A 288,358-nucleotide genomic window follows, 5' to 3' on the forward strand; every position below is an offset into this window, starting at 1 on the left:
TAGCAGTAGGAATGTGGAGGAAGAGAGGTATTTACGATAGTTGCAGGTTTGAACTGACAGGAGCTGGTGAGCCATTTTAGGTGAAAGATAAATAGAATGAAATCTGGGATAACTTCCAGTTTGCTACTTTAGATGACTGGGCAAATGATGGTACCATCAATCAGTTTCAAGAACAGAGTAGTGTCCAGGAAGTGGTTAGGGGTAGTGATAAACAATGAGTTAACTTTTGGCCAGGTTGAATTTGAAGAATTTTGTGGGATTATCAAGTGAAACCCAATAAACCATTGAAAATAAGCATCTACTGTTCAAGAGAGCTTATAAGGTTGGATACACTGGCTTAGGATTTAGCCGAGTATACATTTTTAACAATACTTAGAGGTAAAATTGCCTGGTAATAAGTGAAAGCCATGGGGCGTTTGGGAAACAGCTTTGAGGACATTCTGGTCCACACACTAGCCCTGTCCCTGGCACAGAAGAGATTCTCAACCATTTCTTTCATAACTTACCAGATGAATGAGTGAATGACTAAAAAGAAGAAAGCCTCATAGGTGACCGAGAAGGAGCAATAAGAAAGATAACCATGGACTAGAAGAGAGTGATTTCTTAGAAGATGAGGGACCAGAGTTTTAAAACTGAAGATACAGTCAACATTTGGGGGTCTTGGATGACAAAACTGAGACCAGGAGTTAGTGTGCTGTATGACGGAACCAGGACTTAAAAAAATCTAAAGTATGCAAATCAGAGTTAAATTTCATGGTTACTTACTAGGAATAAATGTAAAATCCTAACCTAGGTTTAGATGCATAAGTACCGGAAGAATATGACCTGGTTTAATCACATTCCTGGGGTTTAACAGTAGGCTGAAAGGTCAATATAAATGAATTCTAGAGTCTGGTTGCCAAGACATCTAACTGGGCAATGCTAATAAAAATGTCCAGTATAAGAATATTGAATATCCTGGTATATGTCACAGATACAGTTTGGGACAATGCATTTCAAGAGGAAAAGTTATAAAACTATTGGATATGCAGAGAACAACGAGCAGAATGAGCAAGCATCTGGAAGTCATGCCATTCACGAGGAAGGACACAGTATGTCCCAGCTTCATGCTGCAGAGACAGTAATCTTACTCTTGGTAGTTAGGCTTCGATCAGAAGGTGGAACAATAGAAGTGGTAAACTGAGAGAATCCAACTCAGTTTGAGGAATTTTCTCTAATTAAGCCACTCTCAATGGAATTAGCTCATAGTGGGAAAAAAACAGTGAGCCCTCTCCTTTATTTATTGAACTAATAATTTGGGGACATCTACCAATATTGCTAAAATAGAGATCCGTAGGTAGGAGGGAGATAACAGGAAACCATTTGATTCCCGCACTACTGGGTCTTACATTTAGATTCATTTATTTATCAAGTGTTTAATGAGGCTTGTGCTGGGTATCAGACTAGTCCTGTCCCTCAGGGATATGGTAAGAAATGTTTCTGTTCTCATGGTCTTTACAGTCTGGCAGAGAAGAAGATATTAAGCAAATAAATATACAAATCTTCATAAAGTTGCAGACCAGATGATCATTTGTACTATGCAGAAGGATGAATTCTAAAAGGGAGAAATTAATCAGGAGAACTAATGTGGTTTGGTGAGTTGTGGAATAGTGTCTGTAAGATGGGTGAATTGCAGGTAAATATGGAGAGAACAGTACATGAAGGGTATGTTTACGGAATGGACAGAAGGCCGGAGTCACTGGTGCAAGGTGAGTTTGGTGAGGGCAATGTCTTGTAGGTCTTTGTAAGAGTTGGCTTTATTCTAAGTCCAACGGGAAACCACTGAACAGTTTTAGTGAGGAAGATGATAAAATAAAATAAAATATCTTAAAAAAAGAAAGGAGTCCTCTGGATTCTGCAGGAATGCATCACAGAAGGGAAAATTGGATATGGAGAAAATAAAGATTCTATTGCTTCAGACTGACAAGAAGTACTGGTGCTTACTGGAGGTAATGGAGGTGGTAGATGGAGTCAAAACATATTCTAGTATTAGTAGGCTCAATAGTAATTGGGGACCTGATTTGAATTATACTGATTTGACATGGGGAGTTAGGATGAGGAGGATTTGGAGAATAACCCTTAAGAATCTAGCTGCTGTGACAGGCATCTTTGGGGGAGCTCCACGTTTGGGGTGATGGGGAGATTGACTATGAATATGAGTTCCTTTTGGACAGACGAGGTTTGTTGGGATGACGGTAGACATGCAAGTGATATCAGTTACAATCAAATAAAGGCCTGAGAGTCCATGATGTGTCCTCTAGGGACAGGTTGATGATACTCCTTGGTGTTCAGGTGTGCCTTTGATCTGTCTCCTTTCCACTTCCCTCTTTATCTCAGAGATGGAGAATTAGAAGCTCAAATATTTTGCACTCATTTTGTTAGCAGAAAACTGTAGGATAGTGACTCTTCAGGACTTTTTTTTCTTAAAGAAGGAATTCAAACAGAAGCCTTGTTACCTGTATTGATTCAAATCAGAGCTATAAAAATGTTTTTCAGATTATCTGTGGTCTTTTACTTGTGGTATTTATATTCCTCATTCCTAGTTAGTGCTAAGGATGACCTTAGAGGTCTCTTTTTATAATGAAGATGTTCTCTAGAGGTTTGTTTGCTAGCAATCTCAGAGAATTCGGTGTAATATATGTTGCACATATTTCTTTCATTGAAGTACATCATAGAAGAATCTTACGTGAGAAAATGAGAAATTGCCCAGAAATTGTTAAACATCAGTGTTTTCTGATAAGATGGGTGGTGGGTATGAGAGATATGATCATTAAGCCAGGGAAGATAAGCATCCCTATGAATTAAAGTATTGCTCAACAACTATGATTAAGTGCCAAAAGGTCTTTCAAATAAACACTTAAATATTAATGAGTTTATTATTATTATAAACTCTTCCAGCCATCAAGTAGGATGATTATTCTCCTCCCACTCCCAAAACAAGTCATTTTTCTTTATACAGTCTCTTGATCCACTGCTTCTACACTTAATGCAACAATTGAGACAACCGCCTTATTTCAATCCATCATCCGATATGTGGGCTCTTGAAATAGGGTCGGACCTGCTTTCTGGTTCTTCCTCTACCCTCCTACACACTGCCATCAAAGCAAATTTTCTAAAATGCTTCTTGCATCATGCTTCTCCTGCATTCAAAATCCTCCAGTAGGTTCACATGTTAGGAGAGTAAAAAGTCCCAGCTCCTGTGTTGGGTAGAACCTTGGTAGGATCTGGCTAATCTTACTGAGTGTATTTTCTCCGTTCATTGTCCTGTAAACACACTGGAGTGTTTCCACCTCTGTGTTTGTTTATGTTGTTTCTTCGTCCTGGAGTACTTAACTCCCCCTGGACCTGCCCCCTTCTCTCAAGGCCAAGACTGAGCTCTACTTTTGGGAAAGCTCTCATGGCACTGGATCCTTACAGATTTTGCATTGCTTGTCACTTGCTTCCTTATATCATGACATATTTTGTCCATTTACATGTCCCGCATTTCACATCTGTGTTATTTGCCTCTACTGGGAGGGACCCCTCCTTCAGAGGCTTCCCTGCCCTGTTTCTCAGCAACCCTCTCCACAGTGCCTGGATGCCTGGCCTGAGGTCAGTGGGATCCTTGAGATCATCTGTATCTAGATTCAAAGCATTTTCCACTGAGGAAAGAACACAGGCTAATTGGAAAGCCTAGTTTTGGAAGTAAGAATGAAGAAAGATAATTTTTGCCAAAGGCTCCAGAAAGTGTATTGTGCAATAAAATGTGTGGCGTGTTTCTCTTTCTCTGTCTTTTGTCTCTGGCTCAATGTTAAAGCTTATTTCCCCCTTTCTTGTACTGAATCATATTTTTCTATTTCCTTCCAGAATCTGTTTTTTTCCTTTAGTCTTTCATCACCCCTAAGCATATGTCCCTACTCATTTAAGATTCTTGTTCTCTCCCAAGACATCTGAATGAAATTGTTAATTTCATTGTCTAATATTTTCTCTCCTTTCAATTATAACAATTTCCTTTTTAGTTATTTATTCCTTAAACTTCATTTTTATTCATTCATATTTTCTTACTGGGTCAAGATAGACTTTGTCTCCTTCTCTCTCTCTCTCCCCCACCCTGCCCACCTTCCCCCATCCAGCCCTAAATTTTTCCCTGCTAAAGGAATGGGCATTTCTATATAAAACACAGTGTACATTCAGGTTCAATGGAGAGATAGTTTCTTCTTCTCCTTCTTGTTCTTGGCCAGTCAGTTATAATTTTGTGTTCCTTTTTAATATTGTCTGAAGCTTTATCCAAAATTCAAGATAAGGTTTTATAATAAATTAGAGTACTCAGGTCTGCTGATACTCAGTTTTCTCACTACATTACCTGTTATTTACATATTAGCTTGATTTCTGTTATTAATGACTTGGAGCTATCTGATAATCAATGACTGTTTCATTTGTTTTTGCCTGTACAATCCTGCCATTTAAATCTCTTACATCCGGAGGAAAACGTTGGAGTAGTTTCTTCACACGATATGCAGTAAACCGTACTGTCAGATACATACAGAAGATGAGGGCTGTTGTCATTTCTAAAATAAATGAATGCCTTTCTTAGCCATGTAATTACATCAACCCTCTTAGATGAAGTGATTTCCTTCCTTCTGATTAAAACGAGTTGTGCTTGTCCTAACAGTGCTAATCTCATGGACTCTATTACTCAGCATTATAATAGGGAGGGATAAGCTCAGAATACTTGCTCAACTGTGAGCTCTATTTGATCTGAGACAGTAAGTTAGAAATGAAATGCATAATATTTAGGTGCATATTTCTCATGTCAGGACTTAGTGGGTTCTTCTCCATGCCTGACTGAGAGCAGAAATTCAAACCCCTTCTACCCTGAAAGATTCCCAGACTACAAATAAAAAAAATTCACCAAGGTGAAAATGCTACCTTTGCTCTTTAAGGCATGGTTTGAAACTATGCTTCTATTTCAATTAATTTATTTTTTGCCTTTCCTGCCCTGGATTCACTGCACTGAGACTTTGAATGTATATGGTTGCCCCTTGCAGGGACCTTGGCTTTCTTTAGCTGAGTGGCCCGGGCTGTTACTTGAAACATGAGAAGTTTCCATACATTTTGACGTTCCATAGTATACATTGTCTTAGCTTGCTGTCTCTTCAGGAACTGAGCAAGATGAAAATAATATCAATGCTAAATATTGTTTATATTTATTAAGCACTTAATGTGTGCAAGGTCCAGTTCCACCCATTTTATATAAACTGCCTTGATTCATGCTCACAATAATCCTATGATTGTTATAATACCTGTTTTCAGATGAGGAAGCTGAGACACAGAACTAATAAGCAGTTGGCTCCAAGTAGCGCAGAGCCACCCCCACCCCCACCCCCGGGGTAGCTGGGGAAAAACCAACAACAACAACGACAACAACTGGACTCCATTTCCCACTATTTTAGCCACTACTTCATAATAAAACTATAGTGATAAAAAAGATAAGAATACTTCTATTTGGTGACAAGGATTGCAGGCTAGGTAGAGGAGAGGATTGATCTTCCAAAGTTAGTAAATAAGATTTCCGGAGTCCCCAAAATGCTTAGTGAGGTCAGGGAAAAGGATATTTATTTGATGCTAAAATTCCATGCCCCAACTTTATCCAAGAACATCAGGGCTTAATGTCGATAGCAGGCAGGTACTATAGAGAAGCATAAATTTTTGCTTCAGTGAATATGCAGTACCCACCAGGGAACCTAGTAGTGAGATATTCTGGGAGTCAGGAGGAGGGTGTGTTGTGAGAAGGGAAGCTTAGGAGAGGGAACAATGAAGGGCTTTATATTAAGCCCATGGTTAAAGGAGCACACTGATGCCAGTGTAGTTGGTTGTCATTATCCAGTTGAAATCATTCTTGAAACACACAAGTCATCTTACTACTTGCTTGTGATATGTGCCATAATTTCATATGTCTGAAAACGTAAATCCTAGATGAGTTCCATACTTCTTTTTAGGGTCCTATGCATTTTAATGACAGCTGCATGAAGTCGGTAATGACATCTGTTAATGGAAGCCTAAGTCCAAGGACAAAGTCATCCCTGTGTGTGAATAATGAGGAGAAACAGGAATATATAATAAGAATAGCACTTGGGTTTTTAACAAAATAGACTTCCTCTAAAAAAACAACAAAAAAATAAACAAAACAAAACAACCCCCTCCCCCGGCACTAAATGCTCTAAATTATGCAAGAAACATGATTTTACTCTGAACCAATAGAACGAGGTATATAGAACAATATATGATGTCTTTCAATTCTTATAATTCCTGCTTCATATAATTCTGATATTTTCCTTCAACTGGGTCATCCTACTCTCTTCTTATGAATAGAAACTTCCAGATGATGCTCATTCCCAGAGAAAATTTGTTCAATAGCTTTTCGGTGATGTGCTCAGTAGACGCTTTTTATGTCCTTTACATTTATTATATTATTCAATCCACACAGCAACCCTACATTATCACTGAAGTGTGGAGAAATTAAGTAGTTGATTCTGGGCCACATAGCTAGTGAAGGGATTTGGAGTCTGGCAGTTACACTAAGGAACACAGGTGTGACTTGCTGTCACTCTGCAACTTTAATTCTATTAACTAGTTCTGGAGCAGAGTTCCAATGAGCTGAGTGTGGGAGCATCAGGGACAAATTCCCATTACTCCACAGAACAAGACAAAGATAATGTACTATCTTGTAATAAGATTGCACTAAGAATATCACTTGTACATTCCAGATGATAAGTCAGGCGGCTTGTAAGTCGAGTTACACCCTCTAGCTATGTCCTTTGGTTTTATCAATATTAAATCACACAGATGGATGACTTTTACAACCTGTTCTTAAGGGGAGGGGATACATTTCAAACATACTTGAGCAGAGGAATTTTCAGGCAAGTATGATTGCCTTATGTGATAGGAAAGAATGAGGGAAATTAAATGTTTTGAGTGTCTCCTGAAAGTACAAGTATGTCACTAGGAACTAGAATATAATTTCATTCAGTTCATCAGTCCAAAGAAAGTACGAGAAAACTGAGATTCAGGAAGGCTTACTGACTTTCTTAAGAATGCAAAAGGCAAAGTCAGAATATAAACCCAGGTGTTTTGATATTCAGAATCCACACGTATCATCTTGGGGTGCCCAAAGATTGCTCTGTTGGATGCAGGATACGGTTTCCAGTTTCAAGGATATATTTGCATTAAGCCATGCAAATTCCTGTATTCAAAGATGCAGACTGTGGTCTGGGGGAAAGATACCTTCTCCTAAAGATCCCTGCAAGGAAATTAATGCCTCCATGGATGGTAGTGCATTCATAGGACGATATGATTTGCTTAAAAAACTGACTGCAAATGAATTTAATGATTCCAGTTTGGGGCATGTTAAGTTTGAAATGACAGTGCAACCTATCAACACAGCTGATTAGTAGGCAATTGAGAACAGAGCTCAAGAGTGAAGCCTGGGCTAAATTACTCAGTGTATACACGGAGATTTGAATCAGGGAGTGGAGGAGATTTCCTGGGTTGAATACGGAGAAAGAGCCAGGGGCTAAAGAGAGTTCTGCAACTCACCTAAGGGCTAGGAGCTCAGGAAGGAGAGCCTGAGAGGAGCCTGGGGAGCACTGGTGGAGGTGTCCGACCTGCAGAACCCCCAATGTCTCTGAAGACAAAGCAGAGAGACTTTCAAGTAGAAGGAACTGTCCATCCCATGGAGTCATAAAGAGAATTTAAGGGGATGAAAGCGGAAAAGGAGTCACGTGACAAAAACATATAGTAAATCGCTGGGGATACGTTAAAAAGAAAAATAAATCCATGTGTTTTATTAATGGAGTTTCTAGACAATGTTCTCAAATCTCAGGCAAAACAAAATTTTCACCATAGACTCACCTATTACAAGCAATGGAAATCTTACTGAAGAGAGAAAACTTGCTCATGGCAAATTAGGCGTAGGTCACATAATCACCGGAGATGAGCCACATCTCCCGGTAAGCTTGAGCAATGACCAGGAAGCAGCATGGCTGGGGATGCGGTTGGGGAGGGAACTCTGAAGGGAAGCGCATGCGTCCTGGGAGAGTATTGTATGGACCCGGATCCCATTCCGAATTAGTTGGGAAAACGTTGCGGGGGGATGCGGGGGTTGAACAGCGGAATGATATGATCCAACACGTGTTTCCACAGGATACATGCAGAGGCTATGTTAGGAATAAAGTGTGTGGACGGACAGACAAAGCAACAAGAAAAGTTCAGAGGCTCCTGGGATCCAGGAGAGGAGACAGATAGATAGTAGTGGCTTGGGCCCGGGTGGTAGAGGTACAAGTCAGAGAGCAGATGCATTTTGAAGGTGAAGCCCACAGAGAAAAATACAGGAATAGGAACCGGAAACTACATACGCGAAAACTTTTTTTCCTCATATTTTTATTTTTATTTTTTTTTCCTGTAAAAGAAGATGGTTGGAATTAGAAGCAGTGTTAAGATGAATCGTTTTCCAGACTGGGGGAAATCACAGCATATTTGGACAACAGCGAGAGCTGTCGTGGTAAGGAAAAAGTTAAAACAGAGGTGAGTGGCCCGAGTGAGATGTCCTTGAATTGGCCAGAGGGGAAGGGAGCTCTGCCAAGTGGAAAGAATGGCCTGTTTCTACTCATTAGTCTCTACCCTGGCCTGGTAGTTCCCAGACTTTTCAGGTATGGCTGTCTTTTTAATATTAGCAACTTCCACCGGCTCTCTATGTTAGCAGTTGTACTCTGAGTACTCACAGATGAGGAAAACAGAATTATAACCGTATTATTAATTATAGTAGCAGCAAAGTTATATTTCAGGAACAGCACAGTTATGTGAGAGACATTTGTTGTTTGTTGCTCTGCGTGGTGCATATTTAGACTGATGTCTCCTTTCAAACCCCAAAGATTTCATGCCTATAGCACACAGTTCAGAAAACCTGCTTTAGCAAAACTGCACAACCAACCCCTTGCTTTCTGAATATGCCCCTGGGGTTGCTATTTCATCCGAGATCCTGTCTTCCACATCCCTTCGGGCACGGTGTGACCCCTCCACACATTCTTTCCAATCATACACTTCACTTCTTTGTGTTCCAATAATTGCTTGTTCTTGTCCTTTAAACTGCTCACATCATGTGTGCGGTAACCGAATGCACAGTGTATACCTCCGGATACCTGAACCCTGCAAATATGGGACACAGGCGGGTGTAGAGCTGTAGCATAGCTTCTCTCCTCTATGACCTGAAATTATGTCTTGTTCATCTTTGTTTCTCAGCAGTGGACATTTCACTATTGAGTGGAACAGAAATACCTGAAAAACTGGATTCACTTTGTGGTTTTCCGGAGGACAGAATAATTATTAGTGGACAAAATGAGGAATAAGATAGATTTTTGGCTTATGAAAGGAAAGACTGTATGAACTTTTGAGACCTTAAAAATTGGAAAGACTATTATTTAAAACAATGAGTTCCAGGTGAGCGAAAACATCCGTCATTTTTTTCTCCCAATGGCCATTTAAGCTCTGTGCACTATAAGTGTAACAGATAGCATCACATTTAGTCTTTATAATAAGCCCACAAAGAAGGCATTTTAATCTTCTTCATTTTACTGAAAGTGGTCAAGGAGCTTGCCTCAGTGTACAGCTTGTAAGTGGCAGTATTGAAACTCGAGTCTGTATGATCAAGTCGAGATATTTGACTTGGATGCCTTACTGTGCAGGAGGGATGTAGGAGTAGATAAATCTCCAAGGTTATAAAGGAAGATACAACTCTAGGAAAATACAAGTTATCTAGGTAGCACCCTATGCTTTTATGATAGTTTAGTAGGCTAGCTTTCCAGAAGAGAGCCATGAAATGAAACACTGAAAAAGAACCGCCCCACAGTGGGGTGTCTGAGATCATCCTTTTTTGTTTGTTTGTTTGTTTCATCCCCATTTTTGTTCATCCTCATTTTTCTTAGACCCAAATTACCCTTGATCCAGAATGAGAACAAGTCCAAGTTTACTGACAACCATATTATGATGAGATAAGAATCAAGTGGGCCTGGGAGCCTGGGAGACCTCTCCAAATATTGAGGACAACTCACACCTCACGTTTGAGCACAGGACACAACTCTCAGACTATGTATTGTTAATGTTACCATAGTTCTCAATATGCACCTGAGGTATCTAGGTCCTTCATTAATTTTATCTCCCTTCTCCTTCATTCTCTTTGAGTCCACATATATTCTGAGACTCTTTTAAATTCTGCTATTTCTGAGTTCTGTTATTTCTTGAGTATAAATAACAAATAAAAGAATCAATCTTATCTGATAATGTGTCATTTATGAATATAAGAAAAAACTTTGCATATTTATATAGTAAACCATGGGACAATTCTTCATCAAAAGAGAATACCATACTTTTGAAAGCCTTTTATTCTTGATGCTTTGTTCAAGAAAATATGTATTTATATGCTTAGATGGGGTAAGGATATTGAATAGGGAAATATCTTATATGCACTCTCTTATCACATTTCACTATGTTTCCTCTTTTCAGCAAATAATCAAATTTGACATTTAGAAGTTTGGAGCATAGAGGGAGACATTACCACTCTATCCTTCTGTGTTTCTGCTGGTCATTTTGACAGTCCACTCCAGTGTAACTGAAAAAAGCTTTATTTGAGTGAACATCAACTTCACTTTCCATAGAACTATGACCTTAAAACCCAATCTTTTAACTTCCTTTGGGGAGCCATGTGACTGACTGCCTTGTCAGCAAGCTACTTTTCCTGAATCTAAGTTATTTCCTTTCCTACAGAGAAAAATTGCTGTTATCACTTCCAGCCCTTTAGAAATAGCCTTTTTCATGTATAGTATATGCTTTAAAAAAAAAGGATGAATGTCTTTTTGTCTCTTCCTTTTTGCTTATTTGCTCAAAAATTGTTTATCCTAAAGAAAAATGTAAGGATATAAGCACATTTCATGTGCTGTGAAAAAAAAATTAGCAACAGCAGAGATTTCTGATCCAATAGACAGCTAAAATTCTCTAAAACAGCTATTTTAAGACATTCATTTCAAAATACCTAAAACCCAAGAAAAACATGGTCTGGTTAAAGCCAGCATCACCCTAGTACTTCCTGATTTCTTTATAACCTTTTCTTCAGTTTTTATCCCACAGAACTTTTCTTTAACATTTAACACTGGAAATACTGTCTGGTGTAACATTCCTCTTGCCCTACTTTGGAGTCACTGGTCCCATCTCAATTTCTTCTCTTAACGACTTGTTTTTCACCCTTGTTCACTAGCCCCTCTCCTACCTGGCTCAGTCCTTTATATGCCCTAGCCTTAGCATCCTGCTTTCTTTCTACATATCCTAACTGGAGATTCTCATAACCACTTGCCCAGCTTCAAGACTCATTTATTCACTGATTTTTCCCACATTCAGCCTAGACGTCTTTCCTGAACTCCCATCATACTGCCCCCTGGGCAGCTCTTCTTAGATGTCCCACAGTCACCTCAATCCTAGCATGTCCCAAACTGCACCCAGTATCTTAACACCCAGCTCTTCCTGTGTTCCTGTCTCAATGAGAATGTTTTTATATGCCTAGCACTAAGCTTAAAATCACTGACTCATCCTCAATTTAATTCTACTATTAAAGATTCTTCCTATCTCCTTCTCTTCCTTCCTCATTGTCACGTACTGAGTTCATGCACTCACAGCTCTCCTCCAGATGATCACAGCTGTGATCTCCTAAAAATGCCCTAGTTTCCTATCTCTCCTACCCGAAGTCAGACATTTTGTGTATCATCCTCTTTCTTTAAGACCTCTCATAATTCCCCATTTCATATTCAGAAAAATCCCAAGCTCCTTAACAGATATGACAAAGCCATTTACAATTTAGCTTCAATGGCTCTGCCGGCCATCTTTCCCCACACTCTCCCCACTCACCCAAAGGCATATGCACTAGTCACCACCATCTTTATATCCTTTGTCTTTGCACATGCCATTTTTATCTTTTCTTAAAATGCATTCCACCCCCTCCGTTTTTTGCCTGCCTGATTGTGCCATTCGTTTTTCAACAGCCGACTCAAATACCATCTCTTCTTTGAAGTCTGCCTGACTTCTCCAGGTGCACATTCTCTCTCTACTTTTACTGCCCTTAGAGAGAGGTTATGGCAGGGATTGTTAGCACGACCCTCTTCCCTTTCCCGGCCCTACCTCTCAGCTCAAAACCCTGGATTTAATCCTAGAATGGGAACATGAGGTGGTGGTGTCCTTGGGATAGACCTCCAAGCAGGTAGGGTGCCAGTTTATGCTTGTCCTGGGTCAAGTGGAGGAGGGCAGAAGGTGAAGATAAACTCATGCCTAATGACTGACTAGACCAAGGCTTCATGTCTGAAAGCAACTGGAAAATGATGGGGCTGCCTCAGATGTCCTGAAGAGAATTAATTCTCAGTATAGTACAATCAGGAAGAATGATGTAGGAACATAAAAACTTCATAGTTCTTATTGAGTTAACACTGCTTAGTAAATTAGGTACTTATTTAAACTCATTTAAATTTGCAGAAACTCAGCAAGGAAAGAACAAATTTTAATCCCAAACCACTATCAAAGCAAATTTTCCATTACTGATTTATCCTTTGTTGCAAAGAGTGACACCTTCACTGTATCTCTAGTGAACCCTCTAGATCAAATCATGGTCAGAGGTCCCCATGAAAGATACATAGGAATGCACAATCTTGTTCTGATCCAAAGTATGAGTCTTATTCATAGTATAAGGATAAAGTAAAGATAGATGGCAGCTCCTACTCAGATCAAAGTTTAGAATGAGTACCTAACCAGTTGCAGAATAATTGGGAACTTGCTGGAATCACTGAGGACCCTGCTGATTAGGAGGTATATTATTGTAAACCAGCCATGTTTGGAAGAAGAGGATATATTTGTTCATCTTCTCTCAAGGGCAGAAATGTAAGATATTTTATTATGTTATAGGATATTAGCAGTAATTTCTCCCAAAATTATTCTGAGGGAAGGCTAGGCCATTCTTGAACACATGTCTGATTCTTTCTCTGTACTCTCCATTCTTCTGCTTCTACTGCCTACCTATATATTCCATTCTATATCAATTGTTTGTCAATTTTTTTCCTACTAGGCTTGTATTAATTTCATGAAAGTCTATTTTCTGAATGATATCTTGCTCCCTCAGACCATTTCCCCATAATCTGTCTAAAAACCTGAAGCTTTCCACTATAATGGAATTCCTTGGATGGTATAATATCAGCCTATAAGGTGATTGTATTGCCTATACACTTGGTCAGAGAGACCTTTGATTTTCAACTTCCTCCTGGAAAGATGCCTCTTCTTTGGAATTTCCTATGCTCCAACCAACTCCCCATTACCTCCCTCTTCTCCTGGACTCTGGTTTTCTAACCCTTCCTGGAAGCCAACACTTACTACTCTTGGGGGACATCTTTGACAATGGTGTAGAAACAATAGTCACAGAAATGTATACGAGATACACCAATAACATCAAATGTAACTCCACCAGGTTCTGAACGTAAGGGTTCTGCCAACACTAGAAGGAACCAAGTAATCAGAGGTAGGTGAACATAAAGATTGTCTAAAATACCAGTAGTCGTTTAATTCTTAACATCGTGTGATTTCACGTAGGACTTCAAACGACCCAACATGAAGGAGAACAGAGACTATTTCTAATAATAAGCAGTTAAGTTGGCTTCCTTACCTTCCTCCCCCTCCATTTATAAATGGGCTCAAGTAATTTGAAAACCGGAATTACCAAACAAACAAGTACTCAGGGTGCATGGAAATACCTTTTATGGTAAGAGTGATAAATTTTGCTGAGATTGTTATAATGGCTCTTTTTTTATACCCGGAAGTTCTAGTTTAAACATCTTACTTCCACCGGAGATCTGGGGTTGCAATATACGTCTGAGATATGCTTCATTACTTGATGATGAAAGTAATTGTGGAATGCTGTTATGCTTTGCAGGCTGCCGGCAACTTGTACAAATATCTAAGACTCCTTTTTTTTCACCTTTTGATTTAAAATATCACATATAAGGCTTTGTATTAAAAATCAGAGGTATAGAAGCTGCTGGTGTCTGTAAATATTTCGTATTTACAGGTACTCCCTGGTTTGCAAAGCGCCCTGTAGGGAATGTTGACTGGATATCAGACATGGCCTCGGGAGAGGAGGAGCCACCCATTTCTTTATCATAACAGCTCCCCCTGCTGCTTCCAAGAGAAGTCTTCGTGATTGTTTGCCATTTTCCTTTCAACTTTTGAGGGACTCTGGAAACATGGCTGGAAAACATTATCCTCAACTGAACCGTGGCCAGGAAAGTCTCAGGAGGGAATTCTTTCCTGACATAAAATTAAACCTGGCTTCAGCATATCTTAGGGGGAAAAAGGAGGAAAACTTACTGTTGATGTTTCTTGGCTTGGTTTTCTCTCTGTTCTTAAAGCAACATTATTTTAAAAATCTGTAACAAAATCTGTCATCTGCCAAGTCAGTCCAAGCATCCCAGCGGCTCACAGCTCAGGTTTCTCTGTCTTGCCCTGTTCTATTGCCTTACTCCACACACACTTTGAAAATTTATTCACACACAGATGCTTTTTCACTTACCTGCGGTAGGAGTGTTGGCTCAATCTCTCTCTCTCTGTCTGTCTCTCTGTTGTAGAAGGGATCCTGGTGCCCAAAGTCTCACAGAATCCCAGGGACTGTGGCACCAGTGGGGTGGTGGGGCTTCCAAGTCACGGTAACCAGGCCTCCCGGTGACTTCTCCTCCAGCCTCAAACTTCAGAAGTGGCTCTGGAGCAGTTGACCCCAGGCAATGTATTTTCAGGTCTAACGAGATGCACTGCTTACTTGGAAAAGAAAATCTGGAAGCTGTGGTTGGCGGCCTTTGCCTCTCTGTGCCTGAGGTAGATAGTTACTATGTGACCTGATGTCCCTGGTAAGAAGATGGGAGGTTATTTATTCACCCAACGGTCAGAAGGAAATTAAAAAGAAAGAAAGAAAAGAAAGAATTGTCTCCACCAGAGCACTGATGATTCTGCTGGTGAAAGATGTCTTGTGTCTCAAGAAGAGGCCAGACACACTTGCCAAATCAGTGCTGGTTTGGGGTCACCCCCCTTTCTCTGACATGACCTTCTTTTTTGATCCCCATGAAACACAGTAACTTAGAAACAGTTTGTCCATGGGTGTGGAGGAAGTAGAGCAAGTGAATTGACACTGCTGAGAAATTTCTCTAGAAATTTCTAGACAATCTAGAAATTTCTAGAATTTCGCTCTCTTGGATATTCAGACATTGGTCTCCAGCTCTGAATCCACTACTCACATTAACATGCACTTACAGCATTCAAGAATGCTGTGTGGGTCTATCTCATCAATCTACACCCTGTGCAGACCAGGACACAATGTGGGACACACTCCTCAGGCCCTGGTGGGGAGTGGCTGAGCTGGGCCACAAACACACCTAGCACTTGCCTATTGATCTGGTTGAAGATCTGCTCCTAAATGGCCCTTGTTTAAGATTATCTCTTATCACTGGCTGATAGGATAGACTGCTTTTCTGGAGGTTAAGGTATTCTCTGTCTAAGGCATATATTTACAATCAAAGTATTTCACGACAGGAGAGTAAAGTAACATTTTACAGTGGGTACATTTTTAAAGGGAACAGCTAGCCAGTTATATCGCAGGTTGTAAGGATGGGGGTCACAGTCGTGATGGCAAAGCTGATCCTTTGAGGTAGGTGGGTTGAAGCAGAAGAGTCAGGCCGGAGGCAGCAGGTGTTGCCTGGGAGAGCCTGGGAGGGTCCAGTCAGAGTCAGGGGTGGGGAGACCTGGCCACCTCGGGGGACAAAATGAGAGCACTGTGGGCTAGGGCCTGGTTGATGGGGATGGAAACTGTAGAATCCTAGAAGCACAGAGGTAGAGGGAGGAGAGTGGGCTCTGAAGTGAAATTTAACTTCTCTCTCCTAGTTTTCTGAGGCTTAATCTGAGAATTGGTCCCGCCTTCTCTTGTTCCTCCTCCTGACAAGTGATTTTCTTCTTCATCTGCTTGTGGAGGTCTCAGAATAAACTAGGGAGCTGGGTCCTGGAGCAGAGGGCCACATCGATTCTAGCCACCATCACTGGATCCTGCCTGGCATCTTCTCCCGCCTGCCCCAGTGCTATACTCTTCTCTGCACACTCCCATTCTACTTGTGCTTCTGCACACGAAGACGACCCTGATGATACCACTGGCCAGCTAAAAAAAATAAATAAATAAATAAATAAATAAATTAGGTGTTTAAATTTGGTCAGCTGAATAATTTCTTTCCTGCAATAGATTGATTTCTTGGTACCAACTCTTCAGCCCCCTTTGCTGTGAAAGGATCACACATTCACATCCAAAGCAATATGATATTCCATGCTTCCTGTGCTGGAGGGGTATTTTTTGCCCTATTGATACCGGGTTTGGCCGTATGACTTGTTTTGACCACCGGATATGAGCAAGCATGACATATATCTTGCCTCTGGCAGAAGCCTCAAAAGCCATTGTACATTTCTGTTAGTTTTTTTCCTTGAGAAACCATGTTTCCCCAGTTGGGTCTTCTCCTTCAGCCAGGGACTCAAAATAAGATCAGAAGATGCAAGAAATAAAGCCATAGCAGTTGGTCCCAACCACCAACATGTGACACAAATGAGAAACCAATGTCTGTTGTAAGCCACTGAAATTGGGGTTCGCTTGTTCTAACAGGCAAAATCGACTAATAGAAATCCCTCCTACAGTTTAGTTCCAACCTGCTTGTCAGGACTCATGGCACCACAACTGCACATGTGCCCTACCTTCTAGCCAATCTAAAAGCATCTCCACTTCTCCGTCTCTGTGTTTCAGCTTTTACTATTCTCCTAGCGCAAACTGTCTTTCCCCAGTCTTAGCAAACCTTACGTTAAAGATTCTTCCAGCTAGCTCAAAATCTTTCTCCTATATAAATTTTTTTCCGAATGTCTCAGTGTGAAGTGATTTTTCCTTCCTCTGAATTGTAACAAGCATTCCATGCTTACACTATCCATAATTCCCTTTAATAATAAGAAATGATGCTTTCTAAACACATACTATATACTAGATGCTGGTCTTTAATCAACTGTGTTAGTTTGATATATTAAGATGAGATGAGAGGAGAGAAGATCATAAGATGAGATGAAATGAAAGGTTAATTGTGAGTAAAAAACCTGTGAAGGATAAAAGAGGAAGGAGTAGCAGAAAGTGGCAGGAGCCTTCGTAACACAATGATTGTCTGACACTACGGAAGGAGAAGATGGAGAAGGAAGATTGGTCTCAGGCTACAGTTTAATTCCAAGAAATGTTCTGCCAACCCAATGAGAATCTTTAAGCCAAAGCCATTTTTTGAGAGTCCCGCATCTCATAAAACTGATCTGCCATTGGTACTCTCACTATGGTTGGTCATTGGCCGGGAGCAGCCCTTTGGGAATATGGCAATAGATCTAAAAGGATAGAAGCTGGGCTTGTTCATCAGTTACACTCCAGCAGCATGAAATCTGGGCAATTCTTTCTCACGGTCATGATGTCAATCTACATTAGTTCATCGAATCTTCATGAAAATCCAATGAGTTCAAGACTGCTATCGTTCCTGTTTGAAAGTAGTAAAACTGAGGCCCTGGGAGATAAGTGACTTTGTTACCATCACTCAGCTAGCAATGGGATGGAGCCTGACTGGTCCTCTAAACTATCATGTGACTTTAACTCCAGGCATTTATTATGTGAATGAGTAAATGCACCTTGATGTCACCTGTGAAAAAGTGAAAATCGGAGATGGTAGTCGTCAATCCCACTCTGTTTTTATTGGACCCAGAAGTGCACAGTCCTTCCTCCAGCTATCATAACACACAAGTTTGTCCTTCATCTGTGGGTCAAGGAACAAACTGGATGTGTTTTCAGAAGAGTTCTATTTGCTTTTCTGATAGGATATTCAGAAATATTTTATGAATAAAACAGCTCATTAGAAATGTTTCCTAAAACCCCAAGGAAACAAGGCTCTTTTTCCTGTCATTCTTGAGCCATCAATTCCAGTCCATTTCCTGCTGAGTCTAATAGACAATGTGTTGTTAATCTTGCAGTCCATTACTTCATGCCTGGTTTTTTGGTCTTATGAATGCACACTTCATTTTCTCCTAAGAAATCATTTTCTTTCTTGTTCTGTGACTATGTTCTCCTCTTGTGAGAAGTTGTGAATGATCTTGCTGAGAGAAGCAAACAAAGACAGATTCAGGTAGATAGTTTATATTTTCATAGGAGACCTAAACTACTTCCCCCATCTCAAAACAACAACAACAACAACAATGAGAAGAAAACAAAAGAACTTTTAGGATTAGGGTAAGTAAACCATGTGTCCTGTCTCCCTGTAGATCAAGCGTTTTCCCTTTACCTTTCTCCTGAGTCCATTTTAAGAAAACAAAAATAAAAAAACCCAAACATATATAAAAAGACGCATAAGAGATATATAGATAGATATGAATGTATCTCTATATGACATGATTTATATGCACATATATGTCATATAATATGTATATGAGACAGTCTTCTTTCTATTGCAGTATGGGGTCATAGAGAATGCTGGCATGTAGCAGAAAGTAGCTGCAAGAATCTTTTTCAAGGAAAAACTAGAAGACACCAAATAAGCAACCAGACAGACAATCAACCACCCAAATCCTCCAAGGATTTTTCCACTATTACTTTTCCCTTGACCACAGTGTATGGGGATTTTACTTTCAAGCTCAGGGTCAAGCCCTGCCCTGGACCACACAGTGGCCATGGTGTCAGCCCTCTCACAAGCACCTTGAACTGGTGCAATAAACAAGCCTACTTATCGGACCTGTAATTAAAAGGCATTTTACCCCACTGCCACTTTAAGATTAACTTGTTGGGAAATGTTTTTGGTTGCCTTTTTTTTTTTTTTTTTCCTTCTGCCTTTGGAAGAAAACTACCAGGCACCATGACATTTCTGGTCATCCTTATTAAATCCCAAATTGCTTAAGTTACAAAACACGGTCTTATTTCAGAAAGTAGGATCTTCGGTCATACTATATTAATTAGCACTGCAATTTGCATTCAAAAATACGACTTGTCATCCGCTTGCCGGAGCCAGCACCAGACAAGTCTGTCTGGTGAAGGGGTGTCATGGGCTCCTAGCTGCCCTGCCAAACTTTCCTGCCACACGATAGCTGTTCTTTTTGACACTGGGACTGAAGAAGGGGGAGGACAGATAAAGGGGATAGGAAAAACTTAATTGTCATGCCTGTCCATGGCTTCTTGCTCTCAGAGCCTCACAAGTAGTCTGCCAGGACTCTCAATCTGCTTAGCCCCTCAGAGGGTATCAGACACCAACCCTCTTCACCTTTGGTCTATTGTTCACTTATCCCACCCCCCACCCCTCACCCCCCACCCCCTCCCACCCCCAGCCTTCAAAATTCTGGTGCTTTATTTTATACATATCCTGTCAGGAAAGATCCCTTGTCCTCAGGCAGAAATTCTTTTAGGCCTTTTATTAGGATCCCATATAAAAAGGCCCCAGGCTGGCATTCCTCCATGTGGCGGTAGGCATTGTATATCTTGGCTTGCAGTTGGAGGAAATAAAGTTATATTCTTGCTGCAGCTCCCTTTGCTCCCATGGAACACCAGAGGGTCTCTTGCTCTGACCCATGTAGGAGAAATTTCCCAAACTCAGGCAACAAAGGCAGATTTTCAATGTCATCTCCTCTGAAACCCCTCTAGCTAGTGAGGAGCCTGGTTTCATCCCTGCCTCCCCTGGGATGGAGGCTGGAGCTCACAGTACAACTCTCTCTATCTCAAACTATTCTCCTCCATCTTCTTCTTAATTTCCCATCTGGGGACCCTCTATACCCTTGAAGTGGGTGACAGGCCCAAAATCATATAATTGGTCCCTAGGAATTTCCTTGGAAAGTTGCATCTTGACTGAAGATCTCTCCACTCAATATGTGGCGTTGCTCATGTGGCATTTTGGTTGAATCTTCCATCACTATTATGTATCGACTCCTTTCGATGTTCTTTGCCTCTTTTAGTATCTTCCGTGGAAATTTCCATGTTCTTCTACTGCACACTCTACCAAGTACCTAAAACATGTCACCTTCCTGGGGCTTAGCTTTCCTCCGTCCTCCCCATCGCCTCTCCTCATCGCATTTGAGCTTTGCCGCTTCCATCCTTAGAGCCTGGGTCTTTCCCAAGCAAGTCCCATGGGGGCTGCGCTTGTCCTCTTGCCCCCACTGCACGGGGATATGTCAATACACTATCGGCTAAAAGTGACACCTGGACTCAATTTTTTAAATTTGTGGATGATTTGTTATTCTTGTTGTTCTTACTTTTCAGCAAAACCTCTTTAACAAAACGAAATACTTCAGCCCTTTTTTTGGTAAATGGCTCAAACAAATTCAAAATGAGCAAATGGGGATAAAGTTAGACTGGGGTTCCTGAGACTGAGCACCTGGCTTCCTCCACAGCCCCAAATGCCTTAAGAAACACACTTGGAAAAAAATCCCTACCTTTTTTTTTTTTTTTAGATTTTATTTATTTATTTATTTGACAGAGATCACAAGTAGGCAGAGAGGCAGAGAGAGAGAGAGGAGGAAACAGGCTCCCGGCTGAGCAGAAAGCCCAATGCAGGGCTTGATATGGGGCTCGATGTGGGGCTTGATGTGGGGCTTGATGTGGGGCTTGATGTGGGGCTTGATCCCAGGACCCTGAGATCATGACCTGAGCCGAAGGCAGAAGCTTTAACCCACTGAGCCACCCAGGTGCCCCAAAAATCACTACTTTAAAACATGAAGTGATTTTTGAAATGGGAGCCAAGCGTGGAGGGTTGTTTTGAAAAAGGGTTGTGTCCCCCAAAGCTGTTCGGAAACCACTTCTATATGCAAACCAGTGACTAATGGCCCCAGCCCCAGGTTCCTGCTTACTTCCGGTATGATCAACTTCTAAATGCCACCTCTTGGTAAGACCTCAATGCGCCTTGGAATTTGGTTTATTTATTTCTCTAAAACCCGAGCTTCTGAAATGAAATCCCCATGAAGGAACCCATAAAGGCAAAAGGCCTCTTGTCTTTAAAAGAACAGAAAACAAAAACAAAAACCAAGAGCTCTAAAAACTTGATTCTGTGGATTATGAAGTTTATGGCATTTTAATGCCACTCCTTAAATCCCTAAACCATATGAACCATGGAGATTTTAATAGACTACTAAGACTTTGGGCCTTTTGAAGTTTGATTGCCAGCCAGTTATTGCTTTGAGTTTTCCCAAGGAGAGCCCAAATTTCCCTTTACCCCTCCCGCGTTGGTTTCTTCCTGTAAATGTATTGACCCTGTGCTATTGACATCATCTGACCAATACAGAGGCATGGCCCCTACTCTTTCACTGCCCCGCTCCCCGGCCTAGAGGCTGTTTCAAGATTGTCATACGTATTTAGATCTTCTGGTCAGGCATGTGGGGAGAGTCAAGGGGCAGCTACTTGGGGAATAATGCGCAGGATGACTCTACTTCTTTTTGGGTGAGCAGAAGCGTTTATCAAGAGGAGAGGGGAAAAGATTCAGAAACAAGGCTAGAACATAATCTTTTCTCCCCCACAATATTTCCTCATTGGTGACCCTGTAAGAGCTTGTGTTTGCAATACAGGACTCCAAGGACCCCGCTGTAGTGAATAAAACATGCGAGTGTGATCCTGACAGGCCACACCTAGGCATGATTAGAGGCTGAAAGTCATGGACCCACAAAAATTTTGGACCGGTTATTTTACATTGCCTGCACTTTAACCCCAGCAGGGACTATAGCCAGAGCTGAGGGAGGGGCCAAGGAGGCGGCCTGTGGAGCATCTGGTGTGCTTTCCTTGCAGCCTGGCGCCCTCGATTATTGAGTCTAAAGAGAGCTGAGGTTCTGGGAGCTTGACTGCAGGAACCACACACTCTCCACACCAGCTGTGGAAGACACTTTCAGGCCCTACTCCTATCAACCTCGTCTGGACTTCAAAAGTGGCAAGAACCTTCTGTACCAACTAAAATACTGAAAACAGTGACTACCTTTAGTAGTAATTGTTGCCATTTTTGCATGAAATTTATTTCAAAAGAATGTTGAACTAAAGGATAGATATCTAGTGATTATCATCTACTATTATTAGTATCCTGAAGCCGGAAAGAGAGTCATCAAAACTCTAACTACATGGGTATCAGCTTACCTCATCCATGAACACCTCTGGACCACTCTGACCCTTTTTTTTCCCCGACATCTGTAGTTCACACATGCAATTGGACACAGAAGTATGTATTACCTTATGTAGCAAATGACTGTTTTATACCTCTGCTTCAATTGAACGAAAACGTGTTTTCACTACTGGGTATTCACCCTAAAGGTACAAACCTAGTGATCTGAAGGGGCACATGCACCCGAGTGTTTATAGCAGCAATGTCCACAATAGCCAAACTATGGAAAGAACATAGATGTCCATCAACAGATGAATGGATAAAGAAGATGTGGTATATATATACAATGGAATACTATGGAGCCATCAAAAGAAATGAAATCTTGCCATTTGCAACGACATGGATGGAACTAGAGGGTATTATGCTTAGCGAAATAAGTCAATCAGAGAAAGATAATTATCATATGATCTCCCTGATATGAGGAAGTGGAGATGCAACATGGGAGGGCTTGGGGGGTGGGAAGATAATAAATGAAACAAGATGGGATCAGGAGGGAGACAAACCATAAGAGACTCTTAATCTCACAAAACAAACTGAGGGTTGCCAGGGGGAAGGGGGTTGGGAGAAGGTGGTGGGGTTATGGACATTGGGGATGGTATGTGCTATGGTGAGTGCTGTGAAGTGTGTAAACCTGGCGATTCACAGACCTGTACCCCTGGGGCTAATAATACATTATATGCTTATAAGAAAATAAAAAAAAAATTAAAAAAAGATTAAAAAAAAATTAAAGCCCCATGCAAAGTTTTCTGGCTCAGCCATGGGCACAGGACAGGTTCTCAGAAAATCCTGGTATGTTGATTCATGGTTAACAAATCACAGTGACTGTCAAATGCATTTAAGAACCTGATGGTTAAAACTTGGTCTGCTTCTACTTACTGGTGACACTGATCACAGAAGCCGACCAGAGTGCATTGTATGTGGACATTTGAGAAGTTGTCAGTTTCATGGCATTCCTGGCAACGAAGTATAATCTGCTGATAATGCTTAAACCTAACTTATATATTAAATATGACTAATTTTTCCTTCCTTGTCAATGAGGAAAAAATCCCAAACATTTGTGTACCTACAGCATTCTCACTGCAATATAACATAAAAACACACATTCTGGAGCATCTACATCCCAGCTCTGCCATTGATTGGTTATGACATTGAAGAATTATTTAAATTCTGATGTTCTCTTTCTTAGTTCTTTCCACCTGTCCTCTGACTGCAACCATAAAATTACTGTAGGATGACTAGGTAGTTGGAGGTTATATCTCACATTCTGTACTCTTCTAGAGACTAACCACTGATGTAATGCAAAACACATCCGTAGTCATACACACATGCATATCCAGATAGAGAATGACAGGTGATAGATAGATAGATAGATAGATAGATAGATGGTTTGAACTACTCTCTTAAGAAGTTTGATTATGCCAAAGGTAAGACTCGCCCACAATCCAAATCCGGATGGGCTTAGGCATACAGTTTGGGGGATATACTTGGGATAGAACACTGATATTTGTAAAAATGGCAAGAGCATAGAAATGTTGGGGCAGGAAGGAGACTGGGAGAGAGGAGAACCAGATGATCAGAGTGGAGCATAGCATAGGGAGGAGAAGAGCTGAGCCCTCACAGGTAGAATGAACCAGAAGGAACTTGGAAGACTTACTAGGAAATGGTGAACATGTTTGCCATCTGTCTTCCTGTGTGTCACTTTTGTATCTTTTATAAAAGCCAAATTGCTCCCTGAGGCTTTCCTATAGAAGATTTTTGGGGAATGGCCCCTGGTGGGGTGGGGTGGGTATAGTTATCAGAGGATAAGCCTCAGTTTAAAAAATCTCTAAAATGGTAATAATAACGGGCTTAGAGTAAGCCTCAAATGAGCTAATGTTTATGAAATGCTGTCCTATAATATGCAATTATTTTAAATACATTGTGAATTCATTTCTTTACAACTTCGCAACTGCTTGAGATTTTGTAGTTACTATTGGTTAGAATTGATTCTGTGTGGCAATATAGTAAAATGGTTGAAAGTACAGGCTTTGGGGTAGACAAACCTGGGTTTAAATCCTCCCTGCCCCTTTTTGGTGTGCATTCAGGCAAACAGCCTCCCCTTTTTATTCATAAAACGGGGATTATAACTACATCATACTGACATGGTATAGGGAGGAGCTACTAAGACAACATTCTAACACTTTTATTACTCAGGATTCTAAAAGGAAAGAGATGATGTAATCAAATGGGGGTAATTTGAAGAGAGTTTAAGAACGGGACAATTTATGAAGTTGTGGGTAGGCTGTAAGGAAAGTGGCATAATGGTTAGTTCTATATCCTTAGGCTACCCCTAGAGGACCACACCCCTCACCCAACCCACCCATCTAAGACCAGAAGGTCTGGGTAAGGACTGGAATCCAGGACAGTTGTATGGAACAGAGGATAAGGGAGACACCTGATAGGACCCATAATGATCAGTATCTCTGAGCCACCATGGAGGTGGGGGGCAGGATGGAGAGTGGACTTGGAGAGACATAGAAATGATTAATTAGCAAAGTGCCTGATAGGATAACACTCAGTAAATGTATATATTAGACAGAATGGGATACAAAGTGCTTATGATCTCAAAACTACAGCTTTTTTTCTGTACCCCAAGAAATCAAGAGTCTTTGGTTTTATATGCCTACTAGAATCAGTGTGATTAAAATACTGGTTCTTGGCAATTCACTGGGTTCATTAGTCCTCTCATAGAGTCCCCACCCTCAGGAGGCACCAGCAGTGTTTGCAGACCTCTGCTGAAATGCCTCTCCCATGATAGGTGGATGCTGCTACGTAATGAGCAACTGCGCGGGCTCACTATTTGTTCCCGATTTGTTCACTATACCACTCTGGACCTCATGTATAAAAATGGTCTTTTAAACATTGGTAAACCCCAAGGCTCAGTCTCCTGTCCTTTATTTTCACAGCATTCACACCTCTCCCCATCCCTACAGCTGTAGCCCAGTCCGAGCCACTGTCATCTCTCAGAGTAATTTGGATCCACAGCCTCTGACTGGTCTTCCTACTTCCACAGCTTCCTCCTTCCCCGCACCAGAGTCATACCCTCCACATACACAACATTTGTAAACAGAAGTCACATCATATCACTCCTCTGCTTAAAACCTTAAATAATTTCTCAACTCACTCCATGGAAAGGTCAAAGTCTTACCATGTCCTGTGAATCCCTCCCTGACCCATGTTCTCACTCCCACTCTCCCCGCTCTGACCTCATCTCATTTCTCTACCCTTTAATCACTGTGCTCCAGCCACCCTGGGATTTCCTTGCTGGTCCTTGCTGGAACATCGCAGACAGGCTGTTTGCATTTGCGGCTAATCCACCAGCTCTCTCTTCTCCCTCCTCAGTGTCCTGACTAGTCTTGCATTTCCATCAGGTTTTGCTCAAAGCCCCTTGCCCAGCCAGGCCCTCCTTGTCCAAGCATATGAAACTAGAGTCTCTTATCTCGCAATCCCACCTCTCGGCTTAATTTTTCCCCGTGCTGTTGTCATCACCTTACTTCTATTTATACTCATTTCTTTCCCATGCTTCCCCTCTTTCCTCTAAATACAAGCTCCAGGAGGCGAGTGTCACACGCAGTGCTATATTCTCACAGCCAAGACATAAGAACGAATTCGTCTATAGCTATGAGTTGTTAGGACAGTTAACAGTTGATGGTCTCATGAGATGAAATTCCTGATGGGTTCTTTCTTTCTTTCTTTCTTTCTTTTTTTTTTTTTTAAGATTTTATTTATTTATTTGACAGACAGAGATCACAAGTTGGCAGAGAAGCAGGCAGAGAGAGAGGAGGACGCAGGCTCCCTGCTGAGCAGAGAGCCCGATGCGGTGCTCGATCCCAGGACGCTGAGATCATGACCTGAGCCCAAGGCACTGGCTTAACCCACTGAGCCACTCAGGAGCCCCTGATGGGTTCTTTCTAATGTAAAAATAGGTGTGCAATTCTGGACTAGACTGTTAAGTATTTCCTATTTTAAGTTAAGTATTTCCTATTGCCATTAAAAGTGCTAATGAATAATGTGATTTTGAGTCTTTTTTTAAATTAAAGGAAATATATGTTCATATATGTAGGTTTTAGGAGACAAACATTAAGACTACAAAGATCCCGTGAAATGAATCTGCCTGTCATGGGGCCCAGAATGTGGAAGAGTCTTAGCAAATGTTGGTTTCCTTCCTGCCATCTTTCTGGAAGCAGATGTGCTTCTGTTGTTTCTGAACTGGGGGTAGGGGGTGGGGTATGCCTTTGATAAAGCCCGTCACTCAGGTTATACAATACTTCCAACTCCAGTCAAAGCAGCCACGTGGACAACAAGCAAAAGCAGCAACCCCACCACCAGATGATTTCTGCCGAGTTCCCAAGAGTTCTCCATTTCATCCCACATCAACAATTCCAAAGTGCACACCCCCCAAAGATGGAGTGCTGGCCTAGTGCAGTGTTTCCCAAACTTGCTCCCAAGGAAGACAAGCATTGACAAGATATTAATTGGAGTTCGTCAAAGGCAATATTTCATGGTCAAGTAAATTTGGGGAAGACAGTTAAATCAGACTAAACAGATTCCAAGTTATAAGTCTTCCTTTTGCCTTTTATATAATAGCCTGTGGTGTGAGTCATTTGGAGAGAAGTCATAAATGTAGGGTTTTCCCAATTTGCTTCGCCATAGAACCCATCTTTATAGACCCTCAAGTTCAACTGAACACATTTGTAAAAAGTATAGTTTCAAAAAATTTGATTCAATTTTCATATAATCCTCTAAGTTGAAAGGAAAAATATTATTTTTCATCTTCCAGTTTTCCATTTTACAGGTAAGACAAATAAAACTCTGAGCATGATAAACCGACCTTTGGCGTGGGTTGTAAAAGGCTAGATTGAACGAAAGTCTTTCACTTAGAATTTCAATTTTCATTCCATTGCACCATGTTGCCATCTCTATTAGTCTTTGAGGACTGTTGTGACACATTATGACAAACTGGACTGCTTCAGTAGAATTGTTTTCCTCTCACACCTCTAGAAGCTTGGAGGGACATCAGCCCCATGCATCTCTCTTACCTGCTGCTGGTTGCCAGCCATTCCTGAACTTACTTGGCTTGTAACCATGTCCCTCCAATCTCTGCCTTTGTCTTCACAGGAACTTCTTCTCTGTGTGTGTGTCTCTCACACCACAGGGCACTAGTCATTGGTCTTTCTACCTTAGTGTCTTAATATATTTGAATTTAATATGTGCTAGCTTAAAGCCGTCATTTTCCTAGTCTACAACCTAATCTTTGTTTTATGACCCAATATGGACTCCTCTTTACACCTTTGGTCAAAGTAGTTGCCTTTGTTTGAACATTTCCCAGCTTACTTCTTTTCCCTCATTTCAGTTTGCCTGAGTTCCATACACTATTCTAGGCATGATGTGCCAATTGGACACAAAGAGGTTGTGATAATAATTCTCTAATGATTCTCAGAACTGACATGTCTTTTAGGTCATGCTAACCTTTTGGGACATTGTTGAAGGTTTGGAAAGAAGTGTTCTTCTTTTTTTGAGATTGCTCAGCTGGCAAAGCTGAAGTCTAGTGCTGGCAACGGCTCTTGTCACTTCTGAGAAAAAAACCTCCTGAGAATTTAGTTAACATCAAGCAAGGAAGAGGAGGGAAGAAGAAAGGAAAGAGGAGGAGGGGTGGGGGAAGGAGAAGGGGAAGGGAGCTCCAACAGACCTGATCCAGCTGAGGCTCTGGATTCACTCATTTCTGAAATTCCTCATTCTAAAAGCCAAAAGGAAAAAAAAATTCTGTCTCATTTAATATAGTTTGAGGTAGATTTCCATCCTTCGTCTGACAATATCCAGAAAATTACAGTTCCTTATGCCCATTTCTAATCTGCTAGAGGTGAAAATGGTTGAACTAGGAGCAAGTTTCTCCTTTTGGGTCAGGCTGCCTTAGGCATATCCTATGTCATATCATTTAAGATGTGGGACAACTCTGTCAGGTCTTCATCCTGTGAATGCACAATTCGTAATAATTGAAGATGTTTTCCTTTAACTTTTAAGAATAAAGTTTAAAAATGAAATGAATGTATATGTGCTTATGTCTGTGTATGTATTTATGTATATATAGATACATATAGATCTCTCGAGGTATAAATAGATGTACCTATGTACATCTATATTTGTCGGTAGGAAGCAAACGAGACTGACCTGTTAATGGTAGACACTTCAGGTCCCTATTTAGAATCAGTGCAAGGAGTTTCCAAGGTTGTCAACTCAATTGCATCAGGAAAGTCATCTCTCAAGTGAAACCTTGAATTGCCTATATAAATACTGAGAAATACAGTTTCATTGCACCACGGAGAAGCAGTCTGAATCAAAGAGACAATTGAGATACTCTAAATTACTGGAAATCCAATGGAGGAAGTCATGTAGCAACCAGAGAATAGGAACAAAGCATCCAGCTCTGTGTTCAGTACCGTGGTGGGGAACTTGTGAGGTTTTTAACCAGAAGTTCTTCATCCCTTTTAATTTCCTCCTGGCTGCGTGGATGCCTCTGAGATGGCCATAATTAGGTGGAGAGAACTTACTGTGGAAAATACGACAGTAGAAACTATTTTCAGTGTCTTAAGCCTTGTTATGACAACCTAATCATGTCACCGCCCTCCTCACGCACACATTGAATGACTAGAATCTTTGAGTGACTCAACATCTTCCATGGGATAAAACATCTAAACCTCCAAATCTTGGGGAAATATAGTCTACCAAAGCCTCTCCCACCCCCCGATCAGAGCTGATTTTTGTCTTCCTGGCCAGCTTCATTTCATCACCTGTACCTTACACTTCAGCTAAACCTGTCTACTTCCAGTTACACAAACATGCCATGCTCTTCTACCTGCACTCCCATTTCCAATCCTATTTGCCTGAAAAATGTCTAATTCATTTTCTTGCAGATATCATCTTTATATAGTGCCCAAGCCAAGAATTAATCATCTTGTCCCTGTGTTACTTACGCCTTTATTTCAGTAAAATGTAATTTTTTTTTTTCTGTCTGAGACAGTAACAGATTTCCTTCAGGTATCTATTGATGTGAATGGGAAATTTTGCTTTGGGAAATAGTTGATCATACTGGATAGAGCCAGAGCCGTTGGGTCAAACTACTTGAGTTAAAATCCTTATTCCACTGCTTAGTACCTGTGAAAGTTTGGAAATTTCTCTTCCCTGGGATCAATTCTCTCATCTGTAAAATGGAGGTAGTTAATATTAACACTCCATAGGATAACTGTGAAGACTGAGATAATCTGTGTCAAGGGACTGTTCCCGGTATTTCTCAACACATAGTATATTATTTCGTCTATTGGCTTAAGGAAGAAGAGTGTTCATCATCAGGAATTGGTCAAAGTTATGCCCAAAGCATAATCAGGCCATTGTCAGGACATTGCTTGGCATCTGCTGTTTTCCATTCTTGCTCACACGTCAGCTGGCCACAAAGCTGACTGGAGGAAAGAATACCATCCTTGCCGGTCATCCAAGAAGACGTCTTTGTCTTGCTGTTCCCCAACTCCCCCAAAAGGTTCCAATCAAGTTGTCAGTGTATGGTATGGCTGATTTTGGGGCATAGACAACCACCAATTCAAACTTCTCCCAAATTCCATGCCTTTTTTTGTTGGTGGAGCCTTCAAAGTTTTACCTTTAAAATTTTTTTTTTTTTTTTTTTTTTTACTTTTTAACAACAGTTAAAAAACAATTAACAAAGTAGCTCCTTCTGACATTTGAAGTATCTTCTTTGGGAAGAATGAGTGAACATAGTTCTGACAGGTGTTAGCACCCCTCCTGTGATGGAAAGACCTCAGATATAACTACCCAGTCCATTCCCTGCTTCCCAAGAAGAGGCACATCGATGGAAAACCACAGTGGAAGTTCTGGGAACGGCACCTCCTAGCCTTGTCAGACAAAAATGCCCATTTAAACCAGCCATATTATGGTGGCTTCTTAACTAGTGTTGTTACAAGGGAATGTGATTCCATGTGTTGGGGAAGTCCAGGACGCCAACCCAGGGGAAGGTCTATGGCCAACCTTTGTGCTGTACACCAGATGGACCCCAGGAGCGAATCATTCCTGTCCATAAGTCAGTGTGCATCTCATAAGTTGCTTCTTTTACAAAACCAAATGTTATTTATTTGGTTAGATAACCCAAAGCAAACTTCCGTTGACCTGAGTCATTATAGCTCTTCCTCCAAAATGAAAGATGTGTTTAAGTTCTCCAGGTTTCTCTTTAGTGTTGAAGGCATTTTTTTTCCCTCTTTTTTACTATTTTAGAAGAATTCCCCTTGGATTTTTTTTTTCTACCTTCCTTACAGGGCAGTATGAAAGGTAAACCAACATCATGCTGAACTGAGCAAGGCACCAGATTATACTTTAATAAAGTGAATGTGGCCTCTGACCTTTAGCCCTTGAATAGTGGTCACACTGAGCTGTTTCATCTTATCTATTAGCATTTATAATACAGTTTCAGGCATTTACTTTTAGAAAAAATAACCCGCTCATTTCAGTGGAAAGAAATGGACAGCCAAGCATCACAAGTAAGTTTTTCAGCCCATCCTGGAGGTGGAATTGGAGGTGAACTTTTTAAAAAATGGCATGGAACAAATAGCATCTGAGTAGAATTTTTAATCAAAAGCCCAGAAGATAACTCTTGGCAGAAGAACTCTGTTTTTTTTTTTTTTTTAAGCACATATTACCCCCTGACATCTGTTCTTTTCACTTTCTGAAATGAACACTTTGCTTTGCTAATGCTGTGAGGTGTAGGGCTGGGAAGTTACTCATTCTTTCCCTCACACATAGAAATAATTTCTGAAGGTGTAAGTGAGATTTTTTTTTTGCCCACCTCTTTCAAACGAGGTAGATTCTTCCCAAACTTGAAAAGCAATTAAATTCAGATAGAAAAGCCTCAGAGTCACCTGATGATGGAATCCTAACTTGCTTTTCTCTGGCAGAAGAAATATGTCACGTTCCCCATCTAGTGGTAAGACTTGGAATCGTCCAAAAGGTGGTCTAAGGTGAATTCTGGGAGCAGAAGATATTTACCAAATTTCAAATTCCCACTGATCACCACGATAAAGAGAATGCAGATAAGAGAGAATTAAAAGATGAAGTTTCTATTCTCAAAGAACTTGTAATGTATGGGAAGGAAGGAAAACTAGTTAACAATCATAGTCTAATAAAGCTAGGAATATATTCCAAAACCCCAGCAGATGCCTGAAACAGCAAAGAGTACCAAACCCTATACATTCTGTATTTTTTCCTACACATGCACACTCATGATAAAATTTGATTTTTAATTAGGCACAGTAAAAATTGACAACAATAACTAATAATAAAATAGAACAATTACAACAATATACTGTAAAAATAAAAAAACCCTGGTGAATGTGGTCTCTCTCATATTTTATTGTTCCGTACTTACCCTTCTTGTGATGCTGTGAGATGATGACATGCCTGTGTGAGGAGGTGCACTGAGGGGAGTGACATAGGTATCCTGACACAGAGTTAGGCTACTCATTACCTTCTGACAATATGTCAAAGAAAGAATCATGTTTCCAGATCGCAGATGACTACAGGTAAATGAAACAGGCAAGTGAAGCCCCGGATAAGGGGGAGAGGGGGTGGGGGGGTAGGAATTCTATAAACAGTTTTCCATATATTCTGAGACATGTAGGCTCAGTACAAGTGCTTGACCCCCTTCTCCTCTCAAGGTCCTCACTGGGCCCCTGAGGAGTTGGTTTGTATAAGTTTGGGGCAGGGGGAGGGAGGAGCCAGCTGTAGTCAGGGAGGAGAAGCCAAGTGAAGATTGAGTGTTCCTGGAGACAGCATGGGGACAACCAGGTGACTTTCCTTGTAAGGCTCCAGGACAGAAGACCTGAGAAACCCTAGACCTGAGAAGAGACTAACTGCTCTGGTGGAGCCTGACGCAAAACCCAGTGACACTCCAGATGTTGGAGAAGCTCAGCCAGCTCCTGGGCCTGTCACTTCAGTGACTCTGTAAAAGGCTGCCACCAACCAAATGTGTCCAGAAAAGGCCTGATCTGCCGAGCCAGAGGATTCCTCTCAGGTGCTGTCTTTGCCTTGAGATCTGGGAAAAGCCCAGGAATCTGGTGGCTTCTCTCTCCATGCATTCATTCCAGAATCACAGCTGGCTGGCCTGTTGACACTAGCCTCCTAGTGTAGTAAAGCATATTTCTTTCTCTGTCTGCTAAGCAGGATATTGGCAGGTTCTAAAGAATCTTCTTCCTAATAACATGCTGGCTGTGGGTCTGCAAGGGTGGTCATAAACTTGAAGAGGCTCTTGGAATGCTGTACTTTGTTTCTTTTCTAAAGGAACATAGAAGCATACTGTAGTAAAGATTATTTAGAGACTGAACAAATATATTGATGTTTAGGGAACTATGTTGGAAAGTTATTAGGGCATACTCTTCACATGGGATGCACGTTTCCAGACAACACTTGATGGGTGGTCTAGATCTGTATCTTCTCCTGGCAAATCTTCCTTGCTACCTCTACTTCAAACTCTTGGCATTCTCTTTCCTTCTCTGCTTCCTGGGCCAGCTGCTGGCAAGATGTGTGCATCTGCTGTACTCCTGGGAAAAACCTCAGCCTCTTGCAAAATTCTCGCTCTTTGTTAAGTTCTGTAAGACCTTCGTTGATATGATCCTACTCCCTGGCACAGACTTCCTGCTCTTTTGCTTTTCCTTGCAACCTTTTTTGAACTTGAACTTTACTTATACACATGATCTTACTTATAAGTTGTCTCTTTGTTTTCTTTTCAGGTCTCAGCTCCCTGTTCTTCCCAGCCAATTTCTTTCCTTCTCTTCCTCTATTATTTTGTCCAACTTTTTCTCCTGGGTTTTCTCCTCGTCATGTTGCTGTGCCATTATTCATGAGATATCTTCTGGTTTCTTCTCATATCTTCTCTTTTGTGCTTCTTTTTTTTAACCACCTTCTTCCTCTAAGCTTTGAAGGGCTCTTTGCGCAAGCTTCATGTTCAAGTCCTGCTCTGTTCTACATTCCTGCTGAATATGTTCAACCTTCTCTTGGACTTTTTTGACAAAGCATCCTAATTTCCTGCTTTACCTCCAGTTTCTTTAGCTTATTCTGTTTATTCTCAAGTTTAACCTTGTACTGTCCTTTGCCACAAGGTGAACCTCCTCTTCCCTCAGCTACCATCCACCTGCTTTTGTACCTTGATGTTGGTGACCTGGTCTTCCGGCCCTGGGTGTGTTCTCCAGCAATTTCTGTCTCTTTGCTTCTCATTTCTCCTTGGCTTCTCATTTCTTCTTGGCCCATCAATCTTCCTCCCAGAGTTCTAACAGCATCTTTCTCCATAATCTCTGCGTCTTAACCTCCTCATGAAACTGGCCTGCACTTTCTGCCCCTTACCCCTGGCAAGGGACACTGAGCACTCTGAGTAGAGCTCTTCCCCGTGCTCCGAGTAGATGTCCTGCTTTTCAGCCACAAAATTCTATCTTTTTTTTCTTCCTTCTCCTTCAGTAATCTGGTGACCCTCTCATTCTATTTTTTTCTTTCTCCTCATCAATTATTTCTTCCTTTGACTATATTTCAGTAAAATACTCATTTTCTTCTGATTCTAATAAGATCACATAGCTTATTTCATCTTTCATCAGTGTTAATGGAATACTGTACTTTGAATAAGTGTTGATAGATAGCCATTCCTCTGAAAAATTAGGATAGGTGAACTTCACCAAGTTGGATTCTGGACTCAGTGGTATAAATAGGGATAATTTTAAAAATAAAAATAATAAAATAGATGTGAAGCAAAAATTGTGTATATAACTAAAAAAAAAAAGGGGGGGGGGACTGTGAACACCAGCATAAACACTGCTGATCATCGAGTTGGCTATGACCCAAATGCTGGCTTAAAGAAGTGTATCGGGATACAGAAAAAGAAAAGAAAAGAAAAGAAATGGAAATTGGGAACAAAAAGAGACCTGTAGGATAAACCAATGAAATAAATTATTCCAAATAATAAGGCTTTCAGAAGGAGAGAAAGGAAAAGAGGAGTAATAGAAATGAAAGAATTAATGGAAGAAAAATCCATGAGCTGGAAGAAGACTTCAGTTTTTAGATAATAAAGACTGTCCGAGTGCTGGAAGATTTTAATGAAAAAACAAAACAAAACAAAACAAAACAAAAAAAACCACTCCTGGCCACATCCTACAGCAATTGATAAACTTGTGGGATTAGGAGCACTCCTTATTAAGCTTTCAGACAGACAAACAGGGTTACGAAGAGATTGATAACACTATTGGTCTTTTTTGCAACACCAAAAGATAGAAGACAGTGAAGCAGCGCTATGTACTTTGGAGTGAGAAGTGCTGTGATCATAAAATCTTGTTCTCAAGATCCTGTTTATGACTTCAGGTGGGGAGGGGTGTGGCATTTTTAGATTTTTAGACATATAAGAGCTTAACAGGTAAACTGTCCCTGTATCATCTCTGGAAGTGTTACTGTAAAAATTTCAACAAAAATTGGATCGGAGTGTTGATTTTAAGTTGAGGAAGGATAAAATACACCACGTATAGAGATAAATAATGAATCCTGTATAGTTAATTGATATGTAAAGTTATCAGAAATTTTGTAGATAGAGATCTTATAGAATTCTGATAATTCATAAGGAAATACTCCTACCTCTAAATAAAATCTAGGACAGGCTTCATAATAATATGACTTCATACTGGTCATTCTCAGATAATAATATTCTCTAGTCACTTTTTTTTGTTTAACCAGAATAGTTTCATTCAATAATTAAAATATCAATTCCATAGAAGAGTCAAACTTCTGAAATCCATTCTAAATTAAAGCTTCTTTCCTTCCCCTGCTTGAAATGATCTGCCAAAGACTTTAAAGTACTAGAAAATGTTGAAATGAACAATTGTGAAGATTCTTGAAACAAATAGTAAAATTGAAAGTGTCAAGAAAGAAATAGAAAACGTAAAGAATTATCATATGGTTTCACTTGTTTGTGGAGCATAACAAATAACACAGAGGACATAGGGAGATGGAGAGGAGAAGGGAGTTGAGGGAAATTGGAAGGGGAGGTGAACCATGAGAGACTATGGACTCTGAAAAACAATCTGAGGGTATTGAAGGGGCGGGGGGTGGGAGATTGGGAGAGCCAGGTGGTGGGTATGATGGAGGGCATGTATTGCATGGAGCCCTGGGTGTGGTGCATAAACAATGAATTCTGTTACACTGAAAAGAAATTAAATTAAAAAAAAGAGAAAGCATAAAGAAGAACCAAATGGAAATTTTAGATGTAGGTTACAGTATCTAAAATTAAAAAGGAAAAATAACTGAGTAAATCAACAGTAGAAAAGAGATGATAGAAGAGCCATAAACTTGAATATAGAGAAATATAGAGGAATTATTCAACCTCAATAACAGAAAGAAAAAAAAATTAAAAAAAAGAAAAGAGGGCCTCAGGGAATAACCACACTGCATGAAGGTCTAATGTTCATGTAACTGGAGTCACAGAAGGGAAGGAAAAAGAGTATGATTCTGGAAAAAAACTTGAAAAATAATGACTGAAAACTTCCTCAGTATAATAAAAATATAAACCTACAGATTTAAGCAGTTGAGTGAACTCCAAACAGTTGTCAAAACTCATCAAATTGTCCTGTCAGAATTGATGAATTCTTTTTTTTTTTTTAAAGATTTTATTTATTTATTTGACAGAGAGAGATCACAAGTAGGCAGAGAGGCAGGCAGAGAGAGAGGAAGGGAAGCAGGCTCCCTGCTGAGCAGAGAGCCCGATGCGGGGCTCGATCCCAGGACCCTGAGACCATGACCTGAGCTGAAGGCAGAGGCTTAACCCACTGAGCCACCCAGGCGCCCCCAGAATTGATGAATTCTACTGTATTTAAACTATACTTCAAAAAATCAAAATCATTTTTAAATAGCTAATAAAAATCTGTCATGTAATAATATTCATTGTAAACCTGCTACAGGTGGGACTCACTGCTACTTGTTGGGGTTATTAAGTGACAATAATCCACAGCTGTAACAATCAGCTTGCTACTAACTAGTAATTATTAGGTGCTTACTACATGGCAGGCTCTGCTTTGCGTGATTTTAGAGTTTTTGCTAATTCAATCTTCCAGACAACCCTGTGAAGGAAATGTTGTCGTCTCTACTTGACAGAGGAGGAAGCTAATTATGAAAATATTAATTAGTAGCTAGTAAGTGGCAAATTCACATTTTGAAACATGCAGTTTGGCTTTAGAGAACAGATTCTTAATCACTGCTGAGTAGGGAGAGACAAACCCAGGCAATGTTTCATGCCAATACAATGTTTAATTTCCCCAAAAATGGGATTATGTTTGTATTATATGCCAATAATAAGATGCCAGTAATAAGATACATCAAATCAAGCACAGTAAGAGTAGGCTTGGGAAGTCTTCCCTGGAAAGGTAATTCTAGTTCTGAGTCTCAACGATTGCAATAAATGTGAATTCTTGGGTAGCATCAGAAAATATGATTTTCTGGAAGTCACCTGATATTAGACAAGATACTTTATTTCTCCGTGAAGATAATCAACTTCATTCTTGGGCTCACTAGGATACTCTCAGTAAAAAAGTGTGAATGCTCATAGTCTGATATACGCAAAGGTCATGCAATTTGTCAACTGTAATTTTGTGTGCTTTAAATCGAAGCTAATTCTTGGGATGCCTGGGTGGTTCAGTTGGTTAAGTGTCATACTGTCGATTTTGGCTCAGGTCATGATCTCAGGGTTGTGAGACTGAGGCCTACATCTGACTCTGCACTGGGCGTGAAGCCTGCTTATGATTCGCTCTCTCCCTCGCTCTCTGCCCCTCCAGCCCCCAACTTAAAAAAAAAAAAAGAGCTAATTTTTATATGAAACTCAAACATCTGTTGTTAAATTTGTTAAATTGGACATTAAAAGCTGTATTTAGAGGTAATGTTTGAAAACTGAAGTCAAGGCTTTCACACTGGAAAAAAAATTGCATTAAGTATGCTCTAATAATTCCAGCAGATGGCAATACAATCCTTGTTAAAAATTTGTTTCACAATCCAGCTGGAAAAAAAAAAAAGGACAAATAAAAACAATATCCTTCCTGTTTTATTTCTATTTTATGTTGTTTTTGCCTTTATTTCCTTTTCTGTGTTCAGTCCCTTAGGTTCTAAAACAGTACATTCTACACAAGAATTTGTAAGGTCAAAAGCCTGTTATCATCATAACTATGAAGGACTGCAAATATTAAACTAGACATTGATCTTTATTGTATAGAAAACACAGTAAGTGTAGATGGCTTTTTAGTCAGGAGTGACATGGTTAGAATTGTGCATTGAGAAAATAACTGACAGGGAAATGATGGGTACAAGGATGTGGAAAGCAGAGTGAATGCCTATTCGAGTGGTCTAGTACAGAGGTAATGGAACGTTGGCCTTGAGTGTGGTAGTGAAAACCAAGTTTAGATGTGGTATCACTGCAGACAAAGAGATGAGAGAACGAGTGAATGATTGGATGTTAGAAATTCAAGGGGCGCCTGGGTGGCTCAGTGGGTTAAGACTCTGCCATTGGCTCGGGTCATGACCTCAGGGTCCTGCGATCAAGCCCCACATCAGGCTCTCTGCTCAGTGGGAAGTCTGCTTCCCCCTCTCTCTCTCTTCCTGCCTCTCTGCCTGCTTGTGATCTCTGTCAAATAAAAAAATAATGATAAAAGAAATTCAAAAGAAGGGCCAAAGATAACTCTTGTGTTTTAACTCTGGTTGGGGAGAGGCTGACTAGGAGGAGAAGGGACAGGTTTGGACAAAAGGGAAGTTCCGTTGTTGAAGTTCATGATGCTGATTGAATTTGGCAGTTGACAAGTGCGTCTGCTGCTTGGATGAGAAGTAAAATTTAAGAGATAGATACAGAAGTGGTGGGTATTCAGATACTGAAGTGTGGCCACAGGCGTGGATGAGACATCTGAGAGAAAATAAGGCTGAGGTCCTAGGAGTCTTCAAGAGAATGCTTGCATTTGGGAAAAGAAACGATGATATGATTAAATTTAGCAGTATTTTCAGATGAATGTGATGTCTTCTGAGACTATCAACAAGGATGAATGGAACAAGTAAAACATATCTCAAAAAGCTTGAGGAGATTGAAAAGAGGCCAATGGACTTTGAGAAACAGTTAAAACAAACTGATAGGGGCAGAAAGATCATTATGAGAAAGGAGTGGACATAATATAGAAAAGTGTACAGTATCTTTTGAGGAATTTGACCACAAAGGAAAGGAAAGGAATGGTTCATAGGTTGACTGGACATTGGGAACAAGTGGAAATTTTTATATAAGAAATACTTCAGCGTGGTTGTGTCTGACGTGAAGGAGACATTTGAAATTATACTAAAGTTGTTTTCCTTTTTTTTTCCTTAAATGACATCTAGATAATTTAATGAAATAGCATAACTTCATTTTACTAGAAATTTGTGGCTGTAATAAAAAATTGAAAATACAATTTGAAAGTGAATGTTGCAACATGTTTCTCATTATTTATTATTTATCCAGTGTCTGCTTGGCTCCTCTCTCTTGCTGATGTCTGAAGCTTTGAGACTATGAAAGTTAGTCATGCTAATCAAGTCTGTTCCCCGTGCCCAGAGATCTGACACTGTAGCAAGTGAGCTCTCTGTAGGTTCTGCTATAGCATCAACCAAGCACTTGGAGTCGTAGAAAACTCTAAAGCCCATCTCTCTGTTATAGTATGTGAGCATGTTTCCTTGTCCTCCTTGTCTGTGTTTTTTATTCCATCCTTTCTGGGTTTTTTTGTTTTGTTTTTGTTTTTGTTTTTGTTTTTTTCCCTAAGGAAAAGAAAAGATCAGTTGGTAATGCTCGATCTTGCTTTCAGATTGCTGAGTTTGCTTCTTGCCTCTAGAGCTTTGGTGTCACTGTTTGTGCAAAGGAATCTACAGAAGCTGCCAGTTGAATTTGCCTGAGGGAAAAAATAATATGACTTTGAATTGCAAATGACCGAATCTGCCATTGAATGTGATAAACATATTGGTTTCATTAAAAACTCACAGCAAGATAGAATTTTCAAACACAGAGGCAATGGAAAGTGGGATAAAGACAGAAGGAAGATGGGGGGAAATTGTCCAGGAAAGTTATCTGTTCTTTGCAGCACAGTTAAACACTTTGCTTATCAATTCCTAAACCCCTCTCTCTGCTCTTAATTCTCTGAAACCTTGTACCGTATCTGTTAACAGTCTCATCAAGTGAAAGACGAAAACTCTTCCCTACTGCTAGGTATCCCATCTCCCATGCAGACATGTTTGGAGGGCTGGCAGATGATGGGGGTCCCACGGGAGCTGTACAACACAGACTTCCATGCACATCAGAACCCAACCACAGAGAAAGTGAAGAAATGGCCTTTATTTTTTAGATCTGTAACAATCAGGGGTGGTATTTTAATTCTGATTTTTACAATCCAGAATTTATTTATATGGGGAGGACTTCTATTTGGCTTATTTGCTCCTGTTTATATTTTTGCAGAAGCAATTGATTAAGTAAATATTTTATACATCTGTTGTCCTGATCATTGCTTTGAAAATAGTGGGAATCCAAATTCACATGGAAAATGGATTTTCAGAATAAATCCTCCTTTCAATAAAGCTTGTTTTTTTTTTTTTAAGTTGGATTTTAAGATCCTTAAGGACAGAAGCTTGGTTTTTGTTTTCGTGTTTTTTTTTTTTTTTTGGTCATACTTTTCATTCATTCGTTCATTCATTCATTCATTTAAATTCCAGTGTAGTTAACATACAGTTTTATATTAGTTTCAGGTATACAAAATGGTGATTCAATAATTCCATCTATTACCCAGGGCTCCTCAAGATAGGTGTGCTCTTTGCCATAAAGTGTATTTTTAAAGTACTCTCTGTTTAATACTTTTAAATTCTGGCAGTCACTTTTGGTTTCCCAGTCAATAGATATTCCCCACTTTCGTGCCAACAAAACCCCAGTTCTGTTTGCCTATCGGGTAGCAAGAACTCTAGGAAGAGAGGAGGAGGTGTTACCCCACCCCAAGGGATGAATAGTGATTGGTTTAAACCAGTTTGGGCACTTCTATCTCCTCACTTACGACTGGCTTAAAGTGGGGTGTGTGAGCCACTTCTGATCAATGAGATATGAAGGGAAGTCTGTTGGGACTTTTAGAGGGATTTTTCTTCCTAGTTTGAAGAGGGAAACAAGAGAAGAGACCCTACCCCTCTCCTACTTTTTAATACAGTTGTGTGAGGACACAATGTTTGTAACTGTCCCAACCCGGTAGAAAATTCAAGGGAACTAGAGAAAGCTGAAGCAGAACAATAATATTGTTTAATTCTGAACCCACCAACGCTGGAAATTGCTCCTGGGCCTCTGGTCATGAGAGGTAATTAATGCCTTCATAATTTTAGCCACATTTAGTTGGCTATTTTTACCTTGTCAAAAACATTTGAACTGAGGCGGCAATTAAAAAAGATCCCTCGCATTATCTCATTGACTCTGCCAACGGTCTTGTGAGGCGGGCGTTATCTGGAGTCCACAGAAGACACCGAGCTTAGAATGTTGCAGGAAAGTGATGAACATCAAAGAACTAGTAGGCAGCTGACCGAACACTGAAATTATAACTCTGGATGGCCACACCCATACTCTTTGCGATGCGCTTTGTTGTTGAACTTGGGCCAAATAAGGTTTGGTAAAGGTTTACTGTAGTGAGTGAGGCTGAAATCTTGGGGACATTTCCTTATTCCCAAGTAGGTGCTCCTAAACTTTCAGGTCTGCTGAAGCCTGGACTCTTCCTGAAACCTTGCAGGAGCAGGGCTTGGGGGGGCCATTGTCAGTGTGTCCAGACACTAAGATTTGGAAAGAGATTCTTTTTCACATTTCTTCTGTCGTCCTCTTCCCTTCTACTGATTTATACTGAAAACCCACCCTGTTCTTACTTCAAATGAAATGCCCCTGTTCAGAGAACCTCAGAGTGACTTGAGAAGTTAGGTGGAGTACAACCTCACAGAACCTTGCCCTTTCTCTCTCTGATCTCCCCTCTTAGTTGGGCACAGAAACATATGATTGCCAGTTCCACTTACATTTCCATAGGAGGGACTGGTTTCTCTGCTTCATCCTGGCTATAACTTAGACCCGTGACCATCCTGGATCCTACCACACCCATTTCTGCACATTTTAAACTACAAATGCCTAGCACTAAAGCCCTATCACCCTTGCCTAATAAACTGCTTCTGAGAGTAGATCTGACTATTATCACTCTCCCTTAACATGGACTCCTCAGGAAATGATGCCAGAGACAAAAACTTACAAACTAATGCTTTCTTGGGGGGTTCAGTCCTAGGAAAACTAGAGTGAAGGACAGTGGGGTGCATTACTGATTAGGCTATAGCTTTGTAAAAACAACAACAACGATGACAACAAACACAACAGAGGATAACTAGGTGGCTCAGTGGTTAAGCATCTGCCTTCAGCTCAGGTCATGATCCTGGGGTCCCGGAATCTAGTCTTGCATTCTGCTCCCTGCTCTGTGGGGAGTCTGCTTCTTTCCTCTCCCTCTTCCTGCTTTCTCTCTGTCAAACAAATAGAGAAAATCTTAAACACACACACACCCACACCCCCCCCCCACACACACAATGGGGTGTTCATCTTGCAGAACATCTTTATAAAAGTTGTACAAACTTACTGTGTATCAGAACTGCCCATAGAGGAAGGAGGATGAGGAATGTATCCATTGGCTTTTCTTCATCTTCTGTTGTACATTGGTCTGAGTTCATCCCTCATGGGAATAACTCCCTTTTGCTTCCAGACTGTGTTATCAGGCCTATTTAGGCAGCCTTGGAGGGGGTAGGGGACCAGAGCCTCTACACATCCAATAAGGCTGGTTTAGGTTAATGTCCTACATGGGGTCTGTGCTAGCAATTCCGCTGGCATTTGGCAGTGTGTGGGGCCACCCTTGCTAGCCAGGAATCCATGCAAGTGTCAAGTGTGGGCATGGGAGTCTGGTGAGTGAGGCTCACTGGGTAATACAGACAGAAACATGGTTCAAATACAATCTGTGTTCCCAACAAACTGAAAAGAAGTCTTTCTTTTTTCTTCAGATTTCCTCACTTCGAAGGGGTCGGATCTCTCCCAGGGATTTGTATTCCCACTCTTGTTTCATCATGTTTACCTGTTCACCCAGAGCCATAGTAGATGGACCAGTTCTTATTTTCATGGATGAATAAAGCCAGCAATCCCCCCCGCCCCAAGAATATGCAAATTAAGACATCCTATTTTGTGTCTTCACTGTTTTGAACATTCTTTAGCTGTAAGGGAATGAATTCATATTTACAATCTGAGATCCTCTTGATTTCAGCTAATTTGTGTTACTACAATCATTAACACTTTGTCAGAACAAAACATAAATTTAAACATGTTTTGGCTTGTACGGTGTTCTGTTGGACGGGTTGAAATTCTTATTTTCTTTAATTTTCTTTTTTAAAATTTTATTTTTTATTAGCATATAATGTATTATTTGTTTCAGGGGTACAGGTCTGTCATTTCAGTCTTACACAATTCACAAGCACTCACCATAGCACCTACTCTCCCCAGTGTCCATCAGCAGCCACCCCATCCCTCCCACCCTCGTCCACTCTAGCAACCTCAGTTTGTTTCCTGAAATTAAGAGTCTCTTTTGGTTTGCCTTCTTCCCTGGTTTCATCTTGTTTCATTTTTTCTTCTCTTCCCCTATGATTCTCTGTCTTGTTTCTCAAATTCCATGTATCAGTGAGATCATATGACAATTGTCTTTCTCTGACTGACTACTTTTGCTAAGCGTAATACCCTCTAGTTCCATTCATGCTGTTGCAAATGGCAACATTTCATTTTTGGATGGTTGCATAATATTCATATATATATATATATATATTATATACACACACACACACACGCACATCTTTATACATTCATCTGTCAATGAACACCTAGGCCCTTTCCATAGTTTGGCTATTGTGGACATTGCTGCTATAAACATTTGGGTGCACATGCCCCTTAGGATCACTACATTTGCATCTTTAGGGTAAATACTCAGTAGTGTGATTGCTGGGTCATAGGGTAGCTCTATTTTCAACTTTTTGAGGAACCTCCATGCTGTTTTCCAGAGTGGCTGTACCAGCTTGCATTCCTACCAACAGTGCCGGAGGGTTCCCCTTTCTCCGCATCCTCGCCAACATCTGTTGTTTTCTGACTTGTTAATTTTAGCCATTCTGACTGGGGTGAGGTGGTATCTCATTGTGGTTTTGATTTGTGTTTCCCAGATGCCGAGTGATGTGGAACACTTTTTCATGTGTCTGTTGGCTATTTGGATGTCTTTATTTACTTTATTGCTTTCATAAAACATGCATAAACTGATGAGTTTGAATGATACACTTCCAACAAGGATAGAAGGCACTAGATTAGTTCAAGAGGAAGGAGATAAGGTGGGGGAAGATGCGATTCAGATCATCAAAAATGGTTGTTTTAGTTCTGGGGCAGATTTTTGAGCTACATATTTTCTTCTTGACTAAATTTTCCTATGTTTGTTGACACTTCTAACAAAAGATTTGTCTTATTTCAAGAATAAGCCAATGCCTTCACCAATGGAATTTCTTCTGTGTAAAAATCTCTTAGCAATATATTTGGAAACTTGTGTGTTTAAGGGCAGATTTGAAGACACAAGGCTGACCTCACTCTAAATGTCAGCAGCAATACTCAAGCTGAATTCCTGCTGGTGCTTGTCACCAACAAATGCCACTTAACCAACGCTTCTTGGTGAAAAGTATCACATGTACCGCAGGAAGCCTGGGAAGCCCACTCTCTGTGGTGAGGACAAGGTCTCAGGCTCATTGGGCCATATTTGCCTTTCAGTTGCAGACTGCAATGTGTCCTGTGTTGGCCAGGCCCTGCCTCTTGTGGCATGTTTGTGAGAGAACTGGAGGATTTCAGCCACCCCCATAACCACAGCCCTGGAGTGATTTATGATTCTGGTGAAGCGCTCTGAGTTTTGGTCAACACTATTAAGATAAAACATTATTTGAAGAAGAGTGGCTGCTAGGGGGAAAAGTCACCTACAGATGATCTAATGGGTCTGATAATTTATTGAAAAATACTAGAAAGAGCACAGTGTCTGGATTTAGACACAATTAAGTTTCATTTCTGTCCTCCCCACTTATTAACTATGTACTAGAGTGTGTTTTTAATTTTTTCTGAGCTTCAGTCTTCTTCTCTGCAAAATGGGAATACTAAGACTTGCTTCAGAGAACTACTGCAAAGATGAAATGAGAAAGTGTGAGGAACTCTCGGGCTCACTGCCTGACTCCTGGCAGGCACTCACTAAGTGTCCCATGTCTCTGTTTCTCTTTCCTCCTCTGCCCAGTACACACTCCCTCCAACATTTCTACAGACCAGGTGTCTTGTAAACCCTGTTGGCTGGTTTATACAACAGTCATCTCTGATCTCTTACCACAACACCTTCTACTATCTACTCTAGCAAAGCAGTAGTTTTCTTTTCGAAGCCTCCCCTGTATCTCATGATGCAGGATATACTTCTAGCCAATAGAATGTAAGGGGAATTCTCCTGAGAATTTCTGGTTTACTGACAGACAGAAGCTGTTGGAAACATTCTCTCTTCTTCCTACCTTGAATGCCTGTGTCTGGGTCAGTGATTTTGTGACCACGAGGACTAGTCATGCTAGAAAATTCAAAAGAAACAAAGGACTTCTCAAAGATGCAGATCCTGACCTGAGGGAGCCCCTCAACAAGAACTGGCAGGTGCCTACACCAGTCTTCCAAGAAGGTAAGAAAAAAAAAATTGGTCAAGCCACTTGACTTATATGTAGTTAAGTTTTGGAGGAAAGGGAGAAAGGAAGGGAGGGATATAATGAGGGAGAGAAGGAAAGAGGGAGAGGAGAGAGAGAAAGAAAGAGAGAGGGAGAACTACTTCCATAGTATGCAGCTCAGGAAGCAAATCAAATAATTTTTGAGGTTATTAAATGTTATTTGGTAGGCTATGTTTCACAAAAGATACCCAAGTCTTAATCTCTAGAACCTGTGAAGATTTCCTTGCAAGCCAAAAAAGGAAGGCAGATACGATTATGTTTAAAAATCTTAAAAATGAAGAGATTATCAGAGTGGGCCCTCAATCCAACTGTGCACATCCTTCCAAGAGGGTGACAGAGAGAGATTCACAGAAACACACCAAAAAGCAGGAGACAAGAGAACAGAGGCAAGACATGGGACCCACACATCATAGCCAAGGAACACCAGCAGCCTCCAGAAACTGGAAAAGGCAAGGAACAGATGGGATTCTCTACCAGAGCCTCTGAGGGACTGTGGCCTTGCCAACAGTGATTCTGGTGTTGACCAGTGCTACTGATTTTGGACTTCTGGCCTCCAGAACTGTGACAGAATGAAGTTCTTTCGTTTTTGGCCATTAAATTTGTAATACTTTGTTATAGCAGCCACAGGACGTTAATACCTTTAGCTATCAAAAGACTTTCTGATTTCATTTTGGGGTATGAGTAATAGTGATAACTGGTATTTATTGAATGCTCTTTGTGGAAGAGGCAACCACACTCACCACTCGGCATGGATTAGTTCTCACCCCAACAATCCTCTGAGACAGCTACTCCTCCTCTCTCCATCTCCAAGCAAGGACAATTACTCCAAGGAAAGTACAGAACTTACCAGGAGTCACACAGTGAGGGAATATTCAAGATGGAATTTGAATGAAGGCCACCATTCTACTCTGCTGCTGAAGAAATGATGGCACACTTGCTGTGGTTATTTCCGGTCACATTCCTAAGATAACTTACTAAGTAAAACAGTTGCATAGAATTGACATCCACAATTGGAGATACTCAGGTGCTTTAACTCAGGTCCTCAAGAATATCCCTTCACTAGTAAGGCACACAGCCTGCTTCCAGAGGCTTCCATGCTTCCTAGTCTCCCATCCCTTATGATTGCTTTATGACCACATGGCAATAGTAGCCTTCACAGCAAAAATTATATATCAAAATATAACTTCTAAAGGCTTTCCCTAAACCAAATATAAATTAACATAAATTAATTATAACTTTGAATGATCTACATTGCTATTCTTTCCCATATGTCTAAACAATGAAAAATGAATAGAAATATTGAAATCACTATTTCTAGTAACCTCCACAGCATGGTTATGAATGACTTCATATCTCTGCTGAAAATATACTTAGTTATTCTTTCTAATTGGCATATCAATATTCTTCATTTGATAGTCTCATAGCTCGATGCTAAAGCAAGTGGCTGGCACAAAATCATTTATTTTAAGGCTAAAATTTCCTTGCATATATTAAGCTTTTAATTTTTAATTAGCTTTTGTTTTTTTCCTCTCCTGTCCAAAAAGTGAATAGGTGAAGAGCAGCTCTCTTGTTACCTTCCAGTGTTTCACAGGGTGGCTCTAGTACAGTCTAAGTCATTGAGACCTTGATTTGTGCATTTTGTTTTTCCTTAGTTATTTGCCCCACTTCCCATCATGTCTAATGAGGTAGGCTTTGCAGTGTTTTATTTTGGGAATTTTGGCAAGAAAAGTAGAACTGTCTTCATGTCTTCATAGTCTTTCCTCCTTTTGTAAAAGGCTAAATTATGTGTCCATGAACCCAACTTAGATCCCCTGCATTAACACTTTCTACTAAGAGTGAAAAAGGGGCCAATATTGAAAGGTGTTTAATCAACTAATATGTCCGTACAGCTTCAGTTCACATAGATGATATGTATAGTTATCATAGATATTAATGCATTTTCAGTGAAAGGGTATTTATACCATGTAATCAGACAGACAATTATTAATGCGACTGTTACATTTTACAGCTGGCTCAAAGATTTCTTCATAAATAACACAGTTGACAATACTTTATGAAAATAAAGATTATTGAAACTGAGGCTTTTAATAAATGTTTATTTAGAGTCTTAGAGCTTAATTCTCTTAGGCTTTTTTATTTTTATGAATTAAAGTCAATTGTTTTGCCTTTTTTAAGTTTTGTAGTTGATTTTTAAAATAACAAGATGAAAGGAATTACCTTCTCTAAACTACTTATTTGCTTAAGTGGGCAAATAATTAGTCATTGGTCTATTTAAAAAACATCTTCCAAATGTTGCTCTAGGAAACAAAGCCTGGATTTAATTTGTGAGAAGTACACACACAAATTTTTTTTAAAAAAGCAATGAAATTCTGTCTTCTGCACTCTTTTTGCACTTAAAAAAAAACGCTGACACTTTGAAACTCACCACTAAAAAGTGTTTTTGATCTACACTCACAATCTATGAGACTATGTTAAACAATCTTGATATTATCTCCATGAAATTTTCATAGTCTCTGGTTGTGATGGACCATCTTTTTCTGTTCCCTGAAGTCTTAAATAACAAAGATGCTTGTAAAATGGATTAAACTAAAAACAAGTTTTCTTGATGATTAGACTTGGAAGATTTCAGATCTCTGTACCATATTGACATTCTTTTATTGAATTCTCTAAAATATTACAAAATAACCATTTAATAAAGTAAAACCAAATAAATTAGAAGTCACTGCAGTGAGTTAGAATACCACCTTGACAGATCTCAACAACATGTCATAAGAGGAAAGTCTGAATATATGGTTGTAGGGTGTTGGGGTCTGGGCAAGTGTTTCAAGGTGAATAGATGATAGAAATTGGGCAATGTTTGTGACAGTATAAAATGTATTAAGATTTCTGGACAGAGTAAGGTGAGGGTCCTAAGGGAAGATTTGATGGATAAACTATTATTTGATAAGACATCTCTTTGCTCAAGTAACCAAACTATTGTCTTAGATAAATTAATTTACATGAATGTCTTAAAAAATAATATTTATTGGTGTATCATCTTATCTTTCCTGGGTCAAGTTTTATTGAACAACTAAGTCATGTTGCTACAGGTAGTCTCAGTTCTCACTTTTCATTTTGATATATATTTCTAGTTTATTCTTTTCACAAAGACTCAGAGTTGTGGATGTGGGTGATGCCTTTTAGAGGTAAGCCCATGAGCTTTGGAGAAATTAACATGCTGCTATTTTTACCACATCACTAAAAAGTGTTGTGGAAGGGTTGTAGTTTTTGGAAAATCAGAATGAGGGGAAGAAAGAAGCATACTGGTAAATTGCTGGCAATGAATAATCTTGCCTATATTTGAGGAGTAACAGTTTTTTCTGCTGAGAATTATTTTCAGGGTATGACACACAAAAACCATTGACTTTGGCTACTTTTTACAAGATTCTGTGCTGAAGTGAGGCCAGGGAACTTGCTCAGAAAAGGAGACAACATTTCCCAGCAACACTTTTAATGCTCTTAGAAGAGGTGTTGATCACAAAGTCTTAATATAAGGAAGGGACAAGGTAGTTGTTGATAATATATCTGGTTGGCAAAGATGATGCTCTCAGTTAATGAATCCTTTTGGCTGTTCAACAATAATGCATAGTAGTTAGTTTTTATTTTTTAATAGCTGGACACTTTGCTTCTGATCTTTTAAGTTAGCTAATGATTCTAATAATAGATTTGGTATATTTCGGATAGTAACACTGATTCTGTTTGAATTATAAAAGGTAAGTCCTTGTCCAAATTCATAATTATACTTTTAATCACCTTAGTACAATTTCTGTTTGTAATTGGTCTGTGACTCTGGTGGTTTGACTACTTCTGCTCATCATTTGGTTTTTCTTCCAGGGAACAGGTGGCTGCAAGTGTGGCCATTCTTCGATATCCAGTAATAAGGCTGAAAGAAAGTCATCTTTATTCTTCCTGCTAAGGTGAGAGATGTGACTGCCCAGGGGTATTGAATTAGAAGTAATAGCATGAATTACACAAGATAATCAAAAGATGCTTATTGGTAATACGAATTTAGGCAAGTCACATAAGCTCACTTAACCTTAAATTCTTCATCTGTCAATGGAGATAAACACAATGCTTATTTCTTAAGGTTGTTACGAGGATTAAATGGAAAAATATGCACATAAAGCATTGAGCTGAGTACTTGGAAGAGTTGACAATGAATGATTGCTGTTATGGCATTTATTAAAGATCTATTAAAATATGTCATGTATTTATGATTATATAATAATATGTAAGATGGAATAAAATAATTGGTATTTTATCTCTGATTAGGTGGATCGATAGCCTCTTCATTGAAAAATCATGGGGAAAATGTGCCAATAAAGGGAAATGATTGGGATGTGGTGTTTGTTTATAGTTACTTGCAGTCGAATACCTACAATATATGCATTAGTATTTTTATTTTATACCTTTAATCTTTTCATTGAGTACTAAAGGCATTCTAAGTATATTGGCAAATATATTTTCCTTAGTGAAGTGTTAGTTTTCAACCAGAATCTGAATAAAATCTGAATAAAAAGAATATTCAATAAATACATCAGGGTTTCTTTGAAGAATATTTGATCATAGTGATAATGCTTGAGTATTATTTGATCAAATCTTACCCAACAATTCTATTCCAATACCTTCCAGATCCAAATGATAGGATGTGGAAAATCAAGGAGAATAGACCTCCGTGGCTTCAGCATTAGCAAAATAGGTGGGAAGCCCATGAATCTATGTCTTCTTTTATTAAGATTTATCCCATAGAAAATTATTTTCTTCTCATGAAACATGGTGTGCAGTCTTATACTTATGAACAGAGGCCCATTTGCTGACCCTGGTATGCATGATGGTGTTGTACAGCAGCTTTCTGCCAGAGCATCATAGGCAATTGGCAAGGTAGCTCTGGAAATTGATGGAGAAAAAGTCTTCTGTTAATGACAAGTAAACCTCGGGTAAAATGGCAATCCCCGTGCCACAGGCTGCCTGTGTTCTCTGGGAGAAATACATAAATACATAGAACTATTGCATTTAGGATTTAGCTTAATACTCTGTACCTGTGGTTAAACTTTACAATCAACTCTTCTTGCGCCTTTGTTAAACCTTCTTTAAATAGAACTGAAAACTAGACTGAAATTGGAGTTCTCTTATAATGAAAACACTACAAAAGTCAAAATCAAAAATATCTTTATAGTAATCAAACTGTAAAGATAGAGAAATGTTATTTTTAAATGCTGCAACTCAGAGCTTGTTTCGATCATATTAGATTTCTTTAAAAAACATGCAAAGTTAATTTATTGTCAAAATCTTTGGTGCCACTCCATTTTCATTGTCTTCTCACCAGATTCAGTGAAGTGATCTACTTTAGTGTTTTGGGTCAGGTTTTTATTATTTGGTGGAAGACTATCAAAGTAAGGAGAAAGTTGTTTTTCCTTCCTTGTTAAGTATACAGCCAGAAAGAACAACAATATTTTCAAGCTAAAAAGTCATTGCAACCTAATTGAAAACTTCAGGCCAAATGCTGGGAATGCTATGGTTGACCATTCTAAAACAAAAATTGAAAACAGATTCTAGTTGGCTCTAAAAAGTAATCTGGCTAATAATCAAGATAGATAATGAACAAACACATAAAGTATAATTAAAGAAGAAAATATTTGAAAAGGAACAGAAAGAAGAAACAGATTAAATAAATAAGGTCTAACAAATCCATTCACTTGGCTAAAGCATTAAGATTTTCATTTGTGTGGTTAATATAGAGCAACTTGATTTTCCAAAGATAACACTGAAGGAATGTCTGGAGAGAACTCTGATGCATCTGGATTTTGCCCAGTTCTAAACAGGGATTAACACCAACCACGCATATATTTGCTATGAACCCAAACTATCTCTTAAAGCTGTTGCATCTTTCTTCCTGTTCTCTGAGGACCAAAAAAACAAATAAAAAATGTGTGTCTTGCAACCAAGAGATTGCGTACAACTCATGAGTTGGCATCTTCTGTAAAATTTAAGCTACTGATCAACCATTAGTAGAACACATGTTTTGAATTATTTTCCTAGTTTGCAAATGAATTTAGGTCATGCCTATATTGTTCACTGAAGATGAGCATTGAGTTGATATATATGTATAAGCATATACATTTTATATATATATGAGCATCTATAAAACACATATGTATGGTTTGTAGTAGACCACACATATATGTATATAGAACACATGTAACACACACACATATATTGATTGAATATTGAACATATATTGTTATTATATATATATATATATATATATATATATATATAAATGAACCAAAAAAGAACCCAGTAGAGGTTTGACCTAAATTAATTCACAAACTGGGAAAATAACTCAAAATGTATGTTCTACTAATGGTGACTTACATTTTATGTATATATGGTAGCTTATATATATAGGACAGATATACATTTGAGATATATATATATATGTCCATTGAAAAACTACATACATAAACATAGTTATGTTTACATAGTTACATATACATATACATGTTATATGTAATATATATAACTTCTAAACATATATATGTATCTACATATATATATACACACACACATATATATATATATACACACATTTGTATACATATACTTACACATATGCATATATATTTAGATATATAGAGAACTTAGAAATCCTGAGACTGATATTGAATTCTGGTTTTATCTTTTCCTAGCTGTATACCCTTGGGTAAATTACTTAACTTCTCTTATCCTGTAGCGATATTTGTAAAATGAGGATAATAATGTTGTGCTAGTTTCCTAAGAAACAACTTTATGCCTTGGAAGAGAGAACAAGGAGAGACAGTGGCTATGTCATTTTAAATACATCTCTACCTCTGAGTTAACATCGAGTGTGCATGTTCTGCCGGCGGTAGGTCCAGAATATCATCTGTATTACTGACAAGCATCATCTTACAGATTAGGAATGCCATTCTCATCACTTCTAATTGAGTTTCTTCTTCCTACACTTTGTATACAACTGTCTCTAAATAATAACAAAATAATAACAAATAACAAAAAAACCCCAAAATAATGATATAAGTTGAGAAAGGAAAATAATTGACTACCAAGTTGAACTACAGCTATAGAATATTAACCTAAATCCTAAATGCAATAGTTTCATGTATTCAAGCATTATTAGGAAACCATTAAACACCTCTGGTGACAATATTCTACTTTCATGTTATGGATACATACATTGTGACACACATGTTGCAAATATCTCCCAGTTCATTATTTTTCTTTTAACTTAGTTTATGTTTAAAAATGTTCTACCTTGGGGCGCCTGGGTGGCTCAGTGGGTTAAGCCGCTGCCTTTGGCTCGGGTCATGATCTCAGGGTCCTGGGATCGAGTCCCGCATTGGGCTCTCTGCTAAGCGGGGAGCCTGCTTCCCTCTCTCTCTCTGCCTGCCTCTCTGTCTACTTGTGATCTCTCTGTCAAATCAATAAATAAAATCTTAAAAAAAAATGTTCTACCTCAAAGCTTTTCATTTTGACTCATGCAAATCCAATGCATTTTTCATTTCCAGCTTTTTCCTTTAGTGTCATAGTTAATTCCCAGGTCATCATAAACTATTTTTTCATCTCTGATTCTCCTCCAATATTTTCTTATGAAATATTTTAAACCTAGAAAACCTTAAAAGAATTTTACAGTAAAAACCTATATTCTCATCATCTAGAGTCTACCATTAACGTTGTACTCAACTTAATTTTTAAATATATCTCTCCATCTTTCCATCACTTTATCCATCATATCAATCTACTTTTATTCATTTCAAAGTAATCCTCAGACAGATGACTTGTCCCAAATACTTCAGTGTGCACACCATATGTATTTGATATATATTTTGTCTTTTAACTTTTACATATGGTTTTTGTTTCTTTATGGCTGCTGAAACAAATTGCCACAAACTGGGTGGCTTAAAACAACACATTTATTCTCTTCCAGTTCTGGAGGCCAAAAGTGAGAAATCAGTTTCATTGGGTTCAAAGTGGTGGTGGGGCTGCTTCCTTCTGGAGGCTCTGGGGAGAATCCGCTTCCATAATTTTCTAGCTTCTGGACTGTGTTCTTGGCTTGTGGTCCCTTTCTCACATCACTCCAACTTCTTTCTTCCATTGTCACTTCTCTTCTATAGTCAGATTTCCCTCTGCCTTCCCCTTTCTTATAAGCACAAGGGTGATTACAGAGAGTAGTCTAGATACTCCAGGATAATCTTTCTATTTCAAGATCATTAACTTAATCACACCTGCAAGTTCTCTTTTGCCATATAAGGTAACATTCACAGGGTCTAAAGATTAGGAGCTGGGTATCTTTGGGGCTGTTTTTCAGCCTACTGTGATTGGAAACATTTATTTCATCTTCTTTTTTAACAGCATCTAGTAAGATTCTGATTGAATTTTTCCAAATAATTGCCCAAATTATTGAAAAATACAAATATAAATGATATTAAAATTAAGAATTCTCAAATCTAATTAAGATGGTACTTTTATCATATAAGATGTTCCCCATATTTTCTCCATAAATTTTAACTATAGGTGTTTTTAAAATTTCTTTATAGTTGGGGAAAAAAAGTGAAAAACTGAAGAATATAACTTAGGTGCTGCAGGAAAATGGCCACCAAATTTCCATACACTAATTTATTCTCTGGAGTGTTTAGTCAATAATTATCATATATGAGAGCAGGCTACTTGAATTCATATGTGGAATATAAGAAAGAAAACAAAATAACACCCACTCAACTCTGTCAGATATTAAATGATGAGGAGCTATGACAAATAGCACAACCAGACAACAAGCCAGAAGGTCTAAAAGATATTTACATCAGAATTTTCATGTTAATTCTAAAATATTGAGTGCATTAAAATTTGAGTTATCTATCATCCTTCCAGTAAAGGCAACACCTGTTCTCAATAAACATAATTTTCCCCTATTGTCTGTTTTCTGAATGAGTTATGGAATCACTAACATTAAAACATTTTAATTGAAACAAAACCTTTGGCATTGTATATAGTCTTTAATCTTTGGTAAACATATGACTGTAAGGGAACACATTACTGGATAAATATTCCGTGTTGAACTGATCAGGCCCATTTCTAGAGAGTGTGTTGTAAGAAGCATGCTTTTTACAAAACAATGGGCAATGCTTCTATTCCCATGACCTCACTCTAAATAAGTACAATGCCATTTTAGAGTTTATTTGTAATTATTATTCGAAACTATGAAATTATTTATTGGTGTGCTTATTTACCATCCGTATATCTTCTATTTTTTAAAAATTTTATTTATTTATTTGACAGAGAGAGAGATCACAAGTAGGCAGAGAGGCAGGCAGAGAGAGGGAAACAGGCTCCCTGCTGAGCAGAGAGCCTGATGAGGGACTCGCTCCCAGGACCCTGAGATCATGACCTGAGCCGAAGGCAGCGGCTTAACCCACTGAGCCACCCAGGCACCCCATATATCTTCTTTGCTGAGGTGTCTATTCAGGTCTTGGCTCTTTTTTAAATCAAGTTGTTCATTTTTTATTGTTGAGCAGCTGTAAGAGTTATTTGTATATTTTTAATAACAATCTTCTATCAAATATGTTTTTGCAAATATTTTCTTCTAGTTTGTGTCTTATCCTCTCATTCTCTTGATTGTTCATCATATATATATTTTGTTTTTCTTGTTACATGTTTGACATTATTTGGATGTCTTTCTCTTTCAATTATAATGTTTGCTTGTTCAATATGACCAGAATGATTGTTTAATTAATGCTGACTTTTAGAAGAATTTGAAAGAACTTAGTGAGGAATTCTGATATTCCTTAATACAGTGGCAATATAAAGTCTTTCGTATAAATTGTGTAGGTGACAAAGGATCCAATGGAACAGAATCACACTGTGACAGATGTTGGGTCAGATAAGATTTACTTATTAGCCAGTGACTCACTTGGGTATACCAGCCTCAAAGCAAAATTCAAACAGTTGCCTCTGCAAAATGACAAAGTACAAACTGGATGCCAAGAAATTTCTGTGTTGCTTATACGTAACTAAAATATGGAATGTTAAATACACAAATGGTGAAAGACCTCCACATTTCACATAAAGAAATATACACCTATTTAAATCACATTTGTTAGTGTTTGATTTTCTTCCCTAAGTTCTATAACTTGGATTTCATGGACTCTTAGAAGATACATAGATGCGTTAGTAGTATTTCTCAAACCATCTATTGTGGAGAAGTATTTTATTTTCCAATTTATTGTAGATTGACCCATTTGCCCCATATATACCTCTCCTTTATTTACATGGTTATGTGTGTGTGTGTGTGTGTGTGTGTGATATAAATCAGTGGAATGTTTGCAGCATCAAAAAGCATTTTATTGGCAATTTTCTGTTGTTTATAAGCACTGGTAGAGACAAGGCTATTGAAATCAGTCCCCGCATTTCAGTAGAAATGAGAGAATCTAGGGCAAAGACCAATGGCAGTTCTCAACTCCAGAACTTCTAGACAACAGATGGGCTATGTTTATCAAGGCAGACAGAGTGTGTGATAGTAATCAGAAGGATCTGAACACAGCAATAATATATGTGTGATCCACTAGTGTTACACTTCATTTGTGTAAGTGGAAGAACTCTAGTTCTGGCCACAAGAAGCCACTATGATATAAAATCAACACCTCTCACCCAAGATTCAGATCTAGCATCCCTTGAATTAAAAGGAAGTTGGGTAACTTTGAGGCAGGATAAATCAATCACTTCACAGGTACTTTCTGTGAATTTTCTTTGTACTCTCCTCTAATATACCTACAGAGTAAATGTGCCCTGGGCAAAAGAAAATAAGCAGAACTTTCATGATTCGTTGAGCCCAGACTGTGAATCAGATCTGGTTCCTGAGATCTCAAGCACCACAGCCAATCAGGACGAGAGGAACCTTGCATAATGAGCCAACAAATGTCGTTTTAATCTGATTCCATCTCATAAGAAGCACTGTAGTATCATTAATACATCTTCCTTTCCATGTATACCTGAAATATATATTCTCAGCAACTAGATGTATCCCAGCTTAACTTTCCGTCACTTTGGAGTGCCATACCAAACTTGACAAGATATCTCCAAACCCTTGAATATGAGTTGCTAACTTGCTTAAGTCACTGTTATTTTGCTATTTTTTTCTCTTATACTCAAAACTAATATTAGCATACACTACTTAATATCCTTTCAATTCTTTTTCTAAGTTAAAATATTTTTACAATCAAGAAACAGAAATGAGGATATCTGCATGATCTCAATCCTCAAAAGTGTCAAGAATTTGGCATTAATATTTTCATTTCATTTTTGTGTGTTAAGAATTTGGGGCTCAAAAGATTAAAAATAATAAAAAAATAACAGGCAAGGAAGTATAACTAGAGTTGGAAGCCTTAGCTTTTTAATGCTGAAGGTCCTTCTTTTTTTTTTTTTTTTAAGATTTTATTTATTTACTTTAGAGAGACAGAGAGAAAGTGAGCAAGTTGGGGGAGGGACAGAGGCAGGGAATCCTGAAGCAGATTCCCTACTGATCAGGAAGCCCAATATGGGGCTAGATCCCAGGATCCTGAGATCATGACCTGAGCCAAAATCAAGAGTTATCCACTAAACTGACTGAACCACCCAGGTGCCCTTAAAGGCCATTCTTTCGATGTTCATACAATATTACCTCTTAAGTTAAGGTTTCGTTACCATATGATGTCCATTTTCTCTGTAAAATAAAGAATGAGGTGATTTCCTGTGAGTGATAGGGATGGGGCTAAGCTAGTGGAGAGTGATGACGAATATTTGAAAGGGAGAATGAAACAGAGTCTTGTAACTCTAAGTGTAGCAACCAGTCAGGTAGCTTTGGGCATCACCTGGGAGCCTGATAGAGATGCAGGTTTCAGGACACTACCTATTGAATCAAACTACATTTCTAAACATCCCCAGGTAATTTGTGCGGACATTAAAGTTTGAGAAGTGCTAGAACAAGGAGGCATATTATCAAACAATACTGAAGGGACAGCTGAAATGGAAACTATGCATTTATAAGCAACAATATTAATGTCTAGAAAACCCTGATTTTTGCCTATCCAGAAACCACTGAATGCTTGGTAACAAATCCAAACTCCTACTAAAATACCAGATCCTCATTTTGTCTTTTGCACTTACATCAATGACTCATGGCCCAAATCTGACCAATAAAGCTTAAGGGAAACACAGAGAGGATTTTTCAGAGAGGCTTTCATATTATTCAAATAAATGAATATGAATAAACTCCTGTCTTCTTGTTCTGAATATTGTTATATGTGTAATGCATGGAACTGTAGCAGTCATTTTGCGACCTTGGAGGCATAAACCCAAAGACTAAGCCAAGATAACAATCTGATGAATCTTTAGAAGCACAATTCCTTTGGATTTCTTGTACACGAGACAATAAAAACCCTTATTGTTTAAAGGATTTTCATTTAATTTTTCCACTACTGGCAGCTTAAGAGTTTCCTAACTCTTAAGAAAGAAAGTCAGTTTGTGGTAAAAATCTCAGAGCATTAGGTTAATATAAAGTGAGGCAAATTACAGAATTAATAGTTGAAGTTCTATAGGGTAAGTGTGTCTGAGTGAAAGCAGTTAAGGGTTTAATCAAGTATTTCCCTACTGAGCTGCACCTTGAGGCTGAAGCTGGGTAGGGGTATGACAAAAACCGGGACACTGTTGACGGAATGACCAAAAACAGAAGAACAAAAAATTGCCTCATTGGGAGAAAGCATTAGAGGAGGAAGTTGTAATCAGAAAAAGGATATTAGAACTTAAGATTTCAGAGGCGAAATAATTTCTGTCGATGCCTTTGATGTGGATGGGTGAAGTAGAATAGGTGTGAAGACCCTTGACATTCAGGAAGTCAAAGAAGTATAAAACTAGGCTATTGGATGAGTGTTTCCTTCACTAGGAAACTCGAACAAACAAATGGCCATTGGATACATTTGAAATTATACTAGATCTTGTGGTTGAGGTAAAATTCGATGAATATGAGGGACTGAATGGGACATTAGGGAACAACTACATTGAGAAAATTTTCATAAAGGAGTTTATCTTTGACCTGGAACTCATAGAGAAATGGGAATTCTCTGCATAAAGCAATATAATAGTAGATATGCTTGGCAGAGCAAATGGTATGTGCAAAGTTCATAGAAAGGAAAAAACCTCCAGGGAAAGATGGGTTGTCCTGTGCTGCTAGAGCAGAAATGAATGTAAATTGGAGCCAGCTTATGAAGAGTCTTAGAAGTTACAATATTTTTATGTATGTATGTATATAAAAATATATATGTATATATTCTGGTTAAAAACTGTTGCTAACGATAGTTTTCTAAGCTTCAGGAATCAAAACCTTTATTTTTGTAAAAGGGAATATTCTCCATACTACAGATAATACAGATACTACATCCCCTTTCTTTTTGTACTTTATGCATTACCTGGGGCAGTTAGAAAACAAGTAGGCCTGACCTAATTATAGTTCTATCTTCTTTGTTTTATGAACCATTCATTTGGTAATGAATAGATGTAGTTTACCTCCTGTGGTTGAGTGAAGAGAAGGAAGGATGAGATGAAGAAGCATCTTCCTAGACAACTATTCCATGGTCTGTCAGTCAGCTTTGCGCCAGCAGTAAAGAACTTCAATGTTGGTGGCTTTTGGGAAACAGCATTATTTCTTGCTTTGATTATCTGCCACTCTTTTGGTCTTCACTGGGCTCTGCTGGGCTTCTTTATGACTTTTAGAACACTGCTGGATGCTGTTTAGATCTATTAGCAGGCTTTTCTGAGCTCTGTTGGATTCTGCTGGGCTTAATTTAGTTTCATGTGTCTTTTGGTAGCTACTTTTGGGGATATACCATTATCATGGTGGAAGACCAAAACAAGAAGGCAGCATACAAATCATTCTGTGGTATTTAAAGGCTTTTCTGGTCAGTGTGGTGACAAAAACTCTCTCCTTGGTCAAACTGTAGTCAGAATTCCCTTAGCCTTTTCATAACTAGGTCTCAATCTTATTCTATGAAAACATCAGCTTCTCAGCACAAATGATTTTGCGCTTCCCACCCCCTCCCGACCTAGGAAGCTTGAACAAACACAAGCATAGTTTCTAATAGCTCAAGTTCCCACCCTAGGATGAACCCAGCTCCTCCTAAAATGCTTCCCTGAGAAAACTCAGTCTTGCCAGGAAAATTTTTAGTTTGTTCCAGCCCAAACCCGGTGATAAGCGGGCTCCTGAGCCCCCTCTTAGAGTGGTTTCTCGAGAAAGCTTGTAATTATACATCCTTCCTCTGCCTCTTTGAGTAGCTCTTCCACCAACCAGAACCATCTCCTCAGGGACCTGAGGGTTGTCTCTTCATAATGTAAACATTTAGGGAGATAACTCCAGCTCCCAGTCCCTGTGGGAAGGTAAGGGCCTAACTTCTTACACTGTTGCCTCCTGTCATAAAGATAGAGAAATTTGTTTCTCCTCCAGTTAAGCACCAATGAACAAACCCAGAGGCGTGGTCATGTTAACCAACTCCCTTCCCACATTTTATAAGTTTCCACTCTGCCATCCTCCCTTGTTGCTCCCACATTCTCCCTTTAAAAAGTGCAGTCACCTTTGCACAAAGTAGAGTTCAGTTCACATTAGACCCTTTTCCTGATTGCAAGGGTTCAGTACTGAATAAAATCTATCTTTGCCACTTTAGTGTCTGGCTTTGTTTATCTTTGACAGTGGCAAATGTCACATCAGCTCATATGCCAAAGCACATCACACAAGCCCAAAGTCAGTGAAGGTCAGGAAGCATGACAAGGGCAGAGAACAAGCAAACAAATAAATAAATGATAACACATATAGTTTTTTTAAATAAAAATGTGAACTATAGATCCTAAAAAGTGATTTTCCTATCAGATTTTCATAAGATAAATGCTAAAAACAGTATTTTTGTATATTTTTGACAAAGTATTTTTGTCAAAGTATATTTTCGACTAAGCAAATATAAATAGGAAAAGTTACAGCAATGTTGCTCTCTGAATTGGCAAATGCAAAATTTCCTCAAGGGAACTAAAGCCATAAATTTAAAAACTGTATAACCTTTAATATCAGGAATATGTTATTCATTTTTATTCTTAACTGATGAGTAATGTTCCAATGTTCTTGAAATGGAAGTCAATTAGTTGTACTGCCTTGTTATTATTAAAAATGTGTATTTGATAGTGAAAAATAGGAGAAGTCATAAAAATTACAGACAAATCAGAAATCTGGAAAGCATCTAAGATCCCTGCTTCCTGTAAATCTTGTTAAAATCTTTCCACCAGACTTTATTTCCAGTTAACTTAAGAAAATCAAGAAACACTGTGTGATTGCCACTTGATGTGTCTTGTCATATCTTTTACAATCATTGCAGGGGGACAGGGAGGCATGCTAGGAAAGATAACACCAATTATTTAAGACAGTAGCATATTGAGTGAGATTATTCAACATTTTAAATTTCAGTTTCACCATGTTCCAATGGACAGGACAAAATGTTCTAGCTGGATGACATTCACAACCCAGTGTCGACAAATAGTCTCAGAAAATTAAATTCCAGGCTAGTGTTTGCATCCTTACGTTCTGTGATATTTGACTTGAAGAGAAAATAACTTTGCAATGTAGTGACAAATCTGAAGTGACAGAGGTAACATATCTTTTCTTTTTTTAAGATTTATTTATTTATTTGAGAGAGAGAGAGTGTGTGTGTGTGCATGTGAGAGGGGTAGGGGACAGAGGGAGAAGGAGAGAGAGAGCCTCAAGCAGGCTCTATACCCAGCATGGAGCCCAACATAGGGCTTGATCCCTTTACCGGAAGTAATTTATCTTAACTTCAAAACAATATCCTTAACATCTTCGTCAATTAGTGGGAGGAGTAGTAAATGGACAATTATACTGATGATGGGTAATTAATGGTGAAACATTTTTTTTTTTTTAGATTTTATTTTTTTGACAGACAGAGATCACAAGTAGGCAGAGTGGCAGGCAGAGAGAGAGGAGGAAGCAGGCCCCCCGCTGAGCAGAGAGCCCGATATGGGGCTCGATCCCAGGACCCTGGGACCATGACCTGAGCAGAAGGCAGAGGCTTTAACCCACTAAGCCACCCAGGCACCCCATGGTGAAACATTCTAAATTACTTTGTTCAGTGCATTAAGTAATCATCTATTAGGTGGAAAGTTTACTTGCATTTCGTGGATGGGGGAATGGAAAGGAAAAGAAAAAAATTAATAAAGTATAGTCCTTGCCCTTCATGAATTTGTTGGATAGTGAACAGTTCCAAGAATGGATATTAAACATTTATGTGATATAGACTGTGATAACAATTATTGCACTGAGTAGAAAATAGCAAAAGAAAGAAGAGGGTGCCTATCTTCAGAATTATGAAAACAAATTAGAGATACGAGTAATCCTGTCAAAACAACATTTAAAGGAAAGCAAATTTATTTAAAAATAAAATGGTACTTATAGAAAATTAGGAAAGGTTGTTTTATGTAAATATGATAACAGAGTTACACAAATTGTATAGAAGCCAAATAATCTAAAAAATTAAGTTAGATTTAAAATAAAACTAATGACAGAAATAACAATATTAACAACTGTAAAAACTCACATTCCCTCAGTATTTGCTCTGTTGCCAGTTATAATGCTAGGCCATTTATATTTATTTTGCCTGGCATTACTCTTTTGATCCATCTATGTTGTTGCAAATGGCAAGATTTCTTAGGTTTTTATACAAATACCACATCTTCTTTATCCATTCATCTATCAATGAACCCTGGCTCTTGTAAATAATTCTGCAGTAAACATAGGAATGCACATATCTTTTCAAATTAGTGTTTTTGTACTTTTTGGCTAAGGACCCAATAGTGGAATTACTGGATCAGATGGTATTTCTAATTTTAATATTTTGGGGACGCTCCATACTGTTTTTCATAGTAGCTGCACTAGTTTGCATTTCCACCAACAGTGCATGAATGTTCTTTTTTCTCCTCATCCTCACCAACACTTGTTTCTTGTGCTTTTGATTTTAGGCATGCTGACAGTTGTGAGATGATATCTCCTTGTGATTTTGATTTGCATTTCCCTGATGATGAGTAATGGTGAGTATCTTTTCATGTGTCAGTTGGCCATCAATATGTCTTCTTTGGAGAAATGTCTGTTCATGTCTTCTGCTGATTTTTTAATTGAATTACTTGGTTTTTGGTGTTGAGTTGTGTAAGTTCTTTGTATATTTCAGACATTTATCCTTTATCAAATATATCATTTGCAAATCTCTTCTCCCATTCAATCCAATAGGTTGTCTTTTAGTTTTTTTGATTGTCTTTACTGTGCAAAATCTTTTCATTTCGATATAATCCCAAAAGTTTATTCATGCTTGTGTTTCCTTTGCCTCCATAGATAGATCTAGCAAATGTTGCTATGGCTGATGTCAGAGAAATCACTGACTGTGTTCTCTTTTGGATTTTTATGGTTTCAGATCAGATCTAGATTTTAACCCATTTTGAGTTTATTTATGTGTATGGTGTAAGATAGTCGTCCAGTTTTATTCTTTTGAATGTAGCTGTCCAATTTTCCCAACACCATTTGCTGAAGATACTATGTTTCTCCATTGCATATTCTTGCCTTTTGGTTGAAGATTAATTGACCTTATAATTGTGGATTTATTTCAAAGCTCTCTGTTTTGTTCCACTGATCTCTGTGTATGTTTTTGTGCCAGTACCACATTGCTTTGATTGATACAGCTTTGTAGTATCTCTTGATATCCACGATTGTGATATCTCCAGTTTTATTTTTTTAAGATTGCTTTGGCTGTTCGGAGTTTTTGTGGTTCCATATAAATTTTAGGATGAGTCATTCTAGTTCTATAAATATTTTGATAGGGATTGTATTAAATCTGTAGATTGTTTTGAGTAATAAGGCCATTTTAATAATATTTGTTCTTTCAATCCATGAACATGGAATATCTTTCCCTTTGTGTTGTTTTCAATTTCTCTCATCAATTTTTATCATTTCAGAGTATAGGCCTTTCACCACCTTGTTTAATTTTATTCCTAAGTATTTTATTATTTTTGGTGAAATTGTAAATGGGTTTGGTTTTTTAGTTTCTCTTTCTGCTACTTCATTACTACTGTATAGAAATTCAATGGATTTTTCTGTCCTGATTTTGTATCTTGTGACCTTATTGAATTCATTTATCAATTTTAGTAGTATTTTGGTGGAATCCTTAGGGTTTTCTATATATAGTGTCATGTCATCTGCAAATAGTGAAAGTTTTACTTCTTCCCTACTGATTTGGATTTCTTTTTTTTAATTATTATTGTTGTTGTTGCCTGATTGCTATGGTTAGGACTTCTGGTACTATATTGAATAAAAGGGGTGAGAGTGGACATCCTTGTCTTGTTCCTGATCTTAGGAGAAAAGCTTCCAGTATTTCACCATTGAGAATATTGTTAGCTGTGTGTTTTTCAAATATAGCCTTTATTATGTTGAGGTATGTTCCTTCTAAGCCGATTTTCTTAAGATTTTTTATCATGAATTGATGTTGTACTTGTCAAATGTTGGGTTTGTTTGGTTTTTTTGCATCTATTGAGATGATTGTATAGTTTTTATCTTTTCTCTTATTGATGTGATGTATCACAGTGATTGATTTATGAATATTGAACCACACTTGTTTCTCAAAAATAAGTCCCACTTGATTGTGGCAAATGATTTTTTAAAAAGATTTTATTTATTTATTTGACAGAGAGAGAGATCACAAGTAGGCAGAGAGGCAGGCAGAGAGAGAGGGGGAAGCATGTTCCCTGCTAATCAGAGAGCCCGATGAGGGGCTCGATCCCAGGACCCTGAGATCATGACCTGAGCCGAAGGCAGAGGCTTAACACACTGAGCCACCCAGGCACCCCATGGTAAATGATTTTTTAAATACATTCAGTTTGCTAATAATTTTGGGGAGATTTTTGGAGCTCTGTTCATTAGAAATATTGGCCTATAGTTATCTTTCTCTTTCTCTCTCTCTCTCTCTTTTATAATTGTCTTTACCTGATTTTGGTTTCTGGACTAATACAATAAGTTTGGAAGCTTTTTTTTTTCTCTTCCATTTTTTGAAGTAGTTTGAGAGGAATAGGTATTAACTCTTCTTTGATTGTTTGGTATAATTCACTTTTGAAGTTATCTTCTTGGGACTTCTCTTTGTTAGGAGTTTTTTGATTACGGATTCAATTTCATAATGCTAATTGGTCTGTCCAACTTTTTATTTCTTTTTGGTTCAGTTTTAGAAGGTTATATGTTTCTAGGAATTTATTCATTTCCTCTAGGTTATCCAATTTGTTAGCTTATAATTTTTTTTAATATCCATGTTGGTTGCTATTTCTCTTCTTTTATTTCTGATTTTGTTTGAGTTCTCTCTCTCTCTCTCTCTCTTTGTTGAATCTAGCTCAAGTTTTATCAATCCTTGAGATCTTTTCAAAGTTCCAGCTCCTGGTTTCATTGATTTGTGCTATTGTTTTTTAATTTCAATGTCATTTATTTCTGGTCTAATCTTAATTATTTCTTTCTTTCTACTGGTTTGGATTTTCTTTTTCTTGGTCCTTTAGGTGAAAGTTTAGGTAGTTTATTTCAAATTTTTCTTTCTTCTTGAGGTAGGCCTGTCTTGCTATACACTTTCCTTTTAGAACAGCTTTTGCTGCTGCATCCTGAATATTGTGAACAACTCTGTGTGTGTGTGTGTGTGTGTGTTTTTAAAGAATTTATTTATTTGTCAGAGAAAGAGAGAGAGCATAAGCAGAAAGAGCAGCAGGCAGAGGTAGGCCTGTCTTGCTATACACTTCCTTTTTAAAACAGCTTTTAAATATATGCTGCGTCCCAAAGATTTTGAACAATTGCACTTTTTTTTTTAAAGAATGTATTTATTTGTCAGAGAAAGAGAGAGAGCATAAGCAGAGAGAGGCAGACAGAGGGAGAATCAGGCTCTCCACTGACCAAGGAGACAGATGCAGGACTTGATCCCAGAACCCTGGCAGATGCTTAACAGACTGAGATACCCAGGCATCTCTGAACCACTGTATTTTCATTTTCATTTGTTTCCATGTATTTTTTAAATTCTTCTTTGATTTCTTGTTTGACTCTTTCTTTGTTTAGTAGCATGTTATTTACCTTCCATGTATTTGTGTTCCTTCCAGATTTTTTCTTGTGGTTGATTTGAAGTTTCATAGCATTGTGGTCAGAAAAGATGCATGGTGTGACTTCAGTCTTTTTTAATTTTGTAAGACTTGTTCTGTGGCCCAATATGTGATCTTTTCTGGAGAATGTTCCATATGCACTTGAAAAGAATGTGTATTCTGCTGTTTCAGGATGGAATGTTCTGAATATATCTATTAGAGCCATCTGGTCCAAAGTGTCAGGCAAAACCACTGTTTCTTTGCTGATTTTCTGTCTGGATGATCTTTCCATTGATTTAAGTGGGGGTGTTAAAGTTCCCTACTATTATTGTATTACTATCAATTACTTCCTTTATGTTTATTATTAGCTCCCTATGTATTTGGGTACTCCCATGTTGGGTGCATAAATATTTATAATTGTTATATCGTCTTGTTGGGTTCTTCCCTTTATGATTATAGAATTTCCTTCTTTGTCTTTTGTTAGAGCTTTTATTTTGTCCAATGGTGGTATTGCTACTTTGGCTTTCTTTTCACTTCCATTTGCATGATAAATGCTTTTCCATCCCTTTATTTTCAACTTGCATGTGTCCTTAGGTCTGAAGTGAGTCTCTTGTAGGCAGCATCCAGGTGGGTCTTTTTTATTACTCATTCCATCACCCTATATCTTTTGATTGGAGCATTTAGTCCATTTCTGTTTGAAGTAACTACTGATAGATATGTACTTATTGCCATTTTGTTACTTGTTTTATGGTTGGTTTTATAGTTCTTCTCTGTTCCTTTCTTCTCTTGTTCTATTCTTTCATGGTTTGCTAGATTTCTTTAGTGATATACTTGGATTCCTTTCTCTCTCTCTTTTTTTTTTTTTTTGGCTTATCTATTAATGGTTTTTGATTTATGGTTACCATTCAGTTTATATATAACATCATATGTATATAGCAGTCTATATTAAGTTGATGGCCATTTAAATTTGAACTCATTCTTTATTCCTCCTTCCCTCACCCACATTTCAGATATATGATGTATATATATACATATATTTTATTTTGTGAATTCTTTGACTGGTTTTTATAGATTCACTTAATTTTACTGTTTTTATGCTTCCTACTTTTCTCACTTCTGCATATGGTCTTTCCTTCCCACTCAAAGAGCCCCTTTTAATATTTCTTGCAAGGCTGGTTTAGTGGTGATGAATTCCTTTAACTTTTGCTTGTCTGAGAAACTTTATCTCTCCTTCTGTTCTGAATAACAGCCTCGCTGGATAGAATATTGTTGGTTGCAAGTTTTTTTTTTCCTTTCAGCACTTTGAATATATCATGCCACTCTCTTCTGGCCTGCCAAGTTACTGCTGAAAAATCAGCTGATAGCCTTATGAGGTTTCCCTTGTATATAACTGTTTTCTTTTCTCTTGCTGCCTTTAAAATTATGTTTATAACTACTTTTGCCATTTTAATTACTATATGTCCTGGTGTGGACCTCACTGAGTTGATTTTTTGGCTTGATTTCTGTGCCTCCTGGATCTAGATTTCTGTTTCCTTTCTCAGACTTGGAAAGTTTCAGTAATTATTTCTTCAAATACATTTTCTGCCCCCCTTTTTTATCCCCTCTCCTTCTGGGATCCCTATGATACAAGTGTTATTACTCTTGGTGTTACTGAGTTCTCTGCATCTATTTTTATTTCTAATCATCATTTTTTCTTTCTCCTGTTCAGCTTGATTGCTTTCCATGGCTCTATCTTCCATTTCTGATCCTTTGTCCTGCTTCCTCTACTCTACTATTTGTTCTGTTTAGTGTATTTTTAATTACAGTTATTGAGTTCTTCTCTGATTGGTTCTTTTTTATGTATTCTATCTCATTGTTTGGGATGTCACTAACATCATCTACTCTTTTCTCAAGTCCAGTGAGTATCTTTATGACCATTACTTTAAATTCTTTATCAGGCATATTACTTATCACCATTTAATTTAGTTTGCTTGCTGTGATTTTGGCCTGTTCTTTCATTTGGGATATATTCCTCTGTCTTCTCATTTTGTCTAACTCTTTGTGTCTGTTTCTATGTGTTAGGAAAGACAGCTACACCTCCTGCTCTTGAAAGTAGTGGCCTCATGAAGAAGATGACCTGTAGTGCCCTGCAGTGCAATGTCCCCTGTTCATCAGAATCTGGCACTTCTAAGGTGTCTCCTATGTGTGCTGTGTGCACCCTACTGTTGTGGCTGAGCTGTGTTTGCTTTCAGTCCAGTAATCTTCAATAGCTCTCTTTGCCTGTTGTGGGATGAGTTTGATCTCTGTGTTGATAGTGGGCCAGACTTAGGGCTGCCTTGGGCTTGAGTTGAGTAGGACTAGGTGTTTGCCAGAGATGCAGTAGCATGGAAATGCAGGTCACTTCCCCTGTGTTGTCTCCTGAGAAGTTTTGTTGGTGTGTGGGGCCTGCAGTCTAACCAGATGTTTGCTCCTAGTCCACTGCTGGGGCTGCAGTGGAACTGGTGTATGTGGTTATCTTCCTTTCTCCCTGGGGTGAAAGTCACTTTGGAGTGGTGCTGACTCTTGTCTGACTGCTTGCACATGCCAGGCTTGTGGCACAGTTTTGGATAGGCTCTAGCCAATGGCTCGATGGGGATGGGGCAGATGTGCAGGAGAACATGGGAACAGGATGCATGGTGCCAGCAAGGTCCATGCTGGTCTGCTGCAGGATACCTGCAGCTACCTGGGAAAATTTCTTCCAAGGCCGCCCAGTTTGGAGGGCGTAGGGCCACAGGAAACTTGGGAGGTCAGTTGCATGGTGCCTTCAAAGTCTATGCTGGTCCACTCCAGGAGGGTACCTTCATGTGCCTGGGAAAATTCCATTCAAGGCTAGCCAGGTTGTTGGAGATGGATCTGCTGAAGTGTGCAGGGGTAGGGCTGGAGAGTATTGGCACTGAGCTGATTCCCACAGATGTTCAAATATCTAGGCTTGGTGGGGGGGAAGTAGAGGAAGGAATGGCACCTTTCAGCTCTTTTGTTCTTGGAGAAGTCTCCAAAGATCCCTGTCTATCTAATACATGCTCTGAGATTACTAAATTAATCTCCTTCCCATATGCCCTAGGTGTTTTTCAGACTGCTGCTTCTGTGCTGTATCTCAGCATGGCTGTTTTGTTATGCTGTTTCTTTCAAGGTGGGAATTCAGTTTCCTATGGCCCTTCAGCTTTCACAGAAATTAACCCACTGATTTTTAAAGTTCCAATTGCTAAGCACTTCTGATAGTAAGAACTCATAAAACCAAGCCAAATGTTATGGGGATTTGTCTTCCCTGTGTGGGTCCCTCATGCCTGGGGTGACTGACATGGGGGGTCTACTCCTCCTTCTCTTCACATTTGTGTTTCTCTCTCACCTGTGGACAGTCCAGTGGGTCCATTTAGCTTCAGACTGTGTCTCTACCCTTCTTACCCTCTTTGATGTTGCCTCTTTCTCTACATTTAGCTTTGGAGAGTCTGTTCTGCCAGTCTTCAGGTTCACTTCCTTGTTTATTTACACTGATGTGTGTGGTAACTAGTTGTATCTGTGGGACAAAGTGAACTTAGGTTCCTCTTATTCTGCCATCTTCCCTGAGCTTTCCTACTCTTTTAATGCTTAAAACTGCCCTATGGATTTAGTGCTATTATTATTACCATTTCACTGGTGGTAAAAACTAAGGCTTGGCATGATCCGGTAACTTCCCCAAGTTTCTAAGTATTAAGTTAGTGGGACAAAATTTTGAGTCTGATTCCAGAGTTTGTGTTAAATACCTGAGGAATTAGCTGGGACGCTTTTCACTAGTAAGAAGTAAAAGGTCTCCATTTGCGTGATCATAATATTATAATACTTCACAAACAACCAAATAGAATACTATAGGTTCTTGTTTTCTCTATGCAAACAAAACAAAACACAAGAATAAACCAAAAAATAAAAAAAAATTAAAAATTTGATTGGTCCCAAGACAATAATTCTGTGTGATGGTCCATGTCATCTTAGGGAAAATTAAATGAAGGAGATGAGATTTTCTTTAGACTACTAATGGGAGTGAATAAGATGAGATTCTCTTTAGATAATTAAGTAAAAGGGACATGGCTTTTTTAAAAAAGGTGAAACAAGCTTGTTCTGTGATCTTTCTTGCTATGAAGAGGTTGTTTACGAGTGTCACTTTGCTCCATTGGGATTCTGCCATCTAAGGGTTAAGTTTGATTTCTCCCTGATATTGTATGGAGTTTATAGGGGGTAAATAATCCTGAACCAAGGCATTTGGAAAATAAATGTGAGATTGCACAAGCTGTATGCTATGATATTACTGCCACTCCAAATTCCCTGAGTGGGTATAATGTCTTGGTGAACTTTCCCGTTATTGTCTGCTCAGAACTACCATGTGAAGTTAATTCAGTCAAGGAAAAGCATTGATAAAATAGATAAAGTCTGGTTTGTGTAGAGAAATTCTAGACAGAGAGCTCCTATTTTCTAGTGAGACCCTTCTACCCAGAGATTTCACTGTACTTTGCTACTAGTGCCCCTTCCCTGATGGATCTATCGCCAAACCTGAAGAATGTTCTAGCTTTCACAGAGATTTTCCCAGGATAAGCCCAGTTCTTGGTACAGCTTCCTGGATGTCGTCTTCTATAACTGTAAATAAATTGGCCCTGTCAGGACACAGAGGAGCCTCAACGAACTCAAGAAGGTCTCCGGAGGCTCTCTGGGGGCAACTATTATTGTAATTTCGGTAACATTATGGTTTTAAAATGGTTAGATTAAATGATTTTTTTAAGTCTCACTAGCTCTAACATTCTATGAATAAATAGAGTTTGTGGGCAGGCCTGGAAACATGCTTGTCACATTTCTCTGGGAAAATGCATTACAAATCCAAATAGACTCAAATAATGGACCTCTGGAACACGGTTCATTAAAGTTGGGAACAGACTATGTGGGAAAGAAACATATAGGCTTTGGAGGAGAATATATTGTGTCCATGTTTGGCAGAGCCCAGAGGCACTTTGTTACTTCAAATGCTGAAATAAGCATGGGTCCCATTTGTTGGGGCTGAGAGAGCTCCTGAATGCTTTGACCAACTTAGGTGATGGCTTATTTTTTTCTCTAACTTGAACCTTCTAGATGGCTGTCTTATTGCAATGACTGTATTCACTCACAAGGAGAGTTATAAAAAAACTGGCTTCATGAGAAAGGACTTAAATAATTTTTCTTATTAAGTATATGATGCTATGAAGGAACTTCAAACATTCTTATTGAACTTGAAAGGATATTGTATAGGTAGATAGATAAAGCAAATTTTGTACAAAAAGTGAGGACACACATTCAGCTAAACATGAATATTCTCAAAGGAAAACTAGGAGATAATTTTTATTATCCTTTAAAGTCTGAGAACCATATGAGTGTGGAATTTATGATCTACCTTTGTATTTATTTCCTAAATTTGGGAAATAAGAGTGTGAAATCAGTGGTCTAAAAACTAAGAATGATACCAAATCTGGTTATGAAAAACAAGAGCTTTAAATGATGAAGAACTGCAGATTCTCCTTTTAAACTTTTTGGGAATAAATCCCACTCCCCTCTTCCTCTTCTTCCTTCTCAAATATTATAAGTTGCTAATAAGTGAGGAGAGTCAGATCCCAAAAGTGAAGACAAGACAGTATGTGTTATGAGACAGTGATGTCCTAGAACCTAAGAATCTTTAATACTGTTAATAAAATTTTTGAAATTGAGATGGGGAAAGCACTCAGCATGGCCACAAGATTAACCAACCTCAGAGATAGACTTTGATACCAGTAATGTGATGAGCTAATGGTAAGAATGCAGTTGAAAAACCCAGCCATCATACAATGTATGGTCAATATCCATTAAATGTCCAACAAGTGAAAGATTCTTTACAACAGGGATTCTTAATTGAGATTGCAAGTAGATGTGGTCATACACACTGGGGAATAGATTATTCAGAATCATGAATCATTTGGAGGATCATTTTAACACCATGTACTGAACTTCAGAAATCCCAATATATAACTAGGGCTGTGTTTTGATTTTTCTGTCCTCCCTCTCCCCTGTCTCCACATTAAAACAGTAATAATCCTGCGTGTTAGGATGGGAAAAAGAAATCCTGACAACTAGTGACTAATATGGAGAAAGAATGTATTTGAGAAGAATAGTTACTGAAAACAAACTGGTTGGAAAGATTTCCTTTTCTAGATATAAAACTTTGGTCACTCTGGTATCTCTAAAACCTAGTTTCTATACGCATACCCTCATCCTAATTTCTTTGTGTTTGTTTGTTTCTTGTTTTGTTTTGTTTGTTGTTGTTGCTTTGAGTATGTAACTAAGGTAACAGTTGAATTTTCCTAGTCCTGGGATCATAATATGACCCCTGATGAAATTTTTACTAATTATCAGAATTTATTCTATCTTGAGGTTCTTTAGATCTGTCCACTGGCAATTTGGAGTAGATAATTTTTTTTAGTAAATCTCTCCTCTATACTAGAGGCCAGAAAAGATAATGGGAATTCTTGGTTATTGTACTTCATATATATATTAAGTATATTTAATATGCCAGCAAAAAATAATACAGAAAGGGAAAATAATGGGCTAATAATTTTTTAATTATATCGGTGCTCTTTTTGGAATAAGAAATAAACACTTTAAACCACATTTTGGCCTGTCACAATAATGAATAATAGCATTACAATATCTGTTTCACTTCTGAAAAATTGAAATGACTTTGTAGACATTATTTTTCTTTGCACATTTATGTTCAATAGACAGCATAGTCAAATTTTTCATTGATATTCGTTCATAACTCATCAAAAGCAATTTTTTATGAATTTTAATTTAAAATATTTCTTTTACATGCAGCAAGTCATACAAATTGTCAGAAAATTAAGAGTTTTTAAAACTTTATTTTTTAGAACAATTTTAGATTTATAGGAAAATATGAATATGGCACAAAGAGTTCCCTTGTACCCACACCCGATTTCCCCTATTAAAATCACACATTAGAATGGTATATTTATTACAGCTAATGAACTGATATATGTATTATTATTAACTAAACCCTATACTTTATTCAAATTTCGTTAGCTTCTTTTTTGTTTTGTTTTTTGTTTTTTGTTTTTTTTTTATTTTTACCTAATGTCCTTTTTCTGCTAGGAAAAAACTATAAACATAAGAATGTTAGGAAGAGATCCAAAAAAAATTCCATTTCATAATAAATTCAGGAAATTGCAAAACTATCATATCTGTTTGGGCCAATTCTAAAAACTTTCCAATGATATATTCACTAAAAAATTATAATTTCTATGTATTGAATGGGAAAGCTTGAGATCACTTCTGATATAATGTATTTGTACTTTTGAACAGTTAATTTGAAATAAATAATGATACTCCTCCAGTGATTATCAAATTAAAGAAATAGAAATTGAGTTCTTAGTCTTGAGATGACCACATGACCCCAAGTCTGTGTGTGTTGAGACCTGTTGGTTTAACTAGGATTTCTCCAAATTAACTCCCATGTAGAACAATGCTTGTTCAAAGATAAGTATTAGACATGTGCCAATTTGTAGCTTATTTATATATTATTAAATTTCAACAGTCTTTTGTTGTTTAGATTTAGCACTTAGACCAACAACAAAAAGTTTTTTATTTCAAGGTTGAGTATTGTGTCTTTTATGTTGTTTAAAAGCAGACATTCAGTTTATTTATTAATGTTTTTAAATCTTCTGCTGAAAATCCCTGGCCCCCTTACTGACTCCACCCACCACTCTGTACTTAGCAACTCACTGGGTACATCAGTTCCCACAGCACAGAGATGCAAATCTCCGCTTCCTTCAACAGTTTTCATAAGAAATCTGTTTACTCTAATCTAAGCAAGCATTTCACAAGCTTTTTCCCCAGATTTATTGGAGTATAATTGACAAATAACATTGTAAGATATTTAAAGTGTATAATGTAATGGTCTGATATAGGTAAACAATGTGAAAGAGTCCCCCCATTAAGTTTAATAACATCCCCCCATCTCACATATTTACCTTTTTTTTGAAAACATTTAAGTTCTATTCCATTAACAGATTTCAGTTATAAGATAACGGTGTCAACTATAGTCACCATGTTTTACATGAGACCTCAGACCTTACTCATCTTACAGCTGTCAGTTTGTAGCCTTTTACAAACTTCTTATGTATCAACGTCCAGTCCCTGGCAAATGCTTGTCTCTTCTGTTTCTCTGACTTGCCTTCCCCACTGCCACCCCCGATCCCACATGAAAGTGATACCAGGTAGTTCTGTCTTGGCTTATTTCACTTAGCATAATGCCTTTCAGTTTGATCTGTGTTGTTGCAAATAACAGGATTTCCTTCGTTTTCAAGGTGTTGATATTCTACTGTCAAGTTTTTAAAAATGTGCTGATGATGTGGTGTGTTAAGGTCAGGCTCACACGGTTTAGTCTTCTGTTGTCCTGGCTGACACCCATCTTTCTCCTTCCCCTCAGAAGGAACACATAAACTGCTCCAGCTTTTGTCACTGCATGCTCTCCTAGGTGTCTTACCACTTGCTTTTCTCCAACATGGCCAAGATGATCAATGACTTTTTAAATATCAATTCTCCCATCAAAGAAATTCCCATACGGACTGGCAACAGAATGGCACATATCTGTTTCTTTGCATAAATGATCAGGCCATATATAATTTTTTTTCAAAGAGTAATTAATTTTTTCCCCATAGAAGTCTAGTTTCTAGAATGTTATATATCAGTAGTTGTTGTCAGTCAAGTTTGTGATTTTTACATAGAAAAATGTCAATATTAAGAAGTGAAATGGTTTCTCCCTCCTTTCGAGACTGATTGTAAAACCTAATTCTACAGCTTGTCTCACGTGCTTAAAAATCATCTTACTTAAAGCACTGTCATGGGTTTAACCCCTTTATTCACATTTTAGGAAAAGCAAAGGAAAAGCAGACATTCTTTTAGAAAGTATTTACATATTTATAAGCAATTATTAATAAATGCTTGGCTGTTTTCTCCTTTTGACTGAATTACATAACTTTCATGTGTCAAACTTGCCCTCCTGCTTATCATTTTCCAAAACTTTTATCATTCCTCTTCCTCTTTTCTTAGCCTTCCTGTGTTTACCTTTATTTGTATTTATTTAATAACTGCAATTAAATAGTAATGATATGCACAAATGTTTTAATATTTTGGCTGCTTATAATGTTCTATAAATGCATCTAATCCTGATCACATTGAATTAGTGGGTTCTAATTCAATATAAGTCCTTTAAGTGCCTTCCATGCTCCCATTTTGGTTATTTCCCTTATTTCCCAACCTATTTCCTGTTTTTGCTGGATACAGAGCAGGGTGTTTTCTATTTTTGTTTTTAATTTTATTGTTCCCCAAGGCTTCCTTAACTGTGTTTTCCTTGGGTAGGCAACATCTTGCCTGTAAATATTTAAGGCATGACTAAAGTATACCCACATGGCACTTGACTTATTAAATGAGTTTTTTTTTTAATGAAATATTTGGTTAATAGGTAACAAAGGTAGTTTATAATAAATCAATCCATAGCCTGCTATCTAGAGTTTTCTCAATGGAATTTAATTCCAGAAATAATCTCTTTTCATATTTGTTATTTAATTTATCATATTGTGGATCTCAAAGGTTGTTGATGTTAGCGAGTGAAATGCAATACTCAAGGAAGGAGGTAAATAATGTTATCTGAATGCATTTGATAGCTTTCTACTTTACACAAAACACTTTAATATATCCTCCCAACTGTCATAATATAATAATTCCAATTTAGAGATGAGCAAATTAGGATTTATCGATGATCAAAAGCTTGGCCACGGTGGAATGAATAAGTGGTAGCGTTCTTTTCACCTTCTGTTCAAGTTAATTTTTTCCTGATTTTTGCAAAGCCCATAAATTCCAAGACTTTAATTTTTTAATATATTTGGCCCCCAGTTTTTAAGAGAATAATGTGTCAAAAATTGTTGTCAAAAAGCTTTTCATATGAAACCAGCTCTATGGAAAGTTTTTTTCTCCTTTCCTTTATTCACTCTTGTGATAGGGATGACTACAACAACATGTTCTTTCTACATGGTCTTCTTACAACTTCACTTTGACACTGCCTCCATCAAGGAGCGGGGTCTATATTCTCTGCACTGGAATCTGGTTGTCAGTGATAATAACACTTCTTGATTTTTCTGTGTCAAATCATAAAAGGTGATTTTTCTGCCTCATTCTTTTGGGACATTTGCTCAATTCAGTCACCATTCTGTTAGGAAACTCAAGCAGCTTGCAGAGAGGTCCATATCAAGAGACTCCAAAGGTCAAGTCATAACTACACATGACTAAACTCCCAGCCAATAGCCACCCCTAACTTGCCAGCCATGAAAGGGAGCCACCTTGGAAGTGACGCTGTAGTCCCTAGTTGAGCTGATGCCCCATGAGCAGAAGACAGTCTTCCACACCGACCCCTGGTGGAATTGGAGATATGAAAGCTAAATACTGCTGTATTTCTAAGCCACTAAGTTGCCTGGTGATTTGTTGTTCAGCAGTAAATAAATAGAACAAGTGTCAGTTATTCTTTTTGATTCATGGAAAACTTCTAAAAATCATTTTCATTGCACTGTAGTTCTGAAAGTTTCCTTCCATTAAATGAACTTAGACCTAATATGATGGGAAAAAAAAAAAACTCCAAAAGTTTCTCAACTCCAGGCTTGCATAAATCCAAAATCATTTTTGTTTTGTAGTTTTGTACTTACCCTGCTCTATTAAACAAACTTGATTGTCTGTTTAGAAAAGAAACATTCAGCAAAAAAGAAATTAATTTTTTTCCTCTGGACTTACTGCAATAGTATGAATAGGGAAAGTAAGCTTTGCACTAGTTCACATTTTAATAAAAGTCTATTTGAACCTCAGACTATTCCATCAGTACACATTATCTAAACTTCTATTAATTCTATAATTGAATAGGTAGATGATTAACTTGTGGTTTCTTCCTTCTACCAAACCTACTTTCTTTAACTCAGAGTGTATCTCCTTTCAGTCCATTTTTTTGTATCATATTCACAAATTTCTTAAAATTTGATTTTTAAATTTTTTTCTCTCCTTTTTTTTTTAGTCTTCCCATGATAATTGTTCACAGTCATGGTTATTCAGGCAAAGACATCCATTTGACAAGCTTGTAAAATCCTCAGTTATATTGTTCATCTGCATATTTTAGCATAGCATTAGTAGACCATATTCTGAAATGGTGTTGAATAATAAATATATGACTCATATTAATTATTCAAAAGGAGTAGGTTGAAAGGAACTCAGGAAAGTCACACAGGTGGCCTCACTTTATTATTACTTTCTGAGGGTCTGTATTCTGGGAACACTAAACCTTAGTGCTTCATGTCACAACTGCCTTAACCTTCATTTCCTTTCCCTGGAAAATGAAAGTGTAAACGGGGACTTGGGCATAGGTAATTTACTTAGGAAGTATCCTTAGGTAATGGGTTTGGGGACTGAAGGAGAGTAACCTGGAAGGAGAGAAAGGAACAATAGGAATCATTTATCACTGGGTATTGCTGTAGCTGCTATAGGAGCTCAATTCTTCTCAGAGCTACTGATGAGCTATTTAGAAGGCACACACTCCACTGGCCCATCAGACATCACTCCAGAAATGCAATTTCAAAGATAGAATGATGAAGAATTTCAAGACAGTTAACAAGGTACTAAACCTAGGACCTTGTGTGACTGCGTTGATTACACAGCCATGTAACTGCCTCTGCTTATGATCCTTGAGTTGTGGCAATAAAGGCTGGGGATGCTTGGTTGTCTTAAGGCAAAGCAGAGACTGAAGGTATGAACACAGGAACCGGGAGGCCAAGGGGGTCATAAGAATGGGAGCTCATGAACTTTAGGAACACACACAGTCTCGGGGAAGCATTTAGATGCAAGCAACTTAGAAAGCAGCAGTTTCGGGGCGCCTGGGTGGCTCAGTGGGTTAAAGCCTCTGCCTTCGGCTCAGGTCATGATCCCAGAGTCCTGGGATCGAGCCCCACATCGGGCTCTCTGCTCTGCAGGGAGTCTGCTTCCTCCTCTCTCTCTCTCTCTCTCTGCCTGCCTCTCTGCCTACTTGTGATCTCTGTCTGTCAAATAAATAAATAAAATCTTTAAAAAAAAAAGAAAGCAGCAGTTTGATGTACACTCACCTAACTCTGATGAAAAGGCGGTGCGAGCTGACATTTGGGTCACACCTGGGTTAGAACAACTTGGCCACATTACTTTTTGGAACAGCTTTAACACATTTCAACTCATGTGGAGTTTTTGATGAGAAGTTCTTGAGTCCAAACACTTTGCTATTTGTCTTATTTCTTCATCCTATATTAATATTGCATTAGACAGATAGGGCTGCCATAACAAAATATCAGAGTTGCTTAAACAACAGAGATTTGCTTCTGACAGTTCTGGAGACCAGGAAATCCAAGATCAAGATGCCAGCTGACTTAGTTCTGGTGAGAGCAGTCTTCCTCATTTATAGATGACTTTTTTTTGCTATATTCTCACATAGCTTTTTTTTTTTTTTAGTGCATGCACATGGGGAGTGAGAGAGAGAGAGACAGAGAGAGGGGGGATGTGTTCTTTTCTTTCCCCATAAATGTTTATTTATTTTAGAGAGAGAGAGAGAGCATGAGTGGGAGGGGCAGAGAGCAAGGAAGGGAGAATCTCAAGCAGACTCACTGCTGAACACAAAGCCCAATCTGGGGCTTGATCCCAGGACCCCGAGATCATGACTTGTGATGAAACCAAGAGTGGAACACTTAACCGACTATACCACCCAGGAGCCCCCTTTTTCCTTCTTTTATAAGATCATTAATCCTATCCTATGAGGATCCTTCATTATGACCTTATTTAACCTTAATTACCTCCTAAAAGGCCTATGTCCAAACACAATCAAACTGGGGAATCAGGGAGCTAGGGCTTTAACATACAAATTTAGAGGGGACACAATTTAGTCCATAGAGAATATAGATTTTAAAATCCTAAGTGATGAAGGGTGCCCCAGGTGGCTCAGTCCATTAAACATTTGACTCTTGATTTCATCTCAGGTCATGATCTCGGGGTCCTGGGACTGAGCACCAAGTTGGGCTCTATGCTCAGTGGTGAGCCTGCTTGAGATTCTCTCCCTCTGCCCCTTCTCCCTCCCTCTCTAAAATAATAATAATAATAATAATAAATAAAATAAAATAAAATAAAACAAGAACCTAAGTGTTGAAATATTTATTTATCCAATTTGATGTTCAATTTGATGTTTTATTTGGCTCATTTTTCAAATTTGCTGCAATACTTGGGGCTTTTATTCTATGGAGTTGATACTTATTCAGTTTTATTAACATCTCATGTCCCTATATTTTCTTAGATCCTTCTATCTTCACAAGAAAAACTGATGGATTTGCCCCAACCCCAAATACATCGATATACTAATCAGATGAAGTTGGGTGTATTCAGGGTGGTATGGTCATAGACAATATGTTAATCCAAATAAATGGTTCTTCCATTTGTCAAGATTTACCTCATTGAGAAATAGTTTGGGCTATAGTAGTAATAGTTTTCTGTTTCAGAAGAGGTGTATAGAGAGCAAACAATCTGGCTCTGTTTTGATCTCTTCTAAGATATTGATGCTAGAAATTTGACATTCAGTTCTGGGTGCTGCACTTAGAAGGACACTGATTCATTGACATCTGTCTAGTAGGGATGGTGAATGGTTTTGGAGCATGATCTATGGGGAACATTTGAAATTCTTGGAAGAAAAGAGGATGTGGAGGTTATCTCTCTGATTTTAAATTTTTAAAGTCTTGTGAAATGAAAGAGAAATTAGACAACCCTAAGTACCCTCAAAAAATAAAACTTTTATTAATGGGTGGATGTGGGTGGAAGGCAAATGAATTTGAGGAAAAAATTTTGAATAGTTGTGCAAAAGGGGGAGTTCTCTGAATCAGGATGTCAGAAGCTTTTCCTTACTGACAGTATTCATGCAGGGAAAGAATATTTTAGGGGCACCTGGGTGGCTCATTGGGTTAAAGCCTCTGCCTTCGGCTCAGGTCGTGGTCCCAGGGTCCTGGGAACGAGCCCCGCATCGGGCTCGCTGCTTAGCAGGGAGCCTGCTTCCTCCTCTCTCTCTGCCTGCTTCTCTGTCTACTTGTGATCTCTGTCTGTCAAATAAATAAATAAATAAAATCTTTAAAAAAAAGAATATTTTATACCATGGTCACTGGCCAAAACTGAATTTGTCCAATGCAGTGGAATTGAATCTGAATAGCAAGGAGTGGTCCTTATATTGTGAGGTACCATTTGGGGCTCTGAGAAGGTGTATTTCCTATTATAAAGTCTTGTGTTAAAGAATGCATAATGTCTGTGTTCATTCTCTAGGTATTTCATAACATAGTACCATGTTCATTCTCTAGGTACATCAAAACACAGTACCACAAAGTAGGTGGTATCGCACAAGAGAAATTCATTATCTCAGAGTTCTAGAGCCTAGAAGTCCAAAAGCAAGGTGTTGGATCATGCTCCCTCTAAAGCATGTAGGGGAGAGGTTTTCCTTGCCTCTTCCAGCTTCTGATGGTTCCTGTCAACCCCTGGCATTCACTGGCTTGTGGACTATCTTTGTCTCTATTTTCACATGGCATTTACCTTCTCACAATGACATCAGTCATATTTAATTGAGCCCATTCTAATAAACTCAACTTGACTACATCCAGAAAGACCCTATTCCTAAATAACTTCATGTTCTTAGGCACCAGGGGTTGGGACTTCCAACATATCTTTTTGGAGGACACAATTCAACCTGTAACAGTGACCCAATGAGGCTGACCAACAGCACTTTGATCCTGACTCTCTCCCTGCCATGCTTGTTTATGGAAGCAAGTCAATTTACCTCTTGGAACTTCAGTTTCTATTTCTGTAAAATGAAAGCAGTAACCTTCTCTGGCCGTCTGACAGTCTCTGATGTGACTATATAAAGACTTGGCATATAGATATGTGATCTCAAAAGCTTCATATATGGATAATTTTACTGTAACTCTTTCAATATAAGTGTGTCTCCAAATAATAACTTATTTTTTCTTTTGAGCATAATTAAAGCATGAACTACTTAATTTCCAGCTGCTATGAAAAAATCTCATGAACATTAGCTACAAAAGGCCAAAAGGCAGGATCTGTAAAGAGAACATGAGAAACAGCACAGATTTATTTCATTTTGCAGGAGTCTGAGAAAATGAACTAACTTAGTCAACACCATCTACCCAGTCCACATGAGGAAAAGAAAAACACAAGGAAACTGTTTTAAGAATTTATTCTAAGATTTATTATCTAGTTTTTCACTGTGACAATCACTTTGTTCCCACAACATCCTATTCAAAGACTTTCTGGTGACCTAAATCTGTCATTTTCTCTTAACAGGCCCTTGTTTTCCATCCTGTCCTTGATTTCCAGCTGCTTTTTGTGCTCACTGTTGATTACTGTCAGTGATAATTTGGGGAGGCATGCAACATGTTTCCAAACAAAGGGATGAATGGTCTGACATTTAAGGAAGGACTAAAAAAAGACATTTCAGTCTGAAACTGTATAAGCTGGGAGGATGTGTTCGCAAAGGCTTAAAGTAATGGATATAGACCGAGAATGGTAAAAACAATCTTGAAAAAGAAGAACAAAGTTGAAGGACTCATACTTCCTGACTTTAAAACTTATTACACAGCTATAGCAATCAAGATGGTATGGTACTAGAATAGACATATAGATCAATGGAACAGAATTAGAGTCTAGAAATAAACCTATATTGTGGCAAATGTATTTTCAACAAGGGTGCTAAGACAATTCAGTGGGAGAAAGAATAGTCTTTTTAACAAATGGTACTAGTAGGGACAAAGGAATGTCCACATGCAAAAGAGTGAGACTGGAGCTCTCCTTTGCACCATTCTCAAAAATGAGCTCAAGATGAATCATAGGAGCTACTCTAGAAAACTCTTAGAAAAAAACAGGAGTAAACCTTAGTGACCTTGACTAAGGCAATGGTTTCTTTGATATTACACCAAAAACACAAGACCTAAAAGAAAAAAAAAATAGATAAATGGGCTTCATCAAAATAAAACACTTTTGTGCTGTAAATGATACCCACAAGAAATGAAAAGACAAACTATAGAATGGGAGAAGATATTTGCAAATCATATGTCTGATAAGAGACTTGTATCCTCAATATATAAAGAACTCTGACAACTCAATAATATAAGGGCAAACAGTCCAATTTAAAGTAGGCAAAAAATTTGAATAGACTTTTATACCCATTGGTATATCTTTTTGGGATAAGAAATGAGTCTTATTATTTTATTAAAGTCTTATTTATTATTTATTAAAGTCTTATTACTTTAAGTCAATGAGAACATGATAAAATGTCATTTGTCAGTAGGGAGACGCCAATCAAAACCATAGTGAGATGCCACTTTACACTCTCTAGGGTAGCTATAATAATAATAACAATAATAATAAAAGTTGGAAAAAGTGAGCTTAGTGAAAAAGGGAGGGTGGCAGAGAGCTCTGAGCCCTGACTATCAAGGATGATTTCACCAGGTATAAGGATGCTATGCAGGAGACAGATGACTAGAAACAGAGACAGAAGTTCTAGCCAGCCTGCTGAGGCCAATACAAATACCCAGAGTATGAGTCATCAGTCAGATACCCTCCACATGCCCTGTGGTCAGGCAAAAACATGAAAGACCCAGTAGGAATTATCTATTGACAGAATATTGTGACCTTGCTAAATTTACTTCTTAGCCCTAGTAGTTGGGGGGATGTGGAGACTTTGAAATACACACAGTCATGTTGCCTGTGAATAAAGATTATTTTTCCTTCTTCTTTCTCAATATTTATGTTTCTTTCTTACTTACTTTTCTAAGAATGCACTGCTTAGAAACTCTAGTATGATGTTGAAAAAAAAAATGTGAGAGGATATTCTTGTCCTGTTCTCAATCTTGGCAGGATTGAGTTCTGTCTCTCACTTTCAAGTACAATATTGCTATGAAGTATTTTATACTGTCCTTTACAGATAGAAGTTTCTTGCTGTACTTAGTTTGCTGATTTTATCATGAGTGAAGGTTCAGTTTTGTCAGACATTTTTACCTGCATCTCTAGAAATGATATAATTTTTCTATTTTAATTATTAATGTGACAAATTGCGTTTGTTTTCAGAAAAATGCTAAACGAACTTTATATTTCTGCAATAAGCCCCATTTAGTCATGATGCACAATTCTTTATATATTGTTGAATTTGATTTGATGTTTTCTTAAGAATTTTGTGTCTATTTTCATGAGGACTATTGGTCCATAATTTTCTTTTTTTCTAATGCCTACTTGGTTTTAGTATCAGGGTAATTCTGGCCCCATAAATGCATTAAGAAGTGTTCCTTCCTCAATTTTTTGAAAGTTTATGTCAAATTGATTTTTTAAAAATTTTAAATATTTGGTAAAATCCACCTATTAAACCCCCCTCCTCCAAAAAAATAGAAGAGTAGCAAGTGTTGACAAATGCAGAAAAGTGGAAACCCTCCATACATAGGTGGTGGCCATCTGAAGTGGTATAGCCACTTTGGAGAATGGTTTGACAGTTTCCAAAAATAGAATTACTCTATGACTCAGTCATTCCACTCCTAGGGATATATCCCAGGAGAATTGAAAACATATGTCCAGACAAAATCTTGTGCATGAACATTCACAACAGCATTCGTCATAGGAACCTCAAGTTGGAACCCACTGAAAACTCTACAATTGATGGATAAATAAACAAAATGTGATATATCTATGCAATTGAATATTACTTGAATTGAATGCAGTAAGTAAGAACGAAGTGCTGATCACATGATACAACATGAATGAACCTTGTAAACATTATGCTAAGTGAAAAAAGCCAGTCATTGAGGCCACATTTGTATGATTCAACTTGTACAAAGTGTGTAGAATGGGCAAAGGTATAGAGACAAAAAGTGGATTCATGTTTGACTAGAGCTGGTGGTGGATTGGGGTGGGTGATGGCTGCTGACGGGTATAGAATTTCCTTTGGGGATAATGAAAATATTCTAAAATTAGACGACAATCACACAACTCTGTGCTATTGCATAGTTTAAATAGGTAAACTCTATAATATGCGAATTTCATCTCAATGAAGCTTTTGAAATAAGCTTCAGCAAAAAATAAAAGGATGTAGTGTTTATAGGATAGTCCAGAAAGGAAAATGAAGAAATAATATGCAAATGGAGTTCTGAAAAATGTTTAGGAATTAACTAGGTAAAGAGTGACTGAACAGACTGAAACAACAGTGTAGACAATTCTTGCCACAGGAAAGATTGCACTGAAGGCTGTGGTAGACGGAATGCTATGCTGGTCCCCAGAGCCCCAGAGTCCCCACCCTGATATTTATGCCCTGTGCTGCCTCCTCCCCGTGAGTGCGGGGGAGACCTATGGCTTACTTTCAGCCAATAGAGTATGACAAAGGTGAAGAGATTGTCTAGATCCAGTTGAAGTCCCAAATCAGTTACTTTGAGTTAATCAAAGTGAAATTATCTTGAATGAGACTGCCTTAATTAGACGAAAACGTGTAACAGGGGCCTGGGGACTCTCTCCTCTGTTGCTGTGTTTGAGGAAGCAAAGCAGCCTGTTGTGAGAAGGCCTCTGAAGAGAGTGGCCTCTGGAGAGGACCATGTGGCACAGAACTGGAGGGGCTTCTAAGAACTGAGAGTGTCTCTCAGACGAAAGCCAGCAAGAAAACAGGGGTCTTACTCTAGATGCAAGGAAATAAATTTTGCCAACTACACAAATGAGATTGGAGGTAGTTTCTTCCCCATTCATTCTATAGATGAAAGTGTAGCCCGGCTGCCCCTTGACTGTGGCCTGGTGAGACCTGAAGGCAGACAGCCGAGCTCAGGTGGATTACAGTCCTGGCCCACAGTAACTTTGAGATGATATACGTGTGTGTGTGGTCCCACACCACCAAATTTGTGGTATTTTTTATGCAACAAATAAAACAGAACAGTGTTGCAAGAACTTTAGGAATGGGGTAATAGGAAGTAGGGGGTATGGGAGTGTGGGAGAATAGAACAAGACACGCCAGAGTGGGGGCATGGTCAGATCACGTGATCTCTTCTTCTAACAGGCGAGTGAGAAACCACAGCTGGTTTCTGAGCAGGTGATAGGATATGATTCAAGGGAAAATCTAAAAAGATCTCTCTGGCAGTTTTCTAGAGAATGGATTGGAGATGGGCAAGGCAAAAGTCATGGATGGATAGAATACTCAGAATTCTAGTGAGGGATTTAATTAGGTGGTAACTTTTAAGATAGGACGATGACTGAGAAGGAGGAAAGCTTTGCTAAATGAGTACAGGCTGAGGTGGGCATTCAGAGCTCGGACTATTTGGGCTTAATTTCACTGACTGGAGCAACATCATATAAGACAACTATGTTTTCTGTTATCAAGAATGGTGAGTCTATATCTCTCAATTGAAATGTCTCTTTCCAAAGGCATCCAGCAACTCTTAAAGAGAGTCTTATCTGGCACCATCCCCAGCCTCCCCACAGTGACAGTATCAGCCATCTTTCTCTCTTGAAATGGTTCCTTTTTCTTCTACATGATCCAAAATGTGTCTTTTCCACCTCTTTCTTCTCTTCCTTATGTCCCTGGGTTTTTTTCTGACTCCTCTTCCTGTTTCTACCCTCTAGCTGTGGACAAGCATCAACATTTTCCAAACCACCATGGTAGAATTCTGAGGCATCTTCAACTTTTCCCTGTCCCTCAGTTCTTTTTTTTTTTTAAAGATTTATTTTTTAATTATTTGACAAAGGGAGAGAGTGAGAGAGTTTGCACAAGCAGAGGGAGCAGCAGACAGAGGGAGTCAGAAGGGAGCCCAGTGTGGGGCTTGATCTCAGGACCCTGGGATCATGACTTAAGCTGAAGGCAGAAGCGTAACAACTGAGCCACTCAGGTGCCCCCCTGTCCCTTAGTTCAGATATCAATGTTTCCTGTTAATACTTAGACTCACATATTTTGAAGTCATATTTTGGAGAGCTATGAGAGATCATAACTCTAGTTCAACAATCCTTATTTACAGATAAGGATTCTGAGCCTAGGGGGCAAACCAAGCTTTTACATCCTTTTTTCTTCTTCTTCTTTTTTAACTCTCTGTGGTGATCATTTCAGGCTTGTTTATTAAATTTTATTTTGATTATTGTCATAGATTCCCATAGTATATGCCAATCTTCCTGAAATTTCTCTTTAGTTATTTGCTAGTTAATTATTCTATTAAGATGCTATTAATTCATTCATAAATACTTCTTAAACATTCCTTTTGTTCTACCCATTTTTTAAGCTCTGGAGTAAACATGACAGAGTCAGAGTATCCACGCTGCATAAATTTATTTTTCAACTTCTTATACAGGAGACATATGACAAATAAACAACAACAAAATGTATGTGTCCCTTTGTGAGAAAGAGCTATGTTAGGTAATGCTATAAAGAAAACCAAAGCAGGGTATAAAATGATACAATGCTGGAGTCCCTATTTGAGGAACATGGGGAATAGTGCAAGAATGAAGTGAGGGACCCAGCTAAACAAAGATCTGGAGAAAAAGCACTTCAGGAGTAATGACCTAAGCAGCAAGTACAAAGGCCCTAAGGTAGCTAAGTCTTGATGCATTTGAGAAAGAGCAAGAAAGTTACTATGACTGGAGTAGAGGAAGCAAGATGATGGTTCGTAGGAGATAAAGTCAGAGAAGGTGCAAAATGGCCAGGTCATTAGAAGCTGCTCAACCTGTTCAAACATGTTTCCTCATGTTTCAATGAATAAAATTCAGTCTCCCTGAATGGGTAACCAAGGCTCTCCATTGGTTATTTTTTTTTTAATTTTATTTTTTATAAACATATATTTTTATCCCCAGGGGTACAGGTCTGTGAATCGCCAGGTTTACACACTTCACAACACTCATCATAGCACATACCCTTCCCAATGTCCATAACCCCCCCCCCCAACTCCCCTCCTCCCATCAACCCTCAGTTTGTTTTGTGAGATTAAGAGTCACTTATGGTTTGTCTCCCTCCCAATCCCATCTTGTTTCATTTACTCTTCTCCTACCCCCTTAACCCCCCATGTTGCATCTCCTCTCCCTCATATCAGGGAGATCTATGATAGTTGTCTTTCTCTGATTGACTTATTTCGCTAAGCATGATACCCTCTAGTTCCATCCACGTCATCGCAAATGGCAAGATTTCATTTCTTTTGATGGCTACATAGTATTCCATTGTGTATATATACCACATCTTCTTGATCCATTCATCTGTTGATGGACATCTAGGTTCTTTCCATAGTTTGGCTATTGTAGACATTGCTGCTATAAACATTCGGGTGCACGTGCCCCTTCGGATCACTACTTTTGTATTTGTAATTGTAAGTGTAATTGCTGGGTCATAGGGTAGTTCTATTTTCAACATTTTGAGGAACCTCCATGCTGTTTTCCAGAGTGGTTGTACCAGCTTGCATTCCCACCAACAGTGTAGGAGGGTTCCCCTTTCTCTGCATCCTCGCCAGCATCTGTCATTTCCTGACTTGTTCATTTTAGCCATTCTGACTGGTGTGAGGTGGTATCTCATTGTGGTTTTGATTTGTATTTCCCTGATGCCGAGTGATGTGGAGCACTTTTACATGTGTCTGTTGGCCATCTGGATGTCTTCTTTGCAGAAATATCTGTTCATGTCCTCTGCCCATTTCTTGATTGGATTATTTGTTCTTTGGGTGTTGAGTTTGCTAAGTTCTTTATAGATTTTGGACACTAGCCCTTTATCTGATATGTCATTTGTAAATATCTTCTCCCATTCTGTCAGTTATCTTTTGGTTTTGTTCACTGTTTCCTTTGCTGTGCAAAAGCTTTTGATCTTGATAAAATCCCAATAGTTCATTTTTGCCCTTGCTTCCCTTGCCTTTGGCGACGTTTCTAGGAAGATGTTGCTGCGGCTGAGGTCGAAGAGGTTGCTGCCTGTGTTCTCCTCAAGGATTTTGATGGATTCCTTTCTCACATTGAGGTCCTTCATCCATTTTGAGTCTCTTTTCATGTGTGGTGTAAGGAAATGATCCAATTTCATTTTTCTGCATGTGGCTGTCCAATTTTCCCAACACCATCTATTGAAGAGGCTGTCTTTTTTCCATTGGACATTCTTTCCTGCTTTGTCGAAGATTAGTTGACCATAGAGTTGAGGGTCTATTTCTGGGCTCTCTATTCTGTTCCATTGATCTATGTTTCTGTTTTTGTGCCAGTACCATGCTGTCTTGATGATGACAGCTTTATAATAGAGCTTGAAGTCCGGAATTGTGATGCCACCGACTTTGGCTTTCTTTTTCAATATTCCTTTGGCTATTTGAGGTCTTTTCTGGTTCCATATAAATTTTAGGATTATTTGTTCCATTTCTTTGAAAAAAATGGATGGTACTTTGATAGGAATTCCATTAAATGTGTAGATTGCTTTAGGTAGCATAGACATTTGCACAATATTTATTCTTCCAATCCAGGAGCATGGAACATTTTCCATTTCTTTGTGTCTTTCTCAATTTCTTTCATGAGTACTTTATAGTTTTCTGTGTATAGATTCTTAGCCTCTATGGTTAGGTTTATTCCTAGGTATCTTATAGTTTTGGGTGCAATTGTAAATGGGATGGACTCCTTAATTTCTCTTTCTTCTGTCTTGTTGTTGGTGTAGAGAAATGCAACTGATTTCTGTGCATTGATTTTATATCCTGACACTTTACTGAATTCCTGTACAAGTTCTAGCAGTTTTGGAGTGGAATCTTTTGGGTTTTCCACATATAGTATCATATCATCTGCGAAGAGTGATAGTTTGACTTCTTCTTTGCCAATTTGGATGCCTTTAATTTCTTTTTGTTGTCTGATTGCTGAGGCTAGGACTTCTAGTACTATGTTGAATGGCAGTGGTGATAACGGACATCCCTGCCGTGTTCCTGACCTTAGCGGAAAAGCTTTCAGTTTTTCTCCATTGAGAATGATATTTGCGGTGGGTTTTTCATAGATGGCTTTGATAATATTGAGGTATGTGCCCTCTATCCCTACACTTTGAAGAGTTTTGATCAGGAAGGGATGCTGTACTTTGTCAAATGCTTTTTCAGCATCTATGGAGAGTATCATATGGTTCTTGTTCTTTCTTTTATTCATGTGTTTTATCACATTGATTGATTTGCGGATGTTGAACCAACCTTGCAGCCCTGGAATAAATCCCACTTGGTCGTGGTGAATAATCCTTTTAATGTACTGTTGAATCTTATTGGCTAGTATTTTGGTGAGAATTTTTGCATCTGTGTTCATCAAGGATATTGGTCTGTAGTTCTCTTTTTTGATGGGATCCTTGTCTGGTTTTGGGATCAAGGTGATGCTGGCCTCATCAAATGAGTTTGGAAGTTTTCCTTCCATTTCTATTTTTTGGAACAGTTTCAGGAGAATAGGAATAGGTTCTTCTTTAAATGTTTGGTAGAATTCCCCCGGGAAGCCGTCTGGCCCTGGGCTTTTGTTTGTTTGGAGATTTTTGATGACTGTTTCAATCTCCTTACTGGTTATGGGTCTGTTCAGGCTTTCTATTTCTTCCTGGTTCAGTTGTGGTAGTTTATATGTCTCTAGGAATGCTTTCTTGTTCTTTCTCCAGCTCCTTTAGGTGTAGGGTTAGGTTGTGTACCTGAGACCTTTCTTGTTTCTTGAGAAAGGCTTGTACCGCTATATATTTCCCTCTCAGGACTGCCTTTGTTGTGTCCCACAGATTTTGAACCGCTGTATTTTCATTATCATTTGTTTCCATGACTTTTTTCAATTCTTCTTTAATTTCCTGGTTGACCCATTCATTCTTTAGAAGGATGCTGTTTAGTCTCCATGTATTTGGGTTCTTTCCAAATTTCCTCTTGTGATTGAGTTCTAGCTTCAGAGCATTGTGGTCTGAAAATATGCAGGGAATGATCCCAATCTTTTGATACCGGTTGAGACCTGATTTAGGACCGAGGATGTGATCTATTCTGGAGAATGTTCCATGTGCACTAGAGAAGAATGTGTATTCTGTTGCTTTGGGATGAAATGTTCTGAATATATCTGTGATGTCCATCTGGTCCAGTGTGTCATTTAAGGCCTTTATTTCCTTGTTGATCTTTTGCTTGGATGATCTGTCCACTTCAGTGAGGGGAGTGTTAAAATCCCCTACTATTATTGTATTATTGTTGATGTGTTTCTTTGATTGTGTTATTAATTGGTTTATATAGTTGGCTGCTTCCACGTTAGGGGCATAGATATTTACAATTGTTAGATCTTCTTGTTGGACAGATCCTTTGAGTATGATATAGTGTCCTTCCTCATCTCTTATTATAGTCTTTGGCTTAAAATCTTAATTGATCTGATATAAGGATTGCCACTCCTGCTTTCTTCTGATGTCCATTAGCATGGTAAATTCTTTTCCACTCCCTCACTTTAAATCTGAAGGTGTCTTCGGGTTTAAAATGAGCTTCTTGTAGGCAACATATAGATGGGTTTTGTTTTTTTCTCCATTCTGATACCCTGTGTCTTTTGATTGGGGCATTTAGCCCATTAACATTCAGGGTAACTATTGAGAGATATGAATTTAGTGCCATTGTCTTGCCTGTAAGGTGACTGTTATTGTATATTGTTTCTGTTCCTTTCTGATCTACTACTTTTAGGCTCTCTCTTTGCTTAGAGGACCCCTTTCAATATTTCCTGTAGAGCTGGCTTGGTGTTTGCAAATTCTTTCAGTTTCTGTTTGTCCTGGAAGCTTTTAATCTCTCCTTCTATTTTCAATGATAGCCTAGCTGGATATAGTATTCTTGGCTGCATGTTTTTCTCGTTTAGTACTCTGAATATATCATGCCAGCTCTTTCTGGTCTGCCAGGTCTCTGTGGATAAGTCTGCTGCCAATCTAATCTTTTTACCATTGTATGTTACAGACTTCTTTTCCCGGGCTGCTTTCAGGATTTTCTCTTTGTCACTAAGACTTGTAAATTTTACTATTAGGTGACGGGGTGTGGACCTATTCTTATTGATTTTGAGGGGGTTTCTCTGAACCTCCTGGATTTTGATGCTTGTTCCCTTTGCCATATTGGGGAAATTCTCTCCAATAATTCTCTCCAATATACCTTCTGCTCCCCTCTCTCTTTCTTCTTCTTCTGGAATCCCAATTATTCTAATGTTGTTTCATCTAATGGTGTCACTTATCTCTCGAATTCTTTCCCACATGGTCCAGTAGCTGTTTGTCCCTCTTTTGCTCAGCTTCTTTATTCTCTGTGATTTGGTCTTCTATATCACTAATTCTTTCTTCTGCCTCATTTATCCTAGCAGTGAGAGCCTCCATTTTTTATTGCACCTCATTAATAGCTTTTTTGATTTCAACTTGTAGATTTTAGTGCTTTTATTTCTCCAGAAAGGGCTTTTATATATCCTGAGAGGGTTTCTCTAATATCTTCCATGCCTTTTTCGAGCCCACCTAGGACCTTGAGAATCGTCATTCTGAACTCTAGATCTGACATATTACCACTGTTTGTATTGATTAGGTCCCTAGCCTTTGGTACTGCCTCTTGTTCTTTTTTTTGTGGTGAATTTTTCCACCTTGTCATTTTGTCCAGATAAGAGTATATGAAGGAGCAAGTAAAATACTAAAAGGGTGGCAACAACCCCAGGAAAATATGCTTTAACCAAATCAGAAGAGATCCCAAATCGTGAGGTGGGAGAAAGGGGATAAAAAGAGGTTCAGAAAGAAAAAAAAAAAAGAAAGAAAGAAATCATTAAAAAAAGAAAACGAATAAAGAAAAAATATAGAAAGGAAAAAAATATATATATATTAGGTAAACTAGTTAAAAAGTGTTAAAAAAGAAAACGGTAAAAGTTAAAAAAAATTTAGCAGAAGAAGAGAAAAAAAATTGAAAAAGAAAAAAAATTAAATTAACTGCAAGGCTAAAGAATCATGGGGAGAAAGCCATGAGTTCCGTGCTTTGCTTTCTCCTCCTCTGGAATTCCTCTGCTCTCCTTGGTATTGAAACTGCACTCCTTGGTAGGTGAACTTGGTCCTGGCTGGGTTTCTTGTTGATCTTCTGGGGGAGGGGCCTGTTGTAGTGATTCTCCAGTGTCTTTGCCCCAGGCGGAGTTGCACCGCTCTTACCAGTGGCCGGGCTGAGTAATCCGCTCGGGTTTTCTTTCGGGAGCTTTTGTTCCCTGAGCGCTTTCCGTAGAGTCTGGAGGACAGGAATGAAGATGGCGGCCTCCCAGTCTCTGGCCCGGAGGAACCGAGAGCCCGGGGCCCCACTCCTCAGTGCAACCTCAGAGAACAGCGCCCAATTACTCCCGTCACCCTGGCCTCTGGCCGCGCTCCGAGCTGACCGAGCCTGCAACCGGTTCAAGGTAACCCCGAGCTGAGAGTCACTCCTCAGCTGTCTCTGTAGCCGGCTTCCCCGTTCTAATACCTATAAGCTCTGTGACCCTCAGACACCCCCGATCCTTCTGTGACCCTGTGGGACCTGAGGCCATGCTGACCCCGCGTGGGCTTCACCCTGGTTAAGCCTCTGGAGCGATGTCCCTCAGCGGAACAGACTTTTAAAAGTCCTGATTTTGTGCTCCGTTGCCCCGCCGCTTGCCAGGAGCCGGCCCCTCCCCCCGGGGTCTATCTTCCCGTCCCTTTGGATTCACTTCTCCGCCAGTCCTACCTTTCAGAAAGTGGTTGATTTTCTGTTTCTAGAATTGCTGTTCTTCTTCTCTTCGATCTCCCATTGGATTTGTAGGTGTTTGCAATCTTTAGATAAACTATCTAGCTGATCTCCCGCTACCTGAAGTAGTCTCAGCCTGCTACTTCTCCACCATCTTGACTCCTCCTCCTCCATTGGTTATTTTAGTTGAATTTGTCTAACTTTATCTTTCATAGCTCTCTTACCTGAATTCTTTATATTAGTCCAACTAGTCCATTCATTAGACAGTAAATTACTTTGCATGACCATGCTATGAGAATGTCCTCCCTCCCCTATGCAATCTCTGACTATTGAAATTGGCAGGATCTATAGGGTCTAGTTCAAATCTCTTCAAAGAATCCTCTTAATTGTAAAGTACTGCTTGTCACTACCATTATAAAGTTATATCTTCTTTACATTAGACTGTGTGTGTGTGTTGTTTTTTCTGTAATGCATTCCAAGCTTCTAGAGACTTGCTTATCATAGTTTTGTATCTCCTTTATATCTTGGGTAGAGCCTTATAGAAATTAAAATAAGATTTAAAAGTGACTTGATTAAAGAATCACATGTAATAGCTTTGAAAGAAAAATGATTCCCAGTTTCATTCTTTCACTTTTGCAGGATAAAATGGAATACTGATATAAACATACAATGTAATTTGCTTTCATTTGTTTATTTATTTTTTACTTTCTAATAACATTGTCCAATAATATTGGGATGTTTGTTTATTTACTCATTCACATTTTATTTATTTATTTGACAAATATTTATTGCATATCATGCTAAGAGTTGGGGAAATAAAACAAAAATAAAGGTCACAATGGAACTTAAAGTACACAGGATGGTTTATTTTAATAATAAACATATACATAACCAATTGTATATGTATTTAGTGATTTTAAAATCAGAAGAAGTGTAATACAATGGAAAGAGGGAAACAAATGAACATTTAATGAATACCTCCTAATAAAATCATATGTCATCTCATTTCTTACCTCTCACTGTAGTACACCATCTTACATCATGAATACATAGATGCACACATGTTTACATTTTTAAACAATTATCTATAAAGTTCCTCCAGTAGGAAAATGTCAGTATATCTCCTAATTATAAACTCTATTCACACACTTACTCAACAATGAACATTTGTTCAAAGACTTTCCTGCCAGATGTGGCGAGGTGGGTAGTCTAATGAATAAGATGGCCAATATTCCTACTCTCGAGGAGATGGTCTTTGAGTAGTTGTAACAATTTTAAATTAGAACTATTAATATACTATTTTAATATTAACTAGAATTAATCTCCTTGGCAAAGAAGAGACATTCTTTCTTCTGTGGATACCGGATTCTTGGATCTGTATTCCCTAAATCAGTGAGGCAGGCTCTGTAGTACTGGGAAGGTCAGTGGGACAGCCATGTCCACCTTGCCTGGATCTCCAAGAGAGTTGCAGAATATGGGTCATATGTCTGAGATAAAATTTGTCTTCCACACCATTTCATAATAAACGTAATATTAAAATGGCAGATAGGATTTATATAAGTAAATAGATATTTGCCCACTCCTTTCTTTAAGTGTTGGAAAATTATGTTTATTAAAATGTTTTTGCATGGGGAGGGGGATGAGGGAGGAATACAAGTTGCAATTTGTTTTTATTTGTTTTTTATTTTATTTTAGGTAGTTATTTTAGGTAATTTAGTTTAGGTAATTTAGTTAATTTAGGTAATTTATTTTAGGTAGTTAACATACTTTTAGATTGTTAGTTAGCTGATATTCAACAAATACTGGTTATATTAATGAAAGAATGCTATAGAAATATCAGGAAGAATGGTCTAGTTTTTTCCCAAACGTGATAAATTCTTACATCCTTAAACAAGAAACATTCTTTCAAAGCTTTTCATTCGCAGGACTAGACTGTGTAAACTAATCTATCATTTAAGAATCTCCTTTTGTAAATAATGGAACTGTAAAAACTGTAGACACCTAACAATAATACACATTTCTTCTGAGAGTTCTCTTGTCTCAAAAGGTTTTATCAGTGTTATTGCTGACAAGGAAATTGTACAGCTTGCTACAAACACACCTCAGAAATTGAAATCGATTTTTTCCTCAAGGCTTCTACAAGGTCATCTTTCAAGACGTGCTATAATCTTGATGCTCCCAAAGCAATCCACACAAGTTTTTGCCCACCTCGTCTCTTTTTCTAGTTTTCTTGTTCTTACTCCTTTCTCTTTTCTCCCAAATTGTGTTTTCTTGTTTGTCATTTTGTTAAAAGTATGCATACTAACTTTAAAGATCAAACATTATGGAATAAAGAAATATAACCAAACATATCACTTGCACAAAAACATTATTGGCATTTTGGTGTAATATTCTGTAATCTGTATCTCTGTATTTCAGTTACTGTTATTTCATGAATACCAATAAACAAAGATCTATGTCACAATTGTAATTACCACGCAGTTCTTCTTTGCATTTTTGTGCGTATTTGATCAGTACCCACTTACCACTAAGGACCAAGTTTTTGGTTTCAGAAGGAACTCATGATCTTCCCTGAAATAATGGAAGAATTATTATGAAATATTGCTCCCATGACATGATTTTCAAACAATGTTGAACAAATAATGCTTTGATATTTTTAGAGATAGCATTTTCCAGTAGAAAATATTTGGCTAAGTGTGACATACATAACATATATTGGGGTTGAGTGGATTTCTAGAGGTCAATTAAATGCTGTGTAATAAAGTTATTTTTACCCTGTGTCCCTGGTTCTTAATCCTGGCTGCAGATAACACACATACCTTGAATTTTGGAAAAATAACCATACTCAGATTGTACCCCGAACCAAGGAGAATGAATCTTTGAATGAAACCAAGGCTTCTGCTGGTTTTAAAAGCTCCTAAGTGGGGGACGCGGGGGTGGCTCTTTCAATTGAGCATCTGCCTTCGGCTCAGGTTATGATCGCGGGGTCCTGGGATCGAGTCCCACATCAGGCTCCTTGCTCTGCGGGGAACCTGCTTTTCTCTCTGCCTGCAGCTCCATCTGCTTGTGCTCTCTCTCAATCTGACAAATAACTAAGTAAAATCTTAAAATAAAATAAAATAAAATAAAAGCTCCTAAGTGGGGGCACTTGGGTAGTGTAGTCAGTTAAGCACTGACTCTTGGTTCTGGCTCAGGTTGTGAGACCAAGCTGTTCATGGGGCTCTGGGCTCAGCAAGAACTCTGGCTTAGAATTCTCTTTCCCTCTTCCTCTGCCCCTCACCTCCACTCTCTCGCTCTAAGATAAATAAATAAATCCTTTTTTTTTTTTTTAAGAATTAAAAGCTCCTAAATGAATGTGAAAATTGAAGGTTGAGAACAACTGAGTGTGATTCCAAAGTAATTTGGATCTGTAGTATACACACTATAAAGCTGGATAAACAATAGATTTTTTATTTTGGGGAGAATTGAAGTTCATCTTAAAATAGGGGAAATATGCGTACATGTAGTGTATACACAGAGCTTGTTCATTGCTGTTTGTAGAATCTCCTCTTGTGTATGCTGCTGGCCCCTGAGCATTTGCTGAAAGTCAAGTTTAATGCTAATGGATGGTTTGAAAAGAACAACTTGGGGCACTTGGGTGGCTCAGTGGGTTAAAGCCTCTGCTTTCGGCTTGGGTCATGGTCTCAGGGTCTTGGGATTGAGCCCTGCATCGGGCTCTCTGCTCAGTGGGGAGACTGCTTCCCTCTCTCTCTACCTGCCTTTCTGTGTACTTGTGATCTCTGTCTATCAAATAAATAATAAAATCTTAAAAAAAAAAAAAAGAGAACAACTTATGGCTATTTTTCCTTTCAACTGAGGAAAGCCAGCATGGTTTTCCTTGAAGGCTCAAAGTTAGGTTTGTGGATTATTTACCCCAAGTGGAACATTTTCATAATGTAGTATTTTGGATTTGCTGAGTTAAACTTATGATAAGGGCTTCCTTTGAGAGAGACCACAGTGTAAGAAGGAGAGGAAAACGGGAAAGAAGGGGGGGAGTTTACTGTCATTTCAAGTGACTGAACTGGACTTTGATATGAATGGTGCCTCAAAGCTGTAGGGACAATATCATGTTTTCATTTTACCAAGGTATAGAAAGAAATGGAAATACGTCTGCTTGCACAAACCTCAAAGCATACAACTCTAAAAGCATCCAAATAGGGTGACTTTCATTGAAATAAAATCTATAGAAAGCAGTGTTTCCATGGGACAATTAAAAGATACAGGCAAAAATATCTCACAAGCATGCTGATATTTTTTTGGTATTTCTTTTCTTGTATTTTCCTTAATCGCAGATGAAATGAGTATAGGTTAAAGGCTAAAGGGCCCCTTTGAACTAAATGGAAAGTTTTTGTCTTTGAATTAGTATTTCCTCAATTCTCTAATGCCAGGAACATTTGCATTTTGAATAAAATTTTAAAACACAATGTAACTTTTGAAAAAGCAATCAAAGTATATCTACTGTAGTTAAGAATATGTGAAATAGGTTAAGATACAGGAAATAATATAATTTGATATTTTTCAATTATTACTGTACAGGCATGGTTTTTTGAATCTAGTTTAAGAATATTACAGAATATATCTCACACAAAATAATTCAATGGTGTTTTTTGTTCCTTTTCAAATTTCATATGTAGGTAAACAAATCGGAAAAAATTATTTCATAACATTTAATGATGATGAAAAGTGTTCTTTGCATATTTTGTTTTTAAGTTGTTTAAGTTCATAAAGAACCCACATTGCTGCTATAGCCTAATCTATGGTTCTAACAAATATTCCCTGGTTAAGACATTGACTATGTAACATCAGGCAGACCTAAAATTTTATGCAAATTTTGATGAGAAAAATGAACAGGAGAAACCAGACAACTGTGGAAGTTTTCGATATCTAGAAATTTGACAATATATAGATAATATCTAATAAATTTGAGATATATAGATGGTCTATAAATCTTCAGATGATTATTTCAATTTTTATATTTGTTGAGATAATCTTCAGGTATAAAGTCATATTTCCTATTCTCCACAAAGGATAAGATCTTTCATTTACAGCATTTGCCTTAGACAACAGCAGTTCACAGTTACGGGGGCTTGTTTGCTGGAGCTCTTCAGATTCAGATAGTTAGACGCTCCTAGAGCACTGAGCTTACAAAATGATTCAGAAAACTATCAAAAATAGAAGAGGTAAATGAAAAGACTCAAATAAGCAGAATTTCTAAATTCATCAATCAGAGTTTTCGTCATTTTTCCAGGGAATAAGACAAAGTTATGAGGTGGTGGCATTGGACCAAAAATTGTTCTTTCTTAATCCTAAGAAGGCATACTTATAGCAATTAAAGAATTTAGTTATGAACATGTGATTTTTTTTACATCACTGCTTTTTGTTTCAGTTTTAGTCTAGCCTGACTTCAAAATTATACTGTTTTGGGGGTGGGGGGCGTTTAGGTGGCACGGTTGGTTAGGCATCTGCTTTCAGCTCAGGTCCCCTGGAATTGAGGCCTGCCATCGGGCTCCTTGCTTCACTGGGAGGCTACTTCTCCCTCTCTCTCTGCCTGCTGCTCCCCCTGCTTATGCTCTCTCTAATACAAAAATAACATATTTAAAAAAAAATAAAATAAAAAGAATTATACTGTTTTGAAACAGTTCTAGTTTATGTGAAAGTTTTGTGTTAGAGTTAAGTTTTTTTTAATTTATTTTATTTATTTTTTATATTACATGTGATAGTGAATGGAAGAATCCTATGGGAAAAAAAGTATCAGGCAAGCCTAATTGAATTTGGTGATGAGGCCATGGAAGTAAAAGCCAGAAGCTCTCAGTTCTAGCTTAAAGTTTGCCTCATTCTCCTTGTGTGGCATGGCGAATCATTCACCTCCCTTTGTGTCTCTTATGTATCAGAAAGAGGGAATAATATTTCCCCATTTACATATAGATTAGCTATTTCTTGAGGATAGAGACCTTGTCATCATCAAGAATTTTTCCCTAGCATTTTTTATATTGCTGATCATTGGTAGTTACTTGAAAAGAATTGGTTTAATGTTTAATATGTGAATGAAATGAATTGAGATAGTAGGTGTATAAATTATTAAAGTTGTAAGTATTAAATAGTTATACACGGTACTAAAGAAGACATGCAGATGGATTATGGAGATAGCTGTTAGTCCAATTTGATTACTTTGATCAAATCTGAGAAGGTAACTGTATGATTTAGCAGAAAAATCACTGTACTGTAGATCAGGAGCCATAGGGTCTAAGAATGGCCTAGAGTCTCACCAAAGTCATGGAGTCTTAGAGTTGAACAGATGGAGATGTTCCCCCAGGTCATCTTCTCTCTCTCATTTTATGCATGAGAAAGGCAGTGCTCACTTATCCATAGTCTTACAGTTACTAATACCCAGTTCTCCTGGTTTCCTCTTCAGAGCTCGTCCTTCTACAACTTGGCCAAGTCTTTGACCACACTAGCTGAATGTCTTCTTCTCTAGGAAGATGAATTAAGTGGTCACTAGAGTTTCTTAGTATTATAATTTCTGGATCATTTAAAGGTTAAAATCTTTTTTGTTGCTTTTGTTGGTTTCTATTTTCCATTTGTATCCCTAATAAATTAAAACAGTAAAAGATTCTTAAATAATGCTTGTTGTCACCTTGCTGACACTCTAAGTTATTTCTAAATGGAATGACGAACCACAGAAGAACAACAACAACACCTCTATAATACATTTAAAATGAAAAATAAAACAGTTTGATTCTGAGACTTTTTTGCCAAGGAATTTGTGTGGCCTTTTCCTCATCCAACTAGTAAAAGGCTTAATCCTGTTTCAAAGCAAAAACACTTCCAAAGTTGCCAGCAAATGTGGAGAATACAGTTGGAATCACTCCTGGTAATTTGAACCAATTATTCTGCAAATTTTCAATGCTGTGGAGAAAGAAGACCACAGTAACAAGAATGCCTTTTTTGGCAAATAGATAAAGTTAGGCAGGGGGGTAATGTGATGTTGAGAAGGAGAAAAAGCTATCCCAAAGAGTCACCTGAATTCCTTGGGAGAACCCAGAAGACTCCAACAGTTGTTGTAACTCTGGTAATGATTAAGGGTATTTTGGTTTTGTTGCACTTAGAAAGTTAGGTTTTGAAACAGATTGGCTATCCATTAACATTTTGAAACAGTATATTTTTTCCTGTCTTTCTTTAAAAAAAAAAATTCCCTTCCAAGAGATATATTGGTTTTTCAATGTTCAGACCCAACCTGCTCTTTCTGAGAGGGCCCCAACTGTCTGAGGAATCCATATCGTTTACTGGTGTGTATTTAGTGAGAGAGGAGGAGACTTACCCGTTACTTCTTGGTTTCTTATGCATTCAGGCAAAGTAATAAATGGAAAGATGAGTCTGAATACTTGGGTCTTACTATTAAATCTTATTTGGTGGGATTGACCAAGAGCCTCCTCTAGGCTGGTTTCTTCACCTATGTGATTCTCAACCTGGAGAGAATCTTTGAGTCTTTTAGAATGTCAAGGGAATCTGAAAACCTTACTGTATTTTAAATAAAGCTTAACTGAAATCAATTATGTCCTCTTCAACTAGGGCACAGTGTCTGCGTAAAACCATCTCTTTTTACTTTTTATGGCAATAACAACAGCAGCTTAATGTGGCCCCACCAGTTGTCCTGTGCTGGGCAGCTATTCTGATCAAAAGTCTTTTTGTGCATTAAATCATTTAATTAACAAATACATTTCAGTAGACACAATCTTTTAAAGTAAAAGGTATTTTGGAAAAAGCAGTATTATATTTTTTGAAGGATCAAAGGTGGGAACCTGTGCACTGGGTCATCTCTAAAGTATTTCCTGGTCCAAGATTCTAGGTCAGGGATTGGTGAACCTTTTCTGTAAAACGGCCACATGGTATCTCAGGCTTTGTGGACCAAACAATCTCTGTCACTATTCAGTTTTGCTATTAGAGAATGAAAGCAGTCATAGACAATATATAGGTGAATAGATTTGTCTGTGTTCTCATAAAAACTTTATTTGTAAAAATAAGCAGTGGGCTAAATTTGGCCGACAGATAATACTTTGCTGACCCCTCTATATGGTGATCCCTGAAACTCTGAGACTGCTTAGTCATCAAGGAAAGAGATACAGAGAAAAGGAAAGGTAGGCAGGAAGGAATCTGTTTTGTGTCTCTTAAAGGCTTATGCTTAAGTTTGTTTGTTTTAATGCCAGGTGCATTGATAAAATGAAAACAGAGTAATTAAGTTTTTAAACAAAAATTTTAAAATTTTTTCTTTTCAGTTCAAGTGGAAGAATGAACAACGGGGGATCATATCAACCCTAGGCATAACCAGACTGGCCAAGACACCCACAGCCTTAGGCCCAAGGGATAGGAATGCTTGCTTATCATTCAAAGAAACCTGTAGGACAAATAGATAACCGGTACTACCCTAGAGATACAATCACCAGATGTATCTAATGAATTCTCTAACATAAATAATATAGATGTCTATTTTTTTTCCAGATTCTAAGTCTGTTGAGATGAAGAAGACCTCCAGGGAAACCAGATGAAGTAGCACTAGAACACCCACTAGCACGACCTCCGGTCTCCAATCATTGGTGTTCACCTTCTCAGGAGATACCTGCCCCAAATTCTGCCCTTAAGAACCTTTGCGTGCAAGCCATCAGGGAGTTTGAGACTTAGAGCATCAGTTCCCCCCTCTCCTGGATGATGCTCAGACAATGAATAGCCCATGTTTCTTCACTGCAGAAGTTTGGTGTCAGTTTTTATTGACTTGCTGTGAATTGGGCAGACAGACTCTCCTTTGGTTTGGTTACAAACACCGATGCCCTCAAGTTGTCGTATTTGTTCTTAGAGTGTCAAACCTACATTCCTACTGGCCAACATTGAGCACAATAACTAGATGCAGAATAAGTTGTAACAACATTGCCCCAAAGAGCAATGTCGCAGTGCTCCAAGCTCAACTCTCCTTTTGAGATTCCTAAATGGGGCAAGTAGAAGACTCAGTACTATGGGCAGAAGACCCCAGAAGATGGTTTTATTCTGTATAGCAGAAGCTCCTAGTTCAGACCAGATAGCCCTGTTCTGTTCCTTTATTTTCACTAAAATGTCTCATTTGTAGCTGCAGTCATGGCTGCCTGGGTTAAATATTTTCTGGCCTTTGGAAGCTATTATGGTTTCATGACTAAGGTTTGGATAGTGGGATGTAATAGAGGTATTGTGTATGACTTAATGGAAATATTCTGGAAGGGAGGTGGTGTGCTTTTTTTATTCCCTTTTTCCTATCAGCTAAAATGCAGACACAATGGCTAGAGTTTCAGCAGTACATGGATGATGAGGAGAAAGTCACGTGCTGAGGATGACAGAGTTGCACGTTGATAGGAACCTGGAATCCCTGAAGATTTTATGAGAGACAAAGCAAAGTCTAGTTTTTAAAGAACATCAGTAATTTAGATTTTCTTGCTTTGAAACAGAATTCTAACTCAAACATACACTCGCCCTCAGAAAAGAGGACAGTCCTGGCCTCAATTTAGAAGTTTATGTTCATCTAGACTTGGGAAAGTCCCTACTTCTATTTTGATTTAGTAGCCCTAGGATTTGCACTGTACTTCTAAGTCACTCATTGGTCATGAGACTTTTCAGAAGTTGGCTCTTTGGCTGGAGGTGGAGGTAGGAGGAAGAGGGAGCTGTGGACCCTCTATCATGTTATCTCAGATGCATTCATCTATCTTGTGAAATCCACGAGGTTAGGTTTGGGTTTGGATTTGGATTAAAATGTGTTGTAAGGCCTTTGCTACTTTCATGTGCTACAGTTCATCCAGCTGTAGAGTTTCAAAGGAAAATGTTAAACTCTTACATTCCATTGGTTCTCTGAGATTTCTTACCACATTTGTCTGACCTACTAGTTTTTTTTTTTTTAATAAGCTTCATTTTTTTATATGCAGATGTTGGCATTGTTTTCCCATTGGGGAAACCAGGTAAGCATGAGAAATGTGACTATATCACTCACAAAAAGGAAGATCTAGTTCTCTGGAGTACAAGAAGGGTTACGCACTGCAGACTCTGGAATGAACCACAATTTACCTTACAATTTCCATAACATGAAGGCACGTGGGGACAGAATGAGTTCAAAGTGAGAGATATTTAAGACTATTGTCCATAGATGTGTTATCAATTCATCCCAACATTTGTGTTTTCATTAAGTATTGATTAAGTACTTCTTATATTCCAGGAACCCTTAGAGAGGCTAAGGAACTAGAGGTAAACAAGATATGCAAATTCACTATTCTCACTTAGGGTATATTCTAATAGGAGTAGACAGAAAATGAAACCATACACTCAAAAACAAGATGATTTTAGGTAATGTATGCAAAGAATAACACAAGGAGTTGTTTGGGATGGTGAAAAATCTAGATTGGGTGCTCTAGATAAACTAGACAGCTTTTATGAATAGATGATATTTGAGCAGAGAAGTGAATGGCAAGAAGAACCCCACCATCTTGAACTCCCAATGCTAAGGCTCTAAAGAAAGAGAGATCTTGGAGGGCCAGAGGAGTAGAAAACAGATCAGAATAACTGTGGAGCATTAAGGGAGGAGATAATGGTGGGAATGAAGCTAGAAGGGGAGAGGACAATCAGGGTATATAAACCTTGAAGACCATGGAAAGGAATTTGAATTTTATTCAAAGAACAATGAAAGCTATTAGAACATTTTTAGTGGATGTTTGACACATTGTATTATAAAATATAATTCTAATGGTCACATGGAAAATAGAATATAAACAGAATGACTTGAACACTTAAATGTAAAATTAGACATTTTTGAAGTACTGATATAAGTCTATTCATATTAGCCAAGCTAAAGGAACTTTGACTTGTTCACAAAATGTTATTTTTCATGTTAATTCAACTTGAAAATAAAATAGTATAAAATAATGAAGCTCTTAATTCTAAGTAGACAACTGTCTTTATTAACTAGAAATTAGGATACATCAGGAAGTACAGCCCTGTTTAGACCAGTCACTTTCAGCTCAGGAAAAGTTTACAAGGTTGTTTCTGAATTTGAATGCCATTCAAATGCTTTGGACGACTTGCTGGTTAAAACAAGAGAAATGGCAAATGACATGTGTCAGGTTCTAAGGAAATGAAAATATTTCCTGCAATAAACAGGATGCAATAAATGGTAATAGTAATAAAAATAAATTAAGGGAAAGGTTTTGGTGTGTGTTTGATTTTTGAAAGAAATGGTTCATGATAGGAAACCATGTGCTATATTTCCTTGGCCAGGAAAGAGTGGTCTACCTTGTTCCAAGTAACAAAATACGACCAGATAGCATAAAGGAGAGAGTCCTTAAAACACTGCCCACATTCTCAGAGCAAAATAGAGGACCCGAAGACAAAATTATTGAATGTCAGATGATTTCAGGCATCTGCGTGCCATGCATTTTTACCACTTATTTAATTTCACTAAATCTTAATTGTCCAAATTTGAAATAATGTTGCCTCCTCTATCATATCTCATAGAACTCTTCTATGTATCAGATGAAGTAAAGACATTCTAAAAACCATGTAGCTTAAACAAATATGGCATATTGTTATTATTACCTGTAGTAATAGTCATCACCTCCTTGGATTAAAGATCCACGATGACATGAAATTTGTTTTATGACATGTTATTACTATATATTTTAAACATAATACTTAAAAAAGTACTTCCCAGAGGCTAGTAGATAGAAATAATAAGTAACTAGTATATAGAAATAATATTAACTTGTGGGGCGCCTGGGTGGCTCAGCGGGTTAAAGCCTCTGCCTTCAGCTCAGGTCATGATCCCAGGGTTCTGGGATCAAGCCCGGCATCAGGCTCCCTGCCCAGCGGGGAGCCTGCTTCCTCCTCTCTCTCTGCCTGCCTTTCTGCCTACTTGTGATCTGTCTGTCAAATAAATAAGTAAAATCTTTAAAAAAAAAAAAAGAAAGAAAGAAATAATACTAACTTGCGTATATTGAGCATTTTCTCTGTGCTGTGCACTAGGCCAGCAGTTTTCATTATTGCAAGGGCACATTCTCACAGAACTAGCTACTATTGTCCTTCATTATGATGAAATGTAAGAGAGGTTATAGATCTTGTCAGGGTGAAAGTAAGTAGCGGTAGTGAGTAGTGACTCTCGAAGTTAAACCCAAAGTGGTCTGACTCCAGAATTCAGGCCTTAAACAAACTGCCTTCCTGCTTCTCCACTTTCCAATCTTTAATTGTTACAAAATCATGCAATTGTTCAGTGGTGATACTTAGAAAAATAACTGTTAGTTCAATATAACAAAACATTCAGAACTGTTGCTGCCTGCGACAAACGTGCTTCAAATCCGGTCCAGGCCTAAATAAGCCAGGTCATTCCGGGTGGGGGCCAGGCAAGGACATGGGGTGGGATGGGCTGCATGGAGGTTATTGCCAGGGGCCTCGCCTTTGTTTGGGGGTGGTGGGTTCATGAGGCCCATTACATTGTTAAAAATTATTAATTCAAAAACTAACTAACAAAAAGCAGACCTTGCCTTCAATGCAACAGTGATAACTATGTCATGAAAAAGGATTATGACTAACCCCAAATCTAATTCTCTATACTGGATGTCAGCAAAATAAATGAAAATAAAAGAAAGAGAGAGGATTAAATTTGAGTGTTCTCAGTTTGAGAACATTCCTTTAAATAGCCATTTTAGAAGCATCTGAGGGAACAATACTCTCTTTCCCCAAAAGGTGGCACTGTTCTTCTAGCTAAGCCATCTGATCCCCTGCCCTCAGGAAAGGCTTCAGGACTTGAAACAAGTTCTCCCTTGCTTCTCAGTTTCACCTGATGACTCATCTTGGTTGGAGTCTAGTTGTTAGAGGTTGGAGTGGAGTTTTTTCATTAAACAGAAAACTTGGAGCAAATTATTTTATTGGAGAATCTTGAAGAGAATTTAGGAAACTGGACATGCAGAGAAATTTTGGATAATCTGATTTTAAAGTTGGTGTTGGGGGGATGAATTAGAAGAAGAGAAGTCCTGCCTAATGGCCATGGATCAACAGTTTTGGAGAGAGTGAGACCAAAGCTTCTACTAGAATCGACGAAATGTAGGGCATGGTTGCTGATGTGTGTGGTCTTTTCCACCTGGGGATCAGAACTCCTCATTTCTCACTAGCTCTGTGAGTTAGCAAATGATAAACTATCTGGGCTTAGATTTTTTTTCTTTAAAATTAAGAGGCTTGAGTAGGTAATATTTAAGCTTCTCTTTTCAAATCCATCCATATATATGTATATATATGGAGAGAGAGAAAGAGAAAGAGAGAGAGATCCTTAAAGTACTTTGGCATACTGACTTCTGAGCTAGGTTTATATAAAACTGTTCTTTACTTGGCAAATTTTTTGTTGAACTTTGAATACTCTTAAATATAACGGAATGTCATAAGAAGATAAAGATTTTGCTTTGGAAGTTTATACTGCGTACATCTTCTCTAAGTAGCTTGCTATGTATGTGAATTTAATGTGTGTTCACAAATCACTTTTTTTCAGACTGGGTTCCCTAGACTCTGATATACCTTACCCCTTCCTTTCCATTTCTGCTCTGTTTGCTCACCTGACTCTTCCCTAACATCTTCATATCCCTCCTTAGGATATTGCAAATGTCAATTCTTGCTCCACTTGCTTAAAGGAAGACAGATGATTAATGGAATCATGGTCCATTTGTTTCACTCTTTAGTCTCATTCTGTGGGATTTTTCTGCCTTGGCAGGGGGATACGGAGGCTGAAAGTGAGGGTAAGGGTACAGGATACTTCCTTTTAAACACAGGAAATGTTTTTGTTTTAAATTTTGCAGCTGGTTTCGCTTTTGGTGGCCAGAAGTTAATGGGAAATACATGCCTATAAAACTCAGAATGAGCAACATAAATTTAAGATCAGTGCCTAACGCTCATTACTTCTTATTTTCCCAATAATGCCACAGGATGGATTATGGTTATCTTTATTTTACAAATGAGGAAACTGAAGCTTATTGAGTTACATAGGTTGCCTCTGGTTGCACCGTTAGTGATTGGCTAACCTAGACTTATGGCTGGGCCTACTGGCTGCCAGGGGGGCATACCATGGCTCTGCCCTCTTGAAGTTTATCCACAAAATGCCCTATTAGTTCAGTGATAGGAGAGAGAAGACATCATCTAATTACTGTCTTCGGTGGACTTCAGCTTCCAAACCATTGTATCAAAGAATTTTGGAAAGAAAAAATTTTATTGCTGAATTATAGGAAGGCAATGATTTATACCTTATTTGACTAATATTCTTGGTTTCCCCACACAGTTAATAATATTGTTTCTTCAAGTGTTGGGTTGAATTTAGTGGTATGATTATGGGAAAGAATCACTTTTCATGTCTCACTGATATTAACATGGTAATGAATTCACTTTAACCATGAAATGTTCTGAGGCAAAAGGGCATATTAAGAGAATTAAATTCAATCCTGGCTTGGCCTCTTGTTACTTTTAACCGTTAGTGGTCATTTATCTAGGAGTAGGAACACATATGCCTTACTTACTTCAGGTAGTAAGGAATCAAATTAATGGTTTATAAAATGTCCCAGGAGGTTTTTTGTTTATTTTGTTTTGTTTTGTTTTTAGTTTTAAGATAACTTTTAAAATTTGGAATTTGATTCTGGCCCTAATCATCGGTTATTAATTGCTTTTAATGTTCTTTTCTGATTTGTATTCTTTCCACATTTTAAAGTCTAATTTCTCAAGGAATGATCTTAAATACACATCACCAGTGTCCAAAGACTGTCTTGATATTTAATGATAAGATTCATTTCTCATTTAACACTTAAAAAACTATGCATTTTGGACTTTTTACTAAGAAATCTAAGTACTCCTTAATAGAATATGACTATATTTTAAAATGGCCTTCAATGTGCATTCAGTAACAAATCAAAATCAAATGATTCCAGTGTCAAGGATGTCCCTTTTCATCCTCTGTTATGTGTTTGATGATTTGAAAGGGAACATTTTGTTTTTTCTCGGTCAAAGAATATTACATTTACTTTGAGCCCTTAGTGCTTTTTAAAAGCAGACAAAAGACATGACTGGGTTTTGTCTAGTAGTGTACTTTCCAGGTAAATGCACTACATACTAATTTTTAAAAGCAAGTTGTCCTCTAGATTGTTTTTCTTACAACTTTAAGTACACAAAGTTCACTTTTCTGGGTAGTATCATGAAAAAAATGAGAAGGATGTGTGAAAAGATTGTTCCCTATATGATATGATGTGCATAAACAGGAACACACAGATGAAAAGTAGCAAAGGGACACATTTTGTCCTGAGCCCCATTTCTATTTTTTAAGCCTCTCATCCAGATCAGTTGAAGTGTGAGCTATCACAGGCCTTCCCTGGCTCATTCTGATCAGGAGTCAGCCATAGGCAGGGTCACAGGCTCCAAGTGAAACTGCCATTCATCCTCTCCTTCCCTTCTCCCTGCACCTTTATGGTGGTCCTCTTCACCACCCTCTTTGCTAACTTCCAGTGTAGTTTACCCTGGATGAACTTTTCCATTAGAAATAATGTTAGGCTACTAGACTGAAAACAGGGTTCTTTGATTTAAATTTCATCTGATCTGACAGTATCTTATAGAGGCAATGCCTTAAAGGTGGAATTTTAAACACGCTGGAGAGGAAGGAGGAGAGATGATTTTAAAATGCAAAGCCTCTCTAGTTCCTCTACTCAAATTATATTGGCAGTCACCGCAGCAAGCTGATCAATTCCAATAATTTTAATCTCCCAGGTGGTTTGCATTTTAATTAATTCATGCATTCAATAAATATTTGCTGAATGCTGACAAAAAGTCAGGCACTGTCCTAGTGGCTGGGCCAACAGCAATGAACAAGATCTGACATGTCAGACTTTGATGCATATGCCAAATAAGACATACCTGAAGTGGGGCGCCTGGGTGGCTCAGTGGGTTAAAGCCTCTGCTTTTGGTTCAGGTAATGATCCCAGGGTCCTGGGATCGAGCCCCACATCGGGTTCTCTGCTCAGCAGGCAGCCTGCTTCCCCCTCTCTTTCTCTGCCTGTTTCTCTGACTACTTGTGATCTCAGTCTGTCAAATAAATAAATAAAATCTTAAAAAAAAAAAAGACATACCTGATGCATATAATGAATTGTGAAGGACGGGTTGCTATGGGAACACATGACAGGGAGAGCTAACCCACGTAGGGAAGCAGAGAAAGACTCTAGGATGAATAAGTCAAAGACAAGGACTGGCCAGGTAAGTTAACCACCCAACAATGCCCCACATGCCTGCCATCTATCTCATTACCCAAAGATACTTCTCTGCTTTCTGTCATTCCCAGACTAATAATGGTTGGCGTGGGAATGGGAGAAATCATATCCCTTGCTAAGGACTAACGTTTATTCCTACTCTTTATTCTTGATTTGGTTGATTTGGTCTGTGCTTTATTAAAAGGTAGAATCTTAGGGCATTATTTTTAAATATGGTGGGTCTTCTGGTCACAGTTTTCATTAGTCTGCCCTGAAACTGAAGTTTTGGGAAATATATAAATACTTAGAATTATAAACGATTGATACACAGTTGGGGCTGGGATAGAAAGAATGCTTTACAAAATACTCAGAATCATTACTTAATATGACTAAATAGTTCTACAACAAAATTCAGAAAAGAAGGGATTTTTAAATGACCTGGTAAGAATTATAATTCATTTTGTATCAGACACACCACAATAAAAAACCACATAGGCAAGAGCATACACCCCCCCCCCCATAAATTCTCTCAATGACTGTGTTTCTCAGAAGTTTAGGATAGTGTTTTAGTAATAGGGGTATTTCGATCATTGTGCTGTTCAGTTTTGTTTTGTAACGAAGTCAATATTTATTGAACAGACACTTTCTGGATGGCCAAGCTCTAGGCACCCTGCCACACACTAAAAACAAATAAGGACTTGACACAAAAGCAGTCCTTCTTCTGGGCTGCTGGCAATACATCTTTATTGTTTTCCTCACACTCACAGTGTTTTCAGTGCTCTAAAAACTACTAGATATGCTCTTTTATTGCAGAGGCCCTTCAAAACATAATTTGAAAAATATAGCAATTAAAATTTTGTCATCTACTTCATCTTAAGTGTGCCATAAAATTCCCTCAAATTCAAATGGGTATGGTTTTCGCTTGACCAATCCAGCCAGCAAACACTCCACTGCCTTGCCACCACATGGAAAACATGCATTGTTTTTATAAATATTGATTCTGAGAAGTGGGAAGTAGGAACCGTTGAAAAGAATTGAGTCATCCTCAGCATTTATTTAAGTTGTTCAATAATTAAAATTACACAAGCATTCTTGTTTAAGAGTGTTTTTAGTACTTGTACAGATTTTGAAGTGCTTATTTACTTAAACAAATAATGTTATGCCTCTCTTCCCATTAATATACTTAGTAAGATGTTTGTTAAGTGTAAGAAGTATACAGATAACCGACCCATGAGAGCGACCACTGAGAAACCATAAAAGTGCCCTTGAAACAGAAGCTAGGTTGACTGGAAATGAAAAAATAAGACAGTAAAGATGAACAGAAAACACTGTAGAAGGCAAAGATGAAAAATGAGAAAAAAAAGATCTATGGTTAATGAAACAGAAGCACTAGATACAAATCATCAGGAAGCTTGAATCAGCTTGGAAGGATAGAAGGCAAGAGTAGGTGTTTTGCTTCCATGCACTGCAAAGCAATACATCAGAATTTGAGACAAACATTGAACACAAGTGTGAGTATAATACCATATAATAAAAACTACTAGGATAAGCGAAGACTTTTCTGTGGTTCACTGGAAAAGTCAGTTTCTTCATCAAGCACATATGGATATGGTAGTCTGCCAAATTGGAAAAACACCAATAAGACAAGACTGTTATACAAGCTAAAGCTTTGACTATCCTGTTTACAATGAAATCAAAACAGGTAATTCAAGCCTTCATGTAAGAAACACAAAACTTTTTTATTCTGGGGAAGTGCATTTACATATCCATTTCTGTAAATTCAAAGCCTGTTCATCATAGTTATTTGCAGTGTTAAAAGGAACTCTTCTGAAAAGCGTTTAATGAGAGGATGATAGTATCTATGTTGTACTCAGTCCTTGTAGATTCTGAGCTGAATGCCAAGCCCACATCAATAGGTTGTCAATTACTAAAGGTTTACTTGGTATCTAGAAAGAAGGGCCAAAGAGATAAATGTAAGATCAGAGTGATAGCTTATTCCCATGACAGAACATTATTTTTGAAATTATAAAAGATCCTCAATGGATAAATATTATTTTCTAGATGTTGAATAGTCTTGGTATATTTGAATTTTTAAATCCCAGGACACGTTATAAAAATTGAAAATAAGGTAAATTTTAAAATTACCTTTTATATTAAAAGCAAATTCTGGACATGTTAATATTGAACACAGTAGGAAAATATGGTAAGCTAATGTGAGCTAAATGTCTGATTTATTTGAATATTTATAAGAAAGTATGCAAAAAAAAAATAGGGTGAAGACCTAGGTGCCTCCTTTAATAAAAAGTTTTCTACATGTGATAAATAAAAGGGATTATTAAAAATAAAATAGAGGGGCTCCTGGGTGGCTCAGTGGGTTAGAGCCTCTGCCTTCAGCTTGGGTCATGATCCCAGGGTCCTGGGATTGAGCCCCATGTCGGGCTCTCTGCTCAGCAGGGAGCCTGCTTCCTCCTCTCTCTCTCTCTGCCTGCCTCTCTGCCTACTTGTGATCTCTGTCTGTCAAATAAATAAATAAAATCTTTAAAAAAGGAGAGAGAGAAAAAATAAAATAGAGATATTATGTGTATCTGAAATTATGTATGGTGCTTTATGTTGGAGGAGGTAATCAAACAAGCATGACCACATCTTGACCTGAGAGCTAGACCCAGGCAACCAGAGTCTCCTTACCTCCTACCTCTCCAAAATATACATTTTGCCCACTGTTCCCACAGTGGGAGCTGCTCCAAGGATGCTGCCTTTAGTATGGTGTTGTTGAGACCACCTGGACTGAACACATGGCAAAGCCCAGTTAAGGCCCCTGTATAAACTTTTATGATTCTGGTGGGCAGGTCCAGACCTCTCATGAGCCAGGCCCTCTCCGAAGTCTCTATCTTTCGTTTCTTCTTTCTTTCTTTTTCTAATTTTTAAATTTAATTTATTTTTAATCTAGATTTTGATATTTAACATATAGTGCCATATTGCTTTCTGGAATAGAATTCAGTGATTCATCCCTTGTATACAACACCCAGTGTTCATCACAAGTGCCCTCTTTAATACCCATCATCCATCCAACCCATCACCCACCTGCCTCCCTCCATCAACCCTCAGTTTGTTCTCTGTCGTTGAGAGTTACTTATGGCTTATTTCCCTCTTTTCTTCCTTTTCTTTTTTTCTTTTCTTTCTTTTCTTCCTTTCCCCGTTCCCATGTGTTCCATCTGTTTTCTTTCTTAAGTTCCACATATGAGTGAGATCATATGACAATTGATGTTCTCTGACTGTCTTGTTTCACTTAGCATAATAAAGTCTAGCTCCATCCATGTCGTTGCAAATGGCAAGATTTCATTCTTTTTGATATCTTTTGTTTCCGTCTCGACTATTTTTTTCTGAGTTTCAACTCTAAGAAGAAAAGCATCATCACTTTTTACTCAACTCAGCACAATGTTTGTAGGTAAAAGCCAATTACTCTGGGCAGAAAGCTAATTTGAGTAAGATTAAGTGTTGTGAGGAAGAAGCTACATACCTCCTTTTAAGAAATATTTAATAAGTACAAGAAGTATAGATGTGTGCAGCACTAGTTGAAATATGAAGAAGTTAGTTTGAGAATAGGTAGGTGCTAATTTTTATTTTAGAATAAAGCAAATGAAACAATCTATAAAACTCATTAATGTAATGCCTGTTATAGGCCTCAAGTAATCTCTAGATCAGGGTTGGCAAACTGTCTTGCAGGTCTTATCTGGCCCATGGTCTCTCTTTATAAATAAAGTTTTATTGGTACACAGTGTTGCCCATTTGCTCATAGACTGTCTATGGCTGTTTTTATGTCAACTTTTATGTCAGAGTTTGAGTTGTTGCAGCAAAGACTGAATGACCCACAATGTTGAAAATATTTACTATCTGATACTTTACAGAAAAAGGCCTACTCTAAAAAAAATGTTCTCTGTTTCTCCTTTTACAGTCATCATTAGGCCAACTTCTGTTATTCTAAGACAGTGGTCCAATAGAAGCACTTCAGAATCATACAAAATTGAGCAAGAGAATTAGATTTATAAGCTGATCATGAGTTATATTGCTTTTCACTACCAGCAGTGGGTTAGATGATGCATGACCTCAACTAAACACTGCAAAATTCTTGGAACCCAGATCCAGGGAGGCAAATGTTTGTAAAAATACAAAATTCAGAGAAATTACATCACTCATTATGAAGCTAAATAATTCAGAGAACTACCTTTGTGACTTCTTTCACCAACTCAGCTAGATATAATGATTACAGCCTAGGGCAGCAATCTCTTTTCAAAACAATAGTCCATGAGTACATCTGCTTTGAATTGTGATTGATTTTCTAGATGAGTGTTTATATAACGAATAACCTGATCGCTTGCAAATATCAGCTTCATCTAGGACTCAAGTAGAAAAAAAGTAGTAGTTGTGTTACAATTGCAGAATGTACATTTCATAGATCTGTACCTGGTTTGGACTTAATCCATCAAAATACATCTGCCTTTCCAACCTATGCCTTTTTTTTTTTATTAATTGAGTATTCTAATCTTTATATTCCTATTCTTTTTTTTTTGAGATTTTATTTATTTATTTGACAGAAAGAGACACAATGAGAGAGAGAACACAAACAGGGGGAACAGGCTTCCTACTGAGCAGGGACCCCGATGTGGGGGTCAACCCCAGGGCCCTTTGATCATGACCTGAGCTGAAGGCAGATGTTTAACAACTGAGCCACCCAGGCGCACTTATATTCCTGTCCTTTGTGTATCTTTCTATTTCTACAGCCTCACGTCTGATCTTGGTATATAGGTTATAAGATAAAATAATAACATGATCCTATCAAATTATATCAAATATAAATTATTAGAGCTTATATAGAGCATGTAAATATTATCTGATGCCTTCACCAGCCCCTTGAGATAGAGCAGATGGCTTCAATTTGCATGTGGAGAAACTGAAGCAGAAAAAAGGTAAATGATCGGTCTACAGTTAGATAATAATAAGGAGAATCAGTACAAAAAGCAGGTCCCTTTAATCTAAATCTAGGGCTCATGTCATTGAAGTGATAGCCTTCTCAGAGACCCAGTTATTTTTAATCTGTGAAATGACATGGCATATAATAATTATGTTTATTACTATTATTGTCATTTTTAATGCAGTGGTTGGTTTTCACACTCTGGATGGAGGCTAAAAACTTGAGGATTGATAGGATTACAATTAACTATGTTAAAAAATTAAAAAATATTTGTATAATTTGTAACAAGTTTAACTAGGCACCATACTTGATTTTCACAGAACTTGTTTAGGGTTTCCTTGAAAGAATCAGTGGGTTGGATGGGAACATTATAGGAATTTCATTTGTATACTCTTTCATTATCTCTATAAGACATATTAGATAAATTTGCAAGTAGAAGCAGTTGAAACAAGATTTTTAGGAAGTAAGGATTAGACACAGAGACCAATGATACTTACACTGTAGGCTCATTTAATACATAAGCTGGTATACCCTTCTTTGTAGCCTTATATTGTACCTCTAAAATTTTTATTATACTCCTTATCAGTAAAAAAATATTTGAGCACATACCTGTTGAGCATATTTTTATAATCAATATGTATATTGATTAATTTATAATTGTGTATGTATTTTTATTATAATACACTGTAAATTTTAAATAAAAAGGAAATGGAAACTAAAAATAATATGAAGAAATGAATTTAAATTAATTTTTAATTTTAGTTCTTTGCAGCCACCCCTTTCCCCCACCAAAATAAAAACAAAACTGAATTCACACAGGCTGGTGGACTTTTTTTTTTTTTTTTCTGGTGGGGGGGAGGTTAGGAATGTAATTAAATGTAAGTCAGTATTTTTTTCCCTTGATTTCTATGTAATTCCTTGTGACACTTACTACTACTGGTTATTATGGTAGAGGACCATCCCCACAAATGTATGCAAACTCAAATAAAACAAATGCATGAAGGGCACCTGGGTGGCTCAGTGGGTTAAAGTCGGGTCATGATCCCAGGGTCCTGGGATCAAGCCCCGCATTGGGCTTTCTGCTCAGCAGGGAGCCTGCTTCCTCCTCTCTCTCTGCCTGCCTCTCTGCCTCCTTGTGATCTCTGTCTGTCAAATAAATAAATAAATATAAAAAAAACAAAAAACAAAAAACAAAAAAAAAACCAAATGCATGATTGGCTATGTTTAATAACTCAAGGTATTATTTTAAAATCTCAGTCACAAACTAAATAAAAAGGTTGTTTGGTGATCTGATTAGTAAATTTGTATAGTCCTCAAGGTCAGTTTGTTACTCATACAAAACAATGGGTTTTGTACAATTTTACTAAATGAGTTCAAAATCCACTGAAACCCCTATTTGAAAAAAAATCTTAAATGAGTCAGAAAATTTTAGATCCAGGTGATTTTTTCCAAAGTTTTTAAACATTGCATACTTAATTGCTTTCTGCCTCAAAATTATATAATGATAGAAACGTCTCCAAACATCCCTTTTCAAAATGCTCTTTCCACAGCAGAGACTTTTTTAGAAAAGTGTTACTTCACCAATCATTTAAAAAGTGCCTTCTTGACAATAAAGAAATCAAAGAATTATCTTTTAATTTTTTCCCCCAGGTACATCTTCAGTGACAGCAGCTTGTGAGATCATTACTCTCTACCCCTCCCATTGTGGCAAACAAAACCAGGAGAAGTCAGTTCTGCGACTTTGGAATGGATCACTTGGGCTTATAGAAGCATGTTATTATATTCAATTCCCAGTTTCTTAGAAGGATATTTTGTAGAATTTTCCCATTTTTAAAATAAGGATTACATGATTAAAATCACATAGTATAATCCTTTTAATTGCTTTCCCTGAAGGCTCTGGGACTTCACTTTTCCTTCAGGATAATTCTGTCCTTTCTGTTACAGAGGTCTGGGTAAGCCTGACAGCAACAAGCTTTACATTAATATTAGCTGAGCTTAATTTTATTCTTTTTTGCATAACAATGAAATAACATCATAGCTCCCGAATTTGCTTCTTTTGTTCCAGTCTAGTGGATGGTCATGTCTATCAGTGCTTGCCTACTGTCTACTGTAGAGCAACGTGGGTGACGTGAGACATCACAATTGACTATCAAGCATTTCGAATGCAGAAGTCTCCCAGATAGGATTATTCAAGGGTTAGAACACCTTTTCAAATAAGGTATGAGTCTGGGGCTTATGAAACATCAGGTCCCAGGGCAACATCTTATGCCCCCCCACTCTGCTACCCTTTTGAGTCATGGCAGAAACTATGGTAGCACTGGAGTTTGTCATACCTTGGAGTCTAGAGTATTTTAATGCCCCGTTTTACCCTAGGATCACCTCTGTGTGACAGCTAGAGAAAATGAGCCCTGACTTTTCAAAAATACTTACAGTAAGATAATGTCCAAAAGGCGCTAATGAACAGGACAGCAGACTTCACTTAATGTTCTGACCATTAGAGCAGGCTAATAAATGCATAAAGTCATCACAGCTTTCTGTCAAAGTGAACTTTATTTGAACTCGTTTCAAAGTAAACACACCAGGGGCTGACATGGACGCATAAAATTTTGATAATTTAGACATTAAAACGAGCCAGATGTCCTTTTATTAAATACATACTTCATATTCTGAGTGCAGTCGGCATTAGAAGAGGTGAGCAGGGGTGGGGAGCATTCAGAACAGCAGTGGTAATGGTGTAGTTGGTGGTGCGGCATTTTTAGTTCTTGGATTTGACCACAGCCTGTCTTTGATTCTGGAAATTTAAATTATTTTATATGGAATTATTAAGTATGTATGTCTCAGAAGGCCTTGGGTGTGGCATGGTCATAAGATAGAAGGAGCCTGTGTCCCTGAGTCACCCACTGGGGGATTCCGCTGGACTCTGATGGACCTCATGTGGACATCCAGTGGATTGTGTTAAGCCACTGAGAGTTGTTTGTTAGGCAGCCAGACTATGCTAGGTGGTCTGATATACCTTGTCCTGCTCCCCTTTTCCTCCATGAACTGGTACTGTGTAGGTATCATGTCCAGAGAAGAAATGGTCAATTCCGCTTAAAGAGATGGAAGATACTGTCCCTGAGTGGTAGCTTGGAGAGTCATAAAATGGAGAGCAGCCCTGTGTACATTAGGACAATTCCTCTGAAGAGAGATTTGGGGGCTTTTTAAGTTATAAAACAACTTTCAACTTATAGAATTGATATCTTATGTAGAGTAATGTGAAAGACAATAAAACCTTTCCCTTTCCTTTCTAAAAATGCCCTCTCGTTTTTGGTTTGATATGGTATTCAAAGGCCCCTTTGGCTTAAGAGATGATCTTCAGAAGTCTGGTACTAAAGCACTGATTCTAACTAAGAGGGAACAAAGGTATGTGGACTTTCCTCTTCCTCTAAACCCCTGCACATGTTCATTTATACTATGGACATGGGACTTTGGGAAGCCATAGTAGGACACCTAAACCTATCTAATCCTCCTGTAAGATTTCTCTTCATTAACATCCACAGAAAGAGCTTGAAGTTTCAGTCCACACTTTCTGAGGGGTGTCCACTTCTCCCAAATCTCTGGAATTCCCTGGTATTATATTGACTCCTCACCCCATATTTCTGAGAATGCCGAATTATCACTGGCGTCGACTGTTGCCCTGTTTCCTTGGTTGTCTTCTTCACGCCACTCTCCATGCCATTCTTCCCTCTTCTCTTCCTCAATTCCTCAAAATGATAATGTAAAGATTCTGAGTGTGTCAGACTGTGCAAGCAATGATCCCTTGCCTTGCAGCTTTATGGATGGGAACCTCATTTTGTATCCTTATAGAAGTCCAACATCTAGTCTTCCAAAGCAATGAAAACTCTAACATTTCTTTGAAGTTGGTGACTCTCTACTGTGAACAGTTTCATTCCTCTGTTTTACAGGGCAGGCCTTGATGATAGGAAGCCATTCATTGCTATGACGTTCCTGGGAGAAAATTATTGTTTTCCATTACAAGTAGAGGAAGTCTAAATGTGCTAATATGGTTAAACTTTGGAAGTTTGATCAGGAAGTTCTTTTTTATTTTTTATTTGGTGAGTCAGTCTTCCGAAGTCTGGACCCTTTGTCAACCTTCTTGGCAAATAACTGTCTTTTCCAAATGCTTTATCTCTGAGTAGCAGGGAACAGAGAAAGCTTTTCACACATTTAAGTAAAGAGAAATGAAAGAGTAATTTTTTCCCCTCCTTTCTGACCAGGAATATATGTTTTCTAAAATACGTATGGTGGCTGAGCCTACAAATATGAACTTGAAAGATATTTGTGAAACCATTTTATGTGAATAAATTTATGCCAGTTGAAAGCAGAAAATATTTTTTTTTTCTTTTTAAAGATTTTATTTATTTATTTGATAGACAGAGATTACAAGTAGTCAGAGAGGCAGGCAGAGAGAGAGGAGGAAGCAGCTTCCCTGCTGAGCAGAGAACCCAATGCAGGGCTCAGTTCCAGGACCCTGAGACAATGACCTGAGCTGAAGGCAGAGACTTTAACCCACTGAACCACCCAGGCACCCCAATAATTTTTTTTCTTAAAAGTTATAGTTGAATCCAGCACACTGTCACCTCCTGTAGTAGCAGAAACTTTAATATGAGATGATTATTATACACAAGAAAACAAGATAAAACAACCACTCAGAAATTCTTATGTCTCTCTGTGTAATTTGGACTAAAGCCCTAGCAATATGGGCAATTTTTCTCATGATCTTTAATGTGTTTGCCGCAGAAATAGGCCATATGGCACTCTACTAATGAAGAAACAGGAAACCGGGCTGTGATCTCAAGCTCACGAACATGAAGACAGTTCCTGGCAGCTTATTTCTGGTTGTAGCCCCTGTCGGGCTCCCTAGTTATACATTAACAGAAACAGAGTTTTCCAAATGAAGACAGGTGCACACTGCTGCGTTGTCAGGTCCTGTCATCTACTGTGCATTTTGTTTTTCATTATTTTAGAGTCTCCATTTCGGACTGGCTGCCTTAACTCAATTTTCATTTGCAAGGATTACTACGTTAAAAGCAGCAGCTCTATTAAGTCAAATGTGCAAAAACAGAGTTATCTGCTTTCATAGGGAAGGGGCCGTAGGAAGTGGTCCTATACCTCTAAAAAACAAACCGTTAGATTTTTGTTTTATCTAAGAATGAAAAAAAAAAAAAAAAACACAGTGAGAACAAAAAGGAAACGACTGCCAAGTGAAACCTGCTTCCCATTGGAACAACCCAGATCTTTACAGGCATGAATTCTGGCTCCACTGGGCCTTTCCCTGCATCCTTCTGGCACAGGGAAGGGATTCAGGATTTGGATAAAGAACTCCCAGTGAGGCCAGCATTAGACCAAGTTCTCATAAGATTATTTTTGTGTTTCCTCTATGTTATTCAGTTCTGAATAGATCCCAGTATTATAAGTTAGAAGTGGGGAAATGGTCCCTGGATTATGTTTTTCTTCCCTATTACTCAACTCTTTGAAAGAGGTCCTGAAAGTAGAAATGTATCTTTTCATTTGCCTCTGATGAAGTGGAAATGGATTCTAAGTTTTGGAGAACTTGGTTCCTTCTAGAAAAGAAGCAGGATGCCACAACAAGAAAATGAGGAATTGCTATTTAGTAACAAGGACAAACACAATGGTACAAGGTTCCTTGTGGGAGGACTTGCTCAGTTAACCATTGTCTTCACCCTTCATGCTCTTCCTAAACTTCCAAAGAAAGACACAATCTAGGGCACCTGGGTGACTCAGATGCTTAAGCGTCTGCCTTCAACTCAGGTCATGATGCCAGGGTCCTGGGATCAAGCCCCATATCGGGCTCTCTGCTCAGCAGAGAGCCTGTTTCTCCCTCTCCTTCTGCCTGCTTGTGCTCTCTCCCTCTATCTCTCTGCCAAATAAATAAAAATCTTTATAGAAAGAAAGGAAGAGAAAAAGTGAAAGAAAGAAAGGCTATGTCTTCCTTTTCTGGCTTAGTTCTGGTGATGCCAAAAAAGTTGTTCAATTTAGTGAACTCAAGGAAACATTTTACTAAAGCCATTTTGATATATTAGATATTCAGTTGATTGAGTAGTTTATGTTTCAGGTTTTTTTTTAAATTTTTAATTTCTTTTCAGTGTAACAGTATTCATTCTTTTTGCACCGCACCCAGTGCTCCATGCAATCCGTGCCCTCTCTAATACCCACCACCTGGTTCCACCAACCTCCCACCCCCCGCCCCTTCAAAACCCTCAGATTGTTTTTCAGAGTCCATAGTCTCTCATGGTTCACCTCCCCTTCCAATTTCCCTCAACTCCCTTCTCCTCTCCATCTCCCCTTGTTCTCCATGCTATTTGTTATGCTCCACAAATAAGTGAAACCATATGATAATTGACTCTCTCTGCTTGACTTATTTCACTCAGCATAATCTCTTCCAGTCCCATCCATGTTGCTACAAAAGTTGGGTATTCATCCTTTCTGATGGAGGCATAATACTCCATAGTTTATATGGACCACATCTTCCTTATCCATTCGTCTGTTGAAGGGCATCTTGGTTCTTTCCACAGTTTGGTGACCGTGGCCATTGCTGCTATATGTTTCAGTTTTCAATTGGGTTCAACGGTGTGTTTCCTCACATGGAGAGAGTATTACTGAGAAGGAAATTGATTTGATTTCAAACACCAGCTTTGTGACCTGAAATCAATATGGAGGTCAGTAGGAGAAACAAATCTCTGATCCTACCACCTCCTCTTTTCACTGCAGTGAGCAGTCAGCTCAGTGCTCTAGTGTTTTTCCTCACATCCACCCACAGGTACAAAGCCCTTTGAGCTCGTCTGCCTACAAGAGTGCTAAGGCTCTGTGCTAGTCCAATGCTTCTCATTCTCCTACAGTTTACTCTTGATATACATTCTTAGAAATTGATGATTGATGTACTTAACAAGTTATTCACTTCAGGAGTATTTGAAGTTAAACAAGAGACATATTAATGTTATAACCAAATGAAGCTCTAATGATGAAATGTTGACACCTAGAAATCTAAGGAGAGCTAACTTACAGAGAAATTGTCTCATTGAACCTTAAATCCCAAACATAGGTGGTTTTCTTTACTTCCTACAGGGTCATCACAGGACAACACCCAGATCAATTCTTTTTTTTTTTTTTTTTTATTTCTTTGACAGAGACAGATCACAAGTAGGCAGAGAGGCAGGCAGAGAGAGGAGGAAGCAGGCTCCCCGCTGAGCGGAGATCCCGATGCGGGGCTCGATCCCAGGACCCTGAGATCATGACCTGAGCCGAAGGCAGAGGCTTTAAACCACTGAGCCACCCAGGCACCCCACCCAGATCAATTCTTAACACAGAATTTATTTTTCTCCCTTCATCCAGATCTGAGTGCATAGTCAGTCATAGATACATGTATACACTTTCAATATTTACTAAAGTCCAGCAGAAATCAGTGTAACTGGTAAATTAAAGACCTACTGCCTTTCAAATTGCAATTGGCAACAAAAGTCAATGATCTTGGATATTTGGCCCCAAGAATGGCAAGAATTACAAAAACTATTCTGAGCTTGGGTAGGTTGTGTATGAGCCTTGCTGTCTACACATTTACACATCACATTTATAAGAGTTTTGTTTTCCAAGCATTCTATTTTGATTTTCATAACTTTCCCCCCATTTTATTGAAAAATAATTAATATACATTCACTGGAAAAGTGTAAAACCCAATGGCATGATTATTTGATTTAAATAAAATGTAAAATGATTATCACAATAGGTTGAGTTCACATATCTCCTCTCATAGAGGTAAGATATAAGGAAAAGAAAAAAGTAGAAATAAATATTTTCTCCCTGTGATGAGAACTCTCAGGATCTACTCTAACAACATTCCTGTATTTTGTACAACAGTGTTAACTCTAGTCATCGTGCTGTACTTTACACCCCTGGTACTTATAACTGCAAGTCTGGTTTTTATTACGCTAAAAAAAATGCTCTTATGATATAACCTATATACTCTTCTTAGTAAGCCAAAGGCAAGCCAGTTCAGCCCTGTCCTAGGTTTAAAGGAACAGAAAAAAACTCCTAGGCAGTCATATTTTGAAGTGAATCAGGGCTATGCTTTTAAAGTTTGTAAAAAGAAATCCAGTCCAACTTTACAATTGAATGTCACTTAGGATGGAAGTCATTTTCATTTTCATGATCCTGAGTCATGCATTTTCCCACCAATGTGCTATTACAGAAAAAAAAAAAATCAGTTGAAGTTTAGCAATAGCTCTCCATTCTTAGTACTCTGATGAGAGTTATGTTGGTATAAAATTGGCATTTTCAGGGAATCCTGATAAATGTAAGTTCTCAGACTCAAAGCTAGAAATAGATAACAACAGAGAAATATTTCTAATTTCCAATCTAACTGCCAGGGAAAAAGAATTGTAAAAATGAATGGTAGTACCAGTAGTGGGCTTCTTTGGTTTTATTTTTGCATGTGTACATACAAAGTTTATATTATTGCATTAATTGAAATTAGGTTCAGTCGCAAGTTATAGAAAACCCCAATAACAATTGCTTGAATAGAACGGAAATTTATTTTTTCATTTAAATAAACGTTCAGAGGTGGGTTTCTGAGGTGTTCCAGTATTGGGACTCAGAATTCTTATGGCATACTGTGTTTGAATGCTGTTTCCAATGTCATCTTGAAAGCCAGTCTGGCTGCTGAAGATCCAACCATTTTATCTGCATTACAGCAATCAGGAAAGAGGCAAGAAAGACTGTAGTATTTCTGTAAAGGGCAACGTTCCACCACTTTTACTTTTTTTTTTTTCCCCAAAGATTTTATTTATTTATTTGACAGAGAGAGAGATCACAAGTAGGCAGAGAGACAGGCAGAGATAGAGGGGGAAGCAGGCTCCCTGCTGAGCAGAAAGCCTGATGCAGGGCTCGATCCCAGGACCCTGAGACCATGACCTGAGCCAAAGGCAGAGGCTTAACCCACTGAACCACCCAGGCAACCCCACCACTTCTACTTTTATATCAGTTGTCACAATATAGCCAAATGGATGTACTTGGTTGCAAGGAGGATAGGAATGTAGTCATTGTTACTGTGAATACTCTTCAGCTAAGACTAGGGGTTTAGCAGTAGGAGACAATGGATATAGGAAGACAACAGGAAGTCTCAATTACATATATAATGTGTGACCTTGAGCAAGTTACTTTTCTCTATCTCAGTTTTTCACCCATATAAAGAGGCTGACTCCTATCTTTTGGAGTCATGGGCACGATTATACGAGATAATATAAATGGAATGTAAACAGCTTTGCAAAGCATCTGACATGACAAATTCACAGCAAGTTCTGTTACTGCAATATATGGCATTTGGGGGCCTTCTTAGCAATGGTTCTTTACATCTTAGAGAGCCAATAATGATAGTTAACTAGGAATGGCTCTACCACATAAATAAAACAGGCTCCAGGCTAGCCTTGCTACCCACACCATACGACTAATTACACCCCTAGATTTCCCTGTGATTCCTTTATACCAATATGACCTCAGGAATAGGAAGAATATTTTCACATTTTAAAACATGATTTTTTTTTCAAAGACATAGGATACAGTCTTAAAGAGAATGAAAAACATCAAAACATTTAATAGCAAATCATTTATAATAATGTTAATCCCTCATGAGTATTAGTGTTAGCTATTATCATTATTACTGTCAGTATTATTATTATCATAAATTTAGTGTCAGAATATGTTTGGAAATATCTCATCTGAGAGAGTTGAAATTAGAGATCATAGCTCTAAAACAATAGGAATGAATCTGTCAAGGTTTAGCTAGGAAAGCAGAACCACTCTGAGCACTTGGGAAGTAAAGATTTCTTACAGACATTAGATCTTATGGAAATGTGGGAGGAGCTAGTGAAGGGAAGATCTGGAGCAAAGATTAGGGATTGGGTACAGACTCACTAAGTTCATCTGTCAAAACCACTGGCAAGAATGGGAGAGTCAGAACTTGAAGGTTAATATAGAAGCTAAGCATAGCCAGACTATGAAATAAGTGCAGAAAGGGACGCAGGGAGATGTCTACAAGAAGCTCTCAACCTCTGTGTAGCCATTGCCGAGCATCTGTCTGTGGGTCTGGAAGAGTGGTGCGCAGCCCAGGGCTTGGTCAGGAGGGCAAGCTGATCAGAGAGCAGAGAGGAGGAGCAATGGGCTACCTGGGATCTACTAGGCACCTCTGCACATGAACATCACCATTAACTTATCCCCGAGTCCTTCAATGAATCACAGCCACTAATTACCTTTCCCCTTCCAGGTCACATCTAGAACCATACAAAGAAGGAGATTCAGAAAAATACAAATTCCAGCTTAACCAAACAGATGTAACTCAATCCAGTACAGGGATTAGATAAATAAAAACTTCATTTTAAACTAGGTCACATTTTGTAGCAAAATTTGATCTTCTTCATGTCAATATTTATTTAGTAATTTTAATTTTTTAGATACTTTAATATTTGTTAAGGATGTTACAAAGAATTATTCTGAGCTTGGAAATAAATAAGCAAGATGACTGTGTAATATTTTAACATGAGGCCAAATTATTATCCAACACACCTGAGTCCCTTGGAAAATGGAACTTTCACTGTGGTAATCAAAACTGACTAGGATCCAGGCATTGTATAGCTCTGAAGTATAGAATTTAAGTTGTGGAAAACTGATAAGGTACAATGATTTGGTTTTCTTCTGTCAGAGCTGATAACTTCCACAGTCATAGTCTTATTGTTCTGTAGAATATAATCTAATCTGAATCAAATTCAGTGATCTAATCTTAACACCATTCTTCACTGCCCATATAAAATTTCTACTTTTCATTCTACTGGTTCCCTCATTAATGAGTTAAACAAAATTGTTGCGTATGCTCATGCTCACTGTCTCTGTGCGTTCAATGATGTTTTTAACATTTTGAAAATTATGCTTTGACAATCACCACGAGGATATTATTATGTTTACAAACAAGAGGGGTTTTCAAAGGATGATAACACACAAGGTAGGAAGGACTGAATGCGGGGAACCTGAGAATCTCGTTGGAACCGTGTAATGGAGGAATCAGGAAACCAGCAGTGTTTAGAAGAAATCTAAGCCCTATAGAATGAAGGGGCAACAGAGCAGTCACCTAATTCAAAGTGAGCCTTGTTCCAATGGCTGCTGTAATTGTGGAAAAGTGGGACTCATAGGATGTAATTAGAAAAGTCTTTTCTCCATTTCTCATATGATCTTGCCCATCCCTGAGCCTTGGGTGAAGTCGGGGACAAATTTCATAACTCCTAGCTGACAAAATATCCTTTGGTCAGTCAGTTCTCAATCAGTTCGGCAACTAACCTATCCAGGTCAGTAAGGCACTGTTTTGGATTGGACCCCTGCAGCTGGAAGAAGGGGCCATGACTATGTCACCTCTCTGGTTCTACCTTTATTCCCAAGCTAGAATTACATTCCTCCTCCTTCTCCACTAAATTTCTCCATTGAACCCTTCAGAATTGAAGAAGTAAAGGCAAGGAAAGTAATACTAGTTTCCTACTGCTGCTGTAACAAAAGACTACAAAGTTAGTTAAAATAACATATATTTCACAAATCTGTTTTCTTAAAGTTTTTTTTTTCCTTTTTTAATTAACGTATAATATATTGTTTGTTTCAGGGGTACAGGTGTGTGAATCATCAGTCTTACACAATTCACAGCACTCACCATAGCACATATCTCCCTCCAATAGCCAATGCCCAACCACCCCATCCTTCCCATCCCCCTATTATGCAGCTATCAAAAAACCCAAAATCTTGCCATTTGCAATGACATAGATGGAACTAGGGGGTATTATGCTAAACAAAGTAAGTTAATCAGAGAAAGATAATTATCAGATGATTTTACTGTTTGAAAAACAAGACAGAGGATCATAGGGGAAGGAAGGGAAGAATGAAACAAGATGAAACGAGAGAGGGAAACAAACCATAAGAGACTGTTTTCTTAAAATTTTAGAGGTCAGAAGTCTAAAATCAGGGTCTTGTCAGGGCTGTGTTCATTCTGGAGGCTTCAGGGAAAGATGTCTTTCCTTTTCATTTCTAGCTTCTGGAGGTCACATCTTTTCATTGGCTCACAGCACCTCCTCCATCTTCAAAGTGTGGCATCCCAACCTCTACTTCCATTGCTCCCATTTCCTTCTCTGGCCTTTGACCCTCTTGCCTCTCTCATGTAAGGACCCTTATGATTATTCTGGGCCCACTTGGATGATCTAGTATAATCTTTCTATCTCAAGATCCTCAGCTTAGTTCCATCAGCAAAGACCCTTTGCTGTAGGGGGGCGTTTCACAAGTTTTGGGGATCAGGACAGGAACATCTCTGGGGAAGAGCAGGCATGATTCTGCCTGCCACAGAGGGAAAAATCTGATTTGTATTTCGTAAGTTATCCAGCACTGGTGTTCTCTGTGTTTGGTAGGCATTTAGAACTGATTTTTCTCTTCTGAAAAGCTTCCATGAGTGCTTTGAAGACCACCAAGCCTCAGCCCCGTTACTGGGAATCTAGCATTCACAGGTCCATCCTTGTTGGGAACAAATATGTCTCTGCATCTAGCAGAATCCCTAGTTTTGTGTTTATGTGTTTGTGTACTGCTGAGATCACATTCCTCCAGAAAGCCCTCTTGGGTAGACTTTAAATCAGCTCTAGTTGGTTGTCTTATCTGAATGGCTTATATCTGCATCATGGGATACATCCTTTGCCCTTAGAGCATGTTTTAGAAGTCACAGAATAGGGTTTAGAAACAATTAAGTATGACATAATAAGAAACAAAATGGCTTTGAGGGATTAGAATATAACTGAAGTTTCATTGTATCATATAATAATGGTGTAATCTTGGGCAAGTTATTTCACCTTTATGAAGCTATTTCCTCACATTTTAAAATGATAAAATAATATTTATGAAAGCACCTGGCACGTTTTTGGCTTGCAGTTGTCCAGAAAAAATATACTTGCTCTTATATTACATTCATATGTACAATGCTCTGCCAACAGCTGGCTTAGTTTAAGGCTCCTTCATTTCCTTCTTGACCGAACATTTCCCTAAGCAAAGGCAAGAATCTTCATGCCTTTCAGGTATTCAGTGTGTGTTTCAAGTTATACATTTTTTTGGTTATCAGATATGATTATCAAATATTTGGGAAGGATTCTGATAAAAGAGATCAACATTTTTACTTTAAATAGTTATCGCGAGCTTCAGTAACAAACATTAAAATACTGAGTAATGAAATACTCCATACATGAAGAGCAGTGACAGGATCAGCTGTAGAAATTAATCCTAATGAGAAATGAATTATAATCAGTTCCACAAAGATAATCCAGGCATCAGAGAAGCACACATACTGTCAACAAGGACTCATGATCAAGTCTGTGAAATGGAATGCAAAAGAAAGGGTGCAACATATCTCAAGAAAAGCATAACTACAAAAAAATGAAAAGAGACATTTAGTTTATATCCTATTGTAGAATGAAACAAAGCCTAATAAAATAAATCAGCAAAAACAGAGAGCTGTGCAAACTAATCCTTTACATTTCCAGTTGGAAGTCTAACCTTCTGTGTTCTGTACAAAACACTTAAGAGATTAAGGCTTTCTGTTGTTAATTCATTGTCATATATCTTACATATTCTAATTTATTTTATTTTTTTATTTTATTTATTTATTTGAGAGAGAGGGAGAGGGAGAGAGAGCATGCAGGTGAGTGAGAGGGGAGGAAGAGGGAGAAGTAGTCTCCCTGCTCAGCAGGGACCCTGGGATCATGACTTGGGCTGAAGGCAGACGCTTCACTGACTGAGTCACCCAAGTGCCCTTTATTGTATATTTTATATTATACATAACAATATCTTTAAAGTAAGAAACACATTTTAGTGGAAGATTTTTAATAATGTATTCAGTTTCTTCTTACAATGGAGTCAAGAGTCACTACCAGTCACATTTAATTCTTATTCCCTCATCATGGAATCCATCACCTGGTACATGGCAAAATTATGATGATGATGATGATAATGATGATGATGATGATATTTCCTACAACGCATGCTGCAATAGTACAATGAGATTAGGAATCTTAATCCTCATTTGGCCCCACTCCTTAATTCCTCAATACCTTCTATTTCTTAGTATCTTCTTTAATCAAAGTAGAAAACACTTACAATTTTATTATTTCTGCTCAGGTTTTCATAAGATAGATATTCAGGGGGAAACAACACACAACGCTTGTTCAGGTAATGAACAGGAAAACCACATTTTAAAATTATCATCATTAGGTGCTTATTACTATTATCATTCTGCTATCCATGGTAATTATGGAATATATATAAGAAAAAGGACTGGCATAATCCAAAATCCTTTAGCTAATTTTCGGCAAGAGATTTTCCATCTCAGACTTTACTCAAATCCAATTCACCTCCTCACCTGAAAGATCTGCCTTATATCATTGGAACCCAAACCTTCAAACCCTATAAAATTCTCCTTAAACTTTCCAGTCTAAGACACAGTTCAAACTCTACAGAGTTATTATTTTCTCTAGTTTTTGTATCTGTAGTTGAGTCTGATTAACTTAAGTTCATTTGATTACCAGTTTTTTTTTGTTTTTGTTTTTTTTTTCTGGTGGTCTTTTGGGAAGTTAAGAATAGAAAGAAGGAAGTCATAATGTCATTAATAGTGGTTAGCTGTGGGTTAACATGTTCAAAATTGTAGATTCTCCTTTTTCCAGAAGAATTTATAAGCTATATACTACCACTACTTTAATAATAGATAAACATCTACTGAGTTCCATGTATGTGACTTTATATGTGTGGAGGCCAAGAAAAATGAGGCCGACCCGCCTCAAGTTTAGCCTTAGCACAAGTACAGCCATCTTAGCTTTGGCAGCCATCTCAGGTCCCTGTGACTAGGCTTTAGTTCCAGGAAAAACCACAAAATGGCCCAAGCGTCAGTTACAAGAAAAACCGCAGAACGCCCTAGTAGTAGCCAATCAGGTTTTCTGCACGATAACAGAAACTGGACCTTGAGACACAGGGTCCACACCCCCTACTGGAAATACTCTAAAATGACATACAAATACCCCTGCTTTAACCGAGCATGGGGTCCAAGTCCCTACTCCGCTGCGTCAGGTACACTCGGGCCCAAGCTCGAGCTTGCTAAATAAACCCTCATGTGATTGCATCGGTGTTGGCTCCTTGGTGATCTCTCGGGTATGAAACTTGGACACAACAACATGTATTGCCTTTGAAAATCTTTACAAAACCCTCATCAGGTTTGCAGGACGGTTATCTCTATTTTTCCAAAAGGAAACTGAGGCAAAAAGAAGTTAATTAGCGGGATGCCAGGGTGGTTTAGTCAGTTAAGCACCTGCTTTCGGCTCAGGTCACGATCCCAGGGTCCTGGGATCAAGTCCCACATCGGGATCCTCGCTCAGAGGGGAGCCTGCTTTTTCCACTACCTGCCACTCTCCCTGCTTATACTCTATTTCTGACAAATAAATAAAATCTTAAAAAGAAAAAAAAAAAAAAGTTAATTAGCTTTTCCAAAGTCATCCAGATGAAAAGCATCAGAGCCACTTACAATGTTCTGTCCAGGAACAAAGGCTCCAGATGACTAAATATAGTTTTGTGAGAAAATGGGACTATGGTGCTCCAGCCAGACCCAGATTTCTCCAGGTCCCACATCACTCATCCCAGCCTTAGACAATGTTCCACTTAAGACTGTCAGTACTGAACAGACGGGAAGACAACCGGGCTCACATACCAGCCTCGTCCTCCCTCACAATAGCCATTCCCATTCTGTGCTTACTGGCTACAGACTTGCCCCTCAGAAATGGTGGGACTTGTCTCCAGAGAATATTCTTAGTGACAATTCAAACTACCTCCCCAGAAAGCTTTAATTTTTTCTGTTCATTTCTGTTCAAGTTTTCATAATATAGATGTTCAAAGGGAAATAATACACAATCTTATTTCCCTGAAATATTTAGATACAGACAGGAAAACCAGCTTTTTTAAATATTAAACTTCTCAACATTAATGTCTTTATGGTGTAGAGTTGTCAACCTGCCCATTAGTTGCTAAGAAGATTGGATTTGCAACAGGGGCTCCCACTCAGTCTATTCAGTCAGCGATTTTATTGGCAACAAAGTCTCCAAGGGACAAAACAGTTGATATATAGTCTTTGACAACATTTTTGTTTCTATCAATTTTCTATTTATAAACTCAGGGCTTGTGTAAATATTTTCTTGTGATTTTTGCCAAAAGATTTATTACTACAATTATTCATGTCTACTGGGGTCAGAGAAAAAGAAAGAGAGATTAAAATGCTCACATTTTAGTCCTTGGTGGTTCCTCAAAAAATTTAAAATACAATTGACACGTGATCCATCAATTCCACTTCTGGGCGTATACCCAAAAGAATTGAAATCACAATCTAGAAGAGACAACGTATGCACCCAAATTCACAGCAGCATTATTTGCAATTGCCAAAAAGTAGAAGTAGCCAAATTGCCCATCAGTAGATGAATGGATAAACCAAATGTGGTATTAGGCTAATGTCATTTAGCGCAAACAATGAAGACAATTCTGACACATATTACAATGTGAATTATCCTTGAGGACACTATGATAAGTGAAATAATCTTGCCACAAAAAGATAAATATGGTGATTCTCCTTACACAAGGTACTTAGAGTAATCAAAATCACAGAGACAGAAAGTGGACTGGTGGTTGCCAGGGGCTGATGGGAGTGAGGAACAGGAAGTTGTTTAATGGATGTGATAGTTTTACAAAATAAAAAGTGTCCTGGAGATTGGTTGCACAACAGTTAAATGCACTTAATTAACACTACTGAACTGTACACTTAAAAATGGTTTAGGTTGCTAGAGCCTGTGTGGCAACAGTCAGTTGAGCGTTTGATTCTTGGTTTTCACTCAGGTGGTGATCTCGGTGTCATGAGATTAGACCCCATCTGAGGCTCCATGCTGAGTGGGGAGTCTGCTTCATTATCTCTCTCCCTCTCTATCTGCCCTCCCTCCTTCTCTCTCACTCTCTCACATGAATAAATCTTTTTTTAAAAAAAATGGTTTAGATTGTAAAATTCATGTAATATCTGTTTCCCACAATTTAAAATTTTAAAAAACTACTATCATAAAAAAAATCAACCATGAAGCCAGGCTCATGGTAAGTGATAAAAAAAATTAACTATTATAATTTGAAAGTAATATTCTTTTAAATAATTAATACAGCAAAGTTGAGGAAAGGCAGAAATTTTCTTTATTTTTCCAAGTGAATAAACTGAGGAGGGAGGTGGGGTAGCTATGTTCACACAGAACCAATCCTAAATACCAGATCAATGAAGGGTGGCACAGTGAAAAAAAGCTGGAGCTGCCATTTAAGAAGACATCTGTTCTAGTCTTGATGCTATCAGTAACTGATCTGAAGCAATCCCCTTTGCGTCTCTAAAATTAAGCTCTTCATCTAAAATTTGGTTGTTAAAATGGCACAAATCCAGATTTCCTTTCCCACAAAGATACACCTTCAGAAATCATGATATAAATCCATTGCCTCCCCATTCCATACATACATGTGTTCTTTGTCAACAAGTCTATAGTCAATAAGCCAATAAATTACTACTGTTATGGGCACACTGTTGACTATATGTGTCCTTGGTATATGGAATTTTATTTCATAGTAACTAGATGACCTTACAGCATTTCCTCATATAATAATTCCAGATACATGAGAAGTGGTAGGAGTATAATGGGACACACAATATAAAAAGCCCAGATCACTTTTACTGGGCTTGAATGTTGGATTGGACTGGCTGTCTAGATCACTTAGTAGAGAACATATAGAATACTCTTCCAAGGAATGAGTAACCCAAGGGAACTATTAGGAAACTTACTTATGAAAAAAGTTGCAACATTGAAATAAGAGTATGTGAGTAGAGATTCTTATACATCAGCCTGTTAATCATTTTCATCATTCATAAGAACACAGTACTTAATAGTAGTGCTTACCGTAATATTAGCCAAACCAGTCATCCATTTGTTCATGAAAATCCAAGCATATTAAATGAGTTTCAAAAGTCTCATTAGCTATGTACCAAGATTCTAGAAGAAGATGTGATTTACATTTGTAAAACCTGATGAAACAAGATGATTACATAAGTGGCAGTAAATGGTAAAATATGCATACACTTTCAACTGATAGTTCCATATGAAAACTCACCTCATAAGAATAGCTCTCCTACTGGGTGTGTAGGTAAGTGATGAATCACTGAATTCCACTCCTGAAATCAATATCGCATTATATGGATGCCAAATAAAAATTAAAAACAAACAAACAAACAAACAAAAAGAATAGCTCTCCTAATTCATAATCTAAATGTTGAAGGATGTTTATTGTAGCACTGTTTATAGTGGTAAAAAGCTATAACAAGTTTCTTCATCAGTTAAAAAATGGAGAGATAAACCCACACAGTATAATGTCATGTAGTTAATTAAAAAATGATGCATTGCTGTGGCACATTTGTTACAACTGATGAGCTGATATTGGTCCATTTTTATTAACTTAAGTCCATAGTTCACATTAGTTGCCATCAATGCGAGATGTTAATAACAGGGAAGACTGTGTGTACATGTAGGTACTGGGTGGGAAGCCTCTGGCTCAATTTTTCTGTAACTCTAAAACTACTCTAAAAAATTCCATTAATTTAAAAGAATACACAAAGCATGTTAAAGAAAATGAGTTAGGTGTTTACTTTCTGACTTGAAAAAAGATCTTTTTTTTTTCTGATCCAAGAATTATTTTTTTATTATTATGTTCAATTAGCCAGATCTTTAATGTATTATTAATAAGAAGGCTGGTCAAAGATCAATATATATAGGTTGACTTGTAAAACAAATATCAGTGAAACATCCTAAATATTTTTATTATGATTATATGAAAATAGACAAATGAGTGAAATAATATACACTAGGATATTGACCTGTATATATGTGTTGAGAGGATGGAAATGAGAAAATGGCACTATAAAAATGGAAAGACACATGTCTTTCATGCTAAATAAAAGCAAAGGTTTTTTTTTTCTATTTTATTATTAAACTAAATAACAAATACAACAAATATGAAACCTAATATTCCCCATCTTCCATAACTATGGTAAACGTCTAAGCTCCATCTTCTAAGACTTATTCTTAATATGTAAAGGAAAGCTTTTGTAATATAGAAAAAAACCTTCTATATTTAAAAAACAAAAACAAAACTTTCAGGTGCTCCTGGGTGGCTCAGTTGGTTAAGCAACTGCCTTCGGTTCAAGTCATGATCCCAGAGTCCTGGTATCAAGTCCCCATCAGGCTCTCCGCTCAGTGGGGAGCCTGTTTCTCCCTCTCCCTCTGCTGTTCTGCCTGCTTATGCTCTCTCACTCTCTCTGTCAAATAAATAAATAAAGTCTTAAAAAATAAAACAACTTGCAGACCATAATGTCATTATAGACACAAAAATATGTTTTTAAATTTCAAGTTACCATTCACTTCTTTGTTCTGCATGATATTCACAGTCTGCAGGAAGCTGCATGGAAACTTGATCTATGGAAAAATAATTTAATGCACCTGTTTAATATTTTTCAATGATATTATTTTATGCAAGACAAATCATTATGAAGCCAAGTATTTCCCTCCCCAATAAAAGTGAAGTAAATGGTAAGAAAATAAGTTCTTCATTATTGTGTGCCAATAATCTTGTTTATGTTGAGCAAACATTTATCAATTTAAATCTTAGAATGACAGGTAAGTGGGTAGTAATGGCTGACTGTCCTCACAGAGGCCTTCCTCGCCTTAAGAGAGAAAGAGTTGCCTGCTAGGGTTGGTTACCTGCCTTCCAGGTTATAGATAGAAGCAAGTACAGTGGATTAGGGAGCATAATGCTTCCTGATTTCAGTCTACATCCCTCAGTCCCAAATTTCTATACAATGATGGCAAATAAATACTCAACTGGGCTCTGCCATACAGGCTATGAGCATGCATTGATGAAGACGGTCAGGGGATGATCTGAGTGCAAAGGAAGAGTGGACTCCTTTAAGCAGGAAAATAAGTCATCATCACATGAGGAGTCAGCTTGAGTTCAGGGTTTAATTGCACTCCTCTCCCCATCTGAGATATTGGCACATTAATTTTCAGCTGATGGACATTCAAATCCCACTGGTATGATAGGTAGAGTTGGTTTTGGAGAATATGACTTGGATTAAGAGCCAAATAGACTTCCCAAAACTTTTACATAGTCTCGCAAATTAGAATAATTACCCAAATAGTCCTAGATTTAACAGCTCTCACCATAGGGGCAGACCTCTTATAAAACAGCCTGAAATAAGTGTTGGCCAGTCGTTCCAAAATAGAGAAGGGATTGCACGACACATGAAACTTCTCCCAACCTCACAAGTCAAAGGAGGTGAAAAGAGTGGCTATAAGTATAGATTTAATAGACATTTCCTCGAGGAAATAGGATTGGGGACAGGATTCCCTCAACAGGAGGAGTGTCATATCTCAGTGAGGTGATGAATAATTATCTCCCACTTCCCTCTCTGAAAGCAAATAAGTAAGTAGAAACAAGTAAGGGTGACTAATTATAAAAGGGACAATAATTGACTACATTACTAAATGTTGTGTATTCCTCCAGCATTTCAGTTCAGTATTATTTAATTCATTTCAATTTAATGCACTGTACCAGCTATCATACCAGATATAAAAATACAAAGATGAGTTAGACATGCTCCAACCCCTGAAGGAGTTTGTAACTCTTTTACCTTTTCTTAGTATTGTTACACAGACTTGCCCAATCTTTTAAAGGACAAATCTGAAAACCCTATCATGGTATAGCTGTTCCTAAATTTTGGGTTTCCTGGGGACCATAGTCTGAAGCAGAGTATATAGCAGGCACAAAGAAAAGTCAAGTTGGAGTAGAGACCTACTAAATGCATCCTCCAGGGAGCTCTGAAGTCAAAGTGGCCCATTGGGGTGCTGGACAGGAATGGATCAACCTTGCCTTTGTCAGTCTTTGGACATGGACCCCCTCAGAAAGGACATGCCCAAGTGTAAGCTAACTCTCCTCAGATGAGGCAGTGTCCAAAGAGGCAGATAGCTGGAGATGGTCGGCTGACAATCTCCTGGAAGCTGGAACTTGTTCTGAAGGCCATGTGAGTGTTGTATCTCCACATCCATCCCAGTCTATGTCTGTATGCTTAGATTGCCTTCTCGTATGTTTAGGAAGAAGTCCACTAGGCATCTTGTTGGACCTCTCTTCCTGAGAGAAATGTTAGAGAAAGAAGTGAGTGGCCAAACAATAGTTCCCTCCATTTTTCCATAGGGCAATGGAATAGCAAGATGTTCTTTAGTCTGAGATCAAATATATTTCCCGCTTCCTTCACTGCAGAACAGTAGTCCTGCTTCCTCCTAGGGGTCAGAGTGCAGTGCTGGTCAGTAGGCTGACTCTTCTTACTGATATTTCCTATCCAAGTGCTCAAAGAATGGTTACAATTTGTAGATCAACGGGGCTCTTTCTTTGTCCCCTGAAGGAAGTATCCTCTCTTTAGGGACAATGAACTCTTACCTCAGTAGAGTCCAGGGCTGTGGGTATGAGAAAAACAAAATTCTCCAAGTGGATTATTGGAAGTGAGGCTAGGTAGCACTGCTCCTGCTTCTACCACTTGGTTCCAGGACCCACATACTCTTCTTCTTGGGGTCACAGAATTATATAAAGCTATTTGATTCAAGGTACATAGTGCATCTTAAAGTATATAGGCACCATTCTCAGAATATCTGAGCTGGTGCTTCAGCTATGCCTTCAGGATGTTGTCCCATTATTTTGTGACACCAGCAGTGATTAGGTGGTATGATATGTGACATGATTAGTGGATTCCATGGCATGGGCCCACTTCCACTCCCATATTTTTTATGGTAAAGTGGGCTACCTGGTCTATTGTGGTGGTATGTGAGAGTCTATATCAATGGATCAAAAATTTTATAAGCCCTTGGATAGTGATGCTGGTTGCAATGCTGTAGGCAGGAAAGAAAAACACATACTAAGAATTCATATCTATTTCTATCAAAGCAAATAGCTGGCCTGTGCACTAGTGATTAATGATACATCACATGGCCAGTTGGTCTCCTTGAGAAATGGTGCCATATTGTGCATGTGTATATTTCTTTTTAATTTATTTTACTGTGGTAAGAAACTTAAAATACATCCTCTTAACAAATGTTAAGTGTTCAATACATTATTATTGACTATAGGTAGAGTGTTGTATAGCAAATCTCTACAACTTACTCAGCTTACTTAACTGAAACATTGTCTATTGATTAACAACTCCCCATTTCCCCCTTCCCCAACCCCTGATAACCATTATTCCAGTCTTTGGTTTTTACGAGTTTTACTACTTTAAATATCTCCTATAATTTGAAGAATGCAGTACTAGTCTTTCTGTGTCTGGCTTATTTCACTTAGCATAATGCCTTCAAGTTTCATCCATGTTGACGCATACTGCATGATTTTCTTCCTTAAGGTTGAAGAGTATTCCATTGTGTGTGCATGTGTGTGTGTGTGTGTGTGTGTGTGTGTGATGTTTTCTTTATCCATTCATCTGTTGATGAACATTTAGGCTGTTTCCACAGTCTTAGCTATTGTGAATATGGGAATGATAATATCTTTTTGAGATCCTGATTTCAGTTCTTTTGGATATATACCCATAGTGGATAATGAATCATATGGTAGTTCTATCTTTAACCTTTTGAGAAATCACCATACTATTTTCCATAGTGGCTGTAGGAATGGCACCATATTGGGTTTCAGTGTTATTCTCTATTGAGAACATTATCGGTTCTCTGTTCTTGTTGGCAGTTTGAACATTCAGTGGTACAGTAGTTATTTCAGCTTTGGTCCATTTTTGCCACTGTGCCATGTGCCCATTTTTCATGGGCCTGTTATGTCAGCAGCCAACGAAAGACACTGAGTAACACCAGCTTCTGTATTTGGTGGCTTGGTACCTTTACAATAATAGTTGATTTCTTGTGCATGATAATATAGGACACAAAAATCCTCAAATTTAACCTCCTCCGATGGTTGTAGCCACCGACTTCAATCTTAGATATCTTTTTCCGGTCTTTCTTCCAGGCCTTTTGACTAGCTAACTAATAATGCCCATGTGTCCTTTTCTTGGAAATGATAATGTTTTTAATTTGGTACCTTGGTCAGAGGTAGGAGGATAGTTTTCTAGGCTTTCCCTTGGCTTTCCCACTGTGATGCCTCTTGCCTCACAGGCCAAGGACCCAAACTGTGGGTTCTTTGAACTCTCAAGTATGTCTGTGACAATTACCACCCACTCCTTAAAAAGGAATCTCTGTCTATCACACAAAAGTAGTACTATATTTTTAACTCAATGGATATTGTGTTGAGATATTATATTTTAATTTATGATTAAAATTATATTTTAATTTGTTAAGGAATTATATTTTATCACACATTTACTATGGCCCTAGTAAAGGGAATGAACTAAGTTTCAGGTAATTCCATGTTACCATTGGCTTCTGATTTAACTGCTTTCATCTTTTTTCTTCATCAGTGGGATTGAAATGGTCTTAGTAAAACTGTCTATTTATGATCTAGACCCCAAATTATCAACAATACTAATTTTTAAAGGATAGGCATAATCACATATTCCTTCTGTTCAGAATCTTTTGATAGCTCCATATAGCTTCCAAAATACTCAAAACAATTCATCAAAATAAATCAAACGAGGAAGTTTAAGTTCATGAATTAATACATTGGTAATGCAAAGAACAGAAACATTCAAAAACATTTTAAAAATAAATTATGCAGATCTTATAACCAATGTTGTATGATATGAGGGAAAAGAGAAATTTAAGTGTGATATAAATATTTCTAGCTTGAGCTAAATCAATGGTAACTGCATTCTCCAGGAAGAGAAAATAAAGCATGTATAAAAGTTGTTTATGTGTAGGTGTTAATCTCTTCTAACAGACTTTGATCCATTTGATAAATACACTAATTCATCTTTGTACTCTCCAGGGTATTTACTATAATATATTGCATATAATATTAGTCTTAAATTAGTGTTTGATTTATAAGTGGGTAAATGTGGACTACCAAAATCTTATCTACAGCACTACAAAATATGCTGCGGTTACTGGAGAAACTAGTCAGAGCAAAAAAACCTGTTTTTTAAAATCCAGACATTCACAGGGTACCTGAGTGGCTCAGTGGGTTAAAGTCTCTGCCTTCGGCTCAGGTCACAATCCCAGGATCCTGGGATCGAGCCCTACTTCGGACTCTCTGCTCAGCAGGGAGCCTGCTTCCCCCTCTCTCTCTGCCTCCCTCTCTGCCTACATGTGATCTCTGTCTGTCCAATAAGTAAATAAAATCTTAAAAAAAAATAGAATCCTAACATTCAGATATACATGTAGGCAAACCATATTGTAGCAATAATACCAAAGCAAAAATGAGCAAATATTTCTCCTCCTTTATGACCCCACATTGACCAGAATAGGATTTCTATTTTGTTTAAAGACTATTCTTAATGTTTATATGAATAAGCAGGAAACCCTGGGGGTGAGATTGTGTGTGAAAAGGGGAATTGTTCATCAGCCATGTCAGCTGTGCTAGGAAAAAAGGGACAAATCCCACAATCATGGGCTTGTGAGTTAAAATGCAACTTCAAGGTCTTCTTCCCTCAGACATCAGCTAAATATAACTACTTTGTCCCCTCATGGACAAGGTCACTCTTACATTTCATATTTTGGGGAAGAGGAATGATAAAGGAAGAGTGACAAAAATCTAGCTAGAAATGGTGGCGGGGACGAGAGTGGCGGCTTTGAAAACTGAAGTGGAAAGCAAAACAAAACCTATTTGCACTGTTTGGACCCCAAAGGGCATCCAAGGCCTAAGGATATGTCACGTTAACAACCTGTGAATACGGCAATTGCCATCCTTGGAATATGTCTAACCCAGACTCTACGCAGGCTGGCTCTTTGTTAATGGGAACTGACAAGATATTTGACACTGAAAAGGCATCACAGAAAAAGAACAAAACTTAGCCCTGGGCAATGGCATCACTGAAGAGCACTAATTCACTTAGCCTGGGACTGCTAGATCTTTCTTTTGTTTGCACTGGCATATGGGGAATATTATTGGAATAGCTGTTTGGCTCCACTGCATCTGCTGCTAACAGCAATAAAACTTCTCTGGTCACCTTATTTATACCTTCTGCTCACATGACAAAGATAATGATTTTCAGTTCTGCTGTGGCACATCTCATAGCAACACAAGGGTGTTGTTATAAATAGGTTAGTTTAACTCTTTTTTCCTGCCCCAAATGTGAAGAACAGTTCAAAGCCTATGCAGACCAGAGGTACAGGTTTGGATAGAGATTCCAGAAGCTAAATAGCAGAGGGGGTTGGGGATCAATTGCCAATGAAAGAAAAAAATTACAGATGTGGAAGGATGAGTCCTAAAGAGGTCCGTTATATCCAAACACTCTCATAAACAGGACAAATCTGTACAGAAGAAATAGGCTTAATTGGAAATAGATAATTTTACCACTATGTCGTTTGGTAATATTACTACAAAAAAAATAGTAATAATGACCAATATTTTTGTAATAATTTTATAGTATAAAAAACAAAACAAATAAGGAACCAGCATGGAAACACTATATTTTGAATTTATATATAGAAAATAACTGTTCATTGAGGAATATTAAATTCTGAAAGCTAGTTAGGGGCTGAGACAACCCTGGGACTCAAGTTTTTTTGTTGTTGTTGTTTTGTTTTGTTTTGTTTTGTTTTTAAATATATTTTGCCCACCATGCTTTCCGCAAGCCAAACGCAGCTCTTTGAATAAAAGTCAAGCCAAATAAACTAAAATATCAACAATAAAAATTGAAATAGTCTTATCTTTTCATTATGCCTGCACTGTTCATTCCTCTGTATGTTTGCATCCAAGGATATGTGAAGAGGGCATGTGTCCTAGTATTTGCTTATGTGAAGATTACCAAGCTCATTTCACCATTGGGCTCATGAGTCTGAGTAATGCCTAAGTCTCTGAACCCACAGAAAAGATCATCGGTGTGTAACTGTATCAGAGATGAGGCACTTATCTTCTCTGTAAAGATTTACTGGATTTGGGGACGAGGCAATAATATGTAAAATCATCTCCACCACCACTTGCCTGACTGGGAGTTGAGTGGAAGAAGAAGTGCCATTTCCTGTGAGGCAGAATCATCCAAAAACATGAAACTTTTTTTTTTTTTTAAACAGACACAAAGTATCAAGCAAGGAAGGCATGGAAAGAAAAATCAGCAGGACACCTAATTGTCACCCATCCTACTGCCTCATTATTCTCCTTTTATTTACTCCATGTTTTTCTCCTTCCCCTACTTCCCGGAACTTCCTCTGTCAATTTTATTCATTCCTCCATCTTTTCTTTTGGCCCGTCCCCCATTTCCCTCCTGTGTTTCTAAGGGAAACAGAAGCTATGAGGCACAATGACTACATGTGTTTATAACACCCATTGCAGGGGATTATTACATTATTTTTAATTAATGACATTTTAACATGAATTTGAATCCATGGTGGTCGGATAGTCCACTATACTTATTTTTTAATCTGCACTATACTTATTTTTTGCACATGATACCTCATGTTCAGATTAATTTTTGTCTCCGCTCTTTTGAGACTAAAAATATGAGTATGAGATAAATTACAAACTTGATCGTTATCTAAGTAGTACCAAAAATGTATGCATTCCATATCAATGGGAAATGATAATTCAAAGTCATATGTTCCTATGAAAATAATTTTGAATATATGTATATATGAAAAAAAAGGATAATTAAATCAAAATCTTGATTTAATTTTAATGTTTTTTTAATAGAATGTGATGTTTTTCTTCATTAAAACATTTGATCACTAAACTTCCAGATTCAGAGCATAACCTTTTGATTAATTGGCATAGGTGAGAGACAGGTTTTTTAGCCAATACCACATGGCAAGACTAGACTAAACCTGGAACCCAAACATTTTTCTCACTGACAATTATACTTCCTTTGGGTTGCCAATGTTTACCAATGAACCTAAAAATGTAATTAATTAAATTGTTGTTAGTTTGGGAGAGGAGAATTTGTGGAAAAACAAAGTGTAAAAAAAGCTGTAGTTACTCAAGGGAATTTGTGGGAAAATGAAAAAGTACAAAATCTCCAGAGAAATCTTCCAATACAATTTTAATTCACCTAAACTGACAAAATCTACATTAAATCCATCCCGTGGTAGAGCTATATTTCTTTAATATCATAAAGTTCAGAGTTGTTTTCTTTTTAGTTAGGGAGTTCTGATTTCCCAACATGCTGTATCAAAGTGTGTACATTCCTTTTAGAGCCCGATAAATAGAGAAGCAATCTGTCATCTCTGATATCATCTATGATAGCAGAAGTCTGTGCAAATATTTAAATAAATACCCATGAGCAACACTGAGATTATGAGCTATAGAAGGTATTTATAATTATCCTTTGGAATTTTCCTGGGGAAAAATGTTCTTTCCCACCCTTATCTCCTATAATTTTCAAAACACTCTGGAGTTTGGGGACTAAGCTAAAGCAAAAATTCCCAGAGGTTATTCAGAGAGTTTGCAGTAAAACTAGCAATTAAATCTGGGCCCACCTGGATTTCCTTCTACATAAATGCTGTGTGTGTCCAGGCCTTGATAGCTCCTTCCAGCTTTGTGTCACTGCCCCATTTTGGTCTGTAGTTCTCACATCCTGGAACTGGTCTCTCAGAAGATATTCATGGAATTCCAATTCCAGAAGGTGGAAGACCTTGGGGTCATCTAGGTCATGTCCTACACCTTTCACTTTTTTATGGAAAAAAAATTTATTCCCAGAGAAGTGGAAGATTCCACATAGTTGATAAATTTTAAATCCATGAATAGAATTTTTACTTTTTGCTTGGGGATTACTGCTTTATTTTCAACTCAACAGAACAATTCTGGTCATTTAATTTTCCAGTAGATCTTTCTAGTAGATCTTTGCCTCTGGTCAAAATTTAATCTAAGTATTTTCAGATTCACATACTTCTCATTTTAATTGGTTAATTGTTAGTCACTTTTATCTTTAATCAGTTGTGTGATGGAGTTGCAATTTGAATTTAGCAGTTGCCATTTCACTGAAGTGCAGCCTTTACTTCCATTTTTTTGACTCCAGGATCTTCCCACAACTGAACATGGGGCGTTTGTTCAAGCAGATGGCAAAATGATAGAGTCAGGAAAGGCCATGGTGGTAAGGCATACTAGTAGATTTTTCATAAGTATCATGTCTGAGATATCAAAATTTAATTAAGAATGTCAAACAAAATTCTCCGTGGGTGTTTCCCCCTCAATTACAGTAAATTGCATGACAACCAATGTTGGATATTATTTTCTTATCATTGACATAGAAAATAACACATTAATATAATCTTTCTAAGATCAAGTATTATTACACAAAAGTTCTATTTCTATAGTAGATGTCATTTTTCAGTTATTTTTTGGTCTATGCTGGTATAAAACTCCAACTAGTCTTTAGGGGATTTTAATAATGTAGGCAATCTCTATTGATGGTGATTGGAGTATAACTATAGTATTTTATGGTCTACATAAAACTTTTCATTGTGAATTCTCAGTTGAGGTTCATTATAGTCCTCTAATTTATAGGCCTATTATTGTTATATTATGAAATTAGCAATTAGTGATCTTAAGTAATTTACTCAGCCACAAAATGAGTTCGTGGTGTAGTGTGTGATTTAACATGTTGTCCAACTGTAACTGAACCAACGTCAGTTTGCTCCTCGGTGAATCACAGAAACTATACCAGTTGAGTATAAGAAACTATGCCAGTTTCCTGTGCAAAGAAAACTTAATTTGCAGCAAATAAAAAGATAATGATTGGGGGGGAAGGGGATAGCTTCCAAAGCTGTGACTCCCCAGTTGAGGGTAAATGGGTACCTTTTGTTTAGGGTTAGAGTGAATATTTAGATAGGGAAGTCTTGTTATCCTGTCTATACAAACATTGTATGTTATGTAAATGAGGCTGAGGCTTCTCTTGGGGCAAAGGTTTTAGTATTATAATAAAGGTAAAAGTAATTGCAGGTCATTTCAGGGGTCATTCTATGTTCCATATCCACAGGCATGAGGTGAATCAGGGGTTTAGCTCAACTGGTCTGGATGGTCTAAGCCAGTGGGAGGTCTTGTAAGGGCAGGAGCTATTTTAGGGGTGGTGGATTCTGGTTTCATTTGCTTGAGTTAAGAGGTAATGGAAAGAAAAATATGACCAACAGAGAGGGAGACAAACTGTAAGAGACTCTTAACTCTAGGAATCAAACAGGGTTGCTGGAGGGGAGGAGAGTCAGGGGGTTGGCATAACTGGGTGATGGGCATTAAGGAGGACACTTGTTATAATGAGCACTGGGTGTTATAAGCAACTGATGCATCACTAAATTCTACCTCTGAAGCGAATAAAACACTAGATATTAATTAAACACTATATGTTTAAATATACACAAATAAATACATAAAATAAATAAATAAATACATAAAAATATGTAAATAAAATACTATATGTTGATTAAATTGAATATAAATTTTAAAAAGAGGTAAGCTGGAAAGAAGAGCTTAAGGAAAAATGTAAAACAAATTAGTGAGTATAAGTAGGGGGGCGGTAAATTCCACCTCTGGTCAAATTTTGCTGGGGTGTAATCTGATGACACAATTCCAAATTAATTAGTCAGAAAACAAACATTTCTTCAGCATCTATCATGTGTTCTGGGTACTAGACTTAGTACTATACTGTTCTGGGTACTAGATATAGAGTAGCAAATAAGATGATCTTGTCCACAAGTTTGCCATCTTCTGGGTAAAGAAAGATAAAGACATTAACCAAAAACAGGCAAACAGACATACAAGAAACAAATTTCAGATACTACTTATAGGTAGAAAACCCTGGATCAGTGCTCGCAAGCAGGGGCAAACTGATTGTTTAGGAAAGGGTGAACACAGAAGGTATCATTTAAGATTCAAGTTATGAGTAGAAATCAACTAGGTAAAGACTCTGAAAAGTGTTCCAAACAGAGGTACTTGAGATGGGAATGCTCATTATGTGTTCAAAGAAAATGATGAGGGGTAGTGTGGAGACATAAAGATGTCACGTGATGTTAACAAGGAGGAGATTGTATAAGATCTCACAAATTGTGTTGAATAGTTTGGAATATTTTATAGGCTTTCAGGAAACTATTCGAGAATTTTGAGTACAGGTGTTGTGGGATCGAATTTACTATTTAGAAAGATCAGTCAGCTGTAGTGTGTGGGAGGATATCTTGGAGCAGGAGGCAAAATTGAGGACACAGAGAAAATGGTTAGGAGGCTCCGAAATAGCTCAGTGAGACGGGATGGTGCCTTGGACTAGAAGTAGGTAATAATTAAGACAGTGAGGAATGGTAGGATTTGGTATGCATTTTGAATTAGATTAACAGGAAAGGATGTGGAGGGTAAGAGAAAGAGAAGAATCACATATAAGTCAGGATGCTTTTGTTCTAAGCAAATGTGTATACAGTGGTGCCATTTTCTGAACTGGGAAAGGAATATTGTGAGGATTATTGGTTCAATAAATACTTATTGGGTACATATTATCAGTCAATGAATATACCTAGCACCAGAAATATAGTTCTGATGGTAATAGTCTCTGTCTTTATGAAGCTAGATTTCCTGGGTTGGGGTTGGGGCGGGAGGGAAGACACAATAAATAAATATGTGCCAGATGGTGAAAAGTGTTAATGAAGAAAAAATTAACTTTACAAAGAAAATTGAAATTGGGTTTGCTTTATCCTAGGTTTTTTTGGGGGGGCGCGGTTCTTGGCAGGGAAGTGATGTTTGTAGAAAGACCTGAAGATCATGAAGGAGTAAGCTATGCCAAAGTTTATTGGATAGCCATTGCACATATGAACCGAACAGTTAGATATTCAAGTCTAAAGTTTAAAAAAGAGGTTGAGGATCAAGATATAAATTGGGGGGCACCTGGATGGCTCAGTGGGTTAAGCTTCTGCCTTTGGCTGGGGTCATGATCTCAGGGTCCTGGGATCGAGCCCTGCATTGGGCTCTCTGCTCAGCAGGAAGCCTGCTTTCCCCCCCACCCCTGCCTGCCCCTCTGCCTACTTGTGTTCTCTCTCTATGTCAAATAAATAAATAAAATCTTTTGAAAAAAGAGATATAAATTTGAAAATCTTCTGTATACAGCTGTATTTAATGCCATAGAATTTATAGGGAAAGATGAGCACTCAAGATATAGACATTGGCCCTGGGTCATCAATATAGAGATTATATGGGGGAGAAGAAGCTGGGAAAAGTAGAAAAGAGAAGGAGAAAAAGAGGTGGGGAGAAGGTGGGAGAGAGAGAGAAAGAAGTTTCAAATAAAACGTGAGGGAAAAGAAGGCTGTAGTCACAGAACTGAAGCATAAGTGTGTTGAAAAAAGGAGAAAGAGGCCAACTCTGTCAATTGTTGAGAGAAGAATCATAGCAAGATGAGGACAGAAAAATGGCCATTGGCTTTGGCAAGATTCAGGTTACTGGTGCCTCAAAAAAGCTAAATAAAAATTGTAGCTCAACTGCAACAATAGGTCTAGACAAGTCTTGTGAAGAATTGCTTGGGAAAGAGATCCAAAATGCACAGTTGTATCTCAAAACTCTCATGAGGGGTGCCTGGGTGGCTCAGTCATTAAGTGTCTGCCCAGGGTCCTGGGATCCAGCCCTGCATCCGACTCCCTGTTCTGCCGGAAACCTGCTTCTCCCTCTCCCACTCCCCCTGCTTGTGTTCCTTCTCTCGCTGTGTGTGTCTCTCTCTGTCAAATAAAAAAATAAAATCTTTTTTTTTTTTAAAGCTCTAATGGGATCAAAAAAACCTTTTAGGGGGGTACCTGGTGGCTCAGGTGGCTCAGTCAGTTAAGTATCGACTCCTGGTTTCAGCTCAGGTCATGATCTCTGGGGTTGTGAGGTCAAACCCCACATCGGCTCTGTGCTGAGCAGGGAGTCTTCTTGAAGATTCTTTCCCTCTACTCCTCCCCTCAAATAAATAGAGATATCTTTTTTAAAAAAAGCTTTTTGTTTGCTTATTTATAAGATGAAGATATCAGTATATATTTCTAATCAGAAAAATGACCCAGCTTAGAGAGAAAAACTGGTGATATAGGAGAGAAAGAGGATAAAACAAAAGCACAAAGGGAGGGAATAGTTTTAGCTAGGAAAAGAGACCCTAATTCCATTAAAAGAGGATAAAAAACAGAATGTGTGTGTGCGTGTGTGTGTGTGTGTGCGTGGTTGGTGCTAGTTTGAGAAAATTCAGAAAGCAGGAAAATGGGATTGACTTTTTTTGTTGAGATTGTATTCTTTTCATTGAGGAAGTTGTTGAAAACTGTATGTGGGAGGCAACTGAGCTTTAGAGATTTAAGGAGAGAAAGGTTTTAACTAATTGCCTGTTAACCAGTTGTCTCAGAAAAGAAAGTGGATATACTAGAACACTGTCAAATGCCCATTAGTATAAACACAAATTTATAGTGAATGCACTTGCGCTCAGTAAGTATGTGGAATTTGTCCAGGGTTTTTAGCTGCTTGGACCAGTTGTAGCAAGTAAGAGATTGGTTGAGTTTAACTAGGGTTAGGGTTTTCCTGGTCCAGTATGATGAAAGGATTTTTGTAAGGGAGTCATTATAGTTTTGGACCGTGGAATCTGTGCTTGATAAGGAAAAAAGTAGGGATATAGAAGGGGGGATATAGACAATAAAAAGAAAAAAGTAGCAGAGCCAATAGATTGGAACTAGCTTAGGGAAATAGGACAGAAGAGTATAAGTAACTATCACAGAGCGGAGATTCGGGAGTATAGTTGAGGTAAAAAGGAGGAAAATTCTGTTGGGTCCTGAAGGGTCCAAGCTTTGAGAGGCCAAGATGTTAGATGGCAGTTTGTGGATGTTGAATTGACAATGACTGATGAATGGAGTAGCAGAGTCCATTGATAAGAGAGAGTTTGAAAGTTTGCTAGATGACCTATCAGGGTATAGAGAGAGTGGTAAGCACTCTGACAAGTACTTCAAAAACAGAAGCACTTTTGAAAGATATAAAACAGTTTGGAGGTGGCAGTGAGGAAACTATGGGAAGACTTACTCAGTTTCTGGAATGTAAGGACTATGGGGAACAGAATAATTTATGTCTATATTTGAGAGAGGCAGGAAGAAATGTATGTAGGCAAGAGCCAGTTTTCATTTAGAGCAATAAGGGGTAGGGAATTTTCAAAGAAGAGATTGTAGGACAAGAGACTGACAGACTAGGAGTTCCAGAAGTCATGGGGGAAGCATCTGGGAGGATAGAGAAGGGTGGGAGATGAAGTTAGATTAACAGCGTTATAGAAGAGTAGAGGACTGGCATTCATGTGATGATCCATGAGACTTAGACTGGACACATGATGTTGACTGAAGGGAAGAGTATTGTGTTTTGAGCCATGCTGCATTTGGCCCAGAGCAATTGGCAACTGGAGATCGATGGCTGGCTCAGTCCATAGTAGGAAGTACAAGGCAACTGGAGTCACTTGAGGTAAAAGCCTTGGGTTATGAATCTCACCTATTTATTCCAGATTTAATATTTTCCTTTCCTCTTAGCTCAGTCTCTTATACCATAATGTTCTTTCAAAGCTCCTATTTGTTATGTGAGTATATTATCTGCTATATGGCGGTACAAGGAAAGAAAATTTTGCTCCCAGTTCTTGTGAAATGCACAGGGAAAGAAAATAACCAGACAAAATAAATGATGGTTGTTTTATACAATACGAACTACATTTATATTAGGACAAGATGTAAAGGATAGGCTAAACAGAGTGCTGCTACAGTCTAAAAAAATACATTTTGAATAATGCCTAGAAGAGATTTTTTTTTTTATATGGAAAATAGGATATAGGATATTTTGGTCTGTTTCTTATAGTTGCAACAAATGGAAAAAATTCAAGTTAATTCAATTTATTATGAGGCTGCCCTTGGAAAAATAAATGGCTTCTCACGAAAATTTAGAAAGACACGTCACACCAAGGTCTCACCAAACCTAGAGCTTAATAGGGAAGGTTTGGATTTTTTAGGAATCCTTGAAAACTTAGAATTCGTAGTTAATAGAGTTTATCCTCTAAGGCTTTGCAATTATCATTTGGTCATATTGTAGGATTTCTGGTCCTACTGTCTCTCAGCTTTCCAGTTGTGAATTTTTTACTTCCAGCTGTAGTCAACAGGGAGAATCTGATTAACTCTCTTGTCAGACCAAAGGATGTAATCGCATGGATTCAACATCCCATGCATTAACTTCCTCTAATCAGGGAATAGTCCTGCTTCATTTGGCCAAGGGTTTGAACATGTGGCTGTAGTGGTTGTGAGTGTGCAGAATCCTTTAGAAGGATATACGAGCAGACAAAAAGGTGATGGCTGCCATCACTAACTACGAAATTATTGCAGGCCAGAGAAGAACATGACCAAATGCCTGAAATTATTTTTATTTTTGAATCAAGGAGTGGTCATCAGCATCCTGAATTCATGTATATTTAGCCTTCTAATTGTAATTTTTATTGCAAAATGCTATGTTCTATTTTGGCTTATACTCTAGAATCTCTTGTAAACTTGTGTATGAACCACAGGAAGGGAAATGACTTAGTAAGATAGTTCTCAGAGGATTGTCTTAATACTTTTTCTACTGTCTGCTAACTACTTGGTGTGAGCACACACAGGAAGCATAGTGGTAATAAATGTATAACTTACTACTAAAATATGCTTCTTTTCCTAGAATTATGCCAAGTGAATGGACCAGATTGTCTTTTACTAACATCAATGTATTCCTTAGTATAGCATGTCTCTGCAAAGATGAGGATAAGATAATTTGAGAAAGAAGGGTTTGGGGACACTCACCGTTGGCTTTGTTTAAGCTTTGTTTTCCTTCCCCTTACAAAACTCGATTAAATGTCTTTTACTGAACAGCCTGGCATGTCTTACTTATATAAACTTTTAATCCAATATCATAGAAATAAAAGAGTTTCCATAAACTTTGCAAATAAAATTAAAACTGTTAAGAAATATCAACTAATGTTTTTCATTGCTAAAATATTTACTGAATTCGTGCAAAACCAGACCAGTCACCCTAAAATCTTTACTGAATTCATGCAAAACCAGACCAGTCACCCTAAAATCTTTACTGAATTCAGGCAAAACCAGACCAGCCACCCATGGTCCTTTTTTTTTTTTTCTTTTCAGTAGGTCCCAAGGACACAAATGCTTTCTTCTTCTTTTGTAAATGCTACCTTATCTTCAAGCCCCTTAAAGTTCCCTTCTGCCCTCCAAAATTGAACTCATAAATGTGATACAGTGACCCTAGTTTTTTGGTATTTGTTGTTCTCAAGGATAAGCAAGAAGACTGCTAATAACAAAAGCCACCATAACAACTGCAATATTGTAAACACAGGGAATCATAAACCTTGCGAATTTCTCATAATGGTAATTCCTAACCTGAATATATGTTGGTAACTGAAACTCCCATAGACAACTATGTTTAATTTTTTTAATCTTTGGGACAGGATTTATCAAAATTCTGTTTTTTCACATTATCTCCTTCCCCGCTGACAGAATAGAACAGGTGGAATACTATCATCTTGGCTCAAGGGGACAAGTAAGAATTTTCAAAGGCCACCAGACTAACTGACAACTATTGCACTAGACATTGGCCTTGCTCAAGAAAAATTTTTTATTGTCTTTCCCCCTAAAGTTCACAGTGATTGTTTCCTGTTGATTAAGGATAGAATGACTCATCCAATACAAAGGTCCTCATGGCCTTCCTTTTAACCTATGCCATGAGCTCAGCTGCTTGTCTTCCCTAGGTCTGAGATCTTCTATTGGTCTCCTCCACTGGGCTTTCTTTCTTAGTCAGTCTAATACCATTCTTTTCCAGGTCATGGCTAGCTAGAAAAAAAACTCCCATTCCATCATATATTATAGAACAGAGAACTCCAGGACGATGGTAAAGAAGAAACACTGTTGCAGGTCTTTACATTTCAAGTTTGCATTCCTAAGGCCGTATTTACTGTTCTTTCTGAAGAGTATCTGAGTGTGAGTTGGGGTAGGGAGTGGGAATACATTCTTTTTTCTTTCTTGGGGAGTTACTTGTTCTAAAAGAGGGTCATAAGTGAGATCAAGGATAAGTTACAGAGAAACAAATCACTTCAATTTCTGTGGGCTATACAGCTGACTTTATCAGTTGTAGCTTTCAAGGAAATATGTGAAATATTGTTGCTATCTAAAAACAAAATAAGGAATTGTATGTTACTATTTACAGAATAAATGGGATCATTTTTCACAACCTGACCTTTATATTGGGTAATCTTTCATCAGAAAATGTATCAATAGCAGAGAAAGAGAGAATGAACAGCCGAGATTAGTATGATAAGTATGAAAATAAATTTACTTTCAAGACAACATGTTTGAAATCCTTCAACACTGGCTGGAGTTTCTTGTTTTTCACATAAATCAAATGGTTTATCTAAGACAGTGTACCCTACTTTTGACTACATCTTATAGAGAATAGAAGTGGGTTTTGAATTTATAGGTAATGAGTTCCTTTCCCACTTGTAATACAGATACTTCCAGATTCCAATAAGAAAGCAACTGAATTTTATTTCATCTAATAGCTTGAGAATAACATCCTAAGCAGAAAAACTGGACTATATAATATCATAGTAATAGTAAATAGTAAATTTACTACAGTAAATTGAATAATAAAATGTTTAAATTAAAAATAATCTGTGGCAAAAGGGTTGATGTTATTTCTGTTTCTATTACTTCAAAATCCTCTAGAGAAGTTATTCAGTATAAATGCTGTGTCATTCAAAAGGTACAAATGCCTCTCTAGAGGAGCAAATAAATTACTATGTGTTTTTTTCCAAATATTTTATTTATTTATTTATTTATTTATGAGAGAGAAAGGGCATGAGCGGAGGGAGGGGCAGAGGGAGAGGAAGAAGCAGACTCCCTGTTGAGCAGGAAGCCCGATGACCCAAGGGGCTCCATCCAGGCACTCTGGGATCATGACCTGAGCAAAAGGCAGACACTTAACAACCACCCACGTGCCCAAATTACTGTTTTTTTAATTATTTTCTTCTCATATTACCGAAAGAAAGTAAAACAGCCTTAACCACACTATCTTACAATTGTATAAAAATTGTAATATTTGGAAAAATTACCAAATATTCCCTCCCAAAACATTTTCAACATAACAGTCATTAAGATGTCAGCACATCTCCTTCTTGATTTTCCTGTGCTTTTTCTCACTTTCTCTTTCTCACACTTTTACCTTACATAGTTCCATACTGTTTTAATACTTCTAGGTATTTACTTTTAATCAAAAAATATGTAAAGTGTATAGATTATTTCTTACTGCCTATGCAAATAATGATATCACAAGCAAAAATGTCAGAAACATTGACAAATCTGATAGTTTTTTTTTTTAAAGATTTTATTTACTTATTTGACAGAGAGAGACACAGTAAGAGAAGGAACAGAAGCAGGGGGAGTGAGAGAGGGAGAAACAGGCTCCCTGCTGGGGGGCTTGATCCCAGGACCCTGGGATCATGACCTGAGCCAAAGACAGAGGCAGATGCTTAACAACTGAGCCACCCTGATGCCCCAACACATCTGAGAGTTTTAAAGGCACATGCCTACATAGAAGGCTAATTACTCTTTGGTCTATGAATCTCAATATTTTATTTAGTTGAAACATGAAAAGTTGGAAAAGGGTGAAAAACAGAGCTACCAACTTCATTTCTTGGGAAGTGAATATATACTAAAGGTATATTTATTTGAAATTTATCTGGGTGGATAAGAGCCTTCACTCCTATATCTTGTAAGAGTCTGTAGATATCTTATCTCTCTGCATCTACTACTCTGCAGAGAAGTTAACTTCCTGGGTTTGAAGAAAGAGACTAGAACCCATATTAATAAACTAAACAATGATATACAAGTGTATTTGATCGATTTGAATGACCCCAACAATGCACAGATCACAGAAAAAGTCAACAGAAGCCCATGGAAGGAAGAGTCTGGAACTGTGAGTCCATGTTTAGCAAAAAGTCCTGTTGGTATAAGGACAATAAGGTATAGCTGATTTTGAAACTCATTCCAGTTGGGGACTGTGGAGGTATTTTCATGACCTGGGACCAATGACGAAATATGTGAGACCAGAAAAAGCTACATGCAGGGACTCCTGCCCTTTTGCTGTGGAGTAGTCCCTGACTTAAGTACAATAAATGAATATATGAATAAATGAATATATCATCTCACAAATGTAATACTGATGCCTGGATAAATCAGGAGGTATTCCGTGACAGAGGGGATGGTGGCAGTGGTGACACTTAAGGTCAAGGAAACTGGTGGTTGCATGGAGCTGCGCTTCTCAGTGGGTGCGTGGGACATGAGACACCTTAGCCATGTACTCATGCAGCAAATGGGAGAGCTCTGTCATTAACCCCCAGGAGATTTTAAAGCAGGTATGCCCTTGCTAGAAGGCCTTTCCCCAAACTGAGTATCCTGCAGAAAGCACAGTGCTATGATAATGGACAGGAGTAGGGTTTTAGCTCCAAGGGGGCAGTTTGGCTAAGATGTCAAAACAGGCTGGGGAGCAGCACCAATAGCAAGAGGAGGTAAATGGCCAGAACTGATGAGACACAGTCTGTTAAGCACCCTTGAGAACCCTCAAAGACATTTAAAGAGGTGCTTTCCATTAATAGGCAAATAGGGATTTGGAGCTCAAGATTTTAGTACTAACAGATGTTAATGTTAATGTTTCTAGATCTCATTTGATCTGTCACAAGTGTGTTCGTGGAGGGGATGTCTCCCACATTACCTAAGACGAATCTTGAACAAGTTTTTCACAGACGATGGATTAGTAATTATTTTTCCAAGTCACTGTGGCTACTCTTCACTTATGCATGTCATCAGATCATGCTTTGTGGCTTTTAATTGTCTTAGAGAACTAAAGCTTATTTATTAAAACCACAGAACTTTATTTTCAACAAGTGAAGTTACTATTAAATTAACATTTTCTTTCGTTTCTTCCTTTAAAAAATAATGTCAGAGTTTGTGTTTGTTTGCTTGTTTTAATTTTTGCTGTATGAGTGATACTTGCTTGGTTTACAAAAATGTAAAGATAAGGAAAGCATGAAAAAAATAAGTATTAATTATAATTCCACTAATTCCTTCTAAAACTCAGTGATCAGGATGTGTCAAACCTGAGAACTCTTTTTTTACTACCCATCCATATCTTTACTACCCATGGGTCTTTTGACCCATCTATAATGAATGCCCCCAATTCCTTTTATCTCAGATTTTCTAACTCGGAAGTGAAACTGACTATTCATAATCTCTCAAAATAAGATGCCATGTCTGTGAGAGTTACCCTTCCTACTTCTTGACTTGGTGAGTTGGTTGAGTGATTTCATGGTAAGAGTAATAATGAATAACAAGATATCGCCCAAATGTACAGAATTTGGTAGTAATGATATTGGTAGCTAACACATTTTGTATATAGTATGTGTCGGACTCCATGAGTTTTACATATCTTATCTTACTTGGTCTTCACAAGAACCCTGTGAGTGGATGCTATTATTATCTCTACAAATGAGGAAATGAAGGCATATAAAATGTAAGTAATTTGTCTAAGGCTACATAACTACAGCCAGTGGTCACATAGGCAAACTACCTTAATTTATTAACTATGGGAGATTAGTGAATGAGCTGCCATTTACTAGTATACCTTTCCTTTGGTATTGGCTATTGAAAGACAATTCGTTGCGATTTTTAACAGGGAGAGCTTCTAATTTAAAATAGGACATATATGAAGGGCTGCATTTCAAAATGCCAGATTGGCAAACATTATAAAGGAATATAAGTCACTTTGGAAGATGCCAATCATTGATGTCTCTTCTGTTAAGGAGAAGTTGAATCATTGGGCTTTAGTTACAGATCAGATTTCCAACTCACTCTGAATAAGGAAAGGACATACTTTACTGTATTGTAAATGTTATCTTTAGGCAATGTGAAATTGTGAAATTGGCCAGTTTATTCAGGTCAAAGGAAAGAGGTATAGAATTAAATATTATTGTAAATTCATGTTGGCTCATACGGCTTTTTTCTTAAGAATCTAAATTTAATTTTACTGTTATAGTAAATCTAATAACTTGTATGAGAACAATGAATCAAGTTATTCCAGATGAACACAAGTGAACCATTTCCAGCAAACGGAAAGCATTATTATCCTACATCATCCTCTTACTCATTCAAGGTCCGGAAATGTTAAGCAATGAACCTTATACCTGGGAAGCTTATTCATGTTACCCTTATCGGAAATCACACCTGCCAACCTTGTTTTTCTGGGGCCATGAAGTATAGGAAATGGAAGGCTGAAGAAATACTAGGGAAATTTAATCACTCAGAAATCCAATTTAGATAAATTGCACATTGTGTAAAATGAGATTTTTCCCCTTAAAGCACCACTTGCTAACAGGTATCAAAACTAAGTGCTATTTTTTATATAACTTTTTGAAACTGATGGCCATGAACTTTGAAAGGCCATCTGCTGAAGGTGATAAATGACAAAGTATTTTTTTTTAAAGATTTTATTTATTTATTTGACAGACAGAGATCACAAGTAGGCAGAGAGGCAGGCAGAGAGAGAGGAGGAAGCAGGCTCCCAAAGGCAGACGCTTAACGACTGAGCCACCCAGGCGCCCCAATGACAAAGTATTTTGAGAGATATCAGTACCCTATACTCTCACCAGATCTAAGCAAAAATTCTTTCTTGAGCAAGAGACAACAGAACTCATTTTAACCAGTTAAATATAGACTTAGGAACCCACTCTGTTCTATTTCGAATGTGATTTTCAATCATTAATTAGCACTTTTAATAAATCCCACTTTTCCAGAACATTAAAACCGACTGATTTTCTCCACTAGGAAATAATCGACTAGGATAAAGACATTCCACTAAGCTAATGGTAAGTTGCTTTATTGGTCTGTGTTCCTTTGCCTGGCAAGGAAACTCATTGATCACATTATTGATTACTGAAGTAGTCCCTATCATTTCTGTAGCATTGCTTCTGTTCTTCTTCCATATGTTAGTATGCTACTTTCATTTTTTAATACTTAAACTTTCACTTTTTCATTGAAAATCCAAATAGAAATTTATGCCAAGGGGCGCCTGGGTGGCTCAGTGGGTTAAAGCCTCTGCCTTCAGCTCAGGTCATGATCCCAAGGTCCTGGGATCGAGCCCCGCATCGGGCTCTCTGCTCAGCAGGGAGCCTGCTTCCTCCTCTCTCTCTACCTGCCTCTCTGCCTACTTGTGATCTCTGTCAAATAAATAAATAAACAAAATCTTAAAAAAAAAAGAAATTTATGCCAAAAATATCATTTTAATGCATCTAATTCTTTTTTAAAATTTAATTAAATTTAATTTTTTTTCAGTGTTCCAAAATTCATTGTTAATGCATCTTTTTAAAAGATTTTATTTATTTATTTATTTATCAGAGAGAGAGAGAGAGAGAGAGGGAACACAAGCAGGCAGAGTGGCAGCAGAGGCAGAGAGAGAAGCAGGCTCCCTGCCGAGCAAGGATCCTGATGTGGGACTCGAACCCAGGACCCTGGGATCATGACCTGAGCTGAAGGCAGTAGCTTAACTGATTGAACCACCCAGAGGTCCCAATGCATCTAATTCTTATAACTAAAATATTCTAAAAAAATTTCCAGCTTGAAAGGGGACTTTGTCACCTTTTGCTGGAAAGTTGTGTGATGGAGTTACTGCATAGATTATAAGTGCTGTTGGCAACATCAAAATTATGTTACAAGGGCTTAGGCCTGCCATCCTCATTTCATTAGATTTTCTTCAAACTGTCGTTCTCATCTTCATGCCTTATACATTATCCAGGCTTTTCTACCTAGAACACTTCTTCATCTATCTAAAATATTAAGGCTTGTTCTTTCAAACTAGAAAGATTTGATTCTATTAACTCAGACCTCTTTCTTCCATTAAGAGTTGATTTTTTTAAACTTGTATGGTAATTTCACTTTCTTCACTTTTTAATCCATTTTTTTCCCAAGTGTAATTAGCATACAAGTGTCATGTGTCATATTAGTTTCAGGTATACAATATGATTCAACAGCTCTATATGTCATTCAGGGCTTATCAAGATAAGTGTACACCTTTTTTATTTTGTTTTAATTCTAGTATAGTTAACATACAGTGTCATGTTAGTTTCAGGTGTACCATGTAGTGATTCAACAATTCCATACATGACCCAGTGCTCCTTACTGCCCACCATCTAGTTCACCCATCTCCTCAACTACATCCCCTCAGGGAACCACCAGTTTGTCCATATCTGAGCATCTGTTTTGCTTTGTTTTTCCCATTAAAATCTAATTTAAAGCTCATCTCCAGCAAATTTTCTCTGATCAATTCCATTACTCTTTGATTTTGCTTCATCATTGATATTAGCATACTTAGATATATTTGTTTTAGTGTTTTGCTTAGTAATGATACTTTACCAGTGGTTTAACTCACAAGAATATTCCAAGATCCTCATTGTGGTTCACACATCCCTTTCATCTTCTGTAATCTCTCGCAACATCTGTTGGTTATAATAATTCATAATCTTTGGCAAGCTTTGAAAACTGATTGATTCAACCATTTATCAATTATCAGAATTTTCTTTTTTCTTTTGGAAGTGATAAATATCAGTCCCTCTAGCTTTTAGAAGCTCCATCATTGCCTCTTTCTGAGACAGAATACTGTAGTGAAAGCAAGTTTAAGCCAATAACTGTCAAATAACAAATAATTATTAGAAATAATTCACAAAACAGTCATAAATTCTGGGGTGTTTTTGTTTATTTGTTAATCTCAGGGAATCTTTGAACTCCATCTTCAGCCACTTTTGGACAATTGTCTTACGGGAACGAAATATAAGCATAGAAGATGTATGGCATTATAATCCCAAAGCTCTGTTTTGTCTGGTGCTTCCACTCCTATCACAGAGTAATTCATTACCATATCTGATAAAAAGGTGAATTGATCCTGCTTCAAGATAGCCCCTTCCTTCACAGAAGGACCCTGGGGATAGCAGAATATTCCCAACTAACGTGGAAAATCTCTGCTAGTAGAAAACCATTCTGCAAGTTAGAGCATCAACCCAAAGGTATTGAGGGACACTGTTTACATGTTACAAAACACATTTTGGGTATATGTGCGAAATGGAAATGGACCAGGTGATGATGTATTCAAGAATAACTTTTAGTTATATTAGGCATTATTTTGTTATGTTGTTTAACAGGAGTTAATGTTATTCTGACAATGTAAAAAGACTATTTTATCTTTTAGAGTGTGATGTTATTCTGTCTGTAGTGTTTGTTCTGACCCTCCGAAACTACCACTCCATCCCATTTCACAGAAGGAATCATTCTGTGGACTGCCTAGAGTGTTGGATGATTTTGCCAAAGAACTGCCAAAGTGCTTTGCAGTTTGCTGCGGAGAGTCCATGAGGACTGAGTGGGCATGCTCCTGACTCGCCTGACTAGATGAGGTGATTTCTTGCCTGCTAAGAAATGGGTGTTTATCAGAAGATAATTTAAGATTTGTTTCTGTTGTAATAAGTCACCTGTTAGTGAGAAGTCCTAGATGGAGGCTTTCTACATATGACAAAAAGAGCTCCGAAATTTCTAAAAACACAAAATTGGCTTTTGTTGGTTAGCAACAAGAGGATTTTATCATTGACTGGGCATTTGAATATGTTCTCAAATCTTCTTCCCATAATCAGATACTAGACCACCTAAGAAAACCTATAGTGACCTATTAGTAATGAAATTTTCTTCTAGACCTTGTCTCTGAAATAGTAGCTGCTTCACAAAGATCTTTTTGTCTGAGTTTTTAAATTACCACCTTCTATCTAAAAGTATGAGGGTATTCTAGAGGCAGTAACAATCTAATCCAAGGTCTCATTTTGTAATATCAGCCAGTATTTCGTTTTTTACAGAAAGAATGGCTGGTATGGATTAATACAGCAAATCAGGCAAGTGTAAGTCAAATAGGTTTCCGTGACAGGTTTTTTTTTTTTTTTTTTAATTTAATTTTATTTGTTCGGTGTTCCAAGATTCATTGTTTATGCACCATACCCAGTGCTCCATGCAATATGTGCCCTCCTTATACCCACCAACAGAGTCACCCAACCCCGCAACAGTTCTTTTTTCCTCACTCTTCCATGCAGCAGAGGGCAGTAGTGAATTGTGCATATTTCCTCTAGAAACGAACCAAATATAATTACATAATTTTAAAATCGTATTAAAAATGATACACACTCAATAATATTTTTGGTCCCTAGAACAAACAGTAATTTACCTGGACTACAATTTCGGTATAATGTAGCTAATTTCATATCTCAGACTTATAGTCCCATTCAGACAATTTAGGATTTCAGCGTAACGTTGTATTACCTAGTTGCTCACAAATTAGATGTGGGCTGAAATTAAATATTTTTTCTAAGAAAAATGTAATAGCCTAAAGGAAATATTATGGCATAGAGGTATCTAGCTATTTCTAGACTTAAAACATTGGCTTCTTCAAGAAAAATAGAATACTGTAATGAACTTTTGTCTTCTTTAAAAGCTTTTTTAATAGGCTAATTTAAAATAGTGTTTCTTACTAAATAGTCACACTTATGAAGCTTTTTAAACTTGTTTTTTTTACTTATGCAATTAAAGTATTAAATTTCAACTTTGTAAGCTTGTTTTTTTCTGGTTTTTACCTACATAGTTTCATACTTATCCAGATTTTCCCTTAAATGTCATTTATTGTCTTCCTAGCAAAGAAGACGAAAAGTTAGTGCCCTTACACAACCCTCAGGTATTTCTTCACCATAGTCCTCCAAAATATCATTTTATATTATTCAGTTTTAGGCACTTTGCCTTAATCATAGAGGGCAATTATTAAACATATATCTACTGAGTGTATTCAAATGGCTGAAAGAAATTTCCAATTAAGGAAAAGCTACTCACATTTACTGAGACCTGACTCTGTGCATAGGGTTTCCTGTTGCTGTTAAGCCACCATCACACAGAAAACCATTTCTGTTTATCTTTCCTGATTGTTAGAATAGATTTTTTCAAAGTAGAAAAGGGCATGTGTTCTTGGGAAAAAGTTTGTTAGAAAAGATCTTAGATTTTAGAAACACAATTCATGTTTAAATCCTGGCTCCACTTTTTAGTTGTTAGACCCTCCACTTTACCACTTTTGCTACCCATCTTAGTCTTCTCAGAGACGTGTGGCAGTGGCAATGACCATTTTCATATTCTGTTAATCTTGTTTGCTTCCTTTCTTACTTGGAGGAACCTGCCACCCCTTGTGGAGGCCCAGTATTTAAACTCAGATCTCTCTTAGTAATTATATTACACATAAATGGAAAATATTCCAATTAAAAGACAAAGTTGCTAGACTAGATAAAAAAAGAAAATTGAACTATATGCTATTTGTAAACAATACACATTAGTTAGAAAAACAGAGAGGATGAGGGGCGCTTAGGTGGCTCAGTCAGTTAAACATCTGACTCTTGGCTTTGGCTCAGTTTGTGATCTCTGGGTCATGACATAGAACCCTGAGTTGGCTCCATGCTCAGCAGGCAGTCTGCTTGAGAGTCTCTGCCTCTGACCCTCCTCTCTCTCTATCGTAAATAAATAAATAAATAAATAAAATCTTTAGAAAAATAGAGGGGATGAAAGTACAAGAAAGAAAAAGATTTCCCATGCAAACACTAATGAAAAAAAAAACTGGTGCAAGTTTATCAATATCAAAGTAGATTATAAGACTATAAGTGAAACATTTCATATGGTAACATGATCAATTCAAGAGAAAGATGTAATAATTCAATATTTATATTCACTTAAACACATAAAAAATAAGAATATATAAAGGAGAGCTGACAAAGTTGAATGAAGAATAAAAGCAGAGTCAATAGTGGAGATTTTAACACATTTTTTTCCTGTAACTCATGGAAAAAAATTGCTAAAATCAATACTTAGAAGATTTGAGCAATACAATTAACCGCCTTTGACTTTATTGACATATACTGATTTTGACTTCCTAAAACCACAAAATACATATTATTTTCAATTTCACAGGGAACATTTACCAAAATAATACATATCTTGGACCATAGAGTGAATCTCAACAAATTGTAAAGAATTGAAATTATGCAGAGATCTCTAGACAACAGAATTAAACTAGAAATCACCAAGAGTAAAATAACTACAAAATCTGTGAAGATTTGGAAGCCAATTAGCACACTTTTAAATAAATCACTAGTCAAAAAAGAAATTTCAAAGGAAATTAGGAGATATTTTAAATTGAATGATAATTTAATATATCAAAACCCATGGAATGTTGCCAACACTGCATTAAAAATTATTTTAAATGATATTTTTAAAAGCCAATTTTCTTAAAATTTATCTACAGATTCAATACCATCTCAATGAAAATTCTAATTTATGTGTGTGTGAAATTGACACATTTTCTATGGGAATGCAGAAGACTTAATTAATCAAGTAAAACAATTTTAGTACAGAAAAACAAATGAATTTTTTTCTGGTTTTTACCTACATAGTTTCATACTTATCCAGATTTTCTGGCTATAAAGCTATAATAACTAAAATAGTGTAGGATTAGCATAAGCACAGACTTGTCTATAAGCAATGGACTAGAATAGAAAGCCCAGAAATAGTTTCACACATGATAGTTAATATGCTATATGACTAACACCACTGAAGTTGAGTAGGGTAAATAGTACTGGACTCATTGGATATCTATATGGAAAAATGAACTTTGATCCTTTACATATTTAATTAATTAACTTGAGATGGGCCATAGATGCAATATAAAAAAGGAACAATAAGGCTACTTAAAGAAAACAGGAGAAAAACTTTAAGACCTTGTTATAAACAAAGATTTCTTAAAAAAACATGCAAAAACCCAATCCACAATAGGAAACATTAACAAGTAGACTATATTAAAATTAAAAATTCATATTTATCGAAAGACATTTTTAACATAAAAACTGCTAAAAACAAATCACAGATTTTTTGTGTTTTGTGATTTTGTGATATTTGTGACACATATATTTCATAAAGGAGTTACATTCATCACAAAGAGGTCCTACAAAATAAAACAGACAAAAAAGAATGACGTGTTTTTTAAAAAAGGCAAGGACTTAGACCCTTCATTAAAGAATGAATCCAAGCAATTACTAAGGTATTAAAATCACAAAGAAAGATGTCCAAATAGCCAAACAATCAGGGAATTGCAAATGAAGGCACAATGAGATAGAGATACACATCTACCACAAGAGCAAAAGGGAAAAGGTTGTCATCCAGCAAGGATACAAAGCAGCTGGGAAAGTAGGTGGTAGAGAATAGGGAACCATAAGCACACTTAGTGTGTGAGAGCTCAAATACTGGATCTAGCAGAGGCCCAAGGGAAGAGAAATCCAGCGAATGCCAGGTAAGGCCTACCATGGAGGAAGCCTCTTCCTGTATGCTGGGGCCTTCCATTGGCCAAACCTAACTTGGAAGCCAGAGGGCACTGGAGGTTGTGATGCAGTTTATAAAACTTAGGTGTCCCATTGATCTATGTCTCTTATTTTTGTTCCAGTAAAACAAAGTGAAAACCCAAAATACTAAAGATAAAACAAATAATGATACATTTGACTACAAAAAAACCCAAACTGCCTTAGTGTTAAAAATTCTAACACTCTTGAGGGAGGAGTCAAGATGGCAGAGAAGTAGCAGGCTGAGACTACTTCAGGTAGCGGGAGATCAGCTAGATAGTTTATCTAAAGATTGCAAACACCTACAAATCCAATGGGAGATCGAAGAGAAGAACAGCAATTCTAGAAACAGAAAATCAACCACTTTCTGAAAGGTAGGACTGGCGGAGAAGTGAATCCAAAGGGATGGGAAGATAGACCGCGGGGGGAGGGGCCGGCTCCTGGCAAGCGGCAGAGCAACGGAGCACAAAATCGGGACTTTTAAAAGTCTGTTCCGCTGAGGGACATCGCTCCAGAAGCTTAACCGGGGTGAAGCCCACGCGGGGTCAGCGTGGCCTCAGGTCCCGCAGGGTCACAGAAGGATCGGGGTGTCTGAGTGTCGCAGAGCTTACAGGTATTAGAACGTGGAAGCCGGCTACAGAGACGGAGCCGAGGAGTGACTCTCAGCTCGGGGTTACCTTGAACCGGTCACAGGCTCGGTCAGCTTGGAGCGTGGCCAGAGGCCAGGGTGACGGGAGTAATTGGGCGCTGTTCTGAGGGCGCACTGAGGAGTGGGTCCTGGACTCTCGGCTCCTCTGGGCCGGAGACTGGGAGGCCACCATCTTCATTCCCTCCTCTGGAAATCTACGGAAAGCGCTCAGGGAACAAAAGCTCCCGAAAGCAAACCCGAGCAGATTACTCAGCCCGGCCCCTGGTAAGGGCGGTGCAACTCCGCCTGGGGCGAAGACACTTGAGAATCACTACAACAGGCCCCTCCCCCAGAAGATCAACAAAAACCCAGCCAGGACCAAGTTCACCTACCAAGGAGTGCAGTTTCAATACCAAGGAGAGCAGAGGAATTCCAGAGGAGGAGAAAGCAAAGCACGGAACTCATGGCTTTCTCCCCATGATTCTTTAGCCTTGCAGTTAATTTAATTTTTTTTTTCTTTTTCAATTTTTTTTCTCTTCTTCTGCTGAAATTTTTTAACTTTTACCCTTTTCTTTTTTAACGTTTTTTAACTAGTTTATCTAATATATGTATATATATATATATATATGTATATTTTTTCTTTTTATATTTTTTCATTATTGGTTTTCTTTTTTTATTTGTTTCTTTTTTCTTTTTTCTTTTTCTTTCTGAACCTCTTTTATCCCCTTCCCCACCCCTCACGAATTGGGATCTCTTCTGACTTGGCTAAAGCACATTTTCCTGGGGTTGTTGCCACCCTTTTAGTATTTTACTTGTTCCTAAATATACTCTTATCTGGACAAAATGACAAGGCGGAAAAATTCACCACAAAAAAAAGAACAGAGGCAGTACCAAAGGCTAGGGACCTAATCAATACAGACATTGGTAATATGTCAGATCTAGAGTTCAGAATGACGATTCTCAAGGTTCTAGCCAGGCTCGAAAAAGGCATGGAGGATATTAGAGAAACCCTCTCGGGAGATATAAAAGCCCTTTCTGGAGAAATAAAAGAACTAAAATCTAATCAAGTTGAAATCAAAAAAGCTATTGATGAGGTGCAATCAAAAATGGAGGCTCTCACTGCTAGGAAAAATGAGGCAGAAGAAAGAATTAGTGATATAGAAGACCAAATGACAGAGAATAAAGAAACTGAGCAAAAGAGGGACAAACAGCTACTGGACCATGTGGGAAAGAATTCGAGAGATAAGTGACACCATTAGATGAAACAACATTAGAATAATTGGGATTCCAGAAGAAGAAGAAAGAGAGAGGGGAGCAGAAGGTATATTGGAGAGAATTATTGGAGAGAATTTCCCCAATATGGCAAAGGGAACAAGCATCAAAATCCAGGAGGTTCAGAGAAACCCCCTCAAAATCAATAAGAATAGGTCCACACCCCGTCACCTAATAGTAAAATTTACAAGTCTTAGTGACAAAGAGAAAATCCTGAAAGCAGCCCGGGAAAAGAAGTCTGTAACATACAATGGTAAAAAGATTAGATTGGCAGCAGACTTATCCACAGAGACCTGGCAGACCAGAAAGAGCTGGCATGATATATTCAGAGTACTAAACGAGAAAAACATGCAGCCAAGAATACTATATCCAGCTAGGCTATCATTGAAAATAGAAGGAGAGATTAAAAGCTTCCAGGACAAACAAAAACTGAAAGAATTTGCAAACACCAAGCCAGCTCTACAGGAAATATTGAAAGGGGTCCTCTAAGCAAAGAGAGAGCCTAAAAGTAGTAGATCAGAAAGGAACAGAAACAATATACAATAACAGTCACCTTACAGGCAATACAATGGCACTAAATTCATATCTCTCAATAGTTACCCTGAATGTTAATGGGCTAAATGCCCCAATCAAAAGACACAGGGTATCAGAATGGAGAAAAAAACAAAACCCATCTATATGTTGCCTACAAGAAGCTCATTTTAAACCCGAAGACACCTTCAGATTTAAAGTGAGGGGGTGGAAAAGAATTTACCATGCTAATGGACATCAGAAGAAAGCAGGAGTGGCAATCCTTATATCAGATCAATTAAGATTTTAAGCCAAAGACTATAATAAGAGATGAGGAAGGACACTATATCATACTCAAAGGATCTGTCCAACAAGAAGATCTAACAATTGTAAATATCTATGCCCCTAACGTGGAAGCAGCCAACTATATAAACCAATTAATAACACAATCAAAGAAAGACATCAACAATAATACAATAATAGTAGGGGATTTTAACACTCCCCTCACTGAAGTGGACAGATCATCCAAGCAAAAGATCAACAAGGAAATAAAGGCCTTAAATGACACACTGGACCAGATGGACATCACAGATATATTCAGAACATTTCATCCCAAAGCAACAGAATACACATTCTTCTCTAGTGCACATGGAACATTCTCCAGAATAGATCACATCCTTGGTCCTAAATCAGGTCTCAACCGGTATCAAAAGATTGGGATCATTCCCTGCATATTTTCAGACCACAATGCTCTGAAGTTAGAACTCAATCACAAGAGGAAATTTGGAAAGAACCCAAATACATGGAGACTAAACAGCATCCTTCTAAAGAATGAATGGGTCAACCAGGAAATTAAAGAAGAATTGAAAAAAGTCATGGAAACAAATGATAATGAAAATACAACGGTTCAAAATCTGTGGGACACAACAAAGGCAGTCCTGAGAGGGAAATATATAGCGGTACAAGCCTTTCTCAAGAAACAAGAAATGTCTCAGGTACACAACCTAACCCTACACCTAAAGGAGCTGGAGAAAGAACAAGAAAGAAACCCTAAACCCAGCAGGAGAAGAGAAATCATAAAGATCAGAGCAGAAATCAATGAAATAGAAACCAATAGAAACAATAGAACAAATCAACGAAACTAGGAGCTGGTTCTTTGAAAGAATTAATAAGATTGATAAACCCCTGGCCAGACTTATCAAAAAGAAAAGAGAAAGGAACCAAATAAATAAAATCATGAATGAAAGAGGAGAGATCACAACTAACACCAAAGAAATACAGACAATTATAAGAACATATTATGAGCAACTCTATGCCAACAAATTTGACAATCTGGAAGAAATGGATGCATTCCTAGAGACATATAAACTATCACAACTGAACCAGGAAGAAATAGAAAGCCTGAACAGACCCATAACCAGGAAGGAGATTGAAACAGTCATCAAAAATCTCCAAACAAACAAAAGCCCAGGGCCAGACGGCTTCCCGGGGGAATTCTACCAAACATTTAAAGAAGAACTAATTCCTATTCTCCTGAAACTGTTCCAAAAAATAGAAATGGAAGGAAAACTTCCAAACTCATTTGATGAGGCCAGCATCACCTTGATCCCAAAACCAGACAAGGATTCCATCAAAAAAGAGAACTACAGACCAATATCCTTGATGAACACAGATGCAAAAATTCTCACCAAAATACTAGCCAATAGGATTCAACAGTACATTAAAAGGATTATTCACCACGACCAAGTGGGATTTATTCCAGGGCTGCAAGGTTGGTTCAACATCCGCAAATCAATCAATGTGATAAAACACATTAATAAAAGAAAGAACAGGAACCATATGATACTCTCAATAGATGCTGAAAAAGCATTTGACAAAGTACAGCATCCCTTCCTGATCAAAACTCTTCAAAGTGTAGGGATAGAGGGCACATACCCCAATATTATCAAAGCCATCTATGAAAAACCCACCGCAAATATCATTCTCAATGGAGAAAAACTGAAAGCTTTTCCTCTAAGGTCAGGAACACGGCAGGGATGTCCGTTATCACCACTGCTATTCAACATAGTACTAGAAGTCCTAGCCTCAGCAATCAGACAACAAAAAGAAATTAAAGGCATCCAAATCGGCAAAGAAGAGGTCAAACTATCACTCTTCGCAGATGATATGATACTATATGTGGAAAACCCAAAAGATTCCACTCCAAAACTGCTAGAACTTGCACAGGAATTCAGTAAAGTGTCAGGATATAAAATCAATGCACAGAAATCAGTCGCATTTCTCTACACCAACAACAAGACAGAAGAAAGAGAAATTAAGGAGTCAATCCCATTTACACTTGCACCCAAAACTATAAGATACCTAGGAATAAACCTAACCAAAGAGACTAAGAATCTATACACAGAAAACTATAAAGTACTCATAAAAGAAATTGAGAAAGACACAAAGAAATGGAAAAATGTTCCATGCTCCTGGATTGGAAGGATAAATATTGTGAAAATGTTCTACAATCTACACATTTAATGGAATTCCTATCAAAGTACCATCCATTTTTTTCAAAGAAATGGAACAAATAATCCTAAAATTTATATGGAGCCAAAAAAGACCGCGAATAGCCAAAGGAATATTGAAAGAGAAAGCCAAAGTCGGTGGCATCACAATTCCGGACTTCAAGCTCTATTACAAAGCTGTCATCATCAAGACAGCATGGTACTGGCACAAAAACAGAAACATAGATCAATGGAACAGAATAGAGAGCCCAGAAATAGACCCTCAACTCTATGGTCAACTAATCTTCGACAAAGCAGGAAAGAATGTCCAATGGAAAAAAGCCTCTTCAATAAATGGTGTTGGGAAAATTGGACAGCCACATGCAGAAAAATGAAATTGGATCATTTCCTTACACCACACACGAAAAGAGACTCAAAATGGAAGAAGGACCTCAATGTGAGAAAGGAATCCATCAAAATCCTTGAGGAGAACACAGGCAGCAACCTCTTCGACCTCAGCCACAGCAACATCTTCCTATGTCGCCAAAGGCAAGGGAAGCAAGGGCAAAAATGAACTATTGGGATTTTATCAAGATCAAAAGCTTTTGCACAGCAAAGGAAACAGTGAACAAAACCAAAAGACAACTGACAGAATGGGAGAAGATATTTGCAAACGACATATCAGATAAAGGGCTAGTGTCCAGAATCTATAAAGAACCTAGCAAACTCAACACCCAAAGAACAAATAATCCAATCAAGAAATGGGCAGAAGACATGAACAGACATTTCTGCAAAGAAGACATCCAGATGGCCAACAGACACATGAAAAAGTGCTCCATATCACTCGGCATCAGGGAAATACAAATCAAAACCACAATGAGATACCACCTCACACCAGTCAGAATGGCTAAAATGAACAAGTCAGGAAATGACAGATGCTGGCGAGGATGCGGAGAAAGGGGAACCCTCCTACACTGTTGGTGGGAATGCAAGCTGGTACAACCACTCTGGAAAACAGCATGGAGGTTCCTCAAAATGTTGAAAATAGAGCTACCCTATGACCCAGCAATCGCACTGCTGGGTATTTACCCTAAAGATACAAACGTAGTGATCCGAAGGGGCACGTGCACCCGAATGTTTATAGCAGCAATGTCTACAATAGCCAAACTATGGAAAGAACCTAGATGTCCATCAACAGACGAATGGATCAAGAAGATGTGGTATATATACACAATGGAATACTATGCAGCCATCAAAAGAAATGAAATCTTGCCATTTGCGATGACGTGGATGGAACTAGAGGGTATCATGCTTAGCGAAATAAGTCAATTGGAGAAAGACAACTATCATATGATCTCCCTGATATGAGGGAGAGGAGATGCAACATGGGGGTTAAGGGGGTAGGAGAAGAGTAAATGAAGCAAGATGGGATTGGGAGGGAGATAAACCATAAGTGACTCTTAATCTCACAAAACAAACTGAGGTTTGCAGGGGGGAGGAGGGTTGGGAGAGGGGGGGTGGGGTTATGGACATTGGGGAGGGTATGTGCTATGGTGAGTGCTGTGAAATGTGTAAACCTGGTGATTCACAGACCTGTACCCCTGGGGAAAAAAATATATGTTTATAAAAAATAGAATTAAAAAAAAATCTAACACTCTTTGGCACTTATATAACAAGTGTTGGTATCTTTACTCTGTTAAAAAATAATTTTTAAAAAATAGTCACTGGTCAAAAGAACAGATGTGGATTCAGGTAAATGAATTTCAGTTCATTTACCTGAAATGAACTGAAAGGAGAAATATGAGTGTTCAAGAAACAAGAAGCACATTTAATCTCACAATTAAGCAAATCTATATTAAAATAATGTCAAATCATGAGGCACCTGGGTGACTCAGTCTGTTAAGCATGCAACTCTTGGTTTTGGATCAGGTCTAGATCTCATGGATCATGAGATCCAGCCCTGTGTCAAGCTCTGCACTCAGTGGGGAGTTTGCTTGAAGATTTACTCTCTCTCTTCCTCTCCCCATTTGCTCACTCTCTCTCTAAAATAAGTAATCATGTCTTTAAAAAAATAAATTAAATAATGACATATCAGACTTACCAAGTTGTCAAAAAAATAGTGAAGGAACTACGAGCCTTCATTCTAATTAGATGCTGCTAAGAATGTAAATTGATGAATCTTTTCAGGAAAATTATTTGTTATTATGTATCATGATTTTTAAAAAAATTTATGTGAACTTAATGAAGTACCATTACTTCTAGAAATCTCTCATTAGGAAATTATTACCAATATGAACAATAAAAATATATCTATTAATAGTCAGATGGGGAAATGTCTATGATATAGGTGAAAGTCGAAGTCTATAATCATCAAAACAGTATGGTACTGGAACAAAAATATATTTTAATATTTAACCCATATAAAATTTACTTTAATGTATTTGTGAGGGAAGAATCTAATTTAATATATATATTTAAAAATTTTTTTGCTAAAAATTTGCTATTTGTTATGAAAAATTTATTTGTTATTCCACCACAGTCTACTATTTGATTTATAATTCTCCTTTAGATGTACTAGTTAATATGTAATATTTCAAGTTTTTAATTTGTGTGTGTGTTTGTGTGTGTGTGTGTATACCACAATGAATAATATTTAGAATTTATGTTTTTCTCATTTACTTTTAACTGAGTTGTATTGTGGTAGAATAATTAATATCTATAATTTCTGAATTTTATAATTTATTGAGGGAGACTTTGTGATCCAGTGTATATTTCCTCCCCAATCTCCAATGAATGCTTGGAAATGTGAATCATAAATTTCAATTTGTAGCTGTCAATTTAACATTTTCAATTATTTTGTATTTACTTTTTGTCTACTTGATTGATTAGGAAATGTGTATTGTGGTTATAAGAGCAGAAATCCTCATGGTAGAACATACCAATACAAAATAACCCTTAATTTAATTCCTTTTATCTCAGATTCTGCACTGATATGATTAGCACTTCAATGTTTCAGAACCTTTCACATATATCTTAGTCCATCTCTTTATTTTAATCTTTTATTGCTATTTTGTTTTAAATGTAATTCTTACAAATCAAATGTTTTTGAGTTTTATTATTAATTAATTTTTAAAGATTTTCATAAGTAATTTTATTTTTGCCTTTACTTCTACTCTATATAAACAGTGGGCCATATTTCAGATGCTTCTTCCCTCTATTTGGAAAAAAAATCTGTTGGATTGGTGTGCCCACCCCATTCTTTTTTTAAGTTTTTATTTAAATTCTAGTTAGTTAACATACAGTATAATATTAGTTTTAGGTGCATGATATAGTGATTCAACACTTCCATACAACAGCCTGTACTCAACACAAGCACCTTCCTTAATCCCCATCACATATTTAACCCATTCCCCCACCCACCTGCCCTCTGATAACCACTCAATTTGTTCTTTGTAGTTAAGAGTATGTTTCTTGGTTTGTCTCTCTCTTTTTTCCCCCTTTGCTCATTTGTTTTGTTTCTTAAGTTTCACATATAAGTGAAATCATATGGTATTTGTCTCTGGCTGACTTATTTCACTTAACATGGTACTCTCTTGCCCCATTCATGTCATTGCAAATGGCAAGATTTCATTCCTTTTCATGGCTGAGTAGTATCCATTATATATATAAAATGGATTTTATATATTCCATTATATATTATATATGACATATGATATATATTATATCATATATATAATCCATTATATATATATATATATATATATATATATATATATATATATAATCCATTATATATATACTACCTTTTCTTTATCTATTAATCAGCCAATAGACACTTGGGATGTTTCCATAATTTGATTATTGCAGATAAGGCTACTATAAACATTGGGGTGCATGCATCCCTTAATGCAATCCCTATCAAAATACCAACAGCATTTTTCACAGAGCTAGAACAAACAATCCTAAATTTTTATGGAATTATAAAAGACCTCGAATAGCCAAAGCAACCTTGAAAAAGAAAAGCTGGAGGCATCACAATTCTGGGCTTCAAGTTATATTACAAGGCAGTAGTGATCAAAACAGTATGGTACTGGCACATAAATGGACCCACAAATCAATGGAACAGAATAGAAAATCCAGAAATGAACCCACAACTATATGGTCAATTAATCTTTGACAAAGCTAAAAAGAATATCCAATGGGAAAAAGACAGTCTCTTCAACAAATTGTGTTGGGGAAACTGGACAGCTACCTCCAAAAGAATGAAAGTGGACCACTTTCCTACACCAAACACAAAATAGATGAAAGACCTAAATGTGAGACATGAAACCATAAAAATCCTAGAGGAGAACATGGGCAGTAATTTCTTTGACATTGACCATAGCAATTTACTTCTAGATATATCTCCAGAGTCAAGAGAAACAAAAGCAAACATTAACTATTGGGACTTCATCAAAATAAAAAGCTTCTGCACAGTGAAGGAAAAAAATCAACAAAACTAAAAGGCAACCTATGGAATGGGAGAAGATATTTGGAAATGACATATTTGATAAAAGGTTTGTATCCAAAATATATAAAGATTTTATGAAACTCAATACCCAAAAAACAAATAACCCAGTTAAAAAAATGTGCAGAAGACATGAATAGACATTTTTCCAAAGAAGACACACAGACGATCAACAGACCTGTGAAAAGATGCTCAACATCACTCATCATCAGGGAAACAGAAATCAAAACTACAAAGAGATATTACATCTGTCAGAATGGCTGAAATTAACAACTCAGGAAATAACCGATGTTGGTACAGATGTGGAGAAAAAGGAACCTTCTTGCACTGCTGGTGAGAATACAAACTGGTGTAGCCACTGTGGACAACAGTATGGATGTTTCTCAAAAAATTAAAATAGAACTACCCTAGGGGTGCCGGGGTGGCTCAGAGGGTTAAGCCTCTGCATTTGGCTAGGGTCATGATCTCAAGGTCCTGGGATCAAGTCCTACATTGGGCTCTCTGCTCAGCAGGGAGCCTGCTCCCCGCCCTCCCTGCCTGCCTCTCTGCCTACTTGTGATCTCTTTCTCTCTATGTCAAATAAATAAATAAAACCTTAAAAAAATATAACTACCCTATACTCAAGCATTTGCACTACTAGATATTTACCCAAAGAATACCAAAAAATTGCTAATTTAATATCAGAATTTTTAATAGGAAAATTTAATCTATTTATATTTATTTCACAATAAATTAACATGCCCAAAATAGAATTCCTCCTTATATATTTTTTTTCTCCAGTAGTTCTCATCTCAATAAATGATACTGACATCCATCCAAATCCCAGGGTACTGGTCACAATTTCTCCCTCCTGCATACTTTGAAAATTCAATCCATCAGCAAATCCTATTGGCTATACCTCCAAAATGAATTTCAGTTCCACATTTCCCTGTCTTCCTTTATCATTCTTCCTCACTTAGATTCTCACAGTGTTCCATCTATTGTCTCCTTTTATTGGATTTTTCATTTAGGAGCCAGACATATCTTTAAAATGTAAATCAGGCTATGAATTCTTATGCTTAAAACCTTTCTGTGGATTCTCATTGCATTTCAAATTAAATCAAACTTTTTATGTTTTCTCACATAGGACTTATTCTGTTTTACTTCTGTATCCTTCTCCAACCTCATGTCAAACTCTCTCTCAGTTTCTCCAGCTCATCCACACTGGCCTGTTATATCTTTGAACCAGTCAAGTTCATCTTTACTTTAAGATTTTTGTGTGTGTTTCCTTTGCTTAAAATCATTTTCAACCCACTTTTAGTTATCTTGACTCTTCTTTATATATAATGCCTCAGTTTACATATACCCCAGTCATGAGGCTTTCTTCTACAACTAATCTATTTAAATAAGTTACTCTACCTTAATTCGGTAGAGTTATCACAATGGCATTCAGGCAGAAGACATTCCCATGGCTATTCCCAGCAAGACAAAATTTAAAGGACTCAATGAATTGACTTAACTTCCAGAAATTTTATTTTCCTAGGGTTTATGAAAATCTCCCAGTTGTCAAGCAAAGGAGCAAAGAAAGCTTACTGTAATGTTTAATCAAGACCATAAACCATAAATCTTTAAGGCACTTCTCTTTCCCTGTGTTATAAACATTTCTCTTAATGGTAAAATGTGGCACTGGCAGCAGGGTATTTTGACTCTGTTAAGATGTTTTGAATGTAGATAAATGGTGGAGTAGACAAGTAGAAATAACTCATTTAATAAATTCATATGAACAAAATCAAAGACTTCATCACTCTCTTTTTTTTCTTACAATGGAATATTACTCAGCCATAGAAAAGAATGAAATCTTCCATTTGCAACAACATGGATAGAGCTAGAGTATCATGCTAAGCAAAATAAGACAAGTCAGAGAAAGACAAATTCCATATGATTTCATTTATATGTGGAATTTAAGAAACAAAACAGATAAACATAGGGGGGAAAAGGGGAAATAAACCAGAAAACAAACTCATAACTGTAGAGAACAAACTGAGGGTTACTTGAGGGGAGGTAGGTGGGGGGGATGGGCTAAATGGGTGATGGGTATCAAGGCATGTACTTGTGATGAGCACTGGGTGTTGTATGTAACTGATGAATCATTAAATTCTACACTGAAAGAAATATTATCCTTTATTTTAACTAACTGGAATTTTAAAAACTTGAAAATAAAGGACTGCACTACTCATTTTAAAAGATTTATTTATTTTTAAAGAGAGACAGAGAGAGTGAGTGGGGGGAGGGGCAGAAGGAGAGAATCCTCAAAAAAACTTCCTGCTGGGGTGCCTACGTGGCTGGGGTGCCTGGGTGGTTGGTTAAGTGTCTGCCTTGGGCTCATGTCACGAACCCAAGGTCTTGGGATCAAGCCCTGCAGGAAAACTCATTCTCCCTCTCTTCCCCACTTAGGCCTGCTCTCACTATCTCTCTCTCTCTCAAATAAATAATAAATACATTAATTAATTAATTAAATCTTTCAAAGAAGAAGGAGGAGGAGGAGAAGGAGGAGGAGGAGGAGATGACGACGACTCACTGCTGAGTGCAGAGCCTGATGTTGGTCTTGATCCTAGGACCTGAGATCATGATCTGAGTTGAAATCAAGAGTCAACTGGTTAACAGACTGAGCCACAAGGTGCCTTAAGACTATCATTCTTAAGAGAGGTTATGATGAGAGCAAAGCTAAGAAAACATGAGAAAGAAATGTTGAATGCAAGAAAAAAAGTCTTAAAAACATATTGAAATTTGAGCAATTATTTTCAGAAATTTTAATGTTCATCTGTAAAATGCTTTATCTTCTCTTCAAAGCAATCACTTCCAAAGTGTCAAAGCTGCATCAGTTCTAATGCTAATCCTCATAGTTACTTGCTAACTAGATTTTTTTTAACACCATCAAAATTTTCAATACACATTTGATAAAAATATATTGACAAAGCTTTATAACTTTAAGTGAACATTAGCTAATAAGGTAAATAAACTCAAATCACATCTTGACCTATTTTTCTAATTTTAGTAAATGCTCATTATTTTATCTCATAAATTTAATATTTTCTACCACCTACTAACAAAAAAGAGAAATTAAATGCTATATGTTGTAATTTCTGTTATGTTTCATCACTATGTATTAGTGTTAATACATAGGAAACATTTTATCATGATGTTTAACAAAATCATCATTATTACAGATTTTTATGATCAATTCTTGTTTGTATTTTCCCAAAAGCCAACCATTAGAATTTGACTTTGTGCTTATGCACATTTATGGCTGTATAATATCTTTTGTCATGCTCTACCATAAATAATATTAGTTACTGATATGGCATTATTAAAAATTAAGCAGAAAAAAATATAATAATATATTATCTCATTTTATAAAGTATAAAATTTGATTAGATAATTTCTGTATCTTTTAAACATTCACTAATTTTACTGAATTATCTTTCACAGTTGATACTATGATTCACTTCTTAGTGATTTTTATAATACTTATTGAAATGCTTTATTAACACTTGTCTGAAATTAAAAATGAAGTACTTTTCTAAAATACAGTAGGACTAGTCTGTATATTTGAAATGCCAGTGAAGATTTGATTTACCAACTTAAATAACAAGGGAAATAATTTTCACAAGTTGAATATGCTAATGCTGCAGCTCCAAGATTTTAATAAAAATAGATTTGTGCACACAATAAGACAAAAACCTCATATTAGGAATATTGTATTGGTAACTATAATATATAATAACATTTTGATTTTGCAAAATTTTCTGAGCTTTTTGGATTAAATGTGAAAATGAGTAACCAATGTAATCAATAGTTATTGGATAGTTCTTGGAAAGGCCATTTGGGTATCTATTGAAACTGGAAAAAAAAAAGTATTTCATTGTGGTCTATCATCAACATTATTTTTAACAATATAGCATTTGAGAATTCAGTTAGGACTTCCTGATGTATTGACATATAACTTCTATGATGTTCAAAGAAATAAAATTGCTCTAATACAGTTCCTTCATTTACCATTTAATTATGTATGTTAAGTAGTTTACTCAAAGCTTACAAATATTAAAATGAAAAAGTAATGATGGAATTGACTGACTCTAGCAAAGTGTTATATTTAACCATTGACATATAAACTAACTGATGTGCTAAAAAAAACCAAAAAACTATTCACCTCATTAAGAGGTGAATTTCCTGGGGTACCTGGGTGGCTCAGTTGGTTAAACATCTGCCTTTGGCTTAGGTCATGATTCCAGGGTCCTGGGATCGAGTCCCACATTGGGCTCCCTGCTCAGCAGGAGCCTGCTTCTTCATCTTTCTCTGATGCTCCCCTAGCTTGTGCTCTTTCTCTCCCTGTGTGTCAAATAAATAAATTAAATCTTTGAAAAAAGGGGTACACTTCCAAACATACACATTTGCATTGGACACATTTAAGAGTATTGCAACTATTTTATTTAAAAATGTCAATATATGCTATATTACAGAAATTACATTCTCTGTTAGTATTTAGGCTCCTATGAAGAAATTGGATGTCATTTAAAAACATGCTAGAGGTCCATACCAGCTTAAAATTTCTTGAGGGAGTTGTGAGCAAAAATTGTTTGGAGACCACTGCTTTTTGTTTTTTTTTTTTTAACCAGATAGTTTGTTTTCTTCACAGTAGTTAGCATTTTACAATAGATTATTTTATTGCTCAGAGGTTCTCAGGTGTACATAACAGACTGCTTTCTGATTGGTATGAGAAGGCGTGGAAATTATTAGAACTATTTTGGGCAACTTTCAGAATTCCCAGGAGGACTCAAGAGCCCTAGGCTGTATTAAACTGGTAACAGTTCTCAACCATGCTGTGTGTGTGGTCTTCTCTGGGAAAAGCATCCTGCCACCATCACTCAGTCATTTGACACTTTGAACTGGAGGTCCAGCACTGCCACCCTGGGGTTCACCTGCCTCTGCCCTACCTTCCAGGTAACTGGTTCTCCCCAACACATTTACCTCTTCTATTTGCTCATTTGTTTGGATGCAAATAATGGGTGAGACTTAGACTGTGTACGTTAGCTACAGAAATTGGGTATATGAATTTTTTGTTCTTTCTTTCTTTCTTTCTTTCTTTTTAAAGATTTATGTATTTGAGAGAGAGAAAGAGAGAGCAGTGGGAGGACAGACAGGAAGAGAGAGAGATAAGCAGATTCTGAGCTGAGCGTAGAACCCACCACAGGGCTTGATCCCATGACCCCGAGATCATGACCTGAGCCGAAATTGAGTCCCTTAACAAACTGAGCCACCCAGGCCCCCCAGGTACTGTATTTGGAAGCCAGAACTCGTAATATAAGGAATTACTAAAAATTAAGAAGGCTGGTGATGATTCTGGACAAGTATGAAGGGAAAAAAGATGTCACTGTCTTTTGCAAAGAGGAGTGAGCTCCTTAAAAGCTGTGCCTTTGTCTTTTTCACTCCATCTACCACATTGAGGAGCCCATACTTTCAAGGATAAATTGTGTCACTTCCCTTGTGTGGATTTAGAAAACAGATCTGGGATGCAGAGAGATTTTCTCTGGCAACATCAATGAGCAGTATGTTTGCAATAGATCAACTGCTTCATATTTTGGTTGACACAGTTCAGGCCTCTGAGCTATGAGACAGAGGAGGAAAGAAATAAAAATATATTCTTTGCCTTTCTTTATATGGATGCTGATGGTTTTTCATGAGAGAAGCATAGGAAGGCCCAAATTGGCAATTTACACTCAGTTTTAGGGACAATGAATGGTTTACCACCAGTTTTTAAATTAAGTATTGGTTGAAGGCTCTTTAGAATATGCTGGGCTGAGCACTGTTCGAACATGTGTATTTTATTTCTTCCATGTACGCACTAAATTTATTCTAATTTCTCATATCCTGGGCATTGCTAACCTATTTATCATACCATTCTATTAGCCCAATGTAAACGAAAATTGATCTTGCATTCTTTTCATTTCCAAAAACATGTATGGTTACTAAAAACACACTTACAACCACTAAAAAATGTTCTTGTATTTATAGCACATTACAAAGCCAGCTTCTTATACTTATTGGTGTTCACATTACATTGTCCTTTGTTATGGATTGAGTTGTGTCCCCCCAACTCCCTAATTCGTATGTTGAAATCCTAACCTCTAGTACCTCAGGATGTGGGCTATTTGGAAATATGTAGCGTCTTTACAGAGGTAATCTCATTAAAATGAGCTAACGAGGATGGGTCCTCATCAGATATGACCTGTGTTCTTATGAAAAGGGAAACTTGAATACGGATATGTGTTCAAAATGTCACGTGAACATGAAGGCAGAGATTGGGGTGATGCACGGGGTGAAGATGAGGAATGTTAACTAGTGCCAGCACACCACCAGAAGCTAGGAGAGAGGCATGGAACAGATCTTCTTACAGCCCTCAACAGGAACCAACCCTGCTGACACTTTGTTGGTCTTCTCGTTTCCAGAACCATGAAACAATACATTTCTGTTTCAGCCACTCAGTTTGTTACAGCAGCCCTAGCAAATTAATAAAACCTTGTCTGACACCAGCTCTCTTCGTGTTTTCTTTTGTACACATGTCTCTGTCACCTTGAACTTTTTTTTTAAATCTCTAGAACATTGAAATTTATTTTTACATCCTACTTCAGCTTCAGGAGAGATGCTATCAGACACATCATATAAAGACAATTTGTGGGACCACTGTGCTCGATGTCAGCTTTTCCAGGGAACTAAGGAAAAAGGATAAAGCTTTGGAGGCTCCTGGGGGGGTTCAGGCAGTTAAGCGGCTGACTCTTGGTATTGGCTCAGGTCATGATCTCAAGGCTGTAAGACTGAGTGCCACATCAGGTTTCATGCTTTGAGGAATTGATCATTTCATTTAGGCTATAAAGTGGGTGGGCATAGAGTTGTTCAGAATATTCTCATATTTTCCTTTTAACGTCATAGGATCAATAATGATAAGCCATCTTTCCTCTTCTTATTGTTTTTCTTTTCGAGAGGGAGAGAGAGAAAGAGGGAGTGTAAACAGGGAGGGACAGGGAGAGGAGAGAGAGAATCATAAGCAGGCTCCCCGTGCAGCACAGAGCTCCATATGGGTCCATCTAATGACCCTGAGATCATGACATGACCCAAATCAAGAGTATGATGCTTGAGCACTTGGGTGCTCAGTGGGTTAAAGCCTCTGCCTTCAGCTCAGGTCATGGTCCCAGGGTCCTGGGATTGACTCCCACATTGGGCTTTCTTCTCAGCCGGGAGCCTGCTTCCTCCTCTCTCTCTCTCTGCCTGCCTCTGCCTACTTGTGATCTCTCTCTGTCAAATAAATAAATAAAATCTTAAAAAAAAAAAGAGTACGATGCTTAAATTACTTAAGATGCTTAACTTACAGTCGAGCCACTCACTCACCCTAGCCCTTTTTCTTATATTAGTAATTTGTATCTCTTCTACTTTTTCTTAATCTGGCTAGAGGTTTATCAATTTTATTGATCTTTTAAAGAACCATCTTTTGATTTTGTTAAGTTTATTTTTATTTGTTTTTTTTTTAAATTTTATTGATTTCTGCTTCAATTTTTATTTTTTTCTTCTGCTTTCTTTACACTTAAATTCATCTTGTCCCTACTTTCATAAGATGGAAGCTTAGGTTATTTATTTGAGATCTTTCTTCTTTCCAAATTTATGTACTTGATGTTGTAAACTTCTCTCTTGGCAGTAGTTTTGCTGCATCTCTACAAATTTTGATGTTATATTTTTATTTTCATTTAGTTCAAAAAAATTATAAATCCTTTAAGACTTCTTATTTGACCTATGTGTTATTTATAAGAGTATTGTTTAATTAACAAATATTTGAGGATATTTTACATCTACCTTTCTATCATTGAGCTCTAATTTAATTCCTGTGGTCTGAGAATATATTTTGTGTGATTTCTTTTAAATCTGTTAAAGCTGTGATGGCTATGAATGTGGTCTCTTGGTGAATGTACCATATGAGCTTGAGAAGAATATACATTTTGCTGTTGTTGGATAGAATAGTTTATAAATGTCAGTTATATCAAGCTGTTCAGGTCAACTATATCCTTACTGATTTTATACTTGTTTGGTTTATCAATTAATGAAAGATGGAGGTTGAAGTTTCTAAAAGTAACAGTGGACTTGTCCCTTATCTATTTCTCCTTTCAGTTCTATCTGTTTTCAGTTCTCTATCTATTTATTAGTCTTTGCCTCATGTATTTAATGCTCTGTTGTTAGGTGCATTCATATTTAGGTTTTTAAGTCTTCTTGGGGAATTATTCCTTTTTGGGATTATTTAATCCTAATAATAAATAATCTTATGATTATTTAACTCATGGTAATTTTTGTTGTTCTGAATTCTGCTTTGCTAGAAATTAATATAACTACTCAAGCTTTCTTTTGATTAATGTTTTCTCCATGCCTTTACCTTTAAATTATCTGAATTTTATATTTAAAATTCGTTTTCGTGTGAACAAAATAGAGTGTGTCTTTGTTTTTTTTTTGTCCACTTTGATGACCTCTGTCTTTCTGCTGGCATATGTAACCATTTACATTTAATGTGATGATTGATATAGTTGGATGAATATCTTTATTATTATTATTCCAAAAAATAATTAAAAAGAGAAAAAAAATTTTGAATTCCAATTTAAAAAGAATTCCTATTCTACTGACATATCTTCAAACTCACTGATTCTTTCCCTGGTATTATCTAGTTTACTGATCAAATAGCATTCTTCATTTCTATTATACTATCTTTATTTCTATTATTTCCCTTTGGTTCTTTTTGAATAATTCCATATTTCTGCTTATATTATCTGTTTGTTCAAGCATGTTGTTTACTTTTTTCTTTTGGAACCCTTAACAATTATTTAAGCTATGTAAGTAGTCAGTATGAGAATTCCAATATCTGTCTCATATATGAGTATGGTGCCGGTGCTTGCTTTGTGTGTTCAGGCTCTGAAATTTCTTTCTTTTTGGCTTGCCTTGTACTTTTTATGAAAACTGAATATTGCCTCAGTAACAGAAACTATAGTAAATAGGTCTTTACTGTGAGAATTTGTTAATGTGGCAAAAAGTTGGGATGTATTTAATACTACCATGGTGCCAGAGGTTTCACTTTCCTCTATGGTCTTTCTTTTTGTCTCCCCTCTTGACTCTGGGTTTCTTTTAAGTATTCCTCCTACAAGTCTGTGCCTTGTAGTTCTTTTAGCTGTTACCCACTGTTATTGTCCCAGAGCCCTGTTGATATGGTGGTCAGTTGTGGGAGACTGGAAGTGTTCTGTAATCTTATGATTAAATCTTCATTGTTTAGTTGGCCTGGGTCTCTGTGTTATGTGTCTCACAAGTATTTCTCAAGTGATATAGCTTTTCTCCTCTTTACATAAGAAAGGAAGTCTAGAAGAGGCTGGAGTGGAAGAAATAATCTTGAGCTGGGATCAAACTCTGGCAAAATCTTTTCCTTAGAGAACAGACTTTTTAAATGGAGAATTATCTAGACATGTGTCACAATGATTACTCTTCCCTTTTTCCTGCCAGAGCCCAGAGGGTATCTTTCTAGGATCTCCATCATGAGAATATAGTGAGGTTACTAAAGGCAAACCAATGAAAATGTAGGAAACTCACTAAGACTGCAGCCACTAGAGATTCCTCATTCTAAGACTAGTCCATAGTCTGCCTCCAGAAAACCATCAAAATTACCGCTGAAGTGTTCCTACCAGTGTGTGTCTCTAAAAGCTTCTGTTCTTTAATAAAAATAATGACAATAAGGGGCACCTGGGTGGCTCAGTGGTTTAGGCCTCTGCCTTCGGCTCAGGTCATGATCCCAGGGTCCTGGGATAGAGGTCCACGTTGGGCTCTCTCCCCGTTGGGAGCCTGCTTCCCCCTCTCTCTCTCTCTGCCTGCCTCTCTGCCTGCTTGTGATCTCAGTCTGTTAAGTGAATAAATAGAATCTTTAAAAAAAATAATGACAATAAGAAGTAATAATAACAGCCATGGTATTAGTTCTAAAGGCACAGTTGCTTTAGATTTACATACATATTAAACAATGTATTTGCTTGCCATTCTTTCTTTCATTTCAGAGACCTTTCTTATTCCTTCTGGGACATTTTTTTTTTCCCCTAAAGTATATCCTTCTGTAGTAGTGGTTAATTCTCTCATTTATATGTTTATCTGAAAAAAAATCTTAATTATATTATTTATTTATTTAGAAAGAGTGTGTGAGCAAGGGGGTGGCAGGAGGAGAAGAGGGAGAGGGAGAAAATCCTAAGCAGGCTCCACGCTCAGCTCAGTGCCCCATGTGGGCTTGATCTCACAAACCTGAGATCACGACCTGAGCCAAAATCAAGAGTTGGACACTTGACTGACTGAGACACCCAGAAGCCCCCTCCCCACTCTTAATTATATTTTCATTCTATAATGACAGCTCTTTGTAGGCTACAATTTCAGATTAATGTATACTTTCCAGCAAAATATTGAAGGTTTTATTATATTTTCTTTTGGCTTCCCTCCATGCCATTGACAATATTTTTGTTAGCCTAAAGTCATTCCTTTGTAAGGCATCTCCTTCTTCTCCTTTTCTGTTTCTCTTCCTTCTTCCTTTTCATCTCCTTCTCTTTCTCTGCTTCATCATTTTCTTCTCTGCCTTTAAATATTTCTCTGTTTTCTTACAAGCTCAGAAATTCTTTGTAGAGGACATCTCTTATAGTTTATACAGCATCTAATCATACTATAGTCAAAGGGCCCCTTTTATTGTTTTGCCTGCAATGTGTCACACTTCTTTTGCAATGCTAACCTCCACTCATCCTTTTACTGAAACATTTATGAAATTGTTCCCATGTGCCAGCATTCTACATTAAGTTGCCCCACTTAATTCTTTCAGCAATGGTATGAAGTTAAGGATTGTTACTGTCTTTATTTTGCAGAAGAAAAAAATAATGAGCTGAGACATGCTAAGTAAGTGAAAGGCTTGGACTCTGAGCCCAGATCTGTCTGGCCCCAGAGTCATCTCTCTTAATATCACCACCCTAGGGCCCCTGGGTGGTTCAGTGGGTTAAGCCACTGCCTTTGGCTCAGGTCATGATCTCGGGGTCCTGGGATCAAGTCCCGCATCAGGCTCTCTGCTCAGCAGGGAGCCTGCTTCCCTTTCTCTCTCTCTGCCTGCCTCTCTGCCTACTTAGGATCTCTCTCTGTCAAATAAATAAAATCTTAAAAAAAAATCACCACCCTATGACCTTTCAACATAAATTCTCAGCCCGGCTTGTCTACTGACTCTTCTTCATTTGAGTTTCCCTTGTTGTTACTAGCTAAACTATGAATTTCACTGATAATAATCATTTAGTTATTTTCATTTTAACTGGCATATACTTTTTTCTTCCCACATGTGGCATTGGACTCTCAAGAGCATAAAATGTATTATTTGCCATGCTCAATGGTACCATCTAATACAGTGTTATGAACAAATAAAGTGTAAATAGTAAATACTATTTCAGTCATGAAAAAAATCCAATTATGTATCAAATCTTGATAGGAACAGGTAGGTTCTATTTTCTGAATAAACCTATCAATCAGAATTTTATAATAATTATTTTGAATTTAAATACATGTATATGTGGGCACCTGGGTGGCTCAGTCAGTTAAATAACCGACTGATTTAGCTCAGGTAGTAATCTCTGTGTCATGAGTAGAGCTTTACATTGGACTCTATACTGAGTGTGAAATCTGCTTACGATTCTCTCTCTCCCTGTGCCCCTCTCACCACACCCCCACTTTCTCTCTCTAAAAACAAGTACATACATAATAAAATAAAAAGATATGTATATAACTGTTAACCAAAAATAAAAGAAGATCTACCACTAAGGAGAGTGTCACAAAAGGAAAAGTGATGTTTGGGTTAATAATGAGTCATTAAAATGACTAACATGATGACTATCTATTTTTTCCCTTGTTAATATATGTCAATATTTCAGATTATGTTCTACACTTCTAAGATTTTGTTTTAACTGAATTAACTTGTCAATTTTTAAACATACCTAAGGCTTCCACATTTCTCCATGCACCCTGAATGATAATTTTAAAAGCTGGCATCAGAAATTAGTCTGTGACCAGGACCACAGTCAGTGTGGACAAAAAATGTGTTGTTAGCATTACCGTAACAGCCTGACTTCTTTGACATCAACAACATGCTTTTCTTACCGCAATTTGTTCTGCTATATTGTTTCATCATTAGGAGTGCTTGTTTAAAACCCATTTACAAAGCTGATTGCCAAGTATTGTCTAGAACTATTGCAAGAGATTTAGATGTGTGAAGTTTATTTACTTGGTTATTGGACTTTTAACTGCTTTTTGCTTGCCAAGCACAGTTAATACTTGAAAACACCATAACCGAGATGATGAAAGTTCAAGATCCCCATGGCTGTCTTTACTTGCCTAGCCTCCCCATCCACCTTTGATTATAGTTCCAGAAAACATACTGCCTCTCAGTAAATTCTTACATTCTTGGAACCGATTCCAGTAAGGCTAATTATGTGGTGGTCTAATCCCGTCTTGCTATGCTCCAAGCTGGCTTTTGATTGTTATTTCAAATAAAATGCTTTTACTGCCTTCCTAATTTGTCCATGTAGTAAAAGTCCCAGAATAGTCTCAATGCCTCTTTTTTTGAGATGAGTAAATTCTGTGTGGGGGAAACTGTGGTGAGATTTGGGTGGTTATAGATATCATGCAAAAGAGCTTACAATGAGTGTGTGATTCAGAAGCAGCTAGGCATTCATGTGTGACCGTACACATACTTACCAGTTCTGTGATCAGAGGTGTTGGCAAGAATGGGTGGCAGTCTGGTCACAGTGAGGCAGAGATCTGGGGAATGGGGCCAGAGGACTGCTGGCCTGCAGGCTTCCCGAGTTCTCAAGGGCTTGTAACCACTGTGACGCAAATGTGCTATCAAACTAAAATCAGGAACACGAAAGAATTGACAGAATGATAGCCAAATGTAGGGAGGAGGACCCATTCAGAGAGACTGGAAAAGAGCTCAGAAAATTAGAGGTCAGTGTGGGGAGTACATTCATAGGTCATTATTAGTGCTATTAGCTGTGCAGGATGGGATTCCTAAGCAGCCAAACAGCCGGCCTCTCACCCATGGTGAGAATCAGTTCATTTGTGTCATTCAGTTAGAGATGCTGAGAAACGCATTGATCGGCCCTTACTGGACACAGACCAGGCTGTGGCTCGCAGGCCAGTGATACTCAAGGCTCCGTTGTGATTCGGCTCACTAGTAACCTGCTCTGGAGACCGTGCAGGGCACTGTATGGTGCAAATGTGTTTCTTGTTTTGTGTAGGCAGCTCTCTCCTTCTCCCTCCTCATCCCTCGTCCCAGCCCACGAGGACACTCGCTATTCACAACACAGCTCCTTTGACAGCATTTAGAGACATAAATACTTATATATTGGTTTCGCCCAACAAGAAAAAAAGTTACTTTTGTCTTGCTCTAAGTACTTCTCTGGTATTTAAAAAATATTTGGGGTTATTTTCTGGGATAAAGGACTCAGGAATTGGTACAAGAGTACACACACACACACACACACACACACACCCATTATAATGAGTAGGGTCTTTCCTCTCAAATTTTTAGGGTAAAAGCAATCTCATGATACTTACTTGATTTAGCCAAACTTAAAGCGCATAATCATAATGGACATTTGTGGGACTATACTGTACGTGTTAGGTTTCTTTAGGGTAATGTATTGACATTTTCCTGCTACTGACCTGTAAAATTGGTGTTTGTTTGTTTCTTTATTTTTTTTTTAAAGCTTTTATTTATTTATTTGACGGAGAGAGAGAGAGACAGATCACAAGTAGGCAGAGAGGCAGACAGAGAAAGGGGGAAGCAGGCTCCCCACCAAGCAGAGAGCCTGATGTGGGACTCAATCCCAAGACCTTGAGATCATGACCCGAGCTGAAGACAGAGGCTTAACCCACTGAGCCACCCAGGTGCCCCTGTTTTTTTTTTTTTTTTTTTTTTTTAAAGATAAGATAGACATTATTAGCTTCTCGTAGTTAAATAAAAAACATGGCTAATTTTAAAATTCTCTATTTCAGATTTGGGCTCCTGGAAATATATTTTCTTGTTAATTTTAATAGATAATTTTAAATGTTTCAGAAAAAATAAACTAAAAAATTTACAAAAAGATTTTGATAATTTCTTTTTACTTTCACTGTAGTTTACATTTCCAATAAGACTATATCCAAACTTAATTATACTTTAAATACATCACATGTTATTTTTAATTGTTTAGATCACTACTGACATTGGGACAAAAGCTATGTGAAAATTTTAATTATAACAATATATAGTGATTGGAATTCTTCTAAGTATCAGTGAGACACCAGCAGAATGATAGATGTGCCAAAATAATTTAATACTCTGTCTTGGATATTTCATTTATCCTTAGTTAAATAAAATTCACAGCCTTACACATATTTTTCATTTTATTGTTTTGACTGTCCATTAATCAGTGTAGGAGGATGGGGCATATTTTATTAAATAGTTTGTGGGTTTTTTATACCTTCTAAATATACAGACATATGGTACACGAGCCTTCCTTTGTACTCTTGCTCCAGGCCTTGCAAATGTTGGGGCGGTCTAAGTTTTGACAACCTTGTTATAATACATATCTTACCTTTGCGAGATGCGTGAAAAGAGCTGTTTCTCAATGGATGTTTTGTTAAGGTCCAAGTCCTAAAAAGACCATAATTTCTAATTTATTTTGAATAGAATAAAATAAAATATAGAAATCAATTCATACAACATTCTAAATTTGTAAGATACGTTATTTCCAAGTTTTTTTTTAAGTTCTTTTTTAAGTATGAGAGTTTATTTACGATTCCAGCAAAGATCCTGGATATTGGATTTGGAAGTATCTAGTAATATGCCATGAGAAAAACAGATCTCATGAACAATCTTTATTTCACGGATTATTCATTGTTATTCTGGTTATACATTATGTCTTTTTATGGGGCAGTTCCATGTGATGTATTTCTTCCATCTGAAGAATGAAGACTGAGACGGTCCACAGAGGACCATGGTGATGAATCCTGTCTCATCAGTCATCTTTCCTCTCTTCCACCCAGTTGCTCGGCCTTCTCGACTCAAGCTTCATGATTCAAGATGCAAGTCTGTCTAATGCTACGAGAGACACATGGTGGGGGTCACTGTATTTCAGTGAATATCTTTGGTAACTGACTCAGTTGAAAACCCCCCTTTTGATATTAATTCCACAGCTTTCACTGAAATGTTCTATAGTTTTCTTTTCTCTTTCTAATATAAGCCTTTAACGTTCCTGCTTTTAAATTGTTTTAATCTTTACTTTCAAAGAAATCATAATCTGTAATCTTCTACCTAGCTTCCATCTCTCCTGGGCCTGGAGTCAGTGTGTTAAGGTAAGACACTTTGTCATTAGCTAAAGGACATGGTGACTAGTCTTATTGAGCCTTTAACAAGTTCTCTGTGTGATATCTTTACTCTCTGGGCCTCTTACACTGGGAAAGTCTATACAAGTAGTAACCAAATGGACTTTGATGTCTCTTGAATCTCCCACATTTTCTGTATCGTTACTATTCTTTCAGATACCTTGATACTCATTTGATCAGTTAAAGAATAATGGGTAGATAGTTATACCATTGCCTAAGTTGATAGGTATAAGAAAAAAGTAAAAAAAAAAAAAAAGCAAACACTGTTTTCTTCAACTGCTTCTAATTTCAAGAAATACTACTTTATTTTAGAATTCTATAATAATGTAATGTTCCTTTTTTTTATTTGTGTGATTGCAGAAGAATAGATCTTTTCGATCTGCTTCTTAAATCTTCACGAATTAGAAGAGCTCTTCTGTATGCCTGTCCCTGTATTAATGGTCCCTATTCTTTTGAGAAGTCAGTTATTCAGTTCCAAAATACTGCCTTTTTTTAATGATCAGAGCTTTATTGATATGTAATCACATATCAAACAATTCACTTATTTAAGTGTACAATTTAATAGTTTCTAAGTATAACCAAAGATAAGCTAAATACCGTAGTCAATGTGAGACTGCATCATAGTTTTATACAGGGATAGGTTAGTGCAACAAGTTAGAAGCATATCTTATAGAGGTTTTGTAATTACACTCCCCACAAGCTCTGCAACACAGACACGAGTACGCACACACACACACGCACGCACACGACCATTTTGTTGAACTGGAGAAAATAGCAAGGATGAGATGAAGCATGATATTTTTTGTAGCCATATATTATGTCTGGATCTGAGAAAGGAATGCTGTACTACATCTGGTGTGACATAGCAAAATACAGGTCAGAAACTGAGTATGGGTAGAATATACTTAGCAATTACAAAATAAAAGAGATCTGTTGGGTGCTAAGATATCCTGGTTTAAGTTGGGAATTCCAAGAACAACTTTGCACCTCTCTATCTAAACAAACACACAAACAACAATTTCCATAAAATGTACTTTATTCATTCTCCTCCTAATCCAAGGTTTATTTTTAGGGACTTCTGTCCTGTTTTAAATACTCATCAGTATTTTCAGAGATTTTCAAAAACAGCATTCTTCAAACTAGGGTATATGTATCCCTAGAGTATATAAGAAGGGAAGAATAAGGGGGGCCTGGGTGGCTCAGTTGTTAAGCGTCTGCCTTCAGCTCAGGTCATGATCCCAGGGTCCTGGGATCCAGCTCTGCATTGCGCTCCCTTGGGAGCAGGGAGCCTGCTTCTCCCACTCCCTCTGCTTGTGTTCCCTCTCTAGCTCTCTTTCTCTGTCAAATAAGTAAATAAATAAATAAAATCTTTTAAAAAAGAAGGGAAGAATAATGTGGTAAGAAGGGAAGAATAATAAATTTGAGAGATTAATTCCAAGGGATCAGTTACTAGATCTTTAACATTGACTCCCAAATTTTAACTCCTAAAGTAAATCTTCTTGAGAACTCATCTGGAGCCCAAAGATCCCCTTCAAACTCACTCTTCTCTCACATTTGCGCAACAATGTCATACCTTTTACTAGTAATATTCAATCTTAACTTTGGCATATGCTCCTGGGTATTAAAACTTTTGTGGCACCAAACAAAGAGATAATTTCAAATATAGGTGATAGTGATGAGAAAATGAGTAACTAATAAATAGGTATGAAATCCTTTTTGCAAGTCTGGTGGTTTCTAATTCTTTATTTTCAAAAACATGAGGAAGACATAATAAAAATGCTAGGCAATAGATCATTAAAAATAGGGGCACCTGGGTGGTTCAGTGTGTTAAGCCTCTGCCTTCAGCTCAGATCATGATCCCAGGGTCATGGGATCGAGCCCCACATTGGGCTCTCTGCTCACAAGGAGCCTGCTTCCCCCTCTCTCTCTCTGCCTGCCTCTCTGCCTACTTATGTGCTCTCTCTGTCAAGAAAAAAAAAAAAATTCTGATGGAAGATTACTATGTGGGTTTTGCCGTAAAACTAGGATGGAACTTAAAGAATTGAGTGACAGTGCACTAGGAAAACTCTTTGCATTTTTATTTCCTTACTGTGTGAAAATGGTTTCTCAGCACTTACATCTATAAAAGCAAAAAACAGAAATTGAATTTATGCTGTCTAACCTAGCAAAAAAATATACTGTTCATAATCATATTAACTCACTGGTGAATAAACAAGTACAAATTAACAACAGATACATTTCCAAAAATGCTTTTTATGATTAATAATTTTTTTCAACATGTATAATATTTGCATCATTTTGATCAATTGTGGACTAATAATCACTGTAATGACTTTTCAACACAAAAGTTTCTATCACTTAGAGACTTATGGGTCAGAGAATTTAACAATTTTAACTTTAATATGTACATATTTTTCTAAAATAAATGAATGAGTGATTAGCATAAGACTTTCAAGTGTGAAATTTTATTACATTGGGATAAAACTGTGTGGAAACTAGAGTGAAAATTAGCTTATGATGGAAAAAAGACAGATATAAGTTTTAAGACTACTGAAGAGATTGTTTCTGCATTTGTAAATGGATAATGTCGAGTATCAAATCACCACGGTATTTCGACTCTAGTGGATACATTTATAAGTATTATATAGTTTTTTTAATTCATTATTTATAATCTACTAATTACCTGTAATCTACCGATTAATCAGCTAATTAAACTTTTGTTGAAAACTTACTGATATTAACTTGCAAATAAATGCATTGGGGTATTTTCTTCTATATTCCTTTATCAGTAAAAGAAAAAGAAACACTTCGGAGACTCTACTCTTTAGTTCTTGATGAAATCAACACATATCCTTCAGTTCCTTTTAAAGATAAGAAGTGAATGAGACTGGGTTAGCTAAACTACCCAGAAAACCTCCAGACATCAAAATTTCATGAAATTATTAAATGTTTTCTTTAACACAGCCTAAACATCAAATGTTTTCCCTTAAATTACATATTTCACGTTTGGTTTTAGAAATTAACTTCATTATTATTCTGGAGTTACTCGGCAAAATGGTGCTGTCAAATATGTCTTTGGTGCCCTCACCTCTAATTACTGGTGCTCCCTGCCACTAACACCTGCCTTAATACCTGGGCCATGATTTTTTTCATGCTGCTCTGGTTCTCTAGATCTCTGAATTCATCTTGGCCTTGCTGGACAGTTATTTATACTTCTTTACCCTTAAGTTTACCAAAATCACTGTGGGTTTTTACAAAATTATTACTACTTATTTCATCTATTTGCTTTTGAAGAGCTCATGTTATTCCCCAGAACCACATAGTTTTAATTATCATTTAGTTAATTGTATTAGAAAGGATTAATTGAAAGGTTAATTGTATAAAAAGGATTATCAGTATTCTAATAACAAAAAGAATGATAGTAATAACACCCATAATATCACAAACAACAGTGAGAAATTTACCCAAGTTTACATGACAGCTAAGTGGCAAGGTTGTCTGATACCAAACCCAAACTCTTGACTGTTATATCAAAGTGGTAGCTGAGGTTATTACTAGTAGCTATGTGTAAAAATAGATAATTGGCCTTCCAATTTTCTAATTTTTTAGATCCTAGTTTATTAATCTAAGTTTTAACTGGCTAGGTCATAAAAATAATATAATTAGGAATAAATGATCAAATTCCATAGATCCTGGATGGAAAATCACAGAGCTTTGCCTTGATATAGTCAATTTGTCCTCAGAGTGACCATTAGTTTAACTGGGAACCAGTCCTGCTGGGGCTGAATCACCACTCCTAAAAGGTTTAGAGTTCAAATTGTACTGACTGACACTATTTAGAAAGTTGTCTTTATTAATACATTGTTGGAAAGGCAGAAAAGTTAAATGTTCATTTCTGCTGGAGAGTTTATTTCCTCTTTGTAAGCCTGAGTTCCAAAATCAGTCTGAAATCAGATTTTGTTGCTAACATTAGTCTTCAAAAAAAATAAATAAATAAAAGTCATAGTGTGTTTCTTAAAGTTGATTTATGCCAGTCCCAGCCATGTTAAGGGAGAAAAAAGATGACAATCAAATGTTGTGCTTGGAGGACATTAATACCTTTCATGTAAACCACCACTCTGAAATACTTTTTATTTTTTTATTTTTTTAAAGATTTTATTTATTTATTTGTCAGAGAGAGAGAGAGAGAGAAAGAGAGAGAGAGAGAGCACAGGCAGGCAGAATGGCAGCAGAGGCAGAGGGAGAAGCAGGCTCCCCACCGAGCAAGCAGCCTGATGTGGGACTCAATCCCAGGATGCTGGGATCATGACCTGAGCCAAAGGCAGCCGCTCAACCAACTGAGCCACCCAGGCATCCCTGAAATACTTTTAAAAAAATAGTCATAGGAATTGCAAATATCACTTTATGCTCTGAATTGGATAGGAAGGAATCAAATAAAGTGATTTTTGGTAGCTATTTCTCTTTTAATGAGAAAGTGTTTAGCAGGTTTTATATACATTGCATATCATTGTAGGTTCTCTCAAATTATCCTTCATAGAAAATGTTATTGAGGATTATTGTGAAATTATCACAATAGAAAAATCATTTGTAGATATGGCAACCACAAAACAATACGAGTTAGAGAAAGAATATTCAGGACCATAGTAAGGGAGTGAAAAACCAGCCTAATCTGGATGAAATTCAAAGAAGAAAGAATGTAGAAGAAGTTGACTTACTCAAAATAAGTCCAAGAAGTTAGGAAAAAAATTAAAATTATATATTGTGCTAAAATAAGACAAAAAGCAATGGACAGATAGTTTTGGAATTGAATGCTTCCATCAACTGTTTTAAGATCATGGGAGAACATTAATGATCCTGTACAAAATGGAAGACCAGAAAATCACCTTCTGTAAAATTGTCATTGAAATTATTTTGAGACAAATATCATGATTTCACTCATATGTGGAATTTAAGAAACAAAACAGATGAACATAGGGGAAGAGAAGGAAAAACAAAATAAGATGAAAACAGAGAGAGAGACAAACCGTAAGAGACTCTTAACTCTAGGAAACAAACTGAGGGTCGAAGGAGAGAGGTGGATGGGGGGATGGGGTATCTGGGTGATGGACATTAAGGAAGGTACTTGATTTAATGAGCACTGGGCGTTATACGCAACTGATGAATCTCTAAATTTTACCTCTGAAACTAAAAATCACTATATGTTAATTAAGTTGAATTTAAAAAAATATTTTTTAAATACTTGTAACTTTAGTATAACTAACTTGTTCTTCATTTTAATTTGCTCTCTTTGTAGAAGCAGATCAATATATACACTGGATTTTATAAGTGGGGATTTATGAAGGATTATGGAGTCGAAGGGAAACTTCAAAGTAAGGTGCAGCCATCATTCATTCACATATTCATCCAATATTCTTTCATTCACTGAACAAATATATTCTTCAATAACCAGGGACAGAGTCGTGAATAAGCAGATGAGCCTTACTTATATTCTCCTGGGTAGGTATAAACAACAAACAAGTAAGTGAATATGTGAAATGGCCACAAGGGCTCTACAGAAAGAAGATAGTCAGGGGAAGCGATACAGAGAATGGAGATGGTCACATTCATACATAGGATGATGGAGGGAAGGTTTACCTTGAGAATGACTCCTGGGGCTCCTGGGTGGCTCAGTGGGTTGAAGCCTCTGCCTTCGGCTCAGGTCATGGTCTTGGGGTCCTGGGATCGAGCCCTACATTGGGCTCTCTGCTCAGCAGGGAGCCTGCTTCCCCCTCTCTCTGCCTGTCTCTCTGCCTACTTGTGATCTCTCTCTCTGTCAAATAAATAAATAAAATCTTTAAAAAAAAAAAAAAGAGAATGACTCCTAAGTATGGCTGAAGAAGGTGAGGGGTGACACCTATAGATATCTGGGGCAAGAGTTATTCAGGAAGAGCAAATGCAAAAAGTTTCAGGTGGTGTGTCTGGTATCAGGGCAAGTACGGGCAGTACAGAGCATGCCAAAGGCACATCCTGGGTAGGAAAACCATGAAAAGATGTTCCATTCTATGGACTGGTGTGGGATTTCAATCAGGGCCACCCATAGGTTGTATGGAGTCCCAGGCAAATAATTTCTGTGGCTCATTTTCAGAAACAATTGATTGAACTATAGTACATTTTAACGGGCACATACATGAAGAGTTAGAATAATGGGTAGATAAAAGACACTTATGTTTATAGTTATGATGATCCTGGGTACAAATGGGAAAAGGTTTATTATTGACCTTCTTTGCTCCCAGCCTCTAGTACCCAGATCTTTCTATAAGGCTCTTTCTGCCATCCTTTTAATTCCAATGTTTTCCTTTATTTACCCTTCTACCTAATCACCGGTTCAATCTCTAGCTGGTGGCAAGATTCTGTACAATTGCTGTGGGTTCTTACGGACCAAAGACTGTGCTTGAAATAGAGACATCAGTTAGGAGACTATTGCAATAATCCAGGAAATAGATGATTGTGATCAGCTGTGTCAAATACTGCTGATACATCAAAAATGATGAAGACCGAGAAATGATTATTGAATCATCAGTCTTTCCTGACTATTCATGTTAGCCAGTGACTGAATACCACAAGAGATAGGAAATTTCTTGCTAAAGTACTCATTCCGTGCTTCTACAGCTCTGGATGTTATATTTCTGCTTAAGGTATACAATGTCTAAAAATTAATGATGTGTCTATGCACTAGTTTAGTTTTTACCTTCTGATAACACCACAAAGAACAGATGGGCATGGCAAATCTTCCTCCTTCATTAAACTTATTAATAAAGGAGAGGTTCAACTGAAAATGTACAGACTCGTACAAATAAACCTTAAATTCTTGTCCACTTTCTCAGTCTCCTAAGAAACTAAGCCATCACTACTTTTTTTTTTTTTTTTTTTTTTGCCAAGGGCTAGAGACTGAATTGGTGATTTTGGCATTCAGGCAATTAAATAGACAGTAGAATTAGCAGGATGGTAGAAGGTGGCTCCAGTAAAGACCTGAGGACCAGGGGCTGGAAATGAAGGTGACTGTATGATAGCTCTTGACCCATCCTATAGCCAAGGTGACCCCTGACATGAACCACATACCCGGTTAGGCAAGAGGTACATGCATGCTTTTTGCATTGGGTCATAGCCAGTCTCAGAATGTGGGTTAATTCAAACTCATGGGTAGAGGTAAATAGGGACACTTGTCAGGCTGTTTCTGACATCAGAAAATACTTAAGAGGGGCTGTAACTGGAATGACCCCCAGGAATAACAACTTCCAGCCTTCTGACAGTAGAAGTATGTTCTACATCAAAACATGGCCATTATGTGGTTCAGATAAACTGACGTATGTGACCAATTTTCCTATATAAATATAAGATAGTATGATGATAGTTGAGGGACCATTTTCCTTTACAGCTGTCATATATTTTATGGCATTTTCCAGCCTCACTTGAGATCTTCCTGCTAAGTGAAGTACAGAACTCAAAATACCAGTCACAGCTGCAGACAGTAGATTTTTCTCTGTGTGTTTTATTTTCTTTAAATTCTGTTAAAGACATAACTTGAGACTTTGGTTCAGGTTATAAATAAGAAGCATCCAGGGATAAGACCCATCCATGAGTCAGCATGAGTCAGTAATTCAGTAAGCCTGGGAACTGGAAATGAGTTGGAATGTAAGAACTTTCTAGCACTTACATGAATAAAGCTTTTGAACTCCTGAAATTTCAAATGTCTGTGGTTGTCTGTTTGAAGATGATTTTGTAATACAAAGTAATTCAGGGAAAGATCTTTCAGACAGGATGAAAAGTTGCACCCTGTCGTATTAAAAGAATTACTTTACTTGAGTAACTCAAACATGGTGAAATAAGCTAATATCGTATGAAATCCTGCAGCATCCACCACTAGTGAAAGCTTGGACTGCTTACAATGAAACTTGAAATAAATCATTTCTGGAACAGATTTAAACAAATGTAATATTAAAAAACAAATAGAACTTTCAAATCTTCAAATATTATAGTCATATAAAGAGGGGTTTTCCTCTTATTGAAGGAAGGAGCTACATTTGGTTTTATTAATATCTTCAGATCTATGGAGGATGGAGATGGTACAGACATGCGAATGAATTGCTTGTGAATTCCTGTTCTAGAAAAGCAAACAATCAAATAAATAAGCAGATAATTACCCACAGCCAACTATTGAGCTAATTAACTTAGAGATACAAACAGGGACATTGAGAGGTTGTAAATCATAAGCAGTAATGACATTCCAGTGATTAAAACACCAAAGTAACAAAGTCATAGGCCACTCAGAATGGAGGGCACAATTATTCAGAAAGAATGCCAGTAGTGCCTTACTGGTAAGTATCTGCTAAATAGTAGTCCAGGATATGAGTAAATTCACCTAGCAAGTTAATGATACAAGAGAAACTTTGATTTCAGCTGAGTTTACTCAGTAAACTTTTACATACCATAATTTTGTTCATCTTCATATGAAATTTGATCACTACCTCATAAGCTGTTTGGAAAAGTAGAAAAATTGTTTAGGTTGCTGAGAAATAATTAAATTAAAAAAATTTTTTCAAACAGTAAGTAAATTAACTTGGGTAAGTGTAGATAACAATACACTTGCCCTTATTTCTCAAGGTCCTGGTAAAAGTGTGATAGCGAACGTGACTTCAAAAAAAAAGGAACTCGGTCAGTTTGTAGAATATATTGAATCGCAACAAGAGTATATGCTTTCCGATGACTTCGAGTAATGTTCTGTGGTTTGCAATGAATGCGTGGTTAGAGAGATAAGATCAGTGTGGCTGGTTTCTTATTTATAGTGCTGTTACTCTAAAAGCAGCAACTTGGAATTACTGATGCAGTAGCTGATATCTTACCCCACCTCTAAATCATAATGTTGGCTGTAAATTAGAGCTTGACCATCCTGGGTGTATTCCCAAGCTCCTTCAGACCCACTCGTGTTGTAGGTCAGTGCTAAGTTCCCAAAAGCTTCATGATAAACTGTTCATCTGAACAGGGAATTGCTAAGTAAACGCTGCAGAGAAAGAAGTTTAGGGGAGAGAAGGAGCCCTCTCCCCACCCCCAGTTTTAAACTATTATGTGCAATCTGATTATATTATATTTGAAAATACCAAAAGGCTTTTGATTTTCATATCTTACTGCGTACTTACAAACTACCCAAGACCTATCCCATTTTTTTTCATTCTTCTGAAGTATCTGGAAATATAATGTATACAAAATAGGAAAAATTCTTTTGCAAGATGTAAAGAATTCTGGGGATAGGTTGTGCAGCCGTTGAATGTACTTACTACTGAAATGTACACTTAAGGGTGGTTAAGATGGTAAATTAATGCTATGTTTTGTGTTTTACTATAATTTTCTAAATGCTGAAAAAAATGGACCAAAGACAAGCAAAAAGCGAAGACATACACCGGAGAAACTCTTAAGTCACTTCATTCGTGGAAGGTCCACAAATAACTTAGACTATCTTTAGTCATGTAGCTTCTTAATCAGTCAGCCTTTTTAAAGCACCATAGTAACTTAGGTCCTAGAAATTGGATACATGAGGGTAGAGGATGTTGTCTAATTGTCTACCGTGTTCACTGCTATATCCTTGTTATCGAGAACAGTGCCTGGCATAGAGTGCACAATAAATACAATAAATCGTTAGTCCACATTTCTTATATTCTATGTTACATTATCTGCTAAAAGTAAAAAAAAAAAAAAGTCAGTTCATGAAGATAAGTATTTTTATGACTCTCAATTCTAGACAAAATGTATTTTATTTATTTATTTTTAAAAGAAGATTTTATTTATTTATTTGACAGACAGAGATCACAAGTAGGCAGAGACGCAGGCAGAGAGAGAGGAGGAAGCAGGCTCCCTGATGAGCAGAGAGCCCGATGCGGGGCTCCATCCCAGGACCCTGAGATCATGACGCAAACCAAAGGCAGAGGCTTTAACCTACTGAGCCACCCAGGCACCCCACCAACAAAATGTATTTTAAAGCCCCGTTTTCAAGCATCATATGCCAACCACTTCAAAATATTGTTTCTGCAACGACGTTTTCCATTCCCATGGCAGTATCTCCCAAACTGATATCCCACACAGTGCTTTCTGGAAATTTAGCAGATGTGTTGAGCACAAAGGAATTTAGATTACAGAAGACTGGAAGGTCTAGGTTAGATCTTCCCACTTTCTTTACAGTAAGAACACTCATCAGTTTTACAAGCCAATGAACATCAGGAACCCTCGAGAGGGAATTGACAACATGCTTAGCTTCCCGAACACTTCTAATCTTAGAGCACTGTTAGTGTGTGTAGGTATGTAGTACTTGTTATATATTTCCTGGAAGGAATGTTCTCCAGCCCAGCATTCCACAGAACAGAGCTGGAAAATGATGTTCCAACTACAAATCAGCAAGTTGAGTTTGTGTCAGGGACAACCTCTGTTAGGTGGAACCATATTAAGTTTCTACTTCTTTGGTTAGTGTGGTCCAGGTGTCTTTTTGGGTGATCTAATCAGGTTTAAAATATACAGAATCTCAAAGAAATCCATAAATCTCCTTTCAGTGTTGATTTTGCTTTTGAACTAAGATACGCTTGGAGAAACAGTGTTCTCAGGATGATTCACTCCAATCACACACAGGCTCTGGGCAGGTTCTTCCTGTCCGATATTTTTCTCATAGCTCTCCAGTCTTCATCTCCAAAGATCAACACAGTGGTACCGATATAAAGTAATCCACCTGAATTTTGTTCCTGCAACAGGAGAGTACTGTTTTTCTGCTCAGGAATCTGGCAGAAAAACATTTTATTTTGGAGTCCTGTTTTCATATTATATTTAAAAATCACAAAGATTTATGTGTGTTTGTATGTATATATAAAAATATAAATAAATTTTTTTCTAGTTGACATGTATGCCATAAATTCTGTTTAAACTGATGTTTTATTATAGGTTATTGTCATTGAAACATATGATTAACATGATTTATATGGAGCAACCCAGGAGCAAATTCTTTTGGTGAGGATATGAATCCTTTCTGCCTTCATATTAAAGGCTATATGTATTTGATTATTTTCATAAAGTAGGATACAACTGCAATCACGAAATTTTGGTTGCAGTGCTGTTGGTAAAAACATGATCAATAATTTGGAATTTCTAAAGAGATTTCATCTATCTACTCCCATTTATTTTTTGTAAATAAGTAAGGTGAATACCATGAGAAACTACAAAATGATACTGAGAATCACAGAAGTTTAAGTGGCTTGCTCGTTTCTGTAGTTAGTAAGATGAACTGAAACTTAAATTTAGGTATACCAAATCCAGTCTTGATTCTTCTTTGATTAGCCTACAGCTACCTGCATTCTTGCTAAAAATATGATGTAATACAAGCAATTCAGCAAGTGCATTTATATGATGAATTGTTGGATCAAAAGAGACATGCACAAAAAATTTGACTTATATTGTCAAAATCTTTCTAAAGTCTGCATCAATAACATTTTCACAAAGGAGTTTCTGTTAACTCACGTCCTAGACAGCTATGTATATTATTAAATACTAAACATCTTAATAAATTGTTCTTCCAGCAATTTTGATTTAAGTGGTTGGGCTATTTCGAGGGCCTTGTAATGGGTGTTTTAGACATGTATAGCTCTACTTTTATAAAATACGTTTGCTTTTTTTTTGCTCTTTTTAGAACTGTTAGTTTTCCCCACTGATCTGTAGAAACCCATTGTACCTTAAGAAGATTAGCCTTAATTTATTGGCATATAAATTAGTGTGGGTCCAAATTTATCCCTATAATACTTTAATCTGTCATTCTGATGTATTTTTTTCAGTGGGTGAGAAGGGGTGGAGTGCTGGCTAATACACTGAGAATTCAGCATGACCCGTGGTCTATTTCATCTGTGATTTGGTCTGTCTGTAGCATTATTTGCTTTATTTCCCATCAGATTTTCTTTGATGTCAAAAGATAGACGTGCTCATGGGAAAGTGTCACATATGTGAAAGTCATCTGCTGTGAATGTCACAGAAGAAAGGAGTCTGAGAAGTATTTATGGGGTACATCACTCCCTTTGGCTAACTTGGGCCTGGGGGTGGGGTAAATAGGTGAGGGGGGAAGAGCCCAGATGCCTGGAGGTCAGGTGACTCACCAACAGTCATGGGATTAATGAGAACCAAAGCCAAAGACTACGACTCTTAGACGCCTCACATTTCTATCCCCAACAAATAAATTCTACTTCCCTGGCATTCCATTTCTTTTTCAGATCCAAGCAAGGAAAAACAGCATCCTAGGAAGCTCTGCAACATTCTTGATATGGTTTCCCATAAAAATCCCCCTGACAATTAGCTAATATGAAGCATTCACATGAGTTTATTTGGGAATTGGCCGCCGCTGTGTTTTGCTGTTATTGCTGCTGCTGAAATAGTTGGAGTCTGAAGTCATGATGGCTGTGGTTACATTTCTTTGGCCAGAGGATATTGTGAAAGCCTACATCACCACAGAAACAGATGAATATTCCTCCGCTCATACTGGAAAAAAGTGAATCGGTGACAGCAGCTCCAGCTGCTTCATGGGAGGCCTTGAGCGGTGACTCAGGCTCGTGAGTTGATGTCCCCAAACATGATGACCCATTTCCTCTCCTGCTGGTCCTTGCTGCTGCTCACAGGACCCTTGGTACGCTTTAAACAATCTCTTTGAAAAGTTACTTTTCTCCCCATTATTTTCTGGATTTCAAATATCCTCTGGCCAAAGAAATGAGGATGGCCTCATTATCTTATCTGGAAAAAGAGACTTCTTTTATGAAGCTAAGGATTGAAATTTCTAGGTTCTTAAAAAAAAATAAAATCTTATGTCCTGATTCTTGAAACATGTATTTTCCTTTAATATTCCAAAATAATAAATGTAATTATAGAAAATTTATAAGATGCAAACAAACAAAACCCATGGGAGTCACCAGCTATGCAAGACCCATATATTAATTCTGTTGACTGATCAATGGGGAGGTTCTTCTCTATGAATTTTTGTCTTAAAGACTTTTGAAGCTTTGGTTTAATTACAGATAACCTAAAAGAACACAAGTACAATTATTTTTATATACTCAGATAATATAATATTTTTATTTGGTGAAACATTCATCTCCATTGTATGAAAAAAATCAAATAGGCAATGTGGCTGTGTGGCTAAATTCGGCTGATTTTAGAAGACACGTCTTAGATCTGGTCTCTCAGTTCCCTTAGTTGTGAATCTTTCAGTGAAAATCACTAAGGTCTTTAAGCTTTTCTTTACCCCATCTCTGAAATGGGATTTGGTGACCCCAAATTTTTGTTTTGAAATCCATACTTTCATGATTCCACTCAAAAGCAAACATAGGGATATCCTCCAACCCAAACTCCCAATTCCGTAAGCTTATGGGAGTCCTCATGGACTAGCTAGAAAATCTTAGTTTACCATCTCAGAAACATGAACAACATCAGACCAAGTGGTTATTTTTAGTTACAGATATATTATGGTTTTCAGAGAAACCAAGAAAATGACTCTTTCATTGCAACAATGCTATCTGTTGCATAGTTTAATATTTTCTTTTAAAATGTGGTCAACTACCCAAAGGCTTCTGGCATGTATCAAGATGATATCTTTCCTCTTTTTTCTTCCTTGTATGCAATGATCTCATTATTTTTATTAAAAAACAAGAGTACTTTATGGAAAATACAAGCAACTCCAAAAAAAAGTTTAAAGAAGATGTAAAAAAGACTCCAAACACCACCACCGTAAAATAACCAGAATCAGCATTTGGTGAGCGTCACTACCAATATTGTCTGTGCAGGGAGAAACAGACCAAAGTGAAGATGTAGAGGGAGGGTAACAAATACATGTAATACATATATTCCAGCCCCACAGATAGTATTAATTTTGTAATACTTTGATAATTCTATATGCACAATTTTAATAACATTTTAGTTTAAATGTACTTGAACCTAATGGAAAAAAAAAATAAGGAAACTGTATTTGAAGTGAAGGGAATGCTGAACACCATTCCGATCAATGCTTCTTCGACTCAAGGGATGAGGAAATAATTATGTAAATATAGAAATGTAATATTCAACTTTTTCCTTATTTTCTTTTTTCAATTTTCTGAAAAATTGACTCCCTGTTATAAAAGGTAAGGAACTTGGAAATCTTACCTCCTCTGTACCCTTCCTTCTCCCATCTCATTTTATTAGTTTTATTATTACTATTGCTTTTCAAGACTTTTACGATTTCTATAGACCTAACCATCCTTACGTTAGTTTAATATTTGTCATACATTCAAGTAGTCAATGATTATGATCAGATGTTTTCCCAAAGCTTCTCCATTTCTGAGTATGTTATTCTAATTCATCTCTTGATTATTTTGATTTTATACACAAAATAATTTTTCAAGATGGGCTCTAGTATTACATTCCTCAACCTCTCTTATTTGAAATTGTTGAACTCTTGTCTATATTTGAATTATGATTTTTCTAGGTAAAATTATGGGATAGTAGTTTTCCTTCCCTGATTTCTATGGTTAATAGTCACGATTCCATTGTGGTGTTAAGCTAAATACCATCATGATAGTAGTTTTAAAACACTTAGAACAGTGCCTGGCTGAGACCAGACTTCTTTTTTCTTTATCTTTTTTTTTTTTTTAATTTGTTTGACAGACAGAGATCACAAGTAGGCAGAAAGGCAGGCAGAGAGAGGCAGGGGAGGGGACAGGGGGGGAAGCAGACTCCCTGCTGAGCAGAGAGCCTGATGCAGGGCTGGATCCCAGGACCCTGGCATCATGACCTGAGCCGAAGGCAGAGGCTTTAACACACTGAGCCACCCAGGCACCCCACCAGGCTTCTTTTTAATCTTTTTACAGGTGGATTGCTTACTTTGTTTAGATGCTTGAAGATTTTTTTATCCTTATGTTTTAATACATGAGCAGAATGTGCCACAATATTGATTATTTTGCATCCACATTTCTTGGAAAATAATGAGTCATTTCAAATTGCAGATTAAATTTTCTCTTCATTTTAGGCAATTTTCTTCCTTTATATCTCTGAGTACATTTTCCCACTGTATTTATTTATGTCTCTATTTCAGGAATACCAATTTTGCTTTCTTGTTTCAACTCTGCTTCACTTCCATATTGATAAACATCTCATCTTTTAAATTTCCTCATATTTTTCCTCTTGTCTTTACTGCAAGTATCCTAAATCTTTCCACATAATATTTTTAGTCAGTCCTAAGTATCTGTCTCCTCCCTATTCTTTTTAACTCTCTTGTTAAATATGCAAGAGTGTTAACTTTTATTAAGATATTTCCATAGCTTATTCTATTATTCTATTACCTTTACATTGATTTCATTTTTTTCTGTATTATTGAGATAAAGTAAAATTATGCAAGTGTAAAGTGTACAACATGATTATTTAATACATGTATATATTGTGAAATGATTATCACAATCATGTTAGTTAATACATCTATCACTTCATATAATTACAATTTTTTTGTGTGTATAGTAAGAATTCTTAAGAACTACTCTCTCAGCAATATCCAAACATACAATACAGTATTGTTAACTATAGTCACCATGCTGTATAGTGGATCCCCAGAACTTATTCATAGTATAACTGAAAGTTTGGACCCTTTGATCAACTTCTCCCCACTTCTCCCAACCCCTGCCAAGCAGCATTCTATTTTCTGTTTCTGTGAGTTCAGCTTTATTAGTTTCCACATGTAAGTGAGATCATACAATACGTGTTCTGTTCTGACTTAATTCATTTAGCTTATGTCCTCAAGTTTTATCCATGCTGTCAGAAATGGAAGGATTTTGCTCTTTCTCATGGTTGAATAATATTCCATTATATGTATCTCTCCATCAACAAACCTCCATTTATAAACAGGTTACTTCTAATACTTGGCTATAGTGAATAATGCCGCAAGGAACAGGGAATGTAGCAATCTCTTCAAGACAGTGATTTCCTTTTCTTATATGCCTGTGTTTTCTTTTACTGAATTTCTTTAAGGGGATTATTCTGAATTCTTTGTCGGACAGTTCATAGATCTTTATTACTTCGGGGTCAGCTATGGAAGTTTTATTAGTTTCCTTTGGTGGTGTCATATTTCTTGCGTCTTTGTGGTCATTGCATTAGTATCTGAGTGGTCTTCTTTTCCAGGCTGCTTGAGGATGTGGATGAGGTTGCTGACTTGCTCCCCTACCCTGGTGGGCCACTTGCAGCCCGATGTCTCCAACAAAGATTCCTGCTGTAATGAGGAGGGAGGCTGTGCTGGGTTGGCATCCTGTTCAGCTGCTGCTGGAGCCCAGGGTTCCAGGGTTGACAGTGTGCTGACTGGGAACCCAAACTGCACACAACTACTGACCAAACCCCCTGGATTTTCAAACACAAAGATGAAATGTGGATTCTCAAGATTTTGTTGAGCAATTCTCTCTTTTAAGATCTACTTTTAAGAAAATTTGGGAGCATGGGTGCCTGGGCGGCACAGTAAGTTAACTGCCTCACTCTTGGCTTCAGCTCAGGTCACGATCAGGGTTGTGAGATGGAACCCTGTGTCCGGTTCAGTGCTGAGCACAGAGTCTGCTTTGGATTCTCTCTTCCTCTTCCTCTGTCCTTCCTGCTCATGCTTTCTCTCTCAAATAAATACATCTTAAGAAAGAAGGAAAGAAGAAAGAAAGAAAAAGAAAGAAAGAAAGAAAGAAAGAAAGGAAGGAAGGAAGAAAGAAAGAAACAAACAAACAAACAAAGGAAAGAAAAAAGATTTGGGAACAGAATCATACTGTAGCAGAATCTTCTGTTCTTTCCTCAACAACCATTTTTTCCAGGCAGAATTAGGTCCTATCTAATCCTTCTGGTGAGTTTTTATTGAGATTTTACAATTTCCCTTTGGTTGGGTGTTGGGAGAAAATTTTCTATAATCTAGCTTTATTCTGCCTACTGTACCCACAAAAGCAAATGGATTGATTTTTCTTTCCTTTTTATTCCTTTGTCCCTTCATCCCTTTCCTCTTTCACATTGTTATGGTTTCTTTTAATTTGATTCCTTTGTAAATGTAATACACAAGCATGATTTCAAGACTAACAAGTTTAATTAAAAGGTCTCATTCTTATTCCAATCCTTTCCATTCCCATGCATCTCTCATAAATAATAACTTCTAGTATTCTCATACATACAATTCCCAAGATTCTTTATGTGTATAAAAGCACAAATGGGGATGCCTGGGTGGCTCAGTGGGTTAAGCCCCTGCATTTTGCTCAGGTCATGATCTCCAGGTCCTGGGATTGAGTCCTATATCAGACTCTCTGCTCAGTGGGAAGCCTGCTTCTCCCTCTGCCAGCTGCTCCTCCTGCTTGTGCTCTTTCTCTCTGATAAATAAATAACACTTAAAAAAAACGAAATTAAAGATTATATAAAAAAACACAAGTGATTATAGCATCTAATTTTTCCCATTTTACACAACACATGCCATATTACATACCCTGTTTTGCATATATTTTTTCAGTGCTTTGGAGCATTTTCCATATCAAAACATAGAAATCGCCCTCAGTTTTTACAGCAGCTCAAACTCCACTGCATGTCTCTATCACAGCTTTATGTAACCAGTTTACTATAGGTAGACATTTAGGCTGGCTTCAAAATTTGATGTTATAAGTAATACTAAACATTGTCTCATGCAATTTTATATTTGATGTTTTAATAGTTAACACTGCCCATGAACTAGGTATGTGTTTTCCTACAGCTTCGTTAACAGTTTGTTGTCAAACTTCTGGACTTTTGTTCATATGATCAGTAAGAAGTAAGATAAAAGTATAGTTTTAATTCATGCATATCTTGTTTTGAGTGCATTTAGTCATGTTTTCATATGTTTAAAGTCTTATTCTTGGTTTATTTATCTATTGTATTTTTTAAATATCAAATAGCTCTTTACATATTATGGAGATACAGCTCATACTCAACTCATGAGTTTGGGTGTTATGTCATTGAGGCAGATCCATACCGACAGTGGGTATTAAGTTTACAAACCATTAAGTTAGGGCATAGATATAATTGTATGTGGGTATAAAATACACATTAATGTAACTATCACATACAATGGTGATTTTTCCATCTTGAGACTGCAAAAAGGATTATGGTTCTTTTTATCTCTTATTATGATATGATTTCTCCCCCTCCCCATTGCTGCAAATTGGTTTCCCTCCCATGGCCCACTGTACCTGGTCCACTGTGAAAGTGCTGACTCTCTTGTGCTATAGAACTAGACAGATGGTTTACAAAAAGATATATATACCAAATGGTCATGGTAGAGTAAAGCCAAATTCTAGCCAAGGCAATTTCAGTCATTGTCCTAGAAGGTAGAAGTTGATCCCAATCTTATAAATGACACTAATTCTCTAAAATATATATTTGGATTTTTACAAGGGAATTCTGATGCACACACAAACACAAACATGTGTGCACACACACATGCACATACTCATATATATCTGATGACTAGAAAATGTATATCCAGTTCTCTATTGTCTATTTTTACATTTATATATTCATTAAAATGAAGAGTAGAATAAATAAGGAAGTAGAAGAGGTAAAAACAAAAAGCATCTGCTTTTTCTCCATACTTCCCTTTAAAGTCACCTGGGGCAGGGGCGCCTGGGTGGCTCAGTGGGTTAAGCCGCTGCCTTCGGCTCAGGTCATGATCTCAGGGTCCTGGGATCGAGTCCTGCATCGGGCTCTCTGCTCAGCAGGGAGCCTGCTTCCCTCTCTCTCTCTCTCTCTCTCTCTCTCTGCCTGCCTCTCTGTCTACTTGTGATCTCTCTCTGTCAAATATATAAATAAAATCTTAAAAAAAAAAATAAAGTCACTTGGGGCTATAATTCATTGCCCTTGAAAGGATATCTTAGAATGTTTCAATTTTTTTCATTTAGTCTTAGACAGTGAATCCTATGGACTCTTTCTCAAGAATCATCTCAATTCAGAATTAAAAGTCTGTGCAGTTTTCTTAATATGTTAAAATAAGCTTTCCTCCTCCCTCAGGATATAACTTCAGCCTAAGGTGGTTGTAGGGGAAGGGCCCTGGGAGGGGAGAGCTCCCTCTCCTCTTCCACCCAGAACTGCCTCTGGTGTTGAGCTGGGGAGGTGGGAGGAAGACAGAAAAGATAACAGAAATGTGCAGGAAGTGTCTTCTCTGGCTGGTAAGTTGAATCCTCCAGTTGGTGCTTTTATCTATACATAAATAGATAGAGAATGAAAAAATTGGCATTTCTAATTATTTGGCAAATACCAGATTATGTAAGAGATAACATGGAGAAAAGTGATTAAAAATTTAGTTAAAGAGGGTAAGACACTTATGTCACAACATACTACAAAATAAAACTATAGATTTAGAAAGGAATTGTAACAAACCACCACCACCAACAACAAACTGTTAAAAGGATTCAAACAGGCAAATGGATCAACAAATTATGTAAATCCAAATAGTGGGATAAAAAGGGACTAACTATCCACAATCTGGGTGAACCTCCAAACAGCTGTGCAGAGTAAGAACACAGATGAGAGAGTACGTGCTCTATGTTGCCACTTACATAAAAGTTGAGGAAAAAGTCACTGGTCTCCAATGACCAGTAGACTGGTCTCCTAGGGAGTAGGGAGAGTGGGGAAAAGGACTGAAAGGGGACACAAGGAAGTGTTGGCGGGGATGAATATTCCTTCTTGTGGTGATGGTTTCCTGAGGGTACACATACGTCAAAACTTACAGCTTGTACACTTTAGACATATACTGTTACTTACATATCGATTATACCTCAATAAAGCCTTTTTTAAAAAGAAAAAAAAAGAGCTTATTGGGAGGTGTTAGAAAAACTGGATATTCACATGTGACAAAATGGAATTAGACCCTTAAGTTACACCAATCAATTTGAAAAGGATGAATGGCTTAAATGTAAGACCTGAAAACATAAATCACCTTGAAGAAAACACAAGGACAAAACCTTAACATGAATCTTGGCAGTATAGATATACACACATACAGATATAGATGATCTAGATACAGATACAGATACAGATATAGATATAGCTGTAGATATAGATATATTTTAAGATTTTATTTATTTATTTGCCTGAAAGAGAGAGAGAGCATAAACAGGGGAAGCAGCAGGCAGAGGGAAAAGCAGCCTCCTGGTGACTTAATCCCAGGACCTTGGGATCATAATGTGAAGAGAAGGCAGGGGTTTAACTGACTGAGCCACCCAGGCATCCCTATTTTTTTTTTTTTTGATATGACACCAAAAGCACAGGCAACAAATGCAAAAATATATGTGTTATTATATCAAACTGAAAACTTTCTGTACAACAAAGGAAAAATTAACAAAATGTAAAGGCAACCTACGAAATGGGATAAAATCTGCAAAGCATACATTTGGTGAGAGGTTAATATTTAAATTATATAAGGAATTTTTACAACTCAATAACAAAAAACAAATAAGTCAGTTAAAAAAAATGAGCAAAAGACCAGAACAAACAATTGCCAAAGAAGACATAAAAAATATATGAAAATGTACTCAACATCACTAATTATCAGGAAAAGGCGAAGCAAAACCATAGTGAAATACCACTTCACACATATTAGGATAGCTATTATAAAAAAAAAAAAACCAAAGGTAGCATATTGATAAGGGTATGGAGAAAAGGGTACCCTTTTGCACAGTTGGTGGGAATTTAAATTAGTGCAGCAATTATGGAAAACAGTATGGAGGTTCCTCCAAAAATTAAAACTAGCATATGACTCAGCAGTTCTATTTCTGGGTATATAAACAAACAAACAAAAAATAGTACTAGGAGAAAAGTTATGTAAATATTACCTTTTGCAACTTTGGAAAAGATCATTCTCAGAATAAAAGCACAAAAAGACAGGTTGTTAAATTAAACTGCATGAAAATTAAGATATTCTACATATGAGAAATACCATAAAATTGAGAGTCAATCTGATGAAAAGTATTGTCAAATAAATGCATAGATAGATGTCTTTCAAAATACTTTGAAAGGTAATAATCTCACCAGAAAATTGCATTTTCAGTCAATGCTTAGAAAATGGTAAATGATACAGGGAAATGCTCATGATCTATTATCAGCTAAAATTGCAGAGAACCAATTGACAAAAATATGCTAAAAATGTCCATGGTGGTTAGCTCTGTGTGGATGAGATTATGGAAACTTTTAAAATACTTTCATACTTTCCTGAATTGTCTCAAATTTCTTTTATATTCAGAAAAGAACATTGTATTTAAAAAATGTAAAAGTTTAAAATAAACACAATTATTGATCACTAAATCAATTTCAGGGGAATGATGTGGGGAGATATTTAAATTTATGTGTTCTCCCTTTGTAAAAGGGTTACTTGGTAAAAGGTTACTTTGTAAAAGGTTACTGTTAGAAATGTTGGTCCTATTGAAAATATGATGGAAATTATTCATTTTAAAAGGCTTTCTTTGAAAAGCTTATTTGAATGCTAAAACTATCCTATTATCATTTTATAAGGTCACAAAAATGTCATACATGAGAAACAGAACACAGTAGGTTAAGTGTTACATAAACTTCATCATTGTGTGTGTCCTTGGGTGAGTCATTTTACCTTTCTGCCTTTTAGTTCACTTATTATAAAGATATGAGCTTTAAGCTTTCACAATATTTGTGCATGTCAAGGAGCACTTTCATGTGAGCAGCTAGGAATCTATTTGCATGGAAGACAGAGGACCAATCAGGCTGTAATATTCCAATGTTTGTAGTGAGTCAAGTGGGGCAGGAATGCTTTCTTTTTTTTAAGACTCATTTATTTATTTGGAGGGGACAGAGGGAGAGAAGTAGATTCCCTGCTGAGTGCAGAGCCTACCGTGGGGCTCCATCTCAGGACCCTGAGATCAGGACCCTGAGATCAGGATCTGAGCCAAAATCAAGAGTCACATGCGTAACCAAGTCACGCAGGTGCCTCAAATATTTCTTAGCCAAGTTTTGGCCATGAGTTTTTGCTATAACCACAGAGAAGTGAGTCTTAAGTACACACAGGGAAATGAAAGGGGATAAGTTAAAGAGGGTAAGTTTCTCTTACTTGAATTTATTTCTGGCTCATTCCCCATAGAATTGTGACTTAAGAAAATAGCATGCATGTAAAAGCCAAAAAAATTTTTCAGTAAAAATTTCATAAGGTACTGGCATAAAAAACAGACACATAGACCAGTGGAACAGAGTAGAGAGCCCAGATATGGACCCTCAATTCTATGTTCAAATAATCTTTGACAAAGCAGGAAAAAATATACAGTGGAAAAAAGACAGTCTCTTCAATAAATGGTGCTGGGGAAATTGGACAGCTATATGTAGAATGAAACTCGACCATTCTCTTACACCGTACACAAAGATAAACTCGAAATGGATAAAAGACCTCAATGTGAGACAGGAATCCATTAGAATCCTAGAGGAGAACATAGGCAGTAACCTCTTCAATATCAGCCACAGCAACTTCTTTCAAGATATGTCTCCAAAGGCAAAGGAAACAAAAGCGAAGATGAACTTTTGGGACTTCATCAAGATCAAAAGCTTCTGCACAGCAAAGGAAACAGTCAACAAAACAAAGAGGTAACCCACGGAATGGGAGAAGATATTTGCAAATGACAGTACAGACAAAAGGTTGATATCCAGGATCTATAAAGAACTTCTCAAACTCAACACACACAAAACAGATAATCATATCAAAAAATGGGCAGAAGATATGAACAGACACTTCTCCAATGAAGACATACAAATGGCTGTCAGACCCATGAAAAAATGTTCATCATCACTAGCCATCAGGGAGATTCAAATTAAAACCGCATTGAGATATCACCTTACACCAGTTAGAATGGCCAAAATTAGCAAGACAGGAAACAACATGTGTTGGAGGGGATGTGGAGAAAGGGGAACTCTCTTACACTGTTGGTGGGAATGCAAGTTGGTGCAGCCACTTTGGAGACCAATGTGGAGATTCCTCAAGAAATTAAAAATAGAGCTTCCCTATGACCCTGCAGTTGCACTAGTGGGTATTTATCCCAAAGATACAGATGTAGTGAAAAGAAGGGCCATCTGTACCCCAATGTTTATAGCAGCAATGGCCACGGTCGCCAAACTGTGGAAAGAACCAAGATGCCCTTCAACGGACAAATGGATAAGGAAGATGTGGTCCATATACACTATGGAGTATTATGCTTCCTTCAGAAAGGATGAATACCCAACTTTTGTAGCAACATGGACGGGACTGGAAGAGATTATGCTGAGTGAAATAAGTCAAGCAGAAAGAGTCAATTATCATATGGTTTCACTTATTTGTGGAGCATAACAAATAACATGGAGGACATAGGGAGATGGAAAGGAGAAGGGAGTTGAGGGAAATTGGAAGGGGAGGTGAACCATGAGAGACTATGGACTCTGAAAAACAATCTGAGGGCTTCAAAGGGGTGGGGGTGGGAGGTTGGGGGAGCCACGTGGTGGGTATTAAGGAGGGCACGTATTGCATGGAGCACTGGGTGTGGTGCAAAAACAATGAATTCTGTTATGCTGAAAAGAGATAAAAAAAAATCTCATAAGGTAATAGAGCATACGGGGCCTTACTAAAAAACCTAGCTGTTTCTCACGTCACGAGAGGGATGCTTTTGAGTAGCTCTACAGAGTCAAGCTGAGTTATGATGCCTGATGGGAGAGGACAGAGTAGCCATGATACCCAAGACACCCAGTGGTGAGACTCCCTAATGGGCTCTCCCAGAGAAGCTTTGTAGAAAAGGGACTTTTAGAAAAATGCACCAACAATTGGAGCAAGGAAAAGCACAAACGTCATAATTTTACGTGAGGCACAGATGAGCTAGGATATGTGGAAGATCTTCGGGAACTATGGATCATGACATGAGTGTTCACAACCTGTATTTTCTCAGTTGGGATAGAATGTGGACAACGGAAGAGAAGAACGAAGCTCAGGCCCTGGGCTGGCTGTTCTTTTCCTGTTCTTTCTCCTGGGGCCCCACGCTTCACTGTTACATGTCTGTGAGGCAGTGTCTCCATGAGTCATAACAAAGAATTCAAAAAATTAAAACAAATTCAAAGTGTTAAAGTTCTGTACAGTAGCGCTATATGTACATACACAAACATCTATAATTTACATGGAGTAGGTTATATTATGCATACTATTTGGCAACTTAATGTTTTCACCCAGAGCTATTCACTGACGCCTTCGTTCTAGGTAGAGTTTTCACAGTATCCCATTGTGTGGCCAGGTCATAGTTATTCAACCAGTCACGTTTTGATGGAGAGTCATTCATTCAACAAGTCTTTACTGAGCACATACTACGTGACAGGCACCTGCGCTGTTCATTGAGGTACTGTGGTGAACAAAGGGGGAGAAGAGTCTGTGGAGCTTCCAGACAGGTGGGCAGAGACACAAAATGAAGAGGCAGGAGGTCTGACATCTTCTTCCCCACCAGTAATTGGGCAGGGCCTGAGAAAGTAGGGAGGAATTTGGTTCAGTTGCCTCAGACACTGAGCAGCCCCCCTTGGCGCTGCCCGGAGCAGTGAATGACCCTGTGGGCTGTGAGCACAGTGAGTGCACCCAGCGCGTGCTGTGTCATTATGACAGTGAAAACATCAAGGAGGTCCTCTCCAGCTTGGATGTCTGCATTCGCAGCCGCAGCCGACTGCACCACTGCCCTCAAGCTCTTGAAGGTGTGTGGATTCCAGGTGTCAAGGAACATGTGGAAGAGACCAGCATGCGGCCGGATACAGTGAAGGGACAGGGAGCGTGACGGGGCTCCTGCCAATGGCAGCTCCAGGTAATGACCTCCAAGGTTTTCTGTTTTTAATTTATATTTTTTTTCTTTGTGTTTGGAAATGTTCTCTCTTTTTAATTCAGAATACAGTTGACATACAATGTTCCATTAGTTTCAGGTGTGCAACTTAGTGATTTGGCAAGTTTATATATTATGCTCTATTATGCTCTGTTCACAAGTGTAGCTCCCATCTGTCCCATTCCGTCCCTGCTGTAATATCACTGATGGTTTCCTTATGCTGTGCCTTAGGGAATTGTGACAGGATTGCTCAGACAATGTATGATCATTCTGCAAATTAGAGTATCCTGGATACTTTGAAATGCTTGACATAAAAATGGTCTCTTTGGATTAAAAATCCATCAGCACTCTCAAGCAAAAAATTGTTAAGGTTATGTTTGTTGAAGAAAGGAAAGGTACACCTTTTAGATTCCTTAAATATAAATTCAACTTTAATGTCCTGATGCAAGGAATTACCTTCACAGAAACAAGTTGAAATTTCTAATTTTAAAAATATTGGAAAATATTTTACGGGGCTCAATAATTAATTTCTTTCCTGTTTTGAACAATGCTTTTCTTATCAATAGTGGTGTAATTATATTTTTTTCATCCAAATCCAGTTAGGAAGAAAGTAAATGCCCTTGACTTTACCCCAGGGTCCCATACAAATATCAGCATTTTTTAAAAATCTGAATTAAGTGATGTAGGCTTGGAAGCACTGGTCCAATCATTGCTTCTAAAAGTATTTGTTGTGGAGGACCAATTTTTTAAAAATTTCCAATCTGTAGTGGATCATTACTTTTGTGACAAATTAAGTGGCAATAAAAATGAATGACTAAGAAAAGGGGAAAAAAAAGGCATAAAATGTAAGCTTCTGGGATGTCTGGTGGCTCAGTCAGTTAACCGTCTGCCTTGGGCCCAGGTCATGATCTTGGATTCCCCAGGATAGAGCCCTGAGTGGGTTCCCAGCTGCTCAGCAGGGGGTCTGCTTCTCCTCCTCCCTCTGCTCCTCCCCACTCATGCTCTCTCTCGCACTCTCTCTCTCAAATAAATAAAATCTTTAAAAATATATATAAGCTTCTATTTTTTTTAATTAAAAGGTTCAACAGATATGAAATTACTTTGTCAAATTGCTCTAAAATTTTAATGCTTACTCTCAGTTCTTTACCCTATCCTGTCATAGACTCACTAAAAACCAGTTTGCAGACCAACAATAAAAAGTGGACCACACTTGTGTAATTCTGATCTGTTGGAGTTTGACTCAAAATTTGAGCTCTTAGAAGCCACTGTTAAGAGTTTCTATATTACTAGGCATACAACTTAGTAGAGTTTTCTGATTATTTCCTTGCAATAATTCTTAGAAATGAATAATAGTCTTTTAAAACTTCTTCAGATAATATAAACCAACTTTTTTTTAACCAATGTCATGATATTTTTTGTTACGTATATATGGCTGCTAGACTTGACCTTTCTGTTGTTAGTTTTATTGTCTTTAAAAGTGATGCATCCTAGCATAGCCGAAACAATTTTGAAAAAGAAGAATAATGTGAATCAATCTTCCTGATGTTAAGACTATGTCATCAAGACAGTGTAGGACTTGTGGAAGGACAGACACACCAATCAACTGAACAGAGAAGCCAGAAATATCTGTCCACACTTATATATCTAATTACTTCTTGGCAAAAGAGCAAAAACAAGTCAGTGAAGAAGGGATAGCCTTGTCAATCAGTGGTACTGGAGCAATTGGATATCCATGGGAAAAACATGAATTTCAACCAAAATCCACATTTTATACTAAAATTATCTCAAAAATGGATATAGACTTAAATATTAAGCAGAAAGCTATAAAATTTCTAGGAAAAAAAAATGAGAGAAAAATCTTTGGGACCTAGGATTAGGCAAAGAGTTCTTAGATTTGACACCAAAATATAAAGGAAAAATTGTTAGATTGGACTTCATCAATGTTAAAAATTTTGTGCTATGAAAGACTTTTAATAGGATGAAAAGACAAATTACAGAGTTGGAGAAATAATTGCAAATCACACATACAAAAAATGATTTGTATTTGGAATATATAAAGAACTCAAAATTCAATGTTAATAAATAAACAACCCAATTAAAAATGGACAGAAGACACATATAGACATTTAATGAAGAGAACATACAGATGAAAAATAAGCACAGAAAAGATATTCAACATCATCTGAGGGTCAAGGAAAGGCTGAGTTTTCCAGCTAATCTCAAAGAAGGAGCTATAAAAAATGCTATCATGATCATCATTGTTGTCATTATTATTAATCATTAGAGAATGAGCCCCATGTCAGACTCCTGGCTCAGTGGGGAGCCTGCTTCTTCCTCTCCCTTTGCCTCTTTCTGTCTCCCTCTTTCTCAAGTGAATAAATAAAACCTTTTTTTTTTAAAGGAGATTGCACAACATACCTTCAGATTAGTTAAAGTTAGAAAAAAAAAGTAGTGATTACCCTAAATGCTAGAGAGGGTGCAGAGAAACTAGATCATTCATTTATTGCCTCTGGGAATGTAAAATGGTATGGTTACTCTAGAAAATAGTTTGGTAGCTACTTTTAATGTTAACAATAGGCTTAATACATATATTACAGATAAATTACAAAATATGCAGAAATGTGTACATTTCTTACAACACCTTTTTTTCTTTTTTCTTTTTTTTTTTTCTTTCTAATAGTCAAGAACTGGAAACAAACCAGATGGTCTTTCAGTAGGTACATTCATGACATGGAATACTACTCAGCACTAACAAAGGAAGAGCTATTGATAACAGGCAACAACTTGGATGAAACTCAAGGAAATTATGTTAAGTGCAAAAAGCCAATCTCAAAAGGATACATACTTTGGATACAATCATGACTCCATTTATGTAACATGTCTGTGAAGTGACGTAATTATAGATATGGAGAACAGATGAGTCATTGTGAGGGGCTAAGCATGGGATTGGGACTGGGGCAGATGTGGCTGTGAAAGCGTAGGACAAAGGAACTTTGTGGTGGGTCCAGTTAAGTATCCTAATTATGGTAATGGTCACACAGAGCTACACATGTGATGAAATTGCAGAGAGTTACACACACACACATGCATATAGGGTTTGTGAACTGTGAATAGCTCTATGGTTTTATCGATGCCAATTTCCTGGTTTTAAGGTTGTTCTATAGTTAGACTAGATTTTAATGATGGGGGAGGCATTAAAAGTTATATATATACACACATATATATGATCAATTTTACAATTTAACATTCTATTTCAAATGACTCAACATAAAGCACTCGGAGGGAAAAAAAAAGTGTCACACAATGATGTGAGGAAGGAGCCTGGGAAATTTTTCAAAACAGAAGAGAGATAACATAGCATTTGCTAGTATAAATTGTATGCATATTGTCATCTTAGTTTTATGCCCTTATTTTGTGGTACAGAGAAATTGGAGAAAATGGGCAAGGGCCTACTAACAGGAATTCCAGGCAGGCTGGTGATTTGGCGTTTGGTTATTGAAAGCACTCAGCATTCCTTGGTATAAGGGCACTGTCCAAGTTCACGGCATTATTATGCCTACAACTTCAAAAGCCTTATTGGGTAAAAGCAAGGGAACTTTCTATAAACATACTGTTTTTATCCAGATGATTTCCTAGAATAATAATGAAAAATGATAGTGAAATATTAAAAGAATGGACACCAAGTAAGGAGATTGCTTTTGAAATGATACTTGGGGATATTTATACCTTACTCACCACTTGAAAGAAATTTCTCTGTCCATGAGCGATAACACTATTGTTATCATGGAATCACCAGCCTACCAAATAGTACCCTTTCTGCCATACTTTTCCTTGGGTTGGTTGGAAAGTCTAGCACTCTTCATCCCTGATATGTATTGAGAAAACAGGTAAAGAGATTACAAAGAAAAGTTGAGAAAAAAAGAAAAGGCATTGAAGGGGAGGTAGGAAGACACAGTTCAAGTGAGAAAACCAACCAACCAACCAACCAACCAACCAACAAACAAAAAAACAAGCAAACCCACTATCCTCTCTGAGTCTGTCAGAGAAAGCCAGGAATCCAGGACACAGCTCATCGCTACAACTCTCTGTCCCATATGATCTCAAAGGCAGAAGACAGAATAGGAAGCAGGCCCCACCATAGGGAAACACACATGGAAGATCTCCGTGTCTAGGCATCCCTAGTGTGGCAACTCACCATGAGCAGCAGACATGAAATGGCATTCGTAGTGTGTGAGAAAGGGAATAGAGAATGGAGGTCTACCATTATTTTTCTTGGGCCCTGAAGTAAGTCGAACATTAATATCTTTGCTGATTAATCTGTGTAATGACCTAATAGATATTTAGAGTCATAACTTTTACTAAATAAAATGGATTTGTCATAATCTTAAATAAACTTTAAAATCTATTTTTAAATATTAAGAACTTAAGTATATTTAGAATTTAAATAAATTCTCAATTTAAAAAAAAGCTCGTCAGAGGTCAGATAAAAATTATACTTGGACAAAAGCACAGATGGACCTTTAGAAAATCTAGTTGGCGTATTTGCATTATTACTTACTTTTTAAAGGATTGTGAGGCAGAGGTCCATTCAAAGCCACCTTAACCAGTAAATAATAAAAGACAATTCATGTTCTATAACGAAATTTGTTTCCATGCTTCTGCCACGAGATGGGTTCTGAAGTGTGACTAGGTAGTGAACCCAGTTAACAGAGTCTGTTAGGATGAAAGAAGAAAGAAAAAGAAAGAGAGAGGAAGGGAGGAAGGAAGAAAGAAGAAAATATTTCCAAGAACATTATTCTCAACTTTTTTGGGGCACTAATGAGCACTGGAGCCCATCTGCCTCGGTTTGAATCCTGGCTTCTTCACCACACACCAGTTGTGTGAACTTAATTTAGTTACTTAACCTCTCTATTCATCTATAAATTAAGGGTAATAAAATAACTTGCCTTATAGTGTTATTGTGAGGGTTTAGTGACTTAATAGATGTTTTTATTTTTATAATTACAAGCTCAGTGCAGAATCTGAGGGCCGAGGAAGGATAGGGTTCACCAGCTGTGCTCAAACAAGGAGTAATGAAAAATACCATCATCATCATCATCATCATCATCATCATCATCATCATCAATAGGCTTAAATGGCTTTATTGGTCAGTTCTACCAAGCATTTAAGGAAGAAATAATACCAAATTCAACAGAAACTCTTTTTTTTTTTTTATAAAAAGAAGAGGTTAAAATAAAGAAAATAGAATGAGCTCCCAAATCATTCTCTGAGGCTGGTTTTATTGTATTCGATCAGAACAAGGACATCACAAGAAAAGAATATTATAGACAATACTACCCATCAACAAAATCTCAAAAAAAAATTAAAAATGACAAACTGAATCCAGAAATATATATATATGTATATATATATATATATATACACACATATATATATTTATAAATATATATAATATACATTATCCAAAGGACATTTCTGCAATGTATCAAGGACTCAGGAAGGCCACTCTGTGGGATTAATTATTTAATAAATTAATTCTCTGCAAAGATATTTTATGTCTCATTCTTCAGGTCCTCATGCTTCTCAGTCTCTTTAATGCTTTTTGTGAGCTGTGATAGGATCAAAGTCAGAGTACAATGATCCGGGGGAACAATGCAAAGGGAGCAAAGACAAATCTGGTTATTTAGGTCTGGTGCTGGCTTAAGTATAAGAGTAGAAATTTGATGTGCATCCCACAAGCTCTGTCAAGCGCTGTCTCCATCCACTAGCAGTCTTAAGAAACACACCCATTGCGCTGAGTAAGGCAAGTGCTAGAGAGAAATCTCTCCCCATGTTTCTATAACCAATCATCACATCCTCTCTGGGTAGTATGGAAGGCTGATTGATGGAGCAGTTTCCCTTCCTCTGTCCCCTTCCCCCATTCTATGATACTTCGTTTCTCGTATGGGTGTATAACCCATTTACAAGAAAAAGTTAATAAATGTAACTGCCTAAAATCTATATTTGCTTAGAGTTTTTAGACTAACCAGTGTGAATGGGCACTAAATTGAAAACACAAATAACTTTCATGCCTTGGCAAAAAGCAAGTCCAACATTTGGTCGAGAACTAAAGGTCAGAGGAGATAGCTGGATCACCAGAAAAACAAATTATAAAAACTGATTCCCATAATAGTTTTCCAAGAGTTTTCCTATACATGCTACACTTTCTTGCTTGGAATGCAGTGCTGTTTTTTCAGTAGTTACAAAAGAATGATAATGCATTTTCTCACATTGGAGATTATCTTTGGTGTCAATGATATGCTCGGATTGCTATGTCCTTAAAAATTAAGCATTATAATAGAATGCCTAAAAACATTTGTCTGGGAACCACAGTCTGATAGAATGTCTACGGAAGGAAAACTGCTTCCGCCTTCCAAGACAAGTCTATTTTTTTCCATATTCCAAGTCAGTGAGACTTTTCCTTTAGGAGAATCATCTGGTTTTAGTGTGAGCTCATAGGGCCGGGGGTTAGCAACACTCTGAGGGCCTCTGGCAGCTGCCTCCACCAAACCACGTGCTTCTCTTCTGAACCCTGAGGTCAGCACTGAAATACTTCCTGTTGTTTTCTGCCTCCTTCAGAGAGATCTCCTTGCACTGGGCAAAATCTTGCCCAGAAATATGTGGCTTTGAATCTTAGTAACAGTTTGTGCTGCTGGTCAGTGGGTGAATGTGGATACAACTTGGCAGTGTTTTACCTGATTCCGACAGCTGTTGTTGAAGTTTAGCTAAGCTAGGAACTCATAAAAATGGCTCCAAACATCCCACATGATTTCTTTTATTGTATTTCCCTGAATCTGCTTGGGGGAAGTCTTTTAGCAGATGTCTTAACCATATGGAACTGTCCTAGCAATTAATTTTTATAACTTGTGGGCTGAGAATGTATTGGATGGAACTATGGCTGCCGGATACATACGTGTTGTTGACACTTTTTACAGAAACAGCTTGAAATACGTTGTGGCGAATACATTTCATCTATGGGAAGTTCATCCTTCCTTCTCTGGAGCGTTGCTCAGATACTGCTCCTTCCCTGTGCCAGGCGGTTTGTCCAGATGCAAAATACTTTTTGCTCTGAGCACCTCAGTCTTCTCATTAGGGTCTCTGACACTACTTTTTTCCTATCTGAATTGACAGGTAGGTTTTTTCTTTCTGTCCTCAAAGCCTTACTCTTTTCTGTCCCAATCGATGACTTAGAGGATGGATTTTGAGATTCTGAAACCCCTCATTAATTACCTCCATTTAAGTTCCACACCGATGGCCTTGACATCTATAATAGTTATTTCCTTTCCCACCAAGCACCCACATCTTTAGTGATTATAGCCAAGTTGGCTTTTAGTCTTCTATCTGATGCACACCGGAAATGTACACGAGAAATTTACAAGAGAAGGACAGAGCAGGGTTTTAAGAAACCTTTGTTGGTTTCTTACATATTCACATATGTATTGGTTATTTAAGGATTTATATTAATTAATTGTATTATATAATAAATATGCATTTTAAAACCATGTTATTTTCATCTCCTTGCCCTCCTTATTCCCTGGGCACCTTTAGGATTGCAGTGTCCCTGCATTTAAGGAACGCTGAGAGTTAAGTTTATCGTCCACCTTGTAAAGATTCAGAAGTATACCTTTACCACCATATAAAACATCCCCTCTCTCAACCATCCTAGAGTCCATATTCTCTCTCCGTTTACTCCTTTAACCAGCTTTTCATGGATGTGTTTAAGTTTTGTAGTTGTTTTTAGTCAGCTCCTCTCACCTTAAGAAGGTGTGAGCATGCCCTGAGAAAGGGAGGGGCCAAGGAAGTAGGAGGAAAAGTAGGAGAGGGTGGTGCCCCCCAGCTGAGAGGTAGGAGCAGAGAATCCTGGTGTCCAACCTGAGGAGAACCCGGGTGAGGTGAGGACTGAAAAGCCTGCCCTTAGCATGGAGGCCATTTTAATGCAGTGGTTGTGACTGGGCAACTGGCCTGGATTCAAGGAAGAAAGACAATACTGCAGGTGGGAAGCATGTATAAATCATTTAAGAAATTTTGTAGTAAGGAGAAACAGAGACACTAAGCAGTGAGTGCAGGGGTGAAAGCATGCCAACGTTTATTAGCTTTTGTGTTCCCTTTAATGGAAAATCTGGTTGCCTTTTTTTTTTTTTTTTTTTTTTAATTGTAGAGTGATGATTCAAGAGAGGGGGAAACGCAGTGGAGTGAGTGGAATGGAATAGACGGCAAAGGGTAGGCTTGCCCTTTACAGGAGCACAGACAGTTCCCCCGTTTCCTGAGAGGGAAGGCAAGGTATATGCTCACACAGGCCTGTGAGTGGGTAGATTGTTGGTGGGAGAAGGATTTCAAAGGAAATCTTCTGATTGCTTCTGTTACCTCTACGAAATAGGAAGCAATGTTTTTAGGTAATTTATGTAAAGCCTTTGCAGAGAATGTAAATTTCATTCCAGGGCAACTACTCAACCTACATTTGTCCAGACACTTTTCCAGGCATTTATTTCACTTTGTGTTTATAAAAACGTCTCCTTCAACTCATTCCTTCCTCTTCTTTACAATTATAGATCCAAACTCAATTTAGCACTCCCACAATAAGTGAAAGCTTGCAGAGTGTATGTGTAAGTAAGGACTTGAGGTGTGTGTGCGTTTGTGCAGGTATACTTTTTTTTTTTTTTTCTCCTCAACTATTTTCCAAGACACCAGGTAGTGCTGCACCAAAAGGCACACACATGGTGAGCCTGAGCAGATGCCCCTGGGGCCCTGAGTGGATCTCCTTGTCCTACCGGAGGTCAGCCCCAGTGCGAGTTAGACTTAACCTGGCAGGATGAGTATCCTGCCTCCAGGCTAAACGCCTCCTCCTGAGCTCCGCCCACCGCGAAAATACGCGGTCAGTGTGGGACAGGAGCTAGTGTATTACCTAAGTGATAAGTCTGCTTTATATGTGAGTCTCGTTCACGAGGTAAAGGCGCCAGTCTCATCCTTCAGGGCATTTCGGGGAGCATGCTTTATACACCTAAGGTTCTGAATAAACTGAGCCCCACTGCCCACCGTGGTGATGCTGTGACAGCTCTGTTCATCTCCCTCTTCTCTGGTCCTTGTTCCCGCCCTCCCTCACCTTCCTCCTTCCAGGAATGACTCTCTAACAGATGCCTGAGCCTAAGCACTGTGAACTCAGGCTCTGTTTTTGCGACCATTCAAATGAAAAGAGAGCATTTAGAACTACAGAGGGGGCTATAAAATACAATAATAGGATAAATCTGAGCTGATCGATAGGCCTAGTCGGTAGCTGAATTTTATTCTGAAATTTCCTGGTACCCAAAGCTCAAAGAAGAAATGAGGGACAAATAATGATTATTGTCTTAGAAAAAGGAAGCATAATGATTGATTTGGCAAAACTCATTTATCTCTTGGAAAAGATTATAATGAAAATTCAAACTTGGGTGTGATATAATAATGCCTTAAAATGAAATATTGTGATGTGGCAGCCATATTCTTTACCTCCCCAACTTGGGAAGCTAGTGCTAGTTTTCCTGCACTAGCCCTCGTGCTGTTTATGTGCAGCTCAGGCATTCTGGGTGGTGATGGAGCTCATAGACTATATCGCATGTTGATTATCTGCAATGTTTCAGGTTATTCAAAAATCTAAAATTTTATGATATACCGTGATACCGCTGAAGAAAATTTTGAGAGATTTTTTTAAGGAGTATGAAAATCTGATGAAATATTTTCTCTTGTTGCACAGACTCTACAATAAGCTAGTAAGGGCTTTGATTTGCCTTGTAACTGAGCAGGCAAACTCTTCTGCCCTTGGGAAAGGGCGCAGACTCTAGATTTGTAAAGCTATGAAAAGGCAAGGTGAGTCACAGCCCTTACAATGCTGTCTTTCAGGTTTAAATGGAGACATTTGCTGCCATCCAACACCTAGACCGGTTCAGAAGGATTGTCCTTGTCCTTGTCCTCTTGTTTGCCTCCAGCCTTAAATGGTCAGAAGGGAGCAAGTCAAGGCCTGACATTTCTGTGTAGCTGTTCAGTCTATAAATAGCAGTTCTGTGAACTCTTAGTAACAGAAACTTCTGTTAGAGGGAGGTTTTTCTGAGGGGCCCAAGATCTAGCCCTATGCTGGCGCGGGGCTTCCTGGGTAGTTATCCCTTGTATCACCTGGGGTTCAAGCAGAGAAGCAGAACCAGTAGGAGATGTATATTAAGAAATGTATCATGGAGGGGTACCTGGTTGGCTCAGTCGTTAAGCGTCTGCCTTTGGCTCAGGTCATGATCCCAGCATTCTGGGATGGAGCCCCATCAAGCTCCCTGCTCAGCGGGGAACCTGCTTTTCCCTCTCCCTCCCCCTGCTTGTGTTGCCTCTCTGGCTGTCTCTCTCAGTCAAATAAATAAAATCTTTAAAAAAAGAAAGAAAGAGAGAGGAAGGAAGGAAGGAAGGAAGGAAAAAATATATCATGGAGTCTGACTAGATGAGTCCAAAATCTGCAGGGCAGGTCATTAGGAAGGGTGAGCTGGGGCATTGGGGCACAGAGGAAATCTGCTGCCCACAAGTGAAAATTGCTTCTTCAAGGAAACCTCAGCTCCACTCAAAACTTTTTAATTCATAGATTTGGGTCCACCAAGATTATCTAGAATAATCTCCCTTCCTAAATTCAGTTGATTATAGTTACATCCCACGTACAAAATATTTCCATAGCAACACCTCTATTAGTGTTTGCTGGAATCCCTGGGGCGGAAGCCTAGCCCAGCTGACACATCACACTGACCATCACACCCGTAAAGAAGAATTATGAACTTTGCAGAGCTTAGCAACACAAGAAGCAGTCTGGCAAAACTTGTTTGGATGAAAGTGAGCAAGAAAAAAAGAATTGTGAAAACCTTCTTGGTGGTATCTTTTTGCCGAAGCACTTTGTGCTTAATATATCATTCTTCAACTACAGTACTAATTTAGCTTATGCTTTTGCGTACCTTTTAGCAAAGGGTCTCAGGGTTTCCAGGGATTCATACTGAACAAGACATATATTCCCCAGAGAAACTCATTGACACTGTTCTGATTTTCCAGAAGATCTTTAGTGAATTGAGGATCTTTGAGTGGCTAACAGCAGATAGACCCAAAAATTCTTCATCAGGGAAATCCCAGTAACATGACCAGGGTCTTTGAAGATGTTTAAATTAACTAAATTTCTAGAGCACGGACTAGAACATCTCTTGTGCTACATAACACCTATGCTGATAACATTGGGACAGCTGTGCCCAGGACTGGTATCTTAGGGTGTGACACTAGCCCTCGTTAAAATAACATCTTACCTTATTAAATCTTCATGCCTGAGGTTCTTTATATAAATTGAAAAACATGACTCAAGACACCTTCGTGGCACAGTCAGTTGATCAAGCTTTTGATTTCGGCTCAAGTCGAGACCTCCAAATTATGAGAGAGAACTCCAGGGCAGGCTCCCCACTCAGTGGGGAGTCTGCTTGAGATTCTCTCTCTCTCCCTCTTCCTTTCTCACTCTTCCTCTGCCCCTCCCCCTGCCCATGTGCTCTCTCTCTCCCTCTCTCTAAAATAAATAAATAAATCTTTTAAAAAAGAAACAAAACACCAGACTTGCATTCCTAAAATAGTTTACTCTTCTGGAAATGTTACCTGGTCCAGCAATGACAAATAATTGTAAAAGAAAATGAGACTGGCCAGACACGCCATGTTAATGTGATGTCAGCTTGTGCAGTTTCTTGATTATCATTGGAACGTGTGGCATTTTTTGTTGTTGTTGTTAGTTACAGTAACTAAATCTGGAAGCACACCTCTGAGGAATAAACTGAGAGTGAGATACAAGTTCAAAGTTGATGCTGCACAGCTGGTCTTGAAAATCCCTCGTGGGTATGGAGTATCTGAAGTGCAAAAAATGTAAGGGTTAACGGGAATTACAAATTGCCTGTGAGTAATGTGGGCCAAGAAGACAGTCTAATACTTCCTTAGGTACTCATCATCTGCCTTTAGCTAGTTTTCGTGTGTTAGAAAGTCTCAATCGGTGATAATGTGGAGTCATTAGTTGTCATGGTTTGTGTTCCTTACACATCACTTTTTGTTTTGTGATGAGGATTGTGCTTTTCAAAACTTTCATATTTAATTCCTGGCTTTTCCTGTAGCTTTGTTTTTATTACAAATATTAGAGAAATACAAAACTACTTCCTGTGCTGAATTAGAGGATACACAGTGCCAGTCAGCTTGGCTTATTACCACTCTCTATTCACAGCTGAGTTCTGTATGGGGGTTTTAAATTGTGCTGATTTCCCAAATATCCTCCAGCACTAACTTTTTAAATAAGTACAAGTATGAAGTTAAGGAAATAATGAAAGTTCTAAGTAAAAAATTAGAACTGTACTTCCAGACATATTATCCCTTCAAGTAGGCATTTAAAACAAACCACTGCACATTTTGTGATTAAGTTGTTAACACGTTTCTAAAAATATACCTGTAGGAATTTTCTTGAGAGCTTGCGTTAAATAGTTTTGCATACTTTTGAAGAAGTAAATGAAATTTACACATGTAAATAAAATTTGGATTAAGCCTCAAACATAGGTTACGCAGTGAATCATTCTATCTTTGTTCAAGAAACTGTGAAGTTAAAAAAAAACATAGATGGGTATGTATTACACAAATGAACCTGTACACAATTTTCAAGAAGGAATCAAAACCTATTCAAGGTGTAATATACATACATACACTTGCAGGGGTATAACACCAACTTGGATGTATATTATTGGATATATTTGCTTTACAAAGTGATTTAATATGTGCAACACTTTGTTGCTTTAAAATTGCTTCTGTGTAGTTTAAAATGACCAATTCATTATCCATCTACTAGGGAGTTTAATAAGAGGAATTATTGTTGGAAAGGTTTGTTGATTACCCATATGCAGTTCTTCTCTCCTTCTAGATCCATGGCTGGATTTCACTTTTCTACCTGCTTGTAAGTGGGCAGGGCTCTACGACTAATTCCAGACAATAGGTTTTGAGGCAAAATGTTGTATGGAAGTTACTGGCAGAGATGGCGTTGAGTCCATGTGTAATTTCAGTCTCTGTTCTCCAACCATGAAGACCACATGATACATAGGATGCAGATAAAAGGTTGTGAAACATAACACAACCTGTGTTGTGTGTGACTATGTGGAGCCAAGCCCCCACCAAGCCTGTTCTTGATACGCTAAGTGAACAGGAAATAACTTTTGTTGTGTTTAAGTATGGAGTCTTTCTGGTTACCTCTCAGCACAGTATAATAATGAAACCAAGCCAAACTAATACTGTAAGTATTTATATAATTCCTTACCTTAGAATTCAAAGAATGTTGGGCATCATTTGATCCTTTGGTGAAGCCTAATTAACAATCAGTTCCATCCTGCATGGCGTGGCTCATCTTTCACTACCAGGCATCAACTATCAGGAAAAACACTAGCAGATAACAAAGGGCCCAGGGGGGGTTATTCCAAGGGACTTAGTTGTTATTACAGTTAAGTGGGGAAAGGCAGTCTTTTTTTTTTTTTTTAAGAGTTTATTTGAGACAGACAGAGACAGAGAGAGACAGCACAAGTAAGGGGGAGGGGCAGAGGGAGAGGAAAACGGAAAAATCCCAAGCAGACTCCCCACTGAGCACAGAGCCCAACACAGGGCTCCATCCTAGGACTCTGGGATCATGACCTGAGCTGAAGTCAGATACTTAACTGACTGAGCCACCCAGGAGCCCCAGCCATAGCTTTTCAATGGCCAGATTAGGAACACCTTGAACCTAATAAATTTGTGAATATTTTCCATTATTTCATCAGTGGTTTTGTTAACCTTATCCCTCTAGTTGGAAAGAGATATTAAGTTTCATGAGACCATCCCAATGTATTTAAAGAGCTTTTAAAAATCAAACTCTGCTGTATAATGACCTAACCAAAAGAAGCTAAAGATATTAAAAGACCATTAGAAAATACATTCATAAGACAGTTAAAGAAAGCATTGCTTCTATTTTTGTAAAGACAGTATTTGAGATAATGTGAAAATTTTATTGTCTTGGTGATGCTGTTTTTATTTTAACAGAAATTATCTTCATACATTTATGCTGTTGGCTATATAAATGGAGCAATTAAAGAATGTACCAAAGCATCAGTGTTAAAATAATTAAATAGCTATGATCATAGTCAGTGAGAATGAGTCAAAAACTTCAACAAAAGTCACATAGCTAATGAATATTTTATTCCTTAAAATAGACACATAAGTTTACTAGAATAAATAAAAGTGAGTTCCTGGATATTATGGAGACATGAGTAGCACGTTTGGGAAATTCACACTGATCTAATATCTTTGGCTGTCTAAACATAATGAGAGGGCAGCATTCCGAACTCAGCCAGGCCAGAAACAAAGTGAGAGAAAAAAATAAAACAATTTCCAGTACCTTTATTTGAAGTCTTGGATTCAAGGCCATCTTTTGGAAATCTACACTGCCATATATGTGAAGGTTGTGTAGAATTCAGGAGTAATCGACTGAAAATCTCTTTGAAAGTTTCTAATTTATTCCAAAGTCCCTGAAAATCACCGTCAAGCTCAGGGTTTGGCTAGGTTATACTATAGTTGAGAAATGATGAGATAATCCCCCTTAGCATTGGTCTGCAAGGGCTTCTATAACAAAATACCACAGACTGGCTGGCTTCAACAACAGAAGATTATTTTCTCAGTTCTGGTGGCAGGAAATTCAAGATCAAGATGTTGGAAGTTTTGATATCTCCTGAGACCTTTCTCTGTGTCATGTAGATGGCTATCTACTTACTGTGTCCTCACCTGGTCTTTTTTCTGCGTGTTCACTTCCCTGGTGCTTCTTCCTCTTTCCATAAGAACATCAGTCATGCTATATTGGATTGAGGTCCACCCATATAACCCCACTGAACCCTAATTTTTCCTCTTTAAAAACTATCTCCAAATATAGTCACATAGGGGTTTAAGGCTTCAGCATACGAATTTGTGAGGAGGAGCACAATTCAGTCCATAAAACCCTTCCAATAAAATATTAAGAAATCTGCTCTGATCTTCAAAATCCAAAAAGAAGTAGAAGCAAATTCTACTTCTCCATGTTATGTTTTAACAGACTTCACGTATTCACCAAGAAGCACATATACAGTCATAAGAATGGTATATAAATGCATTGGATATTTAAGAAATGATGATTATAATTGTAATGATAAAGGGGCAAAATCATTTTGAAAGACGTAATTCTAGATTCTCAAGAAAGTTTTTCCTCCAGACCCTTACCATGGATAGCATATGCCGTCCGAGCTCTGGCCACAGCTCCTGGATCCTTCAGTGTACTCCGGTGGACTTTCAGTCTCTGGTGTCTGCTCATGGATTCTTGAGGGCTTTTTCTTATCAGAATGGAGGAAAGCTATATCCAAGCAGACCAGATATTCTGGAAAATTAACTCTTTTTTTACCTCCCCCACAATCCTCATGTAGGCTCTCAGGAGCCGGAATAATTCTTAGATATGTGCTTAGCAGTTTCCTGAGTTCCCCATGGATTAAACTCAGGTGTTTTCTGTAGTAGATGGTTTAAGAGTGTACCCTTTGGTGGCTGACATTCTTATATCTCTCTCCAGTGTCTCCTGTAACCCACAGGTACTTGTACTTGAATCCTTGTAGCAGAGTCTTCCCCGGGGAAAACCCAATTTAAGATCTGGTGAACCAAAAGATCAAGTTTTCTACCAGGACAGATGCATGTATTACATGAGATGTTCTTGATGCTGGTGGGCCTTCTAACTTAGGAGTGTAGGTCTTTTTTTTTTTTTTTTTTTTTTTTTTTTTTTAATTTTCTAGAAACTGATAGCATGTGAACACAAGGTGAACATTTTCTGACTGGAGTGGATAGAGTTGCCACTTCTCTGTACTTTCTGGAAGAATTGATTATTTGGGTTTATCTGAGTTGCTAACCTAGGAGAACCAAAGGCATTATCAGTGGAACTGCCAGTAAAGAAGATCAAAAAGGGGAAGATCCAAGGTAGAAACAGCTCTTAAGGAGAATAGAGTAAGAAGATGTAAGCCCAGGGAAGGAGGACTTAAAAAAGTCATAAAATACAGTACACTGGAGTGAGCTCCTACTGGCTAGCAAGACCCAACTGCAAAACTTTCAGGAATATTACAAGGTTGTTGTTTAAAACAGCCAATATTAAAAGTTAAATTATATAAAGATAATTAAGTCACATATGCAAAACAAAGTTAATAATCATTACTCCTCTATCATTGCTATTTGCTGTGTTCTTGAGTTTTTATGCTTACTGTGTTTTGAGAGTGGAAATACTATAACGATGTGTACTGTTGCATCTCTTTTCTTTTCAACTTGGCATTCAGTGAGAGCTTGTTGGTAGCCCAAAATGGGATATGCTGGCAGTCAGGATGGTCATTTTTCTGGAGACCCAGTTATTAAACATTAGCCAGCATACTACTGATGATAAGGCAAACTATTTACAATAACTGAGTATCCTGAACACCAAACAGGTGAATTTGGATGGGACACATGAGACTTCTCTGACAGATTGATCACTTGATCTCAGAACACTCTGTCAGACTTATTAAACTTGTATAGAACTTCGGTCATCTAAGACCTTTCTGCCTAATTTTTACTCCTTCCCACGGATCAGACCAACCCTGTGATATTACACTCCCTCAGCCTCCTCCAGCTTGGTTTGCCATCATGGACGTTTTTCCCTAATAAATGTCTAACATGCTTGATTCTGTCTTGATGCCTGCTTCTCAGATGATCTAGTTTAATGCTTGTGGTTCCATGGGTGGTCCAAGAAAAGAGTGGGTAAGATTGAGATTCAAGACTTTATCCATTGCCCTACAGGTGAAAAGGACACCATTGTGGTTGGTAGGTGGGGCATGGGAAATCCCTGGAACATGACAGCTGCTTAACCACTTAACCTTGGAATAATGTCCTCATGATATTATGGGAAAATAATGAAAGAATTTAAAAAAATATAAGGGAGAGGGGAAGTCCAGAAAAACATTGGAGTTTGCTGGTTATTGAAAATTGTACTGATCACATGAAGAGGGAAAATGAGAGATGAAGTGCCTTTGAAACGCAGGTTTGATTCTGATGGCTCTTCACGAGAACCAAAGACCTAACAAAAAGTCCTTATCCTCTGCAGTGGAAGAGAAGCCTTCTGAGCAACAGGCTGAGGATCTTATTGTTAAAGTTGTAGAGCTGTAGAGACATTATGTGCGTGGCCAAAGCAATCCTAATATGTAGAGATAAGGGCCCTGATGGGAAAGTCTGTAAAATAAGATGGTGACATCCAGCTGAGTGCCTCTGTAGAGGTTGGGTCTGCAGCTCCTCTGACCTCCCTAGGCTTATCGAGGTGACCTACCCTTCAAAAGTTAAGAACTAGCACTACTCTGCTGGAATATCCTGCAGAGACCTCCTCATTATAAGGCAACAGATGTCTGCTTCAGGAACTGCCTCCATGTTCTGTCCTGACTACCAGGCCAAAAACTAGGATGAAATTTCAGCATGTGTGGATGGGATTTGTGCTAAGTTTGATATAAGAAAACGATACTAACATATCACATGATCTGCAAAAGTTAACTAGTATGTAGCAGCATAAGTGAGAATACCTATTATAAATTTTGAGAGTGCTTAATAAGGCTAGATAACCAAGAATTCTGTGACTTGGGCTTACTTTCTCAAGACACAGGATCTAGCTCCATGGCAAGAACTCCAGAGAACAAACTTGTTGCTGGGATGACTTAGAAGTCTGGACAAGTTGATAGTTGAAATTCAGCAAAGTATAAATATCTGAGTTTCCGTGGTAGATAGCAGAAGTAATAAAGAGGCTGAAGGAAGAAGGCATGCTAGAAGAGATGTCTTATGTGGGTCCAGAAGACCCTGCAGAAAATCATGTTCCATGAGAAAATCCAGAAGGTCACATTACTCACCAAATCATGAGGAATGTGCTCATAAAAAGCACACCAGCACCACTAGGAGGTTCCATGGTGTTTTCTATGCAGGCCAGAGATGATGGTAGGGAAGGCTGTTGTAGATTTGAGTTATTAATATTCATGGAGATGTAGCCCCAAAGTAATAGAAGTCAGGTGGTGGCACCAAAATATCAGAATCCAGGAGGCAGCAATTATTGTAATGACCAATAAGATTGGATGAACAATCAGAAGACTCGAATCAAAAACAAGTTGTGGAGATGGTTAATTGAATATTGTTCTCTAGGTGCAAAATAAATGGATACCTGCACTGATGCTGCTTACCACCCAGAAAGGGGAAGAATGAAGAAGTAAGAACTCCAAGAAAACATTAAAATCCCTTGCCCTCTGCCAGACTTGAGCAAGTTATAGTTATGAGATCTACTATCAGATCTAGTATTGATGGAGGAGGTGTCCAGGTCCCTAGGAGAAAGAGGCCTGTTGTAGTCAGCTTGCAAACAAGTAGCTGGTTCATCCACTCAAGGTATGGATCAGTATCAGAAGCTCCGTGTCAGTTCTATTGCCGAAAATTTGGACGTTTAGATGCAGCAGTACCTGGATTAGCCTTGGCAAGTAAAATCCGTATCAGCTACTGTGGTCTTCTCATTCATGTGACCGCTGTGCCTGCTCTGGTGCTCAATGATGGAGGATGGTTAAAGTCAACTGGCAAGTCATCTGTCTCTTCTATGGTGAATTCCTTCAGGTGGTGATTAACAGATGAGACAAATATCTCACTTCAGGTGCTCTTTTGCATGTACATGAACTTGTCTCTACCGTAGACTTGGGTCTCATCTTTCTGGCCTTTTCCTTCCAGGTTCTTATGCAGATGGCCAGACCTTTGGCTAATGTTCAGAATATATTTATATTCTTATTTCAGTCCACTTACAACACAAAATGGATAATGAGGTACATGGCTCAAAGCTCTCCCCATTGGGAAGTTTTTCCTCACGATTAATTTCAAGGGCACACCTGAATGAGGTATAATTTCGCCACTACCTATTTATGGCTTGTACTCATGTAACAGACTAGCCCGTCAATAAACCAGGTTTATCGTTAAAAAATATTTCATGGTCCTATAAGTATTATAAATACTCGTCTATTCTTCTAGTTCATCCAAGAAGCATATTTTAAGATGGCATTAAGTGTGCAAAAATGGTGTTACACAAAATATGCCTGAGTCAGAGAAAATAATCCTTCACTTGTCCTCCCCCTGCTGCCCCCTGCTGCACACAAATGTATGCACACCCCAGGGACACCCAATACTGTGTTGGTGCTTTGAGCCCACTCCAGTCCTTTAACTTCTGCCATCTCCTCTGCACAGCTTCCCTGCCACTCTGAAATTGACTGGAGTGTGGAAAGTATGGAAGGGGATACCTCAAACATTCTCCAAAAGGAGAATTCCCACTCAACTATGACCAATTTCTGGATGTTCTCATCTTGTCCTGCTGCTCTAGTACCTTGTGCAAGGCTTGGCATAAGGTGGGATTCGGTGGTGACTGGACAGATCTGGAAATTGAGTTCCCCAAAGGTGGGTCCCTTCAAAACTACTGTTGAATAAGAATTACCAGAAATTACTGAGGAGGGAGCAGGAAAGGATTAATGAATTAGGTCCTCAACTTTGTGCCAGGAGCTCAAACTTCAGTGTGGGGAGCTCATTCAGCTAGGGCAGTTTCAGGTACGTTTCAGAAGCTATTGTGCTTCTGAAATATGACTCACAACCACAGCATGTTAGGATGTTGGGTTTTCCTTCACCAGCCCTCAGAATCTACACATATCCCAGGGCTTCTTTCACTTAGAATAAGGCATTTGGATTATTTTCATTGGGGTAAGTATCAAAAGGCTGCTATAAACATCCATATACAGGTTTTTGTGTGGGCGTGTTTTCGTTTTATATTGGACATATACCTAAGAGTGGGGTTAAAAAGTCATATAGTGGGGCACCTGGGTGGCTCAGTGGGTTAAAGACTCTGCCTTCAGCTCAGGTCATGATCCCAGGGTTCTGGGATCAAGCCCCGCATCGGGCTCTCTGCTCGGGGGGGTGGGGGCTGCTTCCTCCTCTCTCTCTGCCTGCTTCTCTGCCTCCTTGTGATCTCTGTCTGTCAAATAAATAAATAAAATCTTAAAAAAAAAAAGTCATATGGTAAGTGTGTGCTTAACTTAAAAAACAAACAAACAAACAAACAAACAAAAAAAGGTTTTTAAGTAAACAACATTGTTTGGAAGCAGCTGCAGATACTTCCTGAAGTACTCTCAGCCTAAGCTTCTTAAAAGATTGCAGACTTATCCCCATCATAATATTTTAAATACAAGGAAACCTCAATTCCTTGTTTGCAGTTATCTTATGTTCACCTTTTGACTGGCTTTACCCATTTATTCTGCCCCAAATCCCTGCCTCTGGCAACCACCAACCTGTTCTCTGTATCTGTGAGCTTATTTATTTGTTTAGATGCCACATATAAGAGAAATCATAGGGTGTTTGACTTATTTCATTTAGCATAATGTCCTAGAGGCCCGTCCATGTTGTTGCAAATGGCACGATTTCTTTCCTTTTTTATCATTAAGTACTATTTCATTGTATATGTACACCATGATTTCTTTACCTATTTATCCATCCATGGACACTTACATTCTTTTGTATTTTGGCTACTGTAAATAATGCTTTAGTGAAAATGGGGGTGCATCTATCTTTTGGAATTAGTGATTTCTTTTTCTTTAGATGAATAGCCATGAGTGAAATTTCTGGATTATATGGTAGTTCCATTTTTACTTTTTTGAGGAACCTCCATTCTGTTTCCATAGTGGTTGCACCAGTTTGCTTTTCCACTGACAGTCAACACTGGTTATTTCTTGTCTTTTTGATAATTGCTACTCTAACACATGTGAGGTGATATCTCATTATGGTTATGATGTTCATTTCCAGGATAACTAGTGATGTTGAGCATCTGCTCATGTACCTGTTGGCCATCTGTATGTCTTCTTTGGGGAAATGTCTATTCAGACCTGCTCATTTTTCAAATGGATTGTTAGGATTTTTTTTTTTTTTTGCTATTAAGTTGTATGCATTCTTTTTATAATTTAAATACCAGCCTCTTATCAGATATATGATTTTCAAATGTTTTCTCCCGTTCTGGGAGAAATTTTTCACTTTTTTGATGGTTTCCTTTGCTGTGCAACAGCTTTTTAGTATGCTATAGTTCCTGTTATTTATTTTTGCTTTTGTTGCTTTTCTTTTTGGTGTTAGATTAAAAAAAATAATCTTTAAGGCCTATGTAAAGGAACTTACTGCTTGTGTTTTCTTCTAGGAGCTTTATGGTTTCAGGGGTTATGTTCAAGTATTTAATATATATTTAATATATTTAGAGATAATTTTTGTGCACAGTGTAAAAGTGGCCAAATTTCGTTCATTTGCATGTGGCTGTTCAGTTTTCCCAGCACCGCTTGTTGAAGAGACTGTCCTTTCCTTATTATACACTCTTGGCTCCTTTGTCAAAATTAATTGACTAGATATGTATGGGTTTATTTCTGCATTCTATTCTATTCTATTCTATTCTATTCTATTCCATTGATCTATGTGTCTGCTTTTATGCCAATATAATGGCCAATATAATATGTTTTAACAGGCTCTATGCCCAGCATGGAGACCAAGGTGGGGCTTGAATTCATGACTCTGAAATCAAGACATGATCTGAGATCAAGAGTCAGATGCTCAACAAATTAAGCCACCCACGTGTCGTCCCATAATACTGTTTTAATAACTATAGCTTTGTAATATAGCTTGAAATCAGAGAGTGTGATTCCTCCAACTTTTTCTTCTTTCTCAAGGTTTGTTTTTATTATTCATAGTTTTTTGTGGATCCTTATACATTTCAGGATTATTTGTTCTACTTCTTTGGAAAATAACACTGGAATTTTGATAAGGATTGCACTGAATCTGTAGATTGCTATGAGTAGTATGAACATTTCAATAATATTAATTATTCCAATCCATGAGCACAGAATGTCTTTCCATTTATTTGCGTCTTTTTTATTTCTTTTATTCATATCTTGTAGTTTTCAGTATATAGCTCTTTTACCTCCTTGGTTAATTTTATTCCTAGGTATTGTATTCTTTTTGATGTATTTAACTTTTTAAAAGAAAATGACCCCTTTACATCCAGCATCCCTGTAAACTGGAACTCTAGGCCTTTCTGGGCTAAGAGTATATGTGAAGGAATTCTAATCTAGGATATGGGGATGATAACACAACTACTAGAGTGAAAGAAGTTGCAGCTATAAGGGATGAATAATGAAAACTTCTTTTACAGGTGAAATTGAGAACAAAAATGGATGGGGTTCATTGTAAAATGAAAGAAGTTTAATTTGTCTTATCTCTTGAGTGACAGAGATAAGGATGGCTAATTATAGCTATTTTTGGAGATGGGAGAGGAAATAAAGAGAGTTTTTCCATAGTTTCCCATACTGTCTGCATCCACTAACAATGAATGATGCAGCTGAGATTAACAAAGTACCTTGTATAGAATACTGAAAATGTAGAATATTTCTTGCTTTCAGGATAAGGACAAGGATTGATTATGGATGAATCAAAGAGTAGAAGGTGTTGTAAGACCCTAAAAATATTTAGACATCAAACATTTTTTAATGGGAAAAATCATCAAAGGTATAGAGGGAAGGAGAGCTAAATAGACAGCAGGAGTCCTGGTAAGTAATCAGTGACCAAGAGATCTTTGGGATTTCAAAGCTGCCCAAAACAGCAGAATGGACACATCACATGGGATCCTATTAATTTAGATACCAATTAGGATTCATGCCACCTTTCTCAGACCTAGACTATATTTTCTGACTGCTGTTAAGGTTTACCTAACCCAAAGACTGAAACAAAGAGATGCAGCAACGAATGATAGCCAATATTGTCTCTGTGTGTGTAGATGATGCAGCAGGAGCTCTGTTCTACATACAGAGGTGTGCACACTTCAAATCTTAGTCTTGCCACTATTAGCTCTATGGCTTGGATCTTGTTACTTAAATTCTCTCATTCTGTGTTTACTTATCTATAAAACTGGAATAGTGATATCTACCTCAAAGTATTAATGCAATAACTAAGTTGAATAACATGAAAAGAGCCATTTTTCAATAAATGTCAATAGATATCACTTCCTTGAATTATATCAAAATATAAAGATTGTTGACGTACTAGTTTCCAGAATTTCCAGTACTAAAATCCAGAATTTCTATTTGGAGTGCTTGCAGACTCCAATCTGGATGGAAGCTTGGAAGGTAGGAAACTTCTCCTGGGGCTGTGTTTCTATAGCAAGTATACTTTTTTTTCACAGATATTATATTTATTTGGGATTTGGGTTCTCTTTGGTGGGTTGTACGGCCAGAAATAAGAGGGAGTGCTAAAGCATCACTCACTTTGCAAGCCTCCCCTTGGCATTGCTATTGATGATAAAGTTTGTTGCTTGGTGAAATGGGCCATATCTCACTATTTTTATAGACCCTAGCTGGTAGTAAATGAGTGTAGCGATCAAAGCTGATGGTTAAGTTATACGGCCTGGTTGCTGAGAGCCCAGGCTCGTGACAATTATTAAATCATCCTGTAGACAAAATTCCAAGGGGTGGATAGTAGGTCAGAGGGCTGCTTACTAAATCTCTGAGATCATGGTTTTTTGTGTCTCACTGGAATTCACAAGCCTCAATGTCTATAACTAATAGCCTGAATTTTCTCAACAACCCTTCCTAGGAGGCAAACAGAAGAGTGAGTGGGCAACTTCAGACAGGGATTCCTTTTTACGAGCAGTCCTTGGGTCTTTGTATATATACTCACAAAGTAAGAAATTCCCCATGTGAAAGCAAATCACAGACTCTACAGTATATGGTCAAAGTTTAACTTCAAAATGACATAAAAGTCCATGTGTAGAGTTTGAATGAGTCAGATGTTTGGGAAAATCTTAGTATCAAGGAACAGTTCACCAATCCTGCCCCAGGAAGGAAATAATTGTGATAATACAGAATCTGAATTTTATTACTTATCTGCAATGTTAGCTTTTTAATAAGGATTGCGTATTATTAAAGAAAAGGATGGCATGCCTGGGTGGCTCAGTTGGTCGGGTGTCCAACTCTTGATTTCAGCTCAGATCTCAGGGTGGAGGTCAAGCCCCACATTTGACTCCACATTAATTGTGGAGTCAATTAAAAAAGAGAGAAAAGAAAAGGAAATCCTCATATACATATACATTCATGCCATTTAAAGCTCTGTAACAGGAGAATTACAGGGTAATTGAGCAGGAACTACGAGTTGTGTGCTTAATATCTAGTTGCCTACAGCAACCAAAAGAGAATACCTAATGTTTCTGGGATTTTGTTCTACTTTTATTGTTGCCTTGGGGGCAATTGGCCAATTCTGGTATTTTCATAAATAGATTGCAGAAGTTTTTGACATTTCTTCTTTTCTCCTTTTCCCTCTTCCTCACCTTTCTGGTATGAAAGTCTTTTTTGTGATACTACCTGATTTGTTCCAGTTTTCTCAGGCAAGATTTTAAAAATCCTCAAAGTGAATTGGGTTATTAAGTGGATGTGATTCAGAAATTTGTCATCATGATGTCTGCCAAACTGTTTAAGCTTATTTAATAGACTAAGCAGATATCCACTCACTTTTCCTTCTCATGATTTCTCCCCCTGAAACTGAGCTCAGTTATGATGATGAATGATCCCAGGTGAAGGAGCATGGTCAGCTGTATATAATGAACTACAAAGGAATGTTCAAAATACATTTTAGTGCACTTAAATTCCTGTTTATATTAGTAATAAGTAGGATGTCTGGATAATTTTTCCTAACTTGATTATATACGGTCTTTCTCTGTTGATTGTTTTCTACTTGTTCCCATTGCTTTTCTTTTTTCCATTCATTTATATTTTTAAAGACCTTTTCACTTTGCAACATACCTTTTTTTCTTAATCTACAACTAAATTTTTGATTTCTTGCATATAGCCCCAATATTACTTATCTTTGAATCAAAAAAACCTTATAGTTCCTAACCCATTAAGGATACTCAACTGATTTTTGACTGGTATTTTAATCAATTAACAAAATAATTTGTTATTTTATCCAAAGTAGATGCAAATGCAAAGCAATAGTAATAACTCATCAGAGTTTAATTCAAAGTAATATTCAATTGTATTTTGGTCAATTACTTCTTAATTAAATTAAGACACTGAACCTTGTTAATTAATGACAGCCCACTGAACTAAGTTGAGGGTTGAAAGGAGAGGTCTGCATTGGTGAGAAATTAGAATATTATCTTTTGTATAGTACAGTGATGAGTGGTTCATGAAGAATAGGGCTGTTTTCAGAAGTTTGAGTAGAAATCTGACTAATGTACTGCTTATTTTCTTCCTTTCTGTTATATCTGGTACCAAGACAATGCTCATGGTGCACTACCAATGTCACAGCTGCTGTTGTTGTTATTTTGCAGTAATAGTAACAATGGATTCAAACCAGTTCCTCCATATTCTCTCCTCAGCATGGTTTGTGACCAGAGGAGATGGTGTATGGATTAACTGCATAGACTTTGCATGTAGATAGAGCAAATGCAAATGTTTAAAATAGCATTCACGTAGTGACCTCACTCTTCTCTTGTAAGACCGAGGCAATGATTTTGAGTATAGATCAATTCTCTTTGAAAATAGTGCTTGAGATGCTATGGCTTTAGAAGACAAAAAGCAAATGAATAATAAATTTAAGTACATATAAGGAGTATAATTCTTAAAATCCATAAGAAACACTGAAGATGTGATCTATTAGGAAAATATTTGGAATACTTATACAGGCAATGGGTGAGTTGTTTGAATTCACAGAGTCTACAAAAACCCTATCTAATAGAAATATTATATTTATTATGTATAATATATATTATACATACATATAGGAAGAGCAGAATAGAAATACTACATGTATATATATATAATATATATATAACAACACAACAGAAAAATAATAAAATAATAGAAATATGATTTGCATAAATAAGTCTCAGAAAATATACAAAGGCACAAATAAATAAATGGTAAACTCTACTTAGAACTAAAGGACTACAAAACAAATCATAAAAGTGATTTTTTAAAATCTGTAAATAATACTGTCAAAATACGCTTGGTATTATTTCTTATAGGAAAGAAAGACTTTTGTACTTTGTTGGTAGGAGAATAAACTGGTGTCAAATGTTTAGAGAGTAATCTGATATTTAACAAAACCAAAATCCACACAGATTTTGACATATTTTTCATGATTCATGTTATAGTCATTCTTACAAAAGAACACAGATACAATAAGATTTATGTCAGCATTTTTAGTTGTTGGAATAACCTGCAAATATCTTCAATTTCCAAAAATTGACCCAGTTAGGTCCTGGGTTTTGCCTGTCTCCTTGCTGGTTTTCTGTTTGTTTAGGACTTTTCACTCTTAAAAATATCCTGGTTAGGTGAAAAATTATATGGTCACTCCTCTGATATAGACATGATTAATTTAATTATGAAAGACAGTATGGCACTGATGGATATAATTTTTCATTTTATATCTTACTATACTATTTGAATTTTTGCCATGTGTATTTACTACTCTTTTTCTTAGAATATTTTTATAAAGTGTGTGATACTTAGTTATTCTTTGAAATTCAATGAATGGAAATAAACTTTTTAAAAAAATTTTTACTGAGAGAGAGAGAAAGAGAGCACGTGCATGAAAGCAGGGGTGGGAGCAGAGGCAGAGAGAGAGAGAGAGAGAGAGAGAATCTCAAGCAGACTCCCGGCTGAGCAAGGAGCCGACATGACATGGGGCTTGATCTCATGACCCTAAGATCATGACCTGAGCAGAAATCAGGAGACAAACATTTAACCGACTAACCCATAAATAAAATATAAACTTTTAAATATTCCTACACAAGCTATTGAGAATCACTGTTTTGGTTACTTTCAGTGGAGACAAAAATCCCTGCTGAACCCTGAGGTACTAATCCCCTGATTTTGATGCAGACAAAATTCTAGTGAATTAGGTTTTAATTGTTTCATTAGGAACTGTGGTTGGTTTGTATAAGACAATATCAAAATCTCTTAGTTTGGTACTAGTATAATGCTTGTGGATTTCATAAGCAGGATGTTAATATTTGCTGAATGAAGAAAGTTTATGCCTGAAACAATGTTCTCAATTTGAGCTTAGATCATTTAGTGTTAAGTATTATGCAGAAAATCAGAAGACATAATTAAAGAGAAAGTCTCAGCAACCTTTAATATTAAACAGACTAGAATTGAAAAGGATAAAATGTAAGGGAGGCCCCTTCACAAGCTTACATGTTGTTAAATATGAAGATGCTAGAATTGGGTTGCTAGGGTTCAAGTCCTAGCTCTTATCACTTGGAAGTTACATGACTTTAGGTGAATTAGTTAACTTCTCTGTATCTGAGATTCTTCATCTATAAAATCAGGATAGTAACTGTTAAACTTCATGTGTATGTACATCCCAAAATTCATACATTGAAATCCTAATCCCTGGTGTAAAGGTATATGTAGATGAGGCCTTTGGGAGGTCACTAGGTCATGGGTATGGAGCCTCCATGCTGGTATTAATGCTCTCATAAGAAGATGCCAGAGAGCTAGCTAACTTGGTCTTTCTCTTCCTATCATCAACCTTCTCAAAACCAGGAAAACGGTTCTCACCAGGAACCTAAGCATCTGACACTTTTAATCTTGGACTTCCTAGGCTCCAGAACTGTAAGGAATAAATGTTTGCGGCTTAAGCCACTTAGTCAATGCTATTCTGTTGGAATAGCCCAAACTAAAACAACAACAGTATTTAATTCATAGGTGTATTTTTTCCCTATGACTGCTGAAACAAATTACCACAAATTAGTGGCTTAAAGCATCAAAAATTTATTCTCTTATAATCTGGTATCAGAAGTCAGAAGTGGTTTCACTGAACCAAATATCAAGGTGTTAGCTGGGCTATCCTTCTTCTGGAGCTTGTAAGGGAGAATCTGCTTCCTTGCCTTTTCCAGCTTTTGGACCTCCATTTTTTGGCTCATGGCCCCTTTATCCATCTCAAAGCCACCGGTAGAGCATCTTCTCTCCTGACCCAGCTTCTATCTGTTTCCATCACATGGCCTTCTTCTTCTCTATGTAATAAAATCTCACTTTACCTTCCTTTCCTATGAACATTTATAAGCGTTCTTAGGGTCCACCCATATAATCCAGGGTGATCCCTTCATCTCAAAAATCCTTAATTTAATCACATCTGCAAAGTCTCTTTTCCACCAATAAGGTAACATTCACAGTTTCCAAGAGTAAATCTTGAATATCTTTGGGGGACATTATTTAGCCTACAGCAATAGTGTTACTATGAGCACTAAAGGAGATAATAAATGTAAATTTCTTGGCATAAGGACTGTTGTCCAAGAAATCTTAAATAGTATCATTATTATTATTGTTACAAAGTTCTAGGTGGGAAAACAAAAGTAAACGCATCTCATTTTATATCTGGTCGAATTGTTCTTTAAGTACAATTACAACCCGGAACATGAAACAAACAAATCAAGGAGTAGCACCCAGGAAGACTGCCAATAAACAAACAAACAAACAAATAAGATTATAGTAAAACCCAAGAAACCAATATATGCATTTTTTTTAAAAGAAGAGGAAGAAGTAATTATGGTAACAGACCACTAGTGAATATTGAATTCTTTTAAATATAAAAGCTATCTGGGAGCACCTGGGAGGCTCAGTCAGTTGAGTGTCTGACTCTTGATTTCGGCTCAGGTCATGATCTCAGGGCCATGAGATGGAGCCCCCTGGAGGGCTCCACACTCAACAGAGAGTCTGCTTGAGAGCCTCTCCCTCTCCTCCTTCCCTTCCCCTACTCATGTTTTCTATCTCTAAAATAAATAAATCTTTAAAAATTAAAAATATATATATAAAGGCTGAAAATAGTGCCCATTGTAATTATGGAACAGCATATAACATAATAAATCTCAACAATGTAAAATATATATAGATACAATTTGAAAATGGAAGGAATAAAGTAGAATGAAATGAATATGCTGATTTCCTCATTTCTGTTCTCAACGATAAGTATGGCCTAATGTTGCCACGTGTATTTAACAAAAAATAATGGATTTTACTTCAAAATTTCCTATAATCTTGTTTTCCTTAAACTATATAGATACATTTGGAGGAAATAATACATTTTTCTATGGTTTAACATTTACCTAAGCTATGGGAGATCTTGTGGGTTTTTTTAACTTTTGTTATTGTTCCTGTTATTTTAAGTATTCTCCATGCCCAACACAGGACTTGAACTCACAACCCTGAGATCAAGACCTGAGCTGAATTCAAGAATTGGACTTCTTAACTGACTGAGCTACCCATGTGCCCCAAGATCTTGTTTTGTTTTGTTTTGTTTTGTTTTAATCTACTGATAAGGTCAATGTTAATATTTAAATATTTAAATATTTAAATGTTAAAAATTAAATTATTAATATTAAAATTTAAAAGTGCTATTTTGGGGTGCCTGGGTGGCTCAGTGGGTTGAGGCCTCTGCCTTCGGCTCAGGTCATGATCACAGGGTCCTGGGATTGAGCCCCACATTGGGCTGTCTGCTCCGCGGGGAGCCTGCTTCCTCCTCTCTCTCTGCCTGCCTCTCTGCCTCCTTGTGATCTCTCTCTCTGCCAAATAAATAAATAAAATCTTAAAAAAAAAAGTGTTATCTTATATTGATCAAATTAGTTCATTTATTTAGCTATGATGATTCTATAACCAAACAAAAGAAAAAGGACCATCCTGAATGAAAGAAAAAAATCTTGATGCTGGTTATTTTAGTGTAGCAGAATTTGAGGTTTTATGTGCTTTTTGATTTTGCATTTTCCTTTGTTATTAATATGGACTGACTCATAATCATTTCCATGAGCACTATAGAGTTATTGTTTCCTCATTAATGAAATTACAACACTCCCAGTACCCAAAACAAAACCTCTAAAGATCACTGTGGGTCTCCCAGTCACTAAATCTAATGTCATTACTCTGGCGTCATGCTTTCCACATTCTCTAAAGCATTTAATAATAGTTATTACCTTTTACTCTCTCTTTTCACTTGACTTACAGAATACAAAAACCTATTTGGTTTTCCTCCCATCTCTCTAGCTGCTTTTTCCCCTTATGTTCTTACTTTTCCCTACACCTATCTAAATGTGGGTTGTTTTTATTTTTCAGTCTTTCAAACTACTACCCTGACAAGGTTCTCAAAACTTGCAGCATGTTAGAATTGCCTTGGGAGTTAAAATGCAGTGACCAGGATGCTCTTTAATCGACATGGTTAGATTTTCTGGGTCTGGGAACCAGGCATTAATTTTGTTTGTTTGTTTTAAATTATTCAAAATTCCAGTGAGTAGTGACATTTGAGGAAAAAAAAAAAAAAAGATGTACTTTACTATCCAAAGTGTGGTCATTAGACCAGTAATTTGGGCATTACCAGGACACTCGATAGAAACACAGAATCTTGTGCCCCACCTGAGATGTGCTAGGACAAAGAGTACATTTCTGAAGTCCTAGATGATTCCTATCCATATGAAAACTTGAAAAGTACTGATGCAGATACCAGATTTTAACACTTGTGCTAACTTCTGTCCTATGTTCTTTTTCTATGTCATTTGCTTGTGGAATATTTTTACCCGTATCATCCAGTGAGGATTTCACACTCAACTTAAACTTGCAATTGAACTAATATTCTGTGCTTTTCCAGTCATGAATCAGCATTTTTCTGAGTCTTTATCCACAAATAATATCTCTGTTCATCCTCCCTTCATACTTTCGATAGTATACAAATATTGTCTCCTTTTTTTTTTAATATTCCTTTATCTATTTGAGAGAAAGAGAAATAGTGACAGAGATAGTAAGAGAGAGCACAAGTAGGGAGGAGAGGAAGAGGCAGGCTCCCATTGAGCAGGAAGCTGGACCTGGGCCTTGATCCCAGGACTGGGATTATGACCTGAGCTAAAGGCAGATGCTTAAAAGACTGAGCCCCCCCAGATGCCCCCAAATATTGTCTTTTTAAAAAAAAATTCTTTCACACAGTCTCAATGTCCTTTTATAATAGGTCTTCCATATCTCCTACTCAATCCTTTCCACTTGCACCACTCATTCAGACATAATTACCTCTCACTTGAACTTTTCAGACTGCTTCTTTATATATATTATATTTAAGCATAGTTGACACAAAACGTCACATTAACTTCAGGTGTACAATTTCATGATTTGACAAGTTTATACATTATGCTCTGTTCACTGGAAGGGCAACTACCATCTGTCCTGTTACATTGTTGTTACAGTATCATTGATCATGTTCTTCTTTTTATTCCCATGAGTTACTCATTCCATAACTGGAGGCCTGTACTGAGATCTCTTGTTAAAAAAAAAAAAAAAAGGATTTATTTATTTTAGAGAGAGAACATTTAGGCAGAGGGAGGGGGAAAAAGGATTTTCAAGCAGACTCCCCACTTGAGCAAGGAGCTCAGTGCTGGGCTCGATCCCAGGACCCTGAGATCATGACCTGAGCTGAATTCAGAAGTCAGCCACTTAACCAACCAAGCCACCCAGGCATCCCCAAATCAATTCTTAACCAATTCTGTTGTCTTCAGTTGCTCTTCAATTTATTATACACAGTTGGATTAATTTTCCTAACACACACCAGTATCAGCTGGCAAAGAGAAGCACCTAATAATAATTTCTAGAAGTGGTTTCATATGTTACCTGAGCAACTCATTCAAACTTAAAGGGAATTATAATCTACCATTTTAATGACCAGATTAAAGTAATTTTCACATTTTCTGATTTCTTTAGAGATGGAAAATTGGTGACCATTAAACAGAGTGCACATTGGCAAAATCTAAAATAGTCAAATCAAGAAACCATAATGTCCTTTGAGAGCAAACCTAATAAAAATAAATTATTTTCACCTTTTATTAATTTAGAATGAGCCCTTCATGTGTGCCATTTGATTTAGTTCTTCTTTCCATCGTTTATTATTTCAATAAGAAAGAAATTGTTAACATTTCTGATCATAGCAGAGAGGACCTCCTGTTTTTAGCTCAGCAACAAAATGTAATAAAATTAGTTGTTCAGATAATGTCATTTTAATAAGTTTGAAATTTTTGTTCAAACAATAACCATGCCATGCAAGAATAATCAAGTTATATCTGGATTCAAATATTAATGATAATGTAGTTTTCTACTTAGTCATTACTTTTCAAAAGCAGCATGGAATGAACTAAAGCTCAAGAAGAAGATACTTTTACTTCTTTATGATGCTTAGGCTCAATTTAAAGAATGAAACAAGACTGTCTTAACATAAAAGGATTCTTAAAATTTTTTAATGGGAAATTTAAAAAATTTTTTAAAGGAAAGTGTTTGCAGAATTCCAGAAACTCAATTTGTATGTGTTTACCTGGAGGAAGAGTTTTTTGAAGGGTAATTGGAAGCAAGGAGGTTGGTTAATACTAAAATAATTTCAATTAAATTGATTTTATCTACACAGTGCTCTTTCATGATATAATATATTAATCAGAGAATTGCAATAGGAAATTCTTGGGTCCCTGAAACTGCTTTTGAGTCCATGAAGAAACCTGGACAAGTTTATTATCCATTAAATTGTGTTTCCTGATGGGAAAGCATGTTTCCTGAATTCTCAAGAATATTGTGAGAAAACATATTTGAGATACCCCTGCAAGGAACATTTTAGACATCATTTTTTTTAACTTGGGAAAAAATAATTGACTCCAAAAAATGTTCATCAGATGTGTGTTTTTGTTCATTAGTTGAAGTATAGGACTAATTCATTTCCATTTAGGGTGGTTATTAAACAGAGACAGATTCTGCTGATTTAACTGGCAAATGAATGATAACATGTCATAAGCTTTTGATGCACAGAAACAGTAGGCAGCAGATGTTTAAAAAAAGTAAAACCACAAATTCTAACCAACAACAATTTAAAGGGTTGAGTCCTCCTCTGGGAAGAAATTGAGACAGGATTTTCGGAATCTCCCTGGCCCTCAACATTGAAAAAAAAAAAAAAATTAAGTATGAAATTTCATAGATACCAAAACAAACAAATAAGTCTCTTCTCAATTCTATGGGAATTTCAGTAAAACTTCAAAAATCAGCAATGAGCCATGTTTAAGTTAGGGGATTAGGTAGGGAGTTGTAGGGATTAAAAAATAGCAATTTTGGGGGCGCCTGGGTGGCTCAGTGGGTTAAAGCCTCTGCCTTCGGCTCAGGTCATGATCCCAGTGTCCTGGGATCGAGCCCCACATCGGGCTCTCTGCTCCATGGGGAGCCTGCTTTGCTTCCTCCTCTCTCTCTCTGCCTGCCTCTCTCTGCCTACTTGTGATCTCTGTCTGTCAAATGAATAAATAAAATCTTAAAAAAAAAAAATTGCAATTTTTCTCACTTATGTATAGACCACACTGGGTACATGTAAAGATAAATTAAAAGGGTAAGAAGGGCTGGAGCCATTGGTATGAAGTGGAAGAGATGGCCTTTGATTCCATGTTAACAACAAAGAAGAAGAGAGTGACGTCCTGGTTTGGGTTGTTGAGTTTTGTTTGGAAATTGTCATTCTGATGCTCTAAGTGAGCAGAAGCCTGGGTTTAGGTGCCTCTGGGTGATGGAAGGAAGTTTTACTTCCCAAACAAATGCATAAATTGATATAACTGGTGGTTTTCATCCTTTGACTGAAGTATGAAGAGGGGATGTTTTGATTGCTTGTCTTACAGAGCTAGGTTTGTTGGGCTTGAAGGTGTGTTAGAGAAGTGTAAGATACAGATAGTTACAGGAAAGTGACAGCATCAGTATTTTGTTCATCTCCACAAATCCAGAAGTTTTAAAGATTAGGACATCTGGGTGGCTCAGTCGGTTAAGCATCTGCCTTTGGTCCTGGGATCAAGTCCTGCATCGGACTCCCTGCTCAGGAGAGAGCCTGCTTCTCCCTCTCCCTCTGCCACTCCCTCTGCTTGTGCTCTCTCTTGCTCTCTGCCAAATAAATAAATAATATCTTAAAAGAAAAAAAGAAAAAGAAGTTTTAAAGTTCTGAAGCTGAGGGAGTGTTTTCTTGCCTTCTTTGTGCTGTTTATGGGCTCTCCCGTGATTGGAGACCACATAGCACACAGAGAAGGACAGAGCTGAATTCTTCACACCACAGATCTAGAAAATGGTCTCATCCCCTCTTGGAAATGTAAAGGAACAAATGAAGCAATGGCCACACTGACTTGGCCTGGAAACTAGAAAGGAAGCATTGACTTTCCAGAGGGCTTGAGCAACCATGACCCTCAGGTGGTTTAAGTGTACTATTGAGTTTAAGGACAGACAGAAGAGCATTCTGCAGACTTATTCTAGGCACAGATGTGGCCTTACTCTAGAGATCCACTGAAATATTTGGGGATTGGGACTCTTTAGTAGGTAAGATTACCCACAAGCAAGTACATAGAGACTCATACCAATCAATTTTGAATATAAAAGTAAAAAAAAGTAAATTTTCTCTATTCACTGATGAAACCCAAAGCACTCAGATTTCCCCATTCTCTAGAGTTAGCAGTTCTGTATCCTCACCTTCTCCCTGTATGGTACACATCAAGGCAAATCCACTGCTGCTCCCCTCAGTAGCCACCATCCACTATTCTCCATGTTGAATCCTAACAGTATTTGCAATTTATCTGAGCAAAGTAGATAAGTGACATTTTCTAAACCTAGTTCAGATTACTTCTCTTCAACACACACTGCCTTGGCAAAAATGAAAGGGCCAAACAAACAAAACAGTTTTTCCGATGTTCAGCTTGACTGGAATTGCCACTTTTCTAAAGAGGAATTTCAGAGGCATCTTTGGCCCCTCTCTTTCCTGGATTTGGACATCTCTTCATTGATCATGTCCTATTGATACTACTTCCTAAGTATTATTGATTATGTCTCTTCTTTAAACCCACTGTAACTCCATCAGCTCAGGCCTTATACTCCCTTGTGCTGATTCCTCTATTGCTTTCCTAATTGGGCACCATGTTTTCAGCTTTCCTTTCCTGTGAATCACATACTTTATTTTATAAAGGTCCAAAATGGGTTACTGGGTTACTCCATTTCTCTAATTAGACCAAAATTTTAGTTTTGAACATTCAAAGTCTTCATAACGTCTGCAGAATAAAACCCAATCTTGTCACTTACACCAAAGCCATACAAATAGCATTTTGTTCTCTGTGTTCCCAGATTTAGAGTTTGAAACATAACACTTTGTAATTATGGATGAATTCAAAAGATCTGATATCTTACAAAGTCTACCCCCTTGTCTCTTTTACTACCTACTTCTCTTTTTCTATACTGCAGCTCTCCTAATCCCCATGTGAAGCCATGTGATTCGGGTACCTCTCCTTATAAAATAGTCAACACATGTTAAAAAACAATTATGTTCCAACATGGAAAGAACTATATACAGATTATTAAATGGTTAATAGTGTTGACCTTATAAATAAAGCTACCACTTATTTTGCCAGCGAAACAAAATAAAACAAAACAATGAGTTTATTTGGGAAGAGCAGAGAACTGTAATCTGGGAAAAGCAAGCTCAACAAAACCATAGGTAAGTCCAAAGAATAAAAGTCCACTCTTTTGTAGAAGAAAGAGGAACTAGGGAAGACAGTTATAAACAAAAAAGGCCATTGGAATAAACCGGGAAATTGGAGCACAGTGGCTTTTTATTGGCTGAGTTATGATAGTCCCTCATTAGCTGGGCTGTTGTCTGTTGCCAAGGAAAAGGAAAAACTTCCTTCCTCCTGCTGGGATAGTAAAGCAGTATCTAAAGTAATAAGGACTTGCAAGGCATATCTCTCATGCTGGGTCTGCAAGCTCCCCTTGCTGTCTTCCCAACTCCTTTCTAAATGAGGTTTCCTTTTGTTAATTTTCATAATAATATATTCTAACATATTCATAAGTATAGACAAGTAGATAGAGGATAGATTAGATAGATAGATAGATAGATGATAGATAGATATTGATAGAAGAAAGGAAGGAAAGGAAAAAGAGAGCAAGAAAGGCAAGTCGCGCTGACCATTTAATTCTTACTACCACTAATCTGAGTGTATTGAACTATTGGGCCTTGTTGTGGAATCTTATATTTGTATGTCATTTTGTCAAGCATATTTGGAAAACATGGAAACAGATTTATGCTGCTTATCTGATGGAACTAATATGTTTTAATTTTTAGTTTTTAAAATTTTTAATTTTTAAAAGATTTTATTTGATGTATGTTTGTTTATTTATTTATTTATTTATTTATTTATTTATTTACTTATTTGACAAAGCAAGTGTGCGAGCAGTGTGGGGGTTGTTAGGAACAGAGAAGAAGGGAGGGAGAGGGGGAAAGAGTCCCAAGCAGACCCCATTCTGAGCATGGGTCCTGATACAGGGCTCAATCCCTGAGATCATGATCTGAACCAAAACCAAGACTTGGATGCTTGATGGATGGAACCATCCAGGCACCCCTAAACTAAGGTACTTTTTAAGACTAAAAAGGTTACTTGATGTGATATTACTTTAAGGGATAAATTTAGAAAGACGTTTCAGTGGAAGGAACACTAGCTTGAAAGCAAACATTTTAGTCATGTCTTTGGTACTTATTTACTCTGAGAACTTGACAAATTACTATATGTTTTTTATTATCTGATTTTATTAATAGCAAATTGTTATTTTTTAAACTATTACTTGAGTCTCAATTGCTTAACAGGTGAAATAAAAGTATTAACATCCACACCATCTTCTGATACTTCCTAGTTTGATAAGATGGAGATCAAATCAGATAAGGAAAACAAAATATCCTGAAAACTATAAAATACTATGGAAATGTATTAGTCTCTTCACTCATTCAACCATTTAATAGATAAATTAAAACATATTTATTTAGCATATTAACAAATAGTATTCCCCAGAGCTCTCAGAAGTTTCTTAGACATCCATGGCAATGTGGAAATTTATTTTTTATAATGCTCTTCTGGGAATTTCATTATTAGAAAACAATTATTGAGCACATTTCCTTTCTCTGTCTTCTCTCTGGGAGCAAGATGCAGTAAAGGTTATGTTGATGTATATTGAAAGCAAACATTTAAAAAATGGAATGCTTTGAATCCACATGAAATGAAAATCCTTTAGAAACTGATATGTTTTGTTAAATGTTTTATTGCTATGTTCCTATCAAACAATGTGTTTCTCCAGATTTAATGTTTTACTTCAAGGAAAGCTCACAGTTACACATTTGAATACATTTGTTTTAGTCTAAATATTTTTGAAGAGTATAAAAAATTAAACTTTTAAGTTCTCCTTCACTTGGAAAATTTAATTTATGGCGAAGAGTGGTGAAATGTAACTATCTAAATGTGTTCTCACCACTACTTGCTCTACTTTCAAATGTGTTTGTCTCTCATGGTTATTTGGATTATTGCATTCTGACTGATGCATACTTTATGGGAAATCAAGGGTTAAATCACAGCTGGTAAATCAGTTGCCTTTTGAAATCCTCTGACCAGAAATGTCTATCTCCTTGAGGTAGTACACATAAAATTGAAAATCACAAGTGTATCTAAGTTTCTCATAGTGCTATGAACAATCCAAAGTGTTGGTATGTATCAGAGCAGGCATTATTGTGCCCGTTTCACAGATAGCTTTTCTTTCATCTAGATGCTGGTCTGACGGGTTCTCAAAATAGCACAAGAGAATTTCAGAGGGCAATGAGTCAGATTTCCCAGAGTCTTTTTGGTAACAGGCTGCTCTTCACTAGCTGTGTGACCTTGAATTAATTCACATCTTTAAAACAAATAGATTAGAAGATGATTGCTAAGGTCTCCTTCAATATTAAAAATTTACCTACTAATTAAATTGTAAACCTTATTCTATATGATAAAATCAAATATGCTCTCATGGCTATAAGTGTTCCACTGAAAATTTTGAGTAAAACATCAAACTCAATCCCATGGCACTCAATATTCTTTAAAAACAGTTTCTTGGGGTGCCTGGTGGCTCAGTCGTTAAGCGACCACCTTTGGCTCAGATCATGATCCTGCAGTCCTGGAATCGAGTCCCACTTCAGAGCCTGATATGGGGATTGATCCCAGGACCCTGAGATCATGACCTGAGCCAAAGGCAGAGGCTTATGCCACTGAGCCACCCAGGTGCCCCTGTGATACATTTTCAAGTAAGTTGCTGATATCTGTACCCTGCACCCCTGAATACTTTAGCATGTATATCATTAACTAGGGTTCAATGTTGTTTATGGTTCTTTCTTTTTTTAGTTTAAATTGCCATGCAGTGAATTGCATAAATCTTAAGTGTACCATGTGATACATTTTGATAAATATGAATACCTATACAACCCAAAGATTTGTCATGATAAAGAGTCTCGTCATCCCTCCAGAAAGTTTTCTTGTGTCCCTTCCTGGTCAATCTTTTTGCATATCTCCCAAAGACAGCTACTGTTTTAATTATTTTTCACACCAGAGATTAGCTTTACCTATTATAGAACTTCATATAAACAAAACAATAAAGTATGTACATTTCTGAGTATGGTATCTTTTGCTCATCAAATTTTTTCAAGTACATCATTGTTGTATGTGTTGGTAGTTTGTTCCTTCCTTTTGCTTACTAGTATTCCATTGACTGGGTACACCAGGGTTTATCAACTTTTTTTCATGAACACTTAGGCTGCTTCTAGTTTTTGTCTAACATAAATAAAGCCGCTCGCTATGAACATTCGTTTTAGTGACTATTTGGTGACTATCAGGGAGTAGGATTGCAGAGTTATAGGGTAAAGTGTATGTCTAGTTTTATGAGAATCTACAAAAGTTTTCCTAAGATTTTTGTACCATTTTACACTCCAAATAACAGGGTTTGAGAATTTTAATATAATATACTCAAAAACACTTTATGTTGTGTCTTTTTAAATTTTAGGCATTCTAATAGGTGTGTAGTCCCATCTTACTGTGATCTTAATTTCTCTGAGGACTAAAATGTAGGTGACCTCTCCAGAAATATATAGGCCTTTGTCAGATATGTAATTTGTGAATATTTTCTCCTGGGATTTGGCTTGCTTTTTCATTTTTATTGTGTTTTTTGATGAACAAAGGTTTTTTAATTCTGATGAAGAGTAATTTATTCATCATAAAAATAAAATAATTTTTCCGGGCACCTGGGTGTCTCAGTGGGTTAAGCCTCTGCCTTCGGCTCAGGTCATGATCTCAGGGTCCTGGGATCGAGCCCCACATTGAGCTCTCTGCTCAGCAGGGAGCCTGCCTCCCCACCACCCCCCTGCCTACCTCTCTACCTTCTTGTGATCTCTCTCTCTGTCATAAATAAAGAAAATCTTAAAAAAAAAATTTTCTTTTATGGTTATTGATTATTGTGGCCTTTTAAAAAACCTTTGCTTTCTTCCAATCTTAAAGACCTTGTTTTCTTCTAAAAACATCATTACTCTTTTGCCTTTTATGTTTATGGTGTCTAATATAGTTATCCAGTTCTTCCAGCACCATTTGTAGAAAAGACTTTCCTTTCCCTGGTGCATTGCTTTAATGCCTTAGTAGACTCTGATACGGGTGGACCTGTTTCAGGGTTCTTTATTGTTTCACTGATTTATGCCAGGATTATTCTGCCTTGATTACTGTGTTTTTATGGTAGGCCTTAAAGTAAGGTTACATAAATGCTTTTCTTCTTTTTAAAGATTATTTTGTCAGGCTGCCTGGCTGGTTCAGTTGCATGGGCATCTGACTCTTGATTTCAGCTCAGGTCATGATCTCAGGGTTGTGGGATCAAGCCCTGGGTCAGGCTCCACACTCTGCAGGGAGTTTGCTTGGGGTTTTCTCTCTTCCTTTTCCTTTACCCTCTCCCCTTCACTCTGGTGCTCTCTCTCGCTCGCTCTCTCTGTTGCTCTAAAATGAATAAATAAACCTTTTTAAAAAAATATTGTTTGCTTATTCTAGGTCCTTTGAATTTCCATGTAAATTTTAGAATCAGATTATCAGTTTCTACTAAAAAAGCCTGATAGGATTATGATGGTTTATCTCAAATCTATAGATTAATTTCAGAAAAATTGATACTTGAGCAGTATTGAATCTTCCATTTCGTGGACATAGTATTTTTCTTTATTTGTCTCAGAAACTTTCAGAAGAATGAGTGGTCATTACATCTATTTTTAGAAATGAATGAGTAATGAAAGTAGAAGGCACAATAGGGCAACAGCAGGGGAAAATGGGTAGAGAAAGGGAAAGTTGGAAAATGTTGGTGAGGCTTCTATGATGTGTTTAGACCATATCCAATTCTTGTGGAACAAATCTTCAAAGACCTTGAGAAAGCTCTATAATCAGAGTACTTTAGGAATAATGGAAAGCCAAATCTGCATAGCAGTAACGATTTTGTTACGTAAGTGGCATATCATAACAACTCTGTGTATGTGGTTCATATGTAAGATAAAGGAATGATGAGTAAAATAAAATTTCTAGAAACTAATTCTAGTCTTATCCTTAAAAAAAATGCTAAGATTATGCTTACAATTAGGTTTCTGTTTGGAAATTAATATAATTATCTCGTACCCGCTGCTATTATAGCAAAACCAGATCTACTGCTGGATTGACTAATGAGGAACAATGCTGGTCAATGAAGGTACTGACTGAACTGAATTCCCTTCCTGATATTTCTGTTTCCTACAATATACTAAGTCATGAGGATACATTGTGTTATTAACACTATATATCAGTTGAAGTTTTTACTATCTCTGTAAGCCTGGTAATGGAAGTTTATTAAGATAACTTAATATAAAGAAAACCAACATTTTTGAAGTGGAAAAATGACTTCATAGTGGCTTCAAATTATCTACAAGATAGTCTTTAACTAATAAAGTTAAATGAATTGAGCAACAACTGACATATCAGTAATGCTCTCTGTTCTCTGAGTTTCCACTATGTATCTCTCTCTCTCTCTCTCTCTCTTTCTCTCTCTCTCTCTCTCTATCTCACACACACACACACACACACACACACACACACACAAACTTTAAAGAAATCAATTTAACAGAATACTAGTGCAGAAAGTTTAAGTGGTTTGGCTGACTCACAAAGTAAATGTAATTTGTATTAGGACTTTCTAATTTCTATAAACTCTACAGCTTCCTGAGTAATCTTAGCAGGTGGTTAAAAGGAAATGTGTAAATGCTTGTATTGGCCACCCTCTTCTGTATTGCTATATTAATTGGATTTAAAAATTTTCACTACTACAGAGACCATGTCTAAACCAAACCCAGAAAAGCTTTATCAGGTTTTTTGGGATAAGGTTTCTTTTTAACTAAACATTCTAAAATTATAAGTTAGCAGTAGAATGCTAAAGCACTACAACTTTTTCTAAATTTTTTTAATCAGCTTCTAGAAGTCAAGTGGGACCTCCCATTCTTCACATGAATGCTTTGTCCCAACTCTGAAGCAGGTTTTCTATCTGTATCTGTATTCCTTTTTAATCCTTTCCATGTGTGTAATAGAAGCACAGCATCCTTTAAAATGTAGAGATATTCTAACAGCACCTGATTTAATATGCCCTTTAGCTTCTGTTTGGTGAATTTGTCTTTTATTGATCATTCCTCAAATCACATAATGACTTGTTCCATTTACCATACTAAAAGAGTGAAAAATACAAGGTTATATATTTTCTTCTCTAGACTATACATGAAATGCTACATTAAAAAAAAAACATGAAATCTGTGGCTTCTTTTAAGTGTTATAATATCTGTCCACTTTTTTCTTTTATAATAATAATTCTGAAAAAGAACTTTGAAATCAGCTGTCTTGTCTCCTCATTTCACACATAGGAAACTGAAAACCAGAGATATGTGGTAACTCACATATATAATTAATACTTAGCTCAAGTTACAATTCAGCTGGGTCCTCTGGCTTCTGGCTTCTAAAGCAACATTGCTTCCATGACAGAAGAAAGAGCAACTGTCTTTTACTGTCAAAATGGGGTAAGCAGCCATAAAGAGGATCACAACCATACCAGTCTGGTACCAAACACATTCCTCCCTGACCCCTTGTATGACAGCAACCTTACCAGTGTCAATTACCCAAGACAAAATATTAACTCATCTTTTGCCAGGTGGTCCTGAATATCAGTAAAGCTTAGCAAGAGTCAACTACCTCCATAGTCTGTATAGATACACTCTCTGCTTTGTTTCTCAAAAGCCTGATAATATCATACCAGCTAGTGAATTCTCCACCACTATTGCATCCCAGTTCACCAGTGCAAGGTTTAACAATGACTTTGCCATCTTCTACCAGGGGCTGAGTCCATGTACCACCAACGTTTGGGATCTGACAGCCCACCAACTGGTAAATGGTTGAGTTCCAAAATTCCATCCTACCATCTGTGTTCTTGAACTATTAGTAATATGAAATTCTACAGAGTTGGATTCTTGGGGAATAATCTTGAGATCAACACCCACGGAAGGAAAGATAAAAAGCAGGAGGACTAAGCAGCAAGAGTAGTTGATTTAGTATCCATGAGGGCCTCAGGTAATTCTGTGGAGTGCTCTGAAGTCAGGATAAGGGAACTGGCATTTATACCCCCTCATCAGTTAATTATTAGGTGTGGCCACCTGGAAGGAGGCATGTCTCTTCAGCTGAGGCAATTCTGCAGGGGTTGACACCTAAACATTTTCTTCCAGCAGTGGGTGAACGAATCTTTCATTCCTGAAGGGCAAGTGCATGGTGCATCACAGTGGCCACCATACTTCCTTTGAAAATTCACAATTTATCATTTTTATCTATTTATTTATATTACCCTACCTACTAGATGGAAGGCACTTTGAAGATAAGATGGTGACCTTTTCAATTTTGATCTGCTTGGTAATGTCAGTTGTTCAGTTCTATATTTGTGTTATTATGCTGCATGAATGCATGGCCTTTTCTCTTTCCTAAAATCCTTCTACTAAATCAAGCATTTCTACTGATACAAGGTCAAACTTGCCAACAATTGGTTTATGTGACTTTTTTTTCTTCTTTTAAATTTTTGTTTTTTTTTTTTAAGTAAGGGCTTGAAATCACAGCCCTGAGACCAAGCCTTGAGCTGAGATCAAGAGTCAGATGCTTAATTGTCTGATAAGACACCTGTCTCACTCAGGTGCCCCTCTTTTTTCTTCTTTTGCTGGTTATCTTGTACTCTGTTTTAAAGATACAGCTGTGCTATCAAGTTCTTCTTCCATCCTTGCTCAGCTCTGGCTATATCTAGAAATCCCTCCCTTGTTTTCTATTCTGGTACCACTTACCTTGTACTGAGTCTCTTTTAAGAAACTAGTCTTGCTCTAAGTCACAGCATCCAAAATATTATACTTAGTAGAGTCATCCATAAAAAACATGGTCAATAAATACATGTTAAGACAGTTTATAAAGTTTTAAATATTTTACTTTTAATAGATGTCTAAGGTTTCTATTAGCTCATTTTATTGTGTCCATGTGTATGTGTGTGTGTGTGTAAATTATGGAAAAGGTAAACTCTAAATTGACAGAAGAGATCATCTGGATTTTATATTTAATTAGTTCTCCATCTCAGCATGAAGATTTGTCTATGCTGGATATCCAGAACTTCTGTTTATTGAATCCACATGATGGAATATCCAATGCATTGGAGACTTTATCTACACTGATGAATAAAGTAATCAGGTCACCAGGTGATCATCCCCTTAGCAACCAAAAGTACATACTGCCCTCTTATGAACCCATAATTCCTTCAGAACAATCTGCTTAAGGTAGATGAACAATGAAAGGAAAGGTAAACTTTTATAATGTGAAGCTTATATTTATAAATATGAATCAATTCTAGCTAAACCAGAATGAATTGAACATTTGCCCAAAACTTGAAGGAGAAAAAAAAAAATTAGAAAGAAAACTACATGTAAACACACCATATGGAGTTCTGGCATTCTTTTAATTTTGACAAAGTAGTAGACAGTGTTCCCATAAGATTGCCCCTCTCTATTCAGAGACATTATTTACTCTACACTGGTTCTTTAAAACTGTGTCCTTTTTCACTTGTATATTCTGCTGGGGTTTATCAGGCATAGCTTGGTAAGATGACAGATCTTTAGCAATGTGTTTGCACTCCCTGAGGAAGTCAGCTAATAGTTGATGGGATTATATGCTTAGTGAGCTGAAGGTTGACAATATTTCATTATGTCAACAACAACATTTACAAAAATAAGGCTCAAGTAAGTGCAGGTAGCAATGTTCCCTTTAAGGAAATTGAGAATATGAACTCTTTTTCTGTGGAGAATCAATAATATAAGAATATGTATTACTATTCTATGATAGAATGTCTATATGCATGGGCTCCTAAATTAATAAACATCTTAATAATATTCTTCAAAATTCAAAGAGTATAGAGCTATGGAACTAAAGATGGGGAAGTAAATCTGATTGTTAAAATGAATCAGGATATAGAAGTGGTTAGTGGTTCCCTATTTAGCTGCTTCGTGTCCTATATAAATGGCCATTTCTGTTATTTTGAAAATTGACTTGTTATTTCTTTAATTACAAATTCAAAGAAGAAATTGCAGCAATACAGAAAAATAAAAGGTTAAAAAATTCCCACATTTCTCCAGCTAGAACTAATCATGACAGATATGAGGTGGACATTATTCCAAGCATCTCTGAATATATGGAGAGAAGGATTGACTCATGAACAAAGATAACTTCTATAAAAATAAAATCACACCTTGTGTGCTATTTTTAACAAAAAGTATTAAAATGTATTTTTAAATTATATTTAACAGAATGAAAGAAACCAAACTGAAAATGAAGGAAATGGTGAAGCTCAGATACTTTTTTTTTTAAATTTCAGAAGATGGTAGCTATTAAAGTTGCCCCAGAAAGAATAAAAAATGAAAATTTTAAAAACACACTTTTTATTTTTCTTTTTAAATACCAATTATTACCAATTGTCTCCTTGCTCTGGAAGTAAAGTAAATTAGTTTATTATTCTTTATTATTCTTTATTATTCTTAGATTTGTTAATTATACTATTAAGTTGCTATGTTATGTAAGTCCCATGGTTATTTATTCTTACATCTGTATTCAAATGCTCAACACTGGTATTTTAGCAAAATTATCATCAGACAATTTGTGTGTTTTTTTTTTTATCTTTTCTGTCTAGATTTGGTTATCAATAAATTTTTTAAAAGATTTTATTTATTCATTTGAGAGAGACAGAGACAGAGAGAATACAAGCTGGGGAAGAGGCAGAGGGAAAGAGAGAAGCAGGCTCCATGCTGAACAGGGAACCAGACATGGGGCTTGATCCCAGGTCTTGGAAATCATGACCTGAGCTGAAGGCAGCACCCAAGCATCTGAGCCACTCAAGCACCCCTCAAGTGTTTTAATCAGTCAGTTTTTGAAAGAAAGGATTTTGGGTGCTATATTTCCTCAACTTTTTCATGCTTGAGAATATCTGTAATTTTATTAATGACTCTATGACTTAGTGAAGAACAATGCTAGGTGTAAATTTCTTGTTATACTTTCTATTTCTTAGACTTTCATAAATATAGATACTGCTTTACTGTTCTCTGGTAGGACATGATGGTAGAAAGATGTTTAAGGCCACCCTAATTCCTTCCTTATATAAACTACTCAAATTTCCATCTATATACTTAAATAAATTGTGATTTTCTAAGCTATGAATCATAACAAACACATATTTATCTCTTTTCATATACTTTGTGTGACCTATAAATTCATTTCAAAAAGTTTTTTAGCTATTGTAGCATTGAATGGTTTTAAAGAACACCAATTACACTTATATGTGGTTGTCTTTGTTCTTCATTTCCATCTTTTTTCTCTTGATGAATTTCATTTGTCTCTATTTCGTACTTTCTCTACATTTATTGCAATGATTTTTCTCCCCAGGTAATTAAAATTGAGCTCTTCTATTCTCTTAGATGCTATTCAATTTACTGGTTTATAATAATTCCATTTTAAGTTTTGATTTTTTCAATAATATTTATTTTAATGTTATTCTGTTATTTTTAATAATCTTTTAATATTTTTTCCTCAAAATTTATGTCTTCACTAAATTCTCCTTTAATATGGGGCAGTCAAGGAGGTTTCCTTATGGTGTTTATATTAGAATTTCTTCCAGGCTGAGTTCATCTATCTTTTGCTTAATATGTTACTTATTTTTGCTATAAAATATTCGTGTTTGCAGTGACAATTCTTTATATCTTGCTCACCCAAACATTCCATTTGCTTTTATTTTATTTTGATGACCTCTCCTTGACTCTTTTACTCCCTTTCTAAGATCCTGAACATGGAATATGAAGAACAAATGCTGCCTTTAAACACTTCAATTTGGGGCACCTGGGTGGCTCAGTGGGTTAAGCCGCTGCCTTCAGCTCAGGTCATGATCCCAGGGTCCTGGGATTGAGCCCCACCTTGGGCTTTCTGCTCAGCAGGGAGCCTGCTTTCCTTCCTCTCTCTGCCTGCCTCGCTGCCTACTTGTGATCTCTGTCTGTCAAATAAATAAATAAAGTCTTTTAAAAAAATAAAATAAAAATAAACCCTTCACTCAAGCCTGAAGGTACAGGACTGGAAGATGATCTGGAATGTTGTGGTGTCTTTGTTGAGGACTTGAACTTTTTTTGTTCATTACTATTTTGTTGAGAGCCAGTTAATGTTATCAGTTGCATTATCTTCCAAAAGATGTTGAAGTCCTAACCCTCAATCCATGTGAATGTGACCTTATTTAGAAACCTATTTCAACATGATCAAGTTAAGACAAAGTTACTAGGGTGGGGTCTAATCCAATGTGACTGTATTCTTATAAACAGGGGAATTTGGACATAGTGACAGACATGTATACAGGAATAACACCATGTGATGATGAAGGTCAAGATCAGGGCAAACCAAAGAATACCAGTGATTGCCAAACAACACAAGAAAGTAGAAGAGTGCATGGAATAGATTCTTCCTCAGAGTCCTCAGGAGGAACTAAACTTGCTGACACTTGGAGCTCAGATTTTGAGTCTCCAGAGCTGTGAGACAATAAGTGTCTATTGTTTATGCCACTGCTTGGGGCACATAGTACAACAGTTCTAGGAAGCTGACAGATCTAGTTGGGAGTGTTTCTTTTTCTCATGGAGAAAAAAGGCATTCAGTTTTGGCTTATTGTCCCAATTCAACTTAAAGGTCTGAATTTTTAAGATTCTGTTTTTTTAAACAGAGTGGGGATAAGAATAATTGTGTCCTTTTGTTGTTGTTGTTAATTCTTCTTACATGAAGATAGGAAACTTCACTTGGAGTCTTCTCTTTATGTCTTACCTCATTCTTGAGAGCACTATTCCTTCATTTATTCTCAAAAGCTCATTAAGCCTAGACACAGAAATTTAATTAACATAGATTCAACCTAAATCCTTTATCTGGATTCATGGTTTGGCTTTGAATGCTCTTGAAGGAAAAGGTGTCGATGTGGTCTTATACCAAGGATCCTCTGAGCCCTGAGCCTTAATATTGATGGTCCTGTGCAGACCAGTTTTCTCAAATGCTTTGGTCTCTAAGCTAGTATTAGATCTATGAACAATCCCCCATCTGGTTAGATAAAAGGGAACATTCTAATAACAGACTCACATGTCACCTTATTTATACAAATAGTGGTAGTTCTAGAAGAATGGTACGTTTGGATAATAATTGAGTTTCTAATTTCTCTCATATCTCCCCTTTCTAATGAAGTAATAGGACCAATAATGACATTTGTCTCTATGGAAAACTTATTTTTCTACAAGGAATCCAAGCTAAAGTGATCAGGCTAGCTCTTACTTCACTTCTGTTCAGGGGGAAAAGAGAGAAATTGGTAAGACAGTTGAATATAATAAGAACTGAGGTCCTAGTCCTCTCAGGTAGACTGTCCATATTTAAATTTATAATCCAACATCTTTTTTCTAACTGCCAACATACTTCAGGGTAGTTATTTTTTTTTTTAGCATTCTCCAACAATCAAAAAAGAATTATTACTCAAGCTCAGGAGAACCGTACTGCAGCAAAAACAAATAAGCAAACAAACAAAAGACTTAATTATCGATGAATAAAATCTCTGTATGGCTTCTTCATTATAATTGGTACAAAACTAATTAATGCTATTTGAATAAAGTAACACTCACTCATTATGGACTACTTTGTTAGGAGAATATTTCTATTCCATTACAAGGCAGTGATAGTTGTCTGTGGGTTCCTTTTGCATGTTAGTCTGTGAAGGGCAAATACTGGTCCTGGCATCTTATATCTTGAACATGGTGGTGTAGCAGTTCAGATGTGTTTAAATACATACAATAACAGAACCCAGCTGGTAGTGGATTAGACAAATGAACTTAATTTTTTTCTTTAATTACAAAAAGTCTGGAGGTAGATTTCCTTTTTTTGCTGATGGGCCAAAGGACAGAGTGGTGATGCCAACCACAATGGCCCCTTTCATTAAGAAAGCAAGGGAGGCTGGAGAAACAAGTATTTGGCTAATTCTATAAAGAAAGGCATGGAGACAGGACTTGGGAATGCTTATTGAATCAACCATTCACCAGGAAATAACACAAAAATAACATATTTACATGCTCTTTGTTTTCCCATTAGCTTATTTTCCACATTTGTCAGCAAGCTTCTACTGAGTAATGAATATTCATGTGCTAGATTAAACTCTTTGGATTTAAGGTACTCAAAGATCTGAAGTTTTCTATTAAGAATATAATAAAAACTGACTCAGCGGTCAACTCATTTTAGATTCTTCTACCATTTCCATTTGGAAAAAGGACTTTCGTAAAATATTTGCTGACTCTGAATATTGGAGTTTTTCTTGTGTTAGTCAAAATAGGCTTAGCAATCAAATGAAAAATATGATGGCCACAAATATTCAAACTTCTATGCCGATCCATTTCACGTACATATTTGTGAGATAAAGCAAAACAAGTGACAGCAGCAAAACCAGGATGGGTAAGGCAAGCAAAGTGAGAGTCTAAGAAATGATTCAGGAGCTCCAAACTGATTTTAAAACTGAATAGTGCTCCTGAGCATTTGCCTCAGGGGAGTCAAGTTATTGGGCTCTGGGTTAAACTAACAATGGGAAGCCCTAGATGTAAGGGATTAAAGTTAATATTTATGTGAGCTTTGAACTGTTCGGACCCCTTAGGTTAAATAGTTACGTAATATTAATGGGAAAATTTAGTTTCATCACTGTTTCCCATAGAATGGGAATGTACTAAATTTGCTTATAAAGATTTAACACAAGTATTATAAAGTAGTATCAGATTTACCTAGGCAAAAGTACACTGTGGGAGATACTCAAGGTGATCAGAACATCAGATGTTTAAAATATAATAGTGATAATGATAATGAAAGAAAGAAATTTTAACAATATCAAGAAAAACTATTAGGTTAATTTAAGAGGCCAGAGCAAGCCTCTTAAAATCTCAAGTCCTAGTGTGCCCAGCAGGGGGTTGTCCTCAACATCAACCACAACATAATCAATGTCTTTGTGGGTGGGTTGGGAGAGGAAAATAAGCTAAGCTGACTTTTTAAGATGTTTTTGAAAACATTAATGCTTAGGACTAAAGTGTTTGCTAAAGGGAACAGAGTGGGCACTGATAAATTATTGAACTCTACATCTGAAACTAATGATGTACCATATGTTGGCTAATTGAATTTAAATAAAAAATTAAAAAATAAAGAGAACAAAGTGGATGTTACAAACACTGGGTGATTCTGGGTGATTATGCACATATATGGCTAAAAAAATAAATAACCTTTTCTTTCTAGCAAAGAGGATAATACAGATATGCGAAGGAAATCAAAAGCAAAATCAAAAGAGAGAAAATAAGTTCTCAAAGATAGGCTATGTTATTGTGACCTAGATCTGCCCTCACCACTCAATCTTACCGTTTTCTTTTCAAAAAAGATACATGAACCAGAGAAAACTTAGCAGTCTGATTTGGAAGTCAGAAGACCTGGCTTCCTGCCTTTAGCTTGCTCACTTCCTCTCCCAGAGCCCTGTTTCCTGATCTACAAATGTCCTTGGAGCACTTTATCTATGATTCTCTGCAAGCTGAACAGAGCATAGCAGAGAGTTAAAAGTACTCAAGACTATTAGCTAAGGTTTACCCTTTTCTATGAGTAAAACAGACTACTACAAATGACCTGAATAGTTCATGGCTCATTGCCCATACCAAAATGATAGGCTTGTTGTTGTTAATGCTATTGAATTGGTTTTAACCATTTTGTGAGATTATTAAAGTATATTTAAATGGTACAAAGGCCTCATGCAATTGACCTGGACAGAGAGAAAAGAGAGAAAGAGTAGCAGAGCGGCAGCCCTTAGGGTTTCATATCTTGGGCAGACACCAGGCAAGACTGAGTCACATAGATTATGCTCAGCATTGGAACACCACTCTTCTCGATGTTGCTCTTAGGGTTCCACCCCACAGTCCTCTGGGGGTATCTCCTGGTTATTAAAGAACTCCGTCTTGCTTGCTTTCTGTCCTGGGAACCTGGTTCTTGTCTGACCAAACTGACCCCAGTTTCTCACCCCAATAGCTACCCTGATAGATACTTATTTCTTTAACAAAGGCTAGTGTTTACAGTGGTGATCTGTGGAACTGCATCAGTGTTCTGCATCAGTGTTATTTTGGGATACAGGCTTTTTGGAGTACTTTTAGCATCTTGCTATTTGATCTTGTCAATTTCTGCTTTAAGGGATGTCTTACCTTTAGATCCCCCAAAAGGGAGCCTGGGACAAAGGCTTGTTTGTTGGTAGTACATTTGAGAAAGAGAAGGACAGAAAGTTGAAGAGAAGAAAAAAAGCCAGTACAAGAATTTGTTACCTAATTACCCCCTGCAGGTGGCTAAAGCTTGATCCAATGTGACTTTAAGGGGAGACATTTGAAATATGCCTCAGAGCTGTCCACCCATGGGACAAAGAAGAAAGTATATATCCATCATATATGGCCCATTGGTCTAAAATGAGGTCATTGACATTAACTCCCTAAGCTTCCCTGTTTGCCTTCCTGAGTGCCAAGAATACCCCTGCAGCAGAGGAGAAGTCCCATGGCAGAAGCAGAGCTCTGGGATTAGTCTGTGCAAGGTGCTGTCAAGATGCACTTTGGGAAACTAAGCAAAGTTTTGGTGAACGGATTTTGTAGTAGAGGCTGAAGGAAGAAGTGGGACAAATAGAATCTAAAATCATATGTGAGAGGTGTCAGATACACGGGACAAGGCACTTTCTGATACTCCTGGCCTCCAAGGTAGTCTCTGCTCAAGATGTACAACATGAGAGGAGGGTTAACCAAATAACCGAATAACAGAGTCAGACGTTTCCCTCCCACTTGGCTTCATTACAAGAGAGCCCTCACATATGGGCCTCTTTGGCCAGGAGTTATTCTCAGATGCAAGCATGTTCTGAAATGTCTCCAACTCTTCAATAAAATGGATAAGGATAAAAGTATTACATAATCTATAATAAAATCTAAATATCAGGAAGGACTATGGAGTAAAATATTCTGGTTTTTTTTTTCACTTCTTATGCATTTGTTAAAGAGAACCATGCTCTATGAAACACTTTTTAAAAAGCAAAGAATTTCTTTGAAATAAACCAGGATATTTAAGTGGGCAAACAGAGAATTTAGAAATCTGATTCCATGGGATGCTGATATCTAAAAAGCAGGCAGTTAGGCTTCTTCAGTACCCAGCAAGCCATGTAATCCTGAATGCCCTGCATTGATGGCTTTGCACAGTGTGCTCAACACTTCCTCTTCACCCGTCCATCCCAACTCAAATCTCATCTTTCCTTCAGGTTGGTACCCCAAGCCCTCTCTCCTACATTAAACTTCCCTGAGTCTGTCAGGCTGTGTGAAGCTTTAGCTTTCTTTACCTTTGTTAAAAGCAAAATGGAGTCTGCCAGTATTTCCAAACTGCTGCTTCACACACTGAGCAGATAATATATTTAACCACATACATCCATTTGCTTCATTCTCTCTCACTGATAATGGAATTCCTGTCCTGGTTCTTCTCTTCTCTACTTTATGACTTGACATATATTTATATGAAGTATTACACATATTGGAAAACGTCTGTCTACCTTTTAACAAATGGAGCATTCACGTACTTAGATGTTCATTTTTTAAAAAATGTCTTAAAGCACTTTCTCCAAAGCAGGTACTTGGGCTGGAAGCCATATGCATAAGACTAATATGGGTCCTGTTTCACAGAGCCTATGTGGGGCAGGGGATGGAGTACACAGAAGCATGCAATTTGATTTTTTAAAAAATGCAAAAATTGAAAGCTGCATAGTATGCTAAGAATAAAATAGGGAGCCAAGGTGGTGAGTAACAGAGACAACTTCGAACCCAGTGTTCAAGGAAGTGCTCTCAGGGACGGAGATACATAAGTGGAGTCCTAAATGATGGAAAGGACCTAGCTCCAAGGAAAGTTGAGAGGACAGTATTTTTGGAAGAGGGCTACGGCATGGAAAACACTCCTCAGCTGAGTGAGCTATAGAGGATGACAGTTCCCAAGAAGAGGTTGGCAGGATGGGCAGAGCTGCCTCATGGCTGGACCTCGTAGCATAGTAAGCATTGTGGCTTTTTTTTAAACATGTGTGTAATGAAAATTCCTCGAAAGAGCTTATGCAAAAAAATGACATAAGTGAGTTTGCTTTAAAATGATTAGTTTACCATGTGCAGATTTGTTTGGAGATCGGGTTGTGGAGACTAGCTTAAAAGAGGTTGTTCAGCCATAAGATGATTGGTGACCTCCACTAAGAAAGAAAAGAACAGATCCAAGATGTATTTTAGAGAAGAGATTGTTAGGTCTTGAACAAGAGTAAGGAAGAATATGTTTTCTAATATGCATTACCTTGGGTATAATTAAATAAATTTTTTTGTATGCTTGCCTTCTCTCATCTACCAAATTACTAACTCTTCAGAATAGGGTCAATTTTTTATATGTACTCTATATTTTCCTTATATTTCTGAGAACAAGATAGATGTTCAATTAATACTTGTTCCTTATTCATTTTTTATGAACTAAACCATGGAATATTTGTGGAAATTATATTGGAAGGCAGAATAAAATAATGTGATTAATTTCAGGTCTTTCCAATGTTGCTTTTATTGCTCTGTTACTTGGTGGATAGATGTTAAAAAACAGAATGTTGACTTTTGTGGGTGTTTCATAAAAATGGGAAATCTCTCTGCTAGATTTAGCATTGATACTGCCAAACTATTCAATGTGGTTTCCAACAGAACACAAACTTGGCACCTAAAATAGGGCACTATGTGCCCTTGCAGCTGGAGCAGATCAAAGCATTCATAACCCATGTAGATTCTAGACAACTTTAGAAAACAAAGTCAAAATCTTCTCAAGGTAGTCCCAAGCAGAGGGGACACTCCAGCCCTCTTGCAGCAGAAACACTGTCTCCAGGCAACTTCTGAAGAGAAAACTGTCATCTGCCCACTTCCTTTCACACAATTTCCTTTGTAGGGACATCTTTTTTTTTTTTTTTTTTTTTTTTTGCCCCTAATACCAAAATTTACTCTCAGGGAAAAGACCTCAGGGACATTTACTCTCAGGGGAAAAAAATGATAATAAATTTATTTATACAATGTTATGAATTCTTGAGTTATATTTCCCAGGAATATTTGGTGCCTGAAGTATTTTCATAGGTTAATTTTTAGATGGGGGAGGGCACTAAAGGGCCAATGCTCTTCATAAGGAAATCCTGCTGGGAGGACAAATGATGACTCTGCCTACTACTCTGACTGACATGAGGTCTGGGGAGTATCTGAAAATAAAACTCCAGAGTAGATCTGGCTGAGGGAAAATTGGGAGGATCTTGGTAGCCCACATATCTGGGAACTTCCCTTCAAATTCAGAGGCCCCTATTTCTCTCTCTGGCGTCCCTCAATCTGCAACTTTCAAAGAATTCAAGAAAAATCACGTTGCTTTAAAGCATGGAGGGCCTCCACATCCTCTTGTTGGAACTGGAAGACCTAGTTGCAGAAGGGAGGTTTGTCTCTCTTGTCTTTGCTAAGGTTTATCATTTATGCTGTCTAAAATTTGAAGAGAATAATCAAGTGTTTGGAAGTGTTAGATGGCCATCAGCATACTCTTTGGGTTAAAAGCTCACTTTGGGAAGCAGGGTCCTCCCAGTTATTAATGGTCCCTCAGAGCATGAGTCTATCTACTGGACCCAGCTTGGCCTGCATGATTCTCTTTTTTGAGCTGCATAGTGCTACTGTGTCTTGTGGCTCCCTGATTTTGATTTGGTTTTTATGTTATGTTCTTGGTCTTTATGGAAGAGTATATGACTCTAGCCTCACAGCTTTGTCCACCTCTTACATACTGACAAACCTTCACATATGATCAGTGGTCATCTATCATGAACCTTTCCTACACTCTCTAATGCCTGAAATTTTTGTGGTCCTCTTTATTATGTTCGTATGCCTCTAACAACATGGAATTCTAACCTCTAAAAGCTCTTTGTAAAGCTCTAGATCATATGACATTTCCCTCTATGATGAGGATGTTCAATCTCCATATAGACTCATTCATACTAGTTTCAACCTTTGAGCCATATGAAACAGATACCCATTTCTCTTAGGAGAGCCTTTTAAAAATTTGGAGCAACAATATTTCAGCCAAATATTGGAGTCAGTCTTCAATTATTTGTCTTCCCTTGGTTAATTAGCTCCAATTATTTCAACCATTTCTGTTAATAAAGGTTTTAAGACTTTTTACTGCCCTGTGTGCTCTCCCTATCACTAAACTTGTCAAACATTTCTTCCAATACACAGAACAGAATACCTAAACTCAAAGTTCATCCTAAGGTACACAGAAATTACAACCCTTTCTCCTCCTTCAAACTAGGTCTCATTCAGATGAAGGTGACCCTTTCTTATTGCTCTGATCACTTCTTAGATGTCCCTATTTATTTGCCATAATTCCAATTAAAAACTCTAAGTAGTCTTCAGTGTGTGCCTGCCATGTTCTTAAGATATTATTTGTCTCATGAATGTGTGGCTTGATTTTATTTATTCTTATTTGATATACATCCCTCCTTTATATTCACTTGTTTCTTTAAAAAAATTTTGAGCATCTACTAAATTTCAGTCATCGTGCTAGTTAGTGGGGAGACAATGATGGATTATATATCATAGTCCCTGACTTGTTCACAGTTTATAATCTAAGGACAACTAAAAGAAGTAGCAATCTAATCAATTACAAATTACTATAATAAGTTATCTAAAGGAGTACTAAACATGTTATTGGAGCATAAATGAGATAGTTTAGGGAGGTTTTTCTGAAATAAGTGGCCCCTGAATTAAGGAATTGAAGCGGGTATGAGGTGGGAAAGGAGGAATATATTGTTCAAGCAGAGAAACTTCTTATCTAAAGAGCCAGACATGAGGCTGAGCATGGTGATTTCTAAGACTGATAGATAAGAAAGGGTAGAGCTTATGCATGATTTAAGAGGTAGATATTAATGGGAGACGACTCTAGGACTATAAATAGATACCAAATTCTGAAAGACGTGGCACTATAACCTGAAAGAAATTGGTAGCCATTGAAGGGTTTGATGGAAGGGAGAGACACTACCATTCTTATATTTTAGAAAAATTATTCTGCCTGCTATGTGAAATATACACTCAAATCATGGAAATAAGATAGGAAATAATGGCAGTTCTTTAGGCACAAGATCATGGTGGCTTAAATTAAGAAAATGTAAAGGGTTTATTTGAAAGACCTAAGAGATATAAGGACATATGTTATGAGGACACATTTGTTCTATTACATGACGTTTGGCTGATAGAATAGGTAGACTTAGGCACTCATGTATGGGTGGATTAACTACAGTCAAGGAAAGTGAAGAATAATAACCAACTTCCTTTTTGGAAAAGTGTATAGTTTTTAATCACTCACTGAAAGAAGAATCAGGTTCAGAATGCAGTAAGAATAAGAGATTAGTTTTAGACAAGTTGGATTTGTGCTCCTAGGGGTCATTCACATGTGGATGGATGGTCAATAAGAGGATACATACATGGGTTTGGAAATTAGTTAGCTGACCTTGGATTAAAAAAAAAAAAAAAGATCTGTGAATCATTAGTATATATGCATTAACCGAAATAAAAGATTGGAGGAGTCATGAAGGAGAATGGTAGAATGAAAAGAAAAGCAAGCTCTGGATAGAATGCAAATGAGGGGGGAAGTGGGAACCCCAAAAGGAGGATGAAAAGTATGGGTATAAAGATGGTATTTTGAAAAAACAAGAAACAGCAGATTATGTTACCATGGAAATCAAAGAAAGAGAATGCCTCAAAGGAAGCAAGCAGACGAGATTGTCAAATGTTGCTGAGCACTTGTGTCCATTAGGTTTAAAATTAAGGGATTGGTTAGACACCATGCTGAGTATAGTTTCAGTGGAGTGGTGAGGAAAGAAGCATTGAATTGAAGAGTTAAGGGGATGTGAAGTAGAATGATGATATAATAATGTAAAAGTAAATTCAGACAATGGCTACAAAGGGGAAGTGAGATATAGGATAGTAGCAAAAACAGCATTTTTTTAAGGTAGAAAAGATGAGAGCAAATTTAAATGATAATGGGAAATAGCTGCTTGTAGATAAAGGAGATGGAGAGGATGCAGAATAAAGCAAGGTGCCCGTAAAAGCAGGAATTTTCTCTCTTATGCTTATGAAAATGGTAATGTAGATTTTGCTCATGTTATTCTAGTGATTACATTGTTAAAATTTCCATTTTTTTGGATACTTTTCTTTTTTTTTAAAGATTATTTATTTATTTATTTATTTGACAGACAGAGGTCACAAGTAGGCAGAGAGGCAGGCAGAGAGAGAGAGGGAGAAGCAGGCTTCCCGCCGGGCTCCCGATCCCAGGACCCCAGGATTATGACCTGAGCCTGAGCCTAAGGCAGAGGCTTTAACCCACTGAGCCACCCAGGCGCCCCTCCCTTTTTTTAAAAAGTAGGCTCCACACCTAGTCAAGAGTCGGATGCCACCCAGATGCCCCTGTTTTGTTTTATCTTTAACTTTAAGAAAGTTTTATTCTGGTACCAAATGGTAGTTATGTAGGATAAGTAAGTCTAGAAATCTGGTGGTGTCACAGCATGGTGACTACAGTGACTACGGTGCTGAATACTGGAAATCTGTCAAGAGATTAGATTTCCGGTGCTCTTACTACACATACAAGGTACCAGATGAGGAGATGGATATATTAATCAGCTTGACTGTATCAATTATTTCACTATGTATGTACAACAAATCATCATACTCTACACCTTAAAATATATACAATTTTTAAAAATAAAAGGTGAAAAGATAATAAAATATTCCTTATAGGATCAAAATATTCCCCATGGACAGTTTTAATTGTTAAAATAATGTCTTATGCATAGGAAACTCTTTTTTTCTCTATTAATCTTCTCATTCTACCAATTATCACAAACGCTGACTAAATATTACAGACACTGGGTTAAGTGCTAGAAACAGAAGAATAAGACATAGTCCTAGACTTCAAAGAGGCAATAGTATACATAGAAAAAACGTTAATAATCCCTCTCTTTAGTGCTCATTTTGCCTTCCAATGTTTCACTGAATAAAGTTAATTCACTCTAAAAATTATAGGTCTTTAAGATTTGAAGATACCTATTATGCTTCTATTTGATTCTTCTGACAATCAAAATTTTAAGGTATTCAATGCGGAAAACAAATCTTTCATTAGCTAGGTAAGTCTTTTATATAATGAGTTCTTAAAATGTGACAAGAGTGGAAAATACTCCTAATCATGATCTCATAAGAACAGAATAGTTAATTTAGACCCAAATGATCTGGGATCATATTAAAATGGATAAGCTGTTTTGGGCAACTGAATCTTGATGTTGGCAAATAATGAGATTTTAGTCACCTATCCTTGGATTTTATATCCAACTCTTAAGCCAATAGTCTTCAATCTTGGTCAAATCCAGTTGATATTTGCAATGAAAATATATGACTTCTTGCTTATTTCTTTTATATTTCATCTCAGTTTATATCATCATTACAAACTGTGTTAATCTCTAGACTTTCATTCTATTTTTTTTTTAATTTTCTTTATTTGAGAGAGAGTGCACATACATGAGCATGGGAGGGGCAGAGAGAGAGGGAGAGAATCTCAAGCAGACTCCGCACTGCGCATGGAGCTGGACATGGGCTGATCTCACAACCCTAGGATCATGACCTGAGACAAAATCAAGAATTGAACACTTAACCAACAGAGCCAGCCACCCAAACAGCCCTCATTCTATTATTGAAGGTACTGCCAATCACTCCATTCTTTTAAAAATTTCACTTATTCTGATATTAATTGAAGTTATCTATTAAGACATCAAATAGCACAGGACTAAACATAAATTTGAGAACTATCCAGACTATCTATGTCAATAGATAATGTAATGTTTGGTTTGGTTTTTTTTTTTTTTTTTTTTTTTTTGGTGGGGGACGGTGTGGTGAACTATCCAGAAAGTAGTCTAACAGAACTCATCTAAATTGCATTTTTCACGACTTATACTAAAGACTATCATGAGAGGCTTTCAAGGTTCCTGGCAAAAATTTCAGAAAGCCTGAGATTTATGCTAGCCCCAGGAAAGGAATCCACCATTTTTTAGTCAAAGTTTAACTTAATGGTATGAGAAGGTCAGTGGGTCATAGCACTTCCATTACCTAAAGAAAGAAACCAAAACCAAATGAAAAGAAGCAAAAGCACAAAAACCCAAAGACATAGCAAAACAAAATATAAACAATTTTCTTCAGACACATCAAGGCTTGTCCTATGCAAGTAGTGATTTTCCTCTCTGCTTTGAGATTTTAAATGTCAGCCAACAATCTTCTTGGCTCCTTTTGCTGGCACCAACTCCCTTTGGCCATTTCTGAAAACCTCATAGAGACTGTCTGCTTCCCCATACTACATATAATTAAGAGTTGGATGTAGCCAAAAATTAACAAAGTCCCCATATAATATTCTGGTTATATTTTAGAAGTTCTAAGCCATAATCCACCTTTACATTTTAGTCTTATTTTACTATAATAGATAAATATTGCTCATCTTGGTATTTAAGTTAATTTTAAATAACATGGTAAAATTCTTTTAAAATTATATTTTTGTTTTTATTAAGGAAGTAAACATGTTCAATATTGTAGAAAATGTGGAAAATAGAGAAAATATAAAGAGAAAATGTAATTGTTGACATTTTGGTAAAATATCTAACATTTCAAATACTATTTATAAAATATGGAACATGTATTTAAAACTTAATTTTTTCACTAGGATGTTTATTTTGAAATTTTTTCACAGTTACTTAAATTTTCTCCCACGGAATGATATTGAGGATATAGAATTCATGTCCTTGTTTATTAATCTTTATTTTTCACTGGCTTTAAACATTACATAATAAATCTTTGTGTGCATTTCTGGTTATTTCACAAGACATATTTCTAGAATTAGACTGACGAGGTCAAAGAAATCTATATTTTCAATGTTTTTGATACGTACTTCCAAACACCTCTCCGAAGGTACCATTATCACCAACTGTATGACAATTTAGCAATTTCATTGATATTTACTCTGCTTATTTTCTCATGTACTGTATCTATCTATTCATCTATTCATGTATTCATCCTTCTATCTTTCCATCAATCTAATGTAGTTTCTGAATATATAGGTGATGTTTGGTGGGGTGAGGTCTGGAGCCTATGGCCAAGAAAGAATTCTTGAGAGGTCTTTGGTGCAAAATGGTGGTTTTATTAAAGTACAGGGACAGGACGCATGGGCTGAAGGAGTTGCTGCTGCCTGCTGCTATCAGCTGCCCCCCTCCACCCCCATGATGAGGGGCAACTGATTATATACTTTGGGGTAGGGGAAGTAAAGATAAGGGAAGTTCCAAAGGTTTTTCATATGCTCACAGGATACAAGAGGCTTTGCTATTATCAGGCTAAGGTTGACTTTCCCTCTACTGAAGCATTAACATTAAGACAGCTGGAAGTTTCCTGGAGGAATATTATATTCTGTCTGCCTCCAGTATTTGTCAATGCTCTGCAGGTTATAGGGACATTTAATTTTACCTACATTTCCTTCTGCCTTCATTTCCCCATCAAATCCAGCTTATTTCATGAAGTATTTCAAAGTAAACTGCAGACATCAGTACAATTTTTCCTAAATACTTCAGTATGCATAATTAACTATTCAATTATATTCAATGTCTATTCACAGGTTTTTTTTTCTTTTAATATAATAATGCACAAGTCATAAGAGCACTTTGGCTGAGTTTTGACTAATGCATATGCTGTGTAACCCAAACTACCATCAAGATATAGAACATTACAGATGTTCTGATCTCCTAGGTTTTTACTGAACTTTTTGAAACCTTCTGTTTTTCTAACCTCCCACATGAAACACAATGACAAGCCTGACCAAGTCTATCTCAAATCACTTTTTTTTTTTTGATTGTTCCTCTCATTATGCCCTTTGCTTTGCTAGACCTCTACAAAAAGTGTTGCAAACACTTCCCTTACACCCAACTGGTGGTCCCATTCAGTGCATTTTTCATATAGCAAATTGAAAGATCTTTCCAAAATATTAATTCATTTTGGTTCTCTCCTGCATTCAGTTCATTCAGAATTCTTACTGGGGTCTACAAGACCTTGAAGACCTCATCTTGGTTCCTCTCCCCCTTCATCCTTGTTTGACTCCTTCTGGTCTATGCACTTTAGCCATACTGGACTTCTTCCAGCACTTTCTCTCCTCAGAACTTTTTACACCCGTTCATTTTTCCCCTTGCCTGGGGGTGCTGCGGCTCCCTCTCCTTGCTGAGCTACGTTCTTGTCTTTATATCTCTTATTTAATGAAGTCTTCCCTGACCACTTAATGGAGCTCCCACTGTTAGTCTCTTGGATCACTCCTTGTTTTCTCCTCTCCCAGCACTTATAGCACTATTCAATTAGATAAAGTTTTGTGTACCTTCTTATTCCATGCGGTTGTCAGCCACTAGACTGTAAACTCAACAAGAACAATGTATGGTTATGCACCACTTTTGGCTGGCCTGCACTTGGCCCCATGGCAAGTGCACAACACACTTTCAGCAAATTGCCCAACAAATGGGTTGATGACTCCTTCAGTTTTGCATTCTCAGCAGCAAGCTGATCAGGAAACCTCTAGCGAAATGTCTTTCATGTGCTTATTATATGTGTTTAGTCCCTGTTTTCTAAACCTGACTGAAAAATGGGCCAACTCTTCAAAAGATAGATGATGAAGAAAAATAACAATCTAAGTTAGGACTGACAGAAGGAGCTTTTTGCTCTAATCCTTTCTTAGTAACATGATTTTTCCCCATTATATTTTGAACAAACTTTCTGTCTCAGCCTGTTTTTTTTTCTTTCACCTGAAATCTATAGCTTTATCATACCCCTTTCACACAATAGTACTAAATCAATACTTTACAAGTTAAAAGAAAGATGCATGATACTCAATTACGAAGAGTCTATCATGACACAGAACCCGTTAATGAAGAATGTATTGATTTTTCTTTCTTCCTTATATCACTAGCCCAAAACTGATACCACAGCTCAAGCAACTCTTTAAATTCTTTATGACATGTGGATAAAAATATTGGTAATTACCTACGAAGTTGCAACGACATTTCTAGTTACAGAAAGTTTTTTGATAGCCTTTCCTACAAACTCTGTGTGATTTTAACAGTGAATGTGTTCAGATTTCAAGTATGTCACAGTGAATTACTACTCTCCATGCCTAGTACTCTGACCAATGAAGAAGAAGGTGCAAGAAATGTTAAATTTCTCTGTTGCAAAGATGAGTCAAGACTAAATTTCCCTTTGCCTGCTTCATTCTGCTATAAGGAAAGAGTAGAGTATAAGGGTTTTGATTTTCCTTTACTTTCCACTCTCAAACATGAGCTCCAAAATATTCTTATTTTCTACCAAGCTAGCCCAGTGGGAGGTGAATGGATCCTAATCCAGCATCTAGCAACCTTTTCATGTCTCTATTTCTTGAGTTTCATTCAGTCAATGAGGAAACCTCATTCATCCTTTGGAAGAATTCACAATCTGTTTTAATTCTCTCACAATATGATCTAGAAGTTAGGAAAATCGATTTGGGAATCAGAAAGGCTCAAGATATAGTTCTAACTCCACTACTAAGTATTTTGTGGCTAGAAAAATTATAATTTTGTTAAATCTCAACTTTATCAGCTTTAACAACAGGGTAAAATTAGTATGTAACTCTCAGAAGTGGGTCTGAATATTAAAAGATACAATGTATATAAAATGCGTTCCAATTTAACTAAGTGTTAGTTACTATTGTTTTTGGTGATATTGTTTTTATTCCCCCTGCCTAGGACTCTGTGAGTTGGGAATGAAATTTACATTCTTGCTTAAGGTCATACCAATGTTATAAAATTCCCCTGAACTGAAGAAGAAAACGATCAAAAGAGTTAGAAAAGGGCTGTTTGTATATTTGAACTCAAATTAATTTGGTTGCTTGGTTGGAATAAGGTCACAGCAAGTGATACCATCATAAGTCGCTCCATCATGTACAGTCAAAAGATTAAAGAAAGTAGAAGTACTGACTGCTAGAGATAGGGTGTTTTCTAAGTCTCATTCAGCATTATAATTTTCAGTATATGCACTAATGTGATACAATTAAAGTAGAAGTCATTTTAAAAAAAGCAAGTTTTCAAGGCTCCAGAGATCACCTAAGCTGTTGGTCTCATTTTACAGATGAGAAAAGGGATTTAACTTAATTAACCAAATAGATTAAGCTACCTGAGGAGGTCCTATATTTGGTTAGTCAAAAAGACAAAACTTCCATTTGATACCCTGACCTCACATTTAAGCCCTGGGAATATGCAAACCCAACATTTTTCTTCTAGTCTTCCAGTTTGGAAGTCATCTTTGAACTTTCTCTTTCTTCTATTTCTTATATATAACCTAGCACCAACCCTGGTTGCTTATTCCTTTGAAATGTCTGAGTGGTCTGTTCCTCTCTGTTCACACCTGATTGGCTGCAAAATCCTCCCTGTGGCCTCTTTTCCAATGTTTGTCTTCCTGCTCAGATTTGTCCTAACTATAATTACCAATCTTTCTACAATATAACATCTGTCATCACTTTCCAGTGTTCAAGAATTTCCAAAGGCTTTCTACCAATTATTTTAACAAGTATAAAGTCCTCTACCCAAATCTACATGTCTTTAGAACGTTGTACTTCCCAGCCAGTCTTACTTCTGATATTATTTATATAGAAAGAAAAGTTGGCATTCGGTTGTGCTGCTTTCCTCACTATCCCCTAACTATGCTACCTTTATTTCCATTCCCAAGTCTTTATTTGCAGTTACCATTTTATGGTAACTGCCTTTATCCCATTCAATTTATCTAAATCTTCCTCATCTTTCCAGACTCAGCTCCATTTTTTTCCTGATATTTCTGACTATAACACATAGGTTTTTTTTTTTTTTTTTTCTTCTCTGAACATTTATGGCTTATATTAAATTTGCTACATACTTTCAAGTTTTGTTTTCTATTTGCCTATTATTGGTGGTTATGTCCTTTAATAGTGAAAGGGTAAATTGGTACAGACTGTTTTGTTTTGTTTGTTTGTTTATTTATTTGTTTTAGAGAGGGAGACAGGGAGATGGGGAGAGGCAGAGAGAGAAGGAGAGAGACAGAATCCCAAGCAGACTCCACACCCAGCACAGAGCCCAATGTGATGTTTGATCTCACACCACTGAGATCGTGACCTGAGCTGAAATCAAGAGTCAGACACTTAACTGAGCTACTCAGGCACCCCTGGTACAGACTGTCTTAAACAATTTTATGGCGAGATAGTCATATCTAATTCAGAAAAATGTTCAAGATTTATGTCTCAGTCCATATAGAGAGAGGGATACCTCCTCCAGTCAACATATCTCCAGTGTCTCTCCAGATTTGAATTCTTCATACTGGAATTTGATACCATCTCCATGACTATTACTTTGTGGCCATTAACTAACAGCCCTTTGCTTTTGGGATTTCTTCTCTTTGCTCTTTTCTGTTCATGGTATTTAAGTACTTGAATCTCCCAGCTTGACTCATCAGGTACCACTTCTTCTCAGCCTCTAGGACAATTGCAGATTACTTAACTCCATTTTGCTTCACCAAAGAAAGACCTGAGATTAGAAGTAGTAAACTACTTAGATTTTGTAAGTAGAGAATATAAGAAAAACAAAACTTGATACTTTTCTTTATATGGCTCCTGAGTCTTATTCTAAAAATAGCTTCCCTTACCCTGTTTTAAATATCATCAACTCATATTCCCAGTTGAGGCCTTGCTTCAGAGCATGTCAGGCTCTGGCAAAAGGGATGAGCATGTGCCAGACTGAAGGAAGGGAGGAGAAGACAAAAATCATCGGACTCACACCCGGTAGAGTTTTCTCTCTTTAATTAGGTCTCTTTAAGCTGCTTGAAGGTGGGAATCTTTCCTATGAACCTTTTGCCTAACATGATGATTTATATAATAGACCTTCAATAAATATCTTCTGATAAAAACTGATAAGAATACTTATTAAAAAGAGAACATTGATATTATATGTGAGAAGTTGTAGATTTTTTTCATACAGGCTTTTGATTATACACACACACAGAAAAAAAAATAGAGGCTCATAGAATAAAGAGCAATGTTTTACGAAGTCTTTCAGGATTTAAATGCCTTATCAATATTTCTTTGCTGGTTGTACCACCACGTTCCACATTTGTGGCTCTAATATTATTGTGGCATAAAGATAATGGAAAAAATCTTGAGGATTTCATTAAATATCGGATCTTAGAGAGGAAAACATTTCCACACAGAAAATATAAGTTTCAAAAATAGCATTTCTCTAATTGTCACTACAATGGCCATGTTTGCTGTCTGGTAAATACCATGGAAACACATCAAGCTGAGGCAGTGCCTGGAACATGCTAAATTAACTTAGTCCCTTTCTCTAATTGAAATTTTGTTTCTGTTTTTCTGCTGCTTACCTAACTTCTTGACTTTATGCTTCAGATTCCTCAGTTGCTAAGAGACTTTTATAAATGCTTCATTTATTCCTGAGATAGAGCATCTCCCTAAGGATGTGGGGTACCCAGGACATCCAGAACATCCCTCCTTAACATTTTATTTAATCCTATCTCTACAACTAAGCAGTACCATGCTGAGAAGTCTGCTACCGTAGAGACAGTGCCAACCTTAGTGGGTCAGAACATAAATGCAGTTTTCAAAGTTAGTCTAAACCCAGAGGTCGATTTGCCAATCACACACATAGTTCTTTCGGTCTGCCCAGTTCTTCCAAGTCAAAGCTGGACTAGAATGGGGGACTGATGGGCAGTAAGAGTGATACCCTGCTTGGAGCAAAGTTTTGTGATTTTATTAATATTTATTGAAAACATACAAAGTGAACAGTAAGAATTTAACATTGATCTCAATCCCCACAGTGATTTTTGAGGTAGGTGCTATTATCGTGCCCATTCTATAGGTGAGGGAATGAAGGTTTGTCCAAAGTCACACAGCCACTAAACACTGGTTAGTAGAACTTGATTCCTGATGTGCCTGGTTCCAGAGTTCCTGATCCTTGTTTTTCTACCCCACTCCTTCCCTCTGTGTGGGAAGGAATAGACTCAGGCTCACGTTTCCTAGTGCTTCTGTTTTTCTAGAAGAGATGAAGGAGAGACACTCTGGCATTGCCTGAGCTTTGCTGGGTTACTTTTTGTTTAATAATGTTAAAGAAAAATTATATACCAGACACTTGTTAAAAATGTCAAGGAATGGGGCGCCTGGGTGACTCACTGGTTAAGCCTCTGCCTTCGGCTCAGGTCATGATCTCAGGGTCCTGGGATCAAGCCCTGCATCGGGCTCTCTGCTCAGCGGGGAGCCTGCTTCCCTCCCTCTCTCCTTGCTGCTCTGCCTACTTGTGTTCTCTCTCTCTCTGTTAAATAAATAAATAAAATCTTAAAAAAATTTAAAAAAAAATGTCAAGGAAGACATTGCTCAAGAAAATAATGATAAAGATCAAAATGAAGTAATAACAGATATAGATTTAATTAAACTCTAGATATAGCAGGGACTGGTACAGTTTTCATAGGCAGGGGGAAGGGTGGAAGAGAAGGTGGTAAATTAGTAAAGGGAACTTGGTTGGGTATCAAGGGAGGAGGAAGAGGAGCTTGACAAGGAGTCCTTGTCAAAGAGCAACTTATAGTACAAGGCTCCTCAACTTCTTTATCAGTCGACTACTTGCCTCTGTGAGAAGAATAAAATGTAAGATATTAATACTGACTTAAAACAAGAGAAGAAACATAGTAATGGGATTCCATATAATAACTCATCTGGACTTGAATACAAGGGACAAACCATATTCTTTTTGATTAAACCCAACTCTCTGAGCTTCACTTTTCTTCAAAGGAGACACCTTTGGAAGCTAACTCCCCGGCCCCATTTCCAGTCCTTCCTTAAGCTTAACAGAAACTCAAACGGGAAAAGGAACCCAAAGTTTATCTTCCAATCTTCTTGAAAACAGGACCTTGAAAAGTGAAATAATAGCTAATAAAGAGGTGTTTTGATTCCCCCTTCACCCTATCTGTCCTAGATGGTGCTTGGTCTCCTCTAGCAGGAAATGTTTGGAGACAAAAGATTTTTCCCTTTATCATGTTTTATCCTTGGCATTATTTAAATAACATTAATGATATTTGTGAACACTTTCTTGGATAAAAATCAGAATCAGGGGCACCTGGGTGGTTCAGTGGGTTAAGTGTCTGCTTTTGCTTGAGTCCCACATCAGGCTCCCTGCTCAGTGGGGAGCCTGCTTCTCCATCTGCCTGCCACTCCCCCTGCTTGTGCTCTCTCTCTCTGACAAATGAAGAAACAAAATCTTTAAAAAACTCAGAATCATTATTTTTATTGTAATTTTTAAAATAATATCATATTTCTGTTCCTTAAATTTTAATTTAATCTTGTTCTCATTATTAGTAACACTAAGGGCTCCTTTGGCTGCTTTATGCAACACAAATCTAAAATAATTTGTGTTTACAAGTCTGCAATATAACTTTATTTTGAAGCATCTGAACTTTGGGAAAACCAAAGGAAATAAACATCTCAAGAGTAACTTGAGTTTACCTTGACCTAATATTCCAACAAAGTTACAGGTTTATTAGCATATCCAAGGATTAATTAGATTTCATGAGTGTTTATTTGTATTTTTTAATATTGTTACTAAATTCCAAAGAAAATATGTGATTAAATTTTATTACCTCAGTGGTACAATCTATAATTTGGAGGTTAATATTCAATCTATAATAAAAAGGGAAAAAAATTATATTAGAAACATAAAAGAATACAAGTACAATATTCCCAATGTTTAAAAAAAAGTGTTGATTCAGAGGAACAACTCATAACTAAATTTCATTTTTTTTCCAAATGTCCCAGACTTGAGAAAAAATTTGAATATTTGACTTTGGCCCTACTACTGCACCCTTATATAACCTTAATCTGTAAGTCTGTCAATTTTTATTTTTGCATTATTCATTGTGACTCTACTTTCCAAATCTTAGTATACTTCTTAGGATCAGCCAGAGATTAGAGAAGCACCGTGAAGGGTAGGTAAGTCTTTTATACACAAATACTTGGCAAATAGGTTTGTGTATTCCTATGGTTACCCACTTTTCATTAGGTTCAAACAACTGCCTCAAGAAGATAGAGAGGGATGAAGTGGCTTGAAGAGGCATGTTTGTTCTTTCTGGAAAATTTTAACTCACTTCTGTGTAGATGACACACATTTATTGTTTCCTCACTTTCCCCCCCTTCTCTTGTGTCCTGACTCTTGCTTTCAACTTTCTGCCATACTCTGTATCTCTCCTCCTTGGTCATAGGACATGTGGAGAGGGGTGAGACTTTCAGCTGTGAGCTTTTGGCCCCTTCCTTTTCCCTGTTCTGGCCTTGGTTTATGCAGGGAGAGTGGGGCCAGAATCTCAGGCAAGGGCCCAGAGATTAGAACATGGTCCTATCTCTCTTGGAACATGCCAATGGTGCTGTGGTGCAAACATTATGTTTGGATTCCTTTGAATCTAGTGGTGCTTGGACCTCATGAACTTCTATAATTATAAATTGCACTAAAGAAGGGCCCAAGGACAGTTTGAGACTTCAATAAAGCACCATTATTGAAAATCAGTTTACCCTGTACTTTGTTCTACTGCCAACACTAAGGGCTAGGCTAGCTGGTTTGCTTCAAACAGAGAAGAAAGCTTAGACCCTGGCTCGGGCCCTGGGCATGGTTCTGGAATTCATGGTTGTAAATTGAGTCAAGTAGTAGAGTTAAAAAGAATTCAATTCCTTTTAAAAATTCTACTTCAGTCTGTCTAGAACTTCTGAAACTTTCACTACCATAGCAAGATCTGTGGTCCCAAATATTTAAGTCAAATTTTCTGAAGGTAGAAAAGTATGTTTTCTTATGGCACACTTTCCACCCCCCTCCCCACCCCAGAGCATCTTTCTCCATTGGTACGTCAACATTAAATACTTCACTTAATTTTAAGATCTAACCCAACCACATAATCACAGGGAAAAAGATATACAACATTCCTACAAATATCAAATGTAGGCCAAATCTGATTTCAAAATAGCATTTTTGGGATTGAAATTGTATTCTTTGTCACAATGCCCAACCTATTCATGAGGGAGAGATTAAGAAGTTCTCATTTTTATGAGAGTTGCCATTTTTCTCCAAACTCTTTTCTACAGTGTTGTCATATATTTTCTAATTCATAATTTTAATGCTATACATGTACCAAGAGACTAAAATAGGAGATAGGTGACTTTAATTTAAGGCTATTATTTTACTAACTGCATTTTTTCAGCATGAGATTTATCATGTCATAATATATTGGTATGTCTTAACCTCACCTGCTACCTGGAAGCACAGTGTAATAGATGCAAAATTATATAAGTTGTTTCATTCCTCCAAGGTAAACATCCTTATGGCAAGTTCCACAAAAGAACAATTTAGTTAAAGAACAAGGTATTATTCAGAGGGCTTACATGAAAGGGGTGTTCTCACTCTCAGGCTTAATAGTCAATTAATATGTGAAAATGAAAGAAGCTCTCTGCTAAATTTTTTTGGTTATTGTGTTTATGAGTATGTGTGTATATGAAATCTTGCATATAATTTATGTTTTCCATCTTAGATGGCTAATTTAAATGCTTCTAAATATTTCCATGAAATATACATATCTAGAAATTTGATATTAAATTTTATTCATAAATGCCAGTATCAAAGCTTTATGAATACTTATCATTTATCCAACATATCTGAGTGTCTACTCTGTCAACAGATATGACAACATATCTATGGTCAGCACAATACTCTTAGCAGTTGAAATCTATCTCTAAAGAAAACCAATGACATCTTCCTTATGGGACTTATATTCTGATGGGCAGAAAGCATAAAATTAAATAGTATGATACATTTATGATACATAAATTAAATAGTATGTTAGAATTCAATACATGCTATAAAGCTAGAGCAAGTTAAGAGTGTGAAGAATGTTGAGGGGCATAGAAATGTAATTTGAGTAACACGGTCAAGAAGGTCTCCTAGAGAAAAGGACATTTGCAAAACACTTGAAGAATGTGAGAGAGTGAGCCATGTACATATATTAAGGAAGGTTGGTCTGGACGAGGGCAAAGCACATACAAAACCCCAATGTTGGAGTGTTCCTCTGGTATTCCAGAAACAAAAAGAAGGAAAGGGTGGCTGGAGAGGAGTGAGCAAAGGAGAAAGATAATGGGGTGACTTGTAATAGGGCTCAGAGAATACAGTGGCTTGCAGACCATTATAATTGGTTTTAATCTGAGTGGAATTGGGAGCCATTGAGAGAATTTGAGCAGGAGTGTTCCATGATCTGACCTAATGAATTGAAAGTATTAGTTTGTAATGAGATCAATTAACTGTGTCAGGCAAGGGTGAAAGCAGGGAGATCAGGGAGGTCAGGCTAGAATCTGTATGATGATGATAGCGCAGATAACTAATGATGACAGCAGGAGAGATGGAGAGAAGTGGCTTTAAGTAGACTTAGGGATACTTTATTAATGGGAAAGCTGAGCCTGTGGGGACAGATGGCAGTTAGAGGGTAGATATGATTTTCTTCAATTTTCTCTGGTAGGTAAGAAGTAAGATAATCAGTTGAGAGTAAGAATACGGGATGAGGTCTTGGGAGTTTCTACAGAAATGAGAAGATATGAAATAGTCCTTGAAGAAAATAACACTGAAAAGATCAGAGGACCCTAAAATGATTTCTGAAAATATTAAGGGTCCACTGTGAGTTTCACACTCGTAAATATGAAGTGAAACAAGCTCAGCATGGTTGTGTATTTCTCCACAAGGTCAAGCTACACAGGGGCTGGGAGTTGGATTGAACCAGGGTTGTGGTGTTGCCAAGTAAGACAAAAGAGTTACCCTGGAGTCAAAATTATGTGCAAGAGACTAATTATGATGCTTGACCATGGAATTGAAGCTTGCTAAGGAAAGCAAAAGTATGAAGTGGATGAAGAATATTAAAACAGTGACAATATCAATAAAGCATGTGAAGGGGTTGACAGTTTGAGGTCATACATTGAAAATTTAGGAGGTAGTTGTCAAAATTGAAATTATAATGTGTTGCTATTATTGACCATGACTAGGCTTAGAATACAGCAAAGGGAATGGCTAAAAAAGAATGAAAGACAAGATTACAGGATTGAGAGGAATTCAATCTGAAAACAAGAGAGTCAAGCTGCATTTTTTGTTGGTGGGTTTTATGTTTTTTGTTTTGTATTTGTTTTCACAGATACTGTGAAAAGGAAGGAGAATGGCCAAAAAAAAAAAAAAAATGCTTAGCAGGAGCAAAGGGGATACGGAGCCTTCTTCCATGTACATTGCTACACCCTGGAGAAGGCATGCTCTTTGAGCAGGAGCTTCCATGATCTGACTTAATGAATTGAAAAGTATTAGTTTGTAATGAGATCAGTTAAGTGTGTCTTAAGTCTTAAGACTTAGGTTTTAAGTCTTAAGTGTGCCTTGCTTTTGACCCTTGTTGGTAGATGGATAAGTGGAATATCTTTTGAGGTCTGGATAGAGCCAAGATTGATGGGGAAGGAGGACCCAGATCTCTGATGGCACACCCAGTGCTCTGATCTTTACAGAGCCTATCAGATGACTCTTGTTTCTCTATGGGAAATGATAATACATGTTTAAAACAGCCTTTCAGGTCCTTAAAAATGTTGAAGCAAAACAAAATGTTGTCAAACAATTATTTTAAAAAAGCATGAATTTAATGTATGACTATTTAATCTGTTGGACTGACATTACATAATGTTACATTATTGTGACATTATTACAGCCAAAATGTGCTTCTGGTTTAATTAATTTTGTTGATTGTCAATGTGGATAAAGTATGTTTTTCTGAAGATTCTGGTTTAAACTCTTTTCACAGCAAATGTGATAGCAATTTAGGGAGGCTAAAATCACCTTCTATTTGGACAGGACAAATCAGATGAAGGTCTGGAAATCACCACTTACAAAATACAAGTCACTAAGTAAGACTCACAGAAACATTTAAGAAGAAACATAAGTACCATATCAAACCTTGATTCATTTTCCTAACTGTAGAAGGAACTAGCTAGCTTAAATGACTGATGGAAAAAGGTGAACAATTTTTTTTTCCCCAGCAGAAATGTGATAATTTCAGTTAAGAAGTGGAGTATTAAAATGGCCATGTAGGGGGCACCTGGGTGGCTCAGTCAGGGGGCGGGGGTGGTTTAAAATGGCCATTTAGCATTCAGGATATAGATTTTTGTTTTGTTTTTCATAAACTAAAATGCTTGGACATCAGGAAAGTTTTTTCCTCTTAGAGAATTAGAATTTTCTAATTTTCACTGTGAACTGCTTCTGTTTTAGCCCCATCAATTCTACAATTTATTTCCTTAGTACTAATCACAGCTAATTCACTGCATTCTATGTGAAAGTTTTATTTCACTTTCTGATTATAAATTGTGTTTTGAGACCTCCCTGGAGCCAATACATGTACAGATACTCATGCAAACACACTCCGATTTGCAAGAAAAAAAAAAAAAAAAAACAGAAACAAAAACGAAACTTTAAGTGTTAGTGCATTTGGGGTTAAAGGTTAAATGAAAAAGTAATAGTAATGTGGGAAGGAAACTAGATAAATTTAAATGCCTCTCACGGGGTGCCTGAGTGGCTCAATGGGTTAAAGCCTCTGCCTTCAGCTCAGGTCATGATCTCAAGGTCCTGGGATCAAGCCCCACAATGGGCTCTCTGCTCAGCAGGGAGCCTGCTTCCCTTCCTCTCTCTGCCTGCTTGTGATCTCTGTCTGTCAAATAAATAAATAAAATCTTAAAAAAAAAATCAATGTCCTTATAACCTGCAGCCCATTGACAAATACTAGAGGCAGATAGAGTGTAACCTTCCTCTAGGAAACTCCCAACTGTCTTGATGTTAATGCCTAGCTAGAGGGAAAAACTACCTTACTTGACAATAGCCTGGCCTCCAGTAACCTGCCAGTCTTCTTTAGCACAAAAAAAGTCCTCTTGGAACTTCCCTTTGCTTTACTTCATCAAGATCAAAAGCTTCTGCACAGCAAAGGAAACAATCAAGAAAACAAAGAGGCAACCCACGGAATGGGAGAAGATATTCACAAATGACAGTACAGACAAAAGGTTGATATCCAGGATCTATAAAGAACTTCTCAAACTCAACACACACAAAACAGATAATCATATCAAAAAATGGGCAGAAGATATGAACAGACACTTCTCCAATGAAGACATACAAATGGCTATCAGACCCATGAAAAAATGTTCATCATCACTAGCCATTAGGGAGATTCAAATTAAAACCACATTGAGATACCACCTTACACCAATTAGAATGGCCAAAATTAGCAAGACAGGAAACAATGTGTGTTGGAGAGGATGTAGAGAAGGGGGAACCCTCTTACACTGTTGGTGGAAATGCAAGTTGGTGCAGCCACTTTGGAGAACAGTGTGGAGATTCCTCAAGAAATTAAAAATAGAGCTTCCCTATGACCCTGCAATTGCACTTCCCCCAACCCCAAAGTATACAACCAGTTGCTCCTCGGGATCTGGAGGCCACAGCTCTTCCTGTCCATAGGTCCTGTCCTTGTGCTCTAATAAAACCACCTTTTTGCTCCTAAGATGTCTTAGGAATTCTTTCTTAGCCAACACCTCTGGACCCCAACACTACTCCAAAAATACATTAATAGTAGAAAAGAGAAAGAAAGAAAAAAATTGAGAAAATCAGACCCATTAACAAGTATGGTTTACTTACAGGTTTACAGACATACTGTTTATGTTTTTATTATTAAAAACCAAGTGGGAATAAAAGATACTAAAGAAAAGGACAAGACTGGAACTAGAGGGGAAATAAAATACAGCACAACCTATTTTTCTCTTTTTAAACTCTAATTCTTTTTTTAAAAAACATTTATTTATTTATTTATTTATTTATTTATTTGAGAGAGAGACAGAGAGACAGAGAGAGAGCAAGCTCCTGAGCAGGGGAGGTGCAGAGGAGAGAAGAAGGTACCCCAATGAGCAAGCTTTATTTATTATTTATGTATAGTCATAATAATATGTTTATTGAGTACTGATTCTTCTTCTTTTTTTTTTTTTTTTAGATTTTAATTATTTGTTTAACAGAGAGTGAGGGGAGAGCTGATGTGTGGGGAGGGTCTAAGGGAGAAGGAGAAGTAACTTCCTCAATGAATAGGGAGCCCATTGCGGGGCTTGATCCCAGAACCCTGGATCATGACCTGAACCGAAGGCAGATGGCTACTCGAGTAAGCCACCCAGGCAGCCGTAATTCTAATTCTTTTGCAATATTCTCCTCTCCTCTACCTTTCACAACCAGGACCTAATTAATCCATCTCTTGAGAAAGCATATGTAAATTATTAAAGTATAATTTCCCTTATATTTTTTTAGTTCATTTGTTCTAAAAATAAGATCATACTCCAATATAATATAATTAAATGATGTTTGTATTGCTGAATTCACACATTGATTCTTAATCAGTGTAAGAATATAACACTTTTAAAAATAGGGAAATCCATATTAGCCAGTATAATAACTTGCATAGATTTTGTAATGGATTCGTAAAGAGCTTAGTAATCAGAAATTTGGATGAAAAAAAAAAAAAAGTGATAACCTGTTCTTTTTTGAGCACTTGAACTGAAGAAAATGAATAACTAATAAATCAATTTACTATAAATTTAATTAATTAGCAATTATAGTGTTTACCATGTAGCAGGCATTATTTTAGAAACATTAATTTAAACCTTATAACAACCCTATGAGATAAGGTCTAGTATTTTTACCTAATTTAAAAGAAGACAATACTTAGGCATCCAAGAGTTACAAAACTTACTCAAGATCATAAAGACTGTGCACTGAAAGTATTACTCCAGAGGCCATGATCTTGATCCCTGTGCTATACTTCCTTAAGACAAGTATAAAATAGGGTTTCATGTGCCTTCAAAAATCTTGAAATCCCCTGGATTTGTACAGAGAATCTTGTATAACTGTACCTATAGATATTTGATTGAAGTAAGGTTCAGATTTTGTAGTGATAAGCCATAGCTTTTATCAGTGTTACAAAAAAATCTAGAACAATAAAATTTATAATCCCTGATAAAGAGTTTACTTATCTTCAATCAAGTAAACAATATAATACCCAATTCTACTTTGTGTTTTTTACCCTAGAAAAGAAAACTTAAACTATTTTATAACTGTTGTTTTCTCAGTTCATTTATTTTAACCCAGAGAGTGGCCAACTCTGGGATTGACCACCCACATGCATTTTTAGCAATTATAGGCAGCATGTCACTCACCAAAAGAGTTATCCTGCCGGAAATAGTTGAGAAATCAGACTTGACCACATAGAAGCCCAGGGCATTATTCCAAAGTCTCCTACCAGACGCAATCATTGAATCTTTGTGTGTTTATTCAAGTTGGCTGCTGCATTATATAGGAAAGAAAGGTAAGGTCTTAAGAAAAATGCTTTTACTATCTGATTTGTCAAAGTGGATAAACTCATATTAGACATACAATATAAAGCAATACAAAAAAATTAAGAGGCATAAGAGTTTGAAGAATCTAGTGAAGACTGAAACCTATGTTAATGTGAGTACTGTTAAGAAAAAGAAAAGGAAAGGAACCTTTGTTGGAGCACAAGATAAGCATGAACGTCTCTCAATGGAGCAGTTCAGCCTTTTGAATTTAAAGAAAGCAGAAATCTAGCATTCTACGGGGTGATACTGGGAAAAGAGATGAGAATGAAACCTAGATACTTTGTATGATATGTTATAGGATATGTCATAGAGGAGATACATATAATCCACATGTCTACCCTATGGGCATGAGCCTCTCTTCACTCATAAGAGGAGAGTGCAGAATTTCTGGGGAACAACCATGGAGAACTAAGGAAGGTCCTGATGATTAAGAGCTTCAGAACTCTTGAAAAAGAAATGGAAAAGTGGCAAGGAACAATAAAAATATTATTTTTATTTTTCACTAAACATTAGCACTTTAACAAGAAAGGACAATGGATTATAAGAGAAATAAATGGATGGCCAAATGCAAGACTGAAGCCCAAGGCCCTTTTTAGGACTGAGATCTCTCAAGCTCTGGGAGCAAGTCATTTGCCCAAAGGATGCTTTAAAGTAAATGTGAGGGAGACAGAGGATTCCAAATGCTGTTGGTCAGCAAGTCAACATGAAGAACATGTTGTGACAGGAACAAAGGGCCAACAGTGAAGGAGATGTCCAGGGTTTCCAATAAGAACATTGTTAGGTTAAAAGCAAAACATACAAATAAACAAAAAATTTATACCAGTGTAGTAGGCAGAATAATTGATTCCCAAAGATGTCTAGAACAAAGATGTTCTAATTTCCAGGGACTGTGTTTATGTTATGTTATATAGCAAGAAAGAATTAAAGTTGCAGATGGAATTAAGGTTGCTAATCAGCAGACCTTAAGATAAAGATGTTATCCTGAAGTATCCACTAGGCCCTGTGCAATCAAAGAATTCTTTCATTGTGGATGAGGGAGGCAAAAGAGCAGAGTCAAAGAGAGGTTTGAAGATGCTTTACCCTGCTGGCCTTAAAGACAAAGGAAGAGAAGGTGAACCATGAATTACAGATAGCCTGCAGAAGCTGGAAGAGACAAGTAAAAGAGTTCTCCTCTAAAGACTCCAGGAAGGAAAACAGCCCTGCAGAAACCTTGATTTTAACTCAGTGAGACCCATTTCAGACTTTTAACCTCCAAAACAAAAAGATTACAAATTTGTATTGTTTTAAGACACTCAGTTAGTGGTAATTTATTACAACAACAATAAAAAACTGGTTTTCTGCATATCTTCGTATGGTAATAAACAGAGTAGGAATAAAAACAAGGGGCATTTGAGATTAGAACACACTTTGGTAAATCTAACTCCAGGGAAAGGATGCAAAACTGAAGAGATGAGACTAATAATGGGAATGAGGTGATGGAAGAGAGTTCCGGATCAAGAAAACAGCCATATAAAGAGGCAATTCTGCATTATTTCATATGGATACACACCTGTGTGGATCATGATACTGGACATAGGAGTGTTTTGAAGAGCATCTGAGAAAAGTACAAAGATAAAAAGGATATTATAACTGATAGTGTACTTTTACAATGCCTCATATTTGCTCAGGGTTTAAGAAAGAAAGTTGCTGTAATCCCCCCTCCCCAATGTTGTTGATGTTGTCAGGGAAACAAATTAGGAACAGAGGGCTTTGAAAATCAAAGGCCAAGAGACAGATACGGGGCCAGAATGAACAACTTTGGTCCATCTCACTTTCCACAGTATTAACTGCAGAGCAAGAATGCCAGTATGTTCACAAAACGATAAAAACAACAATCCTCAAGCATTGAAGGATTTAAGCCACACAGTATCTTCTAAAGTCCTCTATAAAAAATTAAGTACAAGCATCTGCCCCTCAAAAATGGCTTTTGTCTCATTTCACGAGGGAAATTTTTTAGTTCTTTCCTCTTGCCCTTCTG

The sequence above is a fragment of the Lontra canadensis genome, unplaced genomic scaffold, assembly GCF_010015895.1.
Source record: "Lontra canadensis isolate GAN:19392208 unplaced genomic scaffold, GSC_riverotter_1.0 scaffold5, whole genome shotgun sequence".
Taxonomy (NCBI): Eukaryota; Metazoa; Chordata; class Mammalia; order Carnivora; family Mustelidae; genus Lontra; species Lontra canadensis.